The following is a 245,566-nucleotide window of genomic DNA, read 5'->3' as shown; positions in this document are numbered from 1 at the left end:
GACTTTCTGTGCTAGGGAGGCCTAGTAGGTGAGGCTGGCCTTCTATCTGTTCCTTCTGGATAGTAATCTGAGAGCTGCTTCCCTCCTCTTCGCTTTGTCCACACCTGGGCAGGTTGGCCTTCTCTCTTTCTGCTGGTTCTATGTTGTGGCTGGTGATTGCTTGAGTGGAGGGACGGGCTTTTCTTTGCCCAATGCCTGCTATAGCCAAGCTGTTTTGGGAATAGCTGACTGAGTGGTGAAGCTAGGTGCTTTGAATCAGCTGGGCTCCTTTCACTAGCAGGTAAAAGGGATTTACCTCTCTTCTACCAGTGTAGAGAGCAAACGAACAACTTCACTTATCTCTACTTCTGAAAGTAAACTCCCCTATTTCCCCCACAAACAATGTTTGGGCTGGATGCACATAACTGGGAGTCCCAGCCACGTGCAGACATTGTTGGGTGCAGTTGGTTGACCAGGAGTGTCAGTCACTCTCCTCTCTCAGCAACTTCCCCTCTTCTCTGGCCAAACACCCACTGTCAGGGTCTCATGCACAACGAATGGGTAGCCACTTTCCATTTCCCAGCCTCTGTCTCTGTGCTGCGGTTTGTCTGTGGGAGCTGCTTCTTGCAAACCCCTATAATATAAAGGAAAATACAACTGCTAGCATGTGAAAATTGGGCTACATATCACTGGAAAAGTAATTTCCTCTACAGTTGTAATAAAATTCAGATTTGACCTAATGGTCTGTATGCCGTGATAATGAATGTAGATTATATCCTCTGCTCTTCTACTGGCTTGCTGTATGACTTTGGGGAAGTCACTATACCTATTTGTGCCTCAGTTTCCTCATCAGTAGAATGAAGATAGTAATAGTGTTTACCTTCTTTTGTAAATATACAGATAAAAAGTACTTATATAAGACTCAGCACACTGATGTCCACTTAGAGACTGGGACCAAAACAAGTTTTGATAAGCTAAACCTTCCCTCCCACAGCAGGACCCCTAGGTCAATGGCTCTTGTAATGTTTACCACCTTGTAGCAACAGGGGAGAACCAAATCCTCTTTGTAACTATTTAACTGTGTCTCTCATGTTTGAGATGTCTTAAACATGATTATTGTTATCCTTAGCTACTGGCAACAATTCCTGCTTGTATGAAGTGACACTTGCCAATTCAGCTTTTATATTAAATTTTCTTTCAATTGAGCCTTGACATATTGACAGAATCCACCTTTTACTAGGACTCAAGGAAAAAATTAGTAATTTTGATGTATCAGCAGAATTACGTACTTAATGACTGATTCTTTCTCATATGCACAGAGTTAAACTGAATGCCAAATTTGGGGTTTGGAAAGAGGTTTCTCTGTGCAAGGACCTTGCAATTTTTTTTATTTCTGTAACATTAATTGATACTCATCTGTTAAGATCAAACGGGTGTATATATATATAATCAAATGGGATTATATATATATATATATAATCTCAATTAATTTCCTGAGGATTTGGGGGAGAGAAAGGAGTGACAATTCCTTTTTTTTTTTTTGAGGTCTGATACTGGAAATATTAGAAAATTTAGGACTATTCTGTACAGTTCTCTTTAGGTGGCTGTACAAACAAAAATGTGCTCTCTAGATTGCAGGAAATTATACAAGTAAATAAAATGGATTTAGCATTTACTACTGTGAATAATCCCACTGAAATAAATGGGTTGTAAGTACGTACTACACCCTGTAATACAGGTTTGCTGGGGTAGTCCCTAAATTAAGACTAGAACAAACAGGAGACAACAAAGCAAGGAGAGGTAGGGTAAGGGAGGGGAAAATAAGATTTTGTGGGCCAATGGGAGGCTCATGTATGTATTAGGAAGTAGCTTGTTTTCTTTAACTTCTTATTGCACAATGGATAATGCTGAAAGTACAGGAGGCCAGAATAGCTACTGCTGCTGGAAGCCATGAGCTCTGAGGAGTTACAGTGTGAAAAGCAGGATATGGTGGATGGCAGGGAGCAGCAAGACAGAAGGGGTGCATGTGGGCATGGGAGATGGGCACACATGACTATGTAGAGTCCTAATGCCTGTGTGGGGAGCAGGGGCGTTGGAACAATTTATAGAGTGCAGATACTGAAAGCCATTGAACAAAACTGTAAACTGTGCATCTCAGGAAAACCACTTCTGGCCAGGGGCTGCTGCCAGACTCCTAGCACCCTGGTGGGGAGGACCCTGACCTTGCTTTCCCCACACTCCAGAGGCTAAAGAGCAACATGCAGCAGGTCTACGCTGGCTCCCGCGTGTGGCATATGTACACTGCACCCCCCCGACCCCAGTACGGGTACAACTCGCAGTGAAGGATAGCGAGACACTGCCTAGGCGCGCACAGACGCACAGCAGCCTAGGGGTGTGTGTACCATACATGGCTCTCTACGCCCCCATGCAAAGCCTTTGCTGCCATTTTTAGCAGCAGCAGCTGCACAGCTACACGTCGGGGTTAACGGCCGGCCAACCGCTCTTGAGAAAGGGGGAGGCCGGAGTAACTCTCAGGCAACGTTTTAGCCCCGCCCTTTGGCTCGCGCGGTTCGCTCTCCCCCCCTCCACCTTCTCCTCCGAGTGCGCGCAAGCGCTCTCCTAGCTCCGCCTCCTGGCGCGCGCGGCTCCCGCGGTCTTCCCCGAGCGCTTCTCCTTCCCTAAGCCCCGCCTCGCGTCCCTCTTGGGCCCGCCCTTTTGGCGCGAGCAGCCGCGCCCCTAACACCGGCGCACGCTCCCTGTTGTTACGGCGGGTCTAACGCCCCCTCCCATCACCCGCAGCCGCTCTGCTCCCTCCCTCCCTCGCCTGCGGACGTGGAATAAAGAGGCAGAGGGTGAGTGTGAGCCCCCTGCTCTCCGCTAATCCCTGCCGTGTCTGCGCCGCCGGGAGAGGAGGAGCCTCCCTCGCGCATCCCTGAGTGGCCCGGGGTCCGCTCACGGCTGGCACCCCAGAGAAGCCGGGCACTGGGGAGGGCCTAAGGCGTTAGGGGTGCAGGAGTACTGGGGCGTTGGCAGCGGGCAAGACTGCGCGTACGCTTACTCTTCTCTAGGACCCTGCCGAGTTGCTCCAACTTTGCCCTCTCCTCCACCCCTCTCCGAGCTGTGGTCGGGGTGGGGCTGGGCTGCTCGGATTGCATTTTGCAGATTTGCAAAGGAAGTAGATCACCCGTTGCTACCTACATTTAATAACCATCAAATTGTCTTCCTTTCGAAGTCGGTCCCGTGGTTTTTCACATCATAGAATTGGTTTCTGCTAATTGGGATTTGAACGTGAGCAAGTGAATGAGACTGATTTTAGGATTAGCTAGAATTTGTGATAACCAGAGCCAGGGTGGTCTTAACGCTTTTCCCCTCCGTGCCTGAATCACTCACAGGTGTGTTGAAGTGTGAAAGATATGTTTTGATGCCCTTCACAGCTGCCTTTTATCTGGACAGTGCTATCTTCTGAATTACAATACAATATGAATATTTAGATCATTGTTTCTTCTTGGAGCAAAAGTTATGTCTCCTTGTTTTAAAACTGAGCATACTGATGGCACTTTATGAATAAAAACATGAAGTAGATAATGTGAATACAGTCCTTTTACTGGAGAATAAACAAGTTTTTTGTCTGAAAACCTTTGTATTAAATTTATTCAATAAAATGTATTACATTAATGAAATTAATATTCTATATTTTCTTCAATTCCAAAGTATCATGAAACAGTTGATTTATTACAAGGTCAGCATACTTTCTGTTTGCTAACAGTAACAGCTAAACAGTAATTGCATTTCTCCTTCTGTTACCCGTAGAGTGCTGGCGTTTGTGACACATCTAAGTGGATGTGGCATGCCTTTCTGGGGCATGTCAACGACACTCCATGCTACCTTCTAGATGTACCCCTTGGACCATCAAGTAGTAGATGTAGGAAGGGTGTTTATTATTTGTACTGAGACTAGGGTGCCAATTGCTGTACACACACCTAAGTAAACTGAGTGCAATTTTTCTTGGAAGGATGGATATAAAATGGCATAAGGGAATTCTGTGTTTGTGTGTCCCTAGTTTCTTGATCAAATACGTTCGGTTTTTTCTTATGTTGTGCATCATCACAAATAGTAAAGATTCTACGGGCCAGGTTATAGTCTGTTACATCTGTGTAACCCTGTCAGGGCCGGCTCCAGGCACCAGCTTTCCAAGCACGTGCTTGGGGCTGCATTTAGAATCGGGTGCCAATCCATGTCACGCGGCGGCAATTCGACTGCAGCTCCGCCCTGAACCCTTTTGCCTCCAGATAACATCGTTGGTGACACTTGTGCAATCTCAAACAGGAGCAACAAGATGGAATAGAACAGGGGTCGGCAACCTTTCAGAAGTGGTGTGCCGAGTCTTCATTTATTCATTTTAATTTAAGGTTTCGCCTGCCAGTAATACATTTTAACGTTTTTTAGAAAGTCTGTCTCTTTAGGTCTATATATTATATAACTAAACTATTGTCGTATGTAACGTAAACAAGGCTTCCAAAATGTTTAAGAAGCTTCATTTAAAATTAAATTAAAATGCTGATTTTACACTGCTGGCCTGCTCAGCCCGCTGCCAGCTTGGGGTTCCGTTCACCTAGGCTGGCAGCGGGCTGAGCAGGACCTGCGGCCAGGACCCCGGCTGGCAAGGGGCCGGCAGCCAGAACCCCGGGCTGGCAGCCAGAACCCCAGACCGGCAGCGGGCTGAGCGGCTCAGCCTGCTGCCGCTCAGCCCGCTGCTGGTCTGGGGTTCTGTCCGTTGGCTCCTGCCAGCCAGGGTCCCGGCTGCCGGCCCCGCTCAGCCCGCTGCCAGTCTGGGATCCCAGCCCTGCCCACATAGAATGGGTACCTACCTTCTCCCTGGTTCTAGCCCATTCTCTTCCTCTCTCTCTGCACTGAGCTGAGGGTGGGAGTGCACTGAGCACAGGGCTGGGGGTGAAGGAGCAGGCTGGGGGTTGGGGTATAGGGTCTGGCCAGGAGCTAGAATGAGGGAGGGGGCTCAGGATTGGGGCAGGAGGTTTGGGTGTGGAGTGCGTACCTGGGGAGCTCCCATTTGGTGCGAGGGCACAGGTGGGAATGGGGGTGTGTGCAGGAAATCCCGTTTGGTGCTCAGGGTGGGGGTGGGAATGTGGGGGGTGCAGGAGTCAGGGCATGGGGGGGCTGGGAGTATGTGAGGGGGGTGCAGGAGTCAGGGCAGAGGGCTGGGTGTGTGTGAGAGGGGTGCAGGGGTCAGGGCAGAGGGCTGGGGGTGTGGGCTAGGGTCGTGGGGGTGCTCCCAGCCCCCTGCCCAGAGTGGCTCATGGCAAGGGGCTGGAGGGATATGCCCTGATTCCACCCCCCTTCTCCTCCCTGGAGCAGCGAGTGCACTGCGGCTCCGCTTCTCCCCCTCCCGCGCAAGGGCCATCAGCTGATCGGCGGCAGGGAGGGAGAGGAGGAGGGGCAGGAACCCAACACACTGGGGGAAGAGGTCGGGGAGCGGGGACCTTGCCTGCTTTGCAGCAGCAGCTGGCATGACCAAGCTTCTTCACCCTGCCCCCGGGGGGCGGGGTGGAGAAGAGCAGGCTGGGGCAGTCAGGATTTTTAATGGCACGCTGCTGCCTGCTGGGGTCCCAGCCTCCGGCCCTGTTCAGCCCGCTGCCAGCCTGGGTTCAACAGCGGGCTGAGCAGGGCCGGCGGCTGGGACCTGGCAGGCAGCAGTGTGCCATTAAAAATTGGCTCGCGTACCGTTTTTGGCACGTGTGCCATAGGTTGCCGACCCCTGGAATAGAATCTTCACCACTTGCGCAGTTCTGTAGTGCTAACAGGAGTAAGAAATCTTTTTTGTGACTAAAATGAGAAAATATGATGCTGAATACGTAAAAGGAGAAGATCATTTTGAATAAGAAGCTGCCATTTTTTATGCAGGACACTTTCAGAGCAGAACAATACTTCAATAAAAGGTTTCAGAGTAGCAGCCGTGTTAGTCTGTATCCGCAAAAAGAAAAGGAGGACTTGTGGCACCTTAGAGACTAACAAATTTATTTGAGCGTGAGCTGTAGCTCACGAAAGCTTATGCTCAAATAAATTTGTTAGTCTCTAAGGTGCCACAAGTACTCCTTTTCTACTTCAATAAAAGATACTGTCAGCTAATAAAACTTACCATTTATCCAGTGCTAATCATACTGAAAGCTTTTTACAAACATTGACTAATTTTCACAACATCCCTTGGGGACAGGCAAGTATTACCCCCACTTTAAAAATAGGAAAACTGAGGCAGAGAGTTGAAGTAGCTTGTCTAAAATAACACTGAGTTAGTCTCAGAACCAAGATTAAAATTCCTGATTTCCAGTCCTATTCTCATTCTTCTAGATCATTCTGTCTGTACAGATTTACATCTAAAATGTAGATTTACATTTTTATAAACCTAGTAGCATTCATAATATATTAACTTAAAATGTATACATTTTATTTCAGCATTGTGAACACCAAATGCAACAGGATTGTGCTATGTATGAGAACTAGCAAGTGAAACTGACCAGGCTAATAAATGATAAATTAGCTTTTTAAACATGATTTCAGTTTTAATATTTTAAAAAGATAGGGAAGAAATTATTGTTTAAATTGAGCTGTGTGTTGACTGTATCTCTATAATTTGTAGCCTTACCTATACTGGAAATACCCTTTCCTGTATGCTTCGTGGAGAAATCCAGAGAAGCTGTTGTGAAAAATGGACATTCTACATAGGATTGATATAATCTTGTTGACTTTGAATAAGAGAGAGAGAAACAGTACTTACAGTCAAAGACAATGGATGAAATTCTGGGCCCACTCAAGTCAGTAGCAAAACAAAATTTCCTCCAATGAGGTTATATCTAGTCTTTTGTTCTCATGTACTGAACAGGCAGATGACCAATTTTTCTTTTGACAGTGACTCCTAAGTTGCTCTGTGAAACATACAGAAAAAAGATAGGTTTCAGAGTAGCAGCTGTGTTAGTCTGTATCCGCAAAAAGAAAAGGAGTACTTGTGGCACCTTAGAGACTAACAAATTTATTAGAGCATAAGCTTCCGTGAGCTGCAGCCCACTTCATCGGATGCCTAGAATGGAACATATAGTAAGAAGATAGATATAGATAGATATATATACACACACACACAGATATATATTTATTCTTGCAGCACATTTTATCCAAGTGCTTAAGGAATAATGTCAACATAAAACTTCAGTTCAAGTCAGTGAGGCTACTTGTGTAAAGCTATGCACATGCTTAATTCTTTGCAACCTAGCTTTAGGTTCCTGTCTGTGCCACTAACTTGCTGTGTGATATTAAGCAAGTCCCTTAATCACTGTGCCTTACTTTACCCATCTGTAAAATGGGAATACTATTTACCTACTTACCTAACAGAGGTGCTGTGAAGTTTCAATTAGTGTTTGTAAAGAAGGCTTGCAAAATTTTCATGAAAACTTATCACCTCAGGCTCATAGTCTGTTTACCCACCCTTATCGAGATCATTAAAAATCAAACAATGTTATTCATCACCTGTCTGTCAAAATTTGTTTTCTCAACTGGGTAAGGGCAAAATATATTGTATTACAGAATAAATACATTAGTATTCTTTTTATTAACATTTTTAATTCTCTGATAAATGTGCAAAATTAACATTTTCAGGCTCTTATAATGTCTCTTAATTTAGTAACAGTTGTCACTGAGTTTACTCTGTTGGGAAAAGGGAGATGGCCTCAGTGTCCTCCCTTATTTTTCTCTTCCATTTATTTATTTATATTTTTTTGCTTCCTCACTACCGCTGCCACCACCAATGTGCTATACATGGTGGCAACAGTCATCCTAGATAAAGATAATGGGATATAGCTTCAGCCAAAGGCAGGCAACGTTACGTTGAGTGATGCCCAGTGAAGTTTATTCAAGTGCTGCATAGCGCTTCCCTCCAGCAGGCACTGAGCATGCTACCCACAGTATGCCTCCGTTCACATGCTAACTACAAACAAGTAGTTTGTAGCAAAGTTTCTTTTTCTGCAGACTGTATCCTGTAGTATTTTTAACATTGGCATGTTTGTTGTCTTTTAGCATTTCGCAAGTTGTCAAAGGATGAAAGAAAGCTGGTCTGCATTCGACACGTTTGAGCCTCATTTCAGGCCTCTGGTAGTTATTGAGCTTGCAAAAAACACCAAAGAGGAAACCAAAGAATGGCTCACTCAAAGAATTGTGGACAAAAAGAAAAATGGAGGTGAATACAATGGTTCCTTTTCAGAGATTTTGAAATTGTATTGGTGATGTAGTCTATTGTAAATAAATGTCTTGATGCTATGGTAAAGTTAAATTCATAGTGACTTGTTGAGAAACAAGTTTAGCAAGTTTGATTTGCAGTAAAGGAAGAATATTTTTTTTTTTTTAGTGCTTGCCCCTTTGTATATTCCACTCTAGGTGTGCATGTGCCTAGATCAGAGGCTTTTTGGTAAGCAGTGTCTGTTTGGTCTGTGCATGTTCTCTAACTATCCCTGTGTCCCCTATCCAAGATAGAAAAGGTATTGTGGGACCAACTGCTAATTCAGTTCCTTCTTTTCACTTTTGGCCTGAGCTGGAGTGCTTTAGTGTCAGCAGCTTTACTTTAGCGTCTCATTCTTGTGTATAGTACAGTTTAGATTAATTAGTAATTTATGTTTTGTTTGTGTAGCTGTCCATTGGTTATAGTTATGAGACTAAGGGGGAATTTATTTTTCCTCAGTATTCCGCCTACAACCTTGTTTGTTTGATTAGTGTCTGCGATATGAGTATGCATAAGTGCCCCAGTTTTAAATATTGTATAGCTTGTGAGTTTTCCCAATTAATGGAGATCACACTGGTTACCTCTAATTTTTAGGGGAATTGTACAGCCCCCTCAAAGTGAGCATTATGTAGGTGGTTCTTCAGGAGAATAAGGAATTCTAGGGAGACTAAACATTTTCCTTTTGAATCGTTCTGTGAGGGCTGCTTCAGCTTCTGTTCCCTCTGATGCTTGTACAACAGCCAGAAAAAACAAAGAGTGACCCATCAAGCCCTGAATTAGTTAGCTCCAGGGTGCATGCAATTAAGCCTTCATTGAAAGAATCTTGTAAGAAGAGCCATGAAAAAGTGTTTAAAGGAAAATTTAAGCATCCTCCCAAGGAAAAGAGGGATACATCTCCTCATAAATCCTCTTTAAAAAATAGGTCAAAATTGCCTTTCTTCTCCAAGTCAAGCAAGACTTGACATCCTGGTACAGATGTTGCATTGAAGGAGCTGGGTACTGGCTTGATGTCAAAGGACTCTGCGATTGTGCCTGGCACTGAGTCTTTTGGTATGGAGCTCCCCTTGGCACCCTCCCAGTGTGCACTGATTGCTTCCTCATCATTGGCACTGACTGTTTCTGCAGTATAGGACAGGTTGGCACAGAGCACTACATTGATGGTGTCAAGTATGCCCCATGGTTATAATGCTCTTCAACCTTCAGTACTGATTTGAGGGTTTCTAATGAACCCGAATACCCCTTATTATCTGGAGGCTTAAATTTGCCTCTGGTACTAGAATCAATGCCTCCCTTGGCACCGTTTTCCTTTCTGGTACTGACTGTAAGACAGGCTCAGCCTCATACTACTCCTATCCCTGCTTCTTCTTCTCTGGAGTCTGATATATCATATCCATCACTTGACTCTAAGCGTAGCATGAGTGACTCACCCACATACTCTCCTAGAGCTCATTCCCCAACTTTAAGCTCAGATAGAGGGTCTAGGTTGTCCTGTCATCTAGAGATAGCCTTCCATATGGCCCGGGAGCCTTCTCTGCACCCATACAATGTCCCTCAGGGGCCATACTGGGGTTCCTGTACAAGCATCCTTCCCGGGTACCCTTCCAGACAGTAAAGGAGAGAGACATCAACCTGGTCCGATGAGTCTCCTGAGCAGATCTAACAAGAGGAAGAGCCCTCAGAAGAACAAGATCAACCCTGTTGAGAGAGTTCAGTTTTCATAATCCTCTGTGATGTTATCCGATTAAAGTATGACCATACAGATCATTGTTGCAACCTCTGTTATATATTTGCAACAAATCTTGTACAAAATGTGGCATGTAAGATGTCTATGAAAAGGTTATGATTTGCTGAATATGATTATGCTATATGTATGTATGTAGTTTTGTACTTGAAGTTATGAGTATTGGCTCTATTCCTGTATTTCAAATGTTTGCTCCTGGGGTAACGCCTGCAAGGTAGTTAGCCAGCGCATCTTGGAGAGACTATTCAAATTAAGTGGCTCATCAAGAAACACTTGACTTGACAATGGACCATGGGAGACTCCCATCTGCACGGAATGAACTGTCCTGCAAATGTGCTGTTTGAGGTAATGGCTTCTACTGTGTCTAAACCTTCATGCATGGACATGGGACTTGCCCATGTGACTCCAAACACTATCTTGTCCCCTGTAATTTTCTACTAGCTGTGCTGAGGTTTTTGTTTAAAACAATAGGTTTCCCTCCACATGGCAGAAAATATAAAAGGCCCCGGAAACCCCTCCATTTTGCCTCTATCCTGCTCCAGCGTCTTTTTACTGCCCAAGCCTCTGTACTATGAACTTATACTAATGGGAGCATTCTAACCAATGGACTGAGGACCTTCCAATGATTTGGAAACAGCCAGAGACTTGGCTTAAGCCAGCAGTTTATTCCATCACTGCTACAAGCCTGAACCAAGAACTTTGCAATTACTGTAGGTATTTGATTCCTTTAACCTCTTTTAACTCTCATCTATCTATCTATCTATCTATCTATCTATCTATCTATCTATCTATCTATACACATTTAGATTTTAGATACTAAAGGATTGGCAACAGCGTGATTTTTGGGGTAAGATCTAAGTTGTATATTGACCTGGGTGTGTGGTTGGTCCTTTGGGATCAAAAGAACCTTTTATTTGGGGAGATTAGTTTTAAGGAACCACTCATCTCTAAGTCTAGTGTTTTTGGTGGTAATACAAGGACTGGAATGCCTAAGGAAACTGCTTTTATGACTTCTTGTTAGCTAGTATGGTGAAACAGAAGTTTACTTTTTGGCTGGTTTGGTATGTCCTATGGGGAATTAGCCACCAGTCTTGGGGTGTATCTGCCCTATTTCTCAGCAGTTTGTCCTGAATTAGGTATCCTCATTTGTGACCCACAGAGGCACGGTTACATCCTCTTTCCTCTTCTTCTGATGAAGCAATGACACCGGTTTCACTTTCATGACCTGATAACTTTAAAAACTTTCAGGGGATAATGAAAAAAGTAGCAGCTTCACTTCAGATCCCTTTAGAGGAGCTTCAAGAGACTCCTAAATTATTGGATGTCCTTCACAACACTATGCCTGGGAGGATTGCTGTTCCTATTAATGAGGCTCTTTTGGACAAAAACTGTGACAGACTCCTGCAGCTGTTGCTCGGACTTCAAAAAAGACTGAAAAGAAATATGTTTCTGTTAAAGGAGCCAGGTACTTCTACTCACACCCTGTACCTGGTGATAGCTGCAGTTAATGAGAGGTGTTAGAGTGGTACGGTTTATTCAACCCCCTATGCTACTGATTCAAAATGTTTAGGCCTATTCAGATGAAAAAAATATTCTGCAAGTTTGCAGTTCCATATATCTAATAACCAAGTTCTTATGGCAAATGATGATCTCAATTATAATAAATTCATGGATTTTATTGACAAGTTGTTGCAGGAGCATAGGAAACAATTTCAATTACTAACAATGTAAAGATTGTTAATGGCAAGATCCTCCTTACAAGCATCATTAGACCCTGCAGATACAGCTTCATGCTCTGTGGCAACTTCCACTGTAATGAGTTATTTGTCCTGGCTCCAATCCTTGGGCATTCCAAGAGAAGTCCAGGCCAAAGTGGACGACCTTCCATATGAGGGCCTTAACCTTTTCAGTGAGAGAATGGAAGATTCTCTCCACACTTTTAAAGACTTGTAGGCCACTTGATGTTCTCTTAAGTATTTATAGCCCTGCAATGAAAAGAATATGCAGAGAGCCTCAATCTTACCCAAGACAGAGGTTAACTCCACCCTCTTTTTATCACCATCTGCTTGCATAGCATCCTAGGAAATGTCAAAGGACGCAAAAGAGAAGACCACCTGATGCTTCTACTTTCTCATCACAGTTAGCGGCCACCAGCAAGCATCCCTTTTGATGGGATTGTCAAGAGCTACAGAATGAACATCCCTCCAGATTTTACTCCCTCGTTCTTCCCGGATTTCCTTCATAAATTTTCTTTCCCATTTTCAGAGAGCATGGAATGCTATTTCATCAGACAAATGGGTATTAGCAATTATTACAACTGGCTATGTAATTCAGTTTCACAGTGTATCCATCCTCACCCACCTTCCTTGTCCCTTTTCAAGGATCTCTCTCATGAGAAGCTTCTCCTCCAGGACATGGATTCTCTCCTTCAACTGAGCACAGTAGAACCTCTTCCTCCTCAATATGGAGGGAAAGGTTTTTATCCCCAATATATTTCCTCATAGCCAAGGAAAAAAAGAAGATAGGAACTGATCCTGGATTTCAGAATGCTCAACACCTTCATTTGCCATTTGAGATGCAGGATGGTTACTCTGGCTTTTACTATACCGTTGCTATATCTGGGAGATAAGTTTGTTGTTCTTGACCTCAAGGATGTTTATTTCCACATTGACATTCATCCTACACATAAGAGATTCCTATGATTAGTGATCAGCCCAAATCACTATCAATACTGGATTCTTCCCTTTGGTCTGTCAGTGGCACCAAGGGTATTTATGACATTGTTAGCAGTGGTAGCGATATGCCTATGACAAATTATAGTGGTCTATCCTTTGACTAGCCAGTGGACCAGATATAGAATGTCCTAGCAAGATGTTCAAAATTCCATAAGAATGGTTCAACTCTTCCAGATGCTTGATCATAGGTTTAAGTTGTTAAAAGTTTGATACTAATACAGTATACAGAGTTTTACTGGAGAAAAACTGAATTCCTGGACTGCTAAAGTGTACTTACCTCAAGACATGTTCCAGGCTATGTCTAGTCTGATAGGTCAGCTTAAAGCGAGCTGTTGAATAACAGTAAGATCTTGTCTCTGTCTGCTGGGTCACATGGCCTCTTGCACTTTTGTGGTGCAGCATGCCAAACTACATCTCTATTGTATGCAAGTTGGGTTGAAGACGGCATACACCCTGACCTTACAAAGTCTGGACATACTTGTGTAAGTTCCACAGAATATCCTCTGCATCCTTGACTGGTGGAAAGACCGCTCTCCCTCTTCCAGTAGGAAAATAGTGATAGATGCATCCTTACTGGGTTGGGAAGTTCATCTAGGTGGTCATTTAGCTCAGGGAAAATGGACTCCAGAAGAATCTTGGTTACAGATCTGTGTCCTGGAGCTGAGAGCCATGTAAAATGCATTTCTTGCTTATGATTCATGAGTCTGTTCAGATTATGTCAAGGGAACACAACTGCAGATTTTTACATAAACAAGCAGGGTGGAGTGAGATCATTCCTTGTGTTGTGCAGAGGCAGTAAAATTATGGAACTGGTGCAAACTAAATTGCAGCAGTCTATCAGCGGTTCTCCAGAACACATTAGCGGGCAATCTCAACATGCACTTTTCCACGAATGGGAAATCCACAAATTGGTGATTTGGTTCATTTTCCACCGGAAGGGCCAGCCAGAAGAGGCATGTTTAGAATAGATAAGAACAAGAGATGTCAGATATTTTGTGCCAGAGGAGGTCAAAGCCCAGGCTCCCTGGCAGATGCATTCCTAATCACGTATTCACATATGCCTAATCCTCCAATTCCATTGCTTCTGAGGGTGTTAAGGAAAATCAGACAAGACAAGGCAGAGATTATAAACTTCTGTGTGGCTGAGGCAATACTGTTCCCCACAGCTTTTTCACTTACCCATTTGCCCTCCAATCTGATTGCTTCTCATGCTGGATCTTGTGACTCGGAGTGAGGGAATGACCCATCATTCTGATCTGTCCTCCCGCCATTTAACTGCTTGGCTTTTTGGATAGATGTCAGAGCTAGAAAAATCATGTTCTTCAGAGGTGCAAACCATCCTGAGCAGCAGTGGAAAAGATTCTACAAGAAAAGTGTACTGTGCAAAGTAAAACAGATTTGCCATCTGGTGTGATCAATGTAAACTGGCACCTCCAGAGTCTCATATACCTGACATTGTAGACCATATCTTTTAGCAGAAGACCTCAAGTCTCTCACTCAGCTCTCTGAGGGTACATCTAGCAGCTATTAGTGCCTTACCCCTCACCTTGGATAGCTCTCCAGTATTTTTCCACCCTTCCACATCTAGGTTCCTGAGAGGTTTAATGAAAGTATTTCGACCTGTAGTAGAACCTACCCTAATAAGGGACCTTAATGTTGTTTTGACAGGTCTGTATGAACCCTTGGCTTCATGGTTTTTTCTGTATCTGTCTGTGGAAACCTTCTTTTTTGTAGCAATAACATCTGTGAGAACATCTGGGAGAGTTAGGGTCTCTCGTGGCTGATCTCCCCCACCTCCAATACCACAGTCTTTTACTGGGGCAAAGTTTCTCTTAGTGCACAGAATAATGTCCAAATTCTACCTGAATTGGATGATACATTTTACTGGTATTTTTTCCAAACCCTCCCCCCCACCCCATTCATTTTTGATGAAGTCAAGTTACATACTTTAGATGGGCACTAGCCTACTTCCGGAGAATGAAATCATTCTCTAGGTCCCCAAGATTATTCATTTTGTTTGCTGAAAGAATGAAAGGAGTTCAGATATCCACACAGAATCGGCAAAGTGGATTTTGGGTTGCATTACTCTGTGCTATGAATTAGCTAAATTAGTTTCTGTAACCAGTATTAATGCTCATTCAACAAGGGCTCAAATGACTGTGACGACCTCTCTGAAACGTGTTGTCTGTAAGGCTGCCACATGGAGTTCAATACATGCCTTTACAATACACTATGCTTTGATGTAGGCATCTTCATCAAACATCACTTTTGGTGGAGTAGTTGTTCATTTTGTCTTAAAGAGGACTCCAAACACCCACCACCATAGTTAGATGGCTGCTTGAGAATCACACAAGGACAAGCATTCAGAAGAAGACAGAGAGTTACTTGTCTGTACAGTAGCTGAAGTTCATTGAGATGTGTTGTCCCGGTGTGTATTCCATGGCCTGCTTCCCTTACTCTCTCCTTTGTATTCCTGCTATACTCTCTGTGATCTTCAGTAGAGAAGGAACTGGAGTGGTGGTTGGTCCTGTACTGCCCTTTATACCTTCAGTAAAGGGCACAAGGATAGTTAGGGTACATGCCTGGACCAAACAGACACTGCTAGCAAAAATCTCTGATTTGGGCCCATGTGCACCTGTAAGTGGAATACACACAGGGATAATGCATCTTGAAAAACTCCAGTGATTGTATTTCCCCTTTTTTAAGAAAGCCCAAGCCAACGAGGAACTTTTAAATCAAAAATAAATGTACCTTTGGAGAGGAATCCCTTCCTCCCTTTTTTTTTGGTGACAACCCTACAAGTCAGGTGGACCCTCTACCTTTCATGAGGTCTTGAAGTGTTTATGATGTGCCCATCATATTGGTTTATTAACATATCACATAGGTTGGGGACATGGCTGACCACAGAATCCCCCAAACACTTGATTTTAGACTGCAAAACTTCACCGTAGAGCTAAGACAGATAACATGGTTGTTGGTAGCATAGTGGGTCATTGAAGAGAGAGGTTAGGGAACTGTAAGAATCTGAAGAAGGATGAGACATGAAGGAAGAAAGTTTTAGAATGTTAGGTAAGGTTTGCAACTTGATTGTCTAATACAAATAACCAAGTACTAAGATAATGCCCTGACAATAAACCAATATTTTGATGTAACAATTCCTTGTAGTCAAAATTAATAGTGTAGATAGCATGTCACTTTAAAAATTGAGGATGCAAATATTATTCCCAGAGTTCAACATTTAAGTCTGTTGCTGTTCCTTTCCCCATATTAGGAAAACTGGTGTAGTTTATTATAAACACGTATAGGGAAGGCAACAGAATCATTAGGATTTTAGAAATGAATGGAAATTTTAGTAAACTTCTTAAAATTAGAACATTTCTTTCCCTGAAACATTTTCTAAGCAATGGATAAAAGTGATGTATTTTGCAAATAAAAATTAGCGAAGTAATGTGGGACTAAGTAATTTGCACTTAGCATCATTTTTGTAACTATTATTAAAGCAAGATTTAAGCTAGAGCTTCTGGATGATGCTCTAATTATTTCAGTATCTTTTTTGGAACATAAACTTTTCAACTTTAAAACAGATTTATCAGTAGCATAGTAATAGCTCTTTCATACAGTTATGAGTTGAAAGAATGTGTATTCACAGGATTTTAGATATGGTATGAAATATCTATCTTCTGTATTGCTAGAAAAGGTGACATGTACATTTGACTTTCCCAAGTTACCTATTGACCCATGACCCACTGTGACTATTTGCTCTGCTATACATAAATATAACTTTAAACCATTTTGTATGCAATTGGATTTCTATTAAATGTATATGGTATGGGGAAAAAGGTTGGAAATAGGAAACAGGGACTTTATTTTGCTTTTGACACAGGTAGAAAATCAATTGATCATTAAGAGTTGAGTTGATGTTGGATTGTGGCCACAAACTAGTTTCTAGGCCTGTCACATGTAGGTAGATGATGAGTGTGTCGAAAGGCCTGATCCTGGAAGCCTTACTGTTATGAGTAGCCTGTTGAAGTCAGTAGAACTATTTGCATAAATAAGGATTACTGATGTTGTAAGTATGTGTTTTATAAGAGTAGACTGACTAACTGTCCTCCATGTGCCAGGCTGTCAATTGCAGTGTTTATTCTCTTGCTAGTCCCACTTGATGAGGTGTTTACAGAAAATAAATTAAATCAGGACCCAATCCTGAAAGGTGGTTAACACCTCTTATGAGTTGCTATGGCTCTTGAGCCTCCACTGACTATACTGAGAATTGTATGTAGTAGTGTTCTAGCTATGTAAGATGGAATTTTCTACCTGGGTAAAAAAGGAAAATAAAGTCCCTGTTTCCAACCCCTTTCCCTTGTACCATATCCATTTAGTAGAAATCCAATTGCATAAAAATAGTTTGAAGTTATATTTATGTATAGCAGAGCAAATAGTCGCATTGGGCTATGGGTCAAAAGTAGCTTGGAAAAATCAAATGTCCATGCCACCTTTTTCTAGCTAGAAAGCTTGTCTCTCTCTCACCAACAGAAGTTGGTCCAATGAAAGATACTGCCTCACCTACCTTGTCTCTATTATGAGAACTGTGGGTTTTCAGCACTTCACAGAATTGGGTCTTATTGGGTGATATGTGTTACAATCATAATGTTTAATTATGTGCCTTTTATATGTTCCTTACTTTATGTTGCCTTTCATTAAAGGTGCCCAGCTGTTGGTTAAACCTTTGGTAAAAGAAGATGGAGGAAAAATAGATGGAAATCAAAATTTATATCTTGTTGGAGCCTCTCACTTAAGGCTCTTGTTGGGAGCTGAAACTGTGGGATTGGTAAAAGAATGTAATGATAACTCAATGAGAACCTTTACATACAGCAGTAGAAATACCTTCAAAGATTTTGCAGGTAAAGTGCCTTTAGCATTTTAAGACAATTCCTGAATCATTTAAAAAGATGTGGTCAAAGATTATAGGTGCATAAGCACACAGTTTAACTAGTCAAATATTTTATTGTCTTTCTGTTTTTTGGAATAGTAAAAGCTAACAGAAGTAGGTAGAATAAGCCACAGTCTATGTAATCCTTTTGACCTTTGAACATTCAGACTTCATTGTGGAATTAATCTGAATTTCCTGTCTCTGGATGAGTCACAGTCTTGTAATGTGCCTGTGCTTTTAGTTCATACTTTTTCATCTGATGTATCTGTATGTTCATTTATTGATATGACAGTTTATAATAAAGTTAACAAGGACCTTAAATTTGTTAGTAATATGTACCTGATTAACACTGTCTAAAGTATTAGTTAATATTGCCTCCTTTTCTGATTTAAAAAAAAAACTGTGAAAAGCAAAATTTTGGGGTTAACTGCATCTCAATTAGCTGGAAAAATGGGAGTATTTTGATCCATTATGTTTGTACATCAAGCAATTGGTCACTAGCATGGGAATGATAGATTTCATGTTTGTATTTTTTAGATTGGGAGTTAATTGGGGAAAGGTCCATTCCTTCCTTTGTGTTTGAATATTGTGGGCATTACCAAGAATAATAATGCATTGCTTTAAGGATACCACATGCAATGATTCTTTCTTAGGGGTCTTAGCTCTGTAGTGCGAGATTGGCAGAACTCCTGCTTTCCAAGGAAGTACCAGAGTTTCATCTTAAATTAGCTTATTGTCTTATCAGCATTTTTTTACCTGTCCATTTCAATGAGGCCCTTCTCCGTATTTTCTGTGTCAAAAGGCTCTTGGGGTTCTGTTTGGCATCACTGAAACCCTTAAACATTGATTACATTTTTTGGATGTTTTGACATCATTTTGCTGGACAATGCTATTACCAAGGTGACCATGTCCAAATAGTTGTTACAGTGCATTTCTTTTTATGGTCTGGCTGTCCTGAGATTGGAAGACCATGCCAAGGCTCACTTGATCAGAGGCAAGGTAACCACTCCTGCTTTTCTTGTAGATGTATATATTTATTTAGATTTATAAAGATGCTAAAAAGGGTGCCCGTCTGTATGTTCTTGGTGTCTTAGGATGTCTTTTTTTAAGTTACATCAAAGTGCAGCAATTCCCCACCCTTGCAGTTCTCCCCACCCCTTATTTTCAAATGCCTCTGAAAAAGATGATCATTGTGACATGCCCTGAAGATCATCCAATTTAAGTAATTACATACCAAGGCAGGGAGTGCATTTCAGAGCTGCTGGGCTTTCACAAGGAGTGCTCTGCCAGCAGTGTGCTTTCATTTATACTATCAGGGCTGTAGCTTAAGCACTTTTGCTGATCTCAACTGTGGCATATGGAATGGGGAGAAAGGACCTACCTACCTGAGGGAGAGCCTAAGTCATTTGGAACTTTAAAATAAAAAATGCACCTTTAATTTCGGATGGAAATTCACGGCCAGCCAGCACAGATTGTGAAACATAGATTTCATGTGCTTGTGGCAAGATGCTGCATTTATTAGTTAGGCTGCTGTTGCCTGCCAAAGCTGCAGTATCTGGATGGGTTTAAGGAGTAGCCCCACATAGAGTTCATTGCAGTAATCTAATCTTGAGGTGACAAAAGGATGGGCAACAGTCATGAGATCCTTATCTAAAAGGAATGATATTAACCTCCTGGCTGTAAATAAATTATAAGAAACTGAGCTGGTTGTTGTTGCTATTTAATCTTCTGGTAGCAGTTGGGAGTCCAACTAGACCTCTAGATTGCAACCCTGACCAACGAATGGTGGATGCAAACCCTCAATTAAAAAGGTAGATCTTTTTCACCATATCCTCCAGTTGCTTCCCTCAAATATCGCCTCAGTCTTGTCTGGATTAAGCCTCAACCGACTATTCATGCCCCAGTCTCACCAAGATATGGAGTAAGATCATTGACTGTTTTGGTTGGATCACATCAAATGAAAACATAAAGCCGTGTGTCATCAGTATATAGAAATTTATAGCCCATATGTTCTTACTAAGCCTTCTAATGGCCGCATTAAGTAATATTTATAAAGTCCTGTTCTCACTTCTGGCATTAGTTTTGTTAAGTTGTCTCATTGCAACTTTACTTAGTATTCTGTTAGGACATCCTTCTAGGTTCTTAGGGCTTGTCTACATAGTCTGGACTTTGGAGCTGTGAATTGTAGAGCACTTTAAAGTGCTGTGCTTCAGTTGCCCGGTGTAGCATGAATTAAAAGTTACCTACTTTGCATTAACATAAATTAAAAATGCAGTTGGATGGTATCTTCAGAGAAGGAAAAGTTATTTGTAGTTCTGCTTATCTGAAGATATAGTAGCAACAGGATTCCCACTAAACCCCCTTAGAGTTTGGGATTTTTTTTTTAAGGTTTCTCATTACTTAGGTCATGATTAATTATTTTGAATTGGTTCACCATTCTGTTACATTCACCTGCTGTGCAACAGAAGATAGTATTTATATCCAGCAGGGTTTGTGTGAAATAGTTGCTAGGGGGCCTTTTTTGTGCACTGACATACTACTGCTGCCCTCAGAGGTCACAATTCTGTAAGAGCTGAGACGTCCTGCCTGTCTTTCATTATGGTGCTAAAACCTGGGAGTGAGACATTGTCAGAATTATATCTTCAGAGAAACATAATTGCAAGTGGGTAATATTCTTCCTTTTGATGTTCTCAAGTCATATAGATAGATTAAATATAAAGTAGCTGAAATGTGCTTATCATTGAAGGCTTTTAGGAGGCAGGAGTTTTCTCTCAAAAATGTGTGATCGAATAATATTGGTGTACAGTATTTCTTTTCTGAACTTGTTGGTCTTTAGTACCTATTTTTGTCTCCGGTGTCTTAAGCAATTATCTCCATTAGATTTTTTTGGTATGCTAAGGAAAGGGCATTATGAATCATTTTCTTTCTGATTTAGAGGACAATCACGATTTCCTCACAATGGCAGAGTGTCAGTACATCATCAAGCACGAACTTGAAAATTTGAGAGCCAAAGATGAAAGAATGATTCCTGGGTACCCTCAGGCAAAGCTGTATCCAGGAAAATCAATTTGTAAGTGATTTAGTTTATCATATTCTTAATTGATTGCTCTGAATAATATTTGAAACATATTGCTCATCGTGAATATGTAAGGTAAAGGGGATGTTCACAACTTCCTGTAGCCATGAGAAATCCCTCAAAAGTTAAAAGGACTCCAGAACTACTCCACTGTATCTTTTTATTTTTCTTCATCTTTAAGAACTGGAGTAGTGTAAAGAAATGAAGGTTTTTTTTTTGTTTATAAACTTCAACTAGTGGTCTTCTGAAAAGATAAATGGATGAATAAATGCTGTATGATAGTTGGGAAGCAAATTTTTAATTATTCACATTTCTAATCAACTTAGTGATTAGATTCTTCAATCTTTTTAGTTTAATGTGCAAACCTTATTACCATGCAAAATTTGAGTGTTACAATAAATAGACTTTAAAAGCATGTTGAAGATATATATGTGGTGAGACAAATTCTTGCCTTTTGAGGATCTGCATGCAGAAATGTTAGATTTTCACAAATGTCTGCAAAGCATAATGGATTTGTAACCTCTTGCAAGCGCCCCCTTCTGGTCGGGTGTGTCTGCAGTCTCTTCAGTTTATGGTGACCCCGTCAGTGATTTCTCAGGAGGCTTTTGGCTGAGTCTCACACATTGTGTGTGAAACAGAACAACCCCCTTCTGAGATGTACAGTCTTTAACTTATCCTGGCTCTAGTATGGGGCCAGACCCCCAGGGCATCCTCCCTGGAAACACTGTCTTCTTGTGGTCCTCCCTCAGCTTGGTCCTTACTTAGTCCCAGCAGCCAGCCAGGAGCTCCTTTCCTTCTCCGGTTCCCAATCACACTGAGCTGTCCATGGTCCTGCTGCTCTTTCAGACAACCAGGAACTCAGGCTTATCTCCTCCAGCTCCAGGCAGCAACTGACTACTGCTCTGTTCTGCACCTCCTTTTATATGGCCCTGCTGGGCCCTGGTTGGCTGCTCTCTGCAGCCTCTCTCATTGGCTGCTTCTCTGCAACCAGTCTAGGCCACTTGGAGGACTTCTCATTACAACAGAGAATTCTCATTACAACAGAGAATCACCCTGCCTATAAGTAAAGACAAAATATTGTTTCATATAACAGAAAGTCAGAAAAGGCACTCTGTATCCTTTCACTGAGGAGATGTCTTGGGTAGCAGGGATGTTCTCAGAAAAAATTGGATCCTGGTTCTTATGAAGCCAGCCAGCTCTGCCACATACTGAACTCTGGGGGGAAACCTACTTTATTAAGTAGAAACGCAACTAGTAATAAGTGTAGACCCATGTTCAAGTTTTATGTTTTTGTTTTGTATTATAACCATTTGTTTCCACCACACTTTTTCTAGTTAGGTTTATTCAAGAAAGAATGGAGAGCTATGTTTGTTTTATTATAAGTGCTCACAAGTGCTGTGTGATTTTACAGGAGCAGTGATTTAAGGTAAAACTGCTTATTGGGGTACACTGGTCCTTTGGGGGCAGAGGATCTGGGATTTCTCTGAGTACCAGTGTCAGGGGTAGGATATCACAGAGGAGCAATTCAAAGAGATTCAGGGATGAGGGGTGCACGTATTGTTAAGGCAAATGCAAGGCAAAGATAGGGCTGCCGTAGCCCAAAGGAGAATTCTTGCGTGGCTGAAAGGCTGCTGGTATCAGGGAGCTAACACCCAGCCACTATGGCATGTTTCGGTCTTGGGTGCCACAAGAACCATCACAAAGCACACTAGTGGGAAAGCCAGCAGGTGCAGATTGAAATAGGTGCAGAGCATCTATTTACATTAATTAATTTACTCACCATTTATGAAAAAATACTCATGCTCTGTGGGTAGAAGATGACAACTTGTAATTTTCTGTTTCTGTTAGCAAATTGCAGACAATATGAACTATATTAATTTTCCAAGGAATAGATGTTACATGTTGTTGCTTTGGAAGGATTGTGTGATAAAGTATCTTATTTGATGTGGTTCACTTTAGATAATGATGTGTTTGAATTGTCTCCTTATGAAAGTATCAGAAAAAGTAATAGTTTTTCCAGAGCCACTAGTATTACATTACTGAGAAAGGAAGTTTGGTTTCATTTGCAACTCTTTAAATCATCCTTGGTAGATCATTTTTCCTCTGACTCGAGAGCTCTTCTATTTCATGGGGGAAGGGAGCAATAAGAGAGTACTATTTTTAGGAAAGCTGGAACTAGACCATTGGCACATAAGTTGTTTTCTAAAGAAATGTACCATATCTTTAATATCTGTGGATCATTAGAGTTCGTTTTTATATTTCAATGTTAATGTCTACAGAATAGAAAGATTTGTGTTTTCTAATAGCTCAACAAATGTGTATAGAAGATTAGTTGTAAATGTCAGAGGTGAGACTGAGGGTATGTTTACACCACAGCGGCACAGCTGTGATGTTTCAGCTGTGATGCTGTAGTGCTATAGTTTAGACACTTCCTCCATTGACAGAATGAGTTTTTCCATCAGTGTACATAATCCATCTCTCAGAGAGGCAGTAGCTAGGTCGATGGAAGAATTATTTGCCTTTTAATCCATTTTCCCAGGCTCATTCTCAAATTCCAACCCCCTGAGTACCTTATATTGATGTGCACATAACATAAATAGTACTTGCTTTCTATCATAAAAATTCAATACAAATTTATGATATCATAATATGGGATTTTTTTCTATAATGAAGAGAGCATTCGGATTTGGCTACTTTGCAATTTAAGAAGAAATTTCCCACAAAAGATGGAATAATATTAAAAAAGCAACAACTATTTCTTTAGTTTGGTTTGATAGGCTTAATTTTTAAAAAAATATTAATAATTTTTGGTGCTCATGAAAATAACAATAAGTTCATCAACTAGAGCCAGGCACAGTGGCAGGTGCTGTTAAAGCTTCCCCACATGGGTATATGACTGCATTTCAGTTCTGACCTGCTACACCACCTGCTGTTCAAGCCACAGAAACTACCAGCCTGTGGAGTAGTTTGTATGATGAGACGGACTATCAAGTTTCTCTTGGAGATAACATTTAAGCCCAGGTCTTTGTTGGGGCGTTAACCAATTAGGCACCTCCTATATTCTATAATGTTATATTAATATATAAGAATTTTTAAATGCATATATTATGTGTATTATAAGGATTTAAATATCAAGTTAGTTGTTTTTTTTCAAACATTTTTTAGGCTTGCTAGTTATAATGTAACCCAGTGCAAGCATGCTATCTGTACTATGACTTTACAGGAGCAATGTAAGCATAGCTTTCTCCATTTTCTTTCAGTGAGAAGATTGTTGACCAGTGGTATCCTGCTTCAGATTTTCCCACTTCATGATACAGAAGAATTGAAGAAACTCCGGTATACCTGGTATGGCCAGGTCAAAATTAGTTATCAACCTTTAGGTATGTTAGCACTTATTTCACTGAAAAAAATAAAATGTCTTGAAACCAGAAGTGGCTCCAGTGGTGGTGAGCATTTGAGAAGCTAGCTGCCCTTTTTTAATCAAGAGAGCTGTCTCTGAGTACAGACTTCCGATCCTGCTGTCTCACTTTATCTAAACTATTTCCCTGAAACTTTTGGATGATTGGCAGTTGCCTGGTAGCAGGTTTAGAGAAGTTATAAAAGTCTGATTTGCTTTGGGTTAATGAACTTCCAAAGTCCATTTGCCAATGCTTTGGAGATTGAACCCTGCGACAGAAGGTCTTCTGGTTTGTATCCCTCTTTAACAACAACCCAACAACAACAAAAGTCTGGAAAATTAAATGTAGGAAAGAATACATTTAATGCAGTGTTAAAGTTTCACAGTTAAACACTCAAAAGTAAGGAAATGCCATAGTTAATTATAGCTCAGTTTGAGCAATAACAGTTCAACCATCTTTGAATATGAGGAGAATGTTGGGGGAAAAACATTTTCCTCATCATAAAAAGGAATACTTACAAGTGTATTTTTAACAGCTCTAGTGCCAACGTAGCTGAGGAAAGAAAGTTAAAACCTGTTTTTGATTGCTGTTCTGTTCTGATTTTTAAATCATGCCCATCACAATGGTATACGAGCACTCAGTTATGAATTTAGCAGAGTTATGAGGGTTTGAAAATTGTACTTCAGGCATACACAGTACTTTTAATACATATTTTTTTTAGCATTTCTTACCAATCTTTTAAGTGATGGATGCATAATACTATTTATACATACATGGAAATGTAACTACATATTGTAATGAGAAGGAGAAGAATGCTCTTTCAGTTGGATACTATAGTTATAAGGTGTGAATTGTATGAGGCAAAGCTTTGTCATGGACTTTGTTTTTCTGGCATACGCAGAATAGCACAAAATAGAAGATGCTACACTTTGATATAAGATTGTAGAAAAAATGTTTGATATTTGAGAAATTACATCCTATTGTAATAAATTATATGCTATTGTAATGTATACATGCAAATGCATGGGGTCATGGAAGATCGGATATCCATTCTTAAATTCAGCATTTTTATTGTACTTTTGAGTAGTTAACTGTGTGTAAGCTTAACGTTTAAGATCTTTCAGTAACTGAAGAAACTTAAATGATAGAAATTCTCATGATTGCTTCAGAACATTTAATCTCTCAGCTGAAGTAAAAAAATCCACATAGTTAGAACAAGTCTTTGCCCAGGCTAAAGAACATCTTTTGGGCTGGGTGGTTCTCCATGATCTTTCCACATTAAGCTCAGTTCTTCACAGCTGCAGGAAGCCTCTGCTTAGGCTAAGCTTTTTCCAGTCTTTTGCAGGGCTGGAGCAAATTTTTCCAGCTGGGCAGGCTTCTAGGATAACCTCAGTCCAAGGCTAACAGGCTCTTTCAAAGCTGAGGCAAGCTTTGTAGATTCCAAGTCTTGCTCCTCACTAAACTCCAGCAAACTCCCCCCCCACCCCCCGTCGTATTAGACCCTGATCAGCAGTCAGTCTGTGATAGACCACTCTGTCACAATGCCATTTCATAAAGACAATATTTTAATACATGTAAGCAGAGGCTCTGCAAAAATTCCGTGTTAGCCTTAATTTTGGCATTTCTTTACTTTTGAATGCCTAACTCTGCAATCTTAACTTTGCAATAACACAGTGTTTTGCAATCAGTAATTCTTTAATTGATGTTAGCATTTTGTTTCTACTAGATATTTAATGCTATAGTTGTAGCTGCTAAAATAAGCTGTAGTTACAGCTTTCCTACTAGTTTTTTTTTTTTCCAAATATACCTTCTGGTAGTTTTGGAGGTATGATAAGAATTACAGAGAAGTAATGATACTTGTTTTCTCTGTTTAGGAAACTGAAATTTGGGCCATTGTCTTAATCTGAAACTTAATTTCATATTACACTGAGAACTATGTTGGGAATTATTTAACATAATCATTATCTACACTACCGCGCGGGGTCGATATAAGATACGCAACTTCAGCTACATGAGTTGCATAGCTGAAGTGGACATACTTACTGCGGTGTCTTCACTGTGGTAAGTCGACAGCTGATGCTCTCCTGTTGATTCTGCTTGCGCTTCCCAGTCTGGTGGAGTACCGGAGTCCACGGGAGAGCGCTCAGCGGTCGATTTATCACGTCTATACTAGATGCGATAAATCGACCCCAGTGGATCGATCTCTGCCCACTGATCAGGCGGGTAGTGTAAACAAGGCCTCTGATGGTTTGGTGAAATGGATAAGTTGTTTACTTAGTGGTAATATCTGAAAGGAAATCTTGTCTTCAATGCAATCAGTATGACATAGGAACCTAATGTTCACTCCTTCTTTTAGTGTGCCAGTCAGGTAACTCTTTTGTGTCTTTAGAAGATAGTACAGTTCCTATTGAAGATTTTAGTACTTCTGTCGCAGAATATTTTAAAAGCTTTGTGTGCTTTGAAAAATACGTTATTTTGGTGTTTTCCCCCTTGCCTTGGCTTAGGTTTATTTTTCTCTCTCCACAGATGAAATCCGTTGCTATTTTGGTGAAACGATTGCTCTGTATTTTGGCTTCTTGGAATACTTCACATTTGCTTTGGTTCCTATGGCTCTCATTGGGATTCCTTACTATGTGTTTGCATGGGAAGACTATGACAAGTATGTGATGTTTGCCTCATTCAATCTGCTTTGGTCTACCGTGATCCTTGAAGTTTGGAAGCGCTGCTGTGCTATTATGACTTACAGATGGGGGACACTGTTGATGAAGCGGCAGTTTGAGGAACCGAGGCCAGGATTTCATGGGGTTTTGGGAATCAATGCTGTCACTGGCAAGGAGGAGCCGGTATACTCAAGTATTAAAAGACAGATACGAATTTATCTGGTGTCTTTGCCATTTGTGTGCCTTTGCCTCTATTTTTCACTGTATGTCATGATGATTTACTTTGAGTTGGAGACTTGGGCTCTGGATTTTCATGAGGTGAATGAGTCGTCTTATAGCAACTTAATGCTATTTGTGCCCAGCATCATCTATGCTATTGTGATTGAAATGATGAATCGCGTCTACCGATATGCTGCAGAATTCCTAACATCATGGGGTAAGACTTGTTTTTTTTTCTTTCTACTTTTCTTTTACGTGAGAAAGTAAGAAGCCCAAATATTTAGAATAAATGTATATAAACACATTTCCGAGCGAGGAAGGCATTTCCTAAACTTACTACTGTGCACATAAAGAAAACTGTCTGGACAAATCCATGGTTTAGTTGTGCAGGAGCATCCACCCCACACTGGCAGAGAAGGGGTTAAAAGCAGCCTAGGGAGGCTGTAAAGGGAGCAGCCAATCAGGGCCCAACACGCCTATATAAAAAGAGCTGCAGGGCCAGAGGCGGTGAGGTGCTGCAGGAAGCCCAAGGGGGGCTAGCACCTTGGACAGGGTAGCTGCTAGCAGAGACCAGGGGAGCTAGGGAGAGAGCTTCTGGCTGGCTGCTGGGACTTGCAGGCTCGAGACCCTGAGAAAAGGGCAAAGAAGGTACTGGGGCCGTGGGAAAGTGGCCCAGGGAATTGAAGCAGCACCGGTGAGATGTTAAGGAGTGCTGCTAGCTACAGGGTTCCTGGGCTGGGATCACTTGCTGCTGGGAAGTGGCTGGACTGTTGGACAGCGATACCTTCCCCCCCGAAAAGAGGAAGCACAGACGATGACCTAGTCGAAGGGCTGAGTCAAGAAGAAGACGCTGCGGTTTGGGGAACTGAGAGAGGAGCCATAGGCAGGAGCAGAGAATGAGTGTTGGTTTGCAGACCGTGGACGTGGGTGTTGGCCTTGAGCTTATCTCCAGCGTGACCAGGAGGAGGCACCAGTCTGGTGATGGGGGCTGCACCCCATGACAAAGATATGTTATCAGGACTTCTTCTTTGAGTGCTTGACATATATATAAATTTTCATTCCAGTCTTAGTGTGCATTTGCCCCACACACTCGAGATTAAAGACTTTTGGCCATAAGTGTCCATTGGATCCACTCATGTTCTCTGAGTTCCCTTGTGGTCCTGTACCAATGGTATAAAGGACAGTGCAGGACCTGTTGCCACTTGGTTCCTTCTCACTGCCTGTGTGGCTTCAGATGGACCTCCCAATGTCTGCACTGACTCTCCCTTTGTTAATGATTTTTGGAATCAATTATATATTAGTGTTTGTTGTTTGGTTGGTTAGTTGACCATTGGCACCTCCCCATTTTTTGATAAATTATAGTTAGTTTTTGGGAAATCTTGTTAGTTCTTCCTTCCCTTGTATATGTTCCCCACCAGACTTTCTCTGGTACTTTAGGAAGTCACATCGAAAGTCACTTGGATTCAAATACTACCCCTCTTGTGAGGCAACAGTTCCAGTTCTTGATGGGTACATGAGGTGTCATAGAATCATAGGACTGGAAGGGACTTTGAGAGATCTTCTAGTCCAGTCCCCTGCACTCATGGCAGGAGTAAGTATTATCTAGACCATCCATAATAGGTGTTTGTCTAACCTGCTCTTAAAAACCTACAGTGAAAGAGATTCCACAACCTCTCTACGCAATTTATTCCAGTACTTAACTACCCTGACAGGAAGTTTTCCCTGATGTTCAACCTAACCTCCGTTGCTGAAATTTAAGCCCATTGATTCTTATCCTATCCTCAGAGGTTAACAAGAAATTTTTTTCTCCCTCCACCTTGTAACAACTTTTTATGTACTTAAAAGCTGTTATCATGTTCCCCCTCAGTCTTCTCTTCTCCAGACTAAACAAGCCAATTTTTTCAGTCTTCTCTCACAGGTCATGTTTTCTAGACCTTTTGTTGCTCTCCTCTGGACTTTTCTCCATTTGTCCACATCTTTCCTGAAATGTGACACCGGAACTGGACGCTTGAGGCCATATCAGTGCAGAATAGAGTGGAAGAATTGCTTGTTTTGTCTTGCTTACAACACTGCTGGAAATACATCCAAGAATGATGTTTACTTTTTTTGCAACAGTGTTACACTGTTGACTCATTTGTAACTTGTGATCCACTATGACTCCCAGATCTTTCTGCAGTGTTCCTTCCTAGGAAGTCATTTCCAATCTTCTGTCTGTGCAATTGATTGTTCCTTCCTAAGTCGAGTACTTTGCATTTGTCTTTATTGAATTTCATCCTGTTTTCTTCAGACCAAACCATTTCTACAGTCTGTCCAGATCATTATGAATTTTAATCTTATCCTCTAAAGCACTTGTGACCCCTCCCAGCTTAGTATTGTCCTGAGACTTTATAAGTGTACTCTCTCGGCCATTATCTAAATCATTGATGAAGATATTGAACAGAACGGGACCCAAGATCAATCCCTGCAGGGCCCCACCCTTCTATCTTGACTGTGAACCACTGATAACTACTCTCTGGGAATGGTTTTCCAACCAATTATGCACCCACCTTATAGTCGCTCCATCTAGGTTGTATTTCTCTAGTTTGTTTATGAGAAGGTCATGCAAAAGCCTTACTAAACTCAAGATATACCACATCTACCGCTTTCCCCTCTATCCATAAGCCTTGTTATCCTGTCAAAGAAAGCTATTGGGTAGGTTGGTTTGACATGATTTATTCTTAACAAATCCATGCTGTTACTTATCACCTTATGATCTTCTAGGTGTTCGCAAATTGATTGCTTAATTTTTTGCTCCATTATCTTTTCAGGTACTGAAGTTAAACTGGCTGGCCTGTAATTCCCCGGGTTGTCCTTATCCCCTTTTTATAGATTTGCACTATATTTGCCCTTTTTCAGTCCTTTGGAATTTCTCCCATGTTCCATAACTTTTTGAAGATAATCTCCAGTGGCTCAGATATCTCCTCAGTCAGCTTCTTGAATATTCTAGGATGTATTTCATGAGGCCTTGGCGACTTGAAGACATCTAAGTTGTTTAAATATTTTTTTTAACTTGTTTCGTCCCTATTTTAGCCTCAGATCCGACCTCATTTGACTAGTGTTCATTATGTTAGACGTCCAATTACTACTAAACTTTTTGGTGAAAAGTGAAACAAGAAAGTCATTTAGCACTTCTGCCATTTTCACATTTTCTGTTATTGTTTTTCCCCTCTCTTTGAGTAATGGGCCTAACCTGTCCTTTGTCTTTCTCTTGCTTCTAATGTAGTTATAGAATGTTTTCTTGTTACCCTTTATGTGTCTAGCTAGTTTAATCTTGTTTTGTGCCTTGCTCTTTGTACTTTTAGTTCTACATGCTTATGTTTTTTGTTTATATTCATCCTTTGTAATTTGACCTATTTTCCACTTTTTCTGGAGTCTTTTGAGTTTCAGATAATTGAAGATCTCCTGGTTAAGCTAGGGTCGTCTCTTGCCATACTTCCTATCTTTCCTACACAGTGGGATAGTTTTGCTCTTGTGCCCCTAATAATATCTCCTTAAAAAACAGGCAACTCTCTTGAATTGTTTTTCCCTTCCTCTTTTCTCTTGAACTTGCTTCCGATGGGATCTTACCTACCAACTCCCTGAGTTTGCTAAAGTCTGTCTTCTTGAAATCCATTATCTTTATTGTGCTGTTTTCACTCCTACCATTCCTTAGAATTATGAACTCTACCATTTCATGATCACTTTCACCAAAGCTGCCTTCCACTTTCAAATTCTCAACCAGTTACTCCCTATTTGTCAAAATCAAATCTAGAACAGCCTCTCTCCTAGTAGTTTTCTCCTTCTTCTGAAATAAAAAAATTGTCTCCAATACATTCCAAGAACCTGTTGGATAATCTGTGCCCTGCTGTGTTGTTTTCCCAACTGATGTCTGGGTAACTGAAGTCCCCTATCAGCACCAAGTCCTGTGCTTTGGATGAATTTGTTCGTTGTTTAAAAAAAGCCTCATCCACCTCTTCTTCCTGGTTAGGCGGTCTATAGTAGACCCCTACCATGACACCACCCTTGTTTTTTAAGCCTTTTATCCTTACACAGAGACTTTCAACAAGCCTATCTCCTATTTCCATCTCAACTTCAGTCCAAGTGTATACATCTTTTTTCCCTGCTTGTCCTTCCTGAGCAAGCTGTATCCTTTTATACCAATATTCCAATCGTGTATAATCCCACCATGTTGCTGTGATGTCAACTATGTCATAGTTGTGTTTATTAACTAGTATTTCTAATTCTTCCTGCTTATTCCCCATACTTCTCACATTTGTATATGGAAATCTAAGATACTGATTTGATTTCCCCTCTGTTCTCTCTTGTCTCCCTTAACCCTGCTATAATGGCTCATGTTCCTCCCGGATTCTGACCCTCTCCCAGGTTTCCATGCTTTTGACTCACCTGTGGGCTTTTGTCTCCTGTCCTCATCTAACCTAGTTTAAAGCCCTCCTCACTAGGTTAGCCCATCTGTGTCCAAATATGCTCTTCCCCTTCCTCGATAGATGGACCCCATTTCTGCTCAGTGTCCTTCTTCCTGGAACAGCATCCCATGGTCAATGAAGCCGAGCATCCCATGGTCAAGTGTCTCTTTTGTTTGGGGGAATATCCTCAGTAAATGTACTGTGTGGAAATCCTTTTAGAAAAGAACTTAAGAAGTCAGGGAAGCCAAGCTTAAAATGTCTTTTTTTCACCATTCCATGCAGTCTGCCTCAGGCCTTGGTTCCTCTGATCTCCCTGGACAGCTGCCTGTGTTGTTGAGATGTGCTCCTGTCAGCTCAGTATCTGTTAGCTCCAGGACTCAATTGGTTAAGTGTTTGACTTCTAGGGATACTAGTAAGGCTATCCCTGCTCAGTCTGATGATGGAAAGGAGCATTGCTCTTCCTCTAAGAATAGAGGCAGATCTCCTCAAAACGCCTCTGTAAACCAGAGGTAAAAATTGCCCCTTGTGATCTAAGGAGACTCCACGACCTGAGCTAGATACCAGAGGAGCTCCTAGGGAGCGTGGTACTGCCCCCTGAGGGTACCTTTTCAATGTTCAGTACCAAAACTGCCAGCCACTGAATGTCTCTGGTACTGCATGTATTGGCACTGGTTGCGACCACTTCAATGGACCAGAGCATGTTTGTATCCACTCCGGCAACTGTTTTGGGCTATAGTTAATCTCAGAGGTTCACAGCCCCATCTACCTCTGTACCGATGAGATGTATGATACCAAAGGACCTCCAGATTATGGAGGAACCTGGGTACCAGTTGCAACAAGTAGGGTTCCTCATTCTACTGTTCTTCAAGTGCTTGCTCAGGTCCATTCCACATTAGGGGTGTGTGCTTGCCACATGCACCGGTGCTGGAAGCTTTTCCCTCAGCAGTATCCATAAGGATGTGGCTCTGGCACCCTCTGGAGTGGCGCCCGCAGGGCGTGGTATAAGGGGCGCCGCCGGCTTCCCCCGCCCTCAGTTCCTTCTTGCCACCAGTGACGGCGCACGGAACATTCGCTGCTCTTACTAGCATTGCTTAGGCTTCGTTCAGACAAACTAGAGTTCTTGTAACGTAAGTGTACGTAGTTAGTAGTTGAGTTAGTTAGCCCTTAGCAGTAGTTAGAGTTTTGTTAGTCCTGTTGAAGACTTAGCCGGGTGATGGGGCATGCTCCAGTCCCCAGGCTTTAAGCCCTGCAATTGCTGCAAACGGCCCCTACCCATGAGCGATCCGCATAGCACCTGTCTCAGGAGCCGTGGTGAAGGGTACATAAGTGATAAGTGTTGACTCTGCAAGTCCTTTAAACCTAGGACTAAGAAAGAGCATGAGATCAGACTCAAAGCGCTCCTGATGGAGTCCGCGCTCACTCCGGCCCCGGAGCAAAGGTCTGACTCTGCATCCAGCACTGAGGCATTGGTGCATACCTACCGTTGATGAGCCGGCACTGATCCATGGCCAAGAAGTCGAAGAAGGCCGGTAGGGGACGGTCTCCTACTCCCTGTAAGGGGAAGGACAGGGCTAGGGGCAAGCTAAGACTCGCGCCAGGTGGCTCATCTTCCCCATCAGGAAGTCGGTCCTCAGCTCATGTCGAGTGATGCAGCCCATCCCATTCCTTGCCTGGAAGCCCAGACACAGAAGCAGGCCTTCATCAGATTCAGGTGCCGTTGATGCCTGGAGCACTACAGGCTGCACAGGAGATCCTGACGCTCCTGATGCCGCTCACACCAGCCCTGGCGGTGCCCAGATGTTGGGGTAAGCCCGCTTTGGGACCTTTCCATCTGCCTTTGCCCCAATGGTACCGCTCCCCATCATGGGAGACGTCCCGCCACCGTTCACCCAAAGCCATCATGCCTCGGAGTTAGTGAGGAAGACGTGTCAGTCACCAGACTTTGGTCACCAGCAGTGGGATTTGAGGCTGACCTCGCCAGTTACTTTGCGCAGACCCATGGAGGCATGCAGTCCCCGGCAGGAATGTTGGCATCAGCCCTTCACGTCACCAGAACGCTGTTACAGATCCTGGGAACGATCAGAGGACCAGAGCCACGGGCCCTGCCGACGATCCCCGAGACGGGTGTCACCATATTTGGGGAGATCCCACCTGGCGTCCGGCCCACGATACCTCCAGGTCCCACTCCTTGTCCCGTTACTGATCTCAAAGTGTGAGGCATGGATCGCAGGTCTCCTGTTGCAGATCCGTCGAGCGCCGCTGGTCACCTATGTCCCCATGGAGGCGCAAATCTTGCTTGGACTGGTCCTCCTCTAGAGGTGATCGCAATTACCGCCTGGCACTGAGTCGCCACTCCATTACATCCGAGTCACTGGGTAGCAATCGCTCCAGATATGGCTCCTGTACGGCACAAGATTCCACATTGTCAGGGCAGCCTCCCAGACCCTTGGTGCCGCCTGCTTTGTCGATACCGAAACCTGCCCCATGGCACCACTGGAGGTTCACCCAGCCCTCTTAGCCTGCCTACTCGGTGTTGGGAACCTCGGACAGGCTGGTGGCCTTGACTACCCAACTCCCTCCGGTGCTTGAGGCACCAGGAGCTAAGACCCCACAAGTCCATGTGGACCAAGAGGAACAGCCTGTTGGACCACCAAAGGGGTGCTATGGAACCAACGGTACCAGCCTCCTCCTTGTTGTCACTGGACGAGGCCATCATGGAGCCCCCTCACCTGGTTCCTCAGGATGACACTAAGGCGCAACAGGAGCTGTTGAAGAGGGTCACATCCAACCTTGGCCTGCAGGTGGAGGAGCAAGCGGATTCCCTATTTAACGTCCTCTCTTCCACAGCCCCTGCTAGGGTGGCCCTTCCTCTTCATGAAGGGATATTGAAGATATCCAGTGCCTTGTGGCAAACCCCCTCCTCTCTGCCCCCCATTTCTAAATGGGCAGAGCATAAGTACTTTGTCCCAACTAAGTGGTATGAATACTTTTACTACCATTCTGCCCCAAATTCCCTGGTGGTCAAGGCAGTTAACTACAGGGGAGGCCAGGGGCAACCAGGAGCTACTCCCAAAAATAAAGACTCTAGGAGACTGGACTTGTTCTGACGGAAAATTTATTCCTCGTCTAGCTTACAGTTGAGGGTGGCCAACCACCAGGCTCTCCTTAGCCGCTACGACTTTAATATGTGGCAGACCGTGGCCAAGTTCAAGAATGCCCTCCTGGAAGGTTCAGGTAAAGAATTCTGGGCGATCTTTGATGAGGGCATGGCTGCTGCCTGGGCGGCCCTTCAAGCGACATCTGATGTGGCAGACTCTGCCGCCCACACCATGGCATCTGCCATCTCCATGCAGCGAGCATCCTGTCTGCTCCCCTCTGGGTTGTCTTCCGAAGCTCAGCAGTCTATTTAGGACCTCCCCTTCAATGGCCAGGCCCTGTTTACAGAGCAGACGGACAACAAATTACATGGGCTGAAGGACTCCCGAACCACCCTCACCCTGGGGCCTACGTTCCGGGCCCGGCATGTAAGCAGTTCAAATCACAACTTCCTCAGGGGCAAGGGAGGCAGCCCCGGCAGGACCTGCCACACAAAAAGCCCAAGGGCTATAGATGGTGCACGAGCCACCTGCCCCCACTCTCTGCCCAGTTGGGCTTAACCTGCTCCAAGCAAGGAGCTAAAAAGTCCTTTTGAGGGTGCGCCCAAGGGCGACCTATTTCCTGGATCCAATTTTTCCCAACCGCCTTTCCTCCTGGCATGGTCGGCGATAACTTTGGACCGCTGGGTCCTCAGTACGGTGGCGCACGGCTACACCCTCCGATTTATTTCCACCCCACCCTCCCCGTCCCTATTCAGGGACCCTTCTCACAAGAATCTTCTCGAGCAGGAGGTTCAGGAGCTCTTACAGCTGGGGGCAATGAAGGAGGTCCTGTCTCCTTACAGGAACAAGGGTTTCTATTCCTGGAGTTTTTTGATCCCAAAGGCCAAGGGTGGTCTGCGTCCCATCTTGGACCTGCAAAACCTCAACAGATACCTAAAAAAGCTAAAGTTTTGTATGGTCTTCCTGTCATCCATTATCCCCTCCCTGGATCTGGGAGACTGGTATGCCGCCCTCGACCTGGAAGACGCATACTTTCATGTAGCGCTCTTCCCCAGGACACAGATGCTTTCTCCATTTTACAGTTGGTTCGGCCCACTGTCAGTTTGCGGTCCTTCCGTTTGGCCTGGCTACAGCACCAAGGGTGTTTACTAAGTGCATGGCAGTAGTCGTGGACTACCTCAGGCATGGGGATATCCGGATTTACCTGTACCTCAATGACTGGCAGGTCAAAGGCAACTCCAAGGCTCAGGGCCAATGTGACATAACTGTACTACAAGCCATGTGCTGCTACTTGGGACTACTGGTCAACCACAAAAAGTCCACGTTAGTTCCCGTTCAAAGGATAGAATTCATCAAGGTCATGCTCAACTCGACCCAGGTGAGAGCGTTCCTGTCTTTAGACAGGTTTCAGGCCCTGATGGACCTCATTGCGGAAGTGTCCTCGTTTCCCCTGACAACAGCCAGGGTGTGCCTGCACCTGCTAGGCCATATGGCAGCTTGCACATATGTCATCTGCCATGCCAGGCTCCGCATGCAGCCCCTGCAGCAATGGCTGGCGTAGACCTATTCCCAATCTAGGGAATAGGTCTCTGCAGCCCATCGCTTCCCGCAGTACCCATTGGCTGGGAACGGTGAACCGCGGCCCCTGCGGGGGGCAGTGCCTGCGGACGGTCAATGTCAGCAAAATGTCTCGTGGTCCGCAATCAGATTATCCTGATAGGCCGCAGGTTGCCCACCACTGCCCTAGCAGATCACTTCAGCAGGAACTTCTCCTCTCACCACGAGTGGTTGCTCCGCCCAGAGGTGGCTTGCATGATCTTCCAGAGGTGGGGAACTCCCCAAGCTGATCTGTTTGCCACCAGGCAAAACAGAAAGTGCCATCAGTTTTCCTCCCGGCAGAGCCTGAGCAAGGGTTCCTTCTCCAATGCCTTCCTCCTGTCGTGGGCCAAGGGTCTGATGTACACATTCTCTCTGATCCCTCTGGTCAGCTGGGTCCTAGTAAAGATCAAGAGGGACAAAGGCACAAGTTATCGTGATCACCCCTCCGTGGCTTCGCCAGCACTGGTTCGGCACGCTCATGAATATGGCAGTGGGCCTTCCCTGGCCCCTTCCCTACTGTCTGGACCTACTGTCACAGGATCACGGTCGGCTCCTATATCCCAACCTCAAGTCTCTACACCTCTCGGCGGGGATGCTCTATGATTGAACCCGGAGAAGCATACGTGGTCGGAGGAGGTCCAGCGGGTCCTCCTGGGAAGTAGGAAGCCATCCACGAGACTAACTTATCTGGCCGAGTGGACGAGGTTTTCCTGCTGGGCGTCGGAGCGCAGCATTTCTCCCTCACGTTCTTCAGTGCAGTCCATCTTGGGCTACTTACTGCAGCTCAGAAACCAGAGTCTGGCACATTCTGCCATCAGAGTGCACCTTGCGGCCATCTCTGCGTTCCACCAGGCCAATCCAAGGTCAGTCAGTCTTTTCTCATGACATGACTGTCAGGTTTCTGAGGAGCCTTGAGAGGCTTTACCCACAGGTACGGGCCCCTGTCCCGCAGTGGGACCTTAACCTGGTCCTTTCCAGGTTCACCAGCCCGCCTTTTGAGCCTCTGGGCTCCTGCTCCCTTTCTTTCTTGTCCTGGAAGTTTGCTTTCCTGGTGGTGGTGATGTCAGCGAGATGAGTCTCGGAGATTAAGGCCTTGATCTTGGAACTGCCTTACACAGTGTTTTATAAGGACAAGGTCCAGCTGCAGCCCCACCCTGCCTTGCTGCCGAAGGTGGTATCTTCCTTCCTCATGAGCCAGGACGTATTCCTGCCACTCTTCTGTCTCAAGTCACACAAGACTGCTGAGGAGAGGCGTCTGCATGTGCTGGATGTCCGGAGGGCTTCGGCTTTTTACTTTGGAGCATACCAGTCCTTTCCGTAAATCGACCCAGCTCCTCATTGCTACGGCAGATAGGATGAAGGGCCTTCCAGTTTCTTCGCAGAGGATTTCCAACTTGATCACTTCTTGCATAAAGACCTGTTACAAGCTAGCAAAGGTCCCGCCGCCACCGATCGTCAGGGCCCATTTGACTAGAGTGCAGGCGTCTTCGGCGGCCTTCCTGGCGCACATCCAGGTCCAGGACATCTGTAGAGCTGCAATGTGGTCCTCGGTCCACACATTCATGTCTCATTATGCCATCACTCAGCAGGCCAGAGACAACACTGGGTTCGGCAGAGCAGTATTACAATCTGTGAGCTGTGAACTCTTACCCACCTCCATGGGAACTGCTGGGAGCCACCTAATGTGGAGTGGACCTGAGCAAGCACTTGAAGAAAAGACAGTTACCTGTTCCGTAACTGGTGTTCTTCGAGATGAGTTGCTCGTGTCCATTGCACGATCCACCCTCCTTCCCCATTGTTGGAGTTTCTGGCAAGAAGGAACTGAGGGCGGGGGGAGCCGGCGACACCCCTTATACCATGCCATGTGGGTGCCACTCGCAGAACAGGTTGTCACCGAACAGGTTGATTTCTGAATGGGTGTCAGAGATAGAGAGGTTATGTTCAGTTGCTATACAGAGCATTCTAAATAGCAGCAGAAAAACTTCACCAGAAAAAATCTGCTAAGTGGAGAACATTTTTGACTTGGTATGAATACCATGAACTTCAGTCTCTTGAGATGCCAATCCTAGCACTTTTGTCTATTTGCATTAAAGAATTTTGAGAGTTTCAATTAGTTCTGTCAGGGTGCACTTCACAGTTATTAGCACTTATCACCAACCTTTATGAGGTATAACATCTTTTCTTATCCCACTATGTCCAGATTCCTTAGTGGTTAGTTGAAAATGTTTCTGTCTTTAAGGGAACCAACCCTCACTTCTTTTGGCAGGTCTCATGGATCCCCCATTTGAGCCCATGGCATTATGTTCTTTCTTTCTTATCTCTCTGAAAACCTCCTTTCATGTGGGAATCACATCAGCTAGGAGGGTGGGAATCATGGGGCTCTTATGGAGACCTTCTGTCTACTATTTTCCATTTTGACAAGGTATTTCTTTAGCCACCCCCACAAATTTCTATCAAAAGTAGTGTCAGATTTCTATTTAAACGATGTCCTACATTTTACCTACATTGTTTTCTCCTCAAGCCCTATTTTAATGATCTAAGCTACGTACCCTTGATGTGCATAGGACTGTAGCCTTTTACTATTAGCAAATGAAACCTTTTTGCTATTGCTTAGGTTATTCTTGTCCTTTGCCGGGAGGTTGAAAGACTACCCCATTTGTACTCAAACATTACCTAAGTGGGTTTCAGGGCATATTAGACCCTGTTATGAGCTAGTCAAATTAGATCCACCAAACAATACTAAAGCTCATTCCACTAGGGCGCAGGCAGCCTCAGCTGTTTTTTTCTGAGAATCGTGCCCATAATTGACATCTATAAAGTTGCCACCTGGCGATACACTTTTTTACTAGACATTATGCTTTAATAGAAGCATCCAGAGCAGAGACTTCCTTTGTCAGAGCGGTTTTACAGTACAGAAGAAATGTTGAGCATCCACCACCTTATTTAGGTCACTGCTTGGGAGTCACCAAGAGTGAAATATATACATATGTATGGACAAACAATTGAAGAAAAAGTTTAGGAAATTAATATATGCTTTTTTGTTTTACTATACAATTGGTAAAAGTCTACTTCAGAAAAATCTCTTACATACTTATACATGCACTGTATGCTTATTTCACTGAACAAGAAAAGTTACCTATACAGCAACCAAAGTTCTGGGAAAGTTGAGATGTTGTCATGTATATGTGTATGTGTGATATATATATATATATCACACACACACACACCACTCCTGGTGCATGAGCACCCTATGCACTCAAGATCAGTCATTTGTACAGCTGCATCTGCTGAGTCTGCGCATGCACCCCAAGTGCCCTCATGCTCCTGTTCCAAGAGTATAAATGGTGGCGCAGGGCCAACCACAACTCAGTTATTTTTCCACCACAGAATCCAGCTGTACAATAGGACTCTGAAGCAGAGGGGAAGAAGGGTGGGTCGTGGAACACATATATATGGACTACATCTTGAATGACACCATCAATAAAAAAAATTCTTAAGTAACTTTTTCTTCAAGTGTTTGTCCATACATATGTATATATTCCACTCTTGGTGACTCCCAAGTAGTGCCTAAATAAGGTGGTGGGTGCTCAACAGAATCTTACACAGGGCTATTTGGTCCAGACCAAGATTCCACTTGTCTATCAGGAGATTCTCTAGTGGGCTGCCTCCCAGAATGCTGCTGATTTGTTAGAAATGTCAGATGCCAAGAAATGTTTAGTGTCCTGCTCTAGAGCCTTCAAGGGATTGGAAGTTACGGAAATCTTTAAAGGAGTCAAAATATTATAGCAGCAGTGCTAGAGAAGGAAAAGAATTCTAGTAGATTACTATGGTTTGGTGGAAGGGTTGCACCGAGAACAGAGAAAACTGAATGATTTTCTGAGAGGGCTTACACTGAATTAAGGGTGATTTAGAGAGCCTGAGAAGAGGGGTATTGTAGAGGATGAAGTTTGTGTTTAGGTGATTATTTTTATAAATGGACCTGATGTTCTGTAATCAATACTGCTATTAAGTAAAATGTTTTGGTATTTTGTTTTTCTGACCCTTCTCTTCATGCTCCAGAATTAAGTAATGTATACACTGCATTTATGCAGATTTAATTAAACACATGCAAGACTGCATGTTTTGGGCATCAGGGACCCTTGCAATCAGTTAAAAGTACAAAAATAAATACAGAACCAAAATAGCAACACATTTGCCCCACATACATAATAACTAGGCATCAAAAATATTACAAACCAAATAAAATCTCCCCATTCCTCAAAGGAGCTCTTTCCTTAGCCATCTGAGCCCTCACAAAATGCCTGCCCAAAAGAATAAAAATATTAGAGTTGTGACCTTTCTGTAGAGAATATCCATTTTATTGCCCTTACTAAAAACCACAATTGAGCCTGCATAATTAATAAAAACAAAAATGATAGCTTCAGATTTAGAAAAAACTTTCAGATGATTCATGCATAGCCACTCTTTAATTTTAAAGTGAATTTCTACTCTGAAAAGTGAGTATGTACAAATACATCACCTTATTCAATTATTGCTTAGGCTGGGACAATGAGCATAAAGGGAAGGGGCTTGTAAAATGGTTAAAAAAACAAAGCAAAAAGCATCCAGAGAGTTTAGGCCTATTGTAATTCTGAAGCCTGAATCTTTAAAGGTCCTAATTCTGTAGTGACTGTGTATATACAGAACTTCATGCATCATAAGAAGTCACATTTGAGATCTAACAGTCAAATCCAAAGCCCTGTGGAAGTCGACGAGGGTCTTTTCATTGACTTCTATGGGCGTCCGATTAGTTCCCAGTCATTAGAGTCCATTCCTGCTTCACATTGCATTTCAGTTAGTTTTGTATTTGATTTCAATGGGAGCAGGATCAGAGCCTCAATCATGCTTAACACTTAGTGCAGTTTTCCTTCTATTTTTCTATTATAAAATAGTTCTCATAAAAGAGAGAGAGATTCAGAAGTATTTTTGTAATAGGAAAAAATACTAATATACTTGTTATGCATCAGGATACTTGAAGATGGGCTAAACACTGAGGTGGGTATGGCACAGCCCAAACTTTTCACCACAGGCTCTTGCTTAAATATTTCTCTAACTAGAGGAAAAAATGCTTGTTTGTCTTTATTACACAGTAGTGTCTAATATGTGTTCTTTGCTTTGTATTGTATCTCAATTGATTGTTTTTAATATTTTAGAGAATCATAGACTGGAATCGTCACATCAGAATCATCTAATTCTGAAGGTCTTAGTGGTAGGTATGTTTAGTGTAATATTTTATTTAAGGAGGCAATATATAATGTGTTAGATGCTTGTTTCCACAATGGTCAGCTTTCAATTTTCCCATACTGAATTTCTTCCTTTCAAGATTCTAGATGTGTGGATTTTTCTTTTTTCTTTAGATGATCCTTGCTGCATCTGGAAACTATTGTTTTCATTCTTTAAAAGGATAAGTTCAGATTTATATATCAAGAAGCTCTTGTTTTCACTGATTCATTCATCCAAGAATATTACCAAATGCTTGATGTAGAGGCTGATTGTGCAAACACTTTTCAAATACATTAATGTACTTGCACAAGCAGTCATAGGAGTGTAGTTATTCACGAGCATAAGGACACATCTACACTGGCAAAGTTACAGCGCTGCTCAGAGAGTGCTGAAGGGAAACTGCTGTTGTGTTCATACTGTTAGCTGCCTGCACAATAGCGTGTTCACACTTGCGGCGGTATTCGGAGCGGTGCACTCTGAGCAGCTATCCTGCAGAGCACCTCTTTCTCTTCTGCCGCTGAGACTTGTGGGAAGGCGGAGGGAGTTGTGGGGCATCCTGGGTCCTGTCCCAATGACCCATGATACATTGCTTCCCATCCCAGAAATCCCTGTGCTTCCGTCTGCATTTGGCACCTTCTTTCAACAGTTTGTGTACTACGTGCACGGCCTCTTCGGGTTGCAGGAATAGATCCCGAACTGTTGACCAGTATGCTACTCTCTCTGAGTAACACGTCATGAGTGGCAGTGGAGTTATTCCTTAAACTACAAAGGCAAGAGGAGTGCGACATTGATCTTGCCATGCGTAGTAGCTGCGACACAAAATTGCTTGTTGCATTCACGGAAGTGTTGACCACAGTGGAACGCTGCTTTTGGGCTCGGGAAACAAGCACTGAATGGTGGGATCACATCGTCATGCACATCTGGGATGACGAGCAGTGTCTGCAGGACTTTCGGTTGAGGAAAGCCACATTCATGGGACTGTGTGATGAGCTCACCCAAGCCCTGCAGCGCAAGGACACGAGAATGAGAGCTGCCCTGTCATTGGAGAAGCGTGTGGCGATTGCACTGTGGAAGCTGGCTACTCCAGAGTGCCACTGATCAGTCGCTAACGAGTTTGGAGTGGGAAAGTCAACCATTGGACTTGTTTTGATGGAAGTGTGAAGGGCGATTAATCACATCCTGATCTGAAAGACCGTACTCTGGGCAATGTGCGTGACATTGTGGATGGCTTTGCACAAATGGCTTTGCTTCCCTAACTGTGGAGGGGCGATAGATGGCATGCATATTCCAATTCTGGCACCAGACTACTTAGCCACTGAGTACATTAATCGCAAGGGGTATTTCTCAATGGTTCTCTAGGTGCTTGTGGATCACTGTGGGCGTTTCATAGACATTAACGCAGGCTGGTCTGGAAACGTGCATGATGCACGCATCTTTCGGAACACTGGCCTGTTCAGGAAGCTACAAGCAGGGGCTTTGTTCCTGGACCAGAAAATCACCGTAGGGGAAGTCGAAATGCCCATTGTGATCCTGGGAGACCCCGACTACCCCTTAATGCCGTGGCTTATGAAGCCATACACGGGGCAACTTGACAGCAGCAAGGAACGGTTCAACAACAGGCTGAGCAAATGGAGAATGACTGTCGAGTGTGCTTTCGGCCATTTAAAAGCCCGCTGGCGCTGCCTCTATGGGAAGCTGGACGTGTCTGATGACAGGATTCCTATGCTTATAGCTGCGTGCTGTATGCTCCATAATATTTGTGAAAGGAAGGGTGAAAGCTTCATTCAGGGCTGCACTGCAGAGGCTCAGCGCCTGGAGGCTGAGTTTGAACAGCCAGAGATCAGGGCTATTAGAGGTGCACAGCATGGGGCCATAAGGATCAGGGATGCCTTGAAGCAGCAATTTTAAGCCGAAAACCTCTAATATTTGTTGCTATGCTTGGGATTGCAGCGCTTGCAATGCTAGGAGGTGATTGGTGCACGTGATTCAATAAGGGGGTTTAACATAATTGTATGTTGCTTTGCAGTGCTCTTTTTGCTTTCAATTGATAAAATAAAGATTGCTTTCAAACCAACACAATTCTTTTATTCAAAGACAACATCTGGAGGAGAGTGTCAAACAAACGAAAAAAAAGAACCATCAGCGGGGTGGAAGGAGGGAATGTGCGAGGGGGAGGTCCCAGGAGGAGGAGGGGTCCTGGGACAGCTAAAGATTTGTGTATGTCCAGGGATCATATCCAACCTTCTCATTTGGAGTACAATGCAGCGGGTACTGTACTTCAGTAGGGCCAAACTGCAGAGAGATGGTGTTAAGTGCAGTGGGTAATGGGAGTCTGCAGTACTGGACTGTGAGGTGGGAGGAGTGGAATGCTGCAGGTGTAGACTGGAGCCAGGAGTTTGATAAAAGTGTGTTGGCGGTGTCTGGGGGGCACACGGGAAAGAGTTTTGTGACAGCGGCTGCAGGGGAGGGCAGGCGCGGAGCTTCTCGGTTTGAAGAGCTCGTATCTCCTGAAGCGTGTCTGTTTAGCGCTCCATAACCTTTAAGAGCTACTCTGTGGCTTCATTCTGGCTTGCCGTGTTCTCCTTTCAGTCCCTCTTCTCGCTGTCCTGCTACTCCTTCAGTTCCTGTTTCTTGGTGGTGGAGTGCATCATAATATCATGCAGAAAGTCCTCCTTAGTTCTTCTTGGCCGCTTTCTAATTCTGCGCAGCCGTTCAGCTGCCGATAACAAAGAGGGAGGCTGGGCTCCCAAGGTCATCTCTGTGAAGTTTAAACACAATATTTTACAGAAGCAGTATTGTTTGCAACACAGACAACACTGATTCAGTGATTTACCCTGCCCCTGCAGCTGCTTACCATTTTGGGGGTCTTGTGGCTCATGTGTGCTTGCCTAGGATCAGCCAGTACTCTCACACCTCTCACTAACTGGCTGACCATAGGCAAACACACATGAGCCACAAGACCCCCAAAATGGTGAGTAGCTGCAGGGGCAGGATAAATCACTCTTCCTGGACCCTGCTGTACACTGGGCATGTGGGTCTTGGGGAGAGCCAGCACTGTAGGGGAGGCCTGATGATCATTCCTGTCCCCACACTTTCCACAGGATGTGATCATTATGGACGATACCTCGCTGCTGAGGGTGAGCAGGGAATCAAGGGAGGGTCTTCTCCAAGCCTGCGGCTTCCACCGTGGCCCCTATGTGGCTCGCCTGTGTGCAGCAATGATGTCCCTCCCACCCCCCGCGTGATGGCATAGTGGCACGAGAAAGTTACCATTAATGGGGCAAAAAACAAAGCAGCTCTGCTGAAGAACCTGCGGCAGCAGATTGCCCAGTATCTCCAAGAGAGTTTCCTGGAGATCTCTGAAGGAGATTCCAGTAAAGTGAGGGAGCAATCAACAGCCTGTTCGATCACTTGGACTAGGCATGCGGTGGGAGACAAGCTTGCTTTCTGCAACCTTCCTGCCCCCAACAACTTGATTCAGCGATTCCCAAAATCAGATACGCTTACCAGGGGCCTCCTCTCCTGTTTGCACTTAGCCAACCTCCGACAGCTGTGACTGGCTAGCCTCCTCTGGGGTAGAAAAGAGCTTTTGGCTGCATGCATCTCTGGCCTCCAAGTCATCCTCTGCCTCTGGGTCTACCATCCTGATTTTACAGAGGTGATTCCTTTACTTCTATTAAAAGTCTTCTTGTAAGAAAACTGAATGCTTTTTCATTGCTCTAAGATCCAAGGGTTTGGGTCTGTGGTCACCTATGCAAATTGGTGAGGATTTTTACCAAACCTTTCCCAGGAAGTGGGGTGCAAGGATTGGGAGGATTTTGGGGGGAAAGATGTGTCCAAACTACATTTCCCAGTAAACCCAGATAAAGTTTGGTGGTGGCAGTGGAAATCCAAGGGCAAAGGGTAAAATTAATTTGTACCTTGGGGAAGTTTTAACCTAAGCTGGTAAAAGTAAGCTTAGGAGGTTTTCATGCAGGTCCACACATCTGTACCCTAGAGTTCAGAGTGGGGAAGGAACCTTGACAGTAAGTATAATAATTCCTACATCTGGAGCGCAGCTGGGACTGGACAGCCTCCTCTCCCCAAATGCTGATGAGGTCCAGCAGCTCGGCATTGCTACAAGCAGGGGATTGCCTGGTGAATGGAGCAGGCATGGCCATCTGGAAAGATGCACTGAGACAACTGCACGTCACTGAGCAAACAGGATGGGGACTTTCAAATTTCCAAAGGAATTTATGGGGTGGGGATGACGGTTGGTCACCTGAGGGCAGGGCAGTAAAGTTCAAACCGATGACCAGAGAGGTGAGAACAGGCATTGTGGGACACCTCCCGGAGGTCAGTCGCAGCGCTGTAATAGCCAGGGTGTCTACACTGGTTCTGCAGTGCTGTAGCCCCGGCGCAGAAAGCTCTATGCCTCTCGTTGGGGTGGTTTTTTTTGGAGCGCTTCAACTGTGCAGTTTCTGCACACTAAGTGTGTACACCTCAGGAGTTACAGCACAGAAAGCTGCTTTACTGCGCAGAAACTTGCCAGTGTAGACAGGGCCTTTAAGTGTTTGCTGCTTCAGGCCCTTGCTGTGCAACTTACTATAGGTGCTGATCTGTTTTTCTGTGTGAGTCACAATAAGATGTGTATATATTTTTAGTTGCTTTTTTAAAGTATACATCTTGTAGGACAAACGATAAGGGAATATACTACATGTGGAAATGGCAGAAGTGCTAAATGACTTTTGTTTTAGTTTTCACCAAAAAGGTTAGTAGTGACTGGATGTTTAACATACTGTATGCCAATGAAAATGAGGTAGGATCAGAGACTAAAATAGGGACAGAACAAGTAAAAAATTACTTAGACAAGTTAAATGTCTTCAGGTGACCAGGGTCTGATAAAATACATCCTAGAATGTTCAAGGAGCTGACTGAGGAGATATCTGAGCCATTAGCGATTATCTTTGAAAAGTCCTGGAAGATAGGAGAGATTCCAGAGGACTAGAAAAGGGCAAATATAGTGCCCATCTATAAAAAGGGAATAAAGGACAACCTGGGAAATTAGACCAGTTGGTTGCTTGTTTGTTTATATGTGGCTTACCTTTGAGTGTTCATTTTGAAAAGAGCACATTAACACTCACTTTGAACTTCCTGGCTGCTGTTGTTTTCATTGGTTTCCTAAATCTTGCTTCATGGACTTTTTGGGGGGAAGTATTATTTACAAAACATTCTGGTTGCTCCGGCTTTTGCTGTCATAAGTGCTATACTACAGTTGCATGTGATCTTTCAGTAATCTCTTTGTTTTCACGAACAAATTTCTCAAAAAATATTCTTTTAGGCTGAAACTTTCCATACCTCTTCTCAGCCCAAAGGTGAATTGTCATTCAAGAGTGTACGTTAAGTCCAGTCAGCCATATTTTGTTTATATTTACAAGAATAATAGCACCCCATTCTGTTTTTCCCAGGAACTTTGTGCAAAATAACTTAAACATCTGAATTTTAAATTTGCAGCCTAAGGCCCTGATCCTACTATTGCAGGGGTGGGCAAACTTTTTGGCCCGAGGGCCACATCGGTTTTGTGAAAATGTATGGAGGGCCAGGTAGGGAAGGCTGTGCCTCCCCAAACAGCCTGGCTCCTGCCCCCTATCTGCCCCCTCCCACTTCCCGCCCCCTGACTGCCCCCCTCAGAACCCCTGACCCATCCAACACTCCTTGTCCCCTGACTGCCCCCTCCTGGGACCCCGCACCTAACCACCCCCCAGACCCTACCCCCATCTAATCCCCCCGCTCCCTGTCCCCTGACTGCCCCGACCCCTGTCCACACCCCAACCCGCAGACATGCCCCCTGGGACCACCCCCCCATCCACCCCACCCCCCCGCTGCCTGTCACTGACTGCCCAGACCCCTATCCACACCCCCACCCCCTGACAGCCCCCCAGGGATTCCTACGCCTATCCAACGCCCCTTGTTCCCTGTCCCCTGACAGCCCCACCCCCCCCAACCTTCGCCCCATCCAACTGCTCCCTGTCCCCTGACTGCCCCCCGGGACCTCCTGCCCCTTATCCACCCCCCCCCCCCACACCTCCTTACCATGCTGCTCAGAGCAGCAGGAGCTCGCAACCCTGCCGCCTGGCCTGAGCCAGCCACGCCACTGTCCTGCCCGGCAGGAGTGGTGGGCCAGAGCGCTGGCGGGGCGGTGCGGTGCGCTGAGGCTGCAGAGGAGGGGGAACAGTGGGGGAGGGGCTGGGGGCTAGCCTCCCCTCCTGGGAGCTCAGGGGCCAGATAGGACGGTCCCACGGGCCGTATTTTGCCCACCTCTGTTCTATTGCCTCTGCATGGCTGAACCCCTATTTCACAGATCATAGTGGGCATTCCCTGCCAGTGTAATGAGAGGAATCTCAGCCTCTGTGCTTTGGATCCCCTGGGGTGTGTGAAACTTCTAGAGCCCCTATCGGTTGCAGCATTGGTTCCTTGTGTGGCTTCCTGGGCACTGGCTCTGTCTGTTACACCTCTGGGAAGTGGGGCTGCTCTGCTTACCTGCCCTAGGCCCCCAGGACCAGCACAGACCCCCAAGATACTCCAATTAGTTAAACGCACTACTCACCCATAATTCCACTCCAAAGCTGTGAAGCTTTTGGCTTCAGTGCAAGTCCCTCGGGCAGGCAGCAGTTGTGAAGCAGTCAACACATGTTATACTTTGTACAGACTAACACTTTTATGCTCCTTTATACTTACTCATATAAAGCACAGGAGAGTACGGATCATACAAAACAGTAAACACCAAACACAGGTCCCTATCTCACTTTCCTCACCACTCCAGGACATTCTTTGATCTGGGGTCTGAGTCCCTTGTGTTGTCCAGGGTCCTTGTGCCATCTTGGTTCAGGAAAACAGACTGTCCCCCCTTGCCCCATGAAGCTGCTACATTCTGGATGACCTCACCCTTCTGGAGCCCCTCACCCAGTTTCTGTGACCTTACTCTCCCTTGTCCTAGGCTTTGGCTTCCTGTCTGCTCATGCTTTTGTGAGGTTTTCTTATTTAAACTCCTTCTGTCACCTGGCCTCTTTTGTTGTCCTCCTGAAAACTTTCTGCTGCTTCTTCATCCCCCTTCCCTCCAGCAGGGGTTCTCAAACTTCATTGCACCGCGACCACCTTCTGACAACAAAAATTACTACATGACCCCAGGATGGGGGGACTGAATCCTGAGCCCGCCCCAGCCCCGCCATCCTTGGGGGGGCCCAAAACTGAAGCACGAGCAATGCCGCCCCTGACGGGGCGGGGGGGGGCTAAAGCCGAAGCCTGAGTCCTGCTGCCCAGGGTAGTGGGGCTCAGGCTTCAGCTTCGGCCCTAAGCCTCAGCAAGTGTAACACCAGCCCTGGTGACCCCATTAAAATGGGGTTGCAACTCACATTGAGGTCCTGACCCACAGTTTGAGAACCACTGAGGAATCAGCTACTGTGTTTTCCAAAGGTTCAGCTATTTTTTGCATAACCTTTGTGAGGTCTAAGTACTGTCATTAACCTTAAGTATTTCCCTTTGTACGTGTCTGAGGTATACATACAGGCCCTGTCAGCAGGGTGGATCTACATACATATAGGCCCTCCATATACAGCAATTTTTCATAATATTGTAAAGTTGTATCCATCAGAAATAATAAGTTATGCAGATATAGCCCCACTTCACACCCTACAACTCCATAGATTAGAGCACTGCTGAAGTCAGCTGGTCTATGCACAGACGCAGGGGTCTGTCTGCGTGCATCACAGTGCAGGATCAGGGCTAAAACCCTCATTGAGGAATAATTACTTATGTTTGAGAAAGGGCAAATAAGTTTTATAAATCACTGAACATTTTCTGTGCATGCCCATGAAAAATATTAGTGGTTTTTAGTTGTTATAATATACAATTGCATAGTATTGCAGCTAGGTTTGTGTGTGTGTGTGTGTGTGTGTGTGTGTGTGAATACCTGAGAACTGTAGCTTCCATTCTGTGGAGTTGCATTAAAAAAATTGTTCAATTCAGTAATGCTGTATCTTAAAGATTTTTTTGTTTCATCTTACAAAATTGAATGTTCCTTAAGCAACATTAAATTGAATTAGCTGTTATGTTGGGTGCTATTTATTGATCATAGTCTACATTTGCTCTCCTGAGCTTACTTTTCAATAATACTGTTTACATTTTTTCTTTGCAGTTCAACTTTTTAAACTGCTTTGCCTCCCTCTTCTACATTGCTTTTGTCCTTTTTGATATGAAACTTCTGCGACAGGTGAGTTCTGGAAACTGTAAGATATCTAAGAAATACAGGGTTAGTTGAAATAGGAATTCAGAGGGTTTTTATTGCTTTTCTAATATAGGATATGTGTTCACCCTCTGTTAATAATTTCTGGCAAATCCAGTTATCTGTATTTCAGTGCCTCTAATATATTTGCAAAGTCATAACAATATTAAAGAGGCACAAATAAAACCTACAAATAAGAAAATATTTTCAAACAATTTGACCTACAAAGGAGAAAAAGGTGGATGGGAGGTTAATATCTTTTTGATATATAAACAAGGCCTGAAACCTTTTTTCTCTTTCCTTTTTTTTTGTTATGCATTAGACTTTTCAAATCTTGTCTGCATTGTTTTTCCTGAGGGACTCTGTTGACGACTGGAGAACAGTAGGATTACAACTACCATAAAAACTAAGCATTGGGAAAGAATTGAGGGGAAAATCATTTTTAGTCACGTTTTAAAACTCACTCTGTTTTTATTGATATCCATCTAACTTAAATGCATGAAAAATAGGAAGAAAAGATGTTTTTGTTTAAAAATTTAAAAATCTTCGATTTAATGCTGATAACCCTTGAACATGAGTTCTCTAGTCCTCCAAGGAGACCTCCAGAAAAACCAGGAAAGACAAGACTTGATATTGCTGATATTTTAATTTAAAAAGCAACTGGAAAAGAAATTAAACAAAACAAAAATAAATCCTAACAAACTTTCAGGTTTTCTTGTTTCACAAACATTTTTTTTTGTCTTTGCGGGTAATTTTTTAAATAAGTAAATTAAGCAACAGTTTAAACCTACAAATTAGAAAATGTCTACAGACAGCTTAAAAGCAGAAAGTGAAGAAACAAAGGCCAGTTTTAAAAACTGTTGGTTATAAATACCAGCCTTTGCAGTTGAGGAGCTCCTCCTCACCCAGGTAATGGGAGATTGGACATGGAATGCTACTCTCATGAATTACAGTGTCACTTAAGATTTTCTTGTGTTTGATATTGTCCTTTGTTTTTCCTGATGTGGTGATTTCTGAGCTGCTTGTCCTTGGAGGTACAAGAATTCCTCCATTTCCCTCTTTTTATTTTCCCAAACTCTAGTTATAGTGACCCTTTGTCTGAAAAGGCCGCAATTTGCCTTGCTTTGGAGCCCATTTAGCTCCGTTATTAGTTTTGTCAGTGGGGTTGTTACACATTGGGGAAGTATTCATTTTCCCCACAAGGGACTGAGTGTACAGCGTGCTCAGCACTTAGTCCCTACCAGCCCCTGGCAAAGACTGGGAATTAGATCTACCTCGTATGTGTTGTGGTATTGCTAGACCACCAGACTGGCCTGAGATTTGCTTTTATTGTGATTATAAATAACCATTGACAATGTAATCTAAATGCACAAAATAATAAATAATTTAACATATATCACAGTGTTAAATAAATATTGTTTTGTTTAATTTTCTTAAGAGCTTGGCTACTCTGCTGATAACTTCACAGATCCTTAATCAATTTGTAGAAGCCTTACTTCCTTACTGGCTCCAAAAGAGACATAATACGAAAGTGAAGAAAAGGGTGTACTCCGTAAAAGTGGATACTGACCTTTCATTATTTGAGCAAGTCAACCTGGAAAAAGAAATGGGCACCTATCTTGTAAGTTGAATATATGCTACTTTGGTAAAACTTTTGAAACTTACTGTTGACAAAAAGGGGCCATATGTTAATTTTAGATAACTGTAATGTAGTGGCTTGTGAAGAGAAAGAACTGTTTTATTTTAGAAGGGAATGTGAAGATGTGGTGTAAACATTTTGGGTATTGTGCATTAGTCATGATGTGTCCCATACAAACAAACCACAGAACCCGGAGAAAACTAAATTGCTAATGTAACAACTGCTTCAGTCTGTTCTGTCTCATCATAAAGTAGGATAGTAAGTTGCTGCATCAGAAATATTTGGTCACTTTTTACCAGCAGAAGGTAAAATAGCTTATTAGTCTAAGATGTTTTGTGCGAATAGATATTGTAAAAATCATGTTGCAATTTTAAATAAACAAGGAATGATACGAGAATACGTTATACTCAATTCTTTTAGTGCCTTTGGTACACAATATACTTGTGTCCCCTCTAGGGATATGAATGTTCTAATCATTACCCCTTCATAATTTCCACTGTTAAAAATCAAAGGATATGTCTAGAGCAGGGGTTCTCAAACTTCATTGCACTGCGACTCCCTTCTGACAACAAAAATTACTACACGATCCCAGGATGGGGGACCGAAGTCTGAACCCTGCTGCCCTTGAAGGTGGGGGTGGAGGGTGGTGGAAGCGGGGCGGCCGAAGCCCGAGCTCCACCACCCCGGGCAGAGGGGACCAACGCCAAAGCCCCAGGGCATCAGCCCCTGGCAGAGGCCTGTAACCTGAGTCCTGACACCCAGGGCTGAAGTCACTGGGCTTCAGCTTCAGACCCGGGTGGTGGGGCTTTTGGGCTTCGGCTTTGGCCCTGGGCCCTAGCAAGTATAAGCCAGCCCTGGCGGTCCCATTAAAATGGGGTCGCAATCCACTTTGGGGTCCTTATCCACATTTTGAGAATGCTGGTCTAGAAGGTGTAACCTATCTCATAATCTAAAACTTCTTTACTTTCTAGTTATTTCCACCTTTTTCTTGTTCTATGTCCCTGGTATGCTTACTAAAGATGCATTCATCCCTGCCACCAGCGCAATGATATTCTCCAAAAATACCTGTGCCAGTGATTTCCTGCTCATGAGTCTTTTGCTTCTAACAAAAGCCTATGAAGGAACTCCCATAGTTCAAATGTTCTGAGCTGTCAAGACACTTCACGCACCCTTTTCCTAAAGTCAGTTCCTTTCTAATTGCCTTTGGTAGAGCTACTACTGTGACTTATCAGTACTGTGGCAATTGGTCTGGCTCACAGCATCTCTCAAAATTTGCAGCATTTCTGGGTCTTCCATATCCTTGTTCGTAAGATTCTTAATTAAAGAAAAAAACTTTCTCGAATTCTGGTCCCTATGTGTATTCCACTTTGGGGTACGCATGCACACCATTTGCCTGAGACTGGAGGGTTTTTTCAGCAGGGTCTGTCTGTTGGTGTATGCCAATGCCATTTGCCTCTTTGTGCTCCAATCTGAGGGCATCAGGGGCAGTTCAGACTAAATGCCTCTCCAGTTCCTTCTCTACTGCTCCATGATCTGAGACAGAACTTCTCCAGTGTCCTCTGACCTTTTTTCTCTTTGAACCAGTAAGTATTGTAAATATTTCATTTTAGGTCATTTAAACAGTTTTTGTTAATTTAGTATAGTATTAGAGTTATATCGTTAGTTAGTATAGTCTGTGGCGGAGGGCCTTCCCCTCATCCTCCATACTAGGTTTATTGTGTCCCAAATCCTGACTTTAAGAACTGTCTCTCCTACTCTTGGGTGTTCCTAGGTTCAGATGACCAGCCGCTGTGTCTATATTGCCTCAGAGAAGCCCTGGTCATTTCCAAGTGCAACTGCTGCTCCTGTCCCAGCCGAACCAAACAGGCAAAGGCAGACAGACTCAAGAAACACCTTATGAAGCATGCTGTGAGTCTGCAGTCTGACCCAGCCTAGACAGCCCCCTCCTTTTACAGTGGCTAGAAGTGCCAAGAAACACACGACCAAGTTCGTATTGGATGTGGAGGCAGGCAGGAGCAGAGATAAGTACTCCCATAAATCTGCATATGAGAGTAGAAAACTCTCATGAGTTGGGGAGACGCCCCAGAATTGAGATCATCCCCCTGAGAGGAGAGCCTTTTCTCTAACACCAGCTCAGTCAAGAGATGCTCGTGGATCTTTGAAGAGCTGTAAGGAGGCCTCAGCAGATCTGCAGGCTCCAAAAGAGAAGATGGTACTAGAGGGCTCAATGCTACCACTGGCACCGAATGAACATAAGCACTGGGACCACTAGACCAAGCAATCAGTGGCACTGTGCAAAGACAATCATACGTTGTTGGCTCTGCCACACTCCAGCAAAGAAAATAACATGCTAAAACCACCTGGTACTCGTCTCCTGATGATGCAAAAGAGAGAAGCCCTCATCTTTCTGAAACTAAGGAAAGTTTCACATCACTGGAGGGCTTTATTATACTTCCTGATCCGGAGTCTCTTATTATTTCAACTTAGTACTCATCAGGGAAATTTTGACTCCATTGGTTCTGAGTTGGAGTGACAGGAGCCATTTTCTGATCCATTCTACCAAGTGGGATCCATCATCATTACTGTCCCAATGGCATGACTGATACAGGCGGATCCCATGTTTTTGTCTTTGGGAAAGTCAGTTGCAGGTGAAGAACCTGCCTCCCACACTCAGAAACAAGACTTTAGCCTGAATAGAGGATCCAAAACCTCAGGGATCCTTCTCATCCACATACAGTGACATACTGAACCCAGAATAGTAATACCCTATGCCTTGGGGTCCTCTGCAACCTATGTATAAGCCAGAACTCTGGCCATACTGGGGTCCAGGGATTTGTATGCATGGTACCATGAATTGATTCATGGTATGATGAGATAACTGGTTCTGTGGATGAAGGGAAAGCAGTGGATGTGTTATTCCTCGACTTCAGCAAAGCTTTTGACACGGTCTCCCACAGTATTCTTGTCAGCAAGTTAAAGTAATATGGGCTGGATGGATGCACTACAAGGCGGGTAGAAAGTTGGCTAGATTGTCGGGCTCAACGGGTAGTGATCAATGGCTCCATGTCTAGTTGGCAGCCGGTATCTAGCGGAGTGCCCCAAGGGTCGGTCCTGGGGCCGGTTTTGTTCAATATCTTCATTAATGATCTGGAGGATGGTGTGGATTGCACCCTCAGCAAGTTTGCGGATGACACTAAACTGGGAGGAGTGGTAGATACGCTAGAGGGTAGGGATAGGATACAGAGGGACCTAGACAAATTGGAGGATTGGGCCAAAAGAAATCTGATGAAGTTCAACAAGGACAAGTGTAGAGTCCTGCACTTAGGACGGAAGAATCCAATGCACCGCTACAGACTAGGGACCGAATGGCTAGGCAGCAGTTCTGCAGAGAAGGACCTAGGGGTTACAGTGGACGAGAAGCTGGATATGAGTCAACAGTGTGCCCTTGTTGCCAAGAAGGCCAATGGCATTTTGGGATGTATAAGTAGGGGCATTGCCAGCAGATCGAGGGACTTGATCGTTCCCCTCTATTCGACATTGGTGAGGCCTCATCTGGAGTACTGTCTCCAGTTTTGGGTCCCACACTACAAGAAGGATGTGGAGAAATTGGAGAGAGTCCAGCGAAGGGCAACAAAAATGATTAGGGGTCTGGAACACGTGAGTTATGAGGAGAGGCTGAGGGAACTGGGATTGTTTAGTCTACGGAAGGGAAGAATGAGGGGGGATTTGATAGCTGCTTTTAACTACCTGAAAGGTGGATCCAAAGAGGATGGATCTAGACTATTCTCAGTGATAGCAGATGACAGGACAAAGAGTAATGGTCTCAATTTGCAGTGGGGGAGGTTTAGGTTGGATATTAGGAAAAACTTTTTCACTAGGAGGGTGGTGAAACACTGGAATGCGTTACCTAAGGAGGTGGTGGAATCTCCTTCCTTAGAAGTTTTTAAGGTCAGGCTTGACAAAGCCCTGGCTGGGATGATTTAGTTGGGATTGGTCCTGCTCTGGGTAGGGGGTTGGACTCGATGGCCTCCAGAGGTCCCTTCCAACTCTGTTATTCTATGATTCTATGATTCGCTCACAGTGTGAATCATGCCAGCCATTTCCACCAAGGGAGGAACCAGTCCTCTCGCAATTACCATCTGAAGAGGAAGAAGAACTAGTAGAGGTGGATCTGAACGTACCACCAGCACTGACAGTGTTTTCATAGTCTCTAGATGAAGCCATGGCACTGGTTTCACCATCTCCACCTGATGATTTCACGTCTTTCTAGATGTCTTGAGGAGAGTGGCTGACACTCTGCAGGTACGATTTGGGAGTTCAAGTAATTCCTCATAAACTTTTTGGTATCCTGAAAGTGAAGGACCAAGCAGTGTCATTCTTCCAGTCCATGAAGCCATTATGGAGCTAGCTAAACTTATCTGGCACATGCTGGCAACCTGGGCTCCTACCTCTAAAAGAAATGAGAAAAATATTAAGTGCCATCAAGAGACGAGAGTTTTTGTATACCCACCTGACCCCAAACTCCCCAGTTCAGGCCCAGATGGAAAGGAGCAGACAGCACCAGGCCAGATCTCCTCCCTCAAATAGAGGGATATACCTGTTGCGCACGAAGATCTTTACATCAACCAGCCTGCAATTTAGAATAGCTGAGACACAAGCTCTACTTTCAAAATACAACTTTATTAATTGTTCTAAATTCCAAGGATTTGCAGACAGGAACACAAAGTGCAGTTCCAGGCATTGATTGAGGCAGGAAAGCTGATAGCCAGATCAACCCTGCAGTCTTCCGTAGATGCAGCTGGCAGCATCATGAGTCATGGCTTCAGCAATAGTTATGTGCAGAGAGCCATGGCTTCACCCTTTGGGATTTCCTTGCAATTTACAAGCCACAAAGGGAGGATCTGCCCTTTGAAGGGAATAATCTCTTCAATGACGAGACAGACAAGTCTTTGCACTCACTAAAAGACTCAAGGGCAACCCTGTGCGCATTAGAAATTGACAGCCAAGGCCTGAAGAGAGAGAACCACATCCTGCAGACCTCATACAGTGCTCCAAGTCCTTCTTCTGTCAATAGGCTTAGGAACTTCTGACAAAGAAGCAGAATATACAGCGCAGTAAACAAATGGCTCCTCCAACATGCCTTTCCAGTGTCAACTGCAGATGCCATTCACACTACCCAAGTCTGCTCTTTTATATCAAGTACCCATTTGTCTGTTGTGATGGCCCATTTTTTCCATACTTGGAAGGCCATCATAACAGACAAATGGGAACTTGATATAATACATTCAGGCTACATCACTGGGTTCTTTTCTCTTCCCCCTCCAAAAGTCCCCTTTCTCTTCCCTCTTCAAGGATCCCTCTCACAAAAGGATGCTCTCCCAAGAAGCAGTCTCCCTCCTTATTCGAGAAGCCATAGAACCAGTACCTCTACAACACTGGTGGAAGGTGTTCCACTCAAATTACTTCCCCATACCGAAGAAGAAAGGGGACTGGAGATCCATTTTAGACCGAAGACAACTCAATATCTTTATTTGCAAGATGAAATTTAGAATGGTTACTTTTGGTATCTATCATCCGCTCATTGTCCAGAAGGGATTGGTTCATGGCTGACAATATGAAGGATGTCTATTTTTACATAGACATCCACCCCTCTCGCAGATGGTTCCTGAGATTCATCATAGAGAATGAACATTTCCAATACAAGTTGCTTCCCTTTGGTCTTCCAACAGCACCAAGGGTAAATTTACCAAAGTTCTCTTGGTCATAGCAGCTCGCTTCCATTGTCATGGGTCATCAGTCTTCCCCTGATTAAACAACTGGCTACTGACAGGGAAATCTTACCAGGAGATGCTTTCAGCAACCAAGCAACTGATCAACCTCCAGCAGTCTGCGCATACACTTAGCAAATTCCATTTTGGTGCCAACCCCAGTCCATAGAATTATAGGAGCAACCCTGGACTTGATTCCAGCCAAAGCATTTCTCCTGCAGGACAGGTTCCAGGCTATCAAACATCTTGCTGTGCAACTCAGGCTGAGCCCACAAATGCAAATCTGCTCCTGTCTCATCCTTCTGGGTCATATACTTGTACTTACATAACCCCATTTGTGAAGTTATGTGTTTGCTATCTACAGGCCAAGTTTTGCTCAGTTTAATTACTAGCCAGAGACGTTATGAACCAACGACTCTCCCTCCCTCAAGAGGTTAGGGCCTCCCTGAGTTGGTGGGAAAATGAGAATCATGTGTGCAAGAGTCCCGTTCTCTCCAACCTTATGACAGAAGACTGTCATCACAGATGCCTCCATGTTTTGCTGGGTTGTTCATGGCACATGGTCAGCAAAAGAAAACAGAATGGACATAAACCATCTTGAATTGAGAGCAGTTTGGGAGGCTTTCAAGCATTTTTTTTCATGTTCATATAGTCTTGCCACATTCTAATGATGCTGGACATTATTACCACTGTGTTGTATATAAACAAATGGGGAGGCATGAGATTCACCTCACTGTAATGCTGTATAACTATGGAACTGGTGAATTCAACATCAGCCGTGCTGCTACCAGAAATAAACACCACCTGGCTGGACAGCCTCAGCAGGTGCTTCTCTCAGGACCATGAGTGGGAACTTCATGACTCAGTAATACAGACAATATTCCATCTGTGGGGGTCCCCCTCCTGTGACTTCTTCGCTTCCTGCAAGAAGAAAAAGTGCCTGAAATATTGCTCGGGGCGAGGGTGTGGGGAGGGGCTTGGGTCAGAACTCCATGGGAGATGTGCTTCTGGTTCACTGGTCAGGACAACTAATGTACGTCTTTCCTCCATCTCCTCAGGACTTGAGGTAACAAGAGAATCCAGCAGGGCAAGGTGTGATCAGCATGACCCCACTCCTAAGTGGCCCAGGGCAATTCTGGTTTCCTAGCCTTCTTCAGTTGTTAGCTCATCTACATGTCAACGTTCCAGACCTTCCCAGACCTGTTGACATAACACAAAGGCAGAATCAAGCATTCCAATCCAGACTCACTGCACTGCCAACCTGGTGTTTGCATGAGCATTGAGCTTAGAGAATAAATGCTTGAGAGATATCCAGAAATGTCCAGGCTATTCTCAACAGCAGTAGAAAGGAGTCTACTAAAATGCAGTTATGCAGTCAAGTGGAAATGATTTTTCCATGTGGGCTCATAACCAGCACACTTCTTCAGAGGAATCAGACATCCCTGCTATCCTGGACTACCTCATATCCTTAAAGATCTCAGGATTCTCTTTCAACTCAATACGCATTCACTTTGTAGCTATCAGTACCTGCCATTCCCTGATCAATAACTACTCAATTTTTGCACATCCTATTACTCTCTGCTTCCTGAAATGCTTGCTTCAGACCATTCCACCTGTAAGCAAACCACCTCCAATGTGGGACCTTAATCTTGTCCTATCAACGATCACAAAAACTCCATTTAGCATCCAGCTTGCTATAGCATCTCTCCATGAAAGTAGCCTTTTTTAATAGCCACCACCTCTGTGAGATGGGTGGGAGAGCTAGGAGCCCTTATGGCAGATAAACTATACACAGTTTTACACAAGGATAAGATCATATTGAGACTGCCAACTAAGTTTACTCCCAGGGTGATTTCGGACTTTCACCTCAAACTATTAACTTACATACCTTCTTTCAGAAACCATACACTTCTAATGAAGACAAATGTCTACATTCCCTGGATAGTCTCAGAGCAGTGATTTTCTATCTGCAGAGGACAAAACTGTTCAGAAAGAAACCTAGGTTATTGTTTCGTTTAGCAGAATAGATGAGAAGTAAAGCTGTAATATCCCAAAGGCTCGCTGAATGGATATCTGGATGCAACTTCCTGTGTTATGAGTTAGCCAACACTAGCTCACCACAAGATGTGAGAGTTCACTCTTCCAGAGCCCAGGCAGCTTCAATATCTTGTTGAAAGATGTTCACATTGGTAAAATTGGCAAAGCTGCCATGTGGAGCTTGATACATACCTTTTCCAGACATTTAAGCTATAGTTCAGGCCTCGGCAACTGAAGCTTCCCTGGATATTGTTGTGCTCATGTTGGCTGTTTTCCCCCTGTTGTCCTTGCATGCACTTCAGTAATAGATCCTGCTCCTTGATAACCCACACTGGAATGCAAATAGGGACCAGCATTTGAAGAAGAAAGTAAAGTTACTTACCTGTTCTGTAACTAGAGTTCTTCAAGATGTGTGGCCCCTATCTGTATTCCAGTACCTGCCCCCGCTTCCCCTCTGCTTCAGGGCATGACTTGATTTTTGGTAGCGAAGGAACTGGAGAGGCAGTCAGTCCTCACTGCCCATTGTTTCCTTGGATCAGTGCACAAAGAGGTGAATGGCATAGGTGTGGACCAACGGATGCTGCTGGAAAAAAATTTCAACCTCAGGTGCATGGTATGTATAGTGGAATACAGATAGGATCACACCTCTCTAAGAACTCTAGTTATAGAACAGGAAAGTATCCTCCCTTTATTGCTGTTGTCACTGTCCAGGGCATTGCTTTCTTGTCCTGCTGGCAGTTATATCCATTACATTTTTTCAACCTTATAAACCACCTTCAAACTTTTCTACTCTCCTTGGGTTGGGGAGTTCACGGGGAGAAAGTTCATCTCTGGAGAAAATAAAATTACTTAGCAGTAATTATTTTTCTCTGAAGATATATATGAAATCTCCCAGTAGATGGCTATTTCCCCACCCTCTTCTCCTCATTGTTTAGAGTGTTCTGTAATTTTTTGCACAATTTTTTAAACTGTATTTTAATTGACTTTATTTTTGGAAATTACCTCTTCCTGTTTTTTTTGTTTTTTTTTTTAAGGAACTGACAGGAGAGCATAGGGCATTGACCCCAGAACTTTGTGAGTTGCCCCTAAGGGTTCCCCAGAGGCTTAGAACTTTTACCCATAGGAATTCCTGCTTGGTCAGATGCTGGAAGCACAGAGCCAAACATGTTAATGCATTATAATATATAGTTTCAGAGAATAAGTATTACAGTTAAGTAATTTATCTCTAGTAGGCAGTAGTTCATGACACAATTTGGAATTTGCCTAGAACAACAGGTCAAACGCTCCTCTTGTTGCATAAAATGCTGCAGAATTTAGAAGCATGAGGAGAGTATTTGAATAGTGTTTTTACATCTTAAAAGTTGTATAAGTATTAATCCTCACAACACCCTTGGCAGAAAGGTAAATATTACCCACATTTTACATATGCAGACACTAAGATTCAGAGGGATTAAGTAATTTGCCCAAATGCACACAGGCCCAATCTCAGTTCACTAGATTACATATATTTAAGGGCTCAGTTTTATTTCCCATCTGAAAACTAACAATAGCTCTGCACTGTAATAGTGAAAGTGCCGTATTATACCAGTGGTTTTCAAACAGTGAACTATTGGTTGTCAACAGTATTTCTAGAATTACAACTTTCACAAGGGAGAAACATCTGTCTGTCTTTAAATGCTGATATTTCCAGGAGTATAGCATAGAATCATTGTAGGATTTCCAGTGACTTTCGGCCAACTACACTTCAAAAAAGCAGAGTAGTCCTCAATCCCAATCTCTTAGTCCTGTCAGATTGCTTCATACTTATCTTTGATGGATATTTTGGGGCATAAATTTCATCATGCAGATCCAAAATTGGAAGGGTACCAAACAAACAAGGCAGATCCAAACTGCAACATGGAGAGAATAAAACTGTTGAGTGCTGTTGGGATAAGAGGAGACTTAAATACTAATAGTGTAGGGCTTTATTTTAGGTAGAAGATATAAAAATGGGAGGGGAGGGGAAGATGGTCCTACTCAAACTGCTACACCCATTGCACTAAAGTGCATCTTGTCTCTTTAATACTTTCCTCCTTTTACTACCTTATATAGCTGATTATTGTAATTTTCACAAGGAAGTTGTGGAAATAAGACTCGGAGGTTGGGAATGGAGCTATCCCTGAGAGGATCTCTATTTTAAGTACTAGTGTACAGTGTGAAGACTTCTGAAAATCCATCGTCTTATGCTTAAACATAGCTGCTCAGGGCTAGGAAGTAGTAGTGGTGGCCACCTATTCCTCCCCTCTGTGCTGCACTGAGAGCCTTAAAAGGGCATGTCTATATGTACAGCGCTACAGCTGCACCGCTGCAGCGCATCTGGTGAAGATGCTCTATGCCGACAGGAGAGAGCTCTCCCATTGGCATAATAAAACCGCCTCAGCGAGCGGCAGAAGCTATGCTGGCAGAAAAGCTCTCCCGCTGACATAGTGCTGTCCACACTGGCACTTATGTTGGTGTAACATATGCCCTGAGTGACACAAGTTATGCCGACATAAACTGTCGTGTAGACATAGCCACAATGTGGATGGGGTGAGGGAGCAGCTCCAGGAGTAGCCTGCAGTAATCAAGGGGAGGAGCTGAAAGGAAAACTTTGCTCACTGCCTGCAGCACTGTTTGGGTGATTGTGACAACAGGGGCAAATGTGTTACTGTCACTCTAGTTGAGTGACACTTGGCAAGTATCCTTAAACAAGCGGGAAGTAAAATTCAGAGTTTATGTAAAATATTTCTGTGGATATATCTCAGGGTTTTTAAAGGTTAGCTCCCCTGGGGTCTAATCCGTAAATTAAATAGCTTATCAGACACAGCTATGCTATGCTGCTTAACAGTGATCTTGACTGGGGAATGTAGCTGAAATGGCCCCTTCTCCCATATCCATGAGCTGATTTTGAGCTTGTAGGCTTCTACTGCCTCTTTGTGTTTTGCTGGTGAAAGTACATTAGATACTAGAGAGACTAGCCAGCTTGACAGCTCAGCTTCCAGCAGACTGACTGAAAAGAGGCATGCTACTGATACAGAGTCAAAAATGGCTTTCTTTCTTTTTTCATGATCCTCACTAATTATTTAAAATACTCTCTAACCTTTATTTTTTCCCCTCTCAAAATGAAATATGCTAAACGCGTCTCTCTTTGAGGGAACACTGCATAGCAAAAAATAGTTAAAATGGAATCCATTTGATGGCTTTTCATGGTCAGAAAGGAAACATAACTGTTCTCTTATGCAATGGACGCTTTTTCTTAAAAGGTGTTATACTATTTTGTAATGTTAGATGATTTTTTCTTAAATAGGAATTAAAAATATTTTATAAAAGCATTTTATTAATTGACTATGAAATTTGTCACAATAAAAGGATTGATTAGCTATCCAAACTGTTGGTTTAAAGGTTAGATGATAGGTATTTTGCAGATGTGCTCAGGACACACTTTTTGCATGCATTTGGTATTCTGTTCAGTTGCCAGAACTGCTTCTGACTTGCCATGCTGTTGTTTCAGTGTTTGTCCTCTCAAGCAGGCTGCAGGCTACTAACTTTGCCTTTTGATTTTAATATGGCGTAGCTCAGAAGGACAAGACAAAGTTTACATGTACATCAGCCTGCAGTTGCTTTTGTTTATCATTCACGCTGGCAGTCTGAAATGATAACACTTTTCTTAGAGGGACAAGGTTGGTAAGGTAATATTTCTTATTGGATCAACTTCTGGTGGGGAAAGATACAAGCTTTTGAACTTACATAGAGCTCTTCTTTTCTCTTTTACTAACAGAAGTTGGTCCAGTAAAAGACATTACCTCACCCACCTTTGTCTCTCTAATATCCTGGGATCAACACTGTTACAACAACAGTACAAACAGCTTGTTGCACAGCTCTTTGAAGGTTGTCATACTAGTTTAAAGTCATGGCAACATCTTACCTACAGTGTGGTTTGTCTGTAGTTACTCCTTCACTGAGGTACTGCAAAGATTGAATATCTAAACCTGTTTGTAGGATTAGTTCATGTTTTTTAATGTTTTATACCAATAATAAAGGTATTTATTGGTAATATTGTAGAAAGTCCTTTTGACCAAAAGAACACTCTTGCCCCCATCGTAAACAGGATTGGAATAATTAACTCCAGATTAGACCAAAGTTAAGTAATTTAGAGGATGAGTGCTTTGGGTTCCCCTACCACTCCTTCCTGAACAATTGAGTAAGGCTGGGGAGGAAAACATGTGGTTACCATCTTATTGATTCTGCTTTTCATCATATATTTAGAAAGGATAAAATGTGCTTATTTTGTCTCTGTTTTTTAGGGCACCTTTGATGATTACTTGGAGTTGTTCTTACAGTTTGGCTACGTGAGTCTTTTCTCATGTGTGTATCCTTTAGCAGCTGTCTTCGCAGTGCTAAACAACATCACAGAGATGTATTCTGATGCCTTAAAAATGTGCAGGGTCTTCAAACGTCCATTTTCACAACCCACAGCAAATATTGGAGTTTGGCAGGTAACCTGGTTTTCACTTTTCTCTGTTTGCCCTTGTATGTTACCATAAGCTTAGGCTGCTTGTTGCTCCATCAATTGCTGTTAGAGTGTACTTGAGACACCTCTCCTCTTCAATGCCTTAGGACATTACCCATTTCTAGCAGGATTGTAGGGTTTTCAACTATCTGCCATTCTGAGTTGTCTTCCTTAATCCCATCTTCCTTTGGGTTTTTTGGACTGCATATATTGCATTCATATTGCAGTTGCAAGAGACAGCAGCTTCTTTTTAAGACTGCAGTATCCCATGCAAGTAATAAGATGTTAGTGAGTGTGAAATAGGTTGCGGGTGGTGTCAAGTGGGTGGTCTGTGTTAGACCCAGTTTTATTTAACATCTTCCCTAATAATATGGAAGGGGGGACAAAGAGCACAACAATTAAATTAGTATATTATTTTAAATTGGGAGGTGTTGATAATATTGTGAGGGGGGGAATTCAAAATGACAGAAATTAGATATACGAATAGGAAACAACAAAGGAGATTAATCTTGAAAAAATACACAAATCATTTTGAGAAAAAATCATTAGAAATGCACACAGATATTCACTGGGATGGAGTTATATTTGAAGCACTATATTGCTAGATAACACTAAGGGGTGATGCTGGACAGCAACTGCACATGGTATACATTTACAATATGCCTTTTGGGCTGACCACATAGAAGTAGCCACAACCAGCTAATATTTTAAAACCTTATTGTCTCTGTATGTACTAGGTGTTTAGTGGTCTTTGAAAATGTTTATATTAACTAACATGTTTTAATTTACTTTAAATCACAGTTCCTTTCTGCAGTGTAGATGATCTCTTAGATAAGTCTTATTGAATTTAATAGTTTTTTTTTTACACTTTTTTTATATCATTCTTTTCAGTGAATTGTGGGAATGTGTTTAGTTTTATGAATATAAGAAAGTAAATTCAGGGCTTTTAGTATTTAATTTTGTATATGAGGTGCAGTAGTAAGGTGTTAGATTAGATAGAGGGTATTCTATGTAAAGAACCATTTGAATTATTGTATTGGCCAAGCTGAGTCAATGATTTATTGTCATAGTGAATGTTGTTTCTGCTGATTCATCATGGCAGACACTACATTTTGCCAGTCTCCTTTACTCATAGGAAAATTTCTCATTTATAGGTCAGATTTTCAAAGGTATGCACAATATTGCCGTTATATTAGCATGCACCTATTTTATGCATGCTTTTTAGATTATGAGCTCCTCAGTGCAGGATTCATCTTTCTTGGAAGTGTAGAAAGTTCCTAGCACGTGTGCTACTGTAAATAAAAAATAACATATACATCCATTTATGTCCGTGTAAATCAGCTGCCTGTGAACATGCACCTAACAAGTCAGTCACCTTGCTGGCGTGCACATGTAAATGCTTGATGTACAGATGAAAGCATAAAATTCTGTGTATTTACGTTTGAAAACATGGCTCATTTTATTCCAACAAGTTCTGGCTGGTGGAACGAGTTGTTTAAAAATCTTATTCTGAATTCCCCTGGTGTTTTCATATACTTAATATTCCAATACTTAATATTGAAGATGCAGTCAAAACCTCAGCACAGGACACCAGAAAATTTCTTTTTAAAGTCAGATTTAAATGCTAAAGTACCCCTGGTTAAAACTTCGCTCTTTGACACTGATTACGTCAGAGGTGGCTTTCCCTTAGGAACACACTGTACACCAGTCAGTCGGGCGGCTGGTCTGTAGGAGTATGTGCTACTGTTTCCATGCTCATGTTCTGGGTAAGATGAAAGTACTAAAGATAGGGATGCCATTCAGCCTTTTTTTCCCTTTGAGTTAATTCTGATTTTCAGGAAGATGATTTCATATCCTGCGAATCTAGCTTGTGAGATGTAAATGGTCCCAAAACAACTTTCAGGGCCTATGAAATGTTCATCATATTGTGACGAACAGTGCTTGAATTTTCCCCAGCAAACACAAAGAAGAGCCAACCATAGCTGTAGAGCAGTGGTTCTTAACCTTTTACTGCAGCCTGCACCCCTTTGGTTCTCAAAATATGCTCTCACACCCCTTATCAAAAATCAAAATATGTTCTCCCACCCCTTCTCAAAAATCATTGAAGTAGGTCAGTTCTTTAAACCTTGATATATTTTTTTGTTTGTGTATTACAGTAATTGTTAAAAAATGTATAATGTCAATAAATACATAGGTTTGATGAAACAAAGTAGTTGTATTTACGTGCCTGTGCTTAATTTGTGTTTTCGATGATTTACCTTCTAAAAAAATCTGGCATGTCTCGCACCTCCAGAAGGGGCATCTTGCACTCCCAGGGCGTGCGTGCACCCCAGGTTAAGAACCACTGCTGTAGAGGTACGGTTTGGAGGGTGCTAATGATGGGTTTTGTGATGGTGTAAGCCTTGTTGTGGACCCTGCTTATCCATTTAAGAGGAGATGTTGACAGGTTCCTGATAGAATCTGTTCAACTTTTCATCCGGTAGAAGTGTAATGTAAAAGAAAAAGGAGGGTAAAAATGTTGGGTCTGTCAGAACTTGGTACATGTGGGAAAAACCTTGTCCCAAGAGGACTGGAGGAAGTAGACATATTGATACTAATTATATTCCATTTTTGTTTTATTTCAGTTGGCTTTTGAAACTATGAGTGTTATATCAGTAGTTACTAACTGTGCACTGATTGGATTGTCTCCACAAGTAAATGCACTTTTTCCAGATTCAAAAACGGACCTTATTTTGATTGTGGTATTGGCAGAGGTAAGTATGAGATTTAAATATCTACATGTTTTTTAGTAGCAAATGGCATTTACATCACTTGGAATTTCTAATATCTCATTTGTCATATCTTTTTCTTTCATTTACCAGGAAATGGAAATTCTAGCATCAGAATGGGTTTTTCATTGTTTTACTCTTAGATTAAATTTTTATTCTTGGCGCTTTCATCTACTATGGATGTTGCACCTATGCTCTGCCACATAGTCTGAAATATTATGTGTATGTTGCATTATATATTTCAAGAAGGATTTAATAGTACTAACACAAGAATAAACTTAGTGTAGACATACCCTAATTGAGCTATATTAGGTCAACTTGCAGCCACCTCAGCGATTACTGATGTGGTGCATGTTCACACTACCCTCCTTGGGTCGGTGGACTGTGTCCTCACCAGGAGCGCTTGCACTGACCTAAAAGGGGCAGTGTGGGGAGCTGACAGCCTGGTTTCTCAGCTCCGCTGGCAGCTCCCTGCCAGGAGTCTGGCTTCCCCAGAGGCCCCTGGGCTCTCGCCAGGCTGCCTCCCCCATCCTCTCCCCATTCCCCGCCGAGAGTGGAGGGAAGGTACCTGGGGCTTCTCGCCCCCTGCCCCTGTTCCCTGCGTGGAGCAGCGGAAAGCCTTGCAGCCTTGTCAAATTCACTGCTCACTGAGCTGTGAAATTGACAAGGCTGCCCTGCTTGGTGGGAGGTGGGGAGAAAGGGCTGCCTCCGGGCTTCTCACCCCAGCTGGAAGCTGGGTCTGAAGCCGCCCAGCTCTCCAGAGGAGTGGGGGCAGCAGGGCTCTAACTGTCCAGCTTTCTTGTCACTTTCATGGCTCCTGCCATGAAAGTGACAAGGCAGCTGATGTAAGGGATGCATCGCCCGAACTACATGGACATAAGCCTTACGCCTCTTGTGGAGGTGCAGTTGTTATGTTGGTGAAGTAGGGCATTACATGGGCAGGAGGAAGGCTGTCGTGTAGTCACTGACATAATTAGGTCAACATAAGCTGGTTTACGTCGATGTAACTGTGTAGTGTAGACCAGCCCTTAGTGTATTTTATTCCTCGGGGTCAGATGCTCTCATACTGGGGTTTGTGGCCCCAACAGATCAATAAAGACTTTTTATGGGGCTACAGATTGTGTAAATCCATTCTTATTGAGGAAAATCCAGACAAATTATCCAAAAATGTTATAAAAGATGTAAATCAGGTATATAATGTATATAAGATGTAAATTATGACAGAGGGTGAGAAAAATTAAAAGGAGTAAGTGAAAGGGAAAGATTTGAAAAGAAATGGTCACTTGATATTGAGGCTGGAGAGAGAGAGAGGAATGTTCCATATAGCAAAAGACTGGAGAGGAAAAGTGTCCCACCCTAGAATTGGCCAGATTGTGTGAAAGGCAAGAGTGCAGGCTGATGCTGGATGAGCAAATAGTGGGAAGGGGAATAGGAAGACACTGAGGGCTGGTCTACACTACTGCTTAAGTTGTTGTAAATTACATCTCTCAGGGGTGTGAGAAAGAGACACCCGCCTGAGCAACGCAAGTTATATCGACCAAAGCGCTATCCACCCTGGTGCTATTTGACGGGAGATGCTCTCCAGCTGACATAACTTCCACTTCTCGTGGAGGTGGAGTAATTATGCTGATGGGAGAGCGCTGTAGTGTAGACTTGCCCTAAGATTGGAAAGTTTATTCCCAGAGGGAAGAAAGCCATTCAGGAAAGGACAGATCAACTGTTTTAAGAGAAAATGTTATTTCTTCTTGCTTTTCATATACAAATGTAAATTTTGGTTCTGTGCTGTAAAGTTTATAACAGAGTAATTGTACTTGTAAATTGATTTTAGTGTTTGTTTGTTTTAGACTTAATTATTAATACAAACAAAGATGTTGGAATAATGCATGTAAATAAAATTATTACCATATAGTGTAATCTTTTTATACTTAATTAACATTGAAATCATTCTATAGAACTGGCTAGTCATGATTTGTTTCCCTGAACTGGCTAGTCATGATTAGACATGGTCACTTAGGATTTGAGAAGGTTAAAGTGTGCTTATTTTTTACTTTGTTGTGTAATGTATAGCATTCTTTATCATTGTAAGACTATTGATTTATGTTCTCAATTTGTTACAAATTGAGAAAATAGGATCTTTGACTTTGATAACAGGGAATATCTAATTTTGAAAGTGCTTTTGGACATTGCGTGATTGTGGTTGGACCCTTACAAACAGAGGAGAATGAAAACCCTTATACTTGTTTTTTGTTTTTTAGGATTTTTTAAAAATCAGGATGTACTATTTAAAAGCTTGTCAGAAACTGTATGTTTTTAAAATTAATGTTGAAAGTATCACTGCAAACTGGTTCCATGCTTCCCTTAGATTTACATTGCATTACTAGAAATTGTCTGAGAAATACAATAAGAAAATCACAAAATTAAAAACCTTTTTCAGAAGTTAAGAATGTACTTTTTCTCAAGTTTTAAACAAAGCATAGTAAACCAACTCAGGATTGTTTATGTGGATTTTTGTTAGTTATGTCTACTCCAGCTCCCACCGCAAAAGAGCGAAAGGAAAAAAATATTAAAAATGATGTTTAAAAACTTTTTTTAATGTTTCCAGTCTCCCAAAACACATTTTTTTGTATCCATTTTTTTTTAAAAACTTAAATTTTATATGATTTGAACTCTACAGCCTTCTGAGTCCAAAGTTATCAATATCAATCAGGCAATGGTAGAGTGGACATAATTTTGCAAACTTTCTATAATACAAGTTATTGAGAAATGTTATATGAAGACAGTGGAGTTGAAAGAAAGCCTGTTCTCCAGCTGGTATAAAATCTTTGTGGCACAAAGATGTGTATATTGGTAAATTAATTTTTTTAAAAATTGTATTGAAACAGACAGACATCATGGGCTTACTTTTCATTTACATAAGACAATTTATACTGCTCTGGCAATGTAACTTTCTTCATAATTGAAAAGAAATGCACCAGACTGAACCGGTTGTCATTAGTAGTTATGTTGTGACATGTCTGCTCATTGACTGCAAGAGAGAGAGAAAGGGAGAGAGACTGACTGACTCTTCTGCCAAATACTCCTGAACCTAGGGGAAAGTTTCTTGGGCTGGGAATAAGGAGACTATGAGTTCCTATCTCACCTTTGCTGTCAGTTTATATTCCCATATACCTTATCATCACTGTTCCCTCTAAGCTGTGTGCATGTGCGCGCGCACACAGATCCTAAACCCTGCGCACACAGCAAAACACCGCACGCACAAAAATTTGCACAGAAGCACAACAGTTTGCACAGAAGAAATTTTTTGCGCACACGCCCTGTCAAAAATTTGCACAGAAGAAATTTTTTGCACACACAGCCTGTAAAAAATTAGAGGGAACATTGCTTATCATCCTTATTATTGACTAAATCCATGGACTCTTTCTAAAAAGCAGTCAAGGACTAGCACCCATCAAATTCACACTCTAGCAGAAAATCTTAATAGGGACCTCAGCAACATTAAGGCAGAAAAATGTCCCCAATGTGTCAGATGTGCCTATCTGTTGTTAAAAAAGAATCTCAGGTCATTGTGTTAAGGTTTTGCGCTAGAGTGACTGATAAAGTTGGAGTATATATTGCTCTTTCCATCTCCAACAGATGCTAAGTGAAAGCCTAATGGCATTTGGAGTGTTATTACCACTGCGGTGGGCAATATGAAAGGAGTGCAAGAGACTTCTCCCTTAATTTGTTATTTCTATGCTTTTCAGATTTTGAGTTGTCCTGACTTAACCTTAACTGTCACTAAACAAAGTTTTTGTATATGTTATAAATGAGAATCTGGCTAAACAGTTCTACCTTTCTTTGATAAAATCAAATTTGATTAAAAACTAAAGAAATTGTACTTTTTGGCTAGAGCCAAGCAACCAGAAAAAACATCTTTCTTTTTTTCCCAAAAGGTGTTTTTATTTTAGTAGAATAACAAATATTCTTGAAATTGAACTCATTTGTTTATATAGTAACATCTGACAGTATTCAATACTAAAGGCAGAGTTGCATGACACCATTGTAAGCATTCTGTACCAAACCCTTATATATTTAGGAAAAGAAAAAGAGTGTTTTACATTAAAAACCACTAACTATGCCGCTTTCTGCTGTTTCTATGGGAACAAACATGGTATCAGCAAAATCAGAGTAAAGGAATTAAAATATCCAACTTTCCAAAGTGTTGAAACAGTGATTTTAAAGCAGCTGACCCATTTTCATCAATCCAACATCTGCTTCCATGGCAACATGATTTGAACTAGCAGTCAGCAGCAGAATTATTGAAAGTCTTTCTTTTCTTTCACTTGTGGATAGATGCTGAATGAGTGCTGCAAGTGCACTTTTCAAACAAATGAGTAAAAGTAAATACCTTCAAGCAGGATAAAGTCAGCCATTCCCTAACACATCTTTAAAACAGTTACGTACCATAATAACTGTAGTTCTCTGGGCAAGATGGGTGAGGTAATATCTTTTATTTAACCAATTTCTGTTGATGAAAGAGACAAGCTTTTGAGCTTACACAGAGCTCTTCTTCAGGTCTCAGAAAGGTATTCCGAGTGTCACAGCTACATCCAAGGTGGAGTGCCCATATCACATATCCACACTCTTTGGGGAAATGTGCCCTGGGTGTGAAAGCCTGGAAATTTCTAGCCTGCAAATGCCCATTGGGTCCAAGTGCATAGCCATCTTCTCCTTTTGTGCAGAAACCCACAAATACAAAAGGGGACTGGACCCAAACTCCCTCTTGTTTCTTACATTAATGTGGTAATACCTGAGAAGTGACTCTGAAGAAGTTTGGTAAGTGGGTGGGGTTTGTGGATTCATAGGAACAATCATCTTGAAGAACTGTAGTTACTATGTTAGGTAACATTTGTCTTTCTTTGAAAATTGCCCATATGGATTTCCACTGTTGATCACTAGTCTAGGAGGTGTGAAGAGTGTTAGTTGAAAACTGATTGCAGTACTACTCCCCCACCCAAAGAAGGAGCCAAATGTAGGAATTATGGTTGCATAAAGGTGTGTATACAACTCTAAGTAGCATCCTTGAATAATTCATTAATGAAGATGCTGTGAAGCCATGCTGTGAAGTCTACCTTAGACCTAAAGAAATGTGCCCTAATCTCTACAGACAGGTGAACATCTGCCAGGCTGAAGTAGACAAATGTTAGGAATCCATTTAGGCAGCTTTTGTGTGGAAGATGGACCCATGTTTGATCTTATCTCTGGATCACAAAAACTCCAGGGATTTGTGGATTGGATTAGCCATATTAGTAATAATTAATAGTATGACATCTATAAGTATGAAGCCTGACCTTCCAAGTTTATGGGAAACTTTCTAGGGGAAACAAACTGAAAATCCATTGACCAGAGTTGAAAAGCAGTAATGTTAGCTAGTTAATAAGGCTCAAAAATTAACCTTTTAACTGTTTTAAGTGCTGCAGATAATCAAAGGGATTGAGAACCATCTTGGATTTACTCCTTTCTGAGTTTTCCAGATGGAGTCACTTCCATTTCATGCAGCAGATCTTCCTTATCAGAGGCCTCCTTAGTTTACAGTAAAGGCTTTGAACTTCTGCAGAACACTGCAGATCCAGTGCCCTCAACAATCCAGAAGCAAAACTGTAAACCTGAGAGACTTTGGATGTAGGTGAAGAATCACAACTCGATTCTGAGTCGTTAGATGGTAGACTTTGAACTTGGACTTGTGGTTTCCAGTATTGGTTCTAGTATGCTGGAGAACCAAGATTGATGAGTATATGGGGTTATCAGCAGGATCTTGACTACATCCTATTGCACTTTCTGGATACCCCAATCAAAGAGATGTTGGGTCCTGTCAACCTCTAGGTAAAACAGTTTGAGATGGCTTGATGCATAGTGACATCATCATCAAAATGTTTTTTCTTCATTTGCTGTTGAAAAAAAATGAATCCTTACAGATTTTGTGCTAAATTTCAGCTCCATGTGATTTTTAAATTACCAAGGTATTAGCCCTTTAAAAACATGGGTGTATAAAGAAAGCCAGAGGTGGATCCATAAGTACAATGGTAATAATAATCCTTTAATTGCCTATATTGTAGGGAAATTCCAAGGGAGAAACAACTGTGTCCCTTACTGACATGACCAATCCTGGATGTTCCCTTCTGTGCCTTGTGGTCCACCTCAGTGGTCATAGTGGCATCCATGGGCTGCCTGTTGCCAGCAGTTCTCAAGACCCCCTATCTCCTCCTGAGGAGATCATTCAGGGAGATACTGTCCTGCTCCATCACTTCCTCCTCAACAGCTCCAACCTCAGTAGGAGTTTGTTGAGGAACACGAGAGTAAAGTAGATAAGGAGGTGACAACACAAACTAACGTTTCATCATTGTCATGAGATAAGACTGTAATGCCTCCCCCATCTTCTATAACTGATGATTTCAAGCAGTTTCAGGAGCTGATGAAATATATTGCTGATTCATTACAAATTCTGGTAGAGGACGTCCAGGATTTCAACATAAACTTTTGGACATTCTACAGACTCTGTTTGAGTGACTGCCAGTGAATGAAGCCTGATTGGATTCTTTCAAGAACATATGGCAAACTCATTTCACTACACCGTCTACTTGCAAACAGGCTGATAAGAAGTAGTATGTCCTGGTAAAAAATCTGTATTTTTTGTTCTCCCACCCTCCATCAAATTCTTTAGTTTTGGAGGCTGTCAATGAGCATGGCAGACATCATATGTAGTCTACACCTTCCACTAAAGACCAAAAGTGACTGAACCTATTTGGTCATAAGAGCTACTCTTCAGCGACCCTGCAATTTTGGATCACAATAACCAAGCCCTAATTGCAAAGTATAACAACACAATTATGATAAATTCAACAATTGAACAGCTTTCTGTGGAACATTGTGAGCAGTTCAAGGCCATCTTAACTGCGGGTCAGCTCTTAGCAAGAACTTTATTGTAAGCCTCCCACGATGCAGCCAACACTGTGTCCTCCTTCTGTCTGTACTGCTGTACTCCATCTGTACTGCATAAAGCTTCTTGGCTACAGCTGTTTGGCCTTCCTATGGAGGTTTAAAATGCCATAAAATACCTTCTTTTCTATGAATTTACTCTCTTCTCTTAGTCCGTGGACAAATTTCTCCATACCTTGAAAGATTCCAGGGCTGCACTCAGTCCCTTGACATATACATGCCTGCAAACAAAAGAAAATTTAGCAAGTCACAAATGGTGTAGAGATCCCACCTGGTTCAGTTCTCCAATTACCACAGGCCTTCTGACCTCCTAAAAGAGGCCGAGATATCACAAGAACAGACTGCCTGTGGCAACTGCTATCATCCATCCATCCATCCTCTTTGTCCAAATGTCAACTTTGACAATTTGGTTCAGGGTCTGGAGCATCCCTTCTGCAGGAAGCTTCATCTGCACCATTGCACCCACTTCTCTCCCTTTGGACTCTCTCTCTCTCTCCCCCATTTTCAGCCTGCATGGGATCTGATTACATCTGATAAATGGGTTTTGGAGGCATAACATCGGATTACTCCATTTCTTTACCTCCATCCCTCCTCCCCACTTTTTTCAGGGATACACCTCATGAACACTTGCTGAGACAGAAAGTCATCTCTCTTGTATGTATGGGGGGCCATAGAAACAGTTCCAGTCTAGCCCGGGGGAAGGGATTCCATTCCAAGTATTTTCTGGTCCCCAAAAAGGATGTGGGATGGGAACCGATATTAGATCTCAGAATCCTAAACACCTTTGTGAAATCATGGAAATTCAGGATGTGACTCTAGCAGCTATAATTTCATCATTGGCATCTGTGGATTGGTTTGCAGCCCTCTATCTTCAGGACATGTATTTTCATGTCTCAATTCACCCACACACCAGAGGTTTCTTCATTTTACAGTCAGCCAGAATCACTTCTAGCATTGATTGCTTCCCTTCAGCCTCTCCTCTGCCCAGAGGATCATGCCTCAAAGATTATGCCAGTGGTAGCCACCAACCTACGTTGACATGGAGTAATCATTGACAGATAGACTTCATAGGAGCCCCTCTGGGTGCTATAACAGCCAGAGCTTACCTTCCTGTGGACAGATTTATGACTCTAACAGACCTCATTTCCACGGTTCAAATAAGCCCCCAGATGTTGGGGAAAAAGTTGTCTTCAACTGCTAGGACATCTGGCACCTTGTACTTTTGTAAGATAACATGCCAGGTTACATCTTTGCTGCTTCTAAGGATGGCTCAGAATAGTTTATATCCCAAACAAGGACAGTCTAGACAAGGCAGTGTCTGTCCCTTGCTGAGTACTAGAATTGGTAGAAAGACCCTTACAGAGTCTGTGCAGGAGTCCCTTTCACCCAACCTCCCCCTACCATTACTACAAATTGGCTATATCCCGCCTGGGATGGGGAGTGCATGTAGTGGGACACACCATTCAGGGCAAATGTTCTGTACAAGAGTGCTTTATGCACATCAACCTCCTGGAACTGAGAGCAGTTAGGAATGGCTACATCCACTTCCTTTAGTTAAGCAGGGTCAAATCCATCGAAGTCATGACAGACAACGTAGCTTGCTTATTATACATCAGTTGTTGGGTGGGGTGAGATCTCTCTCTCTTTGAGCCAAAGAAATGAATCTATGGAACTGGTATGTAGCCAGTCACATCCTCATTTCAACCTCTTACCTTCCAGGCATACAAAACACCACAGTTGATGATCTCTGACCTGGGGGTTTCCAGAAGTGGACCACGTTGTCACCAGTTATTTTTGAGAGGAAGACTGGGTCCTTCAGATTAAGGAACAGTGGAGAAATTACTTTGAAAGGTTTGTGAACGAAGATAATCCAGAAGAACCATGCCGTCTGAATAAAACCAAACGTGGGTCTGGTAGCACCTGTCTTAGAATAAGTTGTTGCAGAAGTATTGAGTAATATGAACAATTAGAAAACTCTCAGCCTCTATGGCATACCAGCAGAGGTATGGAGGTGCTTGGCTTAATATATTGACACAACTATTTAATTTCATCATGAGGTCTGGGAAGATAACTGATGCCTTGAGAAAAAGCACATTAGTACCAATATTTAAGAGAAAAGGAGTCATACAAGACTATGGTAATTACCACAGCATTAAACTCATGACCAACATACTGAAGATTTGGGAGAAAGTAATGAATAAAACTATAGAGAGAAGTAAAGGTCAGTGACCGTCAGTTTATATTTGTGTTAGCATCCATTGTTGACTTGCCTATCTTTGCATTGATTGCTTGTGAAAAAAAAATAGAGAAAAGAGGAAAGCCCTGCACATAGTATTTATCGATTTTGAGAAGGCATATAACCATTTTCTGAGAGAAGTCATTGGGTAGTGTATGAGAATGAAACTGATATTTGAAGACTACATCAGACTCATCCTGGACGTGTACTGGGTGCTGTTACCACAGTTAGGAGGCCATGTGGAGAAATGGAACAGTTTCTAGTAGGAGTTGGAGCACACCAAGGCTTGGCACTAAAGCCCTTTTTGTTCACGTGGATTCTTGATGCACTCACAGAAGACATCCAGAAAGTGGCATCCTGGTGTATGTTTTTTGCATGTCATGTAGCGCTTGTGGGGGAGAGCAAAGAGAAAATGGAAGAAGATTTAGAGAGAGAGAGAGAGGGGTATACATGAAAGAAATGGTATGAAATAAAACTAAGTATATGGTCTGTAGATTTGATGGTCCTTTGCAGGAATACAAGCAGATTGTAAGTCTGAAGGGCCAGCTACTACTAAAGGTACAGACGTTCAAATACCTAGGTTCGATAGTGCAGGATGATAGTGAGCTCAGTGATGAACATATAAGCAGAACAGGAAAGGCATGGGCTAAATGGAGAGAAGTGAGCAGAGTGATCTGCTGTAGGAGAATGCCTATTAAATTGAAAAGTAAGATCTACAAGATAGTAATTAGGCCTTTACTTTTGTATGGCTCTGAATGCTGGGCACTGAGAAAGAGACAGGAGCAGATCTTGAATACAATAGGAATGAAGATGTTAAGATGGACCATGTTCAGAACAAGTGAATTAGGGGAAGGGTGAAGGTGGTTCCAATTATAGAAAAGACAGGGGGATCCAGGCTTAGATTGTTTGGGGATGTGAAAATAAGATCAGAAGAATATATAGGAAACAGGATGTTAAAGTTGGAAGTGGAGGGTAAGAGAAGGGTTGGAAGACCCAAAACTAGAGAGATGGATGTCATACAAAAGGATTTGATTAGCTGCAGAGTTTCTAAGGAACTACTTCAAGACAGACTGGAATGGAGAAGGAGGACTCAAAGAGCTGACCCCTATAGGTGGGCTAAAGCTAGAAGAGGACGAGATGGAGGACTGGCCTCTCCTCATTCTCTCTAGGACGGAGATGGAGGACTGGCCTCTCTGATGAAGGGCTTTCTCTGTGCATACCCTCTGACACCATTGACCCTGAGAGTGTTGAACAAGATAAAACAAGACAAAGTCAGAATCATTTTAGTTGTACCAAGCTGGCTGTGACAGGTCTGGTACCCTTATCTGTTCTGCCTTGCTTTCTGTCCAGTGTTGAGAATTCCTTCCATTCCCCATATGCTGTCTCAGGACTCCACTCAAACTCTTCATCCCAACCTGGGAATTCTTTGACTAAAGGGTTGGCTCTTTGATGTGTCTCAAGAATAGAAACTTCCTGTTTGGCGTAAGTACAACAGGCATTGTTAAACAGCAGAACAGTATCTACATAAAATGCTTTCCTTCAAAAATGGAAGAGAATTCACCATTAGCGTAAATGGTAACAGTTTTTGCTTGTTCACTCTTCTCTTTCCACTGTTTTCAATTACCTGCTAGAATTTTTTTTTAAAAAGTCGGGTTTTTCTGTGAGTTCTATCAAGGTTTACACTTGGTGGTTATCACAGTTTTTCATTCATCTGTAGAGGGATTCTCAGTATTTGCCAACCAATGACAACAAGATTCATCAAGGGGTTGATGGTTCTGTTCTCATAGATTAGACAGCCTGCCCCTGTATGGGTTTTAAGCCTAATCTTTAACTGCTTTATGAAGCCTCTTTTTGAATCTGTTCTTTACTGCACTTCTCTATGAAGATGGCTTTCTTGGTGGCCATCATCTCTGCCTGAAGAGTCAGAGAAATGGTGACTTTAATGGTAGATCCTCCCTTTACAGTATTTTTCAAGGGAAAAGTTTCATTACAACCACACCCTAAATTTCTACCTAAAGTATCTTCTGAATTTTATACTATGTATTATAACCAGGTTATTCATCTTCTGTTTTTTTTTCTCCCAAAGCCACACCAGAACAGGGAGGAAGCTGCCTTCCATATCTTGGATATCAGTCTTTGAACCAAACCATTTAGAAAAGTCTCCCAGACTTTGTTTCATTTGTGGACATATCCTAAGGATCCGCATCTCTACTCAAAGACTCTCAAGATGGATCTTAGGGTGTATTATCTCTTGTTATGAGGCTGCCTACATTCAATCCCTTTTAAGAGTACTAGCCCATTCTACTAGGTCCTAGTCTAGTTCTGTGGCATTATTGAAAAATGTTCCAGTTTTTAAAATTTGCAGAGCTACAACCTGGGTGTCAATATACTTTTCCAAACACTATGCCGTGGTTCGTGCTTCCAGGTTAGGTGCCGCGGTTGGCAATACAGTTCAGTCTTCAGTGTTAGATCTGACCCTGAAGCTCCCTCCTTCTTCTTGGATTATTGCTTGGGAGTCATCTGAAGTGGACCAGCCAAATGGACACTCTTTGAAGAAGAAAAAGAGGTTACTCACCTTGTGGAGTAACTAGAGTATGTCAAGCCGTGTGTCCCTATGGGTGCTCTAGTATCTGTCTTCCTTCCCCTCTGCTTCACAGTTTTATCTCACAAGACTTCGCAGTAGAGAAGGAAGTGAGGGTGGATTGCCTGTGCAACTCTATATATCATCAGGATGAGGCACCAGGATGTCTGGAGCATGTGCACAGGCCAAACGGGCACTGCTACTGAAAATCTCCAGTCACAGGCACATGGGACACATGTATACATGAAGTGGAGCACTCATAGGGGCTCTCATTTTGAAGAATTCCAGTTACTGCAGAAAGTGAGTAACCTCTCCTTTCTATCAAATGTACAAAGGAAAGAAACAGAAAAAACTGAGAACCATAGTAGGCCTTATTCAACACTACTTCAGTTTTACACCTGTGTAATTCCATTGATGTTAATGGTATTACACCAGTGCAAAACTGGAGTAACACAGAGGTGAATAAAGCCCTATATATAGACTATGTCTACACTACTGCGGGATCGACGCTGCTATGATGGATGCACCGGGGGTCGATTTAGCGTGTCGAGTGTAGACCTGCTAAGTCGATGGGAGAGCACTCTCTGGTCGACTCCAGTACTCCACCGGGAACGAGAGAAATAAGGTAAGTCAATGGGAGAGCGTCTCCCATCGATCCAGCACTGTGCAGACACTGCAGTAAGTCAACCTAAGCTATGTCGACTCCAGCTACATTATTCACATAGCTGGAGTAGCGTAACTTAGGTTGACTTTCCGTGGTAGAGAAGACATAGCCTAAGTAGAAGCCAAGTTTTTCAGCTGTAAATGTGTATTAACAAGTTGCCACTGTCGCTTTTCAGATACAAGAACAACACTTGTTGCGTATAATTATGGAATTGTACCAGCTTCTTCCACTCAATATCAGTACAAGTTCTTTCTGTATTATTGCTCTACCTGCTCCATCATAATTGAGAATCATTGTGACCATTTCTGGAGGGAATTGGGGAGCACCATCCTTTTACAATTTCTTCCCCCAGCATTGGTATCGTAGCATTTGCTTTTCTTGCTGATCCCATTGTTTTCTGTGACATGGGGGGGTGGGAGGTCAGTGTACATATTCTCACAATGCAAGGCTCTGGCTTTCCCCCTTCTATGAAGGACCTACTGCCACCCCATAGTTTCTTTTTCTGGTAGTTTCATTTCTCAAACGTAGGCAACCCCCGCCCCCCCTCCCCCAACACACACAGTTCTTGAGCCCATCCGAGGCTATAGGTCCCAGGGGATTTTCCCCTTTGCCTCTCTCAACTCCTCCTGCTTTAGGGCCTATTGCAGGATTCTCCCATGCTCTGTTAATTGAGCTTTTTCCCCAGGAGGTTCCTACTGCCTTCCCTACCAGGGGATTCTGGCAGCCACTCCTAGGGAATTTCTCCTGCTTCCAGTTCCAAGGCCTCCTAGCTTCTGGCTATCAGTAAGAGTAGGCAGAGAGAGCTCCATGTCTGCTTTCTCTAATACTCTTGTGACTGCCCAGGAGCCTTCTGGAGCCCAGCTGGAGGTCAGCTGACCAGTTACAGACGTCTCTTTCCTCTAAAGCTTCAGTGCCACCCTGTGACATTCAGGTTGTATGTTTCTTGTTTATTTGTTTAAATGACATAAAAATGGTTTGGGGCTGGGTTTAAATATCTGAAAATGACTAATTTGTCAATTTTCTGACTTAAAAGTAGGAAAGAATTATATATCTCTGCAGTTTGCTGGTTAAATTTGTACCTCATTCTTATTTGTATTAAGCTTAGTTTGATTTGGATTTGACAAGTTAAATATGGAAAATGATCTAAAAGTAGCAGTTATGTGTTTCCACTGTTCATACTTAGTGAAGAAACAATTTTTAGGAAGTTAAAGGTTTGGCTCTTAGTATAGCAGGTATCTGAGTCAAGAAACATCTATGCTTGCAAATGTAATGAAAGTTTTAAAATTTAGGCAGGTAAGTAGAAAAATGCAGTTTATGGAAATTGTACAATTATATGGTTCAGTGACATACATATGTAAAATAATTCTACAACATTACTAATTCTGAATGTTAAGGAAGGTTAATCAAAGCCACTGGTGATTTCAATTAACATATTGTTTCTATTTATGAGTTACTTGTAATTCAGCTGCAAATGTCATTTTCATAAGAAATCAAACTCCAAAGTCCTGTTTTAAAACATAAAATGTGCATGTTTTCAGATGCTTTTTGTATGGAACAAAACAAAATATTTAAATTTTCATACCCTATGCTGGAAAGCTCGACCACTGGTGTTCAGGGTTGTTGGTTTTCCACCCCAGTGGACAATTATGGGCAATAGAAAATATGTCTTACTGATACTAATATTTTCAAACTGAAATGTTGTTGAATACCACTGGCAAACCATGAGTGTTGTGAAATCCTTTGGGATATCTTGATAACTGAAATACCTCAAAAATAATGTTTTATGAGAAGAATATTTTCCCCTTTATTTCAAATGCCAGTAAAGTAGAAATAAAACTCCTGTCAAGGATATAAGAAATGTGCTAATGTATATGACATTTCTACTTGAAAAGGCAAAAATAGATTTTCTTTACTTTAAAATGGATAAAAATAAAATGTGGTATTTAGGGTTCTTTGTGTGTATGAGACCTACTAGCTTGTGTTTTTCATTTTTAATTCTTGAGTTAGTACATACGGCTAGATCCTGTGCTCACAGAAGGCAGTGGCAAGGCTGTCATTAACTTTAATGATGCAGATCAGAGCCATAGCAAAGTTACAAGGCACCGCTAGCTAGGAGTAGGGAAGAAATCCCCCCCCACCCCCCAATTTTTGATTATGGAGACAAATAGTAACTGTGAGGCTGAGGATAAGGAAAGAACAGAGACCAAGCCGCCTGTGGGTAACATTAAAACTCGAGAAAATTGAACACAGGTAAAAGAAAAACAATCACTTTATATGGAGATTTTATGCAAGGTTGTAACATTGAAAGAGTGACTGTCACTTACTATGTATTTATACATCGCATGGTTGAGTCTTCTAGATGCAAGTGCAATATAAAGGTTTAATAATAATAATAATAATAATAATTATGACTGTTTTTAAATTACTATTTTATAACATTGGGTGATTCAGTTAAAATAAAGCCGAAACAAGTGTGTGTGTGTGTGTGTGTGTGTGTGTAATGTATATAGGGTGCATGTACTATACTCAGAACATCCATTAAATCTTGGATTTAATATGAATTTATAGAAGTTAGATGATTTAACAATCTTTTTCATATAAGAGGAAGATAGATTGTTTTTTTTAAATGATCACCTGAAAAAGAAGTTTGGCCTCCTCAAATTTGGGGAAGATTTGTATAGGTGAGTCAAAATTAGCATCAGTTAATTTAATTTCATGAACAAGTTGTTGCCCATTGAAGCAAATTTCAGGGGCCATATCACCAAGGGCAAAAATGACAGTCAAAATAATAATGCTGATTGTTCACTAGGATTATATTACATTTCTTTTGATAATAAATATATTCAAGGGTGTATCTTAGATCTTTTCACTGCCATCTAGTGTTCCTTTAGAGATATTCATGCCAATTTATTTTGGTCTTTTATTTATTTTGAGTTTGAATAGTAATGACTGAGGGCACAGGGTTGCCCAGATGAAAAGGGGATTCAGTATTAAAGAATGCAGGGATCTAAGCAGACCTTTTTACAGTTGGTAGTACTCTTTTATGGCATAGGCAAGCTGAAATTCTGCTTTGTTACTCAAGTGTAAAGATTTTTCTCCCTCATCATCTAGCTTTTGCTTCTAAAGAGTCCAGTGGACATTAACAAAAGTCTCACAATTCATGAGGCTTAAGTTTAAATTTGCGACGTCTGCTCTTCTTTCTTAATATTCTCTCCTCTGTGCTCTCCTTTTCTATTAAAGCTTCTCCGTTTGGCATGATGGAAGTTGAAAAATAATCACTTGCAATACAAATATGATCCAGCCCTGCCAATTGAGCCATATCCACACACTGAAACCTGTTAATCGCTTAGATACAAATAGAGCTCTTTTTGTTTGAGAGAAAATGGAATGCTACTGCCTGTTTTTCAGCCACCAGAAACAGAAATGTGTGGGCATGGCACAAATGGTGGGATTTTTCCACCATTGTAATGACAAGAGAACTTCTAGAGGTATTTGTACTTAAAGAGTAACTGGAATAAAAACCTTTCCCTCTATTCTGAAGACCTGCTTCTATTGCTCTGAGGGTAAAAAGAGACTTTACCTCTTGCTGTAACAGTCTCTCATGAAAGAGGTCCCTGAAAAGGGCCACGGGGAAGGTGGATGGAGATATAGAGAGCCTGGGACTGTAAAGAATATCCTGCCTTGATGATTTCCAGAGCCCAGATGTCCAAGGTGATATTGCTCCAAGTCTCCTGAAAATAAAACAAATGGTCCGCAAATGGGCTGGGGAAAGGCTAGATCCTTTCTGATTCTATGCAGCTCTCAATTGAACTGTCAAACCAGCTTTCTTGAGGTGGTTCTGATAGTCTTTGATATGGTAGATAGTAAGAAGAAGATGGTGTCTGTCTCAAATAGGGCTGGTGGTTTATCTGTTTCCTTCTGGACTGTTGGGTGTGTACTTCCAAGGACCTACGTATGGCCTGAGAGTCTTCTAATGAGTTCAGTGTGTCATTAGTTTTGCTGTTAAACAGATCATAGACTGTGAAAGGGAGATCTTCTGTTACAGTCAGTACTTCCCTGGTGATCCCCGAAGATTGAAGCCATGACACCCGCCTCGTACTCGCTGCTGTTGCAGTTGATCTTGCTGTAGCGTCAGAGGTGTCACTTGGAGCCTGCAGAGAGGTTAGTGCTACTAATTGTCCCTCAGAGATTAAGGATCTTAATACCTCTTTAGTTTCCTGTGGTAACTTGTTGACAAAGTCTGAAACCTCATGCCAGCTGAGGTAGTTGTACTTAGCAAGATGTGCATAATAGTTTGGTGTTCTGAGCTAGGGGCTGACAGATGAGTAACCGTTCCTTCCAAAGAGTTCCAGGTGCTTAGGCTCTTTCTCCTTAGGTGTGTTGGAGCTTTGTGGTTTTGTCTGCTTTATGGCAGTAGTGACCATGGATTGAAATGTGTATGTGGGATGAGTATAAAAATATTCAAACCCTAAACAGAGTACTTAGTGCCTTCTATCTGCTTTCTTAGGAGTCATTGGAATGGATGCTAGTGTCTGCCACAGAAGCTGCAATGTCTCTCATAGTTTCTTGTTCACTGGCATAGCCAGTCACTCTGTCAATGAGGAGTGCAGGATACCTAACAGTTGGTGTGATTTCTCCTTCGCTACCTTGACTGGTGTCTCTGAAGTGCCTGCCATTCTCTGAAGGAGGTCCTGGAAGGACTTAGTCAATGGGATGAGATGGTGTACATGACACCGCACCCTCTTCAGGTGGTGATGACGAAATGTCAGCTGGGACAAGATTAATACAGTGGTGCTGTTCTTCATCAGAAGCTTACAATTGTGGACGTTCAACACAAGACACTGGGGATATTCTTGGACACTCACAGACTCTACCAAGGAAGATGATCTAGCCTTTGAAGACACAAAGGAGGAGGGCTTTCTGGCATGTTGTAGACTCCATGCTGCTCAGTATGTTCAGGAATGAGAATCATAAGTAAAGTGAATAGGGGAGCAGGACAGGGGACACCAGCTAGGTGTCTCTCTGTATAATTACTGTGTCTAGTATGGTGACCTTGAGCTCTGGAATCCCTATCAAAAGCATAGGGGTCATCTGAGTAAGCTGTTGGTCAATATGAGAGTTGCCGGTCCCCACTATGGTCTGGAGGAGAAGGAATACTCCTTTTCCAGTGGTGGAACAGAACTGGCAGGGGTCTCAAGGCATGATTTGGGGCAGTCCCTTGCTGGTACAGAAGATTTACCCAGTAGTAAGGAAATGAGGTTCTTAAACTGTGGGTTGTGACCCCATTTTAATGGGGTCCCCAGGACCAGCATTAGACTTGCTGGGACCCAGGGCTGAAGCTCAAGCTCAAGCTCCACCCTCACCCGGGGCAGTGGATGTAGTAACTGTGTAAGAAGGGCATCACAGTGCAATGAAGTTTGAGAACCTCTGTGGTAAATTATAAGTACTAAGGTGCTAATGAGCACTACAGAAGAGAGAAGTCATGACTGCGGGAGGGCACATACTATTAGAATCCCTGATACTGCAAATCTCGGTGCTGAGCACGTTGCTACCCTGAACAGTAGAGCAGTTGGCAATGGACTAGATTGCACCAGTGATGTCAGTACCAAAAGAGTTGGTGCAAATATGAAGAGCCCTGGCGATGGTACTGCAGTATCTGCACTGGAGACAGCATAAAAGTGGTATTTAGTCAGTATCCAAATATGGAGACCTGGGGTCTTCCAGGGTGCTAAAGGAACCTAGGGCCTTTTGCTATCCTTAACTGAGGCAGAATGAGGTGATCTCTGCTTCTTTTTCTTACTGGGTCCCTCTGACAGTAATTTGTCTTTGTGCTCTTTAGAAAAGAGGTGCTGAGTCCTGTCCCTATCAGCAGATGATGAGGACTTGAGAGCAGGAACAGCTGAGGAGTGCTTTCAAGCAGCAGAAGCCTGGGAACTGGCTGCAGAGCTTGTGCTCACTGAGGCTCTTCTGGAGGAGGATTGCTCCAAGGATCTTGTTTACCCTGATCAGCAGTAAGATTCATGGATTTGTCATGAAAAAAAAGTTTCAGGCGAGCCTCTCATACCTTTTGTGTTCCTTCAGAAAAGAAATGGCAAATCAAACATTTCTCCAGGATGTGCCCTCACAAAGGCAAAATAAACAGCTTGAGTGATTGACTGTAATTTTCCTTACCCGTGTCTTCTCTGAGTATATTATGAAGACTTCACAGAAGTCAGCCTAGAGAAACAGCATGAGATATAGTTGACATATTTGTTTCCTCCCATGTGGAATTGCATAAGGTTGCCAAGAGGACAAAACTTCAAAAAGGACAATCAAAAGAAAACAGACCTCCGGAGACAACTATAGGGCATTTTAAAAGACTTCCAAAAATCACATAGCAGATCTCTTTTAACCCCATTTTTCTTAACCCTGCCACAAAGAGGTGAGAATTGTGTATAAATATGGTATTTGCAGCTCATGCCCAATTCCGCCATTCTTCTTAGCGTATGTGCAATGTGCCTCAAGTGGCATGTCACCAGGATTTGGTCCGCTGGTTGGATCATTAGCTTCCCTGGCCCAGGCCAAGTACTGATGGGTGGTGCAATGTGAACACTGATCCATGTCCTCCATCTTGCCATTGATCTGCATACTCAACTCCCGGTGACTTTGGTGGAAGGTTACTGTATGGAACAGAGGCAGAACTGGTATATAAGATTACTCATTGTCTGGCAGCCACTGAATAGAACACTTTTCAGAGTAGCAGCCATATTAGTCTGTATTCGCAAAAAGAAGAGGAGGACTTGTGGCACCTTAGAGACTAACAAATTTATTTGAGCATAAGCTTTCGTGAGCTACAGCTCACTTCATCGGAATAGAACAGGAATGGAGTCTTAGAACTTAGTAAGTAATCTAGCTAGATATGCGTTAGATTCTGATTCCTTTAAATGGCTGAGAAAATAATCTGTGCTGAATGGAATGTAGATTCCTGTTTTTGTGTCTCTTTGTAACTTAAGGTTTTGCCTAGAGGGATTCTCTGTGTTTTGAATCTAATTACCCTGTAAGGTATTTACCATCCTGATTTTACAGAGGTGATTCTTTTTACTTTTTCATCTATTAAAATTCTTTTTAAGAATCTGAATGCTTTCTTCATTGTTCTTAAGATCCAAGGGTTTGGGTCTGTGTTTACGTATGTAAATTGGTGAGGATTTTTATCAAACCTTCCCCAGGAAAGGGGGTGTAAGATTTGGGAGGATTTTGGGGGGAAAGACGTTTCCAAAGGGGCTCTTTCCCAATTATATCCCTGTTAGATGTTTGGTGGTGGCAGCGAAAGTCCAAAGTCCAGGAGTGCTATGCTGCTAAAGGTATCACACCTCCTGAGAAGTTGTCAGCACATTCAACTAGGGTACATTCGGCCTCTGCTGCATTTGTGGGAAACATTTTTATTGTCAACATTTGTAGAGCATCAGTGTGGTCCTCAGTTGACACATTTACTTGACTTTATACAATTCCTATGGGTCCAGCCACAGGAGCCTTTTGTGCACCAGGGAATTTTACAATCAGTTCCAGTGGTGAACCAGTTGAAGCCCTAGTGTACATGACAAGACACCAATTTAGCAGAAGCAATTGTGGCACCATTAGTAATATTTTTGTAGAACTCCCTAGCCTAGACAGTAATTTATAGTTAAATTGACTAATTTTTTATCCGGGGCAACCAGATAGGTCCAGGAAACGTAACTTGAGTTCTCTCTTTCTTTCTCTTTTTACAATAAGATGGTAAACAAATTAGAAGACTTTTTGACCACTAATCTACTACACTTTCAACTTTGGTTAAATTTTTTTTTACCTCAGCTCCAGAATTTACAGTACAACATTTCTTTGTTTGCATGTTTTAAAGAGAGGGCCTAAAATAGAAAACTGTTGCAACTTCATCTGTGTGGAGGCATCTACCACTTTATAATTCGGTAGACTGTTACCAAAGTATAACCTCCTGGCATCTCTTTAGTTATTGCTGTTTATCATGCTGATCATATTGCATATATGCTAACTAGATATACTAAAAATATGAAAAATTTGTTGGAAATTACTGCATAACCTCTTATCAAAGTGAAACAAATGAACTTAATTGCTTTAATTTGATTTTCCCAATAAATCCCAAAGCACCAACTATATTATCAATGAATGGCCTGTGAAACTTCAGTTTAAAAAATAATCCCTTTTGATTTATTTAGCTCCCAAGAAGCCTATGAAATAATTTAAAAAATAAGACAAACCACCTTCTTGAGCTTTAAAATTGCTAAACCACTTTCTTTTTTTCAAATATAATTTTGTTAAACTGGGTTTTGGACCAAGAGAGTACAGTTCAGAGTGAATTTTCTAGAACTGATTTTATAACCTCTGTGAAAAGGGATTTATACAATAAAGCCTGATATAGCATCACAAGTGATGCTGTAAAGTGAATGTCAAAAGAAATAGGATATATTTCATTCTGTTTTCATTCGGTACTTGAAGGAAGTGTCAATCCAGAAAGTCACTTCCCTGATCAGAGGAAATTAGTGGAGTGATGTGCAATTCTCAAAGGCATTTTTCATTAACTGTGGCAATGTGCAAGAAGCACAAGATATGCAGCTGCTTTAGGTCTGAATACAGTTAACAGTCCTTTTGAAGTCACAGGAGATTCCTAATGCATGCATGTAATCAGCTGAATCTATATAGTGGATAATACAAAGCAGGCACAGTTAGAAATGACTGAGAATTCATATACTGTAATATGTTTGATCAAGGTTAATCTCAGTCAGAAATGATCACAAGATATAAAGTGTGTGTGTGTTTGGGGGATTGAAGATAAACCAATACTAAAACCTTTTATTAGATTTGGAACATTATCGCAACACTTGTCAGCATTATTATAACTTAGGGTATATCTACATCTTCATTAAATTGATTTTTCAGGATCTTCTAACTATGGTAAACTATTGTTGTGAACTGAAACTTTGTTTAAAGCCTTGATGGGGGCAAGTAAATACTGTAAATATTAAAAGAGAAATATGTTGACATTTTTAGTTACAGCAGGGCAGACAAAACACCTGCTGAATTCAGATACTTTATTATGCTGCTCTAACTTTAAAAAGGCTTCATTTTTTAAAAGATGAATTTATTAGTGTAGATAAACAGTAGTGGTGAGAAGCCCATTTTTCCACATAGATTAGAGAGGCATAAGAGAGAGAGGTGTAGTTCATAACATAGATTAATGCATTTGCGCATCTTGAAGAATTATATATATTGGAAAGAGAGAATAAATAATTAATAAACATTTTAAATAGTAAAAATAGTTTAGTCACATTTTCTCTTTGTGGTGCTGTGAGAAATACTCAGACGAACAAAAAAACTTAATAATACAAACATTATGCTAAGGCCTTGTCTACACACAGTTTGTGTGTCAATTTAACTAGATCAGTAGAAAGTCAATTTAGTTAAATTGGTACAAAAATTGTGTGTAGATAAGCCTTGAGGATTAGATCTTAAATGTGTCTAAGGAGCCCACAGCACAACTTGTAGCATAGAACTCACCTCCGCATGTGCATAATCTTGTGTACGCTATGTAGGGCCAGTCTTCAGCTGTAGTTAGAGCAGCCTAAGGACTGCTTTAACTTATATTGACTGCCAACAGCCTTTAAAAGCCAAAGCCACTGCAGATGATTGGTGCAGTTTAGTGTGTCATGGCCATGTCCTATTTCCTCCAGCCATTCACTCTATCCAGCCGGCAAGGAAGAGGATGACACTGGAGCCATTTAGGCCTTCAGTAGATCCCTCTTAAACAAGGGTAATTCTGTTGTGTAGATAATCATAGAATTGAAGGACTGGAAGGGACGTTGAGAGGTCATCTAGTCCAGTCCACTGCATTCATTACAGGACTAATTATTGTCTAGACCAGTGGTTCCCAAACTTTAACAACCTGTGAATCCCTTTCATTAAAATGTCAAGTGTTCCTAAAAATGAGTATTTCTAGGGATTTTCTCCTTTACCTGAGTATAAATTATAAAAGTAGTGATCTTGGAAATATAAAATTTGTTTTTATGATATGCTTGCCACACACTATGTATTATTATTATTTATTATTTATCATTACAGTTTTTTTATTACATTATGAAAATGGCAACACTCTTCCAAGATCTCACTTTCGCAGCTTGTATCACTTTGAATAAGCCTGTTTTAAGACAAAGCTCCTATGTTTCATCAAGGAGTATCAGATGTGAAACAGCATGAAGGTATTTAAGAAGCCAACTCAAAGAGTTCCTCCTACACAAGCTTTGAGGTCTTGAGCAGTCCAGGCAAACAACACAATTTACAAAGCTTAAACTTGTTCTTCATAATAATTTAAAAACAATACTAGCTGCCTATTTAATTTTAAACACAGCAAAAAATATCCACCTCCCTTTCCATTTCTTATAAGGAGTCTTGAAGTTTAAATCTCCTCAGTGTGATAGATATGCTTGCTTTGATCTGCTTAGATCTTGGAAGTCCAAGGGCTCCGGGCTGCTGGCCCCGTGCTGCATGGGGTCCATAGGGACAGCTCTGTCTGCCATTAGGGAATTTTTTCCCAAGAACACCGTGTAACATTTCACAAACCCCAGTTTGGGAACCACTGATCGAGACCATCCCTGGCAGGTGTTTGTCTAACATGCTCTTAAAAAATCTACAATGACGAAGATTCCACAGCCTTCCTAAACAATTTATTCTAGTGCTTACTTGCCTTTCCAGGAAGTTTTTCCTAATGTCCAACCTAAACTGCTGCAATTAAGTCTATTGCTTCTTGTTCTATCCTCATGCTGACAGTCACAAAAGATTTCACCAGCAGTGTGGTAGAATTTGCCGCTGCACTGTTGGAGGATCTGGCTTAAGTGTTGTAAAACACAATAAGTACATGGGGGGAAAAACGGAGAAATAACTTTTTCTCTAATATTTCAGTTATAGTAATCTTAGTTGTTACTTGTGACTAACTATAATATTGTACAGTTACGGCTGAAGTTGTCAGAAAAGCCTAAGGGAGCCAGGTGCTCAAATCATACCAAATTTCAGTGGGATTTAGGAGCCTAGCTCCCTTAAACCCTGAAAATCTCACCCTATATATTTTAAACTTTTATTAAAACTTTGTATTATGAGAAAGTGTCTCGATGCTATCTTATTTGTATTTTTCCCCTACCCTCTCTATGTGTCGTTTTTTGTTTTTCTTTTTTTAATGCAAGCTCTTCAGGCCAATGACTGTGCTGTCTTTTATATTTGGAAAATATCTAGATTCTTGTGAACCTTACTGGACACAAATAACAGCAGGCAAAAACAAAAATCAGAAGTGTGATTTTTCAGATTAACAATGTTCCTTTTAAATACACTTGTGAAGCTGTTGTTTCCTTTTAGGGGAGCACAGAAGTGGTTTGAATTTGCCAGTCAGGAAGCACCACATTAACCATTTCAACCAGCTTAGAGGATTTGTCCACATCCTTTCTGTAGTGGGGGCCCCTAAACTAGATGCAATACTCCAGATGTGGCCTCACCAGTGCCGAATAGAGGGGAATAATCACTTCCCTCAGTCTGCTGGCAGTGCTCCTCCTAATGCAGCCCAATATGCCGTTAGCCTTCTTGGCAACAAGGGCACACTGTTGACTCATATCCAGCTTCACATCCACTGTAATCCCCAGATCCTTTTCTGCAGAACTGCTGCTTAGCCAGTCTGTCCCCAGCCTGTAGCAGTGCATGGATTCTTCCATCCTAAATGCAGGATTCTGCACTTGTTCTTGTTGAACTTCATCAGATTTCTTTTGGCCCAATCCTCCAATTTGTCTAGGTCACTCTGGACCCTATCTCTACCCTCCAGCATATCTACCTCTCCCCCCAGCTTAGTGTCATCCATGAACTTTCAGAGGGTGCAATCCATCCCATCATCCAGATCATTAATGAAGATGTTGAACAAAACCGACCCCAGGACCGACCCCTGGGGCACTCTGGTTGATATCAGCTGCCAACTAGACATCGAGCCATTGATCACTACCCATTGAGCCCAACGATCTAGCCAGCTTTCTGTCCACCTTATAGTCCATTCATCCAATCCATACTACTTTAACTTGCTGGCAAGAGTACTGTGGGAGACCATATCAAAAGCTTTTCTAAAGTCAAGGTATATCATGTCCACCGCTTTCATATCCACAAAGCCAGTTAGCTCATCATAGAAGGTAATCAGGTTGGTCAGGCATGACTTGCCCTTGGTGAATCCATGTTGACTCTTCCTGATCACCTTCCTCTCTTCCAAGTGCTTCAAAATGGATTCTTGAGGACCTGCTCCATGATTTTTCCGGGGACTGAGGTGAGGCTGACTGGTCTGTAGTTCTGCAGATTTGCCTTCTTCCCTTTTTTAAAGATGGGCATTATATTTGCCTTTTTCCAATTGTCCAGGACCTCCCCCAATTGCCACGAGTTTTCAAAGATAATGTCAAATGGCTCTGCAATCACATCAGCCAACTCCCTGACCACCCTCGGATGCATTGCATCCCATGGACTTGTGCATGTCCAGATTTTCTAAATAGTCCTTAACCTGTTCTTTCACCACTAAGGGCTGCTCACCTCCTCCCCACACTGTGCTGACCAGTGCAGCAGTCTGGTAGCTGACCTTGTCTGTGAACACCAAGGCAAAAAAAAAAGCATTGAGTACTTCAGCTTTTTCCACATCATCTGTCACTAGGTTTCCTCCCCCATTCAGTAAGGGTCCCACACTTTCCCTGACCTCCTTCTTGTTGCTAACATACCTGTAGAAACCTTTATTGTTACTTTTCACATCCCTTGCTAGCTGCAACTCCAATTGTGCTTTGGCCTTCCTGATTACTCCCCTGCATGCTCGAGCAATATTTTTATACTCCTCCCTAGTCATCTGTCCAAGTTTCCACTTCTTGTAAACTTCCTTTTTGTGTTTAAACTCACCGAAGATTTCTCTGTTAAGCCAAGCTGGTCGCCTGCCATATTTGCTATTCTTTCTGCACATTGGGAGGTTTGTTCCTGCACCCTCAAAAAGGCTTCTTTACAATACAGCCAACTCTCCTGGACTCCTTTCCCCCTCATATTATCCTCCCAGGGGATCCTGCCCATCAGTTCCCTGAGGGAGTCAAAGTCTGCTTTTCTGAAGTTCAGGGTCCAAAGTGGTAAGTGCTATTATGAAAATGAAACATGGTAAAGGATCAGGGGTAGATAATGTACTAGCAGAATTGCTAAAAGCAATTGGTGACGGTGATATTGATTTCATGTGGAAAATTTGCAATGATGACTAGAAACTGGCCAGACAACTGGACAAAGGAAATCTTTCTGCCCTTACTAAGGAAAGGGGATGTAACAGAGTGCAGTAACTATTTTACCAGCTCTCTGATATTGCATGTGAATAAAATGCTGCTCTGCATAATTCAGGATTGCATGAGGGCAATGATAGAAGCAGAATTATCACCACAAGAAGCTGTTTTCAGAGAAAAATGAGGCACACATGCTCAAATTGCAAATATCTGTCATATCAGTGAGAAACACAAGGAGTATAATCACCTATTGATTGTGTTTCGTTGACTACTTCAGAAGGCACTTTAGTGTCACTTTGTTGCAGAATAATTACTGCGTTCACAAAGACAGAGCCAGTATTTGCTGATATTTAGGCCATTTTGCAAGTCCCATTTGCTGATATTTAAGCCATTTTGCAAGTCCCATCTCTTTCTGAGGCTATTCTTGAGGGTGGGATGGATGATGATGGTGGTGGTTTACTTTCGTTATTGTCCACTTGTAAATAAATTTTGTTTAAATATATATGTTCTGAGACCTGTAACTGAACACATTTTTATAATTAAAATAACTTATTTAGGGTCACTGGGTGAAAGACCTCAGTAATTAATGCCATAGCTGCTGGAAATGTTTCCTCCAAACTAAAGTATAAAAGTATCTATGGCTACTTGACAATGTTTATCAAACTTCTAGTAGGGAAACATTAACAAAATTGCTATCACTAAACAGTGTGTCTTAAATTCCAGTCTACTTTACACTGTCAATTTGTATTAATAATCATGGCTATTTCTAGCTTTACTCAGGCCCTCTCTGAGGGCATCTGAACTGTAGACACACATTATGGAAGATGACCTTAGAAGTCATTGAACAAGAACATGGATATTTCACTAGATCACACAAAGGTGGTGTGATTAAGATATGGAAGGGTAGATGTGGGCTTCTTTTTAAAGGTAAGGGAAAAATTCCCTGTGGCTTTCGGGTTTTACAGATTTTCAAACCAAGGTAAGCTGTCCTGGTACAAGTCATTTTTACCCCAGTGCAATGCATCTATACTGGAGGTTTGCAGTGGTGCCTCTCTACTGATGTAGATATACCAGTGCAAAAAATGTAGTTATAACTTGGATGTGTAGAGAGAAAGAAGAGTCAAAGGTGACCCACATTTGTGAAATGAGTTGCTGCCCATAGCAGTGGAGAAAGGTAGAGGTCATAGATGTAAACGGTATTCCTTTTTAATGTACATTCTGTTCTTTTTTATCCATTTCCTCACTTCCATGTCTGTACTCCTGTTTCCCTCATTTCTGCATAGACTGTATTGCAGTAGCACTCCAGGTTTTAAAGTTAGTTTATAAAGACCATTTTGATGCTGTGGCAGAGTGGGTTCAGATTGAAACGGGGGGAGTAAATAAATGAAATAGAAAGTCATATTGGAATAATCAGACACAGGTCAACAATTTCACCATTTGCTTTTGCACTTGGAGAAAACCAGGGTGGTGGCATAGTGGCTATCATTTCTGAGGAAGAACTCTGCATTTCAAATCACAGCTGATTAAACCCTGAGCCTACTCCAACAACAAAATATAGGGATCTGCTCTCTGAAGTAATGGTGTTAGTTTAATACCCCATATCTACCTGTTGTGAGCAGAGGCCAAAATAGGAAACTATGGGGTGTTCCAAAGTTTTTTTTGTTGAGGGTGTTGTATATCTGTTCAGTATTTCCTCTTCCCTTATGACATTTTGCCAGGGTGGATTGATTTAAATCAAGTCTATTTAAATCACCAAATGGAAAAATCTCGATTTAAATAAGCGATTTTTCTAAAATCAACTTTTCCATTTGTACTTCAGTTCCTTTCTAAAAATGAGTTCTTATTGGTTAATGTAACCATTAAACCATGTTCATTTACAACTAAATATACCAAATCTAGTGTAAAGGCTCTGTCTTTTTGCTACCTAGGAGCTACTATATGCATTTATTTAAGCAATTATATAGCTTAATATTTTCAGATTCTTGATCATTATACATTTTTAGTTTGTTAGAAAATGGTAAATGATATCTTGCTTATTTACTAGATAATTAACTTTTTGCTTATGATTTGTCAAGCTGCATTAAGATGGTATCTGGAATTTAATTAAGTACACAAAACAGCATAAAGATTTATTTTTATTAAATGAAACAACCTTAAATACTTTGCTTGATTTGAGAAGTTTATATATCCAGTGTTTTCATCTGTGGAGTTTTCCTGGAATTTGCTGGTTCTAATTACAAACTCATCAGTGGTTTACTGGATGATGAAGAAGGTTTTTTGGTACAGGTAATTTGCTGTCTGACATATATTTAGTTGCAGCACTGCTGGTGGTCCCAGCAGATGACTCTGAAGTTGTAGACAGTGCATGGACATTCAAAACCCCTTATTGCTAAGCTGGACTCTGAAATAAAATGGTAAAAGAAAGTCACTCACACTCATTGAGTAATACTCAGTTCACTGTTTTAAAAAAGTGAGATTGTAAATGAAAGATTCCTTCTACTGCAGCTGTTTTACCACTGTTTAAATGATATAATTTATTCTAAACCCAATTTTATAGGGGAAATACTAAATCATAAGGATTATCTACATCTATTTAAACTCTTATCTCTAGAAACATACCAAACAACTTGACAAAAATTTATTTAAATGTTAAAATTCATAAATGTTTATAAAACTTTACGTGTAACTAGGAAATCTTCACCTAGTATGTTTGATCATATTGATCAATAAAAAAATAATTGTAGAAGTTTATCAGTAACAGTAAAAATATAATTGATAAATACTCCCACAACAACTAACATACCAATTATATTTTGAAGAGACACATTTTGAAATTCATTGGTAATCCACCCAAAAACATATATTGTTGTAATAAATTTGTGATCATTTACTAGCATTGTAAGACACAGTAGCCAGTCCATAAGAATGGTGCAAAAATAAGTTTACTAACCAGCTGATCATGGTCGTTCAGGCATGTCCACATCATCATCTTCAAAGTCATTTCCTTCTCACAAGTGGGTTTTTTCTCTTCTTCTTCTTCCCCATTGTTGTTTTATTCTGACAACCAGGCCTTGCATCTCTTTGTGGCACTGTTTACATTTGGCACATGTTCCTTTTTGACCCAGAGGTACAGGAATTTCTTGAAAATATTCCCAAATAGAGTCTTCTTTGAAAGCTGCAGCAGTGGCAGTTTTTTTCTCCAGTTCCCAGGTGTTGAAGTCCACACTAGAGACTGCACCCTAAAGAATGTTGTCACTTCTTCGCACAGTGTCCTGCTTTGACATCAGTGTTGCTCCTTTGTTTGCACGCTCTGCTCCTTGTCCCATGTTACATAACTCTCCCATCCCTACTCCCAGAAAAGCAAAAGAACTAACAACAATCCAAGACTTCTGCTTATGTAACCACGTGGCTTTCGCTCTACAATATTTTATTTAAGAGACAGAGGGAAGCAGTTGAGAAATTAATGGATTTCTGTTTGTTCCTCTGCGTACACATGCAACGAGACAGAGCAAGGCCATTTACTTGAAGTACCCAGAGCCGTCCAGAAGCCTGGGGTTGGTAGTTACTGGGCAGATCAGTGTTTTTCCATGAGCTGGAGAGTAAGTTTCCATGTGGGTGGATCGTAAGCGTTCATAATGCGAGAACTGAGCCAATCAGAACTCAGGTAAGAACCACCTATAAAACAGAAGTTTGAGATCACCCAAGTGGGCTCAGTAGATGATCCTTATGAGGTACATGAAGGTGTCTCCTAGAGTTAGAGGCTGAGTCCTAATGCCTGTGATGATTTTGCCGGTCTCTTGCATAAGTAGTGTAGACCCTGGCTCCCCCACTGGATCAAGCCTTTAACACAGTACATGATTTGTTGTGCCATATTTATAAAGCTTGACCTCAAAAATTAGATGTTTTTCCCTTGAGTGTTTTCTTTAGCTCAAAGTTTTTGATAGAGGCTCATGGATTCAGCATATTTCTTTTTTTATTTAAATGTTTGAAAAGACTATAAATTTAGGCCTTAACATATTTTTTATTACGTTCAGATTTATTTTTAAAAAGAAAAACTTATAATTCAAGTAACAAAATAAAAATTCAAATTTTTTTGATGTTTTCAAGAAATCGATTTTTATCCACCCTACATTTGGGTTAATTTAATGTGACATTAATGCATATATTCCAAGATGGCACCCGCATGCTAGTGAAGTATTTGTCTGTCTAATGACTCTGTCAGAGTATAAAGAAAGGTCTGATATGGCCAAACATTGTGGGATGTTCTGTTTCCCAGGGACTGCTAAATATGTGCAAATCAGTCTTGTTTCAGGACAGCTGAACTGCGAAAACAAATTGTCATAAAGGCTGCTCCTGATTTAAAACATGTTTTTGTTAGTCTTTTTTATGTATGTTCATCCTCTGTGTGCCACTGCTGATATAGTAAGAAGTTGCTTGGATACTAGCGTGAAGGGCAGGGTATAAATATGTAAAGGAAAGGATATTACTACGTAGTCTAAAATATATTTATCCTGTCTTATTGTAGGTCACAAAGTGGTATGGGGATTTCATCCTAGTCATTCTGATTATGTCAGAAATAGCATAACGTTTGGAATATTTGATCGTCTTGGCTCAGAGACTAGATCAGGAACAGCAGGGTGTGTTTCAGTCAGGTTTATGGTGTATTGCCAGTATTCTGTAGTAAAGTATGCACACTACTAGCCCCCACAAAAACCAGTGCTATTAGTGTCTCAATTTTTGAGCTTTCTGTTCGTGCACAACAGTTAAAAAATAAAAATGAGAGAAATACTTAATAGCTTATACTAAAAGGAGCACATAAACATTAAGTTAAAATTTGGGTATCTAAGTGTTTTTAGGTAGTCCGGGTAAGTACTTGAATGTGGTTATATCTAAGTTTGGGCATTCGCTTTCAAAATGCTGTTCAGAATCATTGGAGGAGAGTTTGGTGACACAGTATTTCATGTCAAACTAGTTTTATACCTTATTTGATAATACTGTTTTTTCATAATTTTTCTCCACATTTTGGTTACTGGATTTAATGACTAAGCCATATAACTGTGGTTTCTTCTTTGAGTGCTTAGATTCATAGATATTAAGGTCAGAAGAGACCATTATGATCATCTAGTCTGACCTCCTGCACAATGCAGGCCACAGAATCTCACCCACCCACTCCTGCGATAAACCTCTCACCTATGTCTGAGCTATTGAAGTCCTCAAATCATGGTTTAAAGACTTCAAGGAGCAGAGACTCCTCCAGCAAGTGACCCGTGCCCCATACTACAGAAGAAGGTGAAAAACTCCAGGGCCTCTTCCAATCTGCCTTGGAAACAAATTCCTTCCCAACCCCATGTCCATTCAACTTAGGTGTGCTTGCTTGCCACTTTCACCCGTGCCAGAAGTTTTTCCCTCAGCAGTATTCATAAGGGACTGGCTCCAGCGCCCCCTGGAGTGGCGTGCACATGCTGGGATATATAGGCTGGTTCCCCCCACACTCAGTTCCTTCTTGCCACCAGTGACGGTGCTGGAACTGTTGCTGCTTCAGCTAGTGCTGTTGCTGCTCGTTCGTACAAACTAGTTATCCCTTGTATTATAGTGTATATAGTTTTCTGTTAGTGTTTATAAATCCCTTAGCTATAGTTAGAGGCTTCATAGGTCCTGAATGGGACTTTGCCTCAGGAGGGGGCATGCCCCGGTCCCCAGGCTTTAAGCCCTGTGATCACTGCAAGAGGCCCATGCCTGTTAGCGATCCACACAGCAGTTGTCTGCATTGCTTGGGTGAAGGGTACATTAGCGAAAATTGCAAAATTTGCAAGTCCTTCAAGCCAAGGACTAAGAAGGTGTGCGATATTTGTTTAACATCACTCCTTATGGATTGAGCCCTCACCCTGGCACCAGAGGAATGCTCCGATTCGGCACTGAGAACCATGACCTCAGTATGCAGCGCCCCACCGGGACCATCCACTGGCCAGCCATGGTCCCCATCTGTGGCTCTGACCAAGAAGCCCAAGAAGGCGGTGCGAGGCCAGTCTCCAACCTCCCGTAAGGGAAAGGATAAGGCTGGATGTGAGCAAAGTCCCATGCCGGGCAACTCTTCACCCATGTCAGGACCTCGGGCCCAAGCTCTGGTGGAGCGATGTAGCCCAACCTGCTCCCTGCCAGCTACCCAGATAGCGGCAAAGAGCTCCATCAGCGCCGGGTGCCATCCATGCCAGAGGCCCTGCAGGTGGCACAGGAGATCATGTCCCTCCCAGTGCCACCTATGCCGGCTCCTGTGGTTCCCTGCTCACAGGATAAACCCGCATTCAGACCGCTTTGGTCCCCACCTCACCATTCCCATCACCGGGTACGTCCCCCCAGCGCTCGCCCTCCCGTAGTCGGCACGCATCTGACCGCGAAAGGCAGACGCAGTGAACCCCATTCAGTCACCAGACCTTGGGCCTGGGGAGAGAGGCTCGAGGAACAGCTCACTGGCTACCAGGCACAGACCTTTGGATGCACGCACCCCCCAGCAGGAGTACTGGTCCCGGCACCCGGTATCTCCGAGACTGTGATACCACTCCGGGGACCTGTCGAGGGATTGATGTTACTAGTCCTCGGACAATTGCCAGTCCCCAAGGAGGGCATCACTGCATGCAGGTGCTTCCCGGCACCGGGCCTGTCCCGACTCCTGGTCCTGCTCCTCATCCTGGTACCGCTCATCAAGCATGAGACATAGATCGCCGGCTCCAAACCATCGCGGATCTGTCGAGCGCCACCAGTCCCTTAGACCCCTCTTCAGATCAGATTCCAGGCGAAGTAACCAGCACCAGTTGGGACAGAGCCACAATTCCGCTCCACCCTGGTCACCTGGGAGCGACCACCCAGGATCCAGCCCTAGTTCAGAGCGAGGTTCCCTGAAGCAGGCTCCGTGGCCTTAGGCACAGTGGTCGACACTGTGGTACCCATGGAACCCGTGGCGGTTCACTCAGGCCACCTGCTCGGTGTCCGGAGCCTTGGAGAGACCAGCTGCCTCTCTCTCCCACCATCCTCCGGTGCACGAAACCTTGGGTGCGAGGACACCACAGGTCCAAGAGGAAGCAGGGGAACAAGTCACTGGGCCACCAATGGTTGTGGAGGACCCTATGGCACTGGCATTTTCCTTGTTGTCGCCAGACAATGCTATAATGGGGGCCCCCTCCCCCGGTTCCTGTGGATGATGCTAAAGCGCACCAGGAACTACTGATGTATGTTCATCCTCTGTGTGTCATTGCTGATATGGTAAGAGGTTGCTTGGATACTAGTGTGAAGGGCAGGGTATAAATATGTAGAGGAAAGGATATTACCACATAGTCTAAAATATATTTATCCTGTCTTACTGTAGGTCACAAAGTTGTATGGGGATTTCATCCTAGTCATTCTAATTATGTCAGAAATGTCAGAAATAGCACAAAGTTTGGAATATTTGATAATCTTGGTTCAGAGACCAGGTCAGGAACAGCAGGGTGGGTATACAGGTACTCGTGGCCTTTGGATGGCACAAAGTACTTGTGCTTAGCCCTGTTGGAGATGGGTGGCAGGGAGGAGGGAGTTTGCCAGAGGACATTAGTGGTGATCTTAGAGACCCCATCATGAAGGGGCAGAGACACCCTGGCCGGTGCTGTGGAGTAGAGGACATCAAAGAAAGAGTCTGAGGGCTCCTCTAGCTCCTCTGCCAGGGGACCCAGGTTGTTAGCGACTAGACAGACCTACCTGGCAAAGTGGATGAGGTTCTACGGTTGGACAGCTGAACGGGGCATCTCCCCTTTGCATTCTTTGGTGCAGTCGATCTTAGACTACCTGTTTCATTTGAGGAACCAGGGCCTCTATCAGGGTGCATCTGGTGGCTATTTCTGCCTTTCATCTGCCAATCCAGTGGCAGATGGTGTTCTCCCATGACATGATGGTCAGGTTCCTCAGAGGTCTTGAGAGACTTTTTCCACAAGTTCAGTTCCCGGTCCCTCAGTAGGATCTCAGCTTGGTTCTGTCCAGGCTCATGGGCCCACCCTTTGAGTTTTTGGCCTTGTGCTCTCTGTCTCACTTATTGAGGAAGGTAGCTTTCCTGGTGGTGGTGACGACATTGGTGAGGCGAGTCTCCGAGCTGCGAGCCCTGACCTCAGAACCACTGTACATGGTCTTCTGTTAGAACAAGGTCCAGCTCTGATCCCACCCGGCCTTCCTTTCCAAGGTGGTGTCTACTTTCCACATGAACCAGGATATCTTCCTTCCAGTCTTCCGCCGTAAGCCCCATGAGACTAGTGAAGAGAGGCGCCTTCACGCTTTGGACGTAAGAAGGGCCCCGGCTTTCTACCTAGATTGGACAAAGCCTTTCCATAAATTGACTCAGCTTTTCATCTCTACAGATAGGATGATAGGATGAAGGGCCTCCCGGTGTCCATGCAGAGGATTTCTCACTGGATCTCTCATATTCGGACCTACTATGAGTTAGCAGGAGTCCCTCTGCTGCCAATCGTCAGAGCCCACTCAACTGGAGCACAGGCATCTTCGGCGGCCTTCCTAGCACAATTCATGATCCAGGACATCTGTCGAGCTGTGATGTGGTCCTTGGTGCACATGTTCACGGCCGACTATGCCATCACTCAGCAGGCCAGGGATGATGCTGAGTTCGGCAGAGAGGTGTTGCAATCTACACATCCATGAACTCCTACCCACCTCCAAGGGGTGCTGCTTGGAAGTCACCTAAGTTGAATGGACATGAGCAAGCATTCAAAGAAGAAAAGACAGTTACCTTTTCCATAACTGGTGTTCTTCGAGATGTGTTGCTTATGTCCATTCCACAACCCGCCCTCCTTCCTCACTATCAGAGTTTCTGGCATGAAGGAACTGAGGGTGCAGGGAACTGGCGATGCTCTATATACCGCGGCATGTACGCGCCACTCCAGAGGGCGCCGGAGCTGGTCCCTTACAGATACTGCTGAGGAAAAAACTTCTGGCACTGGTACATCTGGCGAGCACACACACCTAGATTGAATGGACATGAGCAACACATCTCGAAGAACATCAGTTATGGAAAAAGGTAACTGTCTTTTAAATCAACTGAAGTATAAGCTTGTCATCTTAAGTGGATAGCTTTGAGGAGAGTTAAAAGTGTGGCGCTGGATGGCTGAGTTTCACTTCTTAGATAATATTAGAAAGCAACTTCAGTCTAGAGAGGAGGTGGATAGAAAGCCTGAGTGTAGTAACTTTAAAATAAGGTTACTCTGCCACTAGAGGGCACATGAATATTTAGTTTACTTGTATAACTCAGTGCATTGGAGAGGTTTTATTTTTACAGCCTTCTAATGATTCACAGGACCTGAGAAGAATGCCAGAGATGGAAATGAGATAGTAAACACATTAGTATCAGTAAAGACAAAAATTCCCATGTTAAGTATTTCATAAACTAGTAACCTCAAATCACTAGTTTTCTGAATTTTGGGAATAAAATTAGTTTGCTAGAACAATCCATAACATGGCATAGAGTCTTGTAAACAGTGAGGGAATATGGGAGAAAATACAAAAGAAAATATTTCATCAAATTATTTTTAAAATGTGTCATCTTTTTGCTCTAATGAGGGCAGTCTGATGCAGCATATTTTAAAAAAATATATATATTTTATCCCATGTTCAGGTATAAATTAGCATCAGGAAAAAATATTAGCCCCCCGGGATACTATTGTAGCTATGTAATTTCCATGTGTGCCACAACAGAAAGGACACATGCTGCTAGGAAACAAAAGCCAAGTTGCAAATGAAGGCGGTATTATGAACAAGCAGACCTTTTCATAAGTGACTTTCCTCTCTACCTTCCTGCATAATTCTGACCTAGGATGTAACGTATGTTAGAGAGCACAAGGCTTCAGATAAATTGTATTTTACAAGATGAAATAAATCCTCCTCAAACACTGAATTATAAAGCATATGTGAATCCTTTAAATGCAGAAACTTTCTCCAAAAAGTAGGATTGACACATCTCTTCAGCAAACACCAGGCATCCACTTTCTGACAAACTGCACTTATCTTTGCTTCCATCTCCCTTTTTATCAAAAAGTACACATTCATCCTGCTTAGTTGTAAATACTTTATGGAGCACTTTTTTGTGTGTCAGGACACTTTCCAATGAATGAGTTTTAGTAAGAAATCTGCCTTATTTACAGTGTTAATTAGAATTCCGGTGTAGGTTTCCTTTCCTTCCTGTTCACAAAGCCTTAATAGTAATTGCGGGATATAAAATATTTTTTGGCACTTTTTGATTGCATGTGTTTGTTTTTAAACTTTTTTTTTTGGCAGTGGCCTGCTTTGTCAGTGCAGATTGGATGCAGATAGGTTTCATGAAAATTGATAATGGCTTTAGGCTTTGTATTCATATGCATTTAAAAGGAAATAAGTGGAGAGGTGAGGGAATTGTTCTTATTCATTGTATTTTTTCCCCTTTGAGGGTCTTGTAAATACCCTTTGGGCTGTGAATATCCTGAGGTTTTTCCTTAAAATTTCCCACCATTGCACTATGAGTGGTGCATCTGCAGCAGTGATAACAACAGTGGGAGTTCTAGTGTAGCTAAGGCACCAGTGTTTTTACTTCCATGTCATCTAGCTGTGCTCAAAACAAGTGTATACAACATATTGACAAAAATGGTGGTGGCTCCACACTAGATCATTTACTGTTATCATTGGTGTCAGTAGAATGGCTTGGAGTTCTAAGAAAAGGATTGATGCAAATATTATTTTATTTTGAAAGGCAGGTAGGGAGCATACACAGCATTCTGGACAAAGGGAATGAACTGGGTCTGGTATTCTCAGAAAATAAGATTACAAAAATAGCAAAAAGGGACACACACAACAGATGCCGGCCCTTCAAGGTAGAAGTGACTTCTTGAGTTTAATATAGTTCCAGAATGCTGACTGCTGAAGAGATCACAGTTATCTTTTCCCAGAAGACTTGTGCTTAGTCTCTCCAAGACAGCAGTGTTCTTCACTTGAGTCCACTGGCTATTTTCTGGACCTCAGAATAAGGCTCTCATATATCTTGCTTCATTAATTAGCTTAGCAGTAAGTTTTTTATGCCATTTGGCTGAATTATCTTTCAGCCAACATTCTTAAAGCAAGATCTCTTGGATCTAGTGGTACTATCCTTCTGGCTATCTCTGTTGTTTGTTTTGTGCATCTCTTTTCTTCTGAGATGGAGGCAATTTTCCTTGTAGGGAGGCCTGTATATAGCTCTATCAGAAGCCCATGAAGGCCATTCTTTTGTTACAAAACAGGTAACAGCACATCTATTCCTTCTGCATCCGTTTGGGATTAAGCATATTGCTGGTTCAGGAATCGAGAATCGAACTCAGATCTTAACTTTAGTCCCTTATGAGAACCATTAGAATGTTAGATTGGTCTTTTAATTTCTTGCCTTTGGCAGGAGTGGTGGGAAGCTTCTATGATGCTGTCAAGGTTCCTTCCCCACTCTGAACGCTAGGGTACAGATGTGGGGACCTGCATGAAAACCTCCTAAGCTTATCTTTACCAGCTTAGGTTAAAACTTCCCCAAGGTACAAAATATTCCACCTTTTGTCCTTGGATTGGCCGCTACCACCACCAAACAAATACTGGTTACTGGGGAAGAGCTGTTTGGAAACGTCTTTCCCCCCAAAATACTTCCCATAACCTTGCACCCCACTTCCTGGACAAGGTTTGGTAAAAAGCCTCACCAATTTGCCTAGGTGACTACAGACCCAAACCCTTGGATCTGAGAACAATGAAAAAGCATTCAGTTTTCTTACAAGAAGACTTTTAATAGAAATAGGAGTAAATAGAAGTAAAGAAATCCCCTCTGTAAAATCAGGATGGTAGATACCTTACAGGGTAATTAGATTCAAAACATAGAGAATCCCTCTAGGCAAAAACCTTAAGTTACAAAAAAGATACACAGACAGAAATAGTTATTCTATTCAACACAATTCTTTTCTCAGCCATTTAAAGAAATCATAATCTAACACATACCTAGCTAGATTACTTACTAAAAGTTCTAAGACTCCATTCCTGGTCTATCCCCGGCAAAAGCAGCATATAGACAGACACACAGACCCTTTGTTTCTCTCCCTCCTCCCAGCTTTTGAAAGTATCTTGTCTCCTCATTGGTCATTTTGGTCAGGTGCCAGCGAGGTTACCTTTAGCTCCTTAACCCTTTACAGGTGAGAGGAGTTTTCCTCTGGCCAGGAGGGATTTTAAAGGGGTTTACCCTTCCCTTTATATTTATGACAGATGCTAAAAATGTTAAAGTATTACATTATATATAAAACAATCTTATTTTTGCATCTGACCAGTTGGAGCTATTAGTATGGTTAGTTGTGATAGTGTTATTAATAATCTACTACTATGGGCGTAGACACGATGTCAAGAAAAGAACATTTTGTTGTGTTGGTTGTGGCAGCCAACAGTGTGCTAACTCCTTTGTTTGTGTGTATGTGTGTAAAAACCCAAAATATACACCAATATTTGTATTTTTTGCAAAATAGTTTAAAGAAATATCTAGATTTTCTATTACCACTTTGTTCACTGATACTGCTTTTTCTAGTGGTAGATCTCCTGGTAAAGTTAATGGTCCAGACTGCTACATAATTGTAAATTTGCCAACAGTGCTTTAGTCACCGATGAGATATGTTTGAATTGCAGTGCAGTGACAAAGCAAATGGTGGCATGTATCTCTTTTCAGTGGTAACTTGGCTCCTGGTGTTGATGTAGATTATTTTTCCTTTTTCTTCATTGTAAATGTTTGCAAGTGCTGCAGACAACACTGAAGCCTCTCATTGAGTGTGCCTGACAGCTGCAGAACCCAGATGCCAAGACCTGGCTCCCAAACCTCGACCTCTTCTTTGGCTTCTTGTCTGGTCTCTTAGCTGGCTCCACTGCTGGCTGCTGTGGCAGCTGCAGAATACTCTACAGAGGAGATACAAAGCTAGCTTGTTCAGAATCTGCTTTATTGTTGGCACGTGGCTTTTTTTTAGGACTTACCTTAGAGAGAAGTATGCCACTTGTTTTTAACATATTCTGAGAGTAGTATTCTTTAAATACAAATCAATGTATAAAGCTCCCTTATTGCAAATGGAAGGTGTTTTGCCTCCTATTTCTATTTGAAGTAAAAATATACAGTATTTGGGGTGTGTTTATTCCCCACCCCTAGGCCTTTTTATGTTGCACTGGCTTTCTGTTTTTTAAAAAAAGTAGTCAACATCTCCATTTTATAAAATATTTCCCTCATTTAAATGTTTGTAAGAGGCAAGCTTGTCTGAGAATGTGGCTAAAGTACCTGAAAAGAACTGTGTGTTTGTAATATATGTTCCCTCTTCCTCAAACCACAGATTCAAACTTTTGAGGTCAGTAGCCACTAGTTATGTGAGTCTTCTGATATGGACATAAGGTGGATTTATATGGGTGAAGGGACGAACAGAGACATGGGTACACAATGGTGACCTGGATAAAGAGCCTCTGAACTCTGTTTAGTCCAATTGAAATCCGTACCAAGGAAGTATTCAAAAAGTATAACATTCTGTTTCAACAAAGAAAATATTGACCTCCAAAAACCCCATATTGTAATGTATTTTTTATTATTAAAACCAAACTTAAACTTAACAGTGTCAAATGAGCTCTAATGCGCAGAAAGGATGGGGGTAGAGGTATATGACTGAGTAACTAAGGGTGTAGATTGTCATACCATGTTTGCTCCCAATCTAAGGCAATACAGGGAAGGTTTAAGATTGTCATCTTTAATTTAATTCCTAGCTTTTGTTGAATTAATGTCATAGCTTTGATATTTTAATAATAATATTGTGTTAATATTACTTCTAAAATAAGATAATTTTAGAATTACATCAAAACTGTTTTCTATGTCCTACACCATTGTTTTTATATTTTTTAATTTTCTTTTGAAAAAGACCAAATAAGGCAATGTGACTAGTACACAGCGGTAAAGATAAGCTGTGATATGATGGGCTTCCAAAGCCTGAAGCAGTTTTAAATTGGGAAGTGCAGGAATACTAGATCCACATTTTTGAAATTGTGAACCAGAGATGGTAGGAGTGGGTTGAGGGCTGCTTGGGCCTCATTTGGATTCCACAGGAAAGTCCTCGAAATTAGCAGTTTTCAGGCAACTGATTAATATTAAAGTGGAAAGGGAATAGTGTACAGATGCCAAGAGAAGATGAACTTGCTGAAGGGTTTTGAGTCCAACATGCATGGGAGAGCCACAGGTCCTCCCCTTGAAAACATTATTTGAATTTTGTAACTATTGAAAAAAAATTGCTTGTAAATGATGCAGTTTGAAATCCTTGGATATTGAAGACTGGATTCTGTACAGTAAAGGTACAAGCTTTCCTATGCTGTTCTGGAAAGGTTGTCTATAGAGTGTGAGAGGGTATCTCGGTCTTCAGACATATTTAGTCATTGGTACATTTATTAAAATTATCAGGGTGCCATTTAGACCCTATTACAGTGGTCCCCAAACTGTGGGGCATGCCCCCTTAAGGAGGCACAGAGGAACGTCTGGGTGTGTGTGGTGGACCTGGGCCAACCCCCCGGGAGGTGGGAAGGGAGCACCACCCAGCCTTGCTCTGCCCCAGTCCTAGCCACCCTGACACTGTCTGGTTACCCACATTAACTGGCCTTCGCCACCGGGGGCAGGAAGAGCAGCGCTGCTGCTGGAGCCTGGAGGAGCACTCAGGGACTGCTCTGGTAAGAGAGGTACCGGCAGCTCCCCTGCTGTGTCCCGAGCACAGCTGCCCCTCCCCCATCCTACCTCACTCACCTCCCCATCCCCGGAGCACAGCTCCCGCTCCCTGTCCTGACCCACTCACCCCTCCACCCCCAGAGTCTGGCTCCCCATCCACTGTCTTCAGAGCCGTCCCTTGGGTACAGCGAATTGGGGCGACTGCCCCATGCTTCTATAAAATCGTGAGGAGATGGGCAGAGAGGGGAGGCGGATGGGCGGGGTGAGGAGGCGAATGGGGAGTCTAGCGGCAGGCAGAGAGGAGCCCCCCTACCAGAACCTCCCCCTCCCCCCAGTGCCTCCTGCCCGCTGGCGGGTCCTGCCAATCAGCGCCTCCCCCTCCCTCTCACCACCTGCTGCAAATCAGATGTTTCGTGGCATCAGGAGGCGCTGGGGGAGGGGAGAGGATCAAGGGCACAGTGCGCTCTGGGGAGGGGGCAGAACTGGGTGGGGAAGAGGCAGAGCAGGAGCGGGGCCTGGGCAAAGCTGAGGTAGGGAGCACCTTCCCAGCAGATTAGAAACTCAGCACCTATGTCCCGGGCCCTGCACCCCCCCTAGGGACAGCCCTGCCTGTCCTGCCCCACTCACCCTACCCCAGCTCCCAGGGGCACACAAACTGTGTAAGAGGGGGGCACGATTGAAAAAGTTTGGGGACGACTCCCCTATTATGATGATACCACCCGCTCATTTCACACAAAGCAATGAGTGGTCATCAAGTGATTTTATTGGTCATTACTTATCGGAGTCACATTAGAACTAGAAACCTAGAGGTGAAAGGGCTCAATATCAAATTACTAGTATCTCAAGCTATTAAGTCTCTTAGACTTGAAGCAATGTAACAAATTAAATAGTTACTTTACTTTGGCATTTTTTTCAGTTTTCTGAAGTTACACCAGATGAACCGGCCTGTCCCGTTCACTTGGGACGGATCTACACTTAAAATACTGCAGCAGCGCACCACCAGTGCAGCTGCGCCATTGTAGTGCTTCCGTGAAGACACTGCTATGCCGAGTGGAGCGCTTCTCCTGTCGGCATAGTTTATTCACCAACATAAGAGGTGGTAGCTATGTCGACGGGAGAAGCCCTCCCATCAACATAGGGCTGTCTACAGTGCGGGTTGGGTTGTGTATCCGCATCACTCAGGGGTGTGGATTTTTCACAGCCCTGCACGAGGTAGTTATACCGATGTAAGATGGCCACCAGTACCTTCTGATGTTTGGATCAGCTCTTGAAGCAGCACCTCTTGTTTCTGACAGGCATTTTGGGCACAGTGATTGTCATCTTTGTATTTTTTTCTTCTCTTTAACCTGTGCCCTCTCTGATTTCCTGTATTTTTTTCTTTTTGTTTATTTTATCTTAACCTCTTCCCCTACTAATGCTTTGTTGACATCCTTCCTCTTCCACTTCCTTTTGTTTTACTTTCCTGATTTCCCACATACAATCTTCTTCCATCCCTTTGTCTTACCTTGTCCCATATTAACTTTTGTTCTGTTGCCCATCTCCTTTACTTCACCCACCAAGTAGGCTACTTGCTGCTGGGGATGTGATTCCCAGTTTTAGTTGGCCTATGCCTGCTCACTCTCATTGAGCTACTTCACTGAAATAAAAGGAGTACTTGTGGCACCTTAGAGACTAACCAATTTATCTGAGCATGAGCTGTAGCTCACGAAAGCTCATGCTCAAATAAATTGGTTAGTCTCTAAGGTGCCACAAGTACTCCTTTTCTTTTTGCGAATACAGACTAACACGGCTGTTACTCTGAAATCTGTTCACTGAAATAGTAGTGAACTTGCAGTAACACAGGCAGTGGCAAGTGGCGGCATGACCTACCATCCCCCCATCCCCCTGATTACATACCCACCTGGTCTGGGCTGGTTTGTACTTGGGGCAGCTAGCACACAGTGCTCCTCGCTGCTGCTCCTGCTACTGCAGCTACATTACTATTTTAGCACAGTAGTCTCATGAGTAGTGCGAGTATGTGTGCTCGAGCTGGGTATCACAACCCCAAATCCAAGTGTAGACACAGCCATAAACTGGAGAAGGGGGGAATTACTCCCCATCAGCTAAACTGGCTGTTGAAATTGAAGGTGCATCTGTGATTCGTCTGATTGTATTCCCATTGAACAAAAAGGAAAAATTCTGTAGGCTCGAGTAGGGGCAGGATAAAGGCCCTCAATTAAGATTATGGCTGCAAGAAGTTTGTTTGTTTGTTTGTTTGTTTTTAAGATACTTCAGCAGATTATATGGAAGCATTTTAGAAAAGCTGTTGTAACTAGATAACCTCTGTCCATTTTTCAAACTGCCTATAGTTCCATTTCAAAGTGGATGAAACAGTAATAAATATTGAGTCCCTTGTACTTACAATGTATTGGGATGTGAGTATTTCTCCTCCTACTCACCCAAATAATCGAGTGAAATAAACAAACAAACAAAAATAAAATAAAAAGAGACCCAAAATACAAGAAGCCCGTACTCTATAAAACTTCTTGCCTTCTACTCATATCCCCAAAATTCATTGTCTTTGCACCCCAGAGACAGGATAGGACCCTGTGGCTTAGTCTCTGATGCAGTCCCATCCCCCTCTTTCCTTTACACCATAAGCGGATTTGGCTTCAATTGTGTTGGTTTACAATGCTTAATTTACATAGCCAACAGAGAGACTGGTGAATCATTGTCCTTTATTTGACCCAAAATCTGTTTGTCCACACTTCCTGGAACAGATTTTAAAACATCTTTTCAGTACATATACCCAACTCCTTAAATATTATCTGTACATACATCTCACAATGATTATGCAAATCAATATGACATAAGCTTTTATTAAGTACCTTCCATGATATTCTTTATGGATAAATATTATGAAAGCCCATATGCTAGGTGTAGGGAGTTTGTCAGGTCTGTTAGGAGTTGCTGACACGGAGTAGTGAACCCTTTGCCAGCTGGTGGGCCGATGGGCCTCTGTGTCACTGTATATAAAATGCTAACCATCAAAACTGTAGTGTTTGGATTCTGAACAGCAGTTGGATTGGGCAGGTATGCAGCCATATAATGAACAGGTTTTTGGTTTTTTTTGTCCGTCTTCCATTTTGCTTCCAATTCTTGGGTCCTCACAGCTGCTGTGCAGCTGGTGACTGATGAGTCGTAAATCTTAAGTGGCATCAAATCCAAAACATAAAATCCCTGTAGGAAACTGCAATCAGCTGCTTTGGGAACAGAAAGTTCAGCATCCCTGGGTCTTGCTGCTGCCTCACATGCCCAAGATTCTACCACCACTGCCTGGAAGGGGAGATTAACTCCTGAATATAGTAGCCCCACCTGAAAACGTTTTCTCATATACCTGCCTGAGAGGAGGCAAGTAGTAGAATAGTGCCTTAGGCAGGTCTGGAGCAGGAAATGTGGAACAAGTAGAGGAGAATCTAACTGAGGATGTCTAAGCCCAGCTGTAGTCTGCAGCCTGCACAGGAAGAGCTGCTGTCTGAGTCAGCGCAGCCCAAAGGGGAAGTGGTTTCACAACTTGGTTTTTTTTTCATTCTGACACGTGGTTTTGATATTCCTGTATAAAAATGCTTGCTCACTGAGAAAAGTCGAAAGAGTTCCATACACTGGGATTGTTTATTGTGTAGTCAACCTGAGCCAGTGGAAACAGGTGAACCAAACTAGTACAGAATGTAATCCAAGTATGAGTTATGTTTAATACACGTGAGTTTTTTCCATAGACAGTATCCAGTCAGCTATGTACTGTATTATAAGTAGCAGAAAGGAAAGCTAAATCAGAGTGGGTGATCTCCTGGCATTTGGGTTGGAATGACTAAAACTCACATCACTTACTCATTATTCCTTGTGCATTTGCTTTTTCATTCCAGTATTCTTACCCCCTGCTGCTTACCAGGGAGCACTTTACAACCCTTTCAAATTAGAAATTCTGAATGCATGCTTCTGTTATTTTAATACACCTCTTCTGCCACTGCCTTTTTTCATCTGTGCTCATTCAGACCATGAGTAAGCTTGAAGCCATCCTGGCTCTGTGTTGATCTATTTTTATCTAATGATTGGTTTTCTTGCTTAGGGATTCACACATTGTAAATGAAGATACTGATTGCCTTGTCCCTGCTGATATTTTTGTTTCCTGGTGAATTGCCATGTTGTATTTAAAATTGTCATGCTTTGGAATGTTAGCTGGAAATACTTGGGATGAATGGAAGAATAAACACAAAAGAAAACTGAGTTTAATATAATGACAGATTTCAGAGTAACAGCCGTGTTAGTCTGTATTCGCAAAAAGAAAAGGAGTACTTGTGGCACCTTAGAGACTAACCAATTTATTTGAGCATGAGCTTTCGTGAGCTACAGCTCACTTCATCGGATGCATACTGTGGAAACTGCAGAAGACATTATATACACAGAGACCATGAAACAATACCTCCTCCCACCCCACTCTCCTGCTGGTAATAGCTTATCTAAAGTGATCATCAAGTTGGGCCATTTCCAGCACAAATCCAGGTTTTCTCACCCTCCGCCCGCCCCCCCCCCACACAAACTCACTCTCCTGCTGGTAATAGCCCATCCAAAGTGACCACTCTCTTCACAATGTGTATGATAATCAAGGTGGGCCATTTCCTGCACAAATCCAGGTTCTCTCACCCCCTCACCCCCCTCCAAAAACCACACACACAAACTCACTCTCCTGCTGGTAATAGCCTATCCAAAGTGATCACTCTCCTTACAAAGTGCATGATAATCAAGGTGGGCCATTTCCAGCACAAATCCAGGTTTTCTCACCCCCCCACCCCCACCCCCATACACACACAAACTCACTCTCCTGCTGGTAATAGCCTATCCAAAGTGACCACTCTCCTTACAACGTGCATGAAAATCAAGGTGGGCCATTTCCAGCACAAATACAGGTTTTCTCACCCCCCCCCCTTTTTTTCCAAAAAAACACACACACACAAACTCACTCTCCTGCTGGTAATAGCTTATCCAAAGTGACCACTCTTCCTACAATGTGCATGATAATGAAGGTGGGCCATTTCCAGCACAAATCCAAGTTTTCTCACTCCCCCACCTCCCCACACACACAAACTCACTCTCCTGCTGGTAATAGCTCATCCAAAGTGACCACTCTCCCTACAATGTGCATGACAATCAAGGTGGGCCATTTCCAGCATAAATCCAAGTTTAACCAGAACATCGGGGGGGGGGGTAGGAAAAAACAAGGGGAAATAGGCTACCTTGCATAATGACTTAGCCACTCCCAGTCTCTATTTAAGCCTAAATTAATAGTATCCAATTTGCAAATGAATTCCAATTCAGCAGTTTCTCGCTGGAGTCTGGATTTGAAGTTTTTTTGTTGTAAGATAGCTACCTTCATGTCTGTGATTGCGTGACCAGAGAGATTGAAGTGTTCTCCGACTGGTTTATGAATGTTATAATTCTTGACATCTGATTTGTGTCCATTTATTCTTTTACGTAGAGACTGTCCAGTTTGACCAATGTACATGGCAGAGGGGCATTCCTGGCACATGATGGCATATATCACATTGGTGGATGTGCAGGTGAACGAGCCTCTGATAGTGTGGCTGATGTTATTAGGCCCTGTGATGGTGTCCCCTGAATAGATATGTGGGCACAGTTGGCAACAGGCTTTGTTGCAAGGATAGGTTCCTGGGTTAGTGGTTCTGTTGTGTGGTATGTGGTTGTACTTTGGATAGGCTATTACCAGCAGGAGAGTGAGTTTGTGTGTGTGGTTTTTGGAGGGGGGTGAGGGGGTGAGAGAACCTGGATTTGTGCAGGAAATGGCCCACCTTGATTATCATACACATTGTGAAGAGAGTGGTCACTTTGGATGGGCTATTACCAGCAGGAGAGTGAGTTTGTGTGTTGCGGGGGTGGGGGGGGGGCGGAGGGTGAGAAAACCTGGATTTGTGCTGGAAATGGCCCAACTTGATGATCACTTTAGATAAGCTATTACCAGCAGGAGAGTGGGGTGGGAGGAGGTATTGTTTCATGGTCTCTGTGTATATAATGTCTTCTGCAGTTTCCACAGTATGCGTCCGATGAAGTGAGCTGTAGCTCACGAAAGCTCATGCTCAAATAAATTGGTTAGTCTCTAAGGTGCCACAAGTACTCCTTTTCTTTTTGAGTTTAATATAGCACATCTTACAGTTTGATATTATTTTCCCAGTTTGTGTCTTTTAATTAGAAGAATCAGCCCCAAGATGCTTTTGATTTTGTGTGTATACCACAGGGAAGTGCACAATATAAATAGATAATTGAATGTATATGTTTATATAAAATAATTAAATATGTGCTGTATATCTATAAAACTGATTTAAATCACCACTAAAATTTCATCACTTTTGGGGCGGACTATAGAACATATTTTTTACCAGAGTCCAGCATCAACTAACACATTTGCAGATAGGAAGTGAGAGGAAATGTAGATAAGTACACATTTTGAGATTTGGCTATGTTACTAATGCTAACATTCTGTTCCTCTCTTTTTGCATTGGAATGGGATCTCTCATCACAAATGATCAAGACCTTGATTTTAGTTCACATCTATATACATTAGAAGTAAAGAGCTTCCTAGCACCATGCTGGTACATTTTTGAGTTGTGATTTGGTGGGAAGAGTGCTATATAGTAAAACACAAACTGTACTAAACCATGTATATTCTAGCTGTACCTGGAAACTTTTTAAGAAAATCTCAGTGTAAATGTCAATTTGAAAATGAGTAAAAAGAAATGTTTGACTGTAATATTGGAAAATTGCTGTAAACAAAAGTTAGAACAGAATAAACCCTAAAGGTTTATATCAATGCATATTTATTATCATGTGATGAACTATGCAGATTCATTTGGATCACGTTCAATAATCAGTTGCACAAATACAAAATGAGAAATGTCTGACTAGGAAGGAGTACAGTAGAAAAAGAATCTTGAGGTTATAGAGGATCGCAAACTAAATATGAATCAACAGTGTAATAGAGTCGCCAACAAAAGCGAACATCATTTTGAGATGTGTTAGCAGGAGTGTTGTAAACAAGACACAAGCAGTAATTTTTCCACTCTACTCAGCACTGATAGGGTCTCGGAGTACTGTGTCCAGTTCTGGGCACCACTCTTTGGGGAAGATGTGGACAAACTGGAGAGAGTCCAGAGGAGCGCAACAAAAATGATTAAAGGTCTAGAAAATGACTCATGAGGAAAGATTGGAAAAAAAAATTGGGTTTGTTTAGTCTGGAGAAGAGAAGACTGACGGGGACATAAGTCATCACGTACCTAAATGGTTGTTATAAAGAGAAGAATAAATTGTTCTCCTTCACCACTGAGGACAGGACAAGATGTAATGGGCTTAAATTGCAGCCAGAGAGATTTAGGTTAGCCATTAGGAAAAACTTCCTAGCTGCAAGGGTAGTTAAGCACTGGAACACCTTACCTAGGGAGCATGTGGAATCACCCTTGTTGGAGGTTTTGAAGATCAGGTTAGACAAACATCTGCCAGGGTTGGTCTCTAGATAATACTTAGTCCTGCCTCAATTTAGGGGACAGGATTAGATGACCTATCAAGGCCCTTCCAGTCCTACATTTCTATGATTTTATGTTCATGACCATAAAACATGATAAACAGAAGAAGCATAGAATATGGCTAGATAACATAATTATATCATTATTAGTTCCTAAGAATTAAAGTCCATTTTATTTGTATTTGGATTTGCACTGAAACAATTTATTAAAGCTACAATATGTGTTTTCTTAGACTAATTTCTCATTTTAAAACCTAGTTTAATTCAGATATTCTTTTGCAGGCTCTATAGAAATATATTTATCAGAGATGGTAGCTATGATGCTTATCTCTGTTTTTTTTTTGCAGTTTGGTCATTTATGTTGAATTGTAATTGACTAACTCTCTCCTTACCTATCCACTACAGAATTCATTCTTGCAAACACTGAATTAGTCTGATATTCATGCTAAAACATGCTGCAGGTCTTGCATTAGAATTATACAAAATAACATGCCATCAGTAAACACATTTGTAAAAAATAATTCTGTACATGAAGAACAAAATTACAGATGTACTGAGCAAAACTTTAGAAACAAAGTCCATACTATAGCAACAGTTTTCAACGTAACTTTTAAAAATGTATCACCTTTATCTCTAATTTTCCATTTTATTCAACCATCATAATTTTAAAGCTTTGGCTACCCAATTGAGAGAGAGCAGTAATTGATGTTACCTCATTGAGAGAGACTGTTTCTAGATTAGTATTTTTTAAAAAAAACCATAAACAAACGTATCTGTAAGACGGATGCAGACACTGTTGAGCTGATGGTTAATTAGCCAAGGTTAATAAAATGTGGTGGTACTGTGTTTAAAGTCTGTTAGCAGGACTGGAAAATTTAGCAAGTAGGATTGAGGAGCTAGTTTATGGGACAGAGCTAATTATGAGAATGGAGTCTATAATGAGAGAGATAATTTTACAGTCCATATGTTAGTCATATCCCTGCCTAAGATATAAGATGACAGCATTTTTAATGCTGCATCATTGAATTGATTTTATTTTCTGAATTTTCTGATTCCATGGACTGTTTTTTACTTAATACTTTGAGTGGATAATGCAAATGTATTACTGTATTTAATGCTGCAACTTTAAAATAAAAGTGATTACTACGTCTCAGCCTACACAAAACAAATTCTCAGCGTCTGTTAAAGGAAAAAGAAGATGTTACTGCATCCAGGATGGCAACATGTTCTACTCTGGTGCTAAACAGGAATAATTCCAAGGAAACTGATTATTGAAAGAACCAGGCAATCATTTATCTTTCATAATTTATCATGATGTGAAAAAATATTCAGAGAAAGTGCAAGTTTGAAATGTTGCCCCACAATTTTAATAGTTAATGAGAACTTTACACTATATTTAATTGAATATATTTTCATCTCTAGCATTATATTATAACACTTTGAATTTCAACAGCATCTTGCAACCAACGAGCTCCAAGAGCTCTACAATTAAGTCTCATAACTCCGATGTGAAATAGAGACTTATGAAATGGCAATCCTGTTTGTAGTTGGAGAAATCTGAGGCACAGTGAAGTGAAATTACTTGCTTTATGTCACACATTTTGTTAGTGGTTCAGCCAGAAATAGAACCTGGTGGTCTTTACTCACACTGTTGTGCTAGGATTGTCTATCATCGTTATTCAGTATGCACACCCTGTCCTCCTTAGCAGTGGGTCGGGGTAGTGATACCACCATGGTTACACTCTATCGGACTGTCCTTAGGCTGAAAGCAGCATGGCCTAGAGGCTGGAGTCAATACGGCGGCCCTCGGGTACAGGGCTGTGCGGCTTAATGGCCAGAGTCCATGTGGCTTCCCTTGGAGTCAGGGCTGCGTGGCCTAGTAGTAGCATAGGGCATCGACAGCCCACTTCACCTCCAGTGCCGCCTCCTCAGTCGTCGAATAGTATGTCTCCTTGGGGAACAGCTTATGGCTTAGATATAAAATGGGGGTATTCTTCCCTGTTGAATTCCTGGGATAGGACGGCCTCTAGCCCGGCTTCTGAGGCATCTGTTTGCAGAGTGAAATCTTTTGAGAAGTCCAGATGTATGAGGACTTGTTCCTGCGCTAGCCATTTCTTCAGTGTTTGGAAAGCCTCCTCGCACTTGCACTTGCCAGTGTTGGGAACTTTTGGTTAGGTCAGAGAGGGGGCCACTATTGTCGTGAAGCCAGGCATGAAATGCCAATAATATCTGGCCAATCGCAGGAATTGGCATACTTGGTTCTTCGTTGTCGGCGCTGGGGTATTAGATAGGGCTTGCACCTTATCTATCAGTGGTCGTAACTTGCCCTCTCCCACTATATATCCAAGGTATGTCACCTGTCATCTCTTCCTGCCTGAGATGGCATTTGGCGGGGTTGGCTGTGAGGTCCACATCCCGAAGGGCTTTGAAAACACTGGCCAGGTGTCAAAGGTGGTCCTCCCAACTGCCGCTGTAAATCACAATGTCATCTATATAAGCTATCACGTATCAGTTGTGAGGCTGTAGCATCCTGTTCATCAACCACTGGAAGGTGGCGGCTACTCCATGAAGCCCGAAGGACATTGTTATGAACTGGAAAAGACCATACGGTATGAGAAATGCAGTTTTCATCCTGGAGTTTGGCATCAGGGGTATCTGCCAATACCCTTTTATTAAATCCAGCATTGACAAATATTTGGCTCCCCCAGCCGTTCCAGGAGCTCTTTGATGCTTGGTATTGGGTATGCATCAAACTGGGAGATGGCATTGACCTTTTGAAAAGTCAATGCAAAATCGGATGGCCCCGTCTGGTTTCGGAACCAATACGATCGGACTTTGCCATTCACTTTGAGATTCTTCCACCACTCCCATCTCAAGCATTAACTCCAATTTCTGGTGGATGGCGTCCCGCATATTCCTGGGGAGGGGCCAGTTGTCCCTTACCCTCTGTACCAGGATTGTTGCAATGTGGTGACTTATGATATCGGTCTGCCCTGGGTGTGTGACAAGACGTCCAGGAAGTCCTGTATGAGACGTAACTGTTCTCACTATGCGGGGCTAAGGCCTTCTCCCATTACCACTAGCTTTGGATCCAGAGGTTCTCCCAATAGTGGTTCCGGTTCTGGGGGTGAAGGAGCGATGAACAAGGCCTCTCTGTCCTTCCAGGCTTTTAACAAGTTCACGTGATACATGCATACTTACGTCGCCCTGGCAACCTGATCTCATAATCTACTGGTTGCACCTGACAAGTCACCTCCAAGGGGCCTTGCCACTTGGCTAAGAGCTTCAATTCGGTGGAAGGCATAGTAGAACCTGGTCTCTGGACTCAAAGCTGTGCACCTTAGTCCCTTTGTTATATTGTTGCTCCTGGGTTCTCTGGGCTTGTAACAGGTTCTCTTGAGCGAAGGCCCCCAAGGCCTGGAGATGCTAATGGAGTTGTAACACCTAGTGGGTAGTCCACAGGACCTGGGTCTCTTATGCTTTCCAGTCCTCTGTCAAAAGATCGAGGATGCCCTGAGGTTGTTTCCCATAAAGGAGTTCAAAGGAGAGAACCCGGTTGAGGCTTGGGGGACCTCCCACACAGCAAACAGTAGACTGGCAACAAGTCCCAATGTCTGAGATCATCTTCTACAAACTTTTGCAACATTGACTTGAGAGTTCAGTTAAAGTGCTTGACTAACCCATCAGTTTGTGGGTGGTACACTGAGGTCCTGAGAGTTCGAATGTACAGAAGGTGATACAATTCAGCTACCAATTTGAAGGATACATTGGTGCCCTGATCAGTTAGGATTTCTTTGGGGATCCCAATCCAAGCGAAAATCTTCACTAACTCCATTGCAATGTTAGGGGCTATGGCCGCACACAAGGAGACTGCCTTGGGATAACGTGTTGTGTAATCAACAAGTACGAGGATAAAGTGGTTCCCTGTTTAGCTCTTCTCTAGCAGTCCCATGACAGCCATGCCAACTCATTCAAATGGTGTACACAGCATTTTGGCATGCTTCAAAAGTCTTTCTTCCTGTAACTTAAAACTCTCAGAACTTTTAAAATGAAATCTATAATGTGAGGTAAGGCAACTCAAGATAAAAAGTAGAATTTTTTGGGGACCACTGTAGAGGTAACATACTTCATCTGTGGGAAAAGAGCAGTGCCTTAAGTAAACGGTATTGACAGGCTCTAAAGGGACTCTCATTAAGTACTCCGTAGCCAAAAAGATGGTGACTCTAATGCAGCTGTGGGAAAGTGGAGACTGCTACAGAGGCTTGTGCTCTGACAACTACAATAAAATCCCAGAGGAAGATCTTTCCAGTAAGGTAACTTAATAATGTGCTAGAGGAAGAAAGGTATTTTATTGTAGCTTAATAGGACACATTACAGATGCTTAAAAAAATATTCCACACAATTTTCTGTGTAAACTGAACATTCCTTAGCTACTTATAGTTGCCACCTCACATATGAACAAAACCCAAATTAATTTCTCTTTTAGCCATTCCTATCAAAGCATTATATTAAATTATAATGCCTCTGACTCTGAGTTTCCTCCTTCTGGTCCTTCTATAGCTGTTGAGGTCTTCTCTCCTGCTTGAGGTGGACCTCTCCTCTTCTTTCCTCTCCCTGGCTGCTTGCCATATACCTTTCACATATTCTTTAGAGTTCTTAGCTGCTAGTTTTCCTGGCTCTTTCTCCATATACTTTTCTCACCCTCTACTCCCACTCCCATCCTTCATGTCTTACAGATTTTGAGCATCCTAATATCCTTCTATCTGTGGTGAATCACTTCCTAGGCTGCTTTCTTACTGCCATCTTCTGCCTCTGATCAGCAGTTCACTGTAAATATACTAAACTCTTGCAATAAATCAAGTATTGGGAAGGGCTCAGAATCAGTTATGATAGATTAGGATATCATATCAGATCCTAAACTGCACGTTATGTTGTCCATTGTAAGCAGTACAATAGAGAGAGAGGTGATCATTTGTCCAGTTCTGAAGGGTGGCATTAACTTGTTACCACTTTACAGTACATTAAGTTCTCAGCTTTTAACATTTGTACAGCTTTAAGCATCCTCTTTCTTACTTGTTTTCCAGGGTTAATGAACTGGATCCTAATTAAGCAAGTCATATGAGTTTTGTTCATTTCTGTTATCTAAGGTGGTGTCTCAATATATTATAATTGTGATAGTTAATGTATATTGTTAGTTTGTCTTTTACACACTTTCTGGGATGGCCTGTTACATTTGAAAACCTAATCTTATTCCAGTGGAGGAGGTGATTACAGTCTTCAAATGTGTTAAGGGTTGTTATAAGGTGGATGGTGATAAATTGTTCTCCATGTCCACTGAGAGTAGGACAAGAAGTAATGGGCTTAATCTGCAGAAAGGAAGATTTAGATTAGACACTAGGAAAATCTCTCCAACTATAAGAGTAGTTAAAATGTGGAATAGGTTTCCAAGGGAGGTTGTGGAATTCTGATCATTGGAGAATTTTAAAACAGATTGGACAAATAGCTGTCAAGGATGCTCTAGGTTTATTTGGTACTACCTCTATGCAGCAACTGGACTTGATGACTTCTCAAGGTCCCTTCCAGACCTACATTTCTATGATTCTGTGAAATACTGTCAAATTGCTAAATACATTAAGTGGATTTTTCAGTTTAGTTTATTTTGCCAAAACCATAATAAGACTTAGAGTCTGAATAATCACAAAATAAATTAAAATTTATTCACAGTATTAGAATGATCCTTATTTCTGGGCTTCATGCATAAATTCTGTTTTATTTTGATCATACAGAGACTTTTTTTTGTTTATGTGTCTATGTATCAATTAAAGTGGGAGTTCTTTAAGAAAAAAACGCATAGTAAAACTCTGGATAGTTAGCATTAGATCACTTAATTTAACATCCTTACCCAAGTATGCTGTGAGTACTTATTAAAAGTGTAATTAAAACGCAAAGGTTAAGCATGTAAGGAAACCTAATTTATGCTATATTAAGGTCTGCATGGGTATTTTACAGCTAAAATATGATTGCTTCCTCCTTTTAAGAAGATACATTCTTTGCATGAAAGAAGATTATCTTCTGTTGCTAAATATATGAATAACATAAATTAAACTTCTGAAGAGGTAACGTAAAGGTTGTTTGTGAAGCCTTATGTAAGTTTAGTTGATTTTAATTAAAAGTCAATAGAATCAAGTACATTTTTTGACTCTGAGCTTACTCCTTTACGGTACTAGTAGTTTACAGATAGATAATGGTGCATTGGGAGAAGCTGGCTAATCTGGGGATGACAAGGACTTGCTTAATTTTTTTTATGGCTTGAGCTCTGTTTTTTTAGAACAGGATATGAGTGAACCTATTATCCTTTAGAGGGTTTTGAGTATTTCTTTCATATGTATGTATGCTCAGTTGGTACCATTTTAAAAACTGGATCTTTCTTCTTTGAGTGGTGGCCCCTGTGTGTATTCCATATGTCAGGTACACATGCACATCATGAGATCGAGTCCAGAATTTCTTCAAAGCAGTGTCCGTTGACCTGCACATGTGCAGTAATTCTCCTTACCCTCCCAACTGAGGGTATAAGAGGCAGTGCAGGTCAGCGCCTCTCCAGTTCCTTCTACTGCTGCATGGCCTGAGTCAGAAGTGTGTCCTTCACTGTTGCAGAACCTGTAAAATTTAATTGTAAATAGTTGTGATGGCATGTCAACCCTGCACTTGCCCTGAAGGGGTTAATGGAGGCCAGATGGGCCAATTAACCTATTAAGCATCAAGTGAGGTAGATACAGACTGGTCCGAGAGCCTTAATTAGAAGGAAGTTCACCTTAGCCAAGGTGGGCTAGGATAAATCCAGGAAGCTGGCAGCAGCATGGTTGGCTGGAAGGAAGTTTGTGGTCACTCTCTGCTTAGTAGAGAGGGAAGAAGGGAACCCAGGGAAAGAATAGGACCCAGGGGAGGAGGCTGGCCCAGAGGCAGGGCGTACCTTGAAGAGAGCAGCGTGGAGAAGAGAGCCTGGGGAAAGTGGGGAGGAAGCAGCCCAGGGAGTTAGGAGCAAGGCTGGGGACTGAACAGACCTTAGTTGCATATTGTAGGGTCCCTGGGCTGGAACCTGGAGTAGAGGGTGTTGGCCTCATGGAGCTAATACCCAGAACTGCCAGGAGGGAGCACCCTGTCGCAATAGTTTATATCTTATCTTTGAAATTCTAGTTAGTATATAGTTTAGTGTAGACTAGCATACTCCACGTGTGCGCACCCCCTCTCTCCCCCCCCAAGTCAGGGGAAATCCTCCCTGTGCCCAGGATTCAAGAACTGTGTCTCCTGCCCTTGTTCTTTCTCCATCAGCAACAAGCATCACCGGTGTCTGTACTGTCTGGGTGAGGCATATATATCTCTGCAAACTGCAGTATCTATAAATCCTTCTCTCCCAGAACTAGAGAGTCCCAAGAGCTCTGACTGAAAAAGTTCCTGATGGAGGAGATTGTGAGGGCCTGGGAGACCCCTCTCTACATTGGTCTCAGCCAGTCAGTATTGCCAATCCAACCACGAGCCTTGGAGTGGAGCCCTTAATATCGAAGCCCAAGTACTCATCACACAGGGCTTCTAATGAGAGGGTAAGAGACACTCAAATTGGCATAAGGACAGATCCCCACAGTGAACTGTCCAAAAGAAACAAAGTTTCCTCCCTGAGCTGGTCCAGGTTGGTGAGACGCTGCATACAGACCCATGGAACCAGTTCTGCTGAAGACCCCCAGGCTGGAGGGTAAGGCTTGGAGAAAGAGGGTTCCAATGATGACTGCAGTACTGGGTCGGAAAGATAGAGACTTGCCAGTCCCGTCTCCGAGTGCAGGTCTGGATTCTTTGTTGGTATTGCCTCAGCTATCCAAAGAGTGTCTGGGTGCATCAGGTGAATTGGGTCCTTCCAGCATCTCAACTGGAACTCCTGGGACTCTGGGTTGTACAGAGACCTTTGTAATGCCAGAAGATATCTTCCTCCCTTTCCTGCAGTCTCCACTCCTTTGAGCCCCTTCTCTCTTGAGACGTCCTTACCATGGAGGAGGAATCGTTACAGTTGTCTTAGGTGAGGTACATCCCCATCCATCAGGCAGGAGCACCTCAGTGCTAACAGTACCATCGTTACTGACAGAATCGTCCCTGGAATCAGAGGAGTCAGACGAGATAGCTGCACCAGTGTCTCTGCAAAGGCACAGGTGTTGATGAAAGTTTTTGCAGTGGTAGCAGCCCAGATGAGATATCAGGGATATACAATATTTCCATACCTGGATGACTGGCTTTTGGTAGGCCAATCTTGACAAGAAGTTATATCAGCAACAGAATTTCTTTGGCGCCTCCTTGCCTGCCACCTTGGATGTTTGCATAAACAAAGACAAGTCCGTTTTGTCAAACCCAAGGGCAATTTATAGGAGAATGGCTGCACTCAATTGATGCAAGAGCTTTCCGTCCTGCAGACAGATTTTACATGTTGAACAACCTCATCTCTCTCATCAACCACAAACCTGAAACTACAGTACATCAGTGCCTCTCTCTGTCATGCTACATAGCCCCATGCACCTATGTGACACCTTTTGCCAGACTCCTCTTGCGGTGCCTCCAAGCTTGGCTCCACTCAACCTACCAGTCGAACAGGGATCACATAGACTTCAAAGTCTTTGTTCCCTCTGTAGTTCTCACCTCCCTCACCTGGTGGTCCAGTCCAAACAGAGTTATGGTGGGGACTCCCTTGAGCCCTCCCATACTGAAGGTTACCACTTTGCTAGATGCCTTCTTTACAGGATGGGGTGCTCACTTGGACTGCCATACTGCTCAGGGTATCTGGACCCCATCATGGAGCCCAGTTTAGGCTACATCTAAACTTACTGGAGCTGAGAGCAGTCATAACAAGCACAACTTCATACCATCAGACCTTAAAAAGCTCACTGCTTATATGAAAGAATCATTCTAAACACAGGGAAGAAACAAGTATCCTTCTCCACTTGCATGTTGAATGTGGATCTTCCAACTACATTCCTAATGAAACTCTTCTCTGCAACATAGAAGATGCTGCCATCAGAAACGAGAAGCCTATTTAAGGATCATTTAATGAAAGAGGTCCTGAGTACTTTGGCTTGCCACATCTTCCCTAGTTATTCACCCCCCACCTTTAATGCTGCACATTCCATTGCCACGATTTTCAATCCTTCACTGTTTTTATCTGGTCCTTTCTATTTTTTAAGTCTCATACCAATGAGTGTGTGTATTTGTAAGCTAATAAGATGGTTTATGCATTTTTTGAAATCTAAACAGTTTGGTTTCAAAAGTGGATTTTAAAAATTATTTTATGGGTCTTAAAAGCATCGTATACTCCTTTGTTCCTCTTTGAAATAAAATGCAAATAAGAACTCTACATTCAGCTAATTCTTTAATTATCTTGAATGGTATATGTAGATATTCCTGAACATTTTCTGCTCTTAGAATAAAAGAGAGCCCATGTGCAGCTAAAATAGAATTACAAACAAAAATTAATACATAAAAAATGTTAGCTATTCAATTATTGTGGAAAAACTGACATGGAAAAAAGGAACATGCCTGTTTGTCAGTTTTTACTTTATTATGTGCATCAGGTGGTGCATATCTCCCTCAGATCAGTTGTTATAGGATGACATGTTATTAGGCAGTTTGGAAAAGGATCTGTTTTATATCCACTTGACTGTCTTACATAGATTGACAGTGAAGATTTGGTAAACTTCAGTTTAATTTTAGTATCTCTTTCACCTTAGTTGGACAGAAGAAACTGAACATTCATAGTTTTCTTGTTTTAATCCTTAACGAGTAAACTTCTGGTAAAACATAACCTTTCAAATATTACTTTCTTCTAGCTGTTACTAACAAAATTCAGTGATTAAGTGATACATAGCTGAAAGAGGAATACTTCACTGGATTTTTTTTTTAATATCCATTGTGCTAGGGAAGTTGCCTCCTGCAATTATTCATTCTCCTCTCTGTTCAAAATTAGCTCTTTGCACTATTGGCAAATACTGTAATGCACTCTTTAGACAATATCTGTTAGGGTTAATAGTGTGAAAATGGGGGTTACACATTGTCCAGGTTAACTTTTATTTTAAACTTTTAAAAAAATCAACTAAGGGTTGTTGCTCTTGGAACATCTTAATGAACGAAATTGCTGATAATTTTCAGTGTTCTAATGTTTGTAATTTGGCACATCTGATTCAGAATTTTAAGAATTATGTAGACTCAAGGGATACAAGGGAAAAAATCCCACTGTACTAGTCACAAGAAAGAGAAACAGATTTTAAATAATCATGTAAGTCTCTAACTCTATACAAAACCTGCAACTCTGAACAAGATCTTTTACTAGACCCTTCTTACCGCAGGTCTTTCTTTCACCAGAACCTAACTCATACAGATCGACTTTTTTTCTGGTAATTCTTATTTTATGTTATGGAGAAGGTTCCCACATCTACAAACAGAGGAATGTATGACCTTATGTTTGGCAGTATTGAAAGCCTATTGTTTGCTTGCGCCCAGTTTAGCAAGTGATCCCGATTTCTCTACATCAGTGATCTGTCTTCTCTATGTTTACCACTCCCCCAATCTTTGCGTCATCTGCAAAGTGTGTCAGTAAAAAATTTTATGTTTTCTTCCAGGTCATTCATTCAAAAATATGAAATGGTATATGGCCAAGAACTAATCCTTGCAGGATCCTGCTATAAATACATTTGCTTCATGATGATTCCCCATTTACAATTACATTTTGAGATCTATCAGTTAGTCATTTTTAAATCCATTTAACATGTACCATGTTAATTTTGTATCATTCTAATTTCCTAATTAAACTCGTGCACGGAACCTAGTCAAATGCCTTACAGAAGTCAAAGTATAGTACATCAACCCTAATATCTTTATCAACTAAATTTGTAATGTCATTAAAAAAAATCTAGTTAGTTTCAGATTTATTTTCGATAAACCTGTGATGATTGGTATTAATTATGAATGTATTAATTGATAGTGTTCAAAACAGTAGTTTGTGTATAGCACAAGCAACAGCAGTGCAAGGTTCCTGCACTTCAGTATATGTCCATGCCTCAACTCTTTCCTGGAATGACCACCTTGAGGGGTTAGAAAATAGTTTAATCTGCATATCCATTGAGTCCCTGGTCTTGCTGTTTAGCATGAAATGGTATAAAAAGCAAATTATTTACCCAAGAAACAAGAAGCCACCTGTCCCTTAATATTAAGATATTGGTTACTAGAAATATGTAACATTTTTTAAAAAGCCACATTTAAAAGAATATAAATAACTGTCTGTAGAACCCCTGTCTTTGTTTAGCTGACTTTTATCTTAGAAAGAGAATATGATCTTGTCCTTCATTTAGTATGGCAGTTCTGAGTTGGGGTGTGGGATTAGGGGCTTGATACTACAGACATGATTGCACATAGGGCATAGGACTTACTATAGGAGTAGTCATGGTAAGTTTACCCTGAGTACTAAGCACTACACCCAGTAATAGTTGTAGGATTGGGTCAAAAGTTTTTTGTGTTAATTATCTCTGATGCGGCAATTTTTGAATTGCTAAAACTCTTTTAACATGCCATTTTTATAGGTTCAGCTATATAAGGTTCAGCTACATCTTTATTTTTATAAATCTGCCTTTTGTGCTTATTAACTTTTTTTGATCAGATATAATTTTTGTAACTGCTTTAGAAAGGGGCTAAGAATTAGTCTACACTAGCATTAAAATAAGACTATTAGAAATTCAGTGAAACCACAGTACCAATTTAATGGTTGGAAACTGCAGGGCTAAAATTAGCCATCAGACAGAGCCTATTCATTTTCACAAAGGCAATTGAAATGTTAACATTGGAAATAAAAACAGTGGTTGTTACAGAGTTAAAGTAAATTATCAAAATGTTCATAATATGAATTCTCCAAATTCTTTATAAGTTTCTGGCCAGAAATTATCCTTAAGCAAAATTTGTCCTCCAAAACTAACAACCCTCGAAAGGGGGGGGGGAGGGGGGAGAGAGAGAGTATGTGTGTGCGTGCATGTGTGTACATGCGTGCGTTCACATACACTGTATGCTCTCCTAAGCTTTCATTGGGCTGGTAGTCTGAAAAATGCCAGCATCCCAAGGATATTATAGTATGTTTTGCCTTTTCAACAGAATGTGGTGTATTGTAAATACATTCAGACAGTTTCTGAATATTTTTTTAACATAGTAGTTCATTTGCCACTGAGAGAAAATGTATGAAGAATTTTTAATATGGATACAGCCTTGCTCGGATTTGAACTCTCTTGCTTTAAAATAGAAGGCAAATATTTTATCCAATTAGGCTAGAGAAACTTTATTTAACCTCCATTGGAATTCAAAGGTGGTGGTTTGACCACTAGAGGGATCCTGTACTGTTCCATTAATTTAATAGGAATAAAATGAAAATTATAAGAAGTTGTTAAAAAGAATATATGGAATTGAAAAATGTGATTTACATAATTTAAACAAGGTCTATATGTATACAGAAGCTTTATGAAACTCACAACAGATTGGCTGGCCTCAGCTATTAACATCACTATTTTGTAGAAGCAATGTAAAATTCTTGCCATAATTTTTCCTTAAGTATGGAATCTGTTGGATTAACTGTGCAGATGGTATGTAATAGAATAATTAGATCTGTGCAACAGCATGTACATAATCAAATTCCAAAGCTTGGTGCTATTAAGACCATGCCCCAGTTTCCCCATCAGTCTGGATATATAATAGAATTCTATTCAGATTCTTTGAGGATGTCAACAAGTATGTGGACAAGGGTGATCCAGGGATATAGTATACTTGGATTTGAGTTTCTTAAACAATTTTTACAGGATTAAAATGCATTTGTTTGTTTGTTTTTCTGATCTCCTTGTTTCCTTCCTTTTTATTTTTACTTACGACTTTGAACACACTTCACTTAAATTCTATTGCACTGTAAAGATTCTTTTCTAAATGTAATCAAATATGAGCTTGCTAGTTGCTTATTCAACTTTTTTCTCTTATGTTGCTGCTAATCGTACTTGTTTGGTGGAAATTTCCCATTAGACACTGACACAGGAAGCAAGCTGATTAAAGTTAAAACACCTTATTTTGCCAGTGTGAAATTCCCTCATCTTAAATAAAATCATAATAGCATTAATATAGTTCAGTGTGAAAAAAAATTAGAACCAAGTAAAAACCCATTAAGTAACTGCAAACTTCTAAAATAGGTTCAGGTGGCTGACACTGTATACAAAATGAGTATCATAGGAGCTTGGTGGATCATGTCCCATAGTGTTCCTTCTCTAGCTGCTTCTCTTCCTTTCTCTCTTCTTTTAGCGTTATAAACTTGTTTCAGAAAGAATTTGTTGTGTAAAACATGATGTTATGCACTAAAAGAGTATTCATTCTGTTTAACAATATGCAGGTATTTAGGTTTGCAAGGAAGAAGTATACTTTTGTGTCTTAAGTGCCCATTGAAAAGGTAAAAGTTAAAAAGTGATGTAATGTATTAAAGATAATCTTGGGCTAAGGGTAAAACTCCAGTGGAGTAGAATAATCTGCTGCTTTGTTTTGACTCCTTACCCTGAAGCTCAAATCCACTTTGAATAAACTCCTGCCTCCTCCATTCTATCCAGTGTGTAGCAACAGGATACATTGTAGTTTGTTGAATTCATCAATGGATAAAAAATATAACTTCTATACTAATTACCAAATCAGGGTGCGAATGAAAAGACAGAGAAAGAGAGAGAGAGAGAGGTGTGTGTTTCTCTTCAAGTCTGTCATGATTCTTTTGGCATGGATACAATTTTTTAATGAATGCTACCTTTATTAAATATTAAGGCTCTGATCCTCCAAGGTTAATATTTGGGTGGACAGCTGCTCACACATGCTATTAATTGCAGGATCAGGCCTAACATATTAAACCTCCATAAACCACCTGAGACTGTAATGAAAGTGAGGAGATGTATATTTATAGCAACATGGTTAATACATTGTCTAGGACACATCTCTTTGAAGGCAATGTATGATATATTTGAAGCATTTACAGGTTAAAATGAAAGATGAAAATACAGAGCCTAGAAAAGGCAAGAAATACAAATAAGGGAGAGGATATGAAACTAAACTGGGCATGTAATCTCATTTTGATATACTGATCTGCAATTTACTTTTTGTATTCTAAAAATCTTAAAGCAAAGCAGCTAATTTAATATTGATTTCAGAAGTGCCCGACAGCAATTAGACTTTAGCTTGAATCACCTTGGCTGTTGCTGTGCTTTTTCTGTTAAATTTAGGAAGAATTTTGGAACTGCTGGACAATTCACTAACAGAACTGTTCACAACTCTTATACAGCTATGAAGTTTCTGCTTCCCATGACTCTCTCCAAACACACATCTGTTTCTGCTCATTCATATTCAGTGGGAGTTTCTAGGTCTTAGAAGTAACTCAGAGTCCTTTGGGCCAGCTACTGCAGATCACTCTTTGCAACACAACTGCAGTTAGTACAAGGGTCCAACTGAAGATTAATACAAAGAAATAGGGAGCAAGGACCTTATGACAGGGTGATTTTCCTTCTTACTAAAAACTATTTCTTTTTTGTAATCTAAGATCTTGGGAGGCAGGGCTCTTGGGGAACTGTCAGGACAAATAGGGAGATATCTTGCTATTCATTTATTTGTTTTTATTGTTGGGCTAATTAGGGTGACAAATGTGCGGTGAGCCTAGGGGAGACTAATGTTTGAATTGAATATAAGCTCAGACAGCGTGCTGTTAATTTAACCAACTCAGTGAGTAATGGTTTCATCAGGTATTTATAAAAAACTGGACAAAATATATTTTTAAACTTACAGGGATATCATAAGAATTGCCATACTGAGTCACACCAAAGGTCCATCTAGCCCAGTATTCTGTCTTCTGATGGTGGCCAGTGTCCAGTGTTTCAGTGGGAATGAACAGAACAGGTAATCAAGTGATCCATCCCCTGCTGTCCACTCCCAGTTTCTGGCAAACAGAGGCTAGGGTCACGCAGAGCATTGTGTTGCATCCCTGCCTGTCCTGGCTAATAGCCATTGATGGACCTATCCTCCAGGAACTTATCTAGTTCTTTTTTGAGCCTTGTTATAGTTTTGGTCTTCACATCATCCCCTAGCAAGGAGTTTCACAGGTTGACTGTATTGTGTGAAGAAGTACTTCTGTTTGTTTTAAACCTGCTGCCTGTTAATGCCATTGGGTGACCCCTAGTTCTTGTGTTATGTGAAGGAGTAATTAATATTTCCTTATTCACACTCTCTACTCTGTTCATGATTTTATTGACCCCTTAGTTATCTTTACCATCCTAAAAGTCCTAGTCTTTTTAATCTCTCCTCATACTGAAGCTGTTCCATATCCCTAATACTTTTTGTTGGCTTTCTCTATACCTTTTCCAATATATCTTTTTTGAGATGGGGCAACCAGATTTTCATGCAGTATTCAAGATGTGGGCATACCATTGATTTATATAGAGGCATTATGATATTTTCTAGGTGTTATCTTTCCCTATCTGGGACAGACCCTGAAAAAGGGACATTACTGGGATTTAGGGACTTATAATGATCTTAGAAGTTCTGGCTTCTAGGATCAATTTAAATCCATCCTGTTCCCCAAGTGCATACAATGAAACAAAAAGCAAATCGAAAAAAAAAATCAAATGGTACAGAATTTCTCATGTGGAGAGCTCCTTATCTCTGTCCACACCAACACTGATTTGTCCTACAAGCTGGTCATAGCATCCTGGTGTCCTGTCCTCTAGCTCTCTAGTGTGACCCTCCTCCTTTGGGGAAGTGTTGATAACACGAGCCCACTCACTGCCCGGTCATTCTGAGGCCTACCTGGAAAATAGAAATAAATCTCAAGTTGGAAAAGAAACAGTCTGGAATGGGGCTGATTTACTCCAGGCCCCCCACTACAAGAGTGGGAAGTGCTGAGGCTGGGTGAGGAAGAGGACTTGCCTTGCCACAGTGGCTAACTATAAAAATCAACCCCTATTTCCAGATAGAAATCATAACTCAATATCTAGCCCGAGGTTATGTCATAGAAAACTATTCTATACAGAGCTACCTTAATACTGTTGTATATTATTAAAGGAGTACAAGACAGAAGATTTATTCATCCATAATATATAACAAATACTAATAATCCTAACATTCCTGGGTTGAAAAGCAGTACAACTTCAAAATGTTCTAATCATGGAATAAGAGTAGAAAAATAATTTATTCTTGCAAATACATTTTAAATCTTTTACATAGTCCAAAAAAATTGGACCAAATAGGATGAATTATAATAATCTCAGGATTCTGATGTTATTTCAGTAGTCTTGAGTTTCATAGTCAAAGTTTGAGATCAGCAAAAACTATTCTGTTGATTTATAACGTGGTAAACTATCCATTCTACTGCATTATCTGACACAATTATATAACAAATGAGTATTTAGTATGAAATATTAGTCAATTATGATTGATCAATGAAATCATAAATATAATGTAATTCAGAGTTACAAACCTGCACAATTTATTAGAGCTAATATTTCACACTCAGTCACAAGCCTTACCAAGGATGAAATGGACCAAGTCAACCTGAGTGGACTAATCTTAATAGAATAAGTTTGTGATAGAAACCTTTGAAGGGGAGAGGGACATCCTCACAGCTCCCTTAGGGATTGCTGCTGTTATTATAGCATATAGGTGCCCCTGTCCAGGACCCCATTGTGTTAGGCTTTGTACAAACAAGAAAAAAAAATCTTTGCCCCAGAGAGTTTACAATCTTAAGTATAAGACAAAAGACAATAGAAGGTTACAGGCAGACCAACAGGGGAGTACGAGGAAACGGTGAGAATCCTGGACATCATGATAGGCTGTGGTCTCAGCACACCAGTAGCCTTAGCATTGTCAAGATTTTTGTAGGCATCACCGCAAAGGTGAGTTTTAAGGAAGGATTTGAAGGAAAACAAGGAAGTAGCTTTGTGGATGTCTATGGACATAGTACCTCCTAAGTGTGAGGAGCGGAATGGGAGAAGGCACAAAGATTCAGGTTTGAAATTTTAACAAGTAGTCAAATGAAGGTTGACACAGGCTGATTGGAGGCAGGAGCTGACCTTTCAATACTGAATGAGAGATAGGTAACATGGGGATAGCCTTGAAGGGCCTTGAAAGTGAATACAAACAGCTTATGTTTGCCACATGTGCAGGGGACTGGACTAGATGACCTCTTGAGGTCCCTCCCTTCCAGTTCTAAGACAGGATGGACGAGAGGGAGCCAGTAGAGGGATGCATAGAGAGGAGTTGTGGTAATCAAGACATGACACAAGAAGAGCCTGGATGAGAATTTTAGCTGAGTGGGTAGGTAGAAAAGGCCATATCTTAGAGGTATAATGCAGGAAGAATCTGCAAGACTTCGATATAGCCTGAATGTGAGGACCTAGAGTGAGGTCCACGTTGAAGATGACATCCAGGTTACGGGCCTCAGTGATTGCCAGGATAAGGGTGTTGTCCAGAGTGATTGAGAAAGAAGGGAATAGGACAGGTGAAGGACAAACATGAACTCTGTTTTAGCCATGTTGAGCTTGAGCTGATAGCTAGACATCCATAAAAAGATGGCAATAAGACAGGTTGAGATTTTCGTTTGGATAGAAGGAAACAGTCTAAAGTTGGAAGGAGATAGGTCTGAGTTGCCCATATAGAGATGGTAGTTGAATTTGTGTTTACAGATGAAATAACCCAGATAGAAGATGTAGAGTGGGAAGAATTGGGTACTTCTCCCACACCCTCAAAGGAATTAATTCCCCCAAAATTGATAAATTAAACAAATTTTGATGGAACAGAAACTAAAGGTGTGTCCATGGTTCAAGAAGGATGTTGATAAATTGGGTAGGGTTCAGGGATGGGCCATGAGAACGATTAAAGTATTGCAAAATATGCCTTATATAGTGATAGACAAAAGGAACTCAGTGTATTTGCTTAGCAGAGAAGAATAAGAGGTGACTACCATAATTTGTAAGTACTTACATGGGGAACAGAATTTTGATAATGGGCTTTTCAATCTAGTAGACAAATGTATAAATTAGATAAATTCTGAATGGAAATAATTGACTCTTATTGACTTCATTTGAAGTGCTCAGTGTCTCTGAAAAACAGGCCAAAGCCAGTTAAGGTGTGTAAATATGAACGTGGGTGCCTGAAGTTAGGCACCTAAATTGGAAATTTTCCACTTCTGTTTGTACTATTGTAGAGTACCTAGAAATATTCAGACACTCAGGACTAGGCAAACACTATTAACGCTTTAGTTTTCTGCACATGGACACTCATTATCATTAGACATTCATGGTTAGATGCAAGAGTGATTTTTAAAAAATTAGAGTAAAATATAGAAATGTCTAATTTTAAGAGACTCGTAAAAAAATCTCAAAAATTGGGTTTAATAGAACCTAAGCACCTTCTTAAAATTAATCACATGCTTAAAGGGCAGTCCTGCATAGAGATGCTCTCCGAATCAGGGTCAAAGTGAGCAGAAACAGTATTCTAATACTTTTGTGGTAACACCCTCAGTTTCTCCAAAATGTAAGCTTTAATTTAAAAAATTTATATTATATAATAAAATAAAAAGTCTGTAGGCCTTATTGTTGCAAAAGCCCCACCTCTCCAAATGTGAGCCAATGTAGTATGAAATATGAGGCATAGTTTCTTTTTGTAGGTAATTCCAGCACTATTTCTAGTAAAAATTATTAGAAAACTGAGCCTGCAAGCTATTGACTACAGTAAGAGTACTCAAAAGCAAGGACTGCAGATGCAGGCCCGTTGAATTTAAGCAACTCAGAGAAATGACCATATCTCCTCTGTGTTTCTGAATAGTACTGGGCACAATGCTAGCACTCAACAGTTTTATAATAAATACTAATGAATAGAGGTTCAGGAAACCTTTAGCCTGTACAAGAGACAATATTAAAAGAGGCTTGTGATATATCTTCAGGTATAGAAAATATTCAGACCAAAATAGAGATCAGAAAGAGTATTTTATGAAAGAAGGCTTGATATATATTTTGATGTACTCAGTTTCAGTCATTTTAAAATTATATTCTGATTAGGTGTTAATGTAGTATCAGATGAGAGAAAATTATAATCTTTCTTATTTTAAACTTCAGTAGAGGAAAAAGCCACACAAAGCTGTCTGTCTTCACTGATTCAAAACCTTCATTTCTACTGTAAAATAGGCAAAGAAATATCAGTTTTGAATTCATAAGTCAGTCACTCTACAAAATCCAAACTGGAATTTTTTTATTTTGTTTTATTTTATTTTATTTTACACAGTAGAAATGCTAATTCCAGCCTTTGTAGGTGGTGACAGTCCCCAGATCAAAAATGTGATATGTCAGATTTTGGACTAATGTAGTCCATCGAAAGTGGTGAAAGCTCCATAGCATGAGTCATTAAAACTTGAATAAAGCATTGGACAATATTATAATGGAAATAATTCTGTATTGAGAGGTAGATGGAGAAAACTTAGTAAGCCATTCTTTTGAATGGAAGTACAGTCCATGATAACTAAGGACCAAGCAAGGTATGGAGCCTACAGAAATACTGGTAATCTGTAGTTCTTCTTTGAGTATTGGCCTTACGGATGCTCCACTCTAGGTGCGCATGTGCCCCCTGCGCCTTTGGAGATCTCTCATAGCAGTGTCCATTCAGCCCATGCATGAGCGTTAGACAGTCTCTTGCCCTGTTGTGTTATATAGCACTACATGGTCGAACCACCCTCAGTTCCTTCTCAACTGCATTGGCCTGAGACAGATCTCTAGCAGTTGTCCTTTTGAGATCTCAACTCAAATTTCTCTTACTGTTAGTTAATTGTAGTGTTAGTTCTCTAATAGTCAATAGTTCCCTTTATTCTAGCTTCTTTCCTTTCTTTTTTAAAAAAGGAATCTCTTTTCTATATCTATTTAGATAGTTTGTCATTTTCTGTCTCTAAGGTGATGTCTGATTCTGTTGACTTCAAATGCTGTTTTTTGTGCCAGGAGGCCAGCCTGGTCTGCGACAGACATTCATGTATCCGGGGAGTTGCATGTCACTCAAAAGTGCAACTTTTGCCTGGTGTTAAAATCAAGAGACAGGTAAAACAAAAAAATAAAGCTTCATTTCCTTGTGATGGAGAGCTCTTAACACCTGGCCTCTGGTCCAGGCCAAGGGACCAATCCAGACTCCCTCCCAGTATGCCGGTCCCCAAGTAAGTCTGCTGCCTTAGAACCCCAGAGTTCCAGGGTACCCAAGAGGAAGATACAGGACTCCTCAAACAAGCCCTCGAAGGAATGTGCCCTGGGTTCACCAGGTAGAGATTCTACGTCTAAAAAGCTGAGGTCACCGGTTCTCTAGCTACCCCAGCACCACTGGCTCTCCAGTCATGTACTGATGAGGCTTCCGGTTTCTTTGGTATCCAGGGCACAGCTAGACAGCATGGCGGCAAGGCTTCAGCCCCAGAGAGAAGCCTCGGTATCATTATCTGATTGAGACGGCAAGAAGAGCTCTTCTGCTCCCTCAGCCTCAAAGCAGCATGTTTGGACTCCAACTGCATCTCCCTCAGAGTGCACAAAGCACTTGGCACCATCATCAAGGACTGCGATACTGTCAACAACCCCAGCCACAACTACTTCGGCACACTCGTCAGCCTTGGTACCAATGATCCTTGCAGCACCACAAGAGTTCCATTTTCCTCTGGACCTGGCAAAATCTGAGACTCCTGATTCACCGTTCCTTGGCTGTAATGGACTCTCGGTACCAAGGACATCCAGATCACCTGAGGTGTGCCTGGTACCAATTATTTCACCTCCAGTTTCTCTAGGTGCTCCATGATTCCTGAGTGAACCAGAGAAAGGTTTCTCATGAAGACCTTGCCTTGGTCTCTCAAGTGTTTGTCCAGGGCTCTCAACTTATTCCTCCAGAGGTCCCTTCCTGGAGGCTTCGACTGAAGTTCCGACTGTTCACGGCCCATGATTACCATCAACACCTTGCTGGTGCGAGCACTTTTGGGTGCCTCCACCTATGCCTTACACTCCTCCTCCTTGACCATATTGAGACCCTTGGGCTGCTTATCGCCAACAATTCTCCAGAGCATCCAGTGCTACTCACCAGAGACAGGAACAATCAATGTCACCTGCTCCCCCCAGGAGACCTGACCCTCGGGAGGAATTTTTTTGAGGAGCAGCAGGCTAGAGCTAAGGTTTTGCCTGCAGCCAACATCACCTCCTCATCCCCCGATGAAGCAGTCATGACTCCTTCCCCCATCCCTGGTGAGTAATTTTAAACACTTCCAGGATCTGATCAAGAGTTGCAAATTCCACTTGAGGAGGTTATGGAGCCTCATCATAAGCTGGTAGATATCCTTCATTCACCTTCAGCGGGCCATGTAGCCTTACCTGTCAATGAAGCTCTTTAGATCCAACAAAGCTGGCACACACCAGCTTCTTTTCTTCCTACATGTAAAAGAGTGGACAAGACATATTATGTCCCTGATAAGTACTCAGAGTTATTTTCCCATCCCTCTAACTAACTGTTTAGTAATGGATGCAGTGAATGAATGTGGCAGGCAGCACCATGATAAGTTCATGCCTCATGATAAAGGCCAAAAGCAACTGTATCTTCTCTGGAGAATGTTCTATTTCTGGGCATCCCTCCAGTTCAGAATTGCAAATTATCTGGTTTTGATGGCAAAATATTACCATGTGAACTACATCAAACTCCCCTCCCTTGTAGATCACCTATCAGCAGATCACAGGGAGCAGTTTCAAGCAGTTGTGGTGGAGGGCCAGCTACTGGCCAGGGCAATCTGAAGCCTCCCTCGATGCTGTTGACACCTCCACCTATTTGATCACCAGCGCGGTGGAAATGAGAAGAGCTTCCTACCTCTACCTCTCTGGTTTCCCTAAGGAGGTCTCAGACCGCAGTTGAGGTTTCGTTTTGATGGATCTAAGTTGTTCACAAATATTATGGAAGAGTCTTGTGACCATTGAAGGATTCTAGAGCAACTTTGTGTTCTCTTGGCATTTACACCCTTACATACAGGAGAAAACTAAGCAAGTCACAGAGCCCAGAGATCCCACCCTGTCCATTTCCTTCCCTCCCAGAGGGCATATGAACCATACCAAAGAAGGCAGAGAAGGTAACCTTATGCTTCTCAGCCTTCCACCTCACTCCCTTCCATCTCCAAGTAGCAATTTTGACATGTTGGTCATCCTGTCCTGTGGCACTGATTCATCAGTCTTCCTCCCTTCAATGACAGCTTTCACCACTTCAGGCAAACCTGGGAGTTGATCACTACAGATAAGCAGGTTTTTACTGAACTTCCACTATTGACCCCCCACCCCCAAACCCATTCCTGTTCAGGGACCCTTTCACAAGAGTGTGCTTTGTCAAGAAACAAACATTCTTACACCTGGCAGCTATAGAACTTGTCCCCATGCAGCACAGAGGGAAGGGGTTTTATTCAAGGTACTTCCTGGTACCAAAAAAGAGAGGAGATTGGAGAGTCATCCTAGACTTGATACAACTGAACACTTTTGTGAAGGCGCAGAAATTCAAAATGGTGACACTTGAAGCAATAATTCCCTCACTAAAGCAAGGGGATTTGGTTTTCAGCCCTTGACATTCAAGATGCGTATTTCCACATTGCTAACCATCCATCCTACAAACGATTCCTCTGTTTCATTGTTGGCCAGGATCTTTTCCAGTATCAAGTGCTCTCCTTTGGCCTATCGTGTGATCTGAGTGTCTTTTTGAAGATCATGTTGGTGGTAGCAGCGCAACTCTGCAGGAAAAATATTTTAGTATTCCCTTATCTGAACAATTGGTTGCTAAAAGGCTGCTCCTGGAGCTGATGTCTTGGGCAACTTCTTTCTTCAATTGAGCCTACAACTGAATATACAAAAATCCACATTGACCCCAGAACAGAGTCTAGAGTTCATAGGGGCACATCTCAATTCAGTGACAGAAAAAGCCTACCTTCCTCGGCACAGGTTTGTGGCTCTCTCCAATGGAGCAGACACGATTCAATGCAGTCCACAAACCATAGTCAGGAATTGCATTCAACTACTGGGCCACATGGCGGCCACCACCTTTGTGACAAGACATGCCAGACTTTGAATGTGTTGCCTCCAAGGATGATTCAGAACCATTTATTCACCCATCAGTCAACGTATGCTTCTTTCCACATCTGTCTTAGTGAAATAATCTCTTAATTGGTGGAAGAACCGTCACAACATGTGCACTGGAGTTCCATTCATACATCCTTCCCCAATGGTAGTCATAATGATGGATGCCTCTCTGCTAGGGTGGGGAGCACATCTAGACCATCACACAAGAGACAATGCTACAAAGCAATCTCCTGGAGCTCAGAGCAGTCAAATATGCCTGTCTCCTATTCCTACTGCTAATCAAAGGCAAACACAAAGATCATGAGGGACAATATTTCAAGCATGTTTTATATCTACTGCCAGGGTGGAGCAAAATACCCCTCCCTTTACACCAAAGCTGTCAGACTTTGGAACTGGTGCATATGAAACCAGATTACTAGCACAGCAGCCTGTCTTCCTAGTATTCAGAACATGATTGCAGATGCACTCAGCAGACACTTCTTCCAAGACCATGATTGGGAAATAGATTCCAACATATTACTTCACATATTCTGCCAATGGGGTACCCCCCAGATAGATGTATTCAACATGCAGGCAAACAAGAAATGCCCTCACTTCCACCTGAAAAGCAGATTAAACTTCCAATCTTTAGGGAATGATTTTCACCTTTGGTGGTTGTCAACCGTACCGTGTGCATCCCTGCCGACTCCCCTAATAGACAAAGTTATGCTCAAAGTAAAGAAAGACAGAGCCATTCTAATAGCTCCCACCTGGCCCAGGCAAACATTGTTTCCTTACCTCCTACAGCTAGCTGTTTGCCCTCCAATCATTCTTTGCAACGCTCCCCACGTCCTCTCCCAGGAGTGTGAGAGGATTTTTCACCCCAATGCTTCATCTCACGGGAGCAGAGACAGCCTGCTCAGAGGATGTAAAAAGAGTGCTACTACACAGCAGGAAACAATCTACTCACTGCATGTATTCTCAAAAATAGATGCGTTTTGTCAGTTGGTGTGACTGTAGACAACTTTCACCAATGACTGCATTGCTTCCAGATACACTAGACTACATCTTAACCCTGAAAACTTCAGGCTTATCGATGGGCTCAGTAAGAATCCACCTGGCAGCCATCACAACCTTTCATCCCCTAGTAGAGGGGGATTCCATATTTAGCCACCTGACCACAGTGAGATTCCTCAGAGGGCTGGGGAACCTCTATCCCCCAGTCCAATGTCCCATTCCAATAGGAGACCTCAACCTGGTCCTTAAATGCCTCAGAAGATTGCCCTTTGAACCTCTGGCTACTTGCTCACTGCTCCGTTTGTCAATGAAGATGGCATTCCTGATAGCCATCATGTCAGCGCGGTGGGTTGGTGAACTAGGGGCCCTGATGGCATACCCACGCTTCACAGTGTTTAAGGACAAAGTCACACTGTGTTGTCACCCCAAATTCTTACTTAAGATTTTGTTTGCATTCCATCTCCATCAGACCATTCACTTGCCTATCTTCTTATCCCAAACCACATCTGAATCCCCCATGGTGCACTGCTGCATACCCTGGAAGTCAGGAGAGCGTTGGCCTTTTATCTAGGCAGAACAAAACCCTATTAGTCTTGATAGCATATTTGCTCACACTGATTTAAAGAGAGAGTTTTTCTAGTTAATTATTGGAGTATCTTGTCAATTTCAGTTATAACCATGAAAACGGACGGCCCAAATCTGTCTTTGGTGCACGCCTAAAACTCCTTTAAGTGTCTCAAAAGGAAAGCAGGATTGAAGTAAAAGGGGCTCCCAAGATTAGATGTTAAACTAATGGGAATTTTTTATATGTACAAGAAAGTCCATGTCACTGCATAGTTTCTTTCCTGATTTGAATGATCATGAATAATTTGTTTGCTGAATCTTTTACCATGTACTACACATAGTAATTCATAGATTTCAAGGCCAGATGGGGACTATTATGATTATCTAGCCTGATCTCCTGTATAACACAGGCCAAAGAACTTCCCAAATGATTTCTAGAGCATATCTTTTTGAAAAAATCGAATCTCGATTTTAAACATTGTCAGTGAGGGACAATCCCCCACAAACCTTGGTAAATTGTTCCAAAGGTTAATTTTTCATTTTAAAAATTTTTGCCTAATTTTTCCAATCTGAATTTCTCTAGCTGTAATTTCCAGCCATTGGATTGCATTTTACCTTTCTCGGCTAGGCTGAAGAGCCTATTAAATATTTGTTCCCCATATAGGTACTTATAAACTAATCAAGTCACCCCTTAACCTTCTCTTTTCTAAACTAAATAGATTAAGCTCCTTGAGTCTATCACTGTAAGGCATGTTGTCTAATCCTTTAATCATCCTTCTGACTCTTCTCTGAACCCTCTCCAATGTATCTGCCTTTGTATTCTGTGTTGTAATTGAAATCAATATATTTGAAAATGTAGAAACCATCCAAAAATATTTAGATAAAGGGTATTCTCTTATTGTTTAACAGTGCGGTTAATCGCAATTAATTTTTTTAATCGCTTGACAGCCCTACTTAATTTTATTACATAATGGTGTCCAAGAATTCCAAATTAAGATAGATAACTTGTTGCTTCTCACTTCCTGTGAGATGGCATACTTTTGATTTCTTTCCCCGTAATCTACTACTTAATAAAAGAACTGTCAGACCAGGCCATTACTACAGACTGTTCTTTCCGCACCCTGCAATCTGACCTCAGATTACACTCCACCTACCTTTTGGAAGAGTGGTTTGGTCTGAGTGTACTGAACTGAAACAGGAGGAAAGGGAATGGATAAAATGCACATAATTTCTTGAAGTGGGAGCATGGGTACAGGATATGCATGTGGTATAGACAGGGCACTGGACAGAGAATCTGGAGATCTGGGTTCCATTTCTGCCTCCGCCATTGATCAGGTGTTATCTAGTACAGATCATTATTCCTCTCTACACTTCTGCTCCCCCCCACAATGTTTCTTTGTCTTTTCTATTTAGATTTTAAACTCCTCAGGGCAGGGACTACATTTATACAGCACCTACCAAAAAATGGCTGCAGCTTCAAGATGCTAGTGTAATAATAATAATTACAAATTTAACTACATTTACCTAAAGTGTGTTTATAACATGGCATTCAAATGGCATTCAAATTCTAATCCTTTCCCCAAAAGTTTCAGTTGTTCAAAAAGGAACAATTAATTCCTTCCTGACCCTTTAAAAAAAAACACAAAAAAAACTACCAACAGGAAGGAAGACAGCAGCTTCCATGGAATAAGCTAAGGAATATTTAGGGCAGGGACACCAGATAAGAAGAGCAGGTGAAAGGCAGTGCCCCCCGCACACACAAGCTTGTTGCGCTTCATACCAGGCCAGAGAATGCAGTAGACAGAGCAAGAGAGGAGCCCCTTGTGCTGGGTGGAGCTGGATGCCTCACAGTGTGACAGGGGACTTGGATCCCTCCACACAACCTATGTCCTCAGGCCTTCCATGCTAATGTGTGTGTGTCAAACTGCAGCGCATGCACATTGGCTTCCTGAAGTCTGTTTGGCAGCTGCTGCCCTGAACCCAACAGATGCTGCAGTGTGTGTGTGTATAGACCTATGGGGACTGTGGGGTGGAGTCATCTTGACCCCAAACTTTCTTTTCCATCTCTACCACCAATTACAAGCAGCAGTCCTAAATTACAATTACATCGCTTCCCCCCAGGGGAAGCAATTGAACTCACCACTGGTACCTCCTTGTGGTCAGGTGTGGCTTGGCAACTCTTGGCCTGTCAGGTACTTGTACCTTCTGCTAACAGCCACTCCAGCACTGCGGTAGTCTGTCTGTTCCTGTGACTTAGACCTCTGGCCAGATCACTTTAAAGTTTCTGGCTTTAAAGGGTAGTCAGTAAACAGAAACAAGGGGAATTAATACAAATCAATTGTCCAAAAGTTATGGCTGTCTTCCTTCAAAGGGTGCTTGTTGGGCTGTGGCCCTAAACTGAGTCCACAGCTTACAGAGCAGAGTGGTTCCCTCTCAAGGTGAATTAGCGTCTGGCCCTTCCTTCCTTCAGGGAGGGTCCACTGGGCAGTGGTTGCCTGGGGAGCTCCTGCCTTCAATCAGCCCTCTCTCCAGGAGCTGAGGACCAAAGGTCTGCCATCAAGAGGTTTCTCCCTCCACTCCAGACATTTTTTGCAAGCACAAAATAGTCTTCACATCACCATGAAGTAGGTATTTCTCCACTGGGAGAAAGTTTAAGTTTAGCTTTCCCCATTTTATTGCCAGAAAAAATAAGGTTACATTACCTGCCCAAGGATGTACAGCAAATCACAGGCAGAGTTGAGATTAAAATTCCAGAGTTTCTGGTTCCCCAGACTATTGTGTCTTTCTAAGTATCCAGAGTATGTCATTAGCCTTGAATATTAGTTACAAAGATTTAAAAGTACTGGTACTGTACCCCTAGCTGAGAACTACTTTTTAAGCATTATTAGAGCATTTATAGTCATTCTTTAAAATGTCTCTGCAGCACAGAGAGAACCTCACTTTTTTCTGTAAGGAGTTTTTTATAGTTATTTTAAATTGTACAGATTAATCAGCCAATAATATATTAAATGTATTCAGGTAAATGAGGGTGTAATGGTCTCTCAGGATTTTCCCAACAACGAGAGAGATTAGTCCTTTCATGCCCTTTGTTTTACTTAAAATTGCAGATCCCCCTAGGTCATTTTCATAGTCTGAGAGGGAGATTATGAAGATTAAAAAGCCCACTACACAACTGGATGGCAAATAAAAACTGTATTGCTATTCCATTTATTGTCAATAGAATTAAATGCTTTGAAGTCACCTTTAAAGGAGCCATATCAGATTTACACACTAAATTTAAAAAAAAAATCATTTGCACAAAAGGAATTTTATTTATTATTTAAAGATATCGGAAAGCCTTGCCTAACCATTCTCACAACCCTCTTCTCCTCTTACTCTCCTTCACAAAAACTGTAATGCTGAATTTGTGACATGACATTTCCATGGCAATGCACTGAGGTAATAAACGCAGGATTAATTCACTGAAGGATCATTCATATAAAGAAGCTGGGTTGTGAAAGTCTATTCAAACCCAAATATCTGAAATAATAAGTAAAGAAATATAGGTGAGGAAATTGTTTATTATAAATGTTCTTTTTGTTCAAGTTTGATACATCAGAAGTCACTTTTTAAATTATTCCTATAAGAACTTGCTTGTCTGAAAGCAGAGAAAGAAAATATGTGTGGTCGAGTAGTCAAAGAAGAAGACTGAAAGTGAAGGAGATTAAGGGTCTTGGATCAGCTCTTCAAGTCTCCTTACATGACTGTGGGCAAATAACCTCTCAACGCTGTGAGATCCATGGATTTAAGGAGTTATAATTGCAAAGAACGAGAGCAGCAGAGAGGTTTCAGGGACCAAATAATCCAAAGGAAAAAACCCTAAAAGTCTAGTTTATAAGATTACAACTAAATTTTTTTATTCTTTTAACAAAAACAGTAAGAACTGAATTGCTATGTATATAAGTTTAATATTCTCAACACATGTGAGAGTGTATATATACATACATGCACAAATATATCAAAAATTCATTTAAAACATTTATTTAAGGTTGCAAAGGGCAAATACCCAACTCAGGAAACACCACAAGAAACACAAAGTATATACATTTTCTCACCTCCTCCACACACCTACTCAGAGACACAAAATCCCTATATCACCTGTATAATAAACCAGTCACAACTGTTAGCCAATTTGCCAGTTTCTGCTCTCATACACAAAACTCCAGTTGACTAGTATCCAAAGGAGAGAGGACATTTTATAACTCTGGCATGTCTGAAAGGAAGAAGGTGGTGGTCAATAACTTGTGTATCTGAGACATTGCTTGAAGAAGAAGAAGCTATCAGGGAGGAAAGGTGGAATTGTGAAAAGGTTTTGATTTACAATAGGAAGACTGATATTAGTCCTTTTTTGTTTTTGTTCCTTAAAATGAATAGCAAGTAATCTTTTTGAAACTGTGTTATTCCCAGCTAAGAGGAGAGTTTATAATGATTGATATTTATTGTAGAGGTTAGGACAAATAGAAAAAAGTATTTACTCATTAGAAGAGCATGATGAGTCACTGAGCTCATCCTGTCTCATAGGATTTCTATCACACTCAGATAAAGCTGTGGTTTGATTTGCATGCAGTCATAGTAAACAGCATTATAGCTTGAGATCTTATCACCTGAGGAAAGCATGCATGCTCTTCTGAGAGGTAACTGTATGTGTATATATAGATTAGGAAGGGAGGGTGCAGCCATAGTGAGTAGCAGGATTTTAAAGTACTTTAAGTGTCAATGTTTACCCTCAAATATATGGTTGACACTCTCGGTGTTTCCAACATAGCTGGCTCTTTCTTCCTCTTCCGGGTTTGCCTATGATCCTGCCTGATAGTACAAGTACTGGAATCAAATCCCTCTGCGATCAACCTGTCTCAGAAATATGTTCTCTAAGATAGGTTTTCAACAAATTGTGCTCTTTTTAAATACATCTTTCTTGTCACTAGAATGCTTGTTTCTAGAATTGTTTGAGGAGGTCAACAAGCATATGGAACAAAGGGATCCAGTGGATATAGTGTACTTAGATTTTCAGAAAGCCTTTGACAAAGTCCCTCACCAAAGGCTCTTAAGCAAAGTAGGCTGCCATGGGATAAGAGGGAAAGTGCTCTCATGGATTGGTAACTGGTTAAAAGATAGGAAACAAAGAGTAGGTCATTTTCCAGAATGGAGAAAGGTAAATAGTGGTGTTCCCCAGAGGTCTGTTATGGGACCAGTCCTATTCAACATATTCATAAATGATCTGGAAAAAGGGGTAAACAGTGAGGTGGCAAAATTTGCAGAGGATACAAAATTACTAAAGATAGTTAAGACCCAGGCAGACTGCGAACTACAAAAGGATCTCTCAAAACTGGGTGACTGGGCAACAAAATCGCAGATGAAATTTAATGCTGATAAATGCAAAGTATTGCACATTGGAAAGCATAATCCCAACTATATATATAAAATGATGGGGTATAAATTAGCTGTTACCACTCAAGAAAGAGATCTTGGAATCACTGTGGATATTTCTCTGAAAACATCCACTCAATGTGTAGCAGCAGTCAAAAAAGCAAACAGAATGCTGGGAATAATTAAGAAAGGGATAGATAATAGGACAGAAAATATCGTGTTGCCTCTATATAAACGCATGGTATGCCCACATCTTGAATACTGTGTGCAGATGTGGTCACCCCATCTCAAAAAAGATATATTGGGCAACAAAAATGATTAGGGGTATGGAACGGTTTCCGTATGAGGAGAGATTAATAAGACTGGGACTTTGCAGCTTGGAAAAGAGACAGCTAAGGGGAGATGTGATTGAGATCTATAAAATCATGACTGGTGTAGAGAAAGTAGATAAGGAAGTGTTGTTTACTACTACTCATAACACAAGAACTAGGGGCCACCAAATGAAAATAGGCAGCAGGTTTAAAAACAAACAAAAGGAACTATTTCTTCACACAATGCACAGTCAACCTGTGGAACTCCTTGCCGGAGGACATTGTAAAGGCCAAGACCATAACAGGGTTCAAAAAAGAACTAGATAAATTCATGGAGGATAGATCCATCGATGGCTATTAGCCAGGATGGGCAGGAATGGCATCCCTAGCCTCTGTTTGCCAGAAGCTGGGAATGAGCAACAGGGGATAGATCACTTGATGATTACCTGTTCTGTTCATTCCCTCTGGGGCACCTGGCACTGGCCACTGTCAGAAGACAGGATACTAGGCTAGATGGACCTTTGGCCCTATTGGGTCAGACCATTCTTATGTTCCCTCATAATTTGAAGTATTAGTTACCATCATAGGACCCAACTGCATCAGCCACACCATGAGGGGCTCATTCACCTGCACATCTACTAATGTGATGCTATCATGTGCCAGCAATGCCCCTCTGCCTTATACATTGGCCAAACCGGACAGTCTCTGCGTAAAAGAATAAATGGACACAAATCAGACATCAGGAATGGTAACATAAAAAGCCAGGAGGAGAACACTTCAATCTCCCTGGACATTCAATAACAGATTTAAAAATAGCCATTCTTCAACAAAAAGAAAACAAAAACGCAACTTCAGAAACAGGCTTCAAAGAGAAACTGCAGAGCTACAGTTCATTTGCAAACTTAATACCATTAGTTTGGCCTTGAATAGGGCCTGGGTGTGACTGGCTCACTACAAAAGCCATTTTCCCTCTCTTGGTATTGATACCTCCTCATCAGTTATTGGGAGTAGACCACATCCACCCTGACTGAACTGGCCTTGTCAACACTGGTTCTCCACTTTAAGGTAACTTCCTTCTTTTCATGTGCCAGTATATTTATGCCTGTATCTGTAATTTTCACTCCATGCATCTGAAGAAGTGGGTTTTTTACCCACAAAAGCTTATGCCCAAATAAAGCTGTTAGTCTAAGGTGCCACCGGACTCCTCGTTGTTTTTGTGGATACAGACTAATACGGATATTCCTCTGATACTTGAGTCATCTGTGTCCTTTTTAAGTTTTCAAACCCCCACATCTGTATGTACAGGAGGATTGACTATATATAGCACTCCAGTTATCTAGTGCAGATGTGTAGTTTTAACTTTTGACTACACAGAAGTCTTTGGAAGTTGTTGAATGCATTTTTGCAGGCTGTATCCTTCTCTTGATTTCTTTATCTCATCTTATGTCTGATGTTATTAGACTCCCTAAACATGGGAAAGTATTCACTTTATCACTTGACCATAAAGATATGGGTGTTGCCAACCTTGTGCATTACTGTGTTTATTTATGGTCATAAATTAACTAAAATAAAATCTTCAGTACAAAAATCCATCTTTATCTACACAACATAATTTGCTGTTAAATAACAAAAACAAAACACAAGCCATGATCAATGCTGAGAGCGTCTAAAGAATCCCCTTATATATGTTTCTTTTAATTTACCAACAGCAATAACAATTTGAGCAGTTTTGATTCTTATTCACAATACTTTATCTACTGCAATGTGCTGCATTATGCTACTTGAGAAGTGTTTAAAATATTTCCAATGCTAATAATGTGATATAGTAACTGCTTTCACTTCAAATGTTGTTGAAGTTGTCAGGATTTAAATACAGTACTGCTTATTTATAATCTCTTCAAACAGGCATTTTCCATTAGTTGAGCTTCTAATATAATGTTGAGAGAGAGAGAGCACACTTGCATGTAAGTAGATGTAACCGTCAGGTGATAAAAAAAAAAAAAAAAAAATCAACAGGAGGAAAAATATACTAATGACATCTTAGAGATCTTTGTTTATTAATGTTACCAAGAAACAGAACTCCAGCGGCACTTAGCATGTACTTTCTAGATACAGCAGGATGGTTCTACCAAATATTACACCGGCTTGCCCTTTAGAGTCATGTATGCTCATTAGATCTTTCAAAATCATACATGCATGCCACATAAAAAAGTCTACCGCACTTGCCTTGTACCATTAATTAAAGAGAATGTAACCCTTCAGTCCATCATATTCTACAGGCTTTAAATTGATCATTTAAAAAAGCTGTAAACTTAATTAAGTTTCAGGTATTTAGACTCAATAAGGGTATATTACAATTGATACCCAAAGGTTTTGTTATCTGATAGAATATGAATAGAAATTGTGAGGTGAAAATTATACTTTTCAATAGTTAAAAATCATAACAAGGAAGGCATGTGAGAAAAATGGAGCAACTGCTAGGTTCCTAGATACTGCTACAAAGAAATTAGCTCAAACTGCATATCGTATAGTTAATTTACACACACACACACACACACACACACACACACACAATCTAAATTTTATTTTCCCTCACCCCACACAATATAATTGAAGGATGAATAATTTTGCCAACTTCTGAAATTTATACTGAACCACTCATCCAATTTTAGACAATTCAGTCAATTCTTTGGTTAAAGAACCTTGTCTTTCTTGATCAAAACAAATTCTAGCAGTCTGTGGAGAATTCAGTAAAGTCTCCCCCAGTTCCTTTTCCAGGAGAATTGAGAATAGAAGGATTTTTCACAATACAATCCATCCCTATAACGATTTTTACACTCTTTCCGATGAGCCATGAAGAGCTATACAAAACACTGTAAAATTTAATACAAGTTAGAACTATACACATATGGCTAGCAAGCAGTTCTCTGCTCTGGCCTTGTCTTCTCTGGAAAAAAAGGTGTGTTCTTCTTCGAGTGCTTGCCCATGTCAATTTCATTCTAGATGTGTGTTCAGTGCACATGCACAGTCATCAGCGATTTTTGCCTTAGCGGTGTCTGTAGGGTTGGCTGTGGTGCCCCCTTGAGTGCTGTGCTCATACCCTGGTATATTAGTCGCCGCTGACCCTACAGCCTCTCCGTTCCTTCTTAGCACCCGTGATGGTTGATCTGAGCATCGCTAGAGTATTAGCGGTTCTTACAATCCATTGTTCGGTCTTCTTTGTATTTAGTTGATAAGTACTTAGTTAGGGTATGTCTACACTATGAAATTAGGTCGAATTTATAGAAGTCGGTTTTGTAGAAAGCGTTTTTATACAGTTGATTGTGTGTGTCCCCACACAAATGCTCTAAGTGCATGTAGTCGGCAGAGTGTGTCCACAGTACTGAGGCAACCGTCGACTTCTGGAGCGTTGCACTGTGGGTGGCTATCCCACAGTTCCCGCAGTCTCTGCCGCCCATTTGAATTCTGGGTAGAAATCCCAGTGCCTGATGGGGCTAAAACATTGTCGCGGGTGGTTCTGGGTACATATCGTCAGGACCCTGTTCCCTCCGTCCCTCCCTCCGTGAAAGCAAGGGCAGATAATCGTTTTGTGCCTTTTTTCTTGAGTTACCTGTGCAGACGCCATACCACGGCAAGCATGGAGCCCTCTCAGCAAACCGTCACCGTATGTCTCCTGGGTGCTGGCAGACGTGGTACTGCATTGCTACACAGCAGCAGTTTATTGCCTTTTGGCAGCAGACAGTGCAGTATGACAGGTAGCTGTCATCGACGTAGTCCTGGGTGCTCTTTTAACCAGGCGCCTGGGCAAACATGGGAGTGACTCAGCCAGGTCATTTCCCTTGTTTCGTCTCGTGGCGATTGAGTCCTACCGGCAGTGCACTGTCTTTTAACCTGCAGCTAGCAGAAGATGATGGCTAGTCGTCATACTGCACCATCTTCTGCCAAGCACCCATGGCTAGCGGTCGTACTGCACAGTCTGCTGCCAGCAAGATGTATAAAGATAGATGAAGTCGCTCAAAACAAGAAATAGACCAGATTTTTTTCTATTCATTTTCTCCTCCCTCCCTCCCTTTGTGAAATCAACGGCCTGCTAAACCCAGTTTTGAGTTCTGTCCGTGAGGTTTTGAGTTCTATCCTTGAGGGGGCCATTCAGTTTCTCGCAAAGCCACCCCCTTTGTTGATTTTAATTCCCTGTAAGCCAACCCTGTAAGCCATGTCATCAGTTGCCCCTCCCTCCGTCAGGGCAAGGGCAGACAATCGTTCCGCGCCTTTTTTCTGTGCAGATGCCATACCACGGCAAGCATGGAGCCCGCTCAGATCACTTTGGCAATTAGGAGCACATTAAACACCACATGCATTATCCAGCAGTATATGCAGCACCAGAACCTGGCAAAGCGATACCAGGCGAGTAGGCGACGTCAGCGCGGTGACGTGAGTGATGAGGACATGGATACAGACTTCTCTCAAAGCACGGGCCCTAGCATGTGGGCATCATGGTGCTAATGGGGTAGGTTCATGTGGTGGAACGCCGATTCTGGGCTCAGGAAACAAGCACAGACTGGTGGGACCGCATAGTGTTGCAGGTCTGGGATGATTCCCAGTGGTTGCGAAACTTTCGCATGCATAAGGGCACTTTCATGGAACTTTGACTTGCTTTCCCCTGCCCTGAGGCGCAAGAATACCAAGATGAGAGCAGCCCTCACAGTTGAGAATTGAGCGGCAATAGCTTTGTGGAAGCTTGCAATGCCAGACAGCTACCGGTCAGTCGGGAATCAATTTGGAGCAGGCAGATCTACTGTGGGGGCTACTGTGATGCAAGTAGCCAACGCAATCAAAGATCTGCTGATATCAAGGGTAGTGACCCTGGGAAATGTGCAGGTCATAGTGGATGGCTTTGCTGCAATGGGATTCCCTAACTGTGGTGAGGCCATAGACGGAACTCATATCCCTTTCTTGGCACCGGAGCACCAAGTCGGTGAGTACATAAACCGCAAGGGGTACTTTTCAATAGTGCTGCAAGCACTGGTGGATCACAAGGAATGTTTCACCAACATCAACATGGGATGGCCGGGAAAGATACATGACACTCGCATCTTCAGGAACTCTGGTCTGTTTCAAAAGCTGCAGGAAGGGACTTTATTCCCAGACCAGAAAATAACCATTGGGGATGTTGAAATGCCTATAGTTATCCTTGGGGACCCAGCCTACCCCTTAATGCCATGGCTCATGAAGCCATACACAGGCAGCCTGGACAGTAGTCAGGAGCTGTTCAACTACAGGCTGAGCAAGTGCAGAATGGTGGTAGAATGTGCATTTGGACGTTTAAAAGCACGCTGGCGCAGTTTACTGACTCAGTTAGACTTCAGCGAAACCAATATTCCCACTGTTATTACTGCTTGCTGTGCGCTCCGCAATATCTGTGAGAGTAAGTGGGAGACGTTTATGGCGGGGTGGGAGGTTGAGGCATATTGCCTGGCCGCTGGTTACACACAGCCAGACACCAGGGTGGTTAGAAGAGCACAGAAGGGCACGGTGCACATCAGAGAAGCTTTGAAAACCAGTTTCATGACTGGACAGGCTACGGTGTGAAAGTTCTGTTTGTTTCTCCTTGATGAAACCCCCTGCCTCTTGGTTGACTCTACTTCCCTGTAAGCTAACCACCCTCCCCTCCTCCCTTCGATCACCACTTGCAGAGGCAATAAAGTCATTGTTGCTTCACATTCATGCATTCTTTATTCATTCATTACACAAATAGGGGGATAACAACCAAGGCAGCCCAGGAGGGGTGGTGGAGGAGAGAAGCACCAGGAGGGGTGGTGGAGGAGGGAAGGACAAGGCCACACAGCACTTTAAAACTTATTGAATGCCAGCCTTCTGTTGCTTGGGCAATCCTCTGGGGTGGAGTGGATGGGTGGCTGGAGGCCCCCCCACCGCGTTCTTGGGCGTCTGGGTGAGGAGGCTCTGGAACTTGGGGAGGAGGGCGGTTGGTTACACAGGGGCTGTAGCGGCGGTCTGTGCTCCTGCTGCCTTTCCTGCAGCTCAACCATACGCTGGAGCATATTGGTTTGATCCTCCAGCAGCGTCAGCATTGAATCCTGCCTCCTCTCATCACGCTGCTGCCACCTTTCAGCTTCAGCCCTCTCTTCAGCCTGCCACCTACTCTCTTCAGCCCACCACCTCTCCTCCCGGTCATTTTGTGCTTTCCTGCCCTCTGACATTGTCTGCCTCCACGCATTCGTCCATGCTCTGTCAGTGTGGGAGGACAGCATGGGCTCAGAGAACATTTCATCACGAGTGCGTTTTTTTCGCCTTCTAATCTTCACTAGCCTCTGGGAAGGAGAAGATCCTGTGATCCTTGAAACACATGCAGCTGGTGGAGAAAAAAAAAGGGACAGTGGTATTTAAAAAGACACATTTTCTATAACAATGGGTACACTCTTTCACGGTAAACCTTGCTGTTAACATTACATACACAGCACATGTGCTTTCGTTCCAAGGTCGCATTTTGCCTCCCCCCACCACGTGGCTAGCCTCTCACCCCTCCCTGTGGCTAACAGCAGGGAACATTTCTGTTCAGCCATAGGCAAACAGCCCAGCAGGAATGGGCACCTCTGAATGTCCCCTTAAGAAAAGCACCCTATTTCAACCAGGTGACCATAAATGATATCACTCTCCTGAGGATAACACAGAGAGATAAAGAACGGATGTTGTTTGAATGCCAGCAAACATACACTGCAATGCTTTGTTCTACAATGATTCCCAAGTACGTGCTACTGACCTGGTGTGGTAAAGTGTCCTATCATGGTGGACGGAATAAGGCTGCCCTCCCCAGAAACCTTTTGCAAAGGCTTTGGGAGTACATCCAGGAGAGCCGCAAATGCCAGGGCAAATTAATCATTAAACATGCTTGCTTTTAAACCATGTATAGTATTTTAAAAGGTACACTCACCAGAGGTTCCTTCTCCTCCTGGCGGGTCCGGGAGGCAGCCTTGGGTGGGTTCGGGGGGTACTGGCTCCAGGTCCCGGGTGAGAAACAGTTCCTGGCTGTCGGGAAAACCGGTTTCTCCTCTTGCTTGCTGTGAGCTATCTACAACTTCATCATCATCATCTTCCTCGTCCCCAAAACCTGCTTCTGTGTTGCCTCCATCTCCATTGAAGGAGTCAAAGCACACGGCTGGGGTAGTGGTGGCTGAACCCCCTAAAATGGCATGCAGCTCCTCATAGAAGCGGCATGTTTGGGGCTCTGACCCAGAGCAGCCGTTTGCCTCTCTGGTTTTCTGGTAGGCTTGCCTCAGCTCCTTAAGTTTCACGCGGCATTGCTTCGGGTCCCTGTTATGGCCTCTGTCCTTCATGCCCTCGGAGATTTTGACAAATGTTTTGGCATTTCGAAAACTGGAATGGAGTTCTTATAGCACGGATTCCTCTCCCCATTCAGCGATCAGATCCCGTACCTCCCGTTCGGTCCATGCTGGAGCTCTTTTGCAATTCTGGGACTCCATCATGGTCACCTCTGCTGATGAGCTCTGCATGGTCACCTCTGCTGTTGAGCTCTGGCCAGCGTGGCAAGCTGCAGGTGACCATGCAAACAGGAAATTGAAATTCAAAAGTTTGCGGGCCTTTTCCTGTCTACGTGGCCAGTGCATCTGAGCTGAGAGTGCTGTCCAGAGCGGTTACAATAGAGCACTCTGGGTTAGCTCCCGGAGGCCAATACCGTCTAATTGCATCCACAGTACCCCAAATTCGACCCCGCAAGGCCGATTTAAGCACTAATCCCCGTGTCGGGGGTGGAGTAAGGAAATCGATTTTAAGAGCCCTTTAAGTCGAAAAAGGGCTATGTCATGTGAACGGGTGCGGGGTTAAATTGATTTAACGCTGCTAAATTCGACCTCAACTCATAGTGTAGACCAGGGCCTGGACTATTAAGTTAAGTGTTAGAGTAGTAGTTTAGGAGTTAGAGTCCCTCTGGGACTTTGCCTCAGAGCGGGGCATGCCCCATTCACCAGGCTTTATGCCATGCTCATCGTGCAGCCAGCCAATGCCCATTAGTGACCCCCATTATAGCTGTTTGAAGTGTTTGGGGGAATTTCACAGAAAGGAAAAGTGAAGGATCTACAAAAAATTTCTCCCTCAAACTCAAAAGAGTGGGATATCTGCTTGAAGGACCTCCACATGGAGACTGCACTTCGTCCTGCCTCGGAGGTCTCTTGATTGTACTCCACGCCTGGCACTTCGGCATCTGTGTGCAGCGCACCACTGGCACTGAAATCTGCCCTGCACAGTTCCCCCTCGCCGGTGCCTAAGAAGCAGCAGAAGTCGAAGGGCTCACCAGCACCGCAGGAAAAGGGGACTTCGGGCAAAGAACCTGTGTTAGGCCACATGCTCGCCCTGGAGTGACTTGGGGGTACTGCTGTGGTCGGAACCCCTAGCCCAGCCAGGGATCCACCTCCTACTTCCGGAAGCAGCAGGGGATCTTGTCCCCTCGTAGGGCCATCTATTCCTAAAGTGGGCCCGGTGGCCAAAGAGCAAGTAGGCCAGCCGGTACCGCAGATGCCAAGCCAGGCAATGGACCTGGCTAAGGCCCTGACTTCTAAGGGCAAGCCATTTATGGGACTGCCCTCTAAAGCAGTGGAGCATCCCTGGTCCCTGAACCTCAGACGTCGATCCCCATCACTGCGGCTCTTTCCTTTATTAATTGTGTAAGTCTTCCACATGTTTCTTGTTTGCCTTTCCCTTTAAGTAACTGCAGTTTATAAAGGAGAATTCACAATTTACTCATTTTCAGACTCTGGCCATCAAAACTGTCTGACTTTTTCAAAGTGTCACCAATGATAGTTGTAAAAAGCCTTCATATCAGAAATAGAGTGAATGGAAGAATAGTGCTTTTAACAAGACTGGCTTAGATCTTGTAAAAGATTCTTGTAAAATGTTCCTCTTTTGGCACATACTGACTAATCTATTATGTGTGTGAGATTAGATCAGTGTAACAAATGTAACATGGAAAGATTCACTAGACAACTAAAAATACCAAACATATCAAGGGGCTCCACTGAAGGAGAAATATCTTTGTGGGATGGATTCACGTTTAAACATAGGGTTGGAGTTTTGAACTGATTTTAAAATAATGAAATTGAAACAGATCAGTAGCAGAAGTGACTGTACAAAAATGTCAAGCAAGAAGCAATAAGTACAAGGGTTTGCAATTTGTGATATTTCTTTGGTTTTCATCTGGAATTACTGCAGATTCTGAAAAGGCTTAAGGTGCTTTCAGTTTTTCCACTTCAAAATAGGAAACCAGGTGTGCATCAGGCATTGTAGCTGATTCTGCAGTGCACTATGTTGTTATGCTAGGGACCCAATGGATATAGGGAGAAATTGCTCCTTTACCCACAACTGGATTGAGAACATTACAGATAGGTGCTGAAGGTGCAGGTTTAGTTTGCTGTTTTTGCATCTCGTAGCAGCTTGTTGTAAAATTATGTTTTATAATCAATAAATTGTATTGCCTTCCCAGTAACTGAGATAGTGTTATATCCACAATTGCTTTGAGACAGGGAGGATGATGGGGTTACATTATACAGTGAGAACATATATAAATGGAAATATAAAAATGAAATAGTAGATGAAAAACCTATAACCTGACTTCCACGACTCCACTACCTAATATAGTATTCCGAGTCATTGCTTCCGGCTTGAGAGTTAGGTTTCTATTATGCAAAAAAGGATTAAGAATAGAAATGGATTTTAAATTACTGTATACATAGCACAGTCATCTTGTCTAACCCAGACTAATCATTCCCTAAAAGTAAGGTAATATTCTTCTGGATTTAAAGTAAAAATGTTCACAACATTTTCCTTATAATGTTTGTGTGTAATACTAAAGCAAGTCTTGCTTTTAAATGTTGCCCGAGTGGGGGGAAAAGTCTGAGTGATCATTTTAGAAATAGCTCTGTCTGTATATCTTGGAAATATATTAGATAAGACCTAGGCAATAATGTTAAGTGGCAAAACCAACCTTTAAGTCCACTATCAACCATCAGTTTTATATTTCTAATGGCTTATGTACAAATGACCATATTTGAAGATGCACATGAAACACAAATCAGCAATATCAGTGGGAAACAATGTATAAAAGAATAGCACAAGCATGTGGGGACAAAATGAGAAAAGCTAATGCACATGCATTATGAGTAGGGCCCTGTCTCTGTCACGGAGGTCGTAGAAGTCATGGATTCCATGACTCCATGACTTTTGCAGCAGCCAGTGTGGCTGACCCCAGGGCCGCCCAAGCAGCTGGCTCTGGGGCCCATTGCTCAGGTGGCCCCAGGGACAGTCATGCCTGCTGCTGCTGGAGCAACTCTGCTCGGGTTGCCCCAGGACTACCAAGCAGCAGTTCCTAGGGTGGCCGGAGCAGCCGCTGCTCCAGTGGTCCCCAGGCGGCCAGAGCAGCCCCTGGCCTTGGGGTCCCCCCCCAGCAGCAGCCCCCCCCAGCAGCGGCCCCCCCAGGGCACCCCAGCAGCAGTGCCTCCCCTCAAGATTTAGTCAGGGGTATTTATGGTAGGTCATGGGGCTGTGAATATTTGTGTATTGTCCATGACTTTTACTAAAAATATCCAAGACTAAATTGTAGCCTTATTATGACTAGTAAGAGCCATAAAAGGCAATAAGAGGATAAGAGAAGGTTTTATATATAGATCAGAAGTAAGTGAAAGAAGGGAGTTGTAGGTCCAGTACTTAATGTGGAAGGAAAGCAAATAACATATGACCCAGAGAAGGCTGAAGCGTTTAATGACCCTTTTTTGGGCATTAATTCTTCACTAAAAAGGTTAATTGTGACCAGATCCTTAACACAATATTAACAAGGGGTAAGAATCTTCAGATCAAAATAGGGAAAGAATAGGTTAAAGATCATTAGATGCGTTAAAGTCATCAGGGAATGATGAAATTCAGCCTACTCTAGAGTATTTGATGAACCAGCCAAAGCACTTTCTGAACTAATAGCAATTATTTTTGAGAACTCAGGGAGGATGCATGAGATCCCAGAGGACTGGAGAAGTGCAAAAATAGTATCTGTCTTCAAAAAGGGGAAAAAGGAGATTCCAGGTAATTATAAACCAGCCAGCCTAACTTCATTACCCAGAAATAAACAATCATTTTGTTCCAGCCTAGAGGATAAAAAGGTGATAAGTAGTAACCAACATGTATTTCTCAAGAAAAAAAATCATGCCAAACCAATCTAATTGCCTTCTTTGATCAGCTAACTGGCCTTGTGAGTAAACGGAAGGAGTAGACATATCTGATTTTAGTAAGGCTTTTGTTCCAGTTCCCCATGATATTCTCATAAGCAAGTAGGGAAATATGGCTGTGACGGGGCTAGACTCACCGCTGTGGCACCTCCTGCTGGCTGTCCTGGGAATTAGCTTAGTTCACCCACACACCTCATCTGGTGATGTCTCACCACCATCACTTCTCCTCCAGGAGGCAAGTTGTCCCCACAAACACAGCATCCTCTTCAGGACACAGCCCTCTGGCTGTGTCACACTCTGTTCTCCCCACTTCTAGGGGAACCATAGTCCACTGTCCAGCTATTTCCTCAGTAGCAAGTGGGGGGGACCCAGGTCCACCCACTCCTCCAGGTCCTGTAGATGGCAGCCACATGCTGTGTCCCCTCCAACCCCGCAGTCTACTTCCCCGGGCCGCTTCCCTGTAGCCCAAGCACCTTCTTTGGTCTTGTCTCAGGGCCCCAGCCTGTCGGCAGTCAGCTGGGAGCTTGCCGTTGCCCCCCTGATCCTTCCCAGCACTGCTGTGTCCCAGATGCTAGTTAGTTTCTTTCTTTCTGTGAAGCAGACAGCCCCCCATCCTTGAGCTCCAGGGAGTGACTAAAGCTGCTCTGCCCGGCAGCCCTTCTTATATGGCACAGCCCGGTCCTGATTGGCTGCCCCTATAAGCCCTCTTCTGATTGGCTGCCTCCTGTGCTCCTATAAGCTCTCTCCTGATTGGCTGCCTCCTGCACAGCTTTCAAAGGGTTGCTTTAACCCCTTATCGGCCAGTTTGGGGCCGACACCCCATCACAATGGCCTAGCTGAAATTACTATAAATTGCATACATAATTGATTGAAAGACCATTTTCAAAGATTAGTTATGAATGGTTCAGTGTCAAATTAGGAAGATACATCAAGTGGCGTCCTGAAGGGTTATGTCCTAGGTCCAGTACTATTAAATATTTTCATTAATCTCTTGGATGATGATATGGAGAGCATGCTTATAAAATGTGATGATACCAAACTGGGATGGGATGCAAGCACTTTGGAGAACAGGATTAGAAATCAAAATTATCTCGATAATTTGTCTAAAATCAGTAAGGTGAAATTCAATAACGATAGTGCAAAGCAATACATTTAGGAAGGAAAAATCAAATGTGTAACTACAAAATGGGGAATACCTGACTAGGCAGCAGTATTGCTGAAAAGGATCTGGAAGTTAGAATGGTTCACAAATTGAATGAGTCAACAGTGTGATGCTGTGAAAAAGGCAATGTCATTCTGGGATGTATTAACAGGAGTGTTATATGTAAGACAAGGGAGATAACTGTTCCACTGTGTTTAAATCATGTGAGACCTCTACTGGAGTACTGGATGCAGTTTTGGGCACCACACTTTAAGAAATAATATGAACAAATTGGAGAGCATCTAGAAGAGAACAAAACTGAGACATTTAGAAAACATGATATATGAAGAAATTATATGATATATAATACATGAAAGAATTAGGCACGTTTAGTCTGGAGAAGAGAGCTGAGGGTGAACCTGATAAGTCTTCAAATATGTTAAAGTTTCTTATAAAGAAGATGGTGATCAGTTGTTCTCTATGTAGACCAAGAACAGGACAAGCAGTAATCGGCTTAAGTTGCAGTAACAGAGTTTCAAGTTAGATATAAGGAAAAACTTTCTAACTATAAGGATACTTAAGCAGTGGAATGGGTTAGCTAGGGAGGTTGTAGAGTCCTAGTCATTGGAAGTTTTAAAGAACAGGTTAGACAAACACTTGTCAGGGATGGTGTAGGAATACTTAATCCTGCCTCAGTGTGGGGAGATAGACTAGATGACCTCTTGAGGTCCCTTTTGGCTGTACATTTTTGTGATTCTATAAGGTTCAATTTTCATATCAAAGACTATTTAATTCAGGATATTAAGTAGATGAAATGTTGGCTAAGAGATTATAGGAATTTCTCCTTTTCAGTAACAGCTACAAAGGAACTTGTAAGAGAGGGAAAAACATGTATCAGAGATTAACAGTGTTTTCTTTAACAAGTATAGAAAACTCCACTTACCATATGGCTCTCGCACTGTGCAATCTAATACATCTTTAGTTAAGATTAATCTGTTTATGTTCAGGAAGTCCATATTTGGATAGAAGATTTGAAAGGCTATGCTCCTCAATATATTTGACTTTTAGAAGCATGTTTTTTTCCTAAGATAAGAACTATTTGAATTTATCAGAAACTTTTTTTTAAAAAAACCCTATTTTTCTTCTTTGAGTATGTATGTGCCAGTGTAGATCCTCCTGTAGGTGTGCATGTGCCTTATTTACGTGAAATTGGATTCTTTCGCATAGTAGTGTCTGGGGTTGTGTCTGTACCCCGTGGCTTCTTGAGCTCCCATGTGAGGGCATAAAGAGTAGAGTGGCTATGACCCTTGTTCAGTCCCTTCTTACTCCCCATGTCAGGAAGATGGAACCCAGTGAGTGTCCAAACCACTACTTCTACAGAGCTTCAGACTAATCCTTTTCTCAGTTAGTTGGTGAAGAACATATTTTCACCCTTCTCCCTTATTTTGGACGTTCCAAGAAAAATTAGTTAAAAAAATAAATATATAAAAATACAAGGTAAAAGGAGATCCCTTGTACATTCCCCTGTACAACAGGTTGAGGCACTTAGTGCCAATGTGGTAGACTCCAAATTGTCTGGGTTCAAATCCTGCCTGTCCTATGATGGTCAGATCCCCCTCACTGAAGAACACCACTGTTACCTTTTCAGTCCAGAGGAGAGCCATATCTCAGATAGGTGCTTCATGTACTGGTCATTTTTCCCTCCAAGACCTGCAACTATAGAAGACACTTGGCTCAAGTTACAGCTGCTTGAGGAATCCTTGTGGCTCACTTAAGGCCCAGAGGAAACCATAGCTACCAAAGTGGAGCTGAAAGAGTTGATGTTGGTCAGGGCTTCCTAGAATGGGTACAATACCCTGGGATCAAGCAGCAAAAAAAAAAAAAAAGCCAATGAAGAGGACACAGGCAAAAATAGTGCCATCAACTTTGGCATCAGTAATCCTAATGCAACAGCTTCAACATCAAAACTGACACCTATGCTCTGGTCACAAAAGGGTGACATGGAAAGACAACCCCACATTGAGCACAACGCAGCTCTAAGCAACACGTGATTGTCCCACAAGGAGGACATGACACATCTATCATCAAAGGAAAGAGCCTCCAAGTCCATCAAGGTGGCCGGCACAGGGTGGAGGAGCCCTGGCATTGTCCCTGGTACCAATATTTGTGTCCATTTCTGAACTAGTGACAGGCTTGAGATATATCCCTACAGAGACCCCAGCATTTCCTGCACCTATGCAGCAACTGGCACTGGATTATGTACAGAGGTATCATTACCTAACCGCACTGCCTTTTGAAGAGAGTTTTTCATCTTCACCCTCACCAGTTTACTCCTCTCTGGCACTTTCAGAGAGTTACCTCAGAGACAGTATTATAGGTCCCTTGCCAAGAACACTGCGCTATGGCATGCTGCAGTGGCCATTCTGACCTTATTGGGAACGATTGTTGCACATATCCCAGAGCAGATCCCGCTCTCGAACATCATGGAAGAGAATAAGATATCAGTTCCAAGGCCATTGTTGGCCAGACTTCTAACTTGAGAGCTTGGCATCGTTCACGATAAGTTAGAGATAGCGTAAGGTCCACAGCGACCCCTGTCTGCACACTAGGAGTTAGTGAAGTCACCTGGTGAAGCAGCAACCCTGGTTTCTACTCTGGTGGTCAATGATTTGAAATCTTTCCAGAATTTTCTCTTCCACATAGAAGAGACCCTGGACATCAAAACAACAACCATACAGGAAAAGTCCCACAAGCTGTTGGAGATTCTCAGCTTCACAACTCCAAATCAATGAGGGGCATGCTGGAGCTAACCAAGAGACTGACAAACCATGGCCACTTTCTCTCACTTCTAAACTGGTGGAGAAAAGATACTATGTAACCCCAAAGGGCTGTGAGCATTTTTACACCCACCCAAATGTAGGTTCCTTGGTGGTATGTGTAATCCAAGAGATATCCAAAAAGGTATTCCTAATTACAAAGACCCAAAGAAATTATATATATTTAGGCACACTTCAACTCTGGGTAGCAAACTACCAAGACTTGTTTGTGAAATGTAGCTTCCTCACCTGGGAGAAGATCACTGCCTTCCTGTCAAAAAATCCTACAGGAGAACAGAGAGTAGTTGAAAGATCATGAAAGAAGGCCAAATGGTCACTAGAATAGCATTGTAGGCAGCCAGGGATGCACCTGACATGGCCACTATGAAATGGGCTTCTTAGCTACTAGCATCCAGGATACCCAAAGAGATGCAAGCCACCCTCGAAGACCAATCCTTTGGGGGATGGAACTCTAGTCAAATTACCAGTGAGGTGCTCTACTTCATGAGAGATTCTTTAAGGTCTTTAGGGATTTACATTCCAGCTGTGTACTGGAAACTATTTAACTATCAGTCCCAGCAAAGGCAAGGGATACCTGCGTACTCTCAGTACTCAAAAATTACCTATTCTCTAGGAGACTCCCATCCTCTGTCACTCACCCAGCACTGTCACAGTGGCAGCAGGTTTGATGGGAGTGTCAAAAGTCACACCAGAGCTAATCCAAAGCCAGTTGCTATCCTTGAGAGTCACCTTACCTCTTTCTACCAGGCTTAGTCTACTATCACATCAGAATAATAGGTATTTGACATAATTGCCCATGACTAACCTATTCATTTCCACATCTTACCCCCCTTCCCTGTCTGTCTTCAAGGATGCTTCTCATGAGAGCCTATTACAAAAAGAAGGGATAATATTGTTTTGACTAGGAGGTTTAGAAGAGGTACTGCAGGAGTGCAAGGTTAGAGGCTTCCACTCCTGATATTTCCTAATCCCAAAGAAAAAGGGTTTTTTTGTACTATCCTAATCCTGAGGAGACTGAACAAATACATAAGGCTCTTCAGATACAGGATGCTTGCCTTCCTTATTCCATCTCTGCAGGCTCAGGACTGATTCATGACTCTTGACTTGCAGGAATAGCCATCCACTCAGTCTACAGGAATTAACTGAGATTCACAGTGGGGCCAAGTGACTACCAGTACAAGGTACTGCTGTTTGGACTCTCCATAGCATCAAGAGTTTTCACAAAATGCCTAGTCCTGGTGGAGCATCCACATCTACCCTTGCCTGGATGATTGGCTGATCAAAGGCAGATTCCAGCAGATGATGATGACAAGCATAGACTGGCCCTTCTAGTGAGCTATAAAAAAAAATTGTGTCTTCACCCCATCACATACGATACAGTTCGTAGGAGCTATAATTGACTCCAAGTCAGAGACAGTATGCTTACCCGAGGACAGGTTCCTGTTGTTGCAGTCACTGCTACTTAAGATAAAATCAAACCCGACTGTAATGGTACAGACTTGCATTGGGGTGTTAGGCCATATGTCGGTATACACAGACTTCACCTGAGGTTCCAATAGTTCTGGCACTGATCTGTCTACTCTCTGGAGAGACTCCAGATGAACTGAAAGGTCTCAATGCCTCCTAATGTGCTCAGAGAGTTAACGTGGTGGCTAGAACCCAAAAACATAAGGAGAGGATTACTTTTGTTCCCCTCCCTGATAGAGACTTGAATCATGGACACACTAGGAAGAGGTTGGGGAGCCCACCGGGGCACATAGAGATGCCAGGGATCTGGTCTCCAAAACACATGGGACTTCATATAAACTTCCTGTAACTTGGGGCCATCAGGCTGTCCTGTGTAGCACACTGTCCTTTGAAATGTCACAGTGCAGATTCCGATGGATAGCATCTTCATGATTCACTAGATAAATGAGCAAGGGGGCTCCCTCTCAGCACCCCTCTGCTTTCAGGGCATCAACCTTGGATATTGTGCCACCAACACGTGATAACTCCACTGGCTATTCACCAGTGGGAATCAGCAACGACCTACCAGACATTCTGAGCATGCAATCCATCACCAGTCACAATTGGTCCCTGTGGAATTCCATTAGAGACTTGATACTCCAACATCAGTGGGTTCCTGTGATAGACCCGTTTGCCACCAAGGACAATGTCACGTGTCAGAATTTCTGTTCCAGAGGAGGCTTGAGCCTGGGCGCATTGCCCGATGGCTTCCTTCTGCAATGGAATCCTTCTCCTTTTCACTGATATCCCTGATCCCCAGGGTGAGTTCCAAAATCAAAAGAGACATAGCTCTGATCATTCTCATAGCACCATACTGGCGGAGGCTGTTCTGTCTGACTGATTTATTACAGATGTCCATGCAGCTGTGGATTCAGCTCCTAGACTTCCCTCACCTGATCTCATAGCACCACAGCCAGGTACTCTGTCCAGACCCAAAGTCCCTTCACCTGGCAGCCTGAATGTTGGCTGGCGAAGTATCACGGACAGGGGCTGCTCTAGACACGCCCAGAAGATCTTAATACATAGTAGGAAGACATCTGTTAGAAGGATTTGTTTGTCACAATGAAAGTGGTTCTCAGTCTGGGCTTGCCAACAGGGCCTATACTGTGTACAGACTTCAGTACTACAGATTCTTGACTACTTGGTGGATCTGAAGTGTTCCAGCCTTTTTGTTCAGTTCTATTAAGGTCCACCTCACAGCAATTTCAGCTTGCCATCTGTCTGTACAATTGAGCTCAGTTCTCTCTCATCTGACAGCATTAAGGTTCCTGAAGGGCCTAATACACACTTAGCCACAAGTTAGAGCGCTTACTCCTGCTTGGGGATCTCAGCATCATTCTCTTGAGACTCATAGGGCCTCCCTTTGAACCCCTTTTAGAATACTCCATACCTCATGTCACTGTGAAGACAGTCTTCCTACTTTTGGTCACTTTGGAGTTCACTCACTCTCCTGGTCAAACACTTATTACGCCACATATCAAAGGGGTAAGGTGGTGCTGAATTCACCCTAAGTTCATCCCCAAGGTGATTCGGAATTTTATCTGAATCAGTCAATTAACCTGCATGTTTTCATCTCAAAACCACATTCCTCATTTGGAGAGAAGTTGCACACTACTAGATATTTCCAGAGCTTTACTACATTGACAGGACCAAACCATTTAGACTGTCTTCCTGTTTGTTTCTGGCTATAGCTGGCCATTCCAAAGGCTAGACTGTCACATCATAAAGAATGATAATGTACTCAATGTATGTTGCTGTGTTACAGGTTGGCTGGTGTACCATTTCCACTGAACCTCAAGCCTTAGGCCTGGTCTGTACTAGAAAATTTGGTCTGCATAACTACTTGGCTCATGGCTGTGAAAAATCCACACCCCTGAGTGGTGTAGTTAAGCCAAGATAAGACCCTGTGTGGATGGCTTCCTAGATCGATGGAAGTAGAATTCTTCCATTGATTTAGCTACCGACTCTCGAGGAGGTGGATTACCTATGCCAATGGGAGAATCCCGCCCATCGACGTAGGTAGTGCTTACGCTGAAGCACTAGAGCTGTGCAGCTGTGGTGTTTTAAGCATAGCCAAGTCCTTACTCTGTCAGAGTTTCAGGGACATCCTCTGCCTGCTTCAGAAGCAGAAAAATATCTGAGATCTGCAAGGCGGTGATGTGGACTAACCCACGGACTTTATCAAACATTTTATACCTCGGATATAGCTGCCAGAACAGATACCAAGTTCAGGAAAGCAGAACTACAATCAATGTTCAACTAATGCTGTTGATATTCCTCATCCCATCATTTGAAGGAGTACTGTTTTTCAGTCATCTGCGTGGGATCCATGCTGACACATACATCAAAGAAAGAGTGGTTACTTCCCTACAGTAACATGGTTCTTTAAGATGTTGTTAGTGATTTGGGGGTTTCTCTTTGTGTGTTTTTGTTTTCTTACAAAAGCCACTAAAACTGCACTAGAAGACATCTTTTGTTTACTACTTGCATCCGTTTCAAACCACTGAAATAGAGGTAAAGAGCTTCATAACTCATTTGCTAATCCCCTGAGTCACCCAGTAACGTTAAATTTCTGAAGCTGGACAAACTGAATTCCTTATATAGATAACTACAATGAAGTATACGGTAGTTTACCTCTACCTTTTATATATTTTTTCTTTTTGGAAGGCGTGTGGTTTGACGGAGAAGGAAGTGTAAATGTCATAGATTAATAGGCTACAATAAGCATTTTTTTTCTGATGTGGAGCATTAGGGCATTTCAAAAATAAACAATACCTGTCAGGATAGGATCCAATATGTAATGTTAGCAATCAGCTAAGAGGCACTTTGTGAGCTGTGGTATTAATCACAATGTCAAATTCAATTGCATGGGCATCTTTCTATCCACTTTTCACTTAGAATTTATTTCTGAGCATGAGCAAAGCTTTACTCTTCTTTAGATTCAGCATTAGCTGATTTGGCTTTTGGCAACCCAGATCCTGGTTCCTATTAAACACCATCCATAAATTGAGATAAGGATTGTGCCAAAACATTGCAGGATTATAGAATGGTAATATACTGTTGTGTGCATTGTGAAACTGTGTTATAGACTGCTGTGCTGCAAGATTTACTATTAACAAATACTGAGAAGCTTCAAGGATGAAAAATATACACCTACTGTGCTTTGTTTTTGTGTGTTTTAAATTGGCCATGCTCTGAAGCAAAGTGAAGAAAATAATATGGTCTTAAATATTGCTAGAGTTCTTGTGTGTATTTCATGTATTTTAGAGTGTTTGAGAGAACAGTTATTTAACAAATGTACTGTAGTATGGCATATTTTTGGCAATATAATGAATATGTTGAATTACAAAATAGTATTTTTAGATTTTGAGTGTATATACCTGTGAGTAACTTCATTGCCGGTTTGCAATTAATTATAAACCTGCATACCACAGATTGATATTGGGGTTCTTCTCTTGATAATTATTGCTTCTGCAGGTGTTTCCAGAACTTTGTTGAATGTCAGGTTTCTGCTGATAGAGCCAAAGAGGGCAATCTGAGTGGGTGAAGAGATTGAGAGCAAGTACTTCCTTTGTGTAATAAATTGCTATTTATAATCATGGAATTCACCTTCTTGTTAACTGCCATTTTTTATTTTGTTTCTTTGTTTCTATACAAAGTGAATCAAAGTTGGCTGTACCTGCTTTGGATGTTCCTGGTAACTGGATGTATAATATAAAAACATTCTGAGTCAGGAAATTCAGTTGTCACAACTATGACTTGGCTTCTTTAAGCATATATATAGTGTTTTGTGTTACTGTACCATATATGATGTTAACTTTCATGCCTTAACAGTTACCAGAATACTATGGCTGTAGAAAACACAACTTTCTGAATGTTTTGACTTCTGTGTGTGTAAAATTAAATCATGGTGTTCCACAAAGGTAGTCTATGGCATTTGATTTTTTAAAATGAAAGCACAAAGATATCAAAAATTGGGTTGTGTTCCCTACAATGTTTGAATTGATCATGTTATTGTTAAATAGCATATTCAAATAAACTTTGTAAGGAGGAATTAAGGCGAGGAATGAATGAGCGGCAGGATGCCCAGCAAGTCCGGGGCAGTTAAGGATAACATAATTTCAAGAAAATAACACTGTTCCTATGTGTGGATCTTGAGCATTGCAGGCTGATGTGGTATTAAAAAGCAGCAAAATACATTCTTTGCAGTATGTGATTTTTCTAATACTTATTATTTCATTATTATTAAAACTTTTACAAATATGTCAGTTACTCGTGGTTTTAAAAGCCACTTCTCAGTTATCAGAGCATGAAAAAAGGGATGGAGAAAAATACCTAGGCTGGTTAAAACAAAACAAAGAAGCAAGCTGCCAACCTCCCAAACCCATCCTCTCCTCCACCACCAATCCTTTTTGTTTTGTTGCATATTCAGATACCTCAAAAATGCACCAAAGGAATTCCTCCAGAATCTTGAAAACATTTATTTTGATGGTGAAAATAAGCATGAAAAACTCCAGTGCAATGGAGAAGTAATTGTTCTGCTCTGTTTGGCACTGGTGAGGCTTCAGCTGGAGAATTGTGTCCCGTTTTGGGCACCACACTTTCAGAAAGGTGTGGTAAAATTGGTGAGAGTCTAGAGAAGAGCAACAAAAGTGATAAAAGGTTTAGAAAACATGACCTATGAGGAATGGTTAAAAATAAGGCATGTTAATCTTGAGAAAAGAAGACTGAGGGGGGACCTGGTAAGAGCCTTCAAATATGTTAATGGCTGTTATAAAGGGGATGGTGATCAGTTGTTCTCCATGTCCCTCTGAAGGCAAGAAAAGAAATAATGGGTTTGATCTGCACGAAGGAAGATTTATGTTTCTAACTATAAAGATAGCTAAGTACTGGAATAAGTTACCAAAGAAGGTTGTGGAATCCTCGTCATTGGAGGTTTTTAAATAAACATCAGTTACAATGGTCCAAGTATGCTTGGTCCTGCCTCAGTGCAGGGAGATGAACTAGATGACCTCTTGTGGGCCCTTCCAGCCCTGCACGTTTATGATTCTGTTTTTTAAAAAACAAATGTATAAATCCTGGAAAAATAGGATCTTACAGATTTTATTATGCATCAAAGGAAATCAGGGGCAAAATTCCCATGGACTTCAATGGTGGAAGATCAGAGCAGATATAGGTAGTTTCTCAATGATAGCTGTAGGAGAAAATCATAGATCTCAGATGCTCACATAAATATTTTTTAAAATATTAATAAATCCATATTCTTGCTCTAATTCATGGGTGATTGACTATAATGTACAATAACTTCGATTTAAACATTTGTAAATTGATTAAAAATACGAAGTATTGTAAATAATTAGAGTATGGGTTGTTTTTTGAAGATTCCATCCCAGTAACAATATGCATGATGGTAACATAAGAAAAAGCAATAATCTTTTTCACAACTGTATTGGTCAGATTATCCATGCTTTAGACTGTATTGACATGCATTTGGTGGAATGCATTTTCATTTAAATATAAATCACCAGATGGAGTCTGTTAAACCTTTATATGAACTAACTGTTTCTGAATGATTTCTAAATTTAGGACTAAGTTCCCGAAAAAGTGTTATCTTGTTTTGTTTCCTTTCTAATAGTCACTTTTAGAACTTTTTGATAACAGGAAGTGAGTGGAGAAATACACTCCCACGTACAGACAGAAGATCCTCTCTTTTACGAGGGTGATGTTGAAGTGTTTGTTTTTCATTTTAAAAAAAATAACTTCTCTGTTTTTACAGTAACTTCCTGGAAATGTAAACCAGGAACGTAAACCAGTTCTTCTCAAAACTATTTTTATCTCATCACTCATGCACACTGGTTTGTTACGATGCAGTTACTCAAGAGTGCTGGGGTGGTATTGATTTAGTTGTACTAGTCATTGCTATTTAAAGTAAATTTAGTATTTGAAAAAATTACCAGATTGACAACCTTGGAGACCGAGTCCTGGTCAACACTTCAAAATGCTTGCCACTCTTGTTATGTCAGTACCAGCAAATCCTCCTCATGTAGACCACATCTTATATTGGCCACACAAAAAAATTCTTTTGCTGGTATAGCTTATGCATAAAGACATAGGACTGGAAGGGACCATTTGGATCATAGAGTCCAGTCCATTGGCCATTCATAAACCTATTAAGATCCATCTTTAAACAAGTTGTTTACCCCCACTACTCCTACTAGAAGGTTGTGACAGAACCTCACTCCTCTGATGGTTAGAAACCTTTCTCTAATTTCCAGCCTAAATTTATTCATGGACAGTTTATACCCATCTGTTCTTGTGCCAACATTGTCCTTCAGTTTAAATAGCTCTTCTCTTCCCTGATGTATTTAAATTTATACCAGATCCCCAAGCAAAATCAGCATTAATGGAAAAAAGGACTTTTATGTCCGTTTAACTGCGTCTATACGAGGGCTTTAGCTGGTGTAGAAGTGTAGTAAAAAATCATAATGTGACCCTAACTTTCATTACTATATTGGCAAAGGTTCTAGTGTAGACCTGGCTTAACATCTCAGGTATAATACATGTTGTGGAAGTGAAAATGTCACTCTGTCCTTTCAGTGAACTGGGTGACTCATAGATTGTTTAAAACAAAATGACCATTGAAGCATTTGGTATTAGTCCAAAATAATTCTTTAAGATGAAGAATGTGGATGTGCAGAAAAATTCCATTATTTTAGAATAGAGATTTGTTGGAATTATTTTGATCTCCTGTTGCTACATTCCTGCTTTCTGTAAGCCTACTGGTGATTATTGAATCCTTGCTCATTTTCCTTATGTCTCACAACCATATCTTATGCATGGTACCCACAGCAGTGTTGGAATATTGCACAAGAGATTCTGCAGCATGTTGGCAATGAAAAGGTACATCCTATGATTTCTACATCTATTTACCAGTGTTTGAGAAATAGAAATGGTTGCCAAGTAGGAAGCTCTATCTGCTTCTGTAACACCAATATTCATTTCTTCACTGTGGAAGAGTAATTTTATTAGAGTTGGAAGGAAGGTCACCCTGACCAAATGTGTTTGGCTTTTGACAATGGCACAATTATCTCCAGAAAGGTTTTGTGTGTGTGTGTGTGTGTGTGTAATTTAATCATCTGGCACAATCAAAATGTTAATTAACTGATAGATGGAGCATTCGCATAGCTAGAATCAAACAGCAGATCTGGAAAAACATTTGTGGTGCTTACACATCCCAGGACTCCTTATAGATCCCACTGGAGAAGGTCAAGGAGTTGCGTCACAAGTTGATGGATATTTTACAATGTCATCTGCTCAAATTGCCCTTCCCATCAATGAGGCTTTGTTAGATTCCACAAAGACAAATTGGTATAACCCAACAGTACCACTCACCTCTAAGAGGGCTGATAAAAATATTATGTCTCATCAAAGGACTTTGAGTTTTTGTTTTCCCATCCTTTTCCCAGTTCCCTCATTGTCAAGGTAGTAATTGAGCATGGAAAGCAGCACCACGCTAAAACAATGCCATACAAGAGGGAACAAAAATGTCTCAACCTAATAAGTCGTAAATCCTATTTATCTACAACTCTGCAATTCATGATCTCCAACTATCAAGCACTTGTGGCAAAGTGTATCTATCAGCGTCTCCAAGTTATTTCATTTATTGAGCACTTTCCATCAAAACAGAGGGAACAATTTCAGGCAATCATATTGGAGGGCCAGCTTCTGGCCAGAATATCCTCCATAACCTCTCTGGACATTACTGCGGCTGCTTCTTGTTCCATCTTTATGGCAGTTGTCTTGCATAAGGCTTCTTGGCTTCAGCTTTTGTGGTTTTGAAGGGAGATACAGAATACAGCAGAGGACTTCCCTTTGACAATTCCAAGTTGTTCACCAAAAATATGGACAAGTCTCTACATACTTTAAAAGACTCTAGGACTGCTCTGCAGTCTCAGGGAATTTACACACCTGCAAATAAAAGGAGATATAGTGAGTCCCATACAGCTCAGAGATCTTGCCTTGTTCTATTTGCCAGATTTCAAAGCCCCAATGAATCCCAAGAAAGAGAGAAATGTTCCAGAGGAAGAGAGTGACCACCACATCTGAATCGAACACACAACCTCATCATAATCTGAAAACTCATATTGTCATGCTTGTTGAGGGTCCAAGTCATCTCCCACCTTTTGAGTTCTCAGCTACAAAAATTCACATGCCTTGGAGCAAACACTACAGACAAGTGGGTCTTGGGGATCTTAGCATCAGGATACTAGATCCATTTTACCTCCCTTCCCTCCATCCCAGCCCCTTCCCTATCCCTCTTCAGGGATCCCTCTCACAAGCACCTACTAAAACAGGAAATCAACTCCCTTCTGACCATGGGAACTATTGAACCAGTACACAGAGAGAAGTAGTTCTATTCAAGGTACTTCCTGGCTCCTCAATAAATTTGTGAAGGTACAGAAATTCAAAATGGTAACATTTGCAGCAATAATCCCTTCATGGGACCAAGAGGATTGGTTCTCGGTACTCGACCAACAAGATACATATTTCCAAATAGTGATCCACGCTTCCCACAAGGAATTTTTGTTTTACATTAGGAAAAGATAATTTTCTTTATCTAGCCCAACTGTTGTAATAGAATCATAGAACTGAAAGGGACCTTGAGAGGACATCTAGTGCAGTACCCTGCACTCATGGGACGACTAAGTATTATCTGGACTTATTATCTAATAATAACCGATGCATCTGTATGGGGATGAGGAGCTCACCTGGATACTCATATTGTTCAGGGCAGGTGGTCATCCCACAAGACCACCTTACACATCAACATACTGGAACTCGGAGCAGTCAGAAATCCTTGGCTTCATTTTATGCCATTGAACAGGGGCAGGTGTATCAAGATCATGATGGACAATGTGGCCCACATGTTTTATATCAATCAGTAAGGAGGAACGAGACCATCTTCCATGTGTGACAAAGCTATAAAACTATGGAATTGGTGCATACACAGTCATATTCACCTGTCTTCAGTGTACCTTCCTGGCAATCAGAACATCATATCAGATGCTCTCAGCAGACGTTTCTCACAAGATTTCAAATGGGAGCTAGACCCTTGGATTCTCACTTGCATTTTTCAGATTTGGAGTCTTCCAAAGGTAGACCTCTTCATTACTGCCATAAACTGGAAGAGCACTCGGTTCTCTTCAAGAGGGAACCTCCCCTGGCTGCACGAAGCTCCGCACTCCCGCCCCACTTCCTTAAACGCATCAGTTTTTGGTAGCCATTACATCTACTCTAATTGTTGAAGAGTAGGGACCTTTAAGGCACATGTTCCCTTCATGATATTTTTCAGAGATAACGTTTTATTACTACCATACCCCAAATTCTTACCTAAGGTTTCAACTGAATTTCATATTAACCAGGTCATTAACTTCCCAGTTTTCTTCCGTAAGCCACATTTGACTAAGGAGGATGCTGCATTGCACACACTCAGTGTCAATATCGTATTAGCCTTTTACCTAGACATACTTAATTCATTTAGAAAATTTCGCAGACTGTTAGTATCAGTTGCTGACAGATGTAAGAGAGATACAATTTCCAACCAAATACTCTATAGGTGGATATCAGGATGTGTCTTTTCTTGTCATGCATCTAATGATATTCAAACTCCTCCTAGGATATTATCCCATTCTACAAGGTCTGTCTCTACCTCAGTGGCTTTTCTCAAGAATTTTTCCATCACTGAGATCTGTAGAGCTGCAGCTTGGATCTCTATACACACTTTTTCAAAGCATTTTGCAGTAATCCATAATACAGCTTTGGATGCTGTGTTTGGCTCTGCAGTATTATCTAAAGCAGGAGTTCTCAAACTTCATTGCACCGCAACTCCCTTCTGACAACAAAAATTACTACCTGACCCAGGAGAGGGGACCGAAACCTGAGCCCGCCCGAGTCCCGCTGCCCTGGGTGTGTGGGGGGGGCCAAAACCCAAGCCCAAGGGATTCCGCCCCAGGTAGGGGGCCTATAACCTGATCCCTCCCACCCAGGTCTGAAGCCCAAGGACTTTGGCTGCGGCCCCAGGTGGTGGGGCTTCAGCTTCAGCCCCAAGCCCCAGAAAGTCTAATGCCAGCCCTGGCAACCCCATTAAAATGGAGTCACGACCCACTTTGGGGTCCCAACCCACAGTTTGAGAACCGCTGATCAAAGTATTAGACTCAACTCCAACCCCCCTTCCCGCTGATGAGGGTACTGCTCAGTAGTCACCTGAAGTGGAGCACCCCTAGGGTCACTGCTTAAAGAAGGAGGAGAACTTACTCACTCTGTGCAATAACTAGCTCATTGAGATGTGTCCACCTATGGGTGTTTCTCTACCCGCCCTCCTTCCCCTCTGCTTTAGAGTTTCCTTTATGGGACTTTGCAGTAGAGAAGGAACTGAGGTTGGTGTGCTCATGCAGCCCTGTATAGCTTTGGTGCAGGACACTAGCTGTATAGAGCAAATGCACAGGCACTTCTACCAAAAATCTCTGATCAAAGGTGCCTGGCGCCCATGCACACCTGAAGTGGAGCACCCATAGGGGAACACATCTCAAAGAACTACAGTTACTGCATTGGGCAAGTAACTTCTCCTGCATAAGCTGCAAGTTCTGAAAGGAGGAACATGCAGTTTTACCAAAGCAGATTCAGTTCACATTTTTATAAAAAGATTCTCTAATAATGTAAGGGGATGTGAGGTTTTAAAAGAAGCGTTTATCACTGAAGTGGAAGACGGTCCCCTATTATTAGAGTCCTTCAGCTGTGATAATTCTACTCAATTAGCAAAACTCTTTAATTAATGTAGTTTAGTTTAAAAGCAGGAAGAAAAGTTTAATCATGCTTTCTTTTTATGCGTTACAAAAAATGTTTTCTAATAAATTTCTTTTATTGCTGTCTTCTCAAGCAATTAAATGTAATCCAGTTTCTGGCATTTGTAAGTTAAATCTTTGCTTGTATTGTACCTTTAACTGAATTTCCTTTTTTAAGCGCAAATACTTTTTTTTATTATTTTAAACTTTTTACTAACATTTCAAAATATCAGCCTTATCTAGTATAGTTAAGAGAATTGGAGCCCAGTCATCAGATTTTTAAAGCCACAGAAAGAGATTAATTTATTCTCTGATTTGTATCAGTTCTTAGCCCTGATTTTAGTTGAGTTTAACACAGCAACAGTAGGAGATCACATGACTTCCTTATATTTACCACATATTTTGCACTTTGACAGTAAAATGATCATATTCTGGTGCGTTCATTAACACTCCCAAAGATGTTCTGTATACCGCAGTATTGAACATGCAGGGGAGAAATACCTTGAAGTCACCTAACCTTAGAGGGGGAATCTTGTGTAGGGTTCCCAGTTAATGAATAACCAATGAATGCCTTGTTCTATCACACATACTAGTTCTGCAGGTCTAGACTACTGGATTTCTGATTTTAATGGAATTTATTAATAAACAGGTACATTCTGGGACAAATGTTTGATGTAAAACTTCATTAAACTCTTTCCAGATTGGGATTTGTCATGTAATCTGTCTGTTTATCAGAAAAGGCTGCTTTTGCATATATTTCTTTGTTCAATGGTGGCTAGACTCTGATGGGAACACAGCATTACTGCAGTCATACCACTGTAGAAATCAAATTAGCTGTTTAAAATGCCAAGAATTCAGCCCTAATTTGCATTTCCCGTTTCAGAAGAGACAAGGTTGGGGACACACTGCTGCAAAACACAGCTGCCTTTGTAGCTTATGCCACTAGATTTTGTAGAATAGAACAGTTCCGTTAGCTCTCTGGGCACCTGGCACGAGACCACAAAGAGTTTGATAGTGCTGCAATTATCAAGGGTGAGAGACATATTGACATTTCTCTCCTCACCCGCTTGGCAGATTGCAGAGTAGGGGAGTACTTCACTGTTGGCACTAGGGAGCATACAGCTTGTGTTACTATTATCCTGTTTTTTTTCATTCAAAGACACACTCACCCTCTAATCATTTTGTGGGATATGTTTTTGAAAACAACAACTTATTTTAATAGTTTCATTTTAAAATAACAGTTTGGTTTTGTAATCTTTTTATTTGTAAACAATTTTGATTATTAGGAAGCTACTTAAATAAATGCTTTAAGGAGGTTACTACAACTCTGCCTATTTCTGCAGCAGATTTTCATCAGAGTATACATTTTCTCTTTTTTTGTTTTGTTTCGTTATTTGTGATAGATTCCGATCCCTTATTTGTTTTAATTTTATCATTGTAAATTGCTAAGAAGGGTTTTGCTGTGTTATATCTGTGACCTATTAGCCTATTCTTGGGACAGTTTTTCTGACAGTGGCTGTATTTGAGTCAGCTTTGTAAAATTATACTAGTTTTGTTTAAGGAATACTAAAATGAAGATGGACTATAAAATGAATACTGCATCCTATTTCTTTTTACTCTTCTGAAAATTTCTAGAACAGTTCTTTGGTCTTCCTGAGTCAACTGCAGCTCTATTCAAGGGTTAGATTTTGAAATTAGATACAGTTTCTTTTAAAATGTTCTCTTGGCTCTAACCCACCCACATTGGTGGATTTTGATTAGATTTCTCAGATATTTTCCCATATTTTTTACTAATGTTGTTTCTGAATTGCATGTTAGGAAGTGGAAAGAATGCAGTAGGAGGAATAAGTAGGTTTAACAGTAACCAATGTGGATTCGTTTTGGGAAAGGTGTTATAAGTGGAGCTGTGGCTCCTAAAATTGTTTTTGGTAGTCCTTAATGTTTTAAAACATTTTCACTAGGTTCTGTAGGGTGGAATTGCACTTGACTTTACCATCTTAAAGTCCAAGACATTTTAACTAAGCTCACAAACTTCTAAAGGACAGTAACCCACATGATAAATACCTCTCACTTAATTCTACACAGTTTACAAACAATAAAACTTCCTGTTTCTAAGAGGTCATGAATGGAGTAAGCATGGAGACTGAGCTCTTGATAAATTAGAGTTTTGTGTACAGGGGTTTTTTGGCTGGTACAAAAATCTAACTGTTCAAATGTTAAAAGTAAATAACACAATTACTTAGTGGTTTTCAGAGCTGGGTTTAGAATTTTTGAGCAGGTCTGCAAACATTTTTTTTGCCCTCTTTCAATCTGTTCTCTCCACTCCCCCGCTCCCTAGAAAAACAAACAAACCCAAACCAAAATAAAAAAGGGGATCAGTGGAGACAAAAGCCCTAAGTGGCTTCAAGGCTGAATATGGTAAGTTTATGGAGAGGATGGTATGATGGGACTCCCTATGATGGCATGTGGCCCACCAGCGACTGCCAGTAGCAAAAGTCCTCAATGGCTGGACACGGGACACTAGATGGGGAAGGCTCTGAGTTACTACAGAGAATTCTTTCCTAGGTGTTTGGCTGGTGGGTCTTGCCCACATGCTCAGGGTCTAACTGAACTCCATATTTGGGGTCAAGAAGAAATTTCCCCCCTGGATCAGATTGGCAGAGACCCTGGGGGGTTTTCGCTTTCCTCTGCAGCATGGGACATGGGTCACTTTCAGGATTAAACTAGTGTAAATAGTGACTTCTCTGTAACTTGAAGTCTTTAAACTATGATTTGAGGACTTCAGTAACTCAGACAGAGGTTAGGGAGTAAGCGTGGAGTAGGTGGGTGAGGTTCTGTGACCTGCAATGTATAGGAGGTCAGACTAGATGATGGTCTCTTCTGACCTTAAAGTCTGAGTCTATAAAGCCCACTAATCAATTCCTATCCTCCCTCATCAAATCACTATGAGATTAGTCTTTGGCGTCCCCTCAAACTTAATTTACATATTTACATAAAAAGTGAGCAGACTCTAAGAGAGGAAATTTAGGTTACGTCTCAGCTTCCTGCTGTGGAAGTGTAGTTAGCTGCTGGTGGGTTAGGTTTTCAAGGCTGTTCACAAGGAAATGGCTAGGAGTTTACAGCAATTGGATTCAGGCACCCAAAGGTTAGCCCTGCTGGTGCCCAAACTTTTTTACTGAAATTGTAATTCTTGCAAATAAATCCCCTGCCTGCATCCATCAGTGTCCCCTAGCTCCATGAGTTCTTTTTCTGATAACCTTCTCTTTCTCTTTTTTTGTTGTTCACCCTTTTGCCTTCTAGGTTGCTCCCACTTTTCTGTCCCACGTCCCCCTGAAACCAAAACACATGAAAAAACATGCATTTTAACACATCCAAATGTGAAGTCATACATCTAAGAACAAAAAATATAAGTCACACTTATAAGATGGGGGACTGTCTGTCTCTTGGACAGCAGTGACTCTGAATAGGACTTAGGGCTCATGGTAAATAACCAGTTAATCATGAGCGCTCGGTGTTATACAGTAGCTAAGAGGGTGAATACGGTCCTTGGATGTATAAGCAGGAGAATATTGAGTGGAAGTAGAGATTACCTGTGCATGTGGCATTAGTGAGCCCATTGCTGGAATATTGTGTCCTGTTCTGATGCTCACGCTTCAAAAAGGATGTTGACAAACTTGAAGTGGTTCAGAAAAGAGCCAAAAGAATTAGTCAAGTTTTGGAAAAATGCCTTATAGTGAAAGACTAATGAAGCCCAATCTATTTAGTTTATCCAGGAGAAGGTTAAGAGGTAACTTGATTATGGTCTATAAATATTTACCTAGAGAAGAAATTTCTGGTAGGAGCTGGTTCTTTGATCTAGCTGGAAAAGATGTTATCCAGTGACTGGAAGATGAAGCCAGACAAATTCAGACTAGAAATAAGGTACAATTTTTTAATAGTGAGGGTAATTGACAATTGCAACAACTTACATAGGGATGTGATGGAGTCTTCATCAAGTCTTTAAGTTTCCATCAAGTCTTTAAATCAAGATTGAATTTATTTTTAAAAGATACACTATAGCTCGAAGAGACATTATGGGTTTGATACAGAAATTACTGGTGAGGGGGTTTTGGCCTGTGTTATGCAGGATGTCTGACTAGATGTTTATAGAAGTCCTTTCTGTCCTTAAAGTCTGTGAATCTATGACTATTTGCTGCTCATGGTGTGGAACATCCTCTGGTAGTTTGGGCCTGGCTGCGTAAGTGCCATGAACCTGCAGCTGTACACATAAATTGAAGGAACCTCCTGCTGCTTTATCTGTAGCTTTGGAAGCAGGTTGGTTAGACCATGTGTGGAGTGGTAGTGGCAGAAAATCCATGGCTATGGAGCTTTTCGTCTTCCACTACTTTCCTCTACCCCACTCTCCTGCACCCTCAAAAAAAGTAGCCTTCTGGGGTGTCTCATTTCCTCAGGTTGGGAAACTGATACAATAATCTTATTCTCTGGACTGTCACTATTTTTGTTCGTTTGTTTGTTTTTAAGAGGAAAGAAAAATGCTACTAAATTCTGTGCCCTGTGTTATACAGGAGGTCAGACTAGATGATCTCAGTGGTCATCCATGATCTATAAATGAAAAAAAGACACTATCTAAACAGAAACTGCTATGCATACTGTCCTATCAAGTTCATATGTTTTATATTATATAATATAAAATAGATAATACATTAGTTAGTAGTACTTAGTCTTCCAGTTTTGAGGAATAACCTTTTTCCTCAGGTATGAATTCTAAAGGTCCTTGTAAAAATGCATTTGTGAAATTTTTAGACTATAAACCCATTTACATTTATTAAAGGATTCATCTGCTGATACATTTTTTTGTATTTAAAAATATGGTGGTCAAATTTAGGTATGATCTTTGTAACTTTGCACTCAATTTCTCCAGGTTACACCAGTATAACTGAGAACAGAATTTAGCCCAGTGCTGTTAGCTAATTGATTGCATACAGTAAAAGCTTTTTTCCCGGCATGTTGGGGAAATGGGGGGTGCCGGTAAGTGAAAAATTCCGGTTAACTAAGAGGGAGGGAGTTTGGATGTGGGAGGGGGTGCGGGACGCGGGCTCTGGGAGGGAGTTAGGGTGTGGGAGGGGGCTTGGGCAGGGGGTTGGGGCACGGGAGGGGTTTTGGGTGCTGGATCCAGGGGGCCCTCACCTCCGGTGTCTCCCTGCAAGCGGCGAACTGTCCCTGCTGCTCCTAGGCAGAGGCACAGCAGGCAGCTCTCTGCACTGCCCCTGCCCGACCCCAAGCGCTGATTCCGCAGGTCCCATTGGCCAGGAACTGTGGCCAATGGAAGCTGCGGGGGGCAGCACCTTCAGGCGGAGGCAGCGCACAGAGTCACCTGCCACACCCCAAACCCCTGCCCCGAGCCCCCTCCCACACCCAAAGTCCCTCCCAGAGCCTGTGCCCCACACCCCTGCCCGCACTCTGAACCCCTCCTGGCCGTTCCTCCACCTAGGAGTAGCAGGAACATGTCGCTGCTTCTGGGGAGCCATGCAGAGTCAGACAAGGAGCCTTCCGGCCCCGTGTCAACTGCACTGTAAACCGGACTTTCTATGAAGATTAGAAATGCCGGTTTATAGAGATTTCCGGTTGGTACAGGGCTGGATAACACAGCTTTTACTGTATTATGTTTGATCCCTGTTGTTTTTCAAGTGTGTTTCCTATTGCTGCTATTAAGATTTTAAGTCTGCATCTTCCTTGGTAACTCTCCTGTATCCAAAAAAATGGTTTTAGATATGAGTTGAATGTTCCCCATGTATCTCTTGTCACATCTGAGTACTGGGATGGATTTTATCCCGCTCTAGAGTATTGTCTCTCTTAATTCTTGTTCTAGCTGATCCTATCCTTCTTCAGTATTTCATCTTTCCACGGAAGGCATTGTCCCTCATTCTTCTTTGTAAACTTGTTAGGGGAAAAAAATGATATTTTTAGCAATATGTACCTCCTCTGTCAGCAGACCTATGTGTTTACTTAGGCTTTCTCAGGAATAGATTCTGCCATGTTGAGTGGGAAAAGGGGAAAATTTTGTGCCTTTAGGGAGTATTTCAGTGTTGACATGATGTCAAAGTAGAATTTTTTTGTAATGTGGTATTAAGGATTGAATTGCTTGTGTTTACTGTCAAGGATAATGGGATTGCACAAGTTGAAATAAATAAATATTTTCTTTGCCATGTCTTAGCCGATGTGCTGACTCCTTCTTTAATCTCTAACTTTGTATGTACAGTTTTTAATAAATGTTGTATTTACATTAAATTCTATTTCAGCCTTTCTTTATCTTCTTTGGATTAATTATTATTTCTTAGACTGTAAGTTTCATTCCCTAAATGTATTCACTCTTTTTCTGTATTTGATTTTGTACAATTTGTACGTGGCTCATTTTTAACTTTTGGTATTGTCTTAATCATTACCATTACCTCTTCTTTTTTCTATCAGTATTTGCCTGTTTATAGTTAAAGTATGTTTATTGCTGCATAGTCCACATGACCATTGTGTGGGTTTGTATTTCTTTCCATTTCTCCACTGTCCTTTACCTCCATTGCATTATACCAGGTGATTTATTTCTAGCTCTTCCCATCCCACATGTTTACTCTTGATGCTTAGCATTTTGTGTTGTGCAGCCAACTGCATCAAGATGGAACATTTAATTCTTGGACTTGTATTCTCAGAAAAATGAGTCAGTGCTCTTTTCCATTTTATGACAGTTAGAGCACTGATTCAGGAAAAAAGTTGGGCATACATGTAAATAAATACCATATAAAGCATGCGTATAAGTACCATTGATGTCAGTGGGACTTAAGCATGTGTTTAAAGTTAAGTTTCCCTGTATAGAGATGCTTTTCTGAATCAAGGCCAAGTTGCTGCCATCAGACTCATGGCAAGTTGCCAGTCCAGTTCTCAGTAGGGTAAATTTTGAGGGGCTCTAGCTTAGATGCTCGTGCAAACATCTGTGTGCCCCCCCCCAAAAATAAACACCTGTCTTGAAAACTTGGGACTTGTTTTGAACAAGCGTTAATGGGTGTGCTGCATCTTTAGGTCAAATATAAAGAGCGATGAACAAGGATTAAGTTTAACTTTGAATTTTCTGGTCTTTGTTGGGTTAAATGTTTATATAATCCTTTGCTATATAATTATTGGCTAATTTGGCCTATTCCTTCCACTCCTTATATTTAGAATATCCTCTCAATTAATGTTGGCCAGTTCACCGCTTCTGTGTATCATTCCAGCTGTAAAATCCAGACTCCTGTTGTGTTGTATTGTTTTGTAGTCCACCCACAAGGACTTTTAGATTATACTCTTTCTGGGACAGGACCTCTGTTATTTATTTTTGTTTGGCACATTTTACCATTGTATTATGTCATGTAAATCTATTGTGACATATACATCTTATGCTTTCACTTTGTACTACAGTTCTTATCCTAGATTCAAATTCCAACAAGGTCAGTATCAACCTGAATAGTTTGATTTTTATCAGGAATCACAAATGTATAAATAAAGAAAATTATACAGTACATAGTGAAAATATAAGATTATAATAAAGACAAACCTAATAGAAATATGTGTTTATTTGCAAAGTATAAATAATTGTTGAGCTGGAAAAGTCAGGAGTAATCGTGGCATAGTATGCCATCACTATTTCTCACATAATTAACAATAAATAATTTTTAGGCATCCTGGAATTAAAATTTGCAGAATGCTTTTGTATTCTTCTTCTTTACTTGCCATAAACTATATAATAGAGTATTGAATTTGTTTTTTCCCCCAGCATATTCTACTGGCATTGAAGTTTGTCATGGCGTTTGTGATTCCTGATAAACCACGGGATATCCAGATAAAACTGGCCAGGTTGGAATTTGAATCTCTAGAAGCTCTCAAACAGCAGGTATGGGCAACTGACTTGGGGAAACAAATGTACTAGTTTGGGGGACCAAAAGCAAAGGTATATTATGGAAATGGAAATTGTCAGTACTATCCTCTATTTCAGTTGCATGGCATTCGATATTAGCATCTTTAAGGGACATGCATAGTATCAATCTAAAATGTAAAATAATTTAAAAATTGTGTTTAAAAAACCCTATTATTGATGCAAAAGCTTTCAGTGATTTAGTCATTGATCATTCCAATTAAACAATTTTTGTTTGGAGTTTAACTATCCTTCTGTATTGTTTGCAACCAAAATAAAGAAGCGTTTAACAGAAACAGAAGAACATGCCTATCAATAAATATGAAAGTGATTAGTATATTTTAATTGTTCACATCGATTGGAAAGCAAAAAGTAAACAGCATTAATGCTGAAAAGTAAATTAAATTTTAAAAAGTACTTTAAATTCTAATAATTTCAGTTATTGTTTAGTAACACAGAGATCAACATTTTTAACCTGACAGTGTCTCATGAATTTGCCTTGAATTTGCCAGATTGGGTCAGGTATCTTTCATTTAAAAAAAACCCACTCTCTTATTTATAATGATACTTACTTTCCTTTGTAAAGAGCTTTGAAATCTATGGATGAAAAGCTCTCTATAAGAAATGGTGTTCACTGTACTGGCATCACATGTAAATTGTAGTTGGCCACTGTGTGGAGGAATATTGTTACTGTAAGCACTCTTGGCATGGATTTTTTTAAATAATCATTTCAATATTTGTTTTGGGGGAAGGTTACCAAAGAATTATATGGACATTATGTGAAAAAGGTAAACTAGATTACATTTTATTACCACAGTTTTAGCATTATTATTTTTATATATATATGTATAATTTACATTTCAGCTGTAAGTATCATAGAATCATAGAATATCAGGGTTGAAAGGGACCTCAGGAGATCATCTAGTCCAACCCCCTGCTCAAAGCAGGACCAATCCCCAACTAAATCATCCCAGCCAGGGCTTTGTCAAGCCTGACCTTAAAAACTTCTAAGGAAGGAGATTCCACCACCTCCCTAGGTAACGCATTCCAGTGTTTCACCACCCTCCTAGTGAAAAAGTTTTTCCTAATATCCAACTTAAACCTCCCCCACTGCAAGTAACATGTATCCCTTAGGAAAACAATGAGCTAGATTTTTGTACTGCAGAATCTATAGAGGCAAATGCATACAAGGAGACAGTAGTGGAAGCCATAACTGAAAGTAACTAGTATGTGGTAACCTCAAGCGGTGGGAAGAGATCTCTCAGGTAGAACATGCCTGTATGGCTACCCTCTACAAAGAAAATAGATCATAAGGGAAAATCCGTGACCTAGTGGAAAGAAGAATAGCTATGTGGGGGAGGAACTGGGTGGACTATGTGGGGGAGGAACTGGGTAGGTTCTGAAAAATATTTGACTTTGAGGCTATTTAGCTAAATGATCCAATTACAGAAAGCAGAATTCCAGGTAAAGATTAGCAAATAATGTAATTTTGTAATAGTGTAAGCTAAAATGTGAAGTATATGCAGTAGCTGATTACAATAAGCATTATGCATATAGCTGTCTGTCTACACTGAATTAAACTAATGTTGCATGAAATCATTTATGAAAATAACCCTTTTTTGATTTGTTTGCTTTATTTATGAACATGAGGATTTCCATCTTAACCTTCATAATCGCCAATATGTAAAAAAGTATTTCAAAGGCCAGTTATCCATAAAAATAGGTATTTGGGACCGCTGTGTCCTCAGTCACCAGAAAGTTGCATGTGAATTATGATGAATTTTAGGTTTTTCATGTGAGTATTTTAATTGTGGTGGTGGGCTTTCATTTGTTAGTTTTTGGCTCGTCTTAGAGATCTTGGGTGAAATCATGGCCCATTAAAGTCAAATGAGAGTTTTACCATTGACTTACTGCGTCCAGGATTTCATTCCTCATCTTCTGTCAGACTAAAAGTAGGATTTTAATAAAACTAAGTGAGACAAACAAAACCCCCACTTAACCCTGTGTTGTCTGTCCCATATATTGGACTGTGATTGTACATGAATATGATAATTTTTCACAGAAACAAGCACAAAACAAGCATAAACTTTGCAAAAATATACCCAAACCCAATGTTGGGAAAACCCCCAAAGTTTCAGAGTTGAAGTCCCATTGACCCATAGTTCTTAACACATTCACACTCTCTCATCTTTCTTCCCTGCCACTTCAAAGTCCTTAGATGGTATTTTATACAGTGGAAATGAACTGGAGTGTATTGGGGCAGCAGCATCAAATGTTCATATCAACACAACATTAGTGTTCACATTGTCCCAATGGTCACTACTGATTTGCAGAGGCAATATACTTAGAGTACATCAGTTATAGGTGAGTAATCGTCCATACTCTGTGATCTTCAAGTGAAGTTGGAGAATACACTTTAACAAAAAAAAATCTTCTGTGATATCTGGCAAAATGTTATATTCATTTCAGCCAAACTGACTCCTGAAATATTACATTGCCATCACTATTAAAAACACATGGTCTTATATGATGTGTGTCCCTATCCAGGTCAAGACAGTCTTCCACAATAAAAGCATAAAAAATAAAATCTAAATTAAAATGGAATCTAAAGCTCTACAGTTTAGTTTTGTAGTTCTCTAATGGGTTCACTGAAGTTACCAGGCTTGACAGTGGTCTTATATATCCTCTACTTAACATTTTAAAGAGCAGGACTGCTGCTCTATTTTAGTTGCTCCTTTTCTCTATTTTCATTTTGTAGACAGGCAAAACTAGTTCATCCACTGAAACCTTAAGCACAAATGAATAAAACCACCTTTGATTAGAATATGCTGGTTGAAATCTACTGAGTGTGGTTCACTATGAATATATTGTCAGCCATTAAGACTTAAACTTCCACCCTCACATCTATGCATGAATTACCATAATATATGCCTGAGCCCCAAGTCTTCAGGGTTTGTTTTATTAATCCTACTGAGAGATGGGCATTCTGCATTTTAGTGGGAACTAAAACCCTCCAATTCTTTTCATTCTCCATCTTCTTACAGGATAGAAGTCCTTTTTAGTTTTAGGATACCTATAATTATATGCACAGATAACCACGATCATCTTTTCAGATTTTCCTTGACTGATTGCATGTTATGTCTTTCATAGTTTGAACATGTCATGTATTAAGTAGTGTACTGAAATGGAATGATCTCATGTGGAGACTTGCTTTAATTCTTTAATGTCACATTAAAACAGCTTTGGTTTTCTGGATGTCAGCTGGCAAAATATCTGCACTTCAAAATAATTCACTGACAACTGAGGCATTTATTTTTAAAGCATATTTTCGAGTTCTTTCAGCCTCAAATAGTCAAGATAATCATAAGTAAACCTTCTGGCAATAATCATCATCTTTGTAATGTAACCCATTTTAGTTTTGATATTTGAAATTGATTTCTCTAAAAAAACAATTTTTTTTAAAAGCAAAAAAAAAAAAAAGAAATGTGTTAGACTTATATGTCACATGGAAGTTTCCTCCTCCCCACTGTTGTGATAAGTGCATACCAAATTCGTCTTCTGACTGCTGTCACAATTCCCTGTCCCCCGTTTATTTTAATACATGAGAGATGCTAAAAGAAGGGTCTGCTTTTCCATGTTTGCAGAAGATCCTGGTTGAGAATAGCTTTGGGACTTCTGTTCTCTAGAGACAATAGATACTAGGTGTACATCACTCCGAAGTATATTGCTTGTTGTCTGGGTGTGGAGGAGGATTCCAGCTCTTCTGTATTCAGACCCATCTGCTGGCTGATTACCTCTTTAACAATGATTTTACACAATCAGTGTGCCATGTTCCTTCCTGAAAATAGTATTCCAAAGGTATCCAGCAGTGAGGAAGAAGGACTTGAGGTGGTGTGCTCTATTTTGTTATGTGGCCATAATCTCAACCTATTATCTTAAAAAAGGATAAAACTGCAAGAAAGTATGGATTGGGGAAAAATCAGTGAAAACAGCTTCCTTGTTGAATTGTTTCTCCTTTTGAAGACTCCTCATTAGATAACAGGGAAACACAGAAGTGCCTTTAATAATAAATGTATTGAAAGGATAATAGAAACACTCCCGCCTCTATGACACTGGGACTAAACAGAATCATGAAATAGTCTGTGCTCTATTCCATTGAAATCAACAGAATATCAGAGTATGTCAGGTATGTCCATTAGCACAGGAGGTGTGTGTTTACTGGACATATGTATGTAACTGGCACATTCAACAACAATGCTGCAGTTAACACACTGCGCTGCCTGCTTATACTATGTACAGATAGTAAGTAGAGGGTTGTTGATGGTGGGAAGAATGTGAAAGACAGTGGAGGAAAGGATAGGGAGAGGGCAGAATTGCTCATTGGTTTGTTTCTCTTTCATTTGTTTTGCTGTGCAAACTGAGCACCTGATATTGGTATCTATTATATTTTCTTAACCTAGAAAACTGCCATGTTGTTTTGCAGCCAAATTATTTATCAATCTAACGATCGCGCAAAACTGTCATCTGAGCTCAGTATATTACCGGTACCAACTCTCATGTTAGTTGATGTAGATAAAATTTGCATACATTAGTAAGGGTGGGGGGATGTTGCGTCTCAGTGAGCATTTCCTTATGGTGAATTATTATCTTAGATGCTGAAAAGATTCATGCTGATATTGGAGTACTCTGCCAAAAATCTAGTTTCCTGATATAGGCAAATGTTGATAATGTAATTAAAGCACAAACTCACACATGGTGTTCAAATAAAATGGTTATTAATCATTTTTATCTGTCAGATTTTTTAAAGAAAGAGCCCAAACCTGTTTAAATTTAATTTGAAAAGACAATTTCTCCCTAGTGAGTAATCTGTTGCCCCGGACATCCTTTAATATAAGGTTTGTGTGTGTGTTTGTTAGCAGAAGGGATAGACTATTAATAAACTATATTAGATTTTCATAACATAATTTCTTTTTATATATATTTTTAGTAAATGTTATCACTCATGGAAGTGAGAGATTTGTAACCAGTCATAGCAGAAACAAGCAGTGTTCAAACTTGCTCACATAGTTCTGCCAATATACTTTAATCCAAAGCATTGTTGATGCCCTAAAGATGGACCCTTCTTGAGAGCATCCCTCTGAACCTGTCAATGTAAAAGTGTTGGAGGAACCACACTAAAAGTAGAAATGGTGGAAAGGGGGTGGGACGAGAGCCCAAAATGAATTGTGGGGTTAACTTCATTAGCCTTTATAGCATTTTTTGTAATGTCAATTTCATGATTCTCTATTTCTGATAACAACTGAAAAAGTGAGATGACACAGAGTCTGTGTGGTATGGAGGTAAATTTACATTTGTAATGTGGGAATGGTTGCATAAGCATACAATTACAAATATGTATGAATGTTATGTGTTTGTGATTAATTACATGCTGTTAACTGGGGTGGGAGGGAAGACTTGCTGGAAAATTTAGTTTTATTTTTTAAACAACCCATTGCCTCTTTTTCTCATTGTTGCCAAAGTTAAATTTGTTCCTAATGTCACATATTGACAGCAGCGAACCATTCTTGCAAAGAAACCTCAGTCTTACCCTTTTCAGCCTCTGACCTAGATCCTAGGAATGGAATTCAACAAAAGTCAAGCCTATCTCCTCTGCATCCCCCAAACATCCCAGAGCACTGATAATATATCTACAAGGAAATGTGGAGTAAAATGAGTAAGGCTAGGTTAAAATTATGCTTAAACCTAAGCACTCTGCAGTTACAGCAGACTTCGTAGGTTCAGAATCCACAGGGCTGCCCAATTATATTCTGACTGTCTTGAATACAGTGGGGGTAAACTCTTCCATTTCACATAAAAATGGGCGTAAAGTGCACCAAGAATTCTGATTTCAAGTGACTGTTGTCACCCAACTATTAATAGGCATTTAATTTGAGTGAGCCTGGATTTTTATCAAAATTTCAGTATTGTCCTGACTTTTTCCAAAATGTCCTGTCTTCCCTGTTTTGTGTGCTGCTTCCCTGGCTTCCATTCTCCTGGCAGATCACTCTTCAGAAACGGCAGGAGGACGAGCAGCAGGAAGCCTCAGGATTCCTGGAAAAAGAGACATGCTATAAAAAGTGGGAATAACATTAGCCCAGCGGAGTTCAAACTTCTCATCCCGCTATGTAAACTACCTCTGCTAATCCCTGATGTCACGGCATTGTTTTCTGATTCTGTCACGGTAGGAGAGCTAAGGTGGAGGGCCAGGAAGATCACAGTTACATTAGTGCTGACACTTGTATAATGACTGAGTCCATGCATGTGTTGAAGAAGCAGAGTACACTGCCCAACTATTGTGATGCCAAGAACTAGTATCCAGATGATGCAAAAGCAGTCACCATAATTTTAACCGTTTTAAATGTAGAAACTGGTTTTGCCCTCTGACACTATCTGAATATGTATAATTTTTGTTGTATAAGAGGGAGCACTCTGAGATTTGTGCTTTCGTTTCAGTGATGTTATACCTGCCAATACAACAAGAATGGGATATATTTCAGTTGGTATCTTTCCTCTGAAGTTATATGCAATTCCATTGCCAAGTAACACAAAAAATAAAAAGTGGCAATGTATTGTGTATATAACGGTGTAACATTTACTCTCAGTGTGCATGTATTGCTTTATGCACAGGACCTAGAGTTTGTGTAGCACATTAGATTTGTTTTCAGTTGTCAGTAGAAGAAATATTAGCAAATTGTTCAGTTGGATTGAGGATCACATTCCCTATACAAATGTTTCTCAAACTCTCATTGCAGATCACTTCTTAATGGTGGAATCCTCTTATGGACCATCTCTCTTCCCACTCGCCAATATCAAATTCCTTACCTTCTGTGCAATATCTATAGAGTTTGGTTACTTGAAAACAGTAATGTTAGGACAACATTAAGAAAAGATAAAAATAAGCTCACTTTGGGTATGGCTAGTTACATTACTTCCATACTATACTCCCTATTTTTTTTTAATTTGTGCTGTTTATTTCGTCTCTCTGGGGGTAGGACTAGACATTTATTAATACAAATTCTCCACTCTTTTCCTGCATTCACACTGAAGGAACCTGTTCAGAATCACTTGGCAGCTTACTATATGTGTTCATTTTCATAAAGGTATCTTTTTACTCACAGAAAGCAGTTTTTTAAAGGCTCAACTGATTATTAGCAGCTACTTTTCCCTGGGGTAGGTATATTTAAAAATGTATCTATCTACTGGCGTACTGTAAGTTTAATGTTTTTCAGAAAACATTTATCATACTGGATAGTTTTGAAGGCAAAACTTTTGCACTAAGATAAATATTTCGGAGACTCTGGTTTGAAGCTCAAAGGTTCTTAGCTTTTTAGGTCAAAATATCTCATATCCGCTGACCATGTTTGAATGCCTGTTATAACGAAAATGTTTTTTAGTTCAGATGCTGTGTTGCTTTTTTGTTTCCACGGTTAAAGAGAAAATATCTAGTAGTTAAAGCCCAAGGTTTGGACATAATCATAAGACACTTAGAATCTGATAGTGAAATTCCTCCAGATTTTACTTTTCTTATACTTGATCACTGACATCTTAAAAAAATATTACTTTTGTTAGACTCATAACAAAAGTGCAGTTTATACTCTTTCAACTGTATTGACATCAGTATAATGATGCTGGTGCAAAAATGAAAAATGCTTTGGCACAATGAAGTAAGATAGACATTCAAGTGTTTGTTAAATAAAGAAATATTTCAGTTCCTGTAGACATGGCATGTGTGAGAAATCGGTTTCCTGAAAAGGTATTCTTTATGAATGAGTAGGGAAATAAAAGCTATTTTTAAGATTCAAAGGAATGATTATAATGGGAAAATGGTTTTTAAAATAAGCATTATATACTATACAGTTACTTTACAGTCACTCTTTAAAAGCAAATCATTTATTTTATTTTTTTGCTAAAAGTAATGAACCTGGCTGATATCTATGCAGAACACGAAAAGCACTAACTGAATTAAAAAGATGTATTTCCTCAAAGATATTTTCCAAATGTGTTCCTTAATTGTTGAAAATATTAGTTACAAACAAAGGAATTCCCCACACACACTTAGCAAATATTTATCATCCACTTAGCTAACTATTGTATTGTTAATAAATGAGGGGAAGAAATATTTGTGAAAAATTGGGATTTCTGCTAATGCTAACAAATGGCTGTGCTATGATAAGAGCTCCTCCACACACAGCCAGCAACCACATATGTTTCCACCTGGTTAGTCTGTTATCAGAATCCATCTCTGATTCCAGGCTGATGAGAGGCTGAATTTGTAAACCTAGGTGTACTTACAGATGAGAAGAAGTGCAAGTGCACAGATATCTAGACAATGGAAAACTTGTCAACATTCTGCCATTAGCAAGTGTGTCTCCATTAGTGTACTGATGCCACATAATCCATGGAGCTGTTTTTTACATCTCATATCCCTGAGTTATAGTGGAGGCGGGGGAGGGGGAAAAAGGAGGTGCATTCTGGTGGTCAAAAATCCTGGAGATCATTTCGCTGGCACAATATGTGAAGGTTATGTAATGTGTATAAGTATATTACATAAGTGCACTCCGGTGCTAAAATCCACTAGCTATTATTTTAAAACTAATTACAGTTAGAGTATTAAAGAATATTAGAAAAAATTACTGAAAAAATATGATCCTAAATGATGTCTACAGCAGTAGTAGCAGCAGCGGTTTTGAATGAGTGATCATTCTTATGAATATATTAAAAGTAATGGGATGGTTTGTAATAAAGAATAAAGTTGAATGCACATCAATAATTTAAAAAGTTCATTTAGACTGAAAGTGAATTTGAGTTTAAAAAGGGCATATCACAGGGAAAAGGTCACAGTACACCACAATATTTTTATTTCACTGCTGTATTTCAAATAGTGTTATGCTGGAGTCGCTGGAAGGAGGAAGTCATTTTTTATTTACAATCTGATTCAGTATCCCTTTCCCCTTAATTTGGAATCGGGAGAGCTGCAGTTGAGTTTATATAGCCTTGTCTGACATCACTATTAAAGTCCTCCAAAGATCAGGCCAAAAGTTCTCCAATAATATCAGTAACAACTCCCTCCCATACCCTTGTAGAAAGGATCCAAGGGCTCCCTGGCAGATCAGAAATAATAGACCCCCTAATGAAGGAGATGTGCTCTTTTTCATTTTTCCATCTTTATGTAACAGGGAATCATCTCTTGCTAACCTCCTTTCTTCTTCATAGGTATCACATTGGGCTTTAGGGAGGGACTCAAGAGATTGTTCTTTAAGCAGAAAAGGGCATGAGTGTCACAATGAACAAGCCCCCTTCGTATCCTCCTCCAGGGTCCATCTGTCTAGTATTCAGATGGCTATTAATCATGGCCCTACTGGGAACCCTAAGGTATGCTATCCTATTCCCACAAGCCAGCATTCACTGTTGCTCCTTATAGGATTAGTTCTTCTTGTTTAAGTGGTGGTATAGACCTTCCCAATCAGGTCAGTTGCTGCAGTGACAGATCCTAGAAAAACAGGAGGAGGAGAGTGATGAGGATCAGCATGCCCACACAGAGGAACTATTGATCCCACCTATGATTTCATCCTTCTTCCCTGATGAGGCAGCAAATTCCTCCATGCCTTGTCTCATGGACAACTTTAAGGCATTCCAAGATTTGATGAAAGACATGGCTGAAACCACTGGAGGTAGTTTATAAGAGAAGTAGAACAAGCCACTACACTTCCTGTACCTTTCATGCCTGGTAGGATTGCCATGTCTATTAATGAGAGATTGTTAGACCCTGCAAAGGAATTGTGACAAATTCCAGCATCAATATCTATCACATTCAAAAGATGATGAATGTACCTGGTGCCAGGATTACTTACTGTAGATCCTGCTCAAGGGCATCGGATTTCCTGAACTTTTCTACAGACTGCTTTGGATGTGTCTAAGCCCACTGCCTGCACTATGGCCACTTCTGGGGCAATGTGAAGATCCTTCCGGCTCTAGTCATCAGGGATACCCAGGGGAGTTCAAACAATTATAGAGGATCTGCCTTTTGAGAACTGTGACCTCTTCAATTCCAAGATTGACAAGGATCTCCATTTATCAAGATTCTAGGGTTAACTTGCACTCTCTGGGCTTGTGCACCCCAGTCCCAAGGAGAAAAAAAATAGATCTCAAAGCTCTTTCAGGCAGTGTCCCTCTGCCCTATGCTGCTGTTCCAACACTTCCCGTTCCCCACCCCCGGCCTGTGCTGGACACAGGTGCTGGTAGATGTCCTAAGGTAGTGAGCCTTGCACCTGTTTCTCTTTGGATTGGGCACTGGCCCCCTTTGCTTAAGTGGGTCCAGAAACCTCTGACACCAAAACCCAATCACACCCACGTGAGTCAAGGGAATGGGTGACCAATGGGCTGTAATAGGGAGGGGAAATTTAAGGGAATTCAACAACAGTGAAACAATAGCACAGTTTCTTCCCCTACCTGAGGAGGTGCCAAAAATCTTTACATCCTCACCTGAGGCCTCTGATCCCAGTGGTGGTGGAATGAGCTGAGATGCGCTAGCCTGGTGAGATGAGGCTCCTCTGGTGTCTGCTCAGTCTGGACCTCAGGCCTGGTGAGGTATGTTACTCCTCAACTACTCAGTCATCATCTTCTCTCAGAACATGCGTGAGCCTAAATCAAGAGTGCTCACAACAAATCCCAAGCTAGAAGTGTCCTTCACAGGTCCTTTTCCCAGGCTCATGCACATCTACACCAGAGAAACAGTCTTTCTTTTTTGAGTGATTGTTCACATACGTATTCCACAGCAAGTGGATGTGCACTCAGTGCACTCTAGTCAGAGACTTTTGCCACCAGTACCACTAGGCGATGCTATCAGGCAAAGGCATAAAAGGAGGAAAAAATGGTTACTTACCTATACAGTAACTGTCATTCTTTGAATGTGTTGGGCACATATACATTCTATGACCTTCCCAACTTTATATACAGTGGTGCAAAGGAACAGAGAGGGAGGCAGTGACCAAGCCCCTTTTTTGCCCTCACCTGAGTGCATGAGGAGTGCAGAGGCACATGAGTCACCTACTGATACTCTTGGCAGAAGTTTCCAAATGAAGTACACTGGGCGTGCATACACCTGCAGTGAAATGTGTATGTGCACAACACATCTCGAAGAACAGTTATTGTTATTGTATAGGTAAATAACTGTTTTTCTTCCTTTCATGGAGGCCCCCCTCCCCACATGCTACAGTCAAGATGTCAACCCCTGCTCTCCAACTCTTCCCAACTGTCACGGAATCCTCCGGCTTCTAGCTTGCCCCTCTAGGCCATTGATCCTCCAGGACTTGGCTGCTCACACTTAGGTGCCATTGGCTGTCTTATTACAGTATTATAATCCACGCAGGGCATCAGAACCACCAAGGAAGAAGAGGTTCCACTACTGATGACCCGCTGCTACTTCCTCAGCTACTGTGCACTCCATATCTGTTTCTTGGCAACAGGTTTGTTGCGTAGTCAAGAACCTGGCAGAACCTACAGAGGATCTCTACCCATTTCCCCACTATTTTTTGACAACTGTTTTGCCTTTTTTCAGGAGGCCTCGGCTGGCATCATCAAGGACCAGTTTAGAGTTCATCAGCAAATGATACTGCATACAGATCCATGCTCTTGACCCTCGATCCCCATTCCTCCCCATAGGAGATGGACTCTCTTGTGCACTTGGAACAGTGGAGAAAGTGCCCTTTGGGTTCAGAGGCAAGGGATTCTACTCCCATTATTTTCTTAATCCCAAAGAAGAAAGAGGGTTAGTGCCCTATCCTGGACCTTTGACATTTCAACAAGTTTGTCCATCATTTCAAGATCAGGATGGTGACTGAGGCCCCCATAATCTCCTTAATAAAGCATCAAGATTGGTTTGTGGCTCTTAACTTGTAGGATACTTATGTCCATCTGCCCACACACTCAGGACATTGGGAAATACCTCAGATACCGGGTAGGGAATGCTCACTACCAATAGAGGTTCCTGCGCTTTGGTCCTTCCACAGCACTGAGGGCTGTCATGGGAGCTTACTTGAGATGGCAGGGTATCCAGGTCTGTCTGTATCTTGACAGTTGGCTCATCTGAGGGAAATCACCGCAGCAGGTGACCAGCTCAATCTATGTAATCCAAAGGCTCTTTGCTACTCTAGGCCTCAAAAAAAAATAGAGAAAAATTCACCTTTGATCTAACTCAAAGTCTAGAGCTCATAGGAGCCATGTTAGAAACAAGGTCAGTGAGGGCTTATTGCCAATAAGAAAGATTCCAAACTATACTGGACCTTATCAGTCACCTCCAGCCTGGTCCAAAGATGTTAATGAGACTGTGCCTTACACTTCTAAGTCATATGGCTTCCTGCACCTACGTGACTCAATTTTCCCAGCTTCACCTAAACATCACATGGACATATAGGGGACAGTCTCACAAGAATAACTTTTCTGTTAAAGTCGTGAAAAGACCCATGTTAGGTTTGCAAAGAAGTAATTGATAAATGCAATCTTGGCTTGCCCATATCCATTTAGACAAAGATCATTTTCCTATCCTGTCGCTTTGACCATGTCACCTGTCTCTTTGTATCTCTAACACTGGATCCTCTGGATCCTTGTTTTCTACTGCATCAAACATAAGCTTTTCACTTTCAAAGCGCTTCACAGTCAATCCCCACTGAAACTATCATCTCTTTCACTATTGAGCTGTCAATGCTTACATCCAGTTGGCTCAAAAGAATGGCCATACTGGGTCAGTCCAAAGATCCATCTAGCCCAGTATCCTGTCTTCCAGCAGTGACCAATGTCAGGTGCCCCAGAGGGAATGAACAGAACAGGTAATCATCAAGTGCTCCATCCCCTGTCACTCATTCCTATCTTCTGAAAACCGAGGTTAGGGACACCATCTCTGCCCATCCTGGTTAATAGCCATTGATGGATCTATCCTCCATAAATTGATATAGTTATTTTTTTAACCTGTTATAGTCTTAGACTTCACAACATCCTCTGGCAAAGAGTTCCACAGGTTGACTGTGCATTGTGTGAAGAAATACTTCCTTTTGTTTGTTTTTTGCTCATGACAGGGAGAGCATGGTCATGGCCACTCAGTCCAAGGCACACTGGGTTTGGTATATTTGTCATCAGATTATGCTATGGCTCTGTACCTGCCAGGCACTCAGAATTCTAGCAGATCAGACATCTTCCTCATCTCTTGGACACCACGATTGATGTACACATTCCCCTCAATCCTACTGATATCAAAAATCCTGAGAAAAATTAACTAGGACAGAGGCTTGATGATCATGATCAATCTAGGATGGGCCAGACAGTTCTGGTTCTCTGATCTCATCAATATGTCATGCAGCCTCTGATTGCGTTACCTGCTTTGCCAAGCATAGTCTATCAGACTACACAGACTATCTGCACCCAGATTCAGCATTTGTTGCATCTGATAGGCTGTCTGCTGAGTGCCATAGGACTGCCACAGAAAGGAGTGGTTCAGCTAACATTCAGATCATTGTGGTCCATAGCAGCAAAAAACAAAACAAAACAAAAAACCCGCAAACCACCACACTCAGCTAGACTGGCTTTCAAAGTGAAGGGGAAAGGTATTTTGTTTGGGAATCCTAACATCACCTGCCTCCCTTTGAAAATTCTATTTCTGCTGTTTTGTTCTATTGGCCAGCCCTAAAACAATCAGGAATTTCCATCAACTCCATTAGGGTACATTTAGCAGCAATTTCTGCACATCACCCTCTTATTCAGAGCCTTATTCCATATTTTCTTACCTCTGGTTACTAGATTCCTCAAAGGCCTCTTACATATATTTCCCCTGTGGGCCCCTAGTGACCTGTTCTTATATCTTGTGTCCATGAAATACATAGTACCAAAACTTCAGCTCAGAGGGTAGGGGGGAATTCAGGGTCTCAGGCTCATTCAACTTACACAGAGATTCATAAAGATAAGATGACTTTGATACCTCCCCCCAATTTCTGACCAAGATTGTTTCAGAATTTCATTTGGATCAGTTTACTCACCTCCCAGTGTTCTTTTCCAAGCCCCTTTCAAATTAAGTCTTATTATCTTGATAGGACAAGGCCTTCAGGAACTCCCTTAGATTGTTTGTGACTTTGCAGACAGAGTTAAGAGTCAGGCCATATCCACTCTAAGAGTGTCTAAATGCGTATCTAACTGTATAAGATCCTGCTATCAGTTAGCTAGGTTAGATCCACCTATGCATATTGCAGCCCACCAGGGCTCAGGCAGACTCTACTACTTCGCAGAAGCATCCCTATCTCAGAAACTTGCAGGGTGGCTATATAGGGATCAGTCCACATGTTCATCTAGCCCTACTCCTTAGTTGAGGCTTCCAGATGAGGTGCCCACTTTGGTAGAGCTGTCCTGCAATCCTTATTTAAATGGGACTCCTAGCACCCTCCTCCAAGCCAAGAGGTAACTGCTTGCTAGTCACCATCTATGTAGACAATTACTTGAAGGAGAAAGAACAGTTACTTACAATACAGTAACTGGTTCTTGAGATTTGTTGTCCACAGGGATCCCATGACTCACCCTGCTTTTACAGTCCTGTAGCTCTGCGATTCTGTATTGGCAAAGGAATGGAAGGGCATTTGGGTCTGTTCCACCTTTTGGTGTCCCCCATCTGAGGGTGTAGAGCATCCAGTTTGCAGGTGTGGCTGCAGTGAACACTGCTATCCAAAAGAATCCATTCTTGTGCTGATGGGGACAATGTGAAGAATACCTTTGGAAGAACCCCAGTTACTGTAAGGTAAGTAACCATTCTTTCATATGAAGCTTTTAGGTGAACAAGAGGCAGGGAATTAGCTTGATATTTAGCCCTGTATATCACTCGTACTGGACAGTTTTCTTTGATTGAAGATAAAAAAAAAAGCTGATGACAAGAGAGTAAATTTATCCCCAAGGGATTGTTTTTGGAAGAATTCCCATTAGTTAACCATAGTAATTAACTGTCTATTTGTCCATCTTTTTAGGGGTTTGTACTTGCAACCTTTTGTTTTATTATATTTTGTTACATTTTATTTTTAATTTGTTTGGTTTTTGTTTTGTTTTCTTTTTGCTCTCTTCTTTTTGGTGTGTTTGACGCTTGTAAATAACTTCTTACTAAATCAAATCTTTTCAATTCTGTGTTCCTTCATTCTTGCTTGTTTACTTAAATCCAAATATTTATGACTTCCATAGCAGAGATAGTTAGGTCATATGCAGCCAATTTTATAAATCTAATTTAGTAAATGTAGTGTTTGTCTGATTGCAGTTTACCGTGAACTCTAAACAGCTGTTAGGCATTTTAAAATGGCCCTGTATTGTGAATATTTTGAAAACATCAGTTTACTTGCCATTATAATGTTTTATAGCTCTAAATACAGTGACAATGGAATTTATCCAGGAAGAGAAGCAGTCTTAAAAAGTCATTTAAGTACCCATGCCAACCTTGTCACACTAGGCAGTTCATTTACGTTGATTTTATTAGAACCCAAACAAAAAGCTAAAGAAGGACTGAGTCTGTTCTGAATTGTGCTGTGCCCTCATCACAATATTCTCTGTTTGAACACAATCTCCTAGTCCCCCAGATAGATTAAATTATATATAATTTACCCTCATTATACCCACATTTCAGTATAGCATTCAAAAGGCTTGATTCTCAAGAATTGTAGTACAGTGAGAACAGACTGTGCGGTTTTGGAGGAAAGCCTAATGCAAACAAAACTGAATGCTGAAAGCTTCTGAAAATGAAAGCTGAGAAAGGTGGAAGAGTGAAGCTAGAGGTTATTGCATATGGCGTCATCATAAGATATGCTTTGGCTTGATTCTTAATGTTGCTAAATTTTGGATTGATATTGAATTCATACAGTACTGACACCTTTTCAGTTTAAAAAACAAACAAACAACCCACCCCTGCATATACTAGGTAAGCAGTTAAAATATAAGGAGAATGCAGACCCACTCTTCTGCTGGAAACTATATCTGCTGTTTAAAGTACATCTTTATTTTTTACTTTACAAAACATACCTGGGTGTGGGTGTGTAATATTTTATGCCCTTTTTAACTACTGTTTCGTTGGTGCTACTGAATCAGTTTGCAGGTTGAACTACCGACGATTTGGTGGTAATTGTGATGTTAAATCATTACCAATAAATCATTTAGCAGCTGTCAGTAGATATTCATAAAGGAAGGGTCACCTAAGTTGTCTGGAGTTTTATCAGGATCTCTAAACATCTGCAGAAAGAGAGGGCTGGTGTGGACTTTATTTTGTAGTTATATGCATTTTATCGTGTTACTTAGGCCATGTCTACACTACCACTTACATCATTAAAACACACCCCGAGTGACAAAAGTGATGCCAGCATAAGTGATAGTGTTCACAGCACTATGTTGGTGGAAGAGCGTCTCCTGCCGACATAGCTACCACCTTTATTTGGGGTGGTTTAATTATGTCAATGGGAGAGCTCTCTTCTGTACGCGTAGAGCGGCTTCACGAGAGATCTTACAGCGGGGCAGTCGCATTGGTACAGAAATGTCGCTGTAAGCTCTCTAGTGTAGACGAAGCCTAAATATTGTGTGCAAGTGTTGATTGTGCTGAATTCTTATAGGTGTCAAATACTTTGTGGGAATTCCAGTGGTATTGCTGTTTTTTCTTACTTTGTTGACATAGTAACACTACAGTTCATTTACAGAATGAATATCCTAATTTGAAAGTTTAGCTGAACCCATCTTGATTTGACAAGGTGGGTGAGATAATATCTTTTATTGAATCAACTTCTCTTGGTGAGAGAAACAACCTTTCAAGCCACATAGTGGTCTTCTTCAGTTTTGTGGAAGGTACTCCCAGCATCACAGCAAAAAGCAAGGTGGAACTGATTATTTAGCATAAGCCATCCTCAAACCACTCACCACTCAGAGGGCCAGCTTCCTCCAGGACACAGCAGACTTTCTCCACAAATTCTGCAACATAAACAACCTCCCTCAGAACACCATCCTCGCCACCATGAATGTCACTTTCCTGTACACCAACATCCCTAACAATGATGGCATAGCTGCCTGCCTCATATATTTACAAAACAATGGACAGCCTTCAGATATCTGCCCTAAACACATCATCAAACTCATCCATTTCATCCTCACCCATAACAATTTTACATTCAGCCACAAACCATGGGAACAGCCTTGGGTACTAGAATGGCTCCCCAATATGCCAGCCTCTTCCTGGGTCACCCAGAAGAATTTCTGGACAAATGCACCATGAACCCAATGATATACCTGAGATACATTGATGATATTTTCATCCTCTGGACAGGTGGATTAAACTGCCTCATAGATTTCCACCACTACTTCAACAACCACTACCTGTCCATTAAACTATCTCTGGAACACTCCCACACAAGCATCAACTTCCATACCACAATCAGCTTCAACAATGGAACCCTACAGACAACCATATATAAGAAACCCACGGATCACCACACCTAACTTCATAGATTCAGTAACCACCCCAAACACATCAAGAAATCTGTTATCTACAGCCAGGCACTCAGAGACCACAGAATATGCTCCGAGGAGAAAGTCCGGGATACACCTTAACACACTTAAACTGCCTTCGCCAAACATGGACCCTCCACCAGAGAAGGAGATCGCATCATGGAACAGGCAACCTAAATACTTCAAGAGAACTTGCTTCAAAACAGAAATAGAACTACTCTGACCGCACACCCCTAATCGTAACCTAGCACCCCACACTGGAACCACATAGGGTATCATCAAACAACTAGCAACCATACTCAATGGGGACCCCATCCTGAAAAAAATCTTTCCTGAACCCCCACTTCTGGCCTTCAAACAATCCCCAAACTTCTCCAAGCTCATCATCAGAAGTAAGCTCCCCACAGACCAGAACACACCAACTCAAAGCGGCACCAGACCCTGCCAGAACAACAGATGCAAAACCTGCAGATATATCTCCACTGCTTCCTTGATCCATACCCCTACTATTTACCTTTCAAGATCCATGGATTCTACACGTGCCTATCACAACATGTGGTATACCTCATCCAGTGCACAAAATGCTCCAATAACAAGTATGTGGGTGAAACCAAATAATCACCTCGTTCTCAAATGAACTCACATATAGTGTGTTTTTGTCTTTTATTATTTTCTTGTCAGCTACGGGTGAACGCTTTTCAAAAAGTAATCACTCTATATCTGACTTATCAGTCCTCATCCTCAAAGGAAACCTTCACAACACTTTCAAAAGACAAGCATGGGAGCATAAATTCATTACTCTGCCAGACACTAAAAATCATGGACTGAACAGAGACACTGGATTTATGGCTTATTACAACAATCTCTAACCCACTAACCCCCTCTTTTTGTCCTATGACTGCAGCTGTGTTAATGGGCCACTCTACCTTGAATGGTCCCTTACAATATCTTCTAACTACTTATGCTAAACAATCTGTTCCATCTTGAATTTTATTGTGATGCTGGGAGTATCTCTTCCAGACCAGAAGACGAGCTCTATGTGACTTGAAAGCTTGTCTCTCTGACCAGCAGAAGTTGGTCCAATAAAAGATATTACCTCCCCCACTTGTCTCTGTAATATCCTGGGACCGGCACAGCTACAACTGCAACCATCTAGATTTGTTAGTTGTTTTAAATTATGCAGTGAAGCAGCATACAGTCATACAGGTGGTGATATTCTTCAGTGGGCTTAGGAAAGCCTTTATTATTGGATAGATGATCACCAAATTACAAAGCAGCTAGATAAATAATACAACTAACCATGCAATTAAAAATAATGCCCTGGGAAAACTGATTTTGAGTTAGACTCATCAAGGATGAGTCTAACTTGTTGCCTGTTTTTAAATGGAGTTATCCAATCATTTAAAGAAGGCACTTGCGGTTTATAAAAGGTGTTCAATTTTCAGACCCTTTTTTTTTTTTAAAGTTCCTAATAGCAATGCTGTTCCCTACCATAGGATCCATATGGGTAACCCAATGGACTAATACAAACAATAATGAAAAGCAGCACAATATACCTGGAGAAGTTTTTATAGAATATTTTCTGGCATTGTATCTTAAATCAGTTAAATATACAAAATGGAAGGTTTCCTTTTATATTAAATTGAATGAGGTTACCCAGAGATAGGATGGAGAGAGAGAGAGAAGAGATGTAGACGTCTCCCTGGGCCTAATTTTAAAGCCCAGCCCACCCCAGCCCTGGACCCAACCCTGGCACAGCTGACCCAAACCTGACCCAAGAGTGTTGATCGAATCCTTTTCTGACCTGACCTGAACCTGACATTTCCTTCATAACCTGTATCAGCACTGCCACCTCATCCTTGGGGCTTGGCCTGGTGGGAGCTTCTTGCTCCCCACACTGCATGGCCACAATCCTTCTCCAGCCACCTCCTGCCTGTGGGGTCAGCTCAGCACTGGGTGCATGCTCCACTCCTGCCATCCACAGGTGCCTTGCTGCACTGTGTGTGCTGCAAAGTGAAAGGTGCTGTGATACGTCAGCACACTCTCAGTGCGAAGTGGTATGAGCAGGCCATACAGCTGCTGCCGCGTCAACCCCATGGGCAGGAGGTGATCAGAGCCTGCCCGAGAAGGTCAGGTTGTTTTCTGACCTGACCAAATGTAAGGTTTGGGTTGGGCTGCAAGGCTCTTAGGAGGGGGTCAGGGTCAGAGCCCTGTGGGGATCCCAGAGACAGCTGGAATTGAGGAGCGATGTATCATCCTAACACTGTGAAGGAGCAATTGGAGAGGAAGGAGAAGGACGGTCACAAAAAATGAGGAAATAATGCAATAATAATATAATAATGGAGTAATATATTACTATTTAACAGCATTATTACACTGTGAAAATAATATTAAAAGAAGCATTTTAGGAGTACTTACAGTTTCAGGCCTTTTGTTTTTTTTCCTCTCAGAGAAAGACAGGAGCACTGGTAAAAGTAAAAAAGCACAAGCAGTGTAATTGCTCTGCTTAAAAATTAAAAAACCCTCAAACTTACAAATATGAACATTAATTGCTCATTTTATGTAGGCTACTTTTATGTAGTTTTATGTAGGCTACTTTTTGTGTTTTCATATTTTTTTCCAGTTTTTAAAAAAGTAGTCATAATTGTTGCTTTTATGTGCATGTACAAGTAAGGCCTTGATCATGCTAACACTTAGGCACATGCATAATCTTACCACATGAGTAGTCCCACTGGCTTCAGAGTACAGATTTACATTAGCATGTAAGTCTTGGAAGGGTGGTGGGGCCTTAAATTCTAATCTTGAGGTTTGATCCAGGTGGGAGGCCCCTGTAACATCCATCTGAAGTATCATTGAAATTAGTGGGGCTCCACAAAGTTTCAGGGAGTCTCTCTGCATGGGTCAGCTTGCAGGATCAAGGTGCTCAATAACACAAAAGTAGTATAACAAAGCGCCATAAGACTCCTGACATAGTAGAGTTAAAAAGCCAGATCCTCAGCTGGTATAAATTGGCATAGTTAAACTGAATACATTGTAGCTACACCAGTTCACACCAGCTGATGATCTGACCCATAATATAAATCTGTCCCTCTACCAGAATGAATGTATTTATATTTTGAGCAAATAAGGGACAGAATTAGCTCTGGCATGATTGGCTTGTTTGTGAATAACTTGTGCCATCTGAATTTGATCTAAATATTTACAAAAGATGTTAGCATTAGCTATATCAAAATACTTTCCATTTAAAATAAGCAGAACTAAAAGTGTGAAGGGACACTCATAATTTGAATGGTTTGTAAATGATTTTTTAAAATTCAGTTTTCTTTTAAAATAGTGTGTTCTAATTTTTTAACATTCTGTTAAATATGTGTGTGTGTATCAATGCATCCCCCCCCCCGCCCCCCCCCCCCACATACATATAAAAACATGGGTATTTCGGTTTCCCTGGTGACTTTATGTAAGTCTTTTCCCCAGGATTAAAAACCTCACCACCTCATATGATTGTACCCAGCCCTTCTCCCTAGCACCTATTGATGCCAATTGACAGAAGGTACAGAGGGGATGCATGCGGTTTTACAGGGATCCCCTGGGTCAGGTACATGCATAATAATTCACCAAAGGGTGGCATGTAAGGTATCTGCCAAGAACCCAGTAGCTTACTGGTCACCACAGGTAATATTTAAGAAGTTATGTATTTATACTGGAAATTAAGTTCTTAAAGCCTTGAAGTTAAAAGCAGGTCATGTGGAGGTGACAGGCCCTGGACAGATTCTGTTCAGGCAGAGAGTAGGAGATGCTTGTTTCTTGCTATCTGGTCAAGCATGTATTGTACATTGTATGTATCACAATGGAGGCCTGTTTGCTTTATTGAGCCTGAGGCTAATCAAAAGTGAAAGTACACGGAGAGAAAAGCTTCAGGAAAAAACCAAAAACACCAGAAACACCTTGTTTATGAATAAAGATGCTGGATTTTGGGGTTATAACTGGGGATACTGAGGGACTCCCAGGATTCTTCATTGAGGAGATGAACTGTGTCAGCGTGTTCTGCGTTATGAAAGAAGGTCATAGCCAACCTGGCTGGAAAATGCTGCAAAGACTTTAGACAGAAAAATACCTTATTAATTATGTCTGCGCTCTAGAATGCGTGGTGTTATTTTACTTTACATATAACCATTTGTTTCTAGTACTTCTACTTGCTACTTCTCAAATCTCTATATTTTTGTTAAATAAACGTTTACTTGCTTTCGTTATAAACATACCTAAGTGCTGTGTGTTAAGCGGAGCTGTGATCTAAAGTGCAACCGGTAAGCTGGGGGGTTCTGTTCCTTTGGGAGCAGTGGATCTGTAAGTTCTGTGTCCAGCAGAGCAGGGGCTGGACACTCTAGGGAGATGCTCAGAGGGCTCGGGAGTTGGAACACACCTATTGGTTATCCTCAGAGAGACAGCAGAGCCTGCACAGGCTAAGAGGGGAGTGCTTGTGTGTTGTCCATGGTTGGGGGAGTCAGGGAGCTGACACCCCACAGGCACAGACAAGGCTTCCTCACGCTAAGGGCAGTTAGTAACAAGGTGCCTCACAGCCCTGAATACATCTGAGAAGCATCACATGCCCTTTTTCTCCTCTGTGGATACATATGCCTGCTACCTCTTCGTCTTGACTTTCAGTTTCAGATATGTTGCCTTTGGTACCATAACCAGAGGAAAGAGTGTACATGGAGCACCCCGCACAGCAGTGTATGAGTGATGCAATTGACCGTTAACAAAGCAGTGAAACTAATTATATACTCACTGTCAAATGCACACAGTAAACAAACTGGAAAAATAGAGACAAATATTTTTCCCTCTAATCTCTTTCTGGTCTATTAATCTGAAGTGTTATTTGTAGCTGTAATGAATACAGAACCTTCAGCTGGAATTGTGATTTTCAAGTTGACCATGTCCCTTTAACTTAGCTTTACAAGGTAATGTTGAGCACCCTCTGTTAGCATGGCAACAATCAGCTATTATGTTAAGAACATGGAGAGTTTTTAAATGGCAAGATTGCCTTCAGAGAATGTGTTGCTATATTTAACATTTAGGGCCATTAAAAAATATCTGGAGCTACAAAACTTTTACAGCACAGACAGTCTGCTGTTCTGCAGTGAATCTTCAGTCAAACAAATATGAGTGAGAAATCACTCCTAAGAAATACAGCCCAAAAATACATCTCTGCAAAAATATAAAGATCTTTTCCAGCTTCTATACTTCCACTTTATTATGATAATGATTATGGCAATTCAAGTAGTGATGACTATAGTTAAGGATGTCCAACACTTCCAATTATAGACCCTTTTCCATTATATCTAAAAGACAAGATATAACAGGTGGTCATGTGGAGTATGGGGTAACAAAAATAATTAGATGTTTTAGTACAGAGTAGCTGTATGCACAACTCATAGCCCACAAGTAACAGTAATTGCCACTCACCACCTGCCTAACTGTGATTATATGTTGGTTTTCTGTATGCATTACAGCAAAGGTGAGTTTTGAGGAGGGACTTGGAAGATAAGATGTTGACTTTATGGATTTGAGCTTTGGGCACACATGAGGGGCAACTTAGGAGAAAGAACAAAGATTCTTGTGAGAGAAATAAATGAGCAGGAAATTAAGGTTACCAACTTTCTATTCCCACAAAACTAAACACTTCTGCCCTGCCTCTTCTCCGAGGCCCCACCCTTGCCTGCTCCATCCCCCCTCCCTCCATCGCTTGGTCTCCCCCACCCTCATTCACTTTCACTGGGCTGGGGCAGGGGTTTGGGGTGCTGGAGGGGGTGAGGGCTCTGGCTAGAGGTGCGGGCTCTAGGATCGGGCCAGGGATAAGGGGTTTGGGGTGTGGGAGAGGACTCCGGGCTGGGTCAGGGAGTTGGGGTGGGGGAGGGTGCTCTAGGATGGGGCAGGGGTTGGGGTGGGAGCGGGGTCCTGGCAGGGCTTACCGCAGCTCCCAGGAAGCGGCTGCCAGGACCCTGCAGCCTTCTAGGAGCATGAGTGGACAGGGTGGCTCTGCACACTATCCTCATGCCCACAGGTCCCATTGGTCGCGGTTCCCGACCAATGGGAGCTGCTGAGCCGGCACTAGGGGTGGGGGCAGTGTGTGGAGCCTCTCTGACCGTCCATGAGCTGTGGAACAGAAAAAGTGGATAAAGTGGAAAAGAAGCCAATAGAGGGACTTAAAGAGTGGGATAATGGACAAGCCACAGTGACAAGCTAGGAAGAAGATGTTAGCGACAGCATTTTATCATGGACTAGAGAGGGAAAAGGTTGCAGGCATCAAGGCTGCACAGAAGATTTCAGTAATCTAGGTGCAAAATGATTTAGAGTTGAATCAAGGTTCACATTTACAAACAATTCCTTGCTTTATAGTTGCACATTTTAATTTGACAACATGCACTGATTAAACCTTTTAACACATGTTGGAGATTTGTCTATCTTACTTTTAAAGATAGCAGTACATTTTGGAGATAATGTTCCTGAGATGGTGTTGTAGAGAGAGAATTTACTAAATAATGTAAGTACTTGTGCCAATCCTTAGTGACCAAGTTCTCGAATTACTGTTTCTCATTTCCTGAAGGTATACCACCTTGAAAATTGTAATCCATTTAATTATCTTCATTCTACAGAGAGGAGATTGATGGGGTTTTTTGTAATCAGCAAAAAATACCTCTCTGCTTGGCATCTCAATAATTTTGAAAGCCTCAGTATTTTTCTACAATATAAGGACTAAAACTAAATGCAGTTTTCTCATTGAGATCCAAGTGATGAATTATACAAAGGTATTCCACTTTATTATTTTTTAGAAGAATCCAGAAACTCAGAAGTCTAGATCTTCCGCTGTAGTAAATCAGTTTAGCTCCATTAGATTCAATGGTGCTCTGCTGATTTACACCAAGAGGATCTGGCCTACAGTTTAATTTACACCTCATGTATGCAATCCCACACTATCAATATCTAACATTTTGAAGGACTTTATAAGCTTTAAATGGCACTAACTTATTTTCAATTAAAAAAAAGTCTATATTATAAGAATGCTAAGTTGCAAAGTGAAGCATTCAAAAGTGAGGAAATAACAAAGTTAAGGTTATTGCCAAACCTTAATTCTGCTCCTTTGTGTTTATGCATTATGATGCAGTCTTTAATTGCCTGAGGTCATGCTATTATTTCTTCAGGACCCCGCTTTAGTCAGTGCGCAAGCTGGATGATGCACAGTGAATGAGGCTGCTGAATGAGCTCTGCTTTTATTTATCCTAAGTGTTCAATGGCCAAACCCCTACCTAATTTTTTGCGCACATTCTAAACTTTGCACTAAATGACAGATCTTCTGAGCCCCTGCTTTGTTTGCTACACACACTGTGTCTTATTCAGAATACACTGTCCATCTTGTGCAGTGAGGATCCAAATCTGCACTTAAACCAGTCTTAAATTCAGACTAGGTCCACTGTGGCACTTGCAAATAGAATTTGTCTCAGCATGAGCCATGGATCCACAAGACCTCTGTTTCATTCAGTACCTATCTGCTTCATTCACTGCTGTCATTTATGCTGTACAATGAATGAGGCAAGGATTCTGCAGAAACAATAATATGTCATCAAGTAATCCAACACTTTGGATGGGATTTTCAAAAGTGCCTAAGTGAGTTAGGCATCCTAACTTGCATTGAAAGTCAATCCAAGTTAAAAAGCTATCTCATTTTGGCTCTTCTGAGAATCCCACCCTCTATCATAATGCATATACAAAAGAACAATATTAGGGTTATTTTGGCATTTACTGATTTTGAGTGCTTTGAGAGCTTTATTCTTTTACTATACTTCTTTGTCTGGAATTTTTAAATTTTTAAAAGAAAAATAATAAAACAGGCATTCTATAATGTGGAAGTATTTGCTACAGAAATAGAATCCTGGCTCCTGGTCTTAGACAAGGGCTCAATACTAATGCAGCGAGTGTAGTTTAAGATTGCTGTGATCCAGCTGCCAAATACAGACTCCATAGATAATCTTCGACCTCATTTTACACAGAAAATCAATGCTAATTGAGATTGTTTTTAGCCTGGTTAGCTATTTCTCCTTGATTACACTTTGTGTGGTCCAGGTACCAGGCGGATGATTGCCATCTACTAGAAATCTACTATCTAATTGAATACAATTCTTCTAATTGAATACAGCAACGAATACGGCAGTTCTCGAATGCAGCTAGTTTGGGAAAACACAAAGCCAGACTACATCATAAACTAGATATAAGCAAATCTGATGCTCATCCCAGGACTAGTATACTGCCTATTTCCGTACTATATACAATCCTCCTCAGATGAGTGTAATTACAGAATCAGAGGAGTACATGAGAGATAAAATCTGTTTGGTCAAGAGACAGAGTAGATTACCTATGTGCAATTGTTCCCCATAATACATTTTTAGTGTTTTGTCCAGGTTAGCTTAAATGTCTCAAGCAATGGGCATTCTGTCTCTTTCCGTGAGAGACCTTTTCACGCCCTCACTATCAGGAAATTACTCCTAATATTCTGCCTAAACTTTCCCTTGTTCATTTCATCCCATTGTTCCTTGTATACATCACTTTGTGCATATGCCATATAATCCTTCTGAATACATGATGCTTACATCCTTGAGATATTTATGTGCTCTTATTCTGTAGATCTCATATCGTTGTGTTTAATCAAGATCTTTTACTAAGTCTATCCTTTAAATTCCATAATGCTTTTCTTGTTCTTCCCTGAGCTCCATATAATTTATTACTGTCTTTCTTTTAATGAGGAATCCAGAACTTTGTTCAGTATTTCAGATGTGGTTTGACCAGAATCATGTTGAGAATTACTACCTTCTTAGTCCGTGTATGCTTTGCATATATGGCCTAAGCTTTCAATAGCCCAATCTACTACCATATTGCTTTGCAAACTCATGTCTAATTTTCTACCCACTATTACCCTTAGTTCATTCTACTGCTTTCTCCCTCTCATTGAATATTTGTATTTTGGTTTATTTTTTTCCTAGAAGCTTATGAATTTATAGGTTGAATTTCATTTTTTGTTTTTTTTCCTGCCCTTTTTATAATTTCCTTAGGTCTCTTTGTATATTGTATCTTACCTCACTTGTGTTTACATTAATGTGCTATTATTCCCAATAGTAAGCATTTATATAGTGTTTTCATCTTTAATTCATTTGGTAGTGTTTATAAAGAGCTTTGTTTTTCATAACTTTTTTGAGATAGGGAAGTATTATTACCCCCACTGATGGGGACATAAAAAAGCAGAGTGGTGTAGACTTGCCCAAGGCCACAGAGCTAGTCGGTATCAGAGTTGGCTTTGGAAGTCATGAGTTCGGGTTTCCTATGCTGTGCTCTGCTTTAGTGGTCTCAGAAGAGGCAGAATGCATCCCTTTTGCATTCATATAACTAGCTGACTAGCTCCTTCATGCTTTACTAACTTGTAGATGTTTCTGTACTTGTAAATCTTGTCTCATAACAAGTTTATTTCACTTTGGATATTTATTGTACAGTGTAATCAGTCACAGTATAAGGAGACATAAATAAAATAATCCCGTAGTGAATTTACTTTTTCATGGAAGATTAGGCTCTATAGGTGATTTAGATTCTGGTGAAGCAGTAAGATGCCTAATATACTCATCTAACACAGTTTTTAAAGATTACACCTGTCTTTAAAGTGAGTTATATGGTGCTTGCTGGAAGCAGTCTTTACTGAAAAAGGTGTTTTGACTGTTGTGAGTAGGGACATTTAATTATTGATAGAAGTACTTTAGTATCACTTGAAACTGATTAGATCTGTGCAAATTACTTGTATAAAAGAGAATATTTGTATATTGCTAACAATTTATCATAACTGTTAAGTGCTAATGCTTTTGAGGTATATCTATCTGTTTTTACACTATATCATAGTGTCTGAGTGTCTAATTATTTATGGCTCTTATCGCAGAAATGTCAAAGTTAGAATGCAAAATGGTTTACAATGGCTTCTAAATATAAAAAAGTTTAAAAATAAACCCCACAAAACTGCTCTGGTCTGTTTAACAAAATATCCCATATAGTGAATAAAGAGGGTGAAAATGGTGTGGCACGTCATGTGTGTTTAATCTGTTTCACATAAATTTGCTGTGAAAGTTCTATTTCAATATAGATAATGTGCAATCTGTTCTAAACATCTAGTAGTACTATAAGTGTAATTTGTGGGAGATGGTTATGGATCTCAAGAGCTTTTTCATCATTCTGTGTATGGAATTAATCTTCTCCTAAATGCTCATTCAGAAAATGCCAGAAGACTGCTCTGGTTGGTTGCCATGGCAGATATTGTTCTTCTGGCTCCTCTGAGAGCTACATTTCTAGAAACTGTGAATGTTTTCAAGTTTATCACAGCAGCAAGCTATGGTTATCCTGCTTTTTACACTGATAGTTTCCTTCTATAGTACGATCACCTAATTTTTTCCTCTCTTCTTTTCATGAAGCACTCTTTAGAATAGTTTAAACTTTCCTTACCTGGCTGTGCTCTAAGCAAATTAGAACAGTATCTTTTTCATTATGGGGACAAAAAGGGAGCGAAAGTATTTCAAGCATAATGTCCCACATCGGTGAATATAAGTAAAATTAGTGCATATATGCATAAAGAGTCTAATGAAAATGACAGAATTTCCTGATAAATGCATACATTAAAAGTGGAAAATCTACAAAGAGTTCTTTTCTCAGATCCCTGTATGCTGGTAGATCATTGCAGGCAGATATTGCAAAGAAGATTCTGCTGGTTTCAGCAAGGTAGTAGGAAACTTTCCTGTTTGCATGTATTTATATTTTTAAAATCCACAATATATTAAGAAATATCTTTCTTTGATATCCATTTAACTTAAATATGAATGTATAGCCATATGTAACATTTGGAAATCCAATTCTGAATCAGTCCTATGGTATTTAGTTTTCTTCTGGACCAAAACCCTGGGGCCAATACAGGTTTGGATCATCTTTGTTCCCATTTTCATTTCTAGGAAGTTGTGCAGTTGGAGTCCCAAATGAGAACAAGAAACTTGGAAAGTAAAAAGCACTTCATATTCCTGTACTGATAACTCTGACCGCAAAACAAAACATGAGTAAGCTGGTGTCAGGAATCGTTTGATTTTATGGGTGGGAATTTCATAAGTGTTCAATGTACGCCTAATTCTCATTGACTTCAGAGGAAGCAGAGTTAGGCAAATGCTGGATGCTTTTGAAAATCCCACGATAAATCTTTTATAGTTCTAGTAGTTGTCAACATATAGGAATATTTCTCGGGCTTGGTTTTCTGTAAGATGGTGTTTATTTGGCTTAACACTAATTTTGTCAAATATTGTAAAAATCTCATATTAGTTTTATTGTTAATGTCAATATAATGGTTTTCCCCAGTAGAGTTTACAGTTTTACAGTCTCTACCAGCAGTACACTCTAACAATAATAATTTTTATTCTGGGTTTCAGTAAGAATAAATACCACGAGCTGGTGAAGTCAGAGTAGAGACACTAATTTGGGTTCTTCTTCAAATAGTGTTCCTATGGGTGTTCCCTCTAGGTGCACATGTGCCTCATGTACCTCAGATCAGAAATTTTAGGTAGCAGTGTCCGTTTGGCTCATGTAAGCCCACCATGCAGCCTTTTGCCCTGTACCATTGGCCATATAGAGTTACGCAGGCAAACCACCCTCAGTTTCTTCTCAACTGCCCCAGCCTGAGACGGAGCCTCAGCAGCGTCCTAGTTGAACTTACCTCAACTGTATTTTTCCTCGTATCTTACTAGTTAGTCAGTGTTCGTTCTTAGTGTTAGTCCTAGTGCCACCCTGCATTCTCTGGGAATTTACATCCCTTCACAAAAAAGAGAGTTCAGTAAGTCCCAGATGGTGCAGGGGTCTCGTGTCCCCATTTCCCCCTCCCCCTAGTTTCCTGCCTCCCAGAGACATTATGAACCACAATGTAAGAGACAACAGTTTCAGAAGACAAGACCATCTACTTCTCAGGCATCCACTTCATAAGCCACAACTTCAAAACAACAATTTTGACGGGGTCATTGAAGTGCTGAGTTACAGTCCCCACTCATATCTGCTGCATCAATCGGCATGTGTCCCTTGCATCGGTGACTGCATTTCTTATTTCAGGTGGGACTGGGATCATGTCACTAAGGGCAAGTGGGTGTTGGAGATCATTTCAACAGGATACTCCATCTAATTTACCTCCCTCCCACCGTCTTACCCCATCCCCCATCAAAAATCCCTCTCACAAGCACCTTCTACAACAGGAAATAGGCCTTCTTCTGAACTTGGGTGCTATAGAACCAGTTCCTACACAACACAGAGGAAAGGGATTTTATTCCAGGTTCTTCCTGCTTCCAAAAAAGAACATTGGTGGAGACCCATTCTAGAGCTAAGATTACTCAACAGATTTGTAAAGATGTAGAAGTTCAAAATGGTAACTCTTGCACCAATAATTCCGTCATTGCACCAAGGGGATTGGTTCTTGGCCTTCGACCTACAAAATGCTTATTTCCATATAGTGATTCACCCCTCCCACAGAAGGTTCCTATGCTTCACTCTGGGTCAAGAGCATTTTCAATACAGGATGCTCCCATTCAGTCTCTCCTTGGTACCCAGAATTTCTCAAAAGTTCTCTCAGTGGTAGCTGTTCACCTTATAGACAAGGAATTCTGATATTCCCATGCCTCGACAATTGCCTGCTCAAGGGATGCTCCTACAGCAAAGCCTCGACAGGTCATGATGGACAACTTGTCATGCATGTTTTATATCAACTGTCAAGGGGAGTGAGATCACCTTCTCTCTGTGCCAAAGCAGTGAGGCTCTGGAATTGGTGCATACGAAACCAGATCAACGTCTTAGCAGTTTACCCTCTGGGCATACAAAACATCACAGGAGATGTTCTCAGCAGGCGCATCTCACAAGACCACAAATAGGAGATAGACCCCATTACACTACACTGCATATTTCAGTGTTGGGGCATCCTTCCGATAAACCTTTTCGCCAGAGCGAAGAACAAGAAGTACTCCCAGTTTTGCTCATGGGGCAGACTGGGTCACCACTTCCTGGGGGATACCTTTCACCTTTGTTGTATGCATTTCCCCCAACTCCCTTGATATCCCAGGTGCTGTTCAAGATAATGAAATACAAGGTCAAGGTTATTCTAGTAGTTCTGACATGGCTACAACAAACATGGTTCCCTTACCTCACCCAGCTAACTGTTTGTCAACTGATCACCTTCCAGACCATCCTCCATCTTCTCTTTCAGGATGCTGGTCAAAGGTTTTACCTCACCGCATTCTATGGTAGCATTTGCAGTTTAGCAATCCTAAAGGTTTTTTGTCCATTTTTGTAAAATTTCCACCTTTTTAAATACTTACTTATCATCACTGATAGTTGTTGAGGTTGACAGCTATCAACTATTATAGGTATTATACTTTGTATGCCCAGGGCAATGAGGCCATGACCTGCATAAGGCCTGAAGGTACTACTGTAAAGTAATATTCCTCCTCGGCTAAGCCCCAATGTTTCTCATGCCTCCCACTCCTACACTTCTTACCCTACTTTCTCCTGGAGAGATTCACTCTTCTCTGATGTCTTCTTGTAAAGTCCCATTTTTATCTTTCCCCATTCCCAGCTTTCCCCAAATTCTTCCCTACCTGCTCAGCCTAGCTCACCACTGCCTTGTACCACAGTGTATCCATCCCTACTATGCCCTCTTAGTTACTGGTTACATTTAGCTTCTAAATGTTTGTGTACCAAAGCTGAAAAGCTGAATCTAATAGGGATGCCTATTGGAGAGTGGGGATGTACTGAGGAAGAACATGTTGAGCAAGGCCATAGGGAGATCGGAACATTATTCAGGTGTCATAAGGCCTGTGAGGTGGAGCATAGTGTGTGCAGGGTTTGAGAACATCAGGAAAGTCTTTGTGGGCTCATGAGACATGCACATGCCAGCTGAAGCCCCAGGCCCCCCTCATACATCTTATATCTCATATTTCTCTCATACCTACCTATTCCCTCTTCCACCACAAATCCCCATATACCTCATGTCACCATGCCTAAAGTGGGTCACAGATGAGAATGCCAATTCAGGACAAACTGCTGAGAAATCAGGCAGACGCACCCCAAACTGGTAGTTATTCTATCATTAGATTTCACCAAGCCAGTAACAAAAGTGAGCTCCTGTATCATTACTGTATTTTCCACAGTATGCATCCGATGAAGTGAGCTGTAGCTCACGAAAGCTTATGCTCAAATAAATTGGTTAATCTCTAAGGTGCCACAAGTACTCCTTTTCTTTTTGTATCATTACACTTGTTCACAGAGAGTCACACAACATTCCCCCAGGCACTCCAGCCCCTGGTTACCAGCCAGACAGCTGGACTTTATGATGAGAGGTTACTGAAAACCAGATTCATCATTTTTAAAGTTCTCCCAGTCCCAAAGGACCAGCCACTTCACCAGGTCAATATCTTACTCAGGTCTTACCCAAAAATCACACTGATAGCCAATCCTTTAGTAACTAAAAACTAAAGGTTTATTAATATAAAAAAGAAAAGAAGAGAATTATCAAATAGTTAAGGAATCATATACATTACAATTGATTTTTAGAGTTTGTAGGTCAGGATCATAGCAGTGATGTTAAATCTGCTAGTTTGTAAAAAGTCTTTCTGGTTTTACCCAAGCAGCTTGGGGGTCATTCAGTTCCTTGTTTAAAGCTTCCTTGTTAGAAATCCAGTCCAGAGATGTGAAGCAGGAAATGAAGACAAAGGAGTGATGTCAGAGTCTTCTTTGTATACCTTCAGCCCAGGTGCACAGAAAATTACTGTCAAAAGATGGAGTCTTAGTGAAAATGCAGGCAGTAACCGTTGCACCTGTGATATGTTCTACAATAGAATTGTTATATTGGTAAAGCTAACAATCTATCTAGTTACAGTGGGGCAAACCCCTAATAAAGACTAATTTAAACCAGTTTAAATTGAACATATCCTCATCACATGTCCTTACATTCCACGATGAGTCACTGGGCAGCCTCAGTGCTTTCTGAAATGTCTCCAGGAAAAGCCCATTGAGTGTGTTTAATCTCTTCAACTGCCCATGGTCAGAGTTGGAAGTCTTTAATGGGCCATCAGCACATAGCTGGAGGGTCTGTCTGGGGGGTGTCACCAAGGAACACAACGCATGTTTGAGATACAAATACACAGCCAATATTCATAACTTCAGATGATACATGCATATAAGCAGGATTATTTTACTTAGCAAATCATAACTTTTCCATTGATACCTTACATGACATATTTTGTATTAGATTTATTGCAACTTTATAACAATGGTGAGTGTATTAGGGTAACTAGTCATCTTTCTTTTTATATAGCATCACACCTCATCCCCCACCAAAGATTTTCCACATACCTACCTTCCCACTTTGCTGTTCATCTCCACATGGATCCACAGCACAACCAATTTCATGTCTTCCTCTGTGCAGAAAGCCACTGAAGAGCTCTGCTTCAACAACATGTGGGGATTTGTGGAGTCTGCCAGGGTAGCCTTAAGACTGTTCTTTCTCTCCCCCATCTGGTGCAAGTTAAGCATGGCGTTTTTGCTGCACTGTAGGTTTTGCATACTTGCATGGAAGAGAAGCAACAATTGTCACTTTTAGCACAAAACCTGTTGCATTTCCAAAGAAAAGTAAAATGAAATGGGGGGACCAACGGACACAGCAGTCTTTATTTAAGCACGCAATTTCATTTTCAACATGCCTTGGGAACATCTGAAAAAAGGATACTTATTGATTTCTGTACTTAAATGTACTATAGGGCATACCATAAATACAGCAGGAAGGATACATTTGGAAGGCTGCAAATGGCCATTTTTAATCACACCTGAAGTGGGAATGCAAATTGTACTCTTAATCTGAAGCAGTTTTTTTCTATCTTTGGCAAATTATGAAGTATTAAAATGCATTCCACGCTTTAGTCGTATCTAGGAAGTAGTCAGGGGAGTTGTTCCCTTAACATTCCCTTTCTGAAGAAGGTATTTAACCAGAATACTTGACATTGATTTTTGTCTAGTGACATTAGTATTGTTCTGAAGTGTTCGTGAAATCACTTGTTAGACACACTGTAATTCTCCATAGATAGGTATATATCTATCATTGCTATTGGCAGTAAGCATGTTATGGTTGTGCTCTGTGGCAAGCTCATATTGCTGCTCTGTTCTGTATTTATAAATAAAGATTTTCAGTCTCCAGATAGGTTTTAGAGTGGTAGCCATGTTAGTCTGTATCAGCAAAAATAACGAGGAGTCCTTGTGGCACCTTAGAGACTAACAAATTTATTTGGGCATAAGCTTTTGTGGGTTAGAACCCACTTCATCAGCTGCATGGAGTGAAAATACAGGAGCAGGTATAAATACGTGAAAGAAGGGGGTTGCTTTACCAAGTGTGAGGTCAGTCTAATGAGATAAATCAATTAACAGCAGGATACCAAGGGAGGAAAAATAACTTTTGAAGTGGTAAGCGAGTGGCCCATTACAGACAGTTGACAAGAAGGTGTGAGTAACAGTAGGGAGAAATTAGTATTGGGGAAATTAAGTTTAGGTTTTGTAATGACCCAACCACTCCCAGTCTCTATTCAGGCCTAATCTGATGGTATCCAGTTTGCAAATTAATTCCAGTTCTGCAGCAATGTGAACCTGATACTCTTTTGTAATTTGCTAGATTGTTCATCCAATAATAAATGCTGCAATGTGCATTGATCATGGCTATATTTTCTATTAAATTCATTGGAGAAAGGAAGGATTTTCTTTTGTAACAGGTTTTTTGGATAACATGTTATCTTAGTTGCTCTAGTTTTTCTCATGTACAGGATTTTCTTCCTTTTTTTTGGATATGTATTGCTTAATTCCTTGAGCCTTTCTCAAAACTGCAAGCCAAGTCCAGGAATTCTTTTCATACAAGTCTTTTCTTTTTCTGGAACTCCTTTTTTGTTTTTCATCGACAGTAGTTAATAATGCTGGGGTTCTTCATATCCCAGTCATATTCACTATGCTTGGCTGCCTCATTTGCTGTCCAAAATACATAGTGAATCATAGAAATCAGAGACGTGTAGGACTGGAAGGGAGCTTGATAGGTCATTGAGGCAGGACTAAGTATTATCGAGAGACCATCCCTGAGAGGTGTTTGTCTAACTAGTTCTTAAAAACATTCAGTGACAGAGATTCCATAACCTCCCTAGCTAGGGGAAAAGGCAAGAACTGAAACAGTGGAACCAAAAAAAAATGAAAGCTGATTTTCTTATTATCTGGGAAAGAAAAGGTGAGATCAACTTCTCATTGTTTCAGCTCTATAATTAGCTCCTGTAAATCACATGACATAAACACAAATATGGTACAAGAAATTCAAATACTAGATCTGCCCACAACTCTAAAATAGCTTTTAATTTAATCTAAAGCCATTGTCTGTCTCTTTATTCAATTGTTTTCTTTGCAGACTAGACTGCAAGCTTTAGTTTTTTTTCTGACCAGGTGTGACATACAGTACAATATCTTGTGATAGAATAGCATGGATTGAGGTAAACTGCATATTTCATAACACTGTGGGCTATAGCTCGGAAAGGAATGTTATCACCGTATTCAAGGAGAGCTAAATAGGAAGAGAGCTGATTAGATGCATGTATGTTGTATTTGGGAAACCAAACTAAAGAAAAGCTGATACCTCCAACTTAGTGCTAATTATCAGAAAAATAAGTTTGGTGCCTGATGACGCTACTTTGCCAGATCATTTTTATAATATTATAAGGTAAATCAAGATAAACATGTCACTGTTGTAGATCACAAGCAGATTGTCATTACTGGTATCAATAAAATTCCTAATGAACTCTTCACAGTATTTTAAAACCACCACAGAGGTGGCTCAGTTGACCAAAACAATAAGTATGCTTGACCAAATTCAGTTTTTATTTTTTTATCATTTTGACAGATATCAGTGTTTAAGCATTTCTCTTTTTTTTTATTTAAATTCTCACTCTTGTAGAAAATTATGAGCTTTAAGTATTTTTGAAAAGTTATCAATTTAAATGTTCAGAGTTGCAGGAAATTATGAGTTGGCCACACAATAATTATTTAATGACAATAGATGTTGAGATTCAAAAAGCTTAAGTTTATAACCATTAAAGCACAAATTGTGAACATCCCATGTCAAAATATACAAAGTAAATATCCTTAAATCAAATTCTAATTAAAGTTCTCAAGCAGTATTTTTCTTATTTTACTTATATGTAAATTTCAGTTATTGATGGGTATAGTGTTTTGTTGGTTTGTGTGTGTATGGTGAAATTGATGTTTCCTGACATTTACTGATACAAATCTAATCCCTCCAACTCTAACTCTAACTATTGAAGGGTACTGTAGACAGGAGCTGCCTAAGAAAGCTGATCTCATATTTGATAATACTATGCTTATCTCCATTTAGTTTTTTAATCCTTTTACTTTTAACTGCACAGCTTCTCTCCTCATCCATCACTAATGGGTAACACCTCCAACCTGTGGAATCGGGAGGCAGTCAGATGAAGCGGTGGAGGCTGTGGGACTAAGCCACCCTTCAGCTCATGCCAACAGATTTTTTTTTCTGCCAGTGGCAGCAGAACAAGTTGGCAGTTCAGTGACTCCTGACCATTTTGTTTTATCACTTTGGAATAAAGTCACTACTGCAGGAAAACAACTTCTAGCTCTGCTCTCCCACTCCTGAGGTGAGGAATTACCAGCGGGTCAGAGCCTCAATACACTGGTGTCTATGGGACAGTATTTATTGAGTGGGCTCCCTCTGCCCCCCATCACAGCAGCAGAGAAGCCCTGGAAGCATCCGGATAAATCCAAAAGGTTCTACAGGCACCTTTGCGGAACCTCAAAGGGCGAGCTATGCCTTGCAGACATTAGTTGACAAGCCTCATGCTGCCATGGTATGGGGTTGAGAGGCTGAGCTATGCCCTGCAGCCACAAGCCGCTAACTCACACTCTGCTAGGGTATGGACTTGAGAGGGTGAGCTGCAGCCAGAAACAGCCAACCCTCACTGTGTCAGGGCATGGGCTTTGAGTCAGATAGGCATGTAGAGACTCAAATGCTGCCTGAAGCTGTTACTCCATCATGGGAGGCTTGACTAGGTACATAAGGATTCCCTCAAAATACTCTAGGTCCCAAAAAGACTGTCCACTTCCTAAGGCAACAGTTAGTGTTATTAATGAGCAACTGGGTAAAATCAGGGTTTGAACCTTTTCTTCTTTGTCTTTCCCCCTGGAGGGAGTGTTTGCTGGGGCTTCTTCACAGAGGCTCTGTATCAGGCTCACTGCCCCTGCCCCACCTTGCAGCATGTGTAGGCAAGCAGAGAAGTCTGTTATTCTTCTGAAGCCCTGCCTCAGACTGCAGCATAATGGAAATGGTATCTGTCTGGTTTTCAGCCCTGGAACCTCAAAGGGAAAGGGGCTCAGTCGGAAAGGCAAGAAGCAGTCTCTCTCTCCACCCTTTCACCTCTCCGTAGGCTGTAACCACATGTAAAACATAAGGAGCACTTCATGCAGTCTGTGGCTGGAACAGAGGCATTTGAGGACTCCATTCCTTATGCAGTTGCACCATTGTGTGATTACAAAGAGGTAAATAAGAAATCCCCTCTCTTGTTCAAAATGACTCCTGTTTTACTGAGTAAAGCCCTGAATGGTAGCGGGTCTCCCCAAGTACTATTATGCCTTTTGACCCGAGTGGTTAACTAAAATTAGGGGTCTTGTGGGTTGTTTTCATTAGGAGGATAAATTGATGATGGAATGAGGTATTTCTTTGGTGAAAATCTTGTTATTTACAAATGATGTACTCAAAGTCCTGTTTCCTGAACACATTAGGACTCAAACAACAGGAAATCATTTCCTTGCCCAAGTCTCTTTTTCCCACCAGCACTCTGCCCAAACAACTCTCTTGGTTTTCTCTCAGAGTCACGCTACAAGTGGTTCTCTGGCTATCCTTGGCTTTTGGCTGCCTTCTTGTTTGCTTCTGTGGTATTTGTCTACAGCTGCACTCTCTCACACTCAGTACCACCAGAACAACAACAACCAACCCACTGAATTTGCGTCCAGTCCCCAGTGAAACCCCTCTGCCCACAAGACTTAGCTCCTGCTTGGCCATTCATGTGGCCTGTGTTTTGGGTGGTGAGTTATCTTATTCCAAAAAGGAGGTTAAAGGCTTCTGATATTTATTCTGAATGAAAGGTGACTATAAAACCCACCAGCTTCCACAAGGTTTAATCCAGCCGCAGTATGATAGTTCTTATATGGGTGCTAACCAGCCTGCGGAAGCAGGCAGGGTCCTTCCATGCTCCTGGGGCTATCTAGTGGGCTATTCCCACAACTGAGGTATATCTACTAGCACTACTCCTGGTTGACCCCAGACCAGGATGAACAGCGGGCTACTTCCTACAAACCGCTAGGGGAAGTGACACACACACCATCCCAATTAAACAAAAACAAGAAAACAAACCCACACCTCCCACAAACAAAAAACAAATGCTAAATTAAAATGTTATATAAGACATAAAGAAATGTCATAAATTTTGAAACCTAAGGTTGCAGCAGCAGTAGCTCAACCAGTGAAAAATATAGTCACAGCTTCAGAAGGGGACTCCCTTCCAAAAGATCGCATAGACCATAAGAGTGAGGACACTGCACAGTAGTTTCAAAGCCTCAGCTATAGCCATTCAGACCAAATGTTTTTCTTGTGCTTACAAAGGAAAACCTACTAGGTGCAAGCAAGTGGTTCAACATCTAAGTACAAGTTCCTTGCTTGCTTGTTAAAGGCAAGGAACTTGTACTTAGATCATTAGATTCTGATGGGACTTTGGGCAAGAGCAATGACTCCTAAGTCAGTGGTTACAAAGAAGCTACGTTGCACTCATGAGTAGCAACAAGTTTTCCTAAACATATTCCTTGTGCATTCCAATTTTACAGGTGAGGAGCTATATGGACATTATAGAAATTAGTTGCTGAGTTTGCAGAGGGGTCTCAACCCTCCCTGTCAGAGCCACTATAACGTTCTGTTGGTCACTACCAACACCAAGGGTATTAAAAGAGGGGCTGTTCTCCAAGCAGAGGAGAAAATCTGGAGCAGAAACTCCCAACAAAGCTTATATATATTTTCTTTCCAAACCAACAAAATTCTTCTGAAATCCAAATCTTCTTTTATCTTTGTCTATCAGAGTTTACAGTTCCTGTAAAAGGCTCTTATTTGTGATTCGCCCTCTGCACCAAGAGTCCTAAGAAATGGCTTTTAGTAGTGACAGCGAGGCTTAGGTTGCAAGTCACGCATCAATACCCATTCATGGATAACATTCCAATCATTGTCCTGTGCCCAGACCCACTTGCCACCTCCTTTTAAATCAAGAACCTTTTAAAATCACTGTAGAGAATTCCTTACTCAGGGGTCAGAATAGGCTTGGCTCTGGCCATAATTTTATAACCACAGTAAAGATTTTTAAAGATCCAAAACTTCACAGCATCAGACATTTTCTGGCACTGATCATCTGTAGCCAGTTACCTCCAACAGCCAAGATTATTGGTGCCGCCCACTGTGTCAATCCCTGAATGGGATTTTTAACAATGCACCTCCAGAAATCCTTTGGAGAACATGGAACCCACTCACTGAACACAGTGGAAAATTAGGTGTCATTCCCGGATCACATCTAAATGTCCCTTTGTGGGCAGGTTAATACAAATAACATGCTGACAGCCAACACATTTTTTCCTCTGTAGACCCTTGCATACACACTATGGAAGCAAGCTTTGGAGCAGAGGGTGCGTACCTATAAGACAAAGCTCAGAGTACATATCCTTTAAGTTCACTTCAATAGCTGTATCAGTGGTCTGAACAAAAACATAGACATGGCCACATAGGTTCAGAACAGTAGTCCATCAAGTACAGTGTTGTGTCTGTGACAATGGCCTGTACCAGCTACTTCAGAAGAAAGTGCAAGAAAACCTATAGTGAGCTGTTATGGTGCTCATACAGAAAGCTTTCTCCTACCTCCCATTAGAAGAAAGCAAGAATTTTGCTTATGATAGATGCATGAATGATGAAATCTCTTCCAAAACCAGGGAATAAGCAGAGGTCAGAGCTTATCTGTGGCAATAAAAAAAAAAGTATTCATGTCCTAGGCAGATAAGAATATGCTGCATTTCAAGATAGTTCACATAAGGGAGGTAGAAAAGAGGAAAAGGAAGAGCAAAAGACTTTCTCTAGACTGCTACTGGCCCAGAAGGCCCTTTGGACTTGATAGATAATGAAGGAACTTCCATTACACCTACAGAAAACCCCAGACTTTGTAAGGAAGGAATCCTTTTCCATCTGGACCAGGACAACTTGTTGTTAACATTGCCGAGCATTGGAAGAGTAGTATAGTTCATCAGGGTTTCTCCATTAGCCTCCTCAGTACTTTTTATATTCTGACAGAATTCAACCAGGATATTTCATTTATTGATCTAGTAAAATTACATTTCTGAAGCAAGGACTGTCTTTCTAGTTGTACTGTGTTGTACTGTGATGAGGCTCTGGTCTCTTGATGTCACGATAGTAGAAATAATAATAACCAGCACAAAGTTCTGGTGATCTCAACTACACTTGGTTTCTCCAGGATGATTGATTGGAGTCGTACAACCAAGCAGTACAGAAAAGTAGGAATAGCCAGGTCTAGCTGGGTTCTTTAGGCAGGTACAACTGACTTCCCATTTGAGTATCATCATGTGTCAAGTTTAATCAGACTGACAGATTAGATAAGTCTGTGGCTGACCTTTCTAGCTGCCATTACGTCCAAAAGACAGTCTTTCGAATTAGTTCCGCTGTCCATACAAGAATCACACTTGTTTTGTCATGAGGAACAGGTTATTCATGTAGATCAAGAAACGCTTTTGTTCAAATAAGTTCTTCTTTCCACAGTTACTGGAAATAGTTCTCACATTGTTTTGTTCCAATTCTCAACACTCCTTTGGACACTTGTGGCATAAATAGACATGCCTAGAACTCTGAAGATATATCTCAAGCATGTGGAGTATATGCGCCAATTGTACCCTGTGCATCTTATTTTATCCAAAATGCCAGGTCCTTAGGGCCTCAGAGTTGCTGCTGACAAGATGTTAAAATCCTGCACCAATTGGCATGCTTGGCCCTTGGGAAACTATTTACAAACAAGTCAAGGCTCTCTCTACGATGTCTCTTAGTGGCATTGTGGGGGAAAAGTGTATGAGCCTCAGGTGAGGAAGATTTGCAAAGCAAGTTTCCATTCCTCTGCAGAGGCATTCATTGGGAAGAATAAGATGCTGGGTTGGTTCCCAAAATAATTCCTTAAATTATAAGGCTCTTGCTCTATTTGGGGGGAATTTCTATTTCTTCCTGTTACAAAACCTGTGTAGCAGAATGAGAAATTTCTTGCCAGATAATTTTCTTTCTGTTAGCAGCTTCTCTCCTCATTCAACTCTCTCTGGTAGTCTGGTAAATTACCGAACTACAATTTGAAACAAATTGAAATTTTTGTCCAAATTTTTGACATATGATTTGCCTTAAGGTTATTTGTATATTAAGTTGTCTTAATGTTAATTGTTGGTCGCTGAAGAATTTCTACAGCTTTAGAGAACTCTTCTGTTGGACTGAGGTGACAGGCAGGGCTTAGTCCTCGAGCCTCCAGCAGCAACATTGGACCTCCTCCGAATTCCACAAATGGGATGTATTACCACATTAGTGATGAATGAGGAGGGAAGCTGCTAACAGAAAATGATCAGGTAAAGAATTTCTCATTCATAATGTTGAGAGTGGACCCCAAAATGCAAACAATAACAATAATATTGATCAGTTTACATATCACCGAAGTTCTGCCTCATTTATTCTTACATTCTTTACATGTGTCCTAGTTATTGTTTCATTTGTATGTGAATGTGACTGCATTTACACGTTGGTATATTCTAAATCATCACCTATGACTCCCTTTCTCTTTGGTTTTGTACATTTTTTTTAGTATTTGTACTTGCAGTGCTAATTGGTTACTCTCACTTCCTATTAATAAAGAAAATAATATTACATTCTTCCTTTATGTCTGAGAAGTGTTAAGCTTTGCTCAGATTACTGAGGAAGTACAGGCTACAGCTGTAAATTTCTGTTATTAGTAACTGGCACATTTTGAAGAGTTCCATTGGTTCTAAAATGGTACATGGAATTTTTATTCTTTCATTTATGATTGTTTCCAATATACTTAAATAGTGCCAAAAGAGGAAGACTGTACATGTGATCATTGACGTATTATCAGGCTCAAAGTGCGGAAAATAGATTTCCGCAGCTTGTGAAAATCTTGTAATTATTTGTTTTGTCCCAGATTGCTTATTTAATTTGCCCTGAAGGACCTGTGGAAATATTCATTCACCTGCCTTTTTATAACACCACATAAATTCACAATGAATTAGCTAAGTGATTCACTGGATAATATTAATCCACTGTATTGATTCAAGTTCATGTGATATCTGAAACATTTATTTAAAGCCCTCTGACAGCAACCACTGGTATTTTTTTTAATTTTAGCAGATGAAACCGCCTATATTAGATGGCGTTTCCAACATAATTTACAGATCAAGAGTTACATTTTCTAACACAAATTGTAATATACAGTCTCCTCTGTTTTCCTACATTATGTAATTCATAGAACAGTCATATAGTGGTATGCTGATTAGATACATTTTCAGATGTTTAGTGTTACCTGTTAGATATATATTTGTTACTATATTTAAGTTAAAGGTGATGAAAGGAAATTGCAGCAATGAAGTATCTGTAAGCCATGGTCTGTACATAATGCCAGTGTTTTGTAGTCCATAAGAAATCTTTCAAACCTAAACTTCATGGTCTGGTAGCAGTAAATTATTATGGCATTTGAACGTGAATCTTAATACTTAATTCCTCAACCTAAGCTGTACCATTAGCTCTAATCCATACTAATGTAAATGAAGAAAGTCAGTCTAGAACACGTTGGATTGAGCCAGTAGGTCTGTATAACCTAACAGTTCTTTCTTGGCTCCAGTTTGCTACTTTCTTCTATATATGTATCCTCAGGTACTCAAACAGTAGAATAGCGAAAAGTGTTGGGTTGTTGATTTTGGGGAGGGGGGGGGTTAAATCTTCATTATATTTTGCTCCTCCTTCCCTTCTCACTGCTTCTGAGCAAATAAGCAGAGCAGTGCGAGGAGAAGGAAAAGTGCAACAGTTTTCACACTTTGAAGTGGAGCAGCACATAGGCTTCAGGGAGAGGGTTGTTTGTGCTGTAATTGTTATAGTGGCTCAGCAGTGTGCACCCACAATTCAAAAGCTGAAAGCATTTCAGCTTACTAGGCCTTGTAAGCACTAGGCCTGGTGGGCCATAGTAACCACTCAGACACTTGGCTCAAGTGAAAGGGTGTTTTACTAGGCCTGGCAAGAAAGGGAAGGTTGCAAATACTGTAGGGTACAGTGGCTTAACTAGTTACAGGTCAAAGGGATCAACAGCAGTTCTTGTATGGGCCCTCAAGGGCAGTCTACCTGAGGGTTAGAACTTTTTTAAGGCCTAGTTCCTGGAGTGCCCTCTCCAGTCCAGGCTTTATTCAAAACAAATAGGAACTTGCAGCTTTCCAGGCCAGGATCAGTTAGTGGGTTAGCTGTCATTGGGGTCCCTCTTCACTGGCTTCCTGTCCGACCTCTGCTTCTCTCCATAAGTCCCACACCACCCTGGTCCCGTCTGCGTGTCTGACAGACACACCCTACTCCACAGCAGTTCCCTGGCTTCTGCTGCAACCTGCTCTGTATGCAGTTCCCTCTGGGTTTCTCCCTGCATCTCTCTTCCCTGCAGCTTCTGGCTAGCCATGTTGCTGCTGCTTCTAGGGTGACCAGATGTCCCGATTTTATAGGGACAGTCCCAATATTTGAGGCTTTTTCTTATATAGAAGCCTATTACCTCCCACCTCTTGTCCTGATTTTCACACTTGCTGTCTGGTCACCCTAGCTGCTTCCCAAAAGTGCCCGGTCACTTCCTGGTTCAATGTCTTTGTGGAGTTTCTGCCCTCTGCCTGGCCAGGAGGAAGATATGTGCACTCGAGAGGAGGTTGGTAGGAATCATAAGTGTCCTGCTTAGCAGAGCGATCACAGTACTTTTCATGCCACTGAATTTGACCCTTCCCTACTACTGCAAGTGGATGCAGAGCAGAGCAGTTGGGAGGAAGCAACAAGGGATTAGGAATAGAGTGCAACTAGAAGGGCAAGGAAGCAACCAGGAAATGGGCTGGGGAAGAAATCAGGAGGGAGCATGAGAGGAAGTAAAAAAACTTGAAAAAGAAGAGAAAGAAATGGGGGAAAGACAGAGAATATAAAACAGAGAAAGAATGGTAGGAAGAGGGAAAGGAGAGGAAAACAATTAAAAAGACAGCAAAAAAAGAGTCTGAGAAACATGGTGTCACTGTGTGTGTCAATGGATAGAGGTGAGTGAACAGTATGCACTGCGACAGGAGGCATAGACAGTTAATTTTTTTTAAAGGAAATTATTAATTATGGCATCTTGCATTTTTACAAGTGTTCTGGCTTTGCTTAGAAGTAGAAGCTGTAATATGTTTTAATTATTATAATTTTAATAATTATAAATGATCATTTAAAACTATAAATGATGAAATGTTACTAAAATTAAATATCAAGCTGTTAATTGCTTATTAATGTCTTAATTTGATAGTGATCATGTTTAATCTAAAATTCATGTCACTATATGTAAGAAAGGTGGGAAGACCTGATATAGTTAGTGTGGCTGTGGAATGCTGAAGTAATGGGTTTGGTGAGTGGTGTGTACACAGGAAGAAAAGCTTGAAAATAGAAAAGAAAATAGAGACTGTTGAAAAGAGTAATACTACTTATTTTCCAATCCAGCCCTTGATCTAGATAGAATTTATTCTCCTTCTGTGGTTGTTCATTTACACATTGTTTTAAAAAACCACGCTGTTTTTAAAAGCACTGAAGCCAACCTAAAAAATCAGAGTAAAGTACACACACCAGCATTTTGCGTATGTCTCCATAAAAATGTTACTTTCTGCTGTGAGTCTTAAATGTTCAGCCTAGGGTTGCCAATTTTCTAACTGCAGAAAACTGAACACCTTTGCCCCGTCCCCTGCCCTGCCCCGTCTCAGAGGCCCCACCCCCACTCACTCCATCCCCCCTCTCTCCGTCACTCCGTCTCCTGCACCCTCACTCACTTTCACCAGGCTGGGGCAGGGGGTTGGGGTGCTCGAGGGGTGAGGGCTCTGGCTGGGGGTGCAAGCTCTGGGGTGGGGCCAGAAATGAGGGGTTTAGGGTGCAGGAGGGGGCTCCAGGCTGGGGCCGAGGGGTTTGGAGTGTGGGAAGGGGCTCAGGGCAGGGGGTTGAGGTGTGGGAGGGGGTGCAGGGTACGGGCTCTGGGACGGACTTAGGGTGTAGAAGGGGGTTCTGACCTGGGGCAGGGGGTGGGTTGTGGGAGGGGGTTGGGGTGCGGGCTCCAGCCGGGCAGCGCTTACCTCAGGCGGCTCCCTGTAGCAGCCAGCATGTCAATGGGAACTGCAGAGCCGGCACTTGGGGTGGAGGCAGCATGCGGATCCCCTGGCTGCCCCTGCACCTACGAGCCAGACATGCTGGTTGCTTCCAGGAGCTGCATGGAGCCAGGGTAGACAGGGAGCCTGCCTTAGCCCCACTGCGCCACTGACTGGACTTTTAATGGCCCTGACAGAGGTGCTGACCCAAGCTGCCAGGGTCTCTTTTCAACCAGGCATTCTGGTTGAAAACCGGACTTCTGGCAACCCTAATTCAGCCTGTTCTTCATGTTACACAGTCACTTAAAAAATGCAGACCCGTTTGACATGGGACAGTATCTGTTAAAATCTTTAACTACCCATCACACTGTCTTCCCTAGAACATAATTTCACAAGATGCTAAAACTTTGCAGGATAGTTGCTAGTGCTAGACAGAGAGAGTCTGAAACTTCTCTGTGAGGGCTATAGTGGCAGTGCAGATCTAGCACTGAAAGAGACACATCAAGTAACAGTATTTGTATTTAGAGCATTCCATTGCTGCACTTTACCTTATTCAAGTAACTATCAAAAGTACTTTATAGTTCTAGAAAGATTCAGGCAGACAGGAGCTTTACAAATATAAACAAAACTCTAAATCCTTTCACTTGCATAGCTTCCAAACAAAAGAAGCTAGCAGGCTATTGCAGAAGAGGTTTCCCTCACACCATTTTATTGGAAAACGTGCACAAAATGTTTTGTCCTACCATAGCCTTGTAAACAGGGTGAAATTCTGGCTGGATTGATGTCAATGGAAGTTTTGCCACTGACTTTAATGGGGCCAGGATTTCACCCTTAGACTGGTAATTTTAAATTATATTTAAAAATTGCATGCTATTCATTTCATATATATTTATCACACTATATTTTAGAACCAAGTAAGCATCCGTAATTTTTGCCATATAAAAGAAACACAGAGTTTTAAACTACAAAGTTCACATATTTTACCTTTTTTAAAAAATTGCTCTGCAGGCCAATTCAAAGTTCGTTCTTTCTCTTTCATAAATGCTTTTTAGTCAATATGCTGTATTCCTCTAAGAATGCCATTCATATCTGACTGTATGCTTTAAATGAAAAGGGGAAGTTGGTAACCCGCAGATGTGCCCCTTGTGTATATGTAGACCACATCATAAAGACACCACAGCCAATTTGAATAAACTGACTGTATCTGATTAGGACTGAGTACCACAGCATTTAGTTGAGAGACTAAATGACCTCTTATCTATCGAGGGAGTAGTCTTTCCAAGTTGAGGATTAGAATTCTCTTGGCAGTGTGGGAATTCACCTTGTAGAAACTGTCTTGGATGAATGGAGGAATGGTGTTCGATGCGCTATTTTTGGTTTGTGAACAGTTGCAGCCAAGCCCTGACTGTATTTTATAAATGTTAAGATAGGTTTCTTCAGAAAATTTGCAAAATATCTAAGAACTAGAAGTAGCCAAAGTTCTCCTGACTGAGAGCTATGAGATTGTTGAATAGTCCCCCAGAGGAAATAGTCCCTTTAGAGGCAAATAAAAATAGACTGCAGAAAGTTCTAGAAATTATGCTTTAGGGAAAATATAGTATGGGAAACAAGCTTGCAAAGGGAAGGGGAAAGGACTGAATGACCTAATAGATCTTTTCCTTAGCTAATTTATGATTCCTTGCTTATTGGAACTTTTAGATGGATAGGATGCTATTTCTTGTTCACCAGATAATTTAAAACAAATGTTATTAAAATACATATCTTCTACTTTATTATGATAAAGCTATATATTATAAATACTATGGTAATATAAATTTTAAATTAAAACCACTTTTAATCCTAACATGGCTTTTTTTAAATGCCAGGCTCTCAAAGGTAAAAGGAGAGTGTTAGGATGTTGTTTTTGTTATATATTTGCTTTGCACTGACAATATTAAATAATAATTTTTAAAAACAAATGTGCTCACCTATCTGAATGTCTCAGGCTAGGGGCAGGGGGTTGGGGCATGGGATGGGGTGAGGTGGGTTCTGGGTAGCGCTGACTTGGGGGGCTCCTTGGAAGTGGCTGCCTCCACCTGCAGGCACCGCCCTAGCAGCTCCCATTGGCCATGGAGGAGCTGCGAAGTCAGCGCTCTGGGCGGAGGCAGTGCACAGAGCTGCCTGGCAATGCCTCCGCCTAGCAGCTGAGCAAGGGGGATGTTGCTGCTGTGGGGGTAGGCGCGGAGCCAGATAGGGAGCCTGCGGCTCCGCCAACTCCCCCCCCCCCCCGCCCCCCGCAGCACCAGCAGTGGTCCCAGGCCACACGCTGCCGCCCTTCCCCCCTCCAGCACCAGCTGGGGTTCCGGGCTGTGCACCTCCTCCCGCCATCACCCAGACCGCCCAACACTTGTGACGCCCTCTGGCAGCCCCGCTCCCCAAGTTTTAGTCACAGGTATTTTTAGTAAAAGTCATGGACAGGTCACAGGCCGTGAGTTTTTGTTTACTGCCTGTGACCTGTCCATGACTTTTACTAAAAATACCTGTGACTAAAATGTAGCCTTAACCATGATCACTGGTACCTAAGACCACCAACTTCCAGTCCAGTAATTAATTCATCTTTATCCATCATAATGAGGTCCAAAATAATTACTTGGTGTTGGATACAATACCTTTTGTGTTAGAAAATGATCATCCATAATTTTTAGAAACTCTAAAAGGGGTTACCAAGCCCTTAAACTCTGTTTTGGATCAGCTTTTGAAAAAGATGGTCAGACAGCTCACACAGTATGCACACTCTCGAAGACTATAAATAAAATGCATATTCTCCCAGAAGACTCTGTTAGCTGCATCTCCTGCCCTCCACGTGAGCGGCTGGTGATTGAGGCAGAGATGGCTCGAGGGAAGACCAGCTGCTCTCACATTGCTTTGCCCAAGAATCCTAAGCACTGGTACTGAGATTTAGTCAAATGTTGGGTTCACCATTCCTCAGCTACAGCCCTCAAAGTCATGGAGTACCCAGGGCTTCATCACCAAAGGTCTAGTTAAGCTCTGGAAGAAGGTCTCTGTCCTGGTTAAGTCTCTTCCTCAGGACAAGTGCCAAGAACTCGAGAAGCTTATGCCCACGGTAGGCCTATCAAGAACTAACTGCAGGAAGGGGGAAGAGAAAATGGAGCTGCTGGCAGGCACAGTGCAAACTCTCCTGCCATCTCCTTTCAATTTGTCAGCGACACATCTGGCAATGTCCCTTAGTTGCTGAAGTCCAAACTAGTAGTCAGTTTTATTCAAAGCTGATGAGAAAAACAGATTTGTCATAATAACCAGTTGACCCCAATGTAAAATCACTAGAAGATCATTCATGTGATCATAGTTCATATATAAACTGCACCTTTAGATTGATGCACAAGTCTGTTTAGTTGAAACAGGTTCATGTCACTTTGAATATTTTTGTATCATTGCTGTCCCTGCTGGTCAATAATTTCTGGTTCCAGAATCTGTTGACTGGCTGCCTATTGGCTGAGACATAATCACATGACCTAAAAGAGAGCAGACTCAGCCAACAGTAATTCTCATGCTGCAAGCATGCTTAGAGCATACAATCCTAATGAGAGATTTAAACTTATTCTGTTACACTGTATATTTTCTTGCTCTTTGATTTCCAGCTACTTTGTTGAACACACATATTGTGCAAGAAATGAATTAAAAATATTGTGAAAACAAATTACCTATTTAGCCAAAATAGAGATGACTCAGCAGAGACTAACAGCTATAGTAAAAATAGGCTACTGAATATTAATTCATACTTTGTAATTTAATTCAGAGATACTATACAGTAGATCAAAAGGAAACTACAAAATATCAGTTACAAACATAGATTGTTTTGTCTATAGTGACACAAGGCTTCATTCATCAGATATAAAATACAAAGCCATAAAGGTATCGTCATCTGAACTTCGCATTTCCTGACTTTGGAACACTCAATTTCTCAAATGTAATGTTGCATTAACACTGTTTTTTTTTTTTTACATTCACTATTACGCAATGATTTACATGTGAATAAAACAAAAAAAGTAGAGTAGTTCTTTAAATGTGGGGTTGCAGCAGCTCCCCACTTCAGGGTCCATACCTTGTGTATATGACTTGCAGGCATCCCATAACCAAGGCTTTGGTTGCCAGCTCTGGTGACCCGATATTTTCTATTGCTGACAGCGAAGGCATGTCTCATGACAACTATTTGATTAGCTATGTTACTGCATCTGTTTTCTTGTCTACCCAGAGCTTTTTCATCTTTTACCTCTGTATTTTTTTCTCTGAAAAGTTGTGTTTTGTGTTTACTTCTCTTCTATTGTTTTGCTTTTTTGATAATTATTTTTGTTAACTTGAGCTTCACAAAGTTACTGGTTTTGGCAGTACTGATTAAATCAGATGTGAAGTTAGTCCAAAAGTCATCAAGGTGCAAGTCTTCTTAAATGTAATTTACGCGACAGAGAGGACTGTACCCTGGAAATCAGTGACTCTGAAGAAGATGGAAGAGTCATGCAGGATAACCAACTGAATATGAGCTCCCAATGCGGTGCTGTGGTTATGAGGGCTAGCATAATCCTTGGCTATATAAATTAGATGGGGAGGGCTCTGGATTACTACCGAAAATTTTTTCCCAGGTATCTGCTTGGTGGGTCTTGCTGACAAGCTCAGGATCTAACTGATCATCATATTTAGGGTCGGGAAGGAATTTTCCCCCAGATCAGATTGGCAGAGACCCTGGTTATTTGTTTTTTTTCCCTTTCTTTGCAGCATGGGGCACGGAGATTTAAACCGGTGTAAATGGTGCATTCTATGTAACTTGCAGTCTTTAAATCATGATTTGAGGAATTCAGTAACTCAGCCAGAGGTTAGGGGTCTATTACAGGAGTGGGTGGGTGAGGTTGTGTGGCCTATAATGTGCACAAGCTCAGCAGTTTGATTTTCTTCTTTCTAGCTATTTCAGGTAATTTTATCTTCTTTTCCACATTTAGCTGCTGAACTGTTGTCTGAGGCCCCTTTTCCTCTGTTTAAATGTGTAAGACCCGGTAGCAATAACTGTAGGAGACCTGACTACAGTATAGATTATGAACAAAAGAGCAAAAAGAAAATTGGAAAATGTAATGTTGCTATGAAGCATAACATAGCTATGGCATAGAGCTCAACAAATGCACAAGGGCAATATCATTATGTGTAAGTGGAAAAAACAGAGGTAATACATACAAAATGCATCTGAACATTCTGAAGAAAATGTAAGCTGTGGTTTGTAAAACCACACAGAAACGTTGAGGATGGTTTATCAGAGCATACTAAGTGTGTGAAAAATATGTGATGTGAACATCGACAAATATAGAAGCCCATTATACAAAGGTCACAGATTTCCTGTATTTGTAATGCAGTTAGTCAAAGAATAGCACAAAGAGCTCTATAATGGTGGTCTAATGAGACTACAGATCCCATTGTATTCCATCTTGATCAAGATATGCTGCTTTACAGCAAGACAGGGAGTTTGCACATTGGGACCTGTTATTTCTAGGATCTGCACTTTGATATTAAAGATAAAGGTGGCTGCAATCCATTCATAACATGCAAATTAAGGGTAAGTTTCGAATGAAGCCTTTAGTGGGGAAAGTCTGGACACTGCTATAATAAAATGCCCTGCAGCTCCATTTTTTTTCTTTAATCCAGGTTTATAATGTGATTGTGCCTTTCTTTGTATTTGCTTATATCTGTAACTATCGCCCTTTTGCCAACATACTGTATTGTTTTGAGTATTAAATTACACAATTTAAAAGCCCCTTATTTCAGGGTCAGCTGTAATCAAATACAACTGGCACCTTTGCCTAAAAGCATCAAGATTTTTATGTTCATATGATGATGATTGCAAACAGATATTGGAAGTATGCTGATCTCCACACTTTCACACTTTTTTGAGGGGGAAGGTGGTTCATTCAAATTCACAAGATTATTAGTGAGTCAATTAGTGATCCTGGAGGAGAGAAGAGATTTTTTTAGTACTAAAACAGTCTTGCAAGCCAAGCACTTCCCCTCCCCCAAGCCTTTTCAGTTGGCCTAAAGAAAAAATGGATTCCTGGCTAGAGGAAAATTAAACATTACAGCATTATTTAAAACACCAGGTAAAAAATTAACTCTGCGGACTCTTTTTGTACCGTGTCAGCATTTCTGTCTGTAATTTAATTAAATACAATTTTTAAAGTTTTTGGATTTAGCCACAAAGTTCTTGGATCTTTGCTGAGTAGAGAAGGAAGGAAAAGATTACATAGCAGAGTATCACACCTTCAGTGATGATTCCATGGAGTGATAAACTTGGTCTATTTATATGATTTCCTTTAAAATATTCATGGAAATGTAATGCTTGAGAAATGTGCCAAATTTGCAGTCTCCCGGACTTAAATACTTTCTTTGTCCATACAACAGTTACAGTATAAGCTGAAGTATTGCAAACTTCCTCTCTCACCCTTCCTTGAAGGACTATGTCTATGGTTGAGAAGGGAGTTGGGCCTTCACACTGATCTTTGGCTTCTCTGTTGAGACTGCCAACAAAGCTAAGAGAGAGAGACAAGGTAAATGAGGTAATATTTTTTATTGGGCCAACTTGAAAGTTGCTCCAATAAAAGATTTTGCCTCACCTACCTTGACTTTCTCATATCCTGGAACCAGCATGGCTGCAACACTGCAAACAACAAAGCTAAGAGGAGCTGTGGTTTTGGGGCTGTAATCAAGTATCAGGAGCACAGAACTGAAACTGAGAACCATCAAGGTATTTCAGATAGTCCATTTAACAGCCATCAGATTAGCAGCTATTAACTATTTGAGCAGAGGTACATTTTAAAAGCTCACGATTTTTAAGTCATCAAGCGTGATGGCATCTTCTCAATGATAGGAATCTGCTGTTCAGTCAAACTTGGAACTGCTGGATTTTTCCATGTTTTCCAAGTCTCAGAAATGGGCAAGAAGTTCCTCCCCATTAACCCCCTGTGCTCTCAGTGAACTTCATTGATATTGCTCCCCTGTCTTCTGGGCCATGCTCAGAGGCAGAGGTTTCTTCACTAGCTCTCTGAGGGCTCTTTTCCTCTGGATTTTTTTCCATCTTCTGCATCTATTGCAGGTTGGTCTCCATCTGGCAGGGAGAGGGTGTTTGGGTAACACTTTGAGGAAATCCTGGATTGGACAAAAGGCTCCTTTTCTTGCATCCATCACCCTGCCTCCCCCAAGGAGCTTCCATAGTTTTGTTTGTGGGGGGGGGGTTATAATTAATAGATACCTGAATTAATTGTCCCCCAGCATAGTTCCTGCACTGTCTCAGTTCCTCTTCAGTAGCATGTCTCAGGTCAGTCAGCAGGGGAACAGATATGTGCAATGAAGGACCCCTGGCAAGCTGCCACAGTGGCCAGTTTCTGGTGCCCACGGTGTTTCAGCGAGAGCTTGTTCCCTGCCTTGTTTCCCCAGCCAGTCAACATCAGCTGAGAGGTCTCCCTGCCCAGGGAGATTCCTCTCAAGCCACAAATGATCCCCTACCCCAGTACTCTGAGTCTGAGCTGGTAAAACACAACTCAACCCAAAATGACATGAAGATCCTGGCTTTACCAGAACATCATTGAACTTCAGTGTGCCCTCAGCCATGTCCCTATAAATCCATAGGAAGTACTGGAATTGAAGTTAAGCCTCCCTGATAGCTACGGAATATATAAAGAGGTGGTGGCAGAGATGGTACTGTATCTTAGATCAGAAGAGCTGAAGTCCCCATTTTGAAATGAGTTTTCAGCTAAGTTTAGGATGTATAGGTCCAGAACTGGACAAAGACTTCTGGATATTTTTTTTCATCAGAGAAACTAGAGTCAATAATGCTGAGAATTTAAGAAAGTCACTCCAGTGTAAGTGAATTAGTTTTGAGTTTGGTGAGTCATGAATTGGGTAGAATTACTGTTCTCTGTATCTTTCTGATGCTTTTACATTAGAGATAGAAGTCACTTTAATTAAGTTGCCGTTAGTTTTAATCAGGCATTTATTTAAATAAATGAATCAGCAAGGATACAGAGAGGGATTCTGAATCCCATCATTCAGCTATGGTCTTTCTTCCACTGTTGCTAGGGGAAAACAAATAAATATTTGTACAGCAAACTAATTTTATTTTGCTTATAGGTTGGATGGAAATGCAGATAGAAATTTAAAAAATACATTTACTGTAGTTAGCTTATACCATGCTAAGCATATTTGGACTGCAGGCAGGCAAAGACAAGAGGCAAAGTTTGAATGTTCTTCTGTATTAAATAAATCCTGGCATCCCAATTTTGTTGGATAGAATGTGAACTAAAATTTCGGTGTCATAGAGTTTAAGGCCAGAAGGGACCACCAGATCATCTAATCTGACCTCCTGTATATCACAGGCTACTAAATACCACCAGCACAAAAGCACTAAACTCATCAGCCGAAATTAGACCAAAGTATTACAGCCTTCTGGAGACTATTGTCTGCCACAGGCAGAGGGGGAGAGACTGAGATGTACCAATGCCCGAGGACCCTGCACTGGAGGCATTGATTTCATGAGATGTATCCAGATGATCCTAGCAAGTGATCTGTGCCCCATGTCATGAAAAGGAAGGTGGAAAAATCCCAAGATACCTGCCAATCTGACATGGGGGAAAATTCCTTCTGGATCCCAAATATGGTGATCATGATCAGTTAGATCCCAAGCACATGAGCAAGACACACCGGCCAAGCATCTGAGAAAGAGAATACTCAGTGCCACCTCAGAGCACCAGGCCACCCTGGCCAGTGTCCCATCCCGCTGTGGCCATCTCTAAAGCTTCAGAGAAAGAAGACCAAAAAAAAAAAAAAATCAGAACACCTCCGGGGTTCCCTTCCTGAACCCTACAGGTGATGGGCTGAAGCCCTGAAGCATGAGATTTTAGGAACATAAAACATGAACCAGAAAGAACTCCCAGGGCCGGGCCAGCCCAGCCCTCTACCACTGTAGGAAAATCCATCATACCAGCGGTTCCCAAACTTGTTCTGCCGCTTGTGCAGGGAAAGCCCCTGCCAGGCCGGGCTGGTTTGTTTACCTGCCGCGTCCGCAGGTTCGGCCGATCGCTGCTCCAGGCCAATGGGAGTTGCTGGAAGCGGCGTGCGCCAAGGGACGTACTGGCCACCACGTCTAGCAGCTCCCATTGGCCTGGAGCAGCGAACTGCAGCCATTGGGAGCCGCCATCGGCCGAACCTGCAGACGCAGCAGGGAAACAAACCAGCCCGGCCCAGCAGGGGCTTTCCGTGCACAAGCGGCAGAACAAGTTTGGGAACCACTGCATCATACAATCCCTCATAAATTTATCAAGCTCTATTTTAAGATTAATTAAATCATTTCCATCCTACCCGTCATCACAATCAGTTGTTCTTGTGCCAGCATAGTTGTTTAGTTTAAATAGTAGTTCTCCCTCCATGGTATTTACCCCTCCTCCCACACCCTGTATGTGTTTATAGAGAGCAATCATATCTCCTCTCAGCCTTTGTTTTGCTAAGTTAAACAAACCAAGTTGTTTTAGTCTCCGCTGGTAATAGGCTCTCCATTCCCCTGATCATCCTGCACATGTTTCAGTTTAAATTCCTCTTTGCTGAACATGGATAACCAGAACTGTACACAATATTCCAAATTAGGTCTTATCAGTGCCTTGTACTGTGGGACTAGCATTTCCCTATCTCTACTGGAAATATCTTGCTTTCTGTATCCTAGGATTGCATTTCCTTTTTCACAACCATATCACATTGGTGGCTCATAGTCATCTTGTCATCAAGTAACACACCTAGGTCTCTCCTCTCCTCTTTCATTTTCAACTGATGAGCCCACAGCTTCGAGCAGAAATGTTTTCATTGTGCTTTTTATACACACATGCAGTTTATTCATTTCCAGTTTTTGTGATAGTACTGTTATACACTTAGTTATATGTTCTCCTGTCTTTATACCACTCTATACATATTTGATAAAATCAAACTTTTTTTATTTTAAATAGGAAAACAGCTTAAACTTTAGGACATTGGCATTTGCAAAACACTCACTCATTGAACGATTAGGCAAGTGCATGGCTAGGTAATCTTTTAGAGATTGTGTTAAAAGTTACTCTATCATGGGATTGTTTTCTGTATTTTAACGTTCAGGTCTCTTTCTCTTTCCCTGTCTGTAGAATCATCTAGAATTAAGTCATGCTAAATTCAAGACTGTGAACTCTTGAATTCTAAAAATGCAACTCAATACAACTAGCTTCTCCCCTTTCCTCCCTCCTCACGTTTAGGTTCATCGCAATCTGTTCTCTTTGCTTTGACTATATCTTTCAATCCCCTTTCTCTCCAAAGAATAGCGAGTTATTTCTTACTTGTTTCAATGTATCTTTATGGCATTTATTCTCAATATTCTTTGCCTTAGTATACGTGCACAAATTCTATTTTTTCTAATATTGTGAGACCTTTACCTGTTAACTGCAGGTGGTAGGTGAACAGTTCCTTTGGCTCAGCTTCATCCAGTCTCTTTCTGCTTCCACAGACTCTTGAATGATCATACAGTCTTGTTACTGAGAAGCTGCACATAATGACTTCAACTTCCCTCAGCAGATATTTTTGATGCCCGGCATCCTTGCTTCTCGTTGAGCCCTCTCTGGTAATGGAGACAAAACCTTAACTGTAGCTTCAGGAATAACACACATCACCACCACTGCCCTCTTTCCAGATTTTATTTTTACCAGGGAGTAAATTAATCTATTTTAGCAGCAGATTGCCTGGCAAAGAAAAGGAACTGAATAAAATGAAGTTTAACACTCTCTTCCAAGGGACTTTGGAAGCCCCCCAATGATAGTGATGCATTGAGCAGTAGGGTCTCTCAAAAGCCTGACAGTAGAAATAAAAAATTTAAAAAAAAAATTAACTTCAATAATTTTACGAGAAAAACATACAGTACAATATTCAAGACATTTCAGTATAGTAAAATTTATATTCAGTAGGGCTCGCTATTTCCTCTTTAATACCTGCAGGACTACCTGGTCAGGAGACGGATGCTTAGTCTACAGGCAAATTCCATTCACATTTTTGAAATGGAGCATGTAATGACAAAGAATATTAATATGTCCAAGTAATTTAATTTTTCCATCCTATCTAAAATTACTTTGTTACAATTCATCTTCATGGTCACCATTTTACGTACCTGAAAATATGGCCCAGGAAGAAGCATCACATAACTATCAAAACAAATGGAAAAGAAATAAGTTTTTGACCCTGTGATACCAAGGCTGCATGTTTGGGTTCCTAAATGTGGGAGATTTCTTCATGAATTATGTTCATCCAAAGCTACCCCTCTCGCTACACTCCTGATATCGGCATGCTCTCTGGCCTCTCGTCACAGGATATGATGGCTACGTAAACACAAACAATACGGTCATCAGCTATAATGCACGCAGACAGAAGAAGAGGTAGAACTAAGGGACTTCTGATAACAGTGATAGGAATGCCAGATTACATAGGTTAGTTGTGTGCACATTTAGATTGTATCTGGTCATGCCATTAAAATATTAATATAAAATATAAATAACATATCTGTAATCTCTATTGGCCCTCTGCCTAGCCATTATTAGTTGAAAGTCCCTGTAGTCAGGTAGAAGTGAATATTGACAAGGAGTTCAAAGGAGGATGAGAGGGTGGTTTTACGGGTTAGTTTAGGGAGGGAGGTTCCATGCGGTAGAGGTTACATGGGAGAAAGAAGAAAGGCGTTTGTGGGAGAAGTGAACAAATAGGCAATCAAAGCCAGCATAGAGTCAGGATGCAAGGGCCAGGCTTGCTCATGGGAGGAGGAGAACTAAGAGCATCTAGTTAGGTCTTGTTAGCAGCAGCCCTGCTGGCAGCTTAGTGTGCATGTTCCCAGGGTTCTGAGCTATCAGCAGGCAGAGGTGCTAGCCTGGCAATTCCATGAAAATAGTAACTTTAATAAATTAAACTGACAAGCTTTCAAGCAACACAATCTCTTTACCATGCTACAGAAAACAGAACATGGATGAGTTGTACAATGGGCAACAAATGTTGAAATGTATGGTACACTTGCAGTGCCTAGTTACTGTGTCATTCCTCATTTTCACTATACAGAATGCCAGAAATACTACAGGTGAAGTAAATATTATGGTGTGGTACATAACAAGGTTTTAACTATGTTTATTATAGATATGTGAGCAGGTTGAAACCTTGTTATTAAATATAGGGACACAGTAGATCTAAGACCTATTTTCCAAAAAAGTTAGGTGCAGTTGAGAGACAGCTTTTTAAAAAAAATTAATTAGTTTAATTGGAAAGAGGTTTTATTAGACAGCTTCACCACCTATTTTAATTTTTCAAAGAAAGGCCATAAAATGACACCCTAAAAGGCTAATGCATTCTCCAAGAATAAACACCTCTAAAATTAAAAAATATATAGTTTTATAGATGTGTGATTTACCAATACCTCCATGAAATATTTTTGATAGACTTTATAGCAAAGAGAAGTTAATCAATCTGAAGTGCTAGTTCAAAACGTCAGTGAAATTATAAATGGCAGGTAAATATTAGAATTGTATTTAACTCCTCACATAGTCCTTTTGAAAACAAGGCCAGTTATTAAAAGAATAGATTTAATTTTATATACTCTTCCAGCGTTGCAACTTGCAGCCTTACTAATCTACATGCGGTACCTCTAGGACTCAGTAACTCCATTTGAAGGAGTTTGCTTATGTCCATAGACCTGTATAAGTATTGTTCACCATGCAGGCAATTAACATATAATCTGAACTGTCAGTCTCTATGTCTTTTAGTGAGAAAGACAAGGTGGGTAATATCTTTTATTGGACCAACTTCTCTTGGTAAGACAAGATACACTTTCAGCCTAACAGAGTGCTTCTTCAGATCTCGAAAGACAGGCAGTTACCAAATAAAAACTGTCTGTTCCTGTCTCTCGCTTGTAAAATTCAGGCATGCTGTAAGCTCAGCGTGTTTTCACTTTTTTTACAAAGGAATGTTTGAATTAATTTAAAATTATTTCTTGTCATTTTAAACATTATTTGATTAGATTCAAAGTGATACTTTTTTCAGTTCTACCTTTGGATTCCATTGTTTTGTTCAGAGTAACAGCCGTGTTAGTCTGTATTCGCAAAAAGACAAGGAGTACTTGTGGCACCTTAGAGACTAACCAATTTATTTGAGCATGAGCTTTCGTGAGCTACAGCTCACTTCATCCGATGAAGTGAGCTGTAGCTCACGAAAGCTCACGCTCAAATAAATTGGTTAGTCTCTAAGGTGCCACAAGTACTCCTTGTCTTATTGTTTTGTTCACTTTATTTAAATTATGCTGCAACAAGTGTGTGATACCATTTTTTTTCCCTCACAGCAAATGAAACTTGCAGCTGAGTCATTGAAGGAGGAAACACATGGAGAAAAGAAGATGAACTGAGCATTAGCATGTGAACATGCTTTTAAAGTATTTACTGTATTTGCACTCTACAATGTATTACTCAATAGATAGTATCTATTATCTGTACTTGGTCATCAACACTGATTGCTTGACACAATGAAAAATGATTTTCCTTTTCCTTTTCCTCTTCATTTCTTATCGAGTATTCAGCAGTTGTCCAGTGAGACAGAATATAGAGCATCACTCCAGTTTATGCTAGGTCTGGTTGAAATATGTCATAACCAACTGTACATTATATTAAAATTATATTAAACAGATCTTTAAGAGTAGGTATCCTGATGCTAAATGTAGTCGGGATCTGCAGCTTTTCAAGAGAAGGTGTATTAGAACTTAATTTTTAGTGTACCATTCCTTATGCTTGTTAACCATTTTTGTCCTTGTAGTAGAATAGTTAATCATTTCCAAAGGCATATCTTTTTTCAAAGACAGCTTATTATACACTGTTCACAGCATTTACTAGGAAATTAATCTAAATTTTGTTTATTATATAGTGTGATGTCTGATTTTTTTCCATAGAACCAATCACAAAACTAGTTATTTGGAAATGTATACTATAAAATGAGATTACAATATGTTCATTTTATAAAGAATCTCAATTAAATTATTTTCAGAAGCTGTTAAGAAAGCATTTGGCATGAAACAGGGATTGTTGATTAGTAGTTTATGAAGATGAATGGTGATTGTGTATTCTTTTAATTCAGCATTAACTCTGATTACCATTTGGTGGTTCTTCAGAACAGTAGTCCTGTATTAATGGATCTTTTTTGTTAACTGAAATGATAGTAACAGAGCTATTAAAATGAACACTACATGGTTGTATGTCTGATACTTTCACACATGTACTGAGATATTTGACTCTTTCTTGCATATCATGAAAATGTAATACTCCTATTTTTAAATTGTTTTCTGATGGTAATAAGCTCAAAATCTATATTTCTAGGTCATGTGGCCTCAAGTCAATTTGTTTTCTGTTGATATTCAACTTTCATCTCTGTCAGAGCCAACTTCCCTGGATGTGAAATACTTTTGTGTTAGCTATGCAATCCTATTTGGATAGATCTGATGAAGATAATTGCACTGACTTGGATATATTTCAAAATTCTACCACAAGAGAACCTGTCACCTGAATACTTCATTACACAGCAAACTTTTACATTTGTAAGTAAGAGATACTTGTGACAAAGGCTACTCATCACAGAATAACACAATTAAGCTAACATATAGCCTTCTGTATGGAGTTTAAAGTTTTGATTTTTGGATCTGTAAAGTGCTAAATGACCTGAGACAACTCTTCTCTCCCTCTGTTTTACTGCCACAGCTGTGATCAGCGGAAGCTCGCATATAAGAGAGAGATCTGCTGGCAGGGTGTTCTCCATGAAGACCCTTCAGCTATGGAATTCATTCCCCACTTTGGTCTAAAATAGCCCAGATCTATTAAGGTTTTTGGTATGTGCAAAGCCAAGCTCTTTGAACGAACATTTCGGGGAGAGTTGAAGATCTAAGGGATAGATCTCTTTTGTGAATGTTAGTAATGAGTAATTTTGTTTTGGAATATGTTCCTGTGAGTGGTAGTTTGTTGGCAATTTGTTGTTGACTTGAGGGATATGATAGAGGTATATAAAATTATGAGTGGTGTGGAGAAAGTGAATAACACTTTCACATAACACAAGAACCTGGGGTCACCCTATGAAATTAATAGCAGGTTTAAAACCAACAAAGGAAACAACACACAGTCAACCTGTGGAACTCATTCCCAGGGTAAGTTGTGTAGGCCAAAAGTAAAATTGGATTCACAAAAGAATTACATGTGTTCAATGAGGATAGCTCTATCAGTGGCTACTACTCAAGATGGTCAGAGGTGCAATCATATTCTCTGCATGTCCCAAAGCTTCTGGCTGCCAGATGCTGGGCCTGGATGATGGGATGGATCACTTGATAATTCCCCCATTCTTTTCATTCCCTTTGACGCATCTGGCATTGACCATTGTCGGAAAACAGGATACTGGGTTAGATGAATCATTGGTCTGACCAAGTATGGCCGTTCTTGTGTTCTTATTTATATTACCTTCATTGCATAGGGATTGCATTTTTCATTGATGACAAGGGTGCCTAAAGTGTGGCATAGGCATTTTTATGGTAGTTAAATGCATGCAGAGTGGAAAGAGATATAGTAAATACCATCAGAAACACATACTCTACAGCCTGTGTTACCAAGAAACTAACCAAATGGAGACTAAGCTCCTGCATTGCTATTAGAGAAAGGGAGAAGAGGAACGGGGAAACTATGAGTATGAGGCTCTGACATGAAATCATTAATGTACTTTTTTCATATAGCTTTTAAGTAGGAGTTGGGTGAAGTACTGAGTGTCTTGGGAAATTATTGCAACAATAAAATTAGTGTCTTGATCAGAGGCTGGTGTACTCCATAGCATAATGGAACCAAATTCTGTAGCAAGAACCCTTAAATTCCATTACAGCGTTAACTACTTCTTCAAGTAGATGCAGACATGTATTCTACTTAGGTGTGTGCATGCCCAGCATCCTGGAGCTGGAGACTTTTGCCTAGCAGTATCCATAGAGGGGCGACACTCGCGCCTAATGGTTTTGGCCACTCCCCTGGCCCCGGCCCCCCCCTCCATTCCTTTTCACCACCCATGGCTGGAGTCGGAGCTCTATGTGGTTATAGTCTCACAACTCTTGCATTTAGTCTCAGCCTAGTTCATTGTATATAATTAGTTAGTGTGTGTTAGTAGTCAGTAGATAGTGTTAGCTGCTAGATAGTGTTCCTGAGTGATGCCTTCACTGGGGTTTAAACATTGTCTGTCGTGTGAAGGAGCGATACTGAAGAGTGCTTGCTCTCTCTTGGTGAGGCCCACCTCAAAGAGCGTTGTTCAATCTGTGAATCATTCAGGAAGCAGTCTCAGGTGATGTGGAACTTTCAGCTCAAGCAGCACCTGCTTGAACAGGCCACATGGCCTGATCTGGTAATGAGGCTCTACTTGGGCCGAAGATCGCCCTTGGGCTCAGAGAGCTCTGCCACTTTTTGTTCCGGCGCAGGCACCTCTCTAAAGAGATGAAGGACCCGTTCTCTGTCCTCGGGACCGAGGAAAAGGTCTCATAAGTCTAATCAGGACGACTCCAGGACATAGGACAACTCCTCTTCCTCCCCCAGGAAAAGGGTGGGCCGGACTAGGACTGGTTCTGGAACATGGGATGGCACGTGCTCCCCTCTCTGTGGTGGGGAAGGAGACAGTACCGGAATCAGTATGAGGGACCTCGGCACCAAGACCTTCTTTGGCCCTGCTGTATTCAATGCTGCGGATGCTCCCATGGCAGCTTTCACCGCCCTTTAATGTTGATGCACTTGGGTGCTCCAGTACCACTGTTTGCACCGGGACCATCACTGCCTGCAGCACTGACATGCTTGATACTGATGGTACCAGCTTCATCAGGGGCAATGGATGAATTGGGCCACGTATTGGCTCCCTAGGGCATCGCTCCGCCCATGTCTCTGAGATCCTGGGGCTTTTCTGAGTCAGGGTTGTCATCTTCCCACTCCATATCACCTGGTGAGCTCTGAGGGCCGCCAATGGACCAGCATGGCTCCCAGGGTTGGCATGCACCTCATGACTGGGACGGAGGTCTTTGCCCTGGCCCCTACTGGCCACCAATCTGCTACAAGTATCTGTGGCCTCCTTGGATTCAGTAGGATGCTCCATGCTTGTGGAGATCCCACTCCTCATCTCATTCAAAGCTGGAGTCACCCACCAGGTTGACAATGGTTACTGTGGGTCAGCCACAAGCCCAGGCATAGGTGGTCTTCCTCCCTGCAGAGCCGCTGGTGTCCTCCCTTCCGGGTTCTTCGTCCAGAGAGCAAGAGCCAGTTGTGGCTCAAACGAGAGCCTCACCCTCATCACCAGATAATGCCATGCTGCCTGGTTTGTCCTCTGCATCTATTCCAGAGGACTTTAAGGCATACCAGGACATTTTACACCATGTAGCCACATTTCTCTACATCCAGGAGAAAACAAACTGGTAGACATTTTACAGCCCGCCATCCCTGGGAGAGTGGCCCTCCCAATTAATGATGTGTTCTTTGAGCTGGCGAGAGCCCCGTTAAGTACACCGGCCTCGGTACCACTGGTGACTAAGTGCATGGAAAAGTGGTACTTCATTCACATGCAGGGATTTGAAGAGTTTATTCACATCCAGCCCCAAATTCCCTGGTTGTAACGGTGGTGAATGACAGGCCCGGTAGGGTAGGTTGAAGTCTCTGTCAAAGGACAGAGACTTCAAGTGGTTGGATGTTCTGGGCAGAAAGAGCTATACCTCATCATCCCTACAGGATTGCGAATCAGCAAGCTTTGCTGTCCAAGTATGATTTTCTGAATTGGTCAGCCATGTCTAAATTCGTGGACCAGTTGTCTGAGGCCTCGCATGAGGAGTTTTGGGCATTTGTTGCAGAAGGCTGCTTGGAGGCCAAAACATCCCTGCAGTCCACCCTTGGCGTTGCACATATCACGGCAAGGGTGATGGCCTCAGTGTTAATTATGAGGAGGGCTTCTTGGTCGCAAAACACTCGGATAGGTTTGGATATCCAGCAAGCCACTGAGGACTTGTCCTTTGATGGACGTATGTTGTTCTTGGACAAGACAGATGACATTTTGCCCTACTTTAAGGCTTCCAGAGCTACCTTAAGATCCTTGGGTGTGTACATGCCTCCACAGGAAGACACCACTATGGGGCTCAGCAGCAGCAATATCGCCCACAGCATTCCTTGCGCAGCCTTCTCCCCCGCCACCCCCACCCCCCAAAAGCAGTGGGACTACCCTAGAAAAAGGGATAGATTCCACAAGAGGAAGCAGTTGGGCTCAGGCTTTGGGTATCCTCCCCCGGCACCTGCTAAGCACCCATTTTGACTCCTTAGTTCAAAGCAGTGGTCCAGTCATTTCTCCACCGTCTTTGTCCCCCTGTCCTTTTGGGGACAAGCTGCCCCATTTTTACAATGCTTGGGAATTAATTACCTCTGATAGCTGCGTCCTAGACATTGTCAGATCGGCCACACAATCCAGTTCCTTTCCATGCCTGCTCCCCACCTCTCCTCCCTGTCCCTCTTCAGGGACCGCTCTCACAAGATGCTGCTTATTGAGCAGATCAGGTCTCTGCTGACATGGGTAATGGATATCAGGAATGGCTGCAGCCACAGCTTCTACTCCCGGTACTTCCTGATACCAAAAATCAAGGGCGGGATAAGATCCATCCTCAACCTTTGTGGCATCAACGAGTTCATCAAATACACGAGGTTCTGCATGATCCACTTTTATCGGTTGTCCTCCCCATGCTGTCTCATAACGACTGGTTTGCTGCTCTGGACCTCCAGGCAATTCTACTAAGCCACAAGAAGTTACTTTGTTTTGTGGTAAGAGAACATCACTTAGTGTATGCTTCTCCCATTTGGCCTCTCTTCTGCCCACCGAGTCTTCACCTAATGCCTGGCTGTGGTCCTGGCATATCTCAGGAGGAAAGGAATTCACAACTTCCTTGATGATTGGTTACTCAGGGGTGGCTCCACAAAGGAGGTTCTTGCCGACATCAACATCATGTTGTGTTTGCTCGACCATCCCAAAGTTTTTATCCAAAATGGTCTCTCAGTTTCATCTGACTCAGGCAATGTATTTATCTGTGTTTTCCCCTAAACCACACTCTTCCTCGGAAGAACAGTGCCTCCATCTAGCGAGGACTAAACCAGTTTGTGCTTCACTTCACTTGTTCGTGTCATTTGTGGACTGCATGAAGGGGCAAGTGATCTCTGCACAGACCATCTCTAGATGGATAACATCCTGAATCAAGACTGCATATGAGATAGCTTTGGCTACACCTTGTCAGCGGATACGGGCTCACTCCATGAGGGTACAAGCAACATTGATAGCATTCCTCAGTGACATTTCCATACTGGACATTTGCAGGCAGCCATGTGGTCATCCATGCATATATTTACAGACCATTAAGCTATTACCGCATCTTGCAAAGCAGACACAGGTCTCGAAAGGGCAGTCCTGTGATCCCTGTTTCAGTAGACTCTAAGACCCGCCTCTGGATTGGGATGCTGCGTGTAAGTCACTTAAGTAATCTGCATCTACTCGAAGAGGAAGAAACAGTTACTTACTGTAACTGTGGTTCTTCAAGATGTTATGTAGACATATATTCCCCTCTGTACTGGTGTCTCATCTTACAGGCTTGCGATGTGAAGGAACTGAGGGGGGTGGGTGGCAGCACCACCTCACATAGCCAGGGGAGGGGCCACAGCCATGAGGCATGAGCACCGCCCCTCTATGGTAGTGGTTCTTAACCTTTCCACATTACTGTATCCCTTTCAGGAGTCTGATTGTCTTGTGTACCCCAAGTTTCACCTCACTTAAAAACTATTTGCTTACAAAATCAGACATAAAAATACAAGTGTCAGAGCACACTATTACTGAAAA

At 41.6% G+C, this 245,566-nt stretch overlaps 1 protein-coding gene across 7 annotated transcripts; it reads left to right on the top strand.

The window, feature by feature from the left end:
* Positions 1-2,576: 2,576 nt before the first annotated feature.
* On the top strand, positions 2,577-239,922 carry ANO10 (anoctamin 10). Of its 7 annotated transcripts, none has more exons than XM_027822503.3 (13): positions 2,577-2,831; positions 8,059-8,218; positions 17,437-17,634; positions 20,599-20,733; positions 24,000-24,119; positions 26,664-27,233; positions 41,348-41,403; positions 49,591-49,665; positions 51,116-51,298; positions 63,444-63,635; positions 66,274-66,402; positions 180,299-180,415; positions 239,001-239,922. In XM_027822503.3, the coding sequence occupies exons 2-13, from the start codon at positions 8,080-8,082 to the stop codon at positions 239,061-239,063; spliced, it is 1,977 nt and encodes a 658-aa protein (XP_027678304.2). In that variant the 5' UTR covers positions 2,577-2,831; positions 8,059-8,079; the 3' UTR covers positions 239,064-239,922. The 7 variants fall into 7 exon arrangements, with proteins under 7 accessions (XP_027678304.2, XP_027678305.2, XP_043396804.1 ...); XM_043540867.1 differs by lacking the exon at positions 2,577-2,831 and adding an exon at positions 2,987-3,210; XM_027822504.3 differs by lacking the exons at positions 180,299-180,415; positions 239,001-239,922 and adding an exon at positions 66,511-68,327.
* Positions 239,923-245,566: the final 5,644 nt, after the last annotated feature.

This window comes from Chelonia mydas, chromosome 2, assembly GCF_015237465.2.
Source record: "Chelonia mydas isolate rCheMyd1 chromosome 2, rCheMyd1.pri.v2, whole genome shotgun sequence".
Taxonomy (NCBI): Eukaryota; Metazoa; Chordata; order Testudines; family Cheloniidae; genus Chelonia; species Chelonia mydas.
Note: the sequence above shows the minus strand (reverse complement) of the source record. Positions and strands in the feature narration are given on the sequence as shown.

Bases quoted from the DNA above. Each gene is read 5' to 3' on its own strand.
- ANO10 (XM_027822503.3), top strand. From the start codon at position 8,080: ATGAAAGAAAGCTGGTCTGCATTCGACACGTTTGAGCCTCATTTCAGG. The intron at 66,403-180,298 runs GTAAGTATGAGA...TTTTTCCCCCAG, and splicing joins TGATTGTGGTATTGGCAGAG to CATATTCTACTGGCATTGAA. The intron at 180,416-239,000 runs GTATGGGCAACT...TTTCCCTCACAG, and splicing joins TAGAAGCTCTCAAACAGCAG to CAAATGAAACTTGCAGCTGA.